Below are 288358 nucleotides of genomic sequence, written 5' to 3' on the forward strand. Positions count from 1 at the left end.
TCTTTTCACAGTGGGAGCAGTGGTGTTGTCTCGCTGGTTTGGGCGTCTCTGGGTCTGGTTCCCCTGAAGGACTCTTCCCGCTGTCAGAGTGAGAGTCTGGTTTCTATCCTGCCAAAGACAAACAGAGAATCCCGTTAAACAGAGACCTGAATGAAATCTCCACAAGATAAAACTGTCTTCCTATGAGGTTTAATCCAGACTAGATCCCTCAATAAAAGAGCAGAACTGGTCATCACAGAGTGGCTGTAGTGCTTTGTAGGCTGGGTAAATCCATTTGAATTCAATACATTTTTGGCAGCATCCCTTTTGAGTTAAAAAAAGCTTTCCTTACATGTTGGACTATGGAAGATGTGGTAAGAAAGTGACTTCATGTAACTGAATGTAAAAACATTCATGAGATATACAGTTGTAAGTGTATATACAGTACCAGTCAAAAGTTTGGACACACCTACTCATTCAAGGGTTATAATTATTTGTTTTACCATTTTCTACATTGTAGAATAATAGTGAAGACATCAAACTATGAAATAACACATATGGAATCATGTAGTAACCAAAAAAGTGATAAACAGTTCAAAATATATATTTGATTTTTCAAAGTAGCCACCCTTTGCCTTGATGACACCTTTGCACACTCTTGGCATTCTCTCAACCAGCTTCACCTGGAATGCTTCTTCAATAGTCTTGAAGGAGTTCCCACATATGCTGAGCACTTGTTGGCTGCTTTTCCTTCACGCTGCGGTCCAACTCATCCCAAACCATCTCAATTGGGTTGAGGTCGGGTGATTGTGGAGGCCAGGTCATCTGATGCAGCACTCCATCACTCTCCTTCTTGCTCAAATAGCCCTTACACAACCTGGAGGTGTGTTGGGTCATTGACCTGTTGAAAAACAAATGATCGTCCCACTAAGCGCAAACCAGATGGGATGGCGTATCGCTTCAGAATGCTGTGGCAGCCAGACAGGTGTGTGTCTTTCCAAATCACGTCCAATCAAGCTGTAGAAACATCTCAACGATGATCAATGGAAACAGTATGCACACCTGAGCTCAATTTCGAGTCTCATAGCAAAGGGTCTGAATACTTATTTAAATAAGGTATTTATGTTTCTTATTTTTAATAAATGTGACATTTTTTCTCCAAACCTATTTTCTCTTTGTCATTATGGGGTATTGTGATGCCATTATGGGGTATTGTGATGTCATTTTGGGGTATTGTGTGTAGACTGATGAGGATTCTTATTTATTTAATCCATTGTAGAATAAGGCTGTAACGTAACACAATGTGGAAAGACTTAAGTGGCAAAAAAAGGGGTTAAAGACATGTATCTCTCCGATATAGGACAGACACTTCAGAACAAACTTCCTTTGGATGTTTTGGGGGACTGTTGTTCCATGTTGTGAATGTTATGCAATGCGTTAGTATGGGTTATAGCAGTATGGCCAAATATTGTTTTACATAAAATAACTTTTGAATATTTCTTTATTGATACTTCTATGGGTCTTAAAGTTCAAAATCAAATAGCAGAATTATCCTTGGTATAACCTTCTTAAAACAGTTTTTAAATTGTCAATACTGCCCCCTAGCCCCAACAGGTTAACCTGTTGAGGACAGACGTTCCATTTCGTGACAAGAAAATTCCAAATATTCCATTACCATACTTAGAAGCATGTCAAACGCTGTTTAAAATCAATTTTTATGCTATTTTTCTCGTAAAATAGCAATAATATTCCAACCGGGCAACGTTGTATTCATTCAAAGGCTGAAAGAAAAAATGGAGTAGTCTCATGACCGCGCATCTCCAGTGTCACTGTCCCCAGGCTGACCACTTACAAATTCTCCTGCTGTTCTTCGCCCAGAGACAGCAGACACCCCATTCCACTTTCTGGCGGCTTTAGAGAGCCAAAGGGAGCCTTAGAAAGTGTCACGTTATCTATGCTGTATTTTCGATAGAGATGCAACAGAAGGAGAACAAATTGTCAGACAGGGCACTTCCTGTATGGAATCTTCTCAGGTTTTGGCCTGCCATATGAATTCTGTTATACTCACAGACACCATTCAAACAGTTTTAGAAACTGTAGCGTGTTTTCTATCCAAATCTACTAATTATATGCATATTCTAGTTTCTGGGCAGGAGTAGTAACCAGATTAAATCCAGGGAAGTTTTTTATCCAGACGTGAAAATACTGCCACCTATCCCAAATAAGTTTTAAAACAGTTCCATATAGCTTAGAGGAACCTCCCCCCTCAGACAGGGCTTAGACTGTAAAACTATAATTTAGATCTGATGATCGGTGGAACAAGGACATCCTCAGACAGTTTTACAGTCTAAGCCCTGTCTGAGGATGTCCTTGTTCCACCGATCATCAGATCTAAATTATAGTTTCAGTCTAAGCCCTATCATTTTGATCTTATGATCGGTGGGACAAGGACATCCAAGCCGGCCAAACCCTCCCCTATCCCGGACGACGCTGGGCAAATTGTGTGCCGCCTCATGGGTCTCCCGGTTGCGGCCGGCTGCGACACAGTCCGGGATCAAACCCGGATCTGTAGTGCGATGCAGAGCTGCGCCATTCGGGAGGCTGTTGATACCTAGCACTACCTATTATATTTGTTAGCACCACTCGGGAGGCTGTTGATACCTAGCACTACCTATTATACTTGTTAGCACCACTCGGGAGGCTGTTGATACCTAGCACTACCTATTATACTTGTTAGCACCACACGAGAGCGAAGCTAGCGTGGTTATCCACATGTTTTACCAATAGTATAAATGCCCCGTTACCTGCAAGCTCTTCCTCAACAACAATGCAGTATTCAATATCAAAAGTAAAGAAATGTTTTAAAATGCAGGGAACCAAGACTAAAGATTCTATTTAAAAAAAAATCAAACATAAATCTTATCAAACTCGCGTGGTGCAGTTGAGTTGTGGGTGTCAGAAATAATGTAGCTATTTTTACAGCAGGAATTCTGATCAATAAGTTGTAGCTGTGACGAGGGCTTAACCACTCACTGGCCAATGAAAACATGTTCCCAACCTTTTCATGTGGTTGCATCAAGTTGTGTATTTACGGTGTTTGATGTTGTGTTGTCATAACCTCCGGGAGGAGAGCATGGATGTTTATCCTGGGAGATTCCATGCCAGCGGAGCCTGGAAATATTTGTCAGAACAATCCGAGATATCAAAAATATTTTCAGGCTATTTTCAGGCTAGGCTGCTGTGTGTGTGTGTGTGTGTGTGTGTAATGTGAAGATAGTCAAGAAGCTCCCGACGAACAGTTCTTGTGCTGACGTTGCTTCCAGAGGCAGTTTGGAACTCGGTAGTGAGTGTTGCAACTGAGGACAGACGATTTTTACATGCTACGCGCTTCAGCACTCAGCGGTCCCGTTCTGTGAGCTTGTGTGGCCTACCACTTCGCGGCTGAGCCATTGTTGCTCTTAGACATTTCCACTTCACAATAACAGAACTTACAGATGACCGGGGCAGCTCAAGCAGGGCAGAAACTAGATAAACTGACTTGTTGGAAAGGTGGCATCCTATGACTGTGCCACATTGAAAGTCACTGAGCTCTTCAGTAAGGCCATTCTACTGCCAATGTTTGTCTGTGGAGATTGCATGGCTGTGTGCTTGATTTTATACATCTGTCAGCAACGGGTGCGGCTGAATTAGCCGAATGTAAACTTAAGTTAACAAAAAATGTATTGGTTCTGCAATGTTGAAAATCCTATAAGATGTGGAGAACATCAGTTTCTACTTATTTTAGAAGAAATGGTTCATTATTTAAGAAAAGTGCAACGGTGCCAATATGTTTATCTGCAAATGTATCCAATCAAATTAATTTAGCAATATTCAAATCATATATCAAATCCAATTCAAGAGGTTAAGGTTGGAATCAAGAAATGCAAAATTCCATTAATCTATATAACAACTTAATAGACTATCAAATCAAATCTTATGTCACATGCACTGAATACAACAGGTGTAGACCGTCACCTTACAGTGAAATACTTACAAGCCCTAACCAACAATGCAGTTAAATAAATAAATAATAATAACTTCAAAAAATACAAATGAGAACTAACGATAACAAAATAATTAAAGAGCAGCAGTGAAAAATTAAGAGGATCTATAGACTAGAGTCCAGTCCAGGGGAAGTAGGTTCCTGTTACTATGAGCTGTTCTGGATCAGACAAGCCAAGGCTCCTGTAACTATGAGCTGTTCTGGATCAGACAAGCCAAGGTTCCTGTTACTATGAGCTGTTCTGGATCAGACAAGCCAAGGCTCCTGTAACTATGAGCTGTTCTGGATCAGACAAGCCAAGGTTCTTACTATGAGCTGTTCTGGATCAGACAAGACAAGGCTCCTGATACTATGAGCTGTTCTGGATCAGACAAGCCAAGGTTCCTGTAACTATGAGCTGTTCTGGATCAGACAAGCCAAGGCTCATGTTACTATGAGCTGTTCTGGATCAGACAAGCCAAGGTTCCTGATACTATGAGCTGTTCTGGATCAGACAAGCCAGGGTTCTTACTATGAGCTGTTCTGGATCAGACAAGACAAGGCTCCTGATACTATGAGCTGTTCTGGATCAGACAAGCCAAGGCTCCTGTTACTATGAGCTGTTCTGGATCAGACAAGCCAAGGTTCCTGATACTATGAGCTGTTCTGGATCAGACAAGCCAAGGTTCCTGTTACTATGCGCTGTTCTGGATCAGACAAGACAAGGCTCCTGATACTATGAGCTGTTCTGGATCAGACAAGCCAAGGTTCCTGTTACTATGAGCTGTTCTGGATCAGACAAGCCAAGGCTCCTGTTACTATGAGCTGTTCTGGATCAGACAAGCCAAGGTTCCTGATACTATGAGCTGTTCTGGATCAGACAAGCCAAGGTTCTTACTATGAGCTGTTCTGGATCAGACAAGACAAGGCTCCTGATACTATGAGCTGTTCTGGATCAGACAAGCCAAGGTTCCTGTTACTATGAGCTGTTCTGGATCAGACAAGCCAAGGTTCCTGATACTATGAGCTGTTCTGGATCAGACAAGCCAAGGTTCTTACTATGAGCTGTTCTGGATCAGACAAGACAAGGCTCCTGATACTATGAGCTGTTCTGGATCAGACAAGCCAAGGTTCCTGATACTATGAGCTGTTCTGGATCAGACAAGCCAAGGTTCTTACTATGAGCTGTTCTGGATCAGACAAGACAAGGCTCCTGATACTATGAGCTGTTCTGGATCAGACAAGCCAAGGCTCCTGTTACTATGAGCTGTTCTGGATCAGACAAGCCAAGGTTCCTGATACTATGAGCTGTTCTGGATCAGACAAGCCAAGGTTCCTGTTACTATGAGCTGTTCTGGATCAGACAAGACAAGGCTCCTGATACTATGAGCTGTTCTGGATCAGACAAGCCAAGGTTCCTGTTACTATGAGCTGTTCTGGATCATACAAGCCAAGGCTCCTGTTACTATGAGCTGTTCTGGATCAGACAAGCCAAGGCTCCTGTTACTATGAGCTGTTCTGGATCAGACAAGCCAAGGCTCCTGTTACTATGAGCTGTTCTGGATCAGACAAGCCAAGGCTCCTGTTACTATGAGCTGTTCTGGATCAGACAAGCCAAGGCTCCTGTTACTATGAGCAGTTCTGGATCAGACAAGCCAAGGCTCCTGTTACTATGAGCAGTTCTGGATCAGACAAGCCAAGGCTCCTGCAAGGCTACTTACTTACTATCGTGGAAAATTACAAACTTTGTTATGCACCTGCGCTGTATGAGCCTTAAACCTGTACATTTCCTCTGTCTGTTTCTCTCATGTTGGAAGAAACCAGTGTTTTTCCTCTCCTGTTTCTGAGTAACTTGGTCGCGCGGCCAACAACAAAGGGCCGTCAGAGAGAGACCAGTTTTTGGTCCATCCTGTTCTTTTCGTATCTTTCAAGGGCAAAGCCGTGTGGAGATATGAAGAGAACAGAGACTAGCTTGAGCAGCAGCGACAATTCTATCAGCAGAAAGGAGCAACAAAACTGGCGTCATCACTTGTTTGTACACTATGTTCCCATCATGATGTCACACACCTGCTAAACTGCCACGTAGACAAAGATTCTAGAAGCGGAGACCTCTTGTTCGTTGGGCTCTTGGCTGTTGCACCTGTTGTGTGATTGTTAACTGCTCCACAATTGGAATTCTTATCATAAAATAAGGTATTTGAAGAATCTACAGTCTCTCTTTCCCTTTCTGGTTAGAATTTCCATCACATTACTTATATAATAATTTACATGTTCAAATATCCCAATCATCAAATGAAAATCTAAGGCTTTACACTTGTATCCTATACATCAATGTACATACTTTTTAAAATCTCAATTTTAGACACGAAACAAACATTTTTTGTAAGTAAACCTATTTTGTTGATGACTTCATATAAACAATATGATTTCATGTGGTGTAAACAAAAACACTAATTCTCAGTCAAAAACACAAGTCAGAACACAGCCTCTCTATTCTCTCATGTGATTTCAGGTCCTCTGACTGGGAAAATGTCTTTCCACAATGAGAACAGTGGTATGTCTTCTCCTCCTGTGTATGTATTCTTTCATGCTTATTCAGATGCCTCAACCGGTTAAATCCCTTTCCACACAGGGAGCAGTGGTAGGTCTTATCCCCTCCTGTGTGTGTCCTCTCATGCCTAGTCAGGCCCTCTAACTTGGTAAAACTCTTTCCACACAGGGAGCATTGGTAGGGCTTTTCTTGTGGGTGTGTCCTCTCATGCTGTTTCAGGCTCACTAAACCCCTAAAATTCTTTCCACACTGGGAACAGTGATAAGGCTTCTCTCCTGTGTGTGTCCTCTTGTGCCAATTCAGGTTCCCTAACTGGGTAAAATTCTTTCCACAGTGGGAACATTGGAAAGGATTTTCTCCAGTGTGAATTCTCTCATGTGTTTTCAGGCTCCCTAACCAGGTAAAAGTCATTCCACATTTGGGGCAGTGGTAAGGCTTCTCTCCAGAGTGTATTCTCTTATGTATTAATAGGTACCCTAATTCGTTAAAACTCTTTCCACAGTGGGAGCATTGGAAAAGTTTTTCTCCTGTGTGTGTCCTCTCATGCCTATTCAGGTTCCCTAACTTGGTAAAACTCTTTCCACACTGGGAGCATTGGAAAGGTTTTTCTCCTGTGTGTGTCCTCTCATGCCTATTCAGGTTCCCTAACTTGGTAAAATTCTTTCCACAGTGGGAGCAGTGATGTCCTCCTGTTGCTTTGGGCGTCTCTGGGCCTGATTCCCCTGAAGGACTCTTCCCTGGGTCTGATTCCCCTGAAGGACTCTTCCCTGGGTCTGATTCCCCTGAAGGACTCTTCCCGCTGTCAGAGGGAGAGTCTGGTCTCTCTCCTGTCAAAGACAAACAGAGTATCTAGTTACTTAGTTGTCTACTGTGCTGTACTGTGTGGCCAAACTGGTGAAACATATAAGTCTATGATTGGTTCAGATTGGATCTTGTTTTGGGGAGTTCATTAAAGTAATAGCCAGTGTAAAAAACAGTGGTCACCAAGGCATTCCTAGTCAATCATCAAAAATGTCTGTAAAAACCCAATGTGTTTTCTGTTTGCTGCAGCAGTATTCTAAAGTGTTGTGAATTTAGCAGTAAAAATATATATTTTCCCAGCCTACAACACCCAGTTTCATCACTGCCCTCTCCTGAGACTGAAAGCCCAGAGACTTGCACTTTGCCCGGGTGTGTGGTTTTGTCTGGGGGCTAAAATGAACATTCCAGGCCATCAAGCTACTATGCTCAGAGATAGTTTTCATTTCAACTGAAGTCGTGGCTACGATTCAGACCTGAATACAAGAGGTTTCTGATACTTTCAAAGCAGATTGAACTAATCTGTGAAATGAGACTGTGCCTGTTATGGCCTCACTCAAAACAACAGTTACACACCATGATGATTGCAGCACTTTACACCTGACTACCTCCCTGGAGGCTGACGTGAATCACTGAGGATCTGATAAAGGTACAGGAGAGCTGTGTGAGCATAGAGGGATTTTCTCACCGCAATATCCTGAGACTCGTATCGGACCGAGAGTCAAGAGGAAATGCCTCAAGCCACAGATTTAGTCTCCGGGCTGCTGAAGGATGAGAAGCCCCTGATTGATCATGGCCACCAGTGACTGTGCCAAGGTCCCAGGACGGTGAGAGGCCCCGTGACATCATTCTTCCAGTCCAATTTTCCTGTGAGAAGATGGAGATTCTCTGAGCCCGCAATACCACTCTGAGCTTTCAGGGACAGAGCTTCTATATCTACCAGGACTACTCCCCCACTGTCTCCAGGCAGCAAGCAGCTTTCAGGGACAGAGCTTCTATATCTACCAGGACTACTCCCCCACTGTCTCCAGGCAGCAAGCAGCTTTCAGGGACAGAGCTTCTCTAACTACCAGGACTACTCCCCCACTGTCTCCAGGCAGCAAGCAGCTTTCAGGCAGGTCAAACGACTGCTACGGGACCATCCAGGTGTGAAGTACGGACTGTGCTTCCCGGCCCGCCTGTAGCTTTCTCATGATGGTAAAAACGACACCTTTGACTCTCCAGCGGCTATGGCTCACAATCAACACCACATCAACATTGTAGAATAATAGTGAAGACATCAAACTATGAAATAACACATATGGAATCATGTAGTAACCAAAAAAGTGATAAACAGTTCAAAATATATATTTGATTTTTCAAAGTAGCCACCCTTTGCCTTGATGACAGCTTTGCACACTCTTGGCATTCTCTCAACCAGCTTCACTTGGAATGCTTTTCCAACAGTCTTGAAGGAGTTCCCACATATGCTGTGCAATTGTTGGCAGCTTATCCTTCACTCTGCGGTTCAACTCATCCCAAACCATTTCAATCGGGTTGAGGTCGGGTGATTGTGGAGGCCAGGTCATCTGATGCAGCACTCCATCACTCTCCTTTTGGTCAAATAGCACTTACACAGCCTGGAGGTGTGTTGGGTCATTGTCCTGTTGAAAAACAAATGATAGTCCCACTAAGCGCAAACCAGATGGGATGGCGTATCGCTTCAGAATGCTGTGGTAGCCAGACAGGTGTGTGCCTTTCCAAATCATGTCCAATTAATTGAATTTACCACAGGTGGACTCCAATCAAGTTGTAGAAACATCTCAACGATGATCAATGGAAACAGTATGCACCTGAGCTCAATTTCAAGTCCCACAGCAAACGGTCTGAATACTTATGTAAATTTAGGTATCGGTTTTTTCTGTTTAATAAATGTGACATGTTTTCTACAAACCTATTTTAGCCTTTTCATTATGAGGTATTGTGTGTACAGTCGTGGCCAAAAGTTTTGAGAATGACACAAATATACATTTTCTGCCTCAGTTTGTATGATGGCAATTTGCATAAACTCCAGAATGTTATGAAGAGTGATCAGATGAATTGCAATTAACTGCAAAGTCCCTCTTTGCCATGCAAATGAACTGAATCCCCCAAAAACATTTCCACTGCATTTCAGCCCTGCCACAAAAGGACCAGCTGACATCATGTCAGTGATTCTCTCGTTAACACAGGTGTGAGTGTTGACGAGGACACGGCTGGAGATCACTCTGTCATGCTGATTGAGTTTGAATAACAGACTGGAAGCTTCAAAAGGAGGGTGGTGCTTGGAATCATTGTTCTTCCTCTGTCATCCATGGTTACCTGCAAGGAAACACATACCGTAATCATTGCTTTGCACAAAAAGGGCTTCCCAGGCAAGAATATTGCTGCCGGTAAGATTGCACCTAAATCAACCATTTATCGGATCATCAAGAACTTCAAGGAGAGCGGTTCAATTGTTGTGAAGAAGGCTTCAGGGTGCCCAAGAAAGTCCAGCAAGCGCCAGGACCGTCTCCTAAAGTTGATTCAGCTGCGGGATCGGGGCACCAACAGTACAGAGCTTGCTCAGGAATGGCAGCAGGCAGGTGTGAGTGCATCTGCACGCACAGTGAGGCGAAGACTTTTGGAGGATGGCCTGGTGTCAGAAGGGCAGCAAAGAAGTCACTTCTCTCCAGGAAAAACATCAGGGACAGACTGATATTCTGCAAAAGGTACAGGGATTGGACTGCTGAGGACTGGGGTAAAGTCATTTTCTCTGATGAACCCCAATTCCGACTGTTTGGGGCATCCGGAAAAAAGCTTGTCCGGAGAAGACAAGGTGAGCGCTACCATCAGTCCTGTGTCATGCCAACAGTAAAGCATCCTGAGACCATTCATGTGTGGGGTTGCTTCTCAGCCAAGGGAGTGGGCTCACTCACAATTTTGCCTAAGAACACAGCCATGAATAAAGAATGGTACCAACACATCCTCTGAGAGCAACTTCTCCCAACCATCCAGGAACAGTTTGGTGATGAACAATGCCTTTTCCAGCATGATGGAGCACCTTGCCATAAGGCAAAAGTGATAACCAAGTGGCTCGGGGAACAAAACATCGATATTTTGGGTCCATGACCAGGAAACTCCCCAGACCTTAATCCCATTGAGAACTTGTGGTCAATCCTCAAGAGGCGGGTGGACAAACAAAAACCCACAAATTCTGACAAACTCCAAGCATTGATTATGCAAGAATGGGCTGCCATCAGTCAGGATGTGGCCCAGAAGTTAATTGACGGCATACCAGGGCGGATTGCAGGTCTTGAAAAAGAAGGGTCAATACTGCAAATATTGACTCTTTGCATCAACTTCATGTAATTGTCAATAAAAGCCTTTGACACTTATGAAATGCTTGTAATTATACTTCAGTATTCCATAGTAACATCTGACAAAAATATCTAAAGACACTGAAGCAGCAAACTTTGTGGAAATTAATATTTGTGTCATTCTCAAAACTATTGGCCACGACTGTACATTGATGAGGATTGTTATTTATTTCATCCACAGTAGAATAAGGCTGTAACATAACGAAATGTGGAAAGACTTTAGTGACATAAATAAGGGTTTAAAGACGTGCACATTTTATTTTGTATATATCTCAGATACATTTTATCTCTTAGATACAGGACAGACACTTCAGAACAAACACTTCAGAACAAACTTCCTTTAGATGTTTTGGGGGAAACAATGTTACTATGGTTGTTCCATGTTGTGAATGTTATCCAATGTGTTACTATGGTTACTGTTGTTCCATGTTGTGAATGTTATCCAATGTGTTACTATGGTTACTGTTGTTCCATGTTGTGAATGTTATCCAATGTGTTACTATGGGTTATAGCAATATGGCCTAATACGTTGACATAAAATAATTTAAATATTTTTTTGTTGATACTTCCATTGGTCTTACAATTCAAAATGAAATAGCAAAATTATCCTTGGTATAACCTTAAAACATTTCTCATTCCGTTGTCGTTGGAGTGAGGCCTGGGAAATTATTTGGCTGGAGGGAAGGTTGTGTCAAATCCTGTGGTTTGTAAGGAACCCAGAATTGCGGAACCTGATGTGTTATCAGAAAAGTACCCTACAGTGTTCCCAGCATGTGCCATTACACGTGCTCTGTCTAAGAAAGTCACCGGGAGCAAGTCTAGTGTTGAGGATGTCAGCAATCCCACCACGGTCCATCTGTCTGAGACGTTTATGGTGGTCCTGATTTCGGTAAACCTACTGAGTTGACCTCTCCTTTGAAAACCCCAAACGTGAGAGTTTGTAGAACCTCTGAATGAAGAGAGGGTCCCTACAGTTGACACTTGGATGTCTAGGAAGCAGCAGATTGATGAACAGAGTAAAGATGTTTCTAGGAAGCAGCAGATTGATGAACAGAGTAAAGATGTTTCTAGGAAGCAGCTGATTGATGAACAGAGTAAAGATGTTTCTAGGAAGCAGCAGATTGATGAACAGAGTAAAGATGTTTCTGGGAAGCAGCAGATTGATGAACAGAGTAAAGATGTTTCTAGGAAGCAGCTGATTGATGAACAGAGTAAAGATGTTTCTAGGAAGCAGCAGCTTGATGAACAGAGTAAAGATGTTTCTGGGAAGCAGCTGATTGATGAACAGAGTAAAGATGTTTCTAGGAAGCAGCTGATTGATGAAAATTTAGGAAGAAAAAATTCCTGACGTTTCGCACAATTCGTGCTTCTTCAGAGGAAAAAAAATGTTTTTTTCAATATGTATTCCAACTTGTCACAATTGAAAACCCACTTGTATGTATTTTTTGGAAAATCAAATCTTTCAAATTCTAAAAAAGAACAACTATGAAAATCTTTCAAACATGTCACTGAAGCAGTGCAAAAATGTTCTTTCCCTCTCCCCTCTTTTTGCTGAGATACATCCAGAAGAGGAGTTTGATGAAGTTTTTTTGGTAATTTTGACAGAAATGGCGCTCTAACGAGGAAACGGCCCTCTAACGAGGCCCTCTAACGAGGAAACGGCGCTCTAACGAGGAAATGGGGTTCTAACGAGGAAACGGTGTTCTAACGAGGAAATGGTGTTCTCGCGCCACTTCTGGACAATACGATTGGCCCAGTTTATCTCAAATTGTTGTTCCAGCTACGCTTCGACAAGAGATACTGAGGTTTGCTCACGATGGTAGTATGGCAGGCGATCTTGGGGTCAACAAGATGTCTGAAACAGGATGTTGTGGCTCACTGTAAATCCTGTGGCGTTTGTCAGCGGACAGGTAAACCGAACCAAGCTGTACCGGTTGCACCTTTGCAGCCTATTACTGCTTTAGCCAAACCTTTCAGCAGGGTTCTGATGGACTGTGTTGGTCCTTTGCCCAAAGTGGTAAGTATTTCAGTTAACTAGTGACAGACTATTTATAATGCAGACATGATATAGTAGTTCATATGTATTACTGGTTGATTGTACTCTTCTGTTTGAGAGACATTTTTGGCTTTCTTGCCGGGGAACGTCACAATGGATGTTTAAAAAAAACCCTTTCCTACATTTCCGTGGAGCAGGCCAAGTAGTTCTATGCTCAGGTGGGCGCTCCCTCAACATGATCAGGACAGAGAAACCAGACATGCGCTCCCTCAACATGATCAGGACAGAGAAACCAGGCACGCGCTCCCTCAACATGATCAGGACAGAGAAACCAGACACGCGCTCCCTAAACATGACCAGGACAGAGAAACCAGACACGCGCTCCCTCAACATGATCAGGACAGAGAAACCAGACACGCGCTCCCTCAACATTATCAGGACAGAGAAACCAGACATGCTCATTGCTCACATGGAGCACTCCAAACAAAAAGACAATGAAAAAAATGGACAAATCTTGTAAATGATGGTTCTGAAATAAACCAAAACTGGTTTCTCACAAGTGCAGCAGGTTTTGAACAGACAACGTTTCCACTCCGAGAATGACAACGGTAAATGATTGTAATTAACAGAAATGAATGTAAACAAATGACAGGAAGTAACGGTACATTTACTACTGGTGACATTCGTAAAGTGGAATTGATATAATAAACTACATTTAAGGGCAATCAATTCACACAATGAAACAACGAAGGAGCAAGAATTGGTGGAAGCCAGCGGAGGACATTCTGAAGAGAGACTCACCTATATCTTCACCACACAACCCTCCCCTTCTTCTTGTCTCAACATTTTTTATTATACTCAAGAGACATTCTCTTCACACCTATTTGAGATGCTTTTCACTGACAGCCATAACTCAATAATCAGCGAAGCCTATTGCCACACGCGCTGCCCATTAGACATAAGCCTACAAGCTTGTGATTTGAAACCCGACACAGCTAATTGTTTTTAAGAAAGAATTCCTCATTTGGGCAAATGTATTTTAATTTACTTCCGTATTAGACCCACCACTATGTCATTTCTCTCCTGTTCTATTAGACCCACCACTATGTCATTTCTCTCCTGTTCTATTAGACCCACCACTATGTCATTTCTCTCCTGTTCTATTAGACCCACCACTATGTCATTTCTCTCCTGTTCTATTAGACCCACCACTATGCCATTTCTCTCCTGTTCTATAGGACCCACCACTATGTCATTTCTCTCCTGTTCTATTAGACCCACCACTATGTCATTTCTCTCCTGTTCTATTAGACCCACCACTATGTCATTTCTCTCCTGTTCTATTAGACCCACCACTATGTCATTTCTCTCCTGTTCTATTAGACCCACCACTATGTCATTTCTCTCCTGTTCTATTGGACCCACCACTATGTCATTTCTCTCCTGTTCTATTAGACCCACCACTATGTCATTTCTCTCCTGTTCTATTAGACCCACCACTATGTCATTTCTCTCCTGTTCTATTAGACCCACCACTATGTCATTTCTCTCCTGTTCTATTAGACCCACCACTAAGTCATTTCTCTCCTGTTCTATTAGACCCACCACTATGTCATTTCTCTCCTGTTCTATTAGACCCACCACTATGTCATTTCTCTCCTGTTCTATTAGACCCACCACTATGTCATTTCTCTCCTGTTCTATAGGACCCACCACTATGTCATTTCTCTCCTGTTCTATAGGACCCACCACTATGTCATTTCTCTCCTGTTCTATTGGACCCACCACTATGTCATTTCTCTCCTGTTCTATAGGACCCACCACTATGTCATTTCTCTCCTGTTCTATTAGACCCACCACTATGTCATTTCTCTCCTGTTCTATTAGACCCACCACTATGTTATTTCTCTCCTGTTCTATAGGACCCACCACTATGTCATTTCTCTCCTGTTCTATTAGACCCACCACTATGTCATTTCTCTCCTGTTCTATTAGACCCACCACTATGTCATTTCTCTCCTGTTCTATTAGACCCACCACTATGTCATTTCTCTCCTGTTCTATAGGACCCACCACTATGTCATTTCTCTCCTGTTCTATAGGACCCACCACTATGTCATTTCTCTCCTGTTCTATTAGACCCACCACTATGTCATTTCTCTCCTGTTCTATTAGACCCACCACTATGCCATTTCTCTCCTGTTCTATTAGACCCACCACTATGTCATTTCTCTCCTGTTCTATTAGACCCACCACTATGTCATTTCTCTGCTGTTCTATTAGACCCACCACTATGTCATTTCTCTCCTGTTCTATTAGACCCACCACTATGTCATTTCTCTCCTGTTCTATTAGACCCACCACTATGTCATTTCTCTCCTGTTCTATTAGACCCATCACTATGTCATTTCTCTCCTGTTCTATTAGACCCACCACTATGTCATTTCTCTCCTGTTCTATTAGACCCACCACTATGTCATTTCTCTCCTGTTCTATTAGACCCACCACTATGTCATTTCTCTCCTGTTCTATTAGACCCACCACTATGTCATTTCTCTCCTGTTCTATTAGACCCACCACTATGTCATTTCTCTCCTGTTCTATTAGACCCACCACTATGTCATTTCTCTCCTGTTCTATAGGACCCACCACTATGTCATTTCTCTCCTGTTCTATAGGACCCACCACTATGTCATGTCTCTCCTGTTCTATTAGACCCACCACTATGTCATTTCTCTCCTGTTCTATTAGACCCACCACTATGTCATTTCTCTCCTGTTCTATGAGACCCACCACTATGTCATTTCTCTCCTGTTCTATTAGACCCACCACTATGTCGTCATTTCTCTCCTGTTCTATTAGACCCACCACTATGTCATATCTCTCCTGTTCTATAGGACCCACCACTATGTCGTCATTTCTCTCCTGTTCTATTAGACCCACCACTATGTCATTTCTCTCCTGTTCTATTAGACCCACCACTATGTCATTTCTCTCCTGTTCTATGAGACCCACCACTATGTCATTTCTCTCCTGTTCTATTAGACCCACCACTATGTCGTCATTTCTCTCCTGTTCTATTAGACCCACCACTATGTCATATCTCTCCTGTTCTATAGGACCCACCACTATGTCGTCATTTCTCTCCTGTTCTATTGGACCCACCACTATGTCATTTCTCTCCTGTTCTATTAGACCCACCACTATGTCATTTCTCTCCTGTTCTATTAGACCCACCACTATGTCATATCTCTCCTGTTCTATTAGACCCACCACTATGTCATTTCTCTCCTGTTCTATTAGACCCACCACTATGTCATTTCTCTCCTGTTCTATTAGACCCACCACTATGTCATTTCTCTGCTGTTCTATAGGACCCACCACTATGTCATTTCTCTCCTGTTCTATTAGACCCACCACTATGTCATTTCTCTCCTGTTCTATGAGACCCACCACTATGTCATTTCTCTCCTGTTCTATTAGACCCACCACTATGTCGTCATTTCTCTCCTGTTCTATTAGACCCACCACTATGTCATATCTCTCCTGTTCTATAGGACCCACCACTATGTCGTCATTTATCTCCTGTTCTATTAGACCCACCACTATGTCATTTCTCTCCTGTTCTATTAGACCCACCACTATGTCATTTCTCTCCTGTTCTACTGGACCCACCACTATGTCATTTCTCTCCTGTTCTATTAGACCCACCACTATGTCATGTCTCTCCTGTTCTATTAGACCCACCACTATGTCATGTCTCTCCTGTTCTATTAGACCCACCACTATGTCATTTCTCTCCTGTTCTATAGGACCCACCACTATGTCATTTCTCTCCTGTTCTATAGGACCCACCACTATGTCATTTCTCTCCTGTTCTATAGGACCCACCACTATGTCATTTCTCTCCTGTTCTATAGGACCCACCACTATGTCATATCTCTCCTGTTCTATTAGACCCACCACTATGTCATGTCTCTCCTGTTCTATTAGACCCACCACTATGTCATTTCTCTCCTGTTCTATTAGACCCACCACTATGTCATGTCTCTCCTGTTCTATTAGACCCACCACTATGTCATTTCTCTCCTGTTCTATTAGACCCACCACTATGTCATTTCTCTCCTATTCTATTAGACCCACCACTATGTCATTTCTCTCCTGTTCTATTAGACCCACCACTATGTCATTTCTCTCCTGTTCTATTGGACCCACCACTATGTCATTTCTCTCCTGTTCTATCAGACCCACCACTATGTCATTTCTCTCCTGTTCTATCAGACCCACCACTATGTCATTTCTCTCCTGTTCTATTAGACCCACCACTATGTCATTTCTCTCCTGTTCTATTGGACCCACCACTATGTCATTTCTCTCCTGTTCTATTAGACCCACCACTATGTCATTTCTCTCCTGTTCTATTAGACCCACCACTATGTCATGTCTCTCCTGTTCTATTAGACCCACCACCATGAAATTTCTCTCCTGTTCTATTAGACCCACCACTATGTCATGTCTCTCCTGTTCTATTAGACCCACCACCATGAAATTTCTCTCCTGTTCTATTGGACCCACCACTATGTCATGTCTCTCCTGTTCTATAGGACCCACCACTATGTCATTTCTCTCCTGTTCTATTAGACCCACCACTATGTCATTTCTCTCCTGTTCTATTAGACCCACCACTATGTCATTTCTCTCCTGTTCTATTGGACCCACCACTATGTCATTTCTCTCCTGTTCTATTAGACCCACCACTATGTCATTTCTCTCCTGTTCTATTGGACCCACCACTATGTCATTTCTCTCCTGTTCTATTAGACCCACCACTATGTCATTTCTCTCCTGTTCTATTAGACCCACCACTATGTCATTTCTCTCCTGTTCTATTAGACCCACCACTATGTCATTTCTCTCCTGTTCTATTAGACCCACCACTATGTCATTTCTCTCCTGTTCTATTAGACCCACCACTATGTCATTTCTCTCCTGTTCTATTAGACCCACCACTATGTCATTTCTCTCCTGTTCTATTGGACCCACCACTATGTCATTTCTCTCCTGTTCTATTAGACCCACCACTATGTCATTTCTCTCCTGTTCTATTAGACCCACCACTATGTCATTTCTCTCCTGTTCTATTGGACCCACCACTATGTCATTTCTCTCCTGTTCTATTAGACCCACCACTATGTCATTTCTCTCCTGTTCTATTAGACCCACCACTATGTCATTTCTCTCCTGTTCTATTGGACCCACCACTATGTCATTTCTCTCCTGTTCTATTAGACCCACCACTATGTCATTTCTCTCCTGTTCTATTAGACCCACCACTATGTCATTTCTCTCCTGTTCTATTAGACCCACCACTATGTCATTTCTCTCCTGTTCTATTAGACCCACCACTATGTCATTTCTCTCCTGTTCTATTAGACCCACCACTATGTCATTTCTCTCCTGTTCTATAGGACCCACCACTATGTCATTTCTCTCCTGTTCTATTAGACCCACCACTATGTCATTTCTCTCCTGTTCTATTAGACCCACCACTATGTCATTTCTCTCCTGTTCTATAGGACCCACCACTATGTCATTTCTCTCCTGTTCTATTAGACCCACCACTATGTCATTTCTCTCCTGTTCTATTAGACCCACCACTATGTCATTTCTCTCCTGTTCTATTAGACCCACCACTATGTCATTTCTCTCCTGTTCTATAGGACCCACCACTATGCCATTTCTCTCCTGTTCTATTGGTTTTCATATCAACATTACTTTGTTGTCCAGAAGCCAAAGACACAATCCTAGTTGTTGAAGCTTTAGACTCCCCCTCTTTCTAAGTTTCTAACAGACATTTTCATCTGTCAGATATGAACCTCTACCAGGTGGACTGTATAAAACGGTGTGTTCATCTCTGTCATATATGAACCTCTACCAGGTGGACTGTATAGAACGGTGTGTTCATCTGTGTCAGATATGAACCTCTACCAGGTGGACTGTATAGAACGGTGTGTTCATCTCTGTCAGATATGAACCTCTACCAGGTGTACTGTATAGAACGGTGTGTTCATCTCTGTCAGATATGAACCTCTACCAGGTGGACTGTATAGAACGGTGTGTTCATCTCTGTCAGATATGAACCTCTACCAGGTGGACTGTATAGAACGGTGTGTTCATCTCTGTCAGATATGAACCTCTACCAGGTGGACTGTATAGAACGGTGTGTTCATCTCTGTCAGATATGAACCTCTACCAGGTGGACTGTATAGAACAGTGTGTTCTAATATTCATGCTAGTAGCTTAGCATCTCTCTCCATTGAACAGGCGGTTGACGACAACAATCCTCATAGAATATAAACAATAGATTACAATAATAAGATGTATCCACCAATCCAAAGACAGGATAGGCGGGAGATAGACAACCCACAGTGCAGCTTTGTGGACAACGACTCCCCTTGTTAGGACAGAGAGACATCTTGTCAGTTTATCCATAATGTTTGGTGTAGCCAACCCAACTCTCACATGGCTCTATTGGGGGGCACGGTGTGTAGTAAAACATCACTACATTAAAATCACTACATGCCGTTCCCCCCAGTCTGCGGTCAGCAGATAGACCATTCTCAAATATATACACTGCTCCAAAAAATAAAGGGAATACTAAAATAACACATCCTAGATCTGAATGAATGAAATAATCTTATTAAATACTTTTTACTTTACATAGTTGAATGTGCTAACAACAAAATCACACAAAAATAATCCATGGAAACCCAATTTATCAACCCATGGAGGTCTGGATTTGGAGTCACACTCAAAATTAATTAAAGTGGAAAACCACACTACAGGCTGATCCAACTTTGATGTAATGTTCTTAAAACAAGTCAAAATGAGGCTAAGTAGTGTGTGTGACCTCCACGTGCCTGTATGACCTCCCTACAATGCCTGAGCATGCTCCTGATGAGGTGGTGGATGGTCTCCTGAGGGATCTCCTCCCAGACCTGGACTAAAGCAACCGCCAACTCCTGGACAGTCTGTGGTGCAACATGGCGTTGGGGGATGGAGCGAGACATCATGTCCCAGATGTGCTCAATTGGATTCAGGTCTGGGGAACGGGCAGGCCAGTCCATAGCATCAATGCCTTCCTCTTGCAGGAACTGCTGACACACTCCAGCCACATGAGGTCTAGCATTGTCTTGCATTAGGAGGAACCCAGGGCCAACCGCACCAGCATATGGTCTCACAAGGGGTCTGAGGATCTCATCTTGGTACCTAATGGCAGTCAGGCTACCTCTGGCGAGCACATGGAGGGCTGTGCGGCCCCCCAAAGAAATGCCACCCCACACCATGACTGACCCACCGCCAAACCGGTCATGCTGGAGGATGTTGCAGGCAGCAGAACGTTCTCCACGGCGTCTCCAGACTCTGTCACGTCTGTCACATGTGCTCAGTGTGAACCTGCTTTAATCTGTGAAGAGCATAGGATGCCAGTGGCGAATTTGCCAATCTTGGTGTTCTCTGGCAAATGCCAAACGTCCTGCACGGTGTTGGGCTGTAAGCACAACCCCCACCTGTGGACATCGGGCCCTCATACCACCCTCATGGAGTCTGTTTCTGACCGTTTGAGCAGACACATGCACATTTGTGGCCTGCTGGAGGTCATTTTGCAAGGCTCTGGCAGTGCTCCTCCTGCTCCTCCTTGCAAAAAGGCGGAGGTAGCGGTCCTGCTGCTGGGTTGTTGCCCTCCTACGGCCTCCTCCACGTCTCCTGATGTACTGGCCTGTCTCCTGGTAGCGCCTCCATGCTCTGGACACTACGCTGACAGACACAGCAAACCTTGCAACAGCTCGCATTGATGTGCCATCCTGGATGAGCTGCACTACCTGAGCCACTTGTGTGGGTTGTAGACTCCGTCTCATGCTACCACTACAGTGAAAGCACCGCCAACTTTCAAAAGTGACCAAAACATCAGCCAGGAAGCATAGGAACTGAGAAGTGGTCTGTGGTCCCCACCTGCAGAACCACTCCTTTATTGGGGGTGTCTTGCTAATTGCCTATCATTTCCACCTGTTGTCTATTCCATTTGCACAACAGCATGTGAAATTTATTGTCAATCAGTGTTGCTTCCTAAGTGGACAGTTTGATTTCACAGAAGTGTGATTGACTTGGAGGTACATTGTGTTGTTTAAGTGTTCCCTTTATTTTTTTGAGCAGTGTATGTTAAGTCACTTTTAAGAAACGTAACGGAGAAAACAAGGGGTAGCTCTCTAGGTCATGCCAGTAGGTTACAGAAGGTTGTATCTCTCTAGGTCATGCCAGTAGGCTACAGTAGGTTGTATCTCTGTAGGTCATGCCAGTAGGCTACAGTAGGTTGTAACTCTGTAGGTCATGCCAGTAGGTTCCAGTAGATTGTAACTCTCTAGGTCATGCCAGTAGGCTACAGTAGGTTGTATCTCTCTAGGTCATGCCAGTAGGTTGTATCTCTCTAGGTCATGCCAGTAGGTTACAGCAGGTTGGATCTCTCTAGGTCATGCCAGTAGCTTACAGTAGGTTGTATCTCTCTAGGTCATGCCAGTAGGTTACAGTAGGTTGTATCTCTCTAGGTCATGCCAGTAGGTTCAGTAGGTTGTATCTCTCTAGGTCATGCCAGTAGGCTACAGTAGGTTGTAACTCTCTAGGTCATGCCAGTAGGTTGTATCTCTCTAGGTCATGCCAGTAGGTTACAGTAGGTTGTATCTCTCTAGGTCATGCCAGTAGGTTACAGTAGGTTGTAACTCTCTAGGTCATGCCAGTAGGTTACAGTAGGTTGTATCTCTCTAGGTCATGCCAGTAGGTTACAGTAGGTTGTAACTCTAGGTCATGCCAGTAGGTTACAGTAGGTTGTAGTAGGTTGTATCTCTCTAGGTCATGCCAGTAGGTCACAGTAGGTTGTATCTCTCTAGGTCATGCCAGTAGGTTACAGTAGGTTGTAACACTCTAGGTCATGCCAGTAGGTTACAGTAGGTTGTAACACTCTAGGTCATGCCAGTAGGTTACAGTAGGTTGTAACACTCTAGGTCATGCCAGTAGGCTACAGTAGGTTGTAACTCTCTAGGTCATGCCAGTAGGTTACAGTAGGTTGTAACTCTAGGACATGCCAGTAGGTTACAGTAGGTTGTAACTCTCTAGGTCATGCCAGTAGGTTACAGTAGGTTGTATCTCTCTAGGACATGCCAGTAGGTTACAGTAGGTTGTAACTCTCTAGGTCATGCCAGTAGGTTACAGTAGGTTGTAACACTCTAGGTCATGCCAGTAGGCTACAGTAGGTTGTAACTCTCTAGGTCATGCCAGTAGGTTACAGTAGGTTGTATCCCTAGGTCATGCCAGTGGGCTACAGTAGGTTGTAACTCTCTAGGTCATGCCAGTAGGTTACATCTCTCTAGGTCATGCCAGTAGGTTGTATCTCTCTAGGTCATGCCAGTAGGTTACAGTAGGTTGTACCTCTCTAGGTCATGCCAGTAGGCTACAGTAGGTTGTATCTCTCTAGGTCATGCCAGTAGGTTACAGTAGGTTGTAACTCTCTAGGTCATGCCAGTAGGTTGTATCTCTCTAGGTCATGCCAGTAGGCTACAGTAGGTTGTACCTCTCTAGGTCATGCCAGTAGGTTACAGTAGGTTGTATCTCTCTAGGTCATGCCAGTAGGTTACAGCAGGTTGGATCTCTCTAGGTCATGCCAGTAGGTTACAGTAGGTTGTAACTCTCTAGGTCATGCCAGTAGGTTACAGTAGGTTGTATCTCTCTAGGTCATGCCAGTAGGTTACAGTAGGTTGTAACTCTAGGTCATGCCAGTAGGTTACAGTAGGTTGTATCTCTCTAGGTCATGCCAGTAGGCTACAGTAGGTTGTATCTCTCTAGGTCATGCCAGTAGGTTACAGTAGGTTGTACCTCTCTAGGTCATGCCAGTAGGCTACAGTAGGTTGTATCTCTCTAGGTCATGCCAGTAGGTTACAGTAGGTTGTAACTCTCTAGGTCATGCCAGTAGGTTGTATCTCTCTAGGTCATGCCAGTAGGCTACAGTAGGTTGTACCTCTCTAGGTCATGCCAGTAGGTTACAGTAGGTTGTAACTCTCTAGGTCATGCCAGTAGGTTACAGTAGGTTGTATCTCTCTAGGTCATGCCAGTAGGTTACAGTAGGTTGTAACTCTAGGTCATGCCAGTAGGTTACAGTAGGTTGTATCTCTCTAGGTCATGCCAGTAGGCTACAGTAGGTTGTACCTCTCTAGGTCATGCCAGTAGGTTACAGTAGGTTGTATCTCTCTAGGTCATGCCAGTAGGTTACAGTAGGTTGTATCTCTCTAGGTCATGCCAGTAGGTTGTAACTCTCTAGGTCATGCCAGTAGGTTACAGTAGGTTGTAACTCTCTAGGTCATGCCAGTAGACTACAGTAGGTTGTAACTCTCTAGGTCATGCCAGTAGGTTACAGTAGGTTGTATCTCTCTAGGTCATGCCAGTAGGTTACAGTAGGTTGTATCCAAGTGGAAACAATTATCAACCCAATGTGGAAAGTGTTGAATTTGGTCAACAACAAAATGAATGGCTTATTTGCTACGTGAGGTTTACTTGATCTAACAGAAGTTTCGTAATGATTAAGTTGTTACGTGGACACGTGACATACCGACAACTTTGATAAAACACTATAGGATTTGTCTCCAGATCGCTATGCATATTCATGCTAGTAGCTTAGCATCTCTCTCCATTGAATACAGGCGGTTGACAACAACCCTCATAGAATATAAACAATAGATTACAATAATAAGATGTATCCACCAATCCAAAGACAGGATAGGCGGGAGATAGACAACCCACAGTGCAGCTTTGTGGACAACGACTCCCCTTGTCAGGACGGAGAGACATCTTGTCAGTATATCCATAATCTTTGGTGTAGCCAACCCAACTCTCACATGGCTCTATTGGGGGTCACGGTGTGTAGTAAAACATCACTACATTAAAATCACTACATGCCGTGGCCCCCCAGTCTGCGGTCAGCAGATAGACCCTCCTCACATATATATGTTAAGTCACTTTTTGGAAACGGAACGGAGAAAACAAGGGGTAGCTTGTTCTCTACGTCGTCTGATTCTAGACATATCAGTCATCATCCCAGGGCCCTCCGTTGAAGAGGTATTGACGAGCCAACTCTGAATATCCAAAGTTAAAAACTAATTGAAGGCGGTACTTACTGGTGTTAATCAGATCTCCTGTCTCCTCCTCTTCATCTTCCAATGTGACAGTAATCTCTCCTTCCTTCTTCACTCCAAACACAGCATCATCCTCTTCTTCCTCTTGTTTAACTGAAACGTCTTTCTCTTCTTCTTTCACTGTAACAGCCTCACCCTCTACTTCTTGTTTTACTGTAACATCCTCATCTTCCTTCTCCTCTTTCACGACAATGTTCAGCCCCAGAGCTTCTTTCTCCGTCCAGCAGACCTCCTTTTCTTTAACAGGAGGGGAGTAGTTTAGGGAGCTCATGTTCGGGGATGTTAGCTAGCTAGCTATCATTAGCGGCTAGGCTAATGCTAACTTAACCAGCCAGCTACTATAGCTGACTAATACAAAATAACGCAATATTAAATTAAATAGGTTAACAAGTAGATACGACAGAAGTGTGTCTAAAACACAGTAGGTAATATAGGCCGAAAGCGTATAAATAGCTTGAATCTTTCGGCTATGTTGGCTAGCAAGCTACCGAGGTGGTTGACGAGCTGTTTATGAAGAACCGTCTACTAGATTATACGTCACGCTGCAGCATCGCCTGAAAGACGCACATCGCCGTCTGCTGACTGGAGGAAAACGCAGTTGAGGATCACATTTTATTTTCAGACAAAGATTATTTTACATGGATTTAATTAAATAATACTATTATATTGAGACATACAAAGACAGGAATGTGGTGATTGATTAGTGAGAATAAAAAATGTTTACTACAGCACATTTAAGACAGTTTCACTAAGTCAAACTAAATCTTAATAAGTAGCCAGCTACTGTAGGTCTATACTGCTCCTACATGGTTTAACAATACATCATGTAGATGTATATAATGAACAGACTAGGTCTATACTGCTCCTACATGGTGTAACAATACATCATGTAGATGTATATAATGAACAGACTAGGTCTATACTGCTCCTACATGGTGTGACAATACATCATGTAGATGTATATAATGAACAGACTAGGTCTATACTGCTGCTACATGGTGTAACAATACATCATGTAGATGTATATAATGAACAGACTAGGTCTATACTGCTCCTACATGGTGTAACAATACATCATGTAGATGTATATAATGAACAGACTAGGTCTATACTGCTCCTTCATGGTGTAACAATACATCATGTAGATGTATATAATGAACAGACTAGGTCTATACTGCTCCTACATGGTGTAACAATACAGTGCATTCGGAAAGTACTCAGACCCCGTCACTTTTTCCACATTTTGTTACGTTACAGCCTTATTCTAAAATATTTTTTTTAAATACTGAATTGACACACAATACCCCATAATGACCTCACAATACCCCATAATGACAAAGGAAATACATTATATATATTTCTTTGCTCATTTATTAAAATAATAAACTGAAAAATCTGCATAAGTATTCAGACCGTTTACTACGTACTTTGTTGAAACACCTTTGGCAGCGATGACAGCCTCCAGTCTTCATGGGGATGACGTTACAAGTTTCTACCATTCTTCTCTCAAACTCTGTCAGATTGGATGGGGAGCTTTGCTACACAGCTATTTTCAGGTCTCACCAAAGATGTTAGATTGGGTTCAAGTCCGGGCTGGTTCACTCAAGGTTATTCAGCGACTTGTCCCAAAGCCACTCCTACACTGTCTTGGCTGTGTGCTTAGGGTCATTGTCCTGTTGGAAGGTGAACCTTCGCCCCAGTCTGAGGCCCTGAGTGCTCTGGAGCAGGTTTTCATCAAAGAGCTCTCTGTACTTTGCTCCATCCATCTTTCCTCGATCCTGACTAGTATCCCAGTTCCTGCCGCTGAAAAACATCCTCACAGCCTGATGCTGTGCCAGGTTTACGCAAGATGTGATGCTTGGCATTCAGGCCAAAGACTTCAATCTTGGTTTCATCAGACCAAATAATCTTGTTTATCATGGTCTGAGAATCCTTTAGGTGCCTTTTTGGCAAACTCCAAGCAGGCTGTCATGTGCCTTTTACTGAGGAGTGCCTTCCGTCTGGCCACTCTACCATAAAGGCCTGATTGGTGGAGTGCTACAGAGATGGTTGTCCTTCTGGAAGGTTCTCCCATCCCCACAGAGGAACTCTGTAGCTCTGTCAGAGTGACCATTGGGTTCTTGGTCACCTCCCTGACCAATGCCCTTCTCTCCCAATTGCTCGGTTTGGCTGGGTGGCCAGCTCTGGGAAGAGTCTTGGTGGTTCCAAACTTCTTCCATCAAAGAATCATGGTGACCACTGTGTTCTTGGGGACCTCCAATGCTACAGACATTTTTTGGGACCATTCCCCAGATCTGTGCCTTGACACAATCCTGTCTCGGAGCTCTATGGACAATTTCTTCGACCTCATTGCTTGGTGTTTGCTCTGACGTGCATTGTCAACTGTGGGACCTTATATAGACAGGTATAATCATAAACAATATTATTTCATGTGGCATAAACAAAAACACAAATTCTCAGTCAAAAATATAAGTCAGAACACAGCGCCTTTATTCTCTCATGTGATTTCAGGTTCTGTGACTGGGAAAATGTCCTTCCACACAGAGAGAGATGTGGTAGGGCTTTTTTGGTGTGTGTCTTCTTATGCTCCTTCAGGCTGCTTAACCAGGTAAAACGCTTTCCACACTGGGAGCATTGGAAAGGCTTTATCCTGTGTGTATTCTCTCATGCTCTTTTAACGGACCTTTCTTAGCAAAACTCTTTCCACACTGGGAACAATGGAAAGGCTTTTCTCCTGTGTGCATCCTCTCGTGAGCTTTTAGGTGCCCTGTCTGAGTAAAACTCATTCCACAGTGGGAACAGTGATAAGGCTTTTCTCCAGTGTGTATTCTCTCATGCCTTTTCAGGTTAGCTAAAACGCTAAAAGTCTTTTCACAATGGGAACATTGGAAAGACTTTTCTCCTGTGTGTGTCCTCTCATGAGCTTTTAGGTACCCTAAATGAATAAAACTCTTTTCACAGTGGGAACATTGGAAAGGCTTTTCTCCTGTGTGTATTCTCTCATGAGCTTTTAGGTCCCCTAACTGAATAAACCTCTTTTCACAGTGGGAACAGTGGTAAGGCCTTTCTCCTGTGTGTATTCTCTCATGCCTTTTCAGGTTAGCTAACACAGCAAAACTCTTTTCACACTGGGAACATTGGATAGGCATTTCTCCGGTGTGTAGTTTCGCATGCTTTTTTAGGTTTCCTATTAGAGTAAAACTCTTTCCACAATGGGAACATTGGAATGGCTTTTCTCCTTTGTGTATTCTCTCATGCTCTTTTAATTGCCCTTTCTTAGTAAAACTTTTTCCACACTGGGAACATTGGAAAGGCTTTTCTCCTGTGTGTATCCTCTCATGAGATTTTAGGTGCCCTGTCTGAGTAAAACTCATTCCACAGTGGGAACAGTGATAAGGCTTTTCTCCAGTGTGTATTCTCTCATGCCTTTTCAGGTTAGCTAACATGGTAAAACTCTTTCCACACTGGGAACATTGGAAAGGCTTTTTTCCTGTGTGTGTCTTCTCATGCAGTTTTAGGTTCCTTAACCAGCAAAAACTCTTTTCACAGTGGGAGCAGTGGTGTTGTCTCGCTGGTTTGGGCGTCTCTGGGTCTGGTTCCCCTGAAGGACTCTTCCCGCTGTCAGAGTGAGAGTCTGGTTTCTATCCTGCCAAAGACAAACAGAGAATCCCGTTAAACAGAGACCTGAATGAAATCTCCACAAGATAAAACTGTCTTCCTATGAGGTTTAATCCAGACTAGATCCCTCAATAAAAGAGCAGAACTGGTCATCACAGAGTGGCTGTAGTGCTTTGTAGGCTGGGTAAATCCATTTGAATTCAATACATTTTTGGCAGCATCCCTTTTGAGTTAAAAAAAGCTTTCCTTACATGTTGGACTATGGAAGATGTGGTAAGAAAGTGACTTCATGTAACTGAATGTAAAAACATTCATGAGATATACAGTTGTAAGTGTATATACAGTACCAGTCAAAAGTTTGGACACACCTACTCATTCAAGGGTTATAATTATTTGTTTTACCATTTTCTACATTGTAGAATAATAGTGAAGACATCAAACTATGAAATAACACATATGGAATCATGTAGTAACCAAAAAAGTGATAAACAGTTCAAAATATATATTTGATTTTTCAAAGTAGCCACCCTTTGCCTTGATGACACCTTTGCACACTCTTGGCATTCTCTCAACCAGCTTCACCTGGAATGCTTCTTCAATAGTCTTGAAGGAGTTCCCACATATGCTGAGCACTTGTTGGCTGCTTTTCCTTCACGCTGCGGTCCAACTCATCCCAAACCATCTCAATTGGGTTGAGGTCGGGTGATTGTGGAGGCCAGGTCATCTGATGCAGCACTCCATCACTCTCCTTCTTGCTCAAATAGCCCTTACACAACCTGGAGGTGTGTTGGGTCATTGACCTGTTGAAAAACAAATGATCGTCCCACTAAGCGCAAACCAGATGGGATGGCGTATCGCTTCAGAATGCTGTGGCAGCCAGACAGGTGTGTGTCTTTCCAAATCACGTCCAATCAAGCTGTAGAAACATCTCAACGATGATCAATGGAAACAGTATGCACACCTGAGCTCAATTTCGAGTCTCATAGCAAAGGGTCTGAATACTTATTTAAATAAGGTATTTATGTTTCTTATTTTTAATAAATGTGACATTTTTTCTCCAAACCTATTTTCTCTTTGTCATTATGGGGTATTGTGATGCCATTATGGGGTATTGTGATGTCATTTTGGGGTATTGTGTGTAGACTGATGAGGATTCTTATTTATTTAATCCATTGTAGAATAAGGCTGTAACGTAACACAATGTGGAAAGACTTAAGTGGCAAAAAAAGGGGTTAAAGACATGTATCTCTCCGATATAGGACAGACACTTCAGAACAAACTTCCTTTGGATGTTTTGGGGGACTGTTGTTCCATGTTGTGAATGTTATGCAATGCGTTAGTATGGGTTATAGCAGTATGGCCAAATATTGTTTTACATAAAATAACTTTTGAATATTTCTTTATTGATACTTCTATGGGTCTTAAAGTTCAAAATCAAATAGCAGAATTATCCTTGGTATAACCTTCTTAAAACAGTTTTTAAATTGTCAATACTGCCCCCTAGCCCCAACAGGTTAACCTGTTGAGGACAGACGTTCCATTTCGTGACAAGAAAATTCCAAATATTCCATTACCATACTTAGAAGCATGTCAAACGCTGTTTAAAATCAATTTTTATGCTATTTTTCTCGTAAAATAGCAATAATATTCCAACCGGGCAACGTTGTATTCATTCAAAGGCTGAAAGAAAAAATGGAGTAGTCTCATGACCGCGCATCTCCAGTGTCACTGTCCCCAGGCTGACCACTTACAAATTCTCCTGCTGTTCTTCGCCCAGAGACAGCAGACACCCCATTCCACTTTCTGGCGGCTTTAGAGAGCCAAAGGGAGCCTTAGAAAGTGTCACGTTATCTATGCTGTATTTTCGATAGAGATGCAACAGAAGGAGAACAAATTGTCAGACAGGGCACTTCCTGTATGGAATCTTCTCAGGTTTTGGCCTGCCATATGAATTCTGTTATACTCACAGACACCATTCAAACAGTTTTAGAAACTGTAGCGTGTTTTCTATCCAAATCTACTAATTATATGCATATTCTAGTTTCTGGGCAGGAGTAGTAACCAGATTAAATCCAGGGAAGTTTTTTATCCAGACGTGAAAATACTGCCACCTATCCCAAATAAGTTTTAAAACAGTTCCATATAGCTTAGAGGAACCTCCCCCCTCAGACAGGGCTTAGACTGTAAAACTATAATTTAGATCTGATGATCGGTGGAACAAGGACATCCTCAGACAGTTTTACAGTCTAAGCCCTGTCTGAGGATGTCCTTGTTCCACCGATCATCAGATCTAAATTATAGTTTCAGTCTAAGCCCTATCATTTTGATCTTATGATCGGTGGGACAAGGACATCCAAGCCGGCCAAACCCTCCCCTATCCCGGACGACGCTGGGCAAATTGTGTGCCGCCTCATGGGTCTCCCGGTTGCGGCCGGCTGCGACACAGTCCGGGATCAAACCCGGATCTGTAGTGCGATGCAGAGCTGCGCCATTCGGGAGGCTGTTGATACCTAGCACTACCTATTATATTTGTTAGCACCACTCGGGAGGCTGTTGATACCTAGCACTACCTATTATACTTGTTAGCACCACTCGGGAGGCTGTTGATACCTAGCACTACCTATTATACTTGTTAGCACCACACGAGAGCGAAGCTAGCGTGGTTATCCACATGTTTTACCAATAGTATAAATGCCCCGTTACCTGCAAGCTCTTCCTCAACAACAATGCAGTATTCAATATCAAAAGTAAAGAAATGTTTTAAAATGCAGGGAACCAAGACTAAAGATTCTATTTAAAAAAAAATCAAACATAAATCTTATCAAACTCGCGTGGTGCAGTTGAGTTGTGGGTGTCAGAAATAATGTAGCTATTTTTACAGCAGGAATTCTGATCAATAAGTTGTAGCTGTGACGAGGGCTTAACCACTCACTGGCCAATGAAAACATGTTCCCAACCTTTTCATGTGGTTGCATCAAGTTGTGTATTTACGGTGTTTGATGTTGTGTTGTCATAACCTCCGGGAGGAGAGCATGGATGTTTATCCTGGGAGATTCCATGCCAGCGGAGCCTGGAAATATTTGTCAGAACAATCCGAGATATCAAAAATATTTTCAGGCTAGGCTGCTGTGTGTGTGTGTGTGTGTGTGTAATGTGAAGATAGTCAAGAAGCTCCCGACGAACAGTTCTTGTGCTGACGTTGCTTCCAGAGGCAGTTTGGAACTCGGTAGTGAGTGTTGCAACTGAGGACAGACGATTTTTACATGCTACGCGCTTCAGCACTCAGCGGTCCCGTTCTGTGAGCTTGTGTGGCCTACCACTTCGCGGCTGAGCCATTGTTGCTCTTAGACATTTCCACTTCACAATAACAGAACTTACAGATGACCGGGGCAGCTCAAGCAGGGCAGAAACTAGATAAACTGACTTGTTGGAAAGGTGGCATCCTATGACTGTGCCACATTGAAAGTCACTGAGCTCTTCAGTAAGGCCATTCTACTGCCAATGTTTGTCTGTGGAGATTGCATGGCTGTGTGCTTGATTTTATACATCTGTCAGCAACGGGTGCGGCTGAATTAGCCGAATGTAAACTTAAGTTAACAAAAAATGTATTGGTTCTGCAATGTTGAAAATCCTATAAGATGTGGAGAACATCAGTTTCTACTTATTTTAGAAGAAATGGTTCATTATTTAAGAAAAGTGCAACGGTGCCAATATGTTTATCTGCAAATGTATCCAATCAAATTAATTTAGCAATATTCAAATCATATATCAAATCCAATTCAAGAGGTTAAGGTTGGAATCAAGAAATGCAAAATTCCATTAATCTATATAACAACTTAATAGACTATCAAATCAAATCTTATGTCACATGCACTGAATACAACAGGTGTAGACCGTCACCTTACAGTGAAATACTTACAAGCCCTAACCAACAATGCAGTTAAATAAATAAATAATAATAACTTCAAAAAATACAAATGAGAACTAACGATAACAAAATAATTAAAGAGCAGCAGTGAAAAATTAAGAGGATCTATAGACTAGAGTCCAGTCCAGGGGAAGTAGGTTCCTGTTACTATGAGCTGTTCTGGATCAGACAAGCCAAGGCTCCTGTAACTATGAGCTGTTCTGGATCAGACAAGCCAAGGTTCCTGTTACTATGAGCTGTTCTGGATCAGACAAGCCAAGGCTCCTGTAACTATGAGCTGTTCTGGATCAGACAAGCCAAGGTTCTTACTATGAGCTGTTCTGGATCAGACAAGACAAGGCTCCTGATACTATGAGCTGTTCTGGATCAGACAAGCCAAGGTTCCTGTAACTATGAGCTGTTCTGGATCAGACAAGCCAAGGCTCATGTTACTATGAGCTGTTCTGGATCAGACAAGCCAAGGTTCCTGATACTATGAGCTGTTCTGGATCAGACAAGCCAGGGTTCTTACTATGAGCTGTTCTGGATCAGACAAGACAAGGCTCCTGATACTATGAGCTGTTCTGGATCAGACAAGCCAAGGCTCCTGTTACTATGAGCTGTTCTGGATCAGACAAGCCAAGGTTCCTGATACTATGAGCTGTTCTGGATCAGACAAGCCAAGGTTCCTGTTACTATGCGCTGTTCTGGATCAGACAAGACAAGGCTCCTGATACTATGAGCTGTTCTGGATCAGACAAGCCAAGGTTCCTGTTACTATGAGCTGTTCTGGATCAGACAAGCCAAGGCTCCTGTTACTATGAGCTGTTCTGGATCAGACAAGCCAAGGTTCCTGATACTATGAGCTGTTCTGGATCAGACAAGCCAAGGTTCTTACTATGAGCTGTTCTGGATCAGACAAGACAAGGCTCCTGATACTATGAGCTGTTCTGGATCAGACAAGCCAAGGTTCCTGTTACTATGAGCTGTTCTGGATCAGACAAGCCAAGGTTCCTGATACTATGAGCTGTTCTGGATCAGACAAGCCAAGGTTCTTACTATGAGCTGTTCTGGATCAGACAAGACAAGGCTCCTGATACTATGAGCTGTTCTGGATCAGACAAGCCAAGGCTCCTGTTACTATGAGCTGTTCTGGATCAGACAAGCCAAGGTTCCTGATACTATGAGCTGTTCTGGATCAGACAAGCCAAGGTTCCTGTTACTATGAGCTGTTCTGGATCAGACAAGACAAGGCTCCTGATACTATGAGCTGTTCTGGATCAGACAAGCCAAGGTTCCTGTTACTATGAGCTGTTCTGGATCATACAAGCCAAGGCTCCTGTTACTATGAGCTGTTCTGGATCAGACAAGCCAAGGCTCCTGTTACTATGAGCTGTTCTGGATCAGACAAGCCAAGGCTCCTGTTACTATGAGCTGTTCTGGATCAGACAAGCCAAGGCTCCTGTTACTATGAGCTGTTCTGGATCAGACAAGCCAAGGCTCCTGTTACTATGAGCAGTTCTGGATCAGACAAGCCAAGGCTCCTGTTACTATGAGCAGTTCTGGATCAGACAAGCCAAGGCTCCTGCAAGGCTACTTACTTACTATCGTGGAAAATTACAAACTTTGTTATGCACCTGCGCTGTATGAGCCTTAAACCTGTACATTTCCTCTGTCTGTTTCTCTCATGTTGGAAGAAACCAGTGTTTTTCCTCTCCTGTTTCTGAGTAACTTGGTCGCGCGGCCAACAACAAAGGGCCGTCAGAGAGAGACCAGTTTTTGGTCCATCCTGTTCTTTTCGTATCTTTCAAGGGCAAAGCCGTGTGGAGATATGAAGAGAACAGAGACTAGCTTGAGCAGCAGCGACAATTCTATCAGCAGAAAGGAGCAACAAAACTGGCGTCATCACTTGTTTGTACACTATGTTCCCATCATGATGTCACACACCTGCTAAACTGCCACGTAGACAAAGATTCTAGAAGCGGAGACCTCTTGTTCGTTGGGCTCTTGGCTGTTGCACCTGTTGTGTGATTGTTAACTGCTCCACAATTGGAATTCTTATCATAAAATAAGGTATTTGAAGAATCTACAGTCTCTCTTTCCCTTTCTGGTTAGAATTTCCATCACATTACTTATATAATAATTTACATGTTCAAATATCCCAATCATCAAATGAAAATCTAAGGCTTTACACTTGTATCCTATACATCAATGTACATACTTTTTAAAATCTCAATTTTAGACACGAAACAAACATTTTTTGTAAGTAAACCTATTTTGTTGATGACTTCATATAAACAATATGATTTCATGTGGTGTAAACAAAAACACTAATTCTCAGTCAAAAACACAAGTCAGAACACAGCCTCTCTATTCTCTCATGTGATTTCAGGTCCTCTGACTGGGAAAATGTCTTTCCACAATGAGAACAGTGGTATGTCTTCTCCTCCTGTGTATGTATTCTTTCATGCTTATTCAGATGCCTCAACCGGTTAAATCCCTTTCCACACAGGGAGCAGTGGTAGGTCTTATCCCCTCCTGTGTGTGTCCTCTCATGCCTAGTCAGGCCCTCTAACTTGGTAAAACTCTTTCCACACAGGGAGCATTGGTAGGGCTTTTCTTGTGGGTGTGTCCTCTCATGCTGTTTCAGGCTCACTAAACCCCTAAAATTCTTTCCACACTGGGAACAGTGATAAGGCTTCTCTCCTGTGTGTGTCCTCTTGTGCCAATTCAGGTTCCCTAACTGGGTAAAATTCTTTCCACAGTGGGAACATTGGAAAGGATTTTCTCCAGTGTGAATTCTCTCATGTGTTTTCAGGCTCCCTAACCAGGTAAAAGTCATTCCACATTTGGGGCAGTGGTAAGGCTTCTCTCCAGAGTGTATTCTCTTATGTATTAATAGGTACCCTAATTCGTTAAAACTCTTTCCACAGTGGGAGCATTGGAAAAGTTTTTCTCCTGTGTGTGTCCTCTCATGCCTATTCAGGTTCCCTAACTTGGTAAAACTCTTTCCACACTGGGAGCATTGGAAAGGTTTTTCTCCTGTGTGTGTCCTCTCATGCCTATTCAGGTTCCCTAACTTGGTAAAATTCTTTCCACAGTGGGAGCAGTGATGTCCTCCTGTTGCTTTGGGCGTCTCTGGGCCTGATTCCCCTGAAGGACTCTTCCCTGGGTCTGATTCCCCTGAAGGACTCTTCCCTGGGTCTGATTCCCCTGAAGGACTCTTCCCGCTGTCAGAGGGAGAGTCTGGTCTCTCTCCTGTCAAAGACAAACAGAGTATCTAGTTACTTAGTTGTCTACTGTGCTGTACTGTGTGGCCAAACTGGTGAAACATATAAGTCTATGATTGGTTCAGATTGGATCTTGTTTTGGGGAGTTCATTAAAGTAATAGCCAGTGTAAAAAACAGTGGTCACCAAGGCATTCCTAGTCAATCATCAAAAATGTCTGTAAAAACCCAATGTGTTTTCTGTTTGCTGCAGCAGTATTCTAAAGTGTTGTGAATTTAGCAGTAAAAATATATATTTTCCCAGCCTACAACACCCAGTTTCATCACTGCCCTCTCCTGAGACTGAAAGCCCAGAGACTTGCACTTTGCCCGGGTGTGTGGTTTTGTCTGGGGGCTAAAATGAACATTCCAGGCCATCAAGCTACTATGCTCAGAGATAGTTTTCATTTCAACTGAAGTCGTGGCTACGATTCAGACCTGAATACAAGAGGTTTCTGATACTTTCAAAGCAGATTGAACTAATCTGTGAAATGAGACTGTGCCTGTTATGGCCTCACTCAAAACAACAGTTACACACCATGATGATTGCAGCACTTTACACCTGACTACCTCCCTGGAGGCTGACGTGAATCACTGAGGATCTGATAAAGGTACAGGAGAGCTGTGTGAGCATAGAGGGATTTTCTCACCGCAATATCCTGAGACTCGTATCGGACCGAGAGTCAAGAGGAAATGCCTCAAGCCACAGATTTAGTCTCCGGGCTGCTGAAGGATGAGAAGCCCCTGATTGATCATGGCCACCAGTGACTGTGCCAAGGTCCCAGGACGGTGAGAGGCCCCGTGACATCATTCTTCCAGTCCAATTTTCCTGTGAGAAGATGGAGATTCTCTGAGCCCGCAATACCACTCTGAGCTTTCAGGGACAGAGCTTCTATATCTACCAGGACTACTCCCCCACTGTCTCCAGGCAGCAAGCAGCTTTCAGGGACAGAGCTTCTATATCTACCAGGACTACTCCCCCACTGTCTCCAGGCAGCAAGCAGCTTTCAGGGACAGAGCTTCTCTAACTACCAGGACTACTCCCCCACTGTCTCCAGGCAGCAAGCAGCTTTCAGGCAGGTCAAACGACTGCTACGGGACCATCCAGGTGTGAAGTACGGACTGTGCTTCCCGGCCCGCCTGTAGCTTTCTCATGATGGTAAAAACGACACCTTTGACTCTCCAGCGGCTATGGCTCACAATCAACACCACATCAACATTGTAGAATAATAGTGAAGACATCAAACTATGAAATAACACATATGGAATCATGTAGTAACCAAAAAAGTGATAAACAGTTCAAAATATATATTTGATTTTTCAAAGTAGCCACCCTTTGCCTTGATGACAGCTTTGCACACTCTTGGCATTCTCTCAACCAGCTTCACTTGGAATGCTTTTCCAACAGTCTTGAAGGAGTTCCCACATATGCTGTGCAATTGTTGGCAGCTTATCCTTCACTCTGCGGTTCAACTCATCCCAAACCATTTCAATCGGGTTGAGGTCGGGTGATTGTGGAGGCCAGGTCATCTGATGCAGCACTCCATCACTCTCCTTTTGGTCAAATAGCACTTACACAGCCTGGAGGTGTGTTGGGTCATTGTCCTGTTGAAAAACAAATGATAGTCCCACTAAGCGCAAACCAGATGGGATGGCGTATCGCTTCAGAATGCTGTGGTAGCCAGACAGGTGTGTGCCTTTCCAAATCATGTCCAATTAATTGAATTTACCACAGGTGGACTCCAATCAAGTTGTAGAAACATCTCAACGATGATCAATGGAAACAGTATGCACCTGAGCTCAATTTCAAGTCCCACAGCAAACGGTCTGAATACTTATGTAAATTTAGGTATCGGTTTTTTCTGTTTAATAAATGTGACATGTTTTCTACAAACCTATTTTAGCCTTTTCATTATGAGGTATTGTGTGTACAGTCGTGGCCAAAAGTTTTGAGAATGACACAAATATACATTTTCTGCCTCAGTTTGTATGATGGCAATTTGCATAAACTCCAGAATGTTATGAAGAGTGATCAGATGAATTGCAATTAACTGCAAAGTCCCTCTTTGCCATGCAAATGAACTGAATCCCCCAAAAACATTTCCACTGCATTTCAGCCCTGCCACAAAAGGACCAGCTGACATCATGTCAGTGATTCTCTCGTTAACACAGGTGTGAGTGTTGACGAGGACACGGCTGGAGATCACTCTGTCATGCTGATTGAGTTTGAATAACAGACTGGAAGCTTCAAAAGGAGGGTGGTGCTTGGAATCATTGTTCTTCCTCTGTCATCCATGGTTACCTGCAAGGAAACACATACCGTAATCATTGCTTTGCACAAAAAGGGCTTCCCAGGCAAGAATATTGCTGCCGGTAAGATTGCACCTAAATCAACCATTTATCGGATCATCAAGAACTTCAAGGAGAGCGGTTCAATTGTTGTGAAGAAGGCTTCAGGGTGCCCAAGAAAGTCCAGCAAGCGCCAGGACCGTCTCCTAAAGTTGATTCAGCTGCGGGATCGGGGCACCAACAGTACAGAGCTTGCTCAGGAATGGCAGCAGGCAGGTGTGAGTGCATCTGCACGCACAGTGAGGCGAAGACTTTTGGAGGATGGCCTGGTGTCAGAAGGGCAGCAAAGAAGTCACTTCTCTCCAGGAAAAACATCAGGGACAGACTGATATTCTGCAAAAGGTACAGGGATTGGACTGCTGAGGACTGGGGTAAAGTCATTTTCTCTGATGAACCCCAATTCCGACTGTTTGGGGCATCCGGAAAAAAGCTTGTCCGGAGAAGACAAGGTGAGCGCTACCATCAGTCCTGTGTCATGCCAACAGTAAAGCATCCTGAGACCATTCATGTGTGGGGTTGCTTCTCAGCCAAGGGAGTGGGCTCACTCACAATTTTGCCTAAGAACACAGCCATGAATAAAGAATGGTACCAACACATCCTCTGAGAGCAACTTCTCCCAACCATCCAGGAACAGTTTGGTGATGAACAATGCCTTTTCCAGCATGATGGAGCACCTTGCCATAAGGCAAAAGTGATAACCAAGTGGCTCGGGGAACAAAACATCGATATTTTGGGTCCATGACCAGGAAACTCCCCAGACCTTAATCCCATTGAGAACTTGTGGTCAATCCTCAAGAGGCGGGTGGACAAACAAAAACCCACAAATTCTGACAAACTCCAAGCATTGATTATGCAAGAATGGGCTGCCATCAGTCAGGATGTGGCCCAGAAGTTAATTGACGGCATACCAGGGCGGATTGCAGGTCTTGAAAAAGAAGGGTCAATACTGCAAATATTGACTCTTTGCATCAACTTCATGTAATTGTCAATAAAAGCCTTTGACACTTATGAAATGCTTGTAATTATACTTCAGTATTCCATAGTAACATCTGACAAAAATATCTAAAGACACTGAAGCAGCAAACTTTGTGGAAATTAATATTTGTGTCATTCTCAAAACTATTGGCCACGACTGTACATTGATGAGGATTGTTATTTATTTCATCCACAGTAGAATAAGGCTGTAACATAACGAAATGTGGAAAGACTTTAGTGACATAAATAAGGGTTTAAAGACGTGCACATTTTATTTTGTATATATCTCAGATACATTTTATCTCTTAGATACAGGACAGACACTTCAGAACAAACACTTCAGAACAAACTTCCTTTAGATGTTTTGGGGGAAACAATGTTACTATGGTTGTTCCATGTTGTGAATGTTATCCAATGTGTTACTATGGTTACTGTTGTTCCATGTTGTGAATGTTATCCAATGTGTTACTATGGTTACTGTTGTTCCATGTTGTGAATGTTATCCAATGTGTTACTATGGGTTATAGCAATATGGCCTAATACGTTGACATAAAATAATTTAAATATTTTTTTGTTGATACTTCCATTGGTCTTACAATTCAAAATGAAATAGCAAAATTATCCTTGGTATAACCTTAAAACATTTCTCATTCCGTTGTCGTTGGAGTGAGGCCTGGGAAATTATTTGGCTGGAGGGAAGGTTGTGTCAAATCCTGTGGTTTGTAAGGAACCCAGAATTGCGGAACCTGATGTGTTATCAGAAAAGTACCCTACAGTGTTCCCAGCATGTGCCATTACACGTGCTCTGTCTAAGAAAGTCACCGGGAGCAAGTCTAGTGTTGAGGATGTCAGCAATCCCACCACGGTCCATCTGTCTGAGACGTTTATGGTGGTCCTGATTTCGGTAAACCTACTGAGTTGACCTCTCCTTTGAAAACCCCAAACGTGAGAGTTTGTAGAACCTCTGAATGAAGAGAGGGTCCCTACAGTTGACACTTGGATGTCTAGGAAGCAGCAGATTGATGAACAGAGTAAAGATGTTTCTAGGAAGCAGCAGATTGATGAACAGAGTAAAGATGTTTCTAGGAAGCAGCTGATTGATGAACAGAGTAAAGATGTTTCTAGGAAGCAGCTGATTGATGAACAGAGTAAAGATGTTTCTAGGAAGCAGCTGATTGATGAACAGAGTAAAGATGTTTCTAGGAAGCAGCTGATTGATGAACAGAGTAAAGATGTTTCTAGGAAGCAGCTGATTGATGAACAGAGTAAAGATGTTTCTAGGAAGCAGCTGATTGATGAACAGAGTAAAGATGTTTCTAGGAAGCAGCAGATTGATGAACAGAGTAAAGATGTTTCTAGGAAGCAGCAGATTGATGAACAGAGTAAAGATGTTTCTAGGAAGCAGCTGATTGATGAACAGAGTAAAGATGTTTCTAGGAAGCAGCAGCTTGATGAACAGAGTAAAGATGTTTCTGGGAAGCAGCTGATTGATGAACAGAGTAAAGATGTTTCTAGGAAGCAGCTGATTGATGAAAATTTAGGAAGAAAAAATTCCTGACGTTTCGCACAATTCGTGCTTCTTCAGAGGAAAAAAAATGTTTTTTTCAATATGTATTCCAACTTGTCACAATTGAAAACCCACTTGTATGTATTTTTTGGAAAATCAAATCTTTCAAATTCTAAAAAGAACAACTATGAAAATCTTTCAAACATGTCACTGAAGCAGTGCAAAAATGTTCTTTCCCTCTCCCCTCTTTTTGCTGAGATACATCCAGAAGAGGAGTTTGATGAAGTTTTTTTGGTAATTTTGACAGAAATGGCGCTCTAACGAGGAAACGGCCCTCTAACGAGGAAACGGCCCTCTAACGAGGCCCTCTAACGAGGAAACGGCGCTCTAACGAGGAAATGGGGTTCTAACGAGGAAACGGTGTTCTAACGAGGAAATGGTGTTCTCGCGCCACTTCTGGACAATACGATTGGCCCAGTTTATCTCAAATTGTTGTTCCAGCTACGCTTCGACAAGAGATACTGAGGTTTGCTCACGATGGTAGTATGGCAGGCGATCTTGGGGTCAACAAGATGTCTGAAACAGGATGTTGTGGCTCACTGTAAATCCTGTGGCGTTTGTCAGCGGACAGGTAAACCGAACCAAGCTGTACCGGTTGCACCTTTGCAGCCTATTACTGCTTTAGCCAAACCTTTCAGCAGGGTTCTGATGGACTGTGTTGGTCCTTTGCCCAAAGTGGTAAGTATTTCAGTTAACTAGTGACAGACTATTTATAATGCAGACATGATATAGTAGTTCATATGTATTACTGGTTGATTGTACTCTTCTGTTTGAGAGACATTTTTGGCTTTCTTGCCGGGGAACGTCACAATGGATGTTTAAAAAAAACACTTTCCTACATTTCCGTGGAGCAGGCCAAGTAGTTCTATGCTCAGGTGGGCGCTCCCTCAACATGATCAGGACAGAGAAACCAGACATGCGCTCCCTCAACATGATCAGGACAGAGAAACCAGACACGCGCTCCCTCAACATGATCAGGACAGAGAAACCAGACACGCGCTCCCTAAACATGATCAGGACAGAGAAACCAGACACGCGCTCCCTCAACATGATCAGGACAGAGAAACCAGACACGCGCTCCCTCAACATTATCAGGACAGAGAAACCAGACATGCTCATTGCTCACATGGAGCACTCCAAACAAAAAGACAATGAAAAAAATTGACAAATCTTGTAAATGATGGTTCTGAAATAAACCAAAACTGGTTTCTCACAAGTGCAGCAGGTTTTGAACAGACAACGTTTCCACTCCGAGAATGACAACGGTAAATGATTGTAATTAACAGAAATGAATGTAAACAAATGACAGGAAGTAACGGTACATTTACTACTGGTGACATTCGTAAAGTGGAATTGATATAATAAACTACATTTAAGGGCAATCAATTCACACAATGAAACAACGAAGGAGCAAGAATTGGTGGAAGCCAGCGGAGGACATTCTGAAGAGAGACTCACCTATATCTTCACCACACAACCCTCCCCTTCTTCTTGTCTCAACATTTTTTATTATACTCAAGAGACATTCTCTTCACACCTATTTGAGATGCTTTTCACTGACAGCCATAACTCAATAATCAGCGAAGCCTATTGCCACACGCGCTGCCCATTAGACATAAGCCTACAAGCTTGTGATTTGAAACCCGACACAGCTAATTGTTTTTAAGAAAGAATTCCTCATTTGGGCAAATGTATTTTAATTTACTTCCGTATTAGACCCACCACTATGTCATTTCTCTCCTGTTCTATTAGACCCACCACTATGTCATTTCTCTCCTGTTCTATTAGACCCACCACTATGTCATTTCTCTCCTGTTCTATTAGACCCACCACTATGTCATTTCTCTCCTGTTCTATTAGACCCACCACTATGTCATTTCTCTCCTGTTCTATTAGACCCACCACTATGCCATTTCTCTCCTGTTCTATAGGACCCACCACTATGTCATTTCTCTCCTGTTCTATTAGACCCACCACTATGTCATTTCTCTCCTGTTCTATTAGACCCACCACTATGTCATTTCTCTCCTGTTCTATTAGACCCACCACTATGTCATTTCTCTCCTGTTCTATTAGACCCACCACTATGTCATTTCTCTCCTGTTCTATTGGACCCACCACTATGTCATTTCTCTCCTGTTCTATTAGACCCACCACTATGTCATTTCTCTCCTGTTCTATTAGACCCACCACTATGTCATTTCTCTCCTGTTCTATTAGACCCACCACTATGTCATTTCTCTCCTGTTCTATTAGACCCACCACTATGTCATTTCTCTCCTGTTCTATTAGACCCACCACTATGTCATTTCTCTCCTGTTCTATTAGACCCACCACTATGTCATTTCTCTCCTGTTCTATTAGACCCACCACTATGTCATTTCTCTCCTGTTCTATAGGACCCACCACTATGTCAGTTTCTCTCCTGTTCTATTGACCCACCACTATGTCATTTCTCTCCTGTTCTATTAGGACCCACCACTATGTCATTTCTCTTCTCCTGTTCTATAGGACCCACCACTATGTCCATTCTCTCCTGTTCTATTAGGACCCACCACTATGTCATTTTCTCTCCTGTTTCTATTAGACCCACCACTATGTCATTTCTCTTCCTGTTCTATTAGGACCCACCACTATTTCATTTCTCTCCTGTTCTATAGACCCACCAACTATGTTCATTTCTCTCCTGTTCTATTAGACCCACCACTATGTCATTTCTCTCCTGTTTCTATTAGACCCCCACTATGGTCATTTCTCTCTCTGTTCTATTAGACCCACCACTATGTCATTTCTTCTCCTGTTCTATTAGACCCACCACTATGTCATTTCTCTCCTGTTCTATTAGCCCCACCACTATGTCATTTCTCTCCTGTTCTATTAGACCCACCACTATGTCATTTCTCTCCTGTTCTATTAGGACCCACCACTATGTCATTTCTCTCCTGTTCTATTAGACCCACCACTATGTCATTTCTCTCCTGTTCTATTAGACCCACCACTATGTCATTTCTCTCCTGTTCTATTAGACCCACCACTATGTCATTTCTCTCCTGTTCTATTAGACCCACCACTATGTCATTTCTCTCCTGTTCTATTAGACCCACCACTATGTCATTTCTCTCCTGTTCTATTAGACCCACCACTATGTCATTTCTCTCCTGTTCTATTAGACCCACCACTATGTCATTTCTCTCCTGTTCTATTAGACCCACCACTATGTCATTTCTCTCCTGTTCTATTAGACCCACCACTATGTCATTTCTCTCCTGTTCTATTAGACCCACCACTATGTCATTTCTCTCCTGTTCTATTAGACCCACCACTATGTCATTTCTCTCCTGTTCTATTAGACCCACCACTATGTCATTTCTCTCCTGTTCTATTAGACCCACCACTATGTCATTCTCTCCTGTTCTATTAGACCCACCACTATGTCATTTCTCTCCTGTTCTATTAGACCCACCACTATGTCATTTCTCTCCTGTTCTATAGACCCACCACTATGTCATTTCTCTCCTGTTCTATTAGACCCACCACTATGTCATTTCTCTCCTGTTCTATTAGACCCACCACTATGTCATTTCTCTCCTGTTCTATTAGACCCACCACTATGTCATTTCTCTCCTGTTCTATTAGACCCACCACTATGTCATTTCTCTCCTGTTCTATTAGACCCACCACTATGTCATTTCTCTCCTGTTCTATTAGACCCACCACTATGTCATTTCTCTCCTGTTCTATTAGACCCACCACTATGTCATTTCTCTCCTGTTCTATAGACCCACCACTATGTCATTTCTCTCCTGTTCTATAGGACCCACCACTATGTCATTTCTCTCCTGTTCTATAGGACCCACCACTATGTCATGTCTCTCCTGTTCTATTAGACCCACCACTATGTCATTTCTCTCCTGTTCTATTAGACCCACCACTATGTCATTTCTCTCCTGTTCTATGAGACCCACCACTATGTCATTTCTCTCCTGTTCTATTAGACCCACCACTATGTCGTCATTTCTCTCCTGTTCTATTAGACCCACCATTATGTCATATCTCTCCTGTTCTATAGGACCCACCACTATGTCGTCATTTCTCTCCTGTTCTATTAGACCCACCACTATGTCATTTCTCTCCTGTTCTATTAGACCCACCACTATGTCATTTCTCTCCTGTTCTATGAGACCCCACCACTATGTCATTTCTCTCCTGTTCTATTAGACCCACCACTATGTCGTCATTTCTCTCCTGTTCTATTAGACCCACCACTATGTCATATCTCTCCTGTTCTATAGGACCCACCACTATGTCGTCATTTCTCTCCTGTTCTATTGGACCCACCACTATGTCATTTCTCTCCTGTTCTATTAGACCCACCACTATGTCATTTCTCTCCTGTTCTATTAGACCCACCACTATGTCATATCTCTCCTGTTCTATTAGACCCACCACTATGTCATTTCTCTCCTGTTCTATTAGACCCACCACTATGTCATTTCTCTCCTGTTCTATTAGACCCACCACTATGTCATTTCTCTGCTGTTCTATAGGACCCACCACTATGTCATTTCTCTCCTGTTCTATTAGACCCACCACTATGTCATTTCTCTCCTGTTCTATGAGACCCACCACTATGTCATTTCTCTCCTGTTCTATGAGACCCACCACTATGTCGTCATTTCTCTCCTGTTCTATTAGAACCACCACTATGTCATATCTCTCCTGTTCTATAGGACCCACCACTATGTCGTCATTTCTCTCCTGTTCTATTAGACCCACCACTATGTCATTTCTCTCCTGTTCTATTAGACCCACCACTATGTCATTTCTCTCCTGTTCTACTGGACCCACCACTATGTCATTTCTCTCCTGTTCTATTAGACCCACCACTATGTCATGTCTCTCCTGTTCTATTAGACCCACCACTATGTCATGTCTCTCCTGTTCTATTAGACCCACCACTATGTCATTTCTCTCCTGTTCTATTAGACCCACCACTATGTCATTTCTCTCCTGTTCTATAGGACCCACCACTATGTCATTTCTCTCCTGTTCTATAGGACCCACCACTATGTCATTTCTCTCCTGTTCTATAGGACCCACCACTATGTCATTTCTCTCCTGTTCTATAGGACCCACCACTATGTCATGTCTCTCCTGTTCTATTAGACCCACCACTATGTCATGTCTCTCCTGTTCTATTAGACCCACCACTATGTCATTTCTCTCCTGTTCTATTAGACCCACCACTATGTCATGTCTCTCCTGTTCTATTAGACCCACCACTATGTCATTTCTCTCCTGTTCTATTAGACCCACCACTATGTCATTTCTCTCCTGTTCTATTAGACCCACCACTATGTCATTTCTCTCCTGTTCTATTAGACCCACCACTATGTCATTTCTCTCCTGTTCTATTGGACCCACCACTATGTCATTTCTCTCCTGTTCTATTAGACCCACCACTATGTCATTTCTCTCCTGTTCTATCAGACCCACCACTATGTCATTTCTCTCCTGTTCTATTAGACCCACCACTATGTCATTTCTCTCCTGTTCTATTGGACCCACCACTATGTCATTTCTCTCCTGTTCTATTAGACCCACCACTATGTCATTTCTCTCCTGTTCTATTAGACCCACCACTATGTCATGTCTCTCCTGTTCTATTAGACCCACCACCATGTCATTTCTCTCCTGTTCTATTGGACCCACCACTATGTCATGTCTCTCCTGTTCTATAGGACCCACCACTATGTCATTTCTCTCCTGTTCTATTAGACCCACCACTATGTCATTTCTCTCCTGTTCTATTAGACCCACCACTATGTCATTTCTCTCCTGTTCTATTAGACCCACCACTATGTCATTTCTCTCCTGTTCTATAGGACCCACCACTATGTCATTTCTCTCCCGTTCTATTAGACCCACCACTATGTCATTTCTCTCCCGTTCTATTAGACCCACCACTATGTCATTTCTCTCCTGTTCTATTAGACCCACCACTATGTCATTTCTCTCCTGTTCTATTAGACCCACCACTATGTCATTTCTCTCCTGTTCTATTAGACCCACCACTATGTCATTTCTCTCCTGTTCTATTAGACCACACCACTATGTCATTTCTCTCACTGTTCTATTAGAACCAGGGCGCCACCATATGTCATTTCTCTTTCCCTGTTCTATTAGACCCACCACTATGTCATTTCTCTCCTGTTCTATTAGTACCCACCACTATGTCATTTCTCTCCTGTCTATTAGACCCACCACTAGGTCATTTCTCTCCTGTTCTAGTTAGACCCACCACTATGTCATTTCTCTCCTGTTCTATTAGACCCACCACTATGTCATTCTCTCCTGTTCTATTAGACCCACCACTATGTCATTTCTCTCCTGTTCTATTAGGACCCACCACTATGTCATTTCTCTCCTGTTCTATTAGACCCACCACTATGTCATTTCCTCTCCTGTTCTATAGACCCACCACTATGTCATTTCTCTCCTGTTCTATTAGACCCACCACTATGTCATTTCTCTCCTGTTCTATTAGACCCACCACTATGTCATTTCTCTCCTGTTCTATTAGACCCACCACTATGTCATTTCTCTCCTGTTCTATTGAGACCACCACTATGTCATTTCTCTCCTGTTCTATTAGACCCACCACTATGTCATTTCTCTCCTGTTCTATTAGACCCACCACTATTCATTTCTCTCCTGTTCTATTAGACCCACCACTATGTCATTTCTCTCCTGTTCTATTGACCCACCACTATGTCATTTCTCTCCTGTTCTATTGGACCCACCACTATGTCATTTCTCTCCTGTTCTATTAGACCCACCACTATGTCATTTCTCTCCTGTTCTATTGGACCCACCACTATGTCATTTCTCTCCTGTTCTATTAGACCCACCACTATGTCATTCTCTCCTGTTCTATTAGACCCACCACTATGTCATTTCTCTCCTGTTCTATTTGACCCACCACTATGTCATTTCTCTCCTGTTCTATTAGACCCACCACTATGTCATTTCTCTCCTGTTCTATTAGACCCACCACTATGTCATTTCTCTCCTGTTCTATTGGACCCACCACTATGTCATTTCTCTCCTGTTCTATTAGACCCACCACTATGTCATTTCTCTCCTGTCCTATTAGACCCACCACTATGTCATTTCTCTCCTGTTCTATTAGACCCACCACTATGTCATTTCTCTCCTGTTCTATTAGACCCACCACTATGTCATTTCTCTCCTGTTCTATTAGACCCACCACTATGTCATTTCTCTCCTGTTCTATAGGACCCACCACTATGTCATTTCTCTCCTGTTCTATTAGACCCACCACTATGTCATTTCTCTCCTGTTCTATTAGACCCACCACTATGTCATTTCTCTCCTGTTCTATTGGACCCACCACTATGTCATTTCTCTCCTGTTCTATTAGACCCACCACTATGTCATTTCTCTCCTGTTCTATTAGACCCACCACTATGTCATTTCTCTCCTGTTCTATTAGACCCACCACTATGTCATTTCTCTGCTGTTCTATAGGACCCACCACTATGTCATTTCTCTCCTGTTCTATTAGACCCACCACTATGTCATTTCTCTCCTGTTCTATGAGACCCACCACTATGTCATTTCTCTCCTGTTCTATGAGACCCACCACTATGTCGTCATTTCTCTCCTGTTCTATTAGACCCACCACTATGTCATATCTCTCCTGTTCTATAGGACCCACCACTATGTCGTCATTTCTCTCCTGTTCTATTAGACCCACCACTATGTCATTTCTCTCCTGTTCTATTAGACCCACCACTATGTCATTTCTCTCCTGTTCTACTGGACCCACCACTATGTCATTTCTCTCCTGTTCTATTAGACCCACCACTATGTCATGTCTCTCCTGTTCTATTAGACCCACCACTATGTCATGTCTCTCCTGTTCTATTAGACCCACCACTATGTCATTTCTCTCCTGTTCTATTAGACCCACCACTATGTCATTTCTCTCCTGTTCTACAGGACCCACCACTATGTCATTTCTCTCCTGTTCTATAGGACCCACCACTATGTCATTTCTCTCCTGTTCTATAGGACCCACCACTATGTCATTTCTCTCCTGTTCTATAGGACCCACCACTATGTCATATCTCTCCTGTTCTATTAGACCCACCACTATGTCATGTCTCTCCTGTTCTATTAGACCCACCACTATGTCATTTCTCTCCTGTTCTATTAGACCCACCACTATGTCATGTCTCTCCTGTTCTATTAGACCCACCACTATGTCATTTCTCTCCTGTTCTATTAGACCCACCACTATGTCATTTCTCTCCTGTTCTATTAGACCCACCACTATGTCATTTCTCTCCTGTTCTATTAGACCCACCACTATGTCATTTCTCTCCTGTTCTATTGGACCCACCACTATGTCATTTCTCTCCTGTTCTATTAGACCCACCACTATGTCATTTCTCTCCTGTTCTATCAGACCCACCACTATGTCATTTCTCTCCTGTTCTATCAGACCCACCACTATGTCATTTCTCTCCTGTTCTATTGGACCCACCACTATGTCATTTCTCTCCTGTTCTATTAGACCCACCACTATGTCATTTCTCTCCTGTTCTATTAGACCCACCACTATGTCATGTCTCTCCTGTTCTATTAGACCCACCACCATGTCATTTCTCTCCTGTTCTATTGGACCCACCACTATGTCATGTCTCTCCTGTTCTATAGGACCCACCACTATGTCATTTCTCTCCTGTTCTATTAGACCCACCACTATGTCATTTCTCTCCTGTTCTATTAGACCCACCACTATGTCATTTCTCTCCTGTTCTATTAGACCCACCACTATGTCATTTCTCTCCTGTTCTATAGGACCCACCACTATGTCATTTCTCTCCCGTTCTATTAGACCCACCACTATGTCATTTCTCTCCCGTTCTATTAGACCCACCACTATGTCATTTCTCTCCTGTTCTATTAGACCCAACACTATGTCATTTCTCTCCTGTTCTATTAGACCCACCACTATGTCATTTCTCTCCTGTTCTATTAGACCCACCACTATGTCATTTCTCTCCTGTTCTATTAGACCCACCACTATGTCATTTCTCTCCTGTTCTATTAGACCCACCACTATGTCATTTCTCTCCTGTTCTATTAGACCCACCACTATGTCATTTCTCTCCTGTTCTATAGGACCCACCACTATGTCATTTCTCTCCTGTTCTATTAGACCCACCACTATGTCATTTCTCTCCTGTTCTATTAGACCCACCACTATGTCATTTCTCTCCTGTTCTATTAGACCCACCACTATGTCATTTCTCTCCTGTTCTATTGGACCCACCACTATGTCATTTCTCTCCTGTTCTATTAGACCCACCACTATGTCATTTCTCTCCTGTTCTATTAGACCCACCACTATGTCATTTCTCTCCTGTTCTATTAGACCCACCACTATGTCATTTCTCTCCTGTTCTATTAGACCCACCACTATGTCATTTCTCTCCTGTTCTATTAGACCCACCACTATGTCATTTCTCTCCTGTTCTATTGGACCCACCACTATGTCATTTCTCTCCTGTTCTATTGGACCCACCACTATGTCATTTCTCTCCTGTTCTATTAGACCCACCACTATGTCATTTCTCTCCTGTTCTATTGGACCCACCACTATGTCATTTCTCTCCTGTTCTATTAGACCCACCACTATGTCATTTCTCTCCTGTTCTATTAGACCCACCACTATGTCATTTCTCTCCTGTTCTATTAGACCCACCACTATGTCATTTCTCTCCTGTTCTATTAGACCCACCACTATGTCATTTCTCTCCTGTTCTATTAGACCCACCACTATGTCATTTCTCTCCTGTTCTATTGGACCCACCACTATGTCATTTCTCTCCTGTTCTATTAGACCCACCACTATGTCATTTCTCTCCTGTCCTATTAGACCCACCACTATGTCATTTCTCTCCTGTTCTATTAGACCCACCACTATGTCATTTCTCTCCTGTTCTATTAGACCCACCACTATGTCATTTCTCTCCTGTTCTATTAGACCCACCACTATGTCATTTCTCTCCTGTTCTATAGGACCCACCACTATGTCATTTCTCTCCTGTTCTATTAGACCCACCACTATGTCATTTCTCTCCTGTTCTATTAGACCCACCACTATGTCATTTCTCTCCTGTTCTATTGGACCCACCACTATGTCATTTCTCTCCTGTTCTATTAGACCCACCACTATGTCATTTCTCTCCTGTTCTATTAGACCCACCACTATGTCATTTCTCTCCTGTTCTATTGGACCCACCACTATGTCATTTCTCTCCTGTTCTATTAGACCCACCACTATGTCATTTCTCTCCTGTTCTATTAGACCCACCACTATGTCATTTCTCTCCTGTTCTATTGGACCCACCACTATGTCATTTCTCTCCTGTTCTATTAGACCCACCACTATGTCATTTCTCTCCTGTTCTATTAGACCCACCACTATGTCATTTCTCTCCTGTTCTATTAGACCCACCACTATGTCATTTCTCTCCTGTTCTATTAGACCCACCACTATGTCATTTCTCTCCTGTTCTATTAGACCCACCACTATGTCATTTCTCTCCTGTTCTATAGGACCCACCACTATGTCATTTCTCTCCTGTTCTATTAGACCCACCACTATGTCATTTCTCTCCTGTTCTATAGGACCCACCACTATGCCATTTCTCTCCTGTTCTATTGGTTTTCATATCAACATTACTTTGTTGTCCAGAAGCCAAAGACACAATCCTAGTTGTTGAAGCTTTAGACTCCCCCTCTTTCTAAGTTTCTAACAGACATTTTCATCTGTCAGATATGAACCTCTACCAGGTGGACTGTATAAAACGGTGTGTTCATCTCTGTCATATATGAACCTCTACCAGGTGGACTGTATAGAACGGTGTGTTCATCTGTGTCAGATATGAACCTCTACCAGGTGGACTGTATAGAACGGTGTGTTCATCTCTGTCAGATATGAACCTCTACCAGGTGTACTGTATAGAACGGTGTGTTCATCTCTGTCAGATATGAACCTCTACCAGGTGGACTGTATAGAACGGTGTGTTCATCTCTGTCAGATATGAACCTCTACCAGGTGGACTGTATAGAACAGTGTGTTCATCTCTGTCAGATATGAACCTCTACCAGGTGGACTGTATAGAACGGTGTGTTCATCTCTGTCAGATATGAACCTCTACCAGGTGGACTGTATAGAACGGTGTGTTCTAATATTCATGCTAGTAGCTTAGCATCTCTCTCCATTGAATACAGGAGGTTGACGTCAACAACCCTCATAGAATATAAATAATAGATTACAATAATAAAATGTATCCACCAATCCAAAGACAGGATAGGCGGGAGATAGACAACCCACAGTGCAGCTTTGTGGACAACGACTCCCCTTGTCAGGACGGAGAGACATCTTGTCAGTATATCCATAATCTTTGGTGTAGCCAACCCAACTCTCACATGGCTCTATTGGGGGTCACGGTGTGTAGTAAAACATCACTACATTAAAATCACTACATGCCGTGGCCCCCCCAGTCTGCGGTCAGCAGATAGACCCTTCTCAAATATATACACTGCTCAAAAAAATAAAGGGAACACTAAAATAACACATCCTAGATCTGAATGAATGAAATAATCTTATTAAATACTTTTTACTTTACATAGTTGAATGTGCTGACAACAAAATCACAAAAATAATCCATGGAAATCCAATTTATCAACCCATGGAGGTCTGGATTTGGAGTCACACTCAAAATTAAAGTGGAAAACCACACTACAGGCTGATCCAACTTTGATGTAATGTTCTTAAAACATGTCAAAATGAGGCTCAGTAGTGTGTGTGACCTCTACGTGCCTGTATGACCTCCCTACAATGCCTGAGCATGCTCCTGATGAGGTGGTGGATGGTCTCCTGAGGGATCTCCTCTTCTGCGCAGCAGACCAAGAAGTTCTATGCTCAGGTGGGCGCTGCCTCAACATTATCAGGACAGAGAAACCAGACACGCGCTCCCAACTCTCACATGGCACTATTGGGGGGCACGGTGTGTAGTAGTAACAATCACAACATGAAAATCACTACATGCCGTGCCCCCCAGATATATATTTGAGAAGGGTCTATGTTAAGTCACTTTTTGGAAACGGAACGGAGAAAACAAGGGGTAGCTTGTTCTCTACGTCGTCTGATTCTAGACATATCAGTCATCATCCCAGGACCCTCCATTGAAGAGGTATTGACGAGCCAACTCCGAATATCCAAAGTTAAAAACTAATTGAAGGCGGTACTTACTGGTGTTAATCAGATCTCCTGTCACCTCCTCTTCATCTTTCAATGTGACAGTAATCTCTCCTTCCTTCTTCACTCCAAAAACAGCATCATCCTCTTCTTCCTCTTGTTTAACTGAAACGTCTTTCTCTTCTTCTTTCACTGTAACAGCCTCACCCTCTACTTCTTGTTTTACTGAAACATCCTCTTCTTCCTTCTCCTCTTTCACGACAATGTTCAGCCCCAGAGCTTCTTTCTCCGTCCAGCAGACTTCCTCTTCTTTAACAGGAGGGGAGTAGTTTAAGGAGCTCATGTTCGGGGATGTTAGCTAGCTAGCTATCATTAGCGACTAGGCTAATGCTAACTTAACCAGCCAGCTACTATAGCTGACTAATAAACAATAACGTAATATTAATTTAAATAGGTTAACAAGTAGATACGACAGAAGTGTGTCTAAAACACAGTAGCTAATATAGACCGAAAGCGTATAAATAGCTTGAATCTTTCGGCTATGTTGGCTAGCAAGCTACCGAGGTGGTTGACGAGCTGTTTATGAAGAACCGTCCACTAGATTATACGTCACGCTGCAGCATCGCCTGAAAGACGCACATCGCCGTCTGCTGACTGGAGGGAAACGCAGTTGAGGATCACATTTTATTTTCAGACTAAGATTATTTTACATGGATTTAATTAAATAATACTATTATATTGAGACATACAAAGACAGGAATGTGGTGATTGATTAGTGAGAATAACATGTTTACTACAGCACATTTAAGGTAGTTTCATTAAGTCAAACAACATCTAAATAAGTAGCCAGCTACTGTAGGTCTATACTGCTCCTACATGGTGTAACAATACATCATGTAGATATATATAATGAACAGACTAGGTCTATACTGCTCCTACATGGTGTAACAATACATCATGTAGATGTATATAATGAACAGACTAGGTCTATACTGCTCCTACATGGTGTAACAATACATCATGTAGATGTATATAATGAACAGACTAGGTCTATACTGCTCCTACATGGTGTAACAATACATCATGTAGATGTATATAATGAACAGACTAGGTCTATACTGCTCCTACATGGTGTAACAATACATCATGTAGATGTATATAATGAACAGACTAGGTCTATACTGCTCCTACATGGTGTAACAATACATCATGTAGATGTATATAATGAACAGACTAGGTCTATACTGCTCCTACATGGTGTAACAATACATCATGTAGATGTATATAATGAACAGACTAGGTCTATACTGCTCCTACATGGTGTAACAATACATCATGTAGATGTATATAATGAACAGACTAGGTCTATACTGCTCCTACATGGTGTAACAATACATCATGTAGATGTATATAATGAACAGACTAGGTCTATACTGCTCCTACATGGTGTAACAATACATCATGTAGATGTATATAATGAACAGACTAGGTCTATACTGATCCTACATGGTGTAACAATACATCATGTAGATGTATATAATGAACAGACTAGGTCTATACTGCTGCTACATGGTGTAACAATACATCATGTAGATGTATATAATGAACAGACTAGGTCTATACTGCTCCTACATGGTGTAACAATACATCATATAGATGTATATAATGAACAGACTAGGTCTATACTGCTCCTACATGGTGTAACAATACATCATGTAGATGTATATAATGAACAGACTAGGTCTATGCTGCTCCTACATGGTGTGACAATACATCATGTAGATGTATATAATGAACAGACTAGGTCTATACTGCTGCTACATGGTGTAACAACACAGTGCGGTTGGAAAGTATTCAGACACCTTCACTTTTTCCACATTTTGTTCGGTTATTCTAAAATTATTTGTTTAAATACTCAATCGACACACAATACCCCATAATGACATCACAATACCCCATAATGACAAAGCAAAAACACTATATATATTTCTTTGCTAATTTATTGAAATAATAAACTACAGAAGTATTCAGACCGTTTACTACGTACTTTGTTGAAACACCTTTGGCAGCGATTACAACCTCCAGTCTTCATGGGTATGACGCTACAAACTTGGCACACCTGTATTTGAGGAGTTTCTACCATTCTTCTCTCAAACTCTGTCAGATTGGATGGGGAGCTTTGCTACACAGCTATTTTCATGTCACACCAGAGATGTTAGATTTGGTTCATTTCCAGCTCTGGCTGGGCCACTCAAGGTTATTCAGAGACTTGTCCCAAAGCCACTCCTGTGCTGTCTTGGATGTGTGCTTAGGGTCGTTGTCCTGTTGGACGGTGAACCTTCGCCCCAGTCTGAGGTCCTGAGTGCTCTGGAGCAGGTTTTCATCAAAGAGCTCTCTGTACTTTGCTCAGTCCATCTTTCCCTCGATCCTGAATAGTATCCCAGTTCCTGCCGCTGAAAAACATCCTCACAGCCTGATGCTGTGCCAGGTTTACGCCAGATGTGACACTTGGCATTCAGGCCAAAGAGTTCAATCTTGGTTTCATCAGACCAGGGAATCTTGTTTCTCATGGTCTGAGAGTCTATTGGTGCCTTTTGGCAAACTCCAAGCGGGCTGCCATGTGCCTTTTACTGAGGAGTGGCTTCCGTCTGGCCACCCTACCATAAAGGCCTGATTGGTGGAGTACTACAGAGATGGTTGTCCTTCTGGAAGGTTCTCCCATCTCCACAGAGGAACTCTGTCGCTCTGTCAGAGTGACCATCGGGTTCTTGGTCACCTCCCTGACCAATGCCCATCTCCCCCAATTGCTCAGTTTGGCCGGGTGGCCAGCTCTGGGAAGAGTCTTGGTTGTTCCAAACTTCTTCCATCAAAGAATGAGGGTGACCACTGTGTTCTTGGGGACCTCCAATGCTACAGAAATGTTTTGGTACCCTTCCCCAGATCTATGCCTCGACACAATCCTGTCTCGGAGCTCTATAGACAAGTTCTTCGACCTCATTGCTTGGTGTTTGCTCTGACGTGCATTGTTAACTGTGGGACCTTATATAGACAGGTGTAATCATAAATAATATGATTTCATGTGGCATAAACAAAAACAAAAAACACAAGTCAGAACACAGCGCCTTTATTCTCTCATGTGATTTCAGGTTCTGTGACTGGGAAAATGTCTTTCCACACAGAGAGAGAGCAGTGGTAGGGCTTTTTTGGTGTGTGTCTTCTTATGCTCCTTCAGGCTCCTTAACCAGGTAAAACTCTTTCCACACTGGGAGCATTGGAAAGGCTTTTATCCTGTGTGTATCCTCTCATGAGATTTTAGGTGCCCTGTCTGAGTAAAACTCATTCCACAGTGGGAACAGTGATAAGGCTTTTCTCCAGTGTGTATTCTCTCATGCCTTTTCAGGTTAGCTAAAACGCTAAAAGTCTTTTCACAATGGGAACATTGGAAAGACTTTTCTCCTGTGTGTGTCCTCTCATGAGCTTTTAGGTACCCTAAATGAATAAAACTCTTTTCACAGTGGGAACATTGGAAAGGCTTTTCTCCTGTGTGTATTCTCTCATGAGCTTTTAGGTCCCCTAACTGAATAAACCTCTTTTCACAGTGGGAACAGTGGTAAGGCCTTTCTCCTGTGTGTATTCTCTCATGCCTTTTCAGGTTAGCTAACACGGCAAAACTCTTTTCACACTGGGAACATTGGAAAGGCATTTCTCCGGTGTGTAGTTTCGCATGCTTTTTTAGGTTTCCTATTAGAGTAAAACTCTTTCCACAATGGAAACATTGGAATGGCTTTTCTCCTTTGTGTATTCTCTCATGCTCTTTTAATTGCCCTTTCTTAGTAAAACTTTTTCCACACTGGGAACATTGGAAAGGCTTTTCTCCTGTGTGTATCCTCTCATGAGATTTTAGGTGCCCTGTCTGAGTAAAACTCATTCCACAGTGGGAACAGTGATAAGGCTTTTCTCCTGTGTGTATTCTCATGCCTTTTCAGGTTAGCTAACATGGTAAAACTCTTTCCACACTGGGAACATTGGAAAGGCTTTTTTCCTGTGTGTGTCTTCTCATGCAGTTTTAGGTTCCTTAACCAGCAAAAACTATTTTCACAGTGGGAGCAGTGGTGTTGTCTCGCTGGTTTGGGCGTCTCTGGGTCTGGTTCCCCTGAAGGACTCTTCCCGCTGTCAGAGTGAGAGTGTGGTTTCTCACCTGCCAAAGACAAACAGAGAATCCCGTTAAACAGAGACCTGAATGAAATCTCCACAAGATAAAACTGTCTTCCTATGAGGTTTAATCCAGACTAGATCCCTCAATAAAAGAGCAGAACTGGTCATCACAGAGTGGCTGTAATGCTTTGTAGGGTGGGTAAATCCATTTGAATTCAATACATTTTTGGCAGCATCCCTTTTGAGTTAAAAAAAGCTTTCCTTACATGTTTGCCTATGGAAGAAGGGGTAAGAAAGTGACTTCATGTAACTGAATGTAAAAACATTCATGAGATATACAGTTGTAAGTGTATATACAGTACCAGTCAAAAGTTTGGACACACCTACTCATTCAAGGGTTATAATTATTTGTTTTACCATTTTCTACATTGTAGAGTAATAGTGAAGACATCAAACTATGAAATAACACATATGGAATCATGTAGTAACCAAAAAAGTGATAAACAGTTCAAAATATATATTTGATTTTTCAAAGTAGCCACCCTTTGCCTTGATGACACCTTTGCACACTCTTGGCATTCTCTCAACCAGCTTCACCTGGAATGCTTCTTCAATAGTCTTGAAGGAGTTCCCACATATGCTGAGCACTTGTTGGCTGCTTTTCCTTCACGCTGCGGTCCAACTCATCCCAAACCATCTCAATTGGGTTGAGGTCGGGTGATTGTGGAGGCCAGGTCATCTGATGCAGAACTCCATCACTCTCCTTCTTGCTCAAATAGCCCTTACACAACCTGGAGGTGTGTTGGGTCATTGACCTGTTGAAAAACAAATGATCGTCCCACTAAGCGCAAACCAGATGGGATGGCGCATCGCTTCAGAATGCTGTGGTAGCCAGACAGGTGTGTGCCTTTCCAAATCACGTCCAATCAAGCTGTAGAAACATCTCAACGATGATCAATGGAAACAGTATGCACACCTGAGCTCAATTTCGAGTCTCATAGCAAAGGGTCTGAATACTTATTTAAATAAGGTATTTATGTTTCTTATTTTTAATAAATGTGACATTTTTTCTCCAAACCTATTTTCTCTTTGTCATTATGGGGTATTGTGATACCATTATGGGGTATTGTGATGTCATTTTGGGGTATTGTGTGTAGACTGATGAGGATTCTTATTTATTTAATCCATTGTAGAATAAGGCTGTAACGTAACACAATGTGGAAAGACTTAAGTGGCAAAAAAATGGGTTAAAGACATGTATCTCTCAGATATAGGACAGACACTTCAGAACAAACTTCCTTTGGATGTTTTGGGGGACTGTTGTTCCATGTTGTGAATGTTATGCAATGCGTTAGTATGGGTTATAGCAGTATGGCCAAATATTGTTTTACATAAAATAACTTTTGAATATTTCTTTATTGATACTTCTATGGGTCTTAAAGTTCAAAATCAAATAGCAAAATTATCCTTGGTATAACCTTCTTAAAACAGTTTTTAAATTGTCAATACTGCCCCCTAGCCCCAACAGGTTAACCTGTTGAGGACAGACGTTCCATTTCGTGACAAGAAAATTCCAAATATTCCATTACCATACTTAGAAGCATGTCAAACGCTGTTTAAAATCAATTTTTATGCTATTTTTCTCGTAAAATAGCAATAATATTCCAACCGGGCAACGTTGTATTCATTCAAAGGCTGAAAGAAAAAATGGAGTAGTCTCATGACCGCGCATCTCCAGTGTCACTGTCCGCAGGCTGACCACTTACAAATTCTCCTGCTGTTCTTCGCCCAGAGACAGCAGACACCCCATTCCACTTTCTGGCGGCTTTAGAGAGCCAAAGGGAGCCTTAGAAAGTGTCACGTTACAGCATAGATGCTGTATTTTCGATAGAGATGCAACAGAAGGAGAACAAATTGTCAGACAGGGCACTTCCTGTATGGAATCTTCTCAGGTTTTGGCCTGCCATATGAATTCTGTTATACTCACAGACACCATTCAAACAGTTTTAGAAACTTTAGAGTGTTTTCTATCCAAATCTACTAATTATATGCATATTCTAGTTTCTGGGCAGGAGTAGTAACCAGATTAAATCGGGTACGTTTTTTATCCGGACGTGAAAATACTGCCACCTATCCCAAATAAGTTTTAAAACAGTTCCATATAGCTTAGAGGAACCTCCCCCCTCAGACAGGGCTTAGACTGTAAAACTATAATTTAGATCTGATGATCGGTGGAACAAGGATATCCTCAGACAGTTTTACAGTCTAAGCCCTGTCTGAGGATGTCCTTGTTCCACCGATCATCAGATCTAAATTATAGTTTCAGTCTAAGCCCTATCATTTTGATCTTATGATCGGTGGGACAAGGACATCCAAGCCGGCCAAACCCTCCCCTATCCCGGACGACGCTGGGCAAATTGTGTGCCGCCTCATGGGTCTCCCGGTTGCGGCCGGCTGCGACACAGTCCGGGATCAAACCCGGATCTGTAGTGCGATGCAGAGCTGCGCCACTCGGGAGGCTGTTGATACCTAGCACTACCTATTATATTTGTTAGCACCACTCGGGAGGCTGTTGATACCTAGCACTACCTATTATACTTGTTAGCACCACTCGGGAGGCTGTTGATACCTAGCACTACCTATTATACTTGTTAGCACCACACGAGAGCGAAGCTAGCGTGGTTATCCACATGTTTTACCAATAGTATAAATGCCCCGTTACCTGCAAGCTCTTCCTCAACAACAATGCAGTATTCAATATCAAAAGTAAAGAAATGTTTTAAAATGCAGGGAACCAAGACTAAAGATTCTATTTTAACAAATCAAACATAAATCTTATCAAACTCGCGTGGTGCAGTTGAGTTGTGGGTGTCAGAAATAATGTAGCTATTTTTACAGCAGGAATTCTGATCAATAAGTTGTAGCTGTGACGAGGGCTTAACCACTCACTGGCCAATGAAAACATGTTCCCAACCTTTTCATGTGGTTGCATCAAGTTGTGTATTTACGGTGTTTGATGTTGTGTTGTCATAACCTCCGGGAGGAGAGCATGGATGTTTATCCTGGGAGATTCCATGCCAGCGGAGCCTGGAAATATTTGTCAGAACAATCCGAGATATCAAAAATATTTTCAGGCTATTTTCAGGCTAGGCTGCTGTGTGTGTGTGTGTGTGTAATGTGAAGATAGTCAAGAAGCTCCCGACGAACAGTTCTTGTGCTGACGTTGCTTCCAGAGGCAGTTTGGAACTCGGTAGTGAGTGTTGCAACTGAGGACAGACGATTTTTACATGCTACGCGCTTCAGCACTCAGCGGTCCCGTTCTGTGAGCTTGTGTGGCCTACCACTTCGCGGCTGAGCCATTGTTGCTCTTAGACGTTTCCACTTCACAATAACAGAACTTACAGATGACCGGGGCAGCTCAAGCAGGGCAGAAACTAGATAAACTGACTTGTTGGAAAGGTGGCATCCTATGACTGTGCCACATTGAAAGTCACTGAGCTCTTCAGTAAGGCCATTCTACTGCCAATGTTTGTCTGTGGAGATTGCATGGCTGTGTGCTTGATTTTATACACCTGTCAGCAACGGGTGCAGCTGAATTAGCCGAATGTAAACTTAAGTTAACAAAAAATGTATTGGTTCTGCAATATTGAAAATCCTATAAGATGTGGAGAACATCAGTTTCAACTTATTTTAGAAGAAATGGGTCATTATTTAAGAAAAGTGCAACGGTGCCAATATGTTTATCTGCAAATGTATCCAATCAAATTAATTTAGCAATATTCAAATCATATATCAAATCCAATTCAAGAGGTTAAGGTTGGAATCAAGAAATGCAAAATTCCATTAATCTATATAACAACTTAATAGACTATCAAATCAAATCTTATGTCACATGCACTGAATACAACAGGTGTAGACCGTCACCTGACAGTGAAATACTTACAAGCCCTAACCAACAATGCAGTTAAATAAATAAATAATAATAACTTCAAAAAATACAGATGAGAACTAACGATAACAAAATAATTAAAGAGCAGCAGTGAAAAATTAAGAGGATCTATAGACTAGAGTCCTGTCCAGGGGAAGTAGGTTCCTGTTACTATGAGCTGTTCTGGATCAGACAAGCCAAGGCTCCTGTAACTATGAGCTGTTCTGGATCAGACAAGCCAAGGTTCCTGTTACTATGAGCTGTTCTGGATCAGACAAGCCAAGGTTCCTGTTACTATGAGCTGTTCTGGATCAGACAAGCCAAGGCTCCTGTTACTATGAGCTGTTCTGGATCAGACAAGCCAAGGTTCCTGTTACTATGAGCTGTTCTGGATCAGACAAGCCAAGGCTCCTGTTACTATGAGCTGTTCTGGATCAGACAAGCCAAGGTTCCTGTTACTATGAGCTGTTCTGGATCAGACAAGCCAAGGTTCCTGTTACTATGAGCTGTTCTGGATCAGACAAGCCAAGTTTCCTGTTACTATGAGCTGTTCTGGATCAGACAAGCCAAGGCTCCTGTTACTATGAGCTGTTCTGGATCAGACAAGCCAAGGCTCCTGTTACTATGAGCTGTTCTGGATCAGACAAGCCAAGGCTCCTGTTACTATGAGCTGTTCTGGATCAGACAAGCCAAGGCTCCTGTTACTATGAGCTGTTCTGGATTAGACAAGCCAAGGTTCCTGTTACTATGAGCTGTTCTGGATCAGACAAGCCAAGGCTCCTGTTACTATGAGCTGTTCTGGATCAGACAAGCCAAGGTTCCTGTTACTATGAGCTGTTCTGGATCAGACAAGCCAAGGCTCCTGCAAGGCTACTTACTTACTATCGTGGAAAATTTAACTTTGTTATGCACCTGCTCTGTATGAGCCTTAAACCTGTACATTTCCTCTGTCTGTTTCTCTCATGTTGGAAGAAACCAGTGTTTCTCCTCTCCTGTTTCTGAGTAACTTGGTCGCGCGGCCAAAGACAAAGGGCCGTCAGAGAGAGACCAGTTTTTGGTCCATCCTGTTCTTTTCGTATCTTTCAAGGGCAAAGCCGTGTGGAGATATGAAGAGAACAGAGACTAGCTTGAGCAGCAGCGACAATTCTATCAGCAGAAAGGAGCAACAAAACTGGCGTCATCACTTGTTTGTACACTATGTTCCCATCATGATGTCACACACCTGCTAAACTGCCACGTAGACAAAGGTTCTAGAAGCGGAGACCTCTTGTTCGTTGGGCTCTTGGCTGTTGCACCTGTTGTGTGATTGTTAACTGCTCCACAATTGGAATTCTTATCATAAAATAAGGTATTTGAAGAATCTACAGTCTCTCTTTCCCTTTCTGGTTAGAATTTCCATCACATTATTTATATAATAATTAACATTTTCAAAAATCCCAGTCATCAAATGAAAATCTAAGGCTTTACACTTGTATCCAATACATCAATGTACTTTTAAATCTCATTTTAGACACATAAAACATACTTTTTTTAAGTAAACCTATTTTGTTGAAGACTTCATATAAACAATATTTCATGTGGTATAAACAAAAACACACATTCTCAGTCAAAAACACAAGTCAGAACACAGTCTTTCTATTCTCTCATGTGATTCTAGGTCCTCTGACTGGGAAAATGTCTTTCCACAATGAGAGCAGTGGTATGTCTTCTCCTCCTGTGTATGTATTCTTTCATGCTTATTCAGATGCCTTAACCGGTTAAATCTCTTTCCACACAGGGAGCAGTGGTAGGTCTTATCCCCTCCTGTGTGTGTCCTCTCATGCCTAGTCAGGCCCTCTAACTTGGTAAAACTCTTTCCACACAGGGAGCATTGGTAGGGCTTTTCTTGTGGGTGTGTCCTCTCATGCTGTTTCAGGTTCACTAAACCCCTAAAATTCTTTCCACATTGGGAACATTGATAAGGCTTCTCTCCCGTATGTATTCTTCCATGTAATTTCATGGACTTTAACAGGGTAAATCTCTTTCCACATATGGTGCATTGGTAAGGCTTCTCTCCTGTGTGTGTCCTCTCATGCTGTTTCAGGCTCATTAAACCCCTAAAACCCTTTCCACACTGGGAACAGTGATAAGGCTTCTCTCCTGTGTGTGTCCTCTTGTGCCAATTCAGGTTCCCTAACTGGGTAAAACTCTTTCCACAGTGGGAGCAGTGATGATGTCCTCCTGTTGCTTTGGGCATCTCTGGGCCTGATTCTGCTGATTCCCCTGAAAGACTCTTCCCTGGGTCTGATTCCCCTGAAGGACTCTTCCCTGGGTCTGATTCCCCTGAAGGACTCTTCCCTGGGTCTGATTCCCCTGAAGGACTCTTCCCTGGGTCTGATTCCCCTGAAGGACTCTTCCCTGGGTCTGATTCCCCTGAAGGACTCTTCCCTGGGTCTGATTCCCCTGAAGGACTCTTCCCTGGGTCTGATTCCCCTGAAGGACTCTTCCCTGGGTCTGATTCCCCTGAAGGACTCTTCCCTGGGTCTGATTCCCCTGAAGGACTCTTCCCTGGGTCTGATTCCCCTGAAGGACTCTTCCCTGGGTCTGATTCCCCTGAAGGACTCTTCCCGCTGTCAGAGGGAGAGTCTGGTCTCTCTCCTGTCAAAGACAAACAGAGTATCTAGTTACTTAGTTGTCTCCTGTGCTGTACTGTGTGGCCAAACTGGTGAAACATATAAGTCTATGATTGGTTCAGATTGGATCTTGTTTGGGGGAGTTCATTAAAATAATAGCCAGTGTAAAAAACAGTGGTCACCAAGGCATTCCTAGTCAATCATCAAACATTTCTGTAAAAACCCAATGTGTTTTCTGTTTGCTGCAGCAGTATTCTTAAAATGTATGTGAAATTAGCAGTAAAAACATATATTTTCAAATATTAGTTTGATGAACCCGGCCTACAAGACCCAGTTTCATCACTGCCCTCTCCTGAGACTGAAAGCCCAGAGACTTGCACTTTGCCTGGGTGTGTGGTTTTGTCTGAGGGCTAAAATGAACATTCGAGGCCATCAAGCTACTATGCTCGGAGATAGTTTTCATTTCAACTGAGGTCGTGGCTACGATTCAGACCTGAATACAAGAGGTTTCTGATACTTTCAAAGCAGATTGAACTAATCTGTGAAACGAGACTGTGCTTGTTATGGCCTCACTCAAAACAACAGTTACACACCATGATGATTGCAGCACTTTACACCTGACTACCTCTCTGGAGGCTGACGAGAATCACTGCTGATCTGATAAAGGTGCAGGAGAGCTGTGTGAGCTTAGAGGGATTTTCTCATCGCAATATCCTAAAACCGATATTACATTTTTGGCCAATACCGATATCCAATATTTTCCTTGCCCCAAAATATGATACCGATAACCGATATTAAAACTTTTAGCATCCTTCTAAGCATTCTAGTACAGTTAAATAGTTAACACACACACACGGATGCAGCGGTCTAAGCCACTGCATCTCAGTACAAGAGGCGTCACTACAGTCCCTGGTTCGAATACAGGCTGAATGATTGGGAGTCCCACAGTAGTTGTCTGTTATTGGTGTAGAGTGGACGACAAAGGAGAGGGATCCAATATGTGGATAGGAAGATACAAATTATCATTATTACTGGAAAATATTCATTTAAAATCCAGGAATTTCAAAACTTTACCTCTCTAGGTCAAGCCAGTAGGTCACAGAAGGTTGTATCTCTGTAGGTCATGCCAGTAGGTTACATCTCTCTAGGTCATGCCAGTAGGCTACAGTAGGTTGTATCTCTCTAGGTCATGCCAGTAGGCTACAGTAGGTTGTATCTCTCTAGGTCATGCCAGTAGGTTACAGTAGCTTGTAACTCTCTAGGTCATGCCAGTAGGTTACAGTAGGTTGTAACTCTCTAGGTCATGCCAGTAGGTTACAGTAGGTTGTAACTCTCTAGGTCATGCCAGTAGGCTACAGTAGGTTGTATCTCTCTAGGTCATGCCAGTAGGCTACAGTAGGTTGTATCTCTCTAGGTCATGCCAGTAGGTTACAGTAGGTTGTAACTCTCTAGGTCATGCCAGTAGGTTACAGTAGGTTGTATCTCTCTAGGTCATGCCAGTAGACTACAGTAGGTTGTATCTCTCTAGGTCATGCCAGTAGGTTACAGTAGGTTGTATCTCTCTAGGTCATGCCAGTAGGTTACAGTAGGTTGTAACTCTCTAGGTCATGCCAGTAGGTTACAGTAGGTTGTAACTCTCTAGGTCATGCCAGTAGGTTACAGTAGGTTGTATCTCTCTAGGTCATGCCAGTAGGTTACAGTAGGTTGTATCTCTGTAGGTCATGCCAGTAGGTTACAGTAGGTTGTAACTCTCTAGGTCATGCCAGTAGGTTACAGTAGGTTGTAACTCTCTAGGTCATGCCAGTAGGCTACAGTAGGTTGTATCTCTCTAGGTCATGCCAGTAGGTTACAGTAGGTTGTATCTCTCTAGGTCATGCCAGTAGGTTACAGTAGGTTGTAACTCTCTAGGTCATGCCAGTAGGTTACAGTAGGTTGTATCTCTCTAGGTCATGCCAGTAGGTTACAGTAGGTTGTATCTCTCTAGGTCATGCCAGTAGGTTACAGTAGGTTGTAACTCTCTAGGTCATGCCAGTAGGTTACAGTAGGTTGTAACTCTCTAGGTCATGCCAGTAGGCTACAGTAGGTTGTATCTCTCTAGGTCATGCCAGTAGGCTACAGTAGGTTGTATCTCTCTAGGTCATGCCAGTAGGTTACAGTAGGTTGTAACTCTCTAGGTCATGCCAGTAGACTACAGTAGGTTGTATCTCTCTAGGTCATGCCAGTAGGCTACAGTAGGTTGTATCTCTCTAGGTCATGCCAGTAGGTTACAGTAGGTTGTATCTCTCTAGGTCATGTCAGTAGGTTACAGTAGGTTATAACTCTGTAGGTCATGCCAGTAGGTTACAGTAGGTTGTATCCAAGTGGAAACAATTGTCAATTAAATCTAGAATCGGCTTCCTATTTCGCTGCCAAACGTAAAACTCGACTTTGTCATTTTCAAAATAGCCTCCAACACTCTACTCAGCAAACTGGATCACAGTGCCATTCGTTTTGTCACCAAATATTCGTCGCCAAAAATTATCAACCCAATGTGGAAAGTGTTTAATTTGGTCAACAACAAAATGAATGGCTTATTTGCTACGTGAGGTTTACTTGATCTAACAGAAGTTTCGTAATGATTAAGTTGTTTTGTGGACACGTGACATACCGACAACTTTGATAAAACACTATTGGAGTTGTCTCCAGATCGCTATGCATATTCATGCTAGTAGCTTAGCATCTCTCTCCATTGAATACAGGCGGTTGACGACAACAACCCTCATAGAATATAAACAATAGATTACAATAATAAGATAAATGCTCTCTTAGGTTTTGAAGATGAAGTTTGCCAAGTTCACCCTCCCATGGAGTAACCGTGAGAGCCCCGTGTCTGTACGGGCCCTGCAGGAGTCCCATTGCCTGTGGCCTCAGCGGGTGTTGGATTGGCCTGGCCCCCAGGGGGATGGGGACATGCCTGGCTCTACAGTCTGCATGCCCAAACTACGGCCTGCTTTCCCCGACCAGAGTCCCCTTTCAATGAAGTAAGATACTTGTCTGTCTGTTCCGCTGGGATAATTGGACCCGTGTGGCTCAGTTGGTAGAGCATGGTGTTTGCAACGCCAGGGTTGTGGGTTTGATTCCCACGGGGGACCAGTACAAAAAATGAAATGTATGCATTCACTACTGTAAGTCGCTCTGGATAAGAGCGTCTGCTAAATGACTAAAATGTAATGTAAATGTAAGATGTATCCACCAATCCAAAGACAGGATAGGCGGGAGATAGACAACCCACAGTGCAGCTTTGTGGACAACGACTCCCCTTGTTAGGACGGAGAGACATCTTGTCAGTATATCCATAATCTTTGGTGTAGCCAACCCAACTCTCACATGGCTCTATTGGGGGTCACGGTGTGTAGTAAAACATCACTACATGCCGTGGCCCCCAGTCTGCGGTCAGCAGATAGACCCTTCTCAAATATATATGTTAAGTCACTTTTAGGAAACGGAACGGAGAAAACAAGGGGTAGCTTGTTCTCTACGTCGTCTGATTCTAGACATATCAGTCATCATCCCAGGACCCTCCGTTGAAGAGGTATTGACAAGCCAACTCCGAATATCCAAAGTTAAAAACTAATTGAAGGCGGTACTTACTGGTGTTAATCAGATCTCCTGTCTCCTCCTCTTCATCTTTCAATGTGACAGTAATCTCTCCTTCCTTCTTCACTCCAAAAACAGCATCATCCAATTCTTCCTCTTGTTTAACTGAAACGTCGTCCTCTTCTTCTTTCACTGTAACAGCCTCACCCTCTACTTCTTGTTTTACTGTAACATCCTCCTCTTCCTTCTCCTCTTTCACGACAATGTTCAGCCCCAGAGCTTCTTTCTCCGTCCAGCAGACCTCCTCTTCTTTAACAGGAGGGGAGTAGTTTAGGGAGCTCATGTTCGGGGATGTTAGCTAGCTAGCTATCATTTAGCGACCAGGCTAATGCTAACTTAACCAGCCAGCTACTATAGCTGACTAATAAAAAATAACGTAATATTAAATTAAATAGGTTAACAAGTAGATATGACAGAAGTGTGTCTAAAACACAGTAGCTAATATAGACCGAAAGCGTCTAAATAGCTTGAATCTTTCGGCTATGTTGGCTAGCAAGCTACCGAGGTGGTTGACGAGCTGTTTATGAAGAACCGTCCACTAGATTATACGTCACGCTGCAGCATCGCCTGAAAGACGCACATCGCCGTCTGCTGACTGGAGGGAAACGCAGTTGAGGATCACATTTTATTTTCAGACAAAGATTATTTTACATGGATTTAATTAAATAATACTATTATATTTAGACGTACAAAGACCTGAATGTGTTGATTGATTAGTGCGAATATTATTTTTTTTACTACAGCACATTTAAGGCAGTTTCATTAAGTCAAATCAAATCTAAATAAGTAACAAGCTACTGTAGGTCTATACTGCTCCTACATGGTGTAACAATACATCATGTAGATGTATATAATGAACAGACTAGGTCTATACTGCTCCTACATGGTGTAACAATACATCATGTAGATGTATATAATGAACAGACTAGGTCTATACTGCTCCTACATGGTGTAACAATACATAATGTAGATGTATATAATGAACAGACTAGGTCTATACTGCTGCTACATGGTGTAACAATACTTCATGTAGATGTATATAATGAACAGACGAGGTCTATACTGCTCCTACATGGTGTAACAATACTTCATGTAGATGTATATAATGAACAGACTAGGTCTATACTGCTCCTACATGGTGTAACAATACATCATGTAGATGTATATAATGAACAGACTAGGTCTATAGTGCTCCTACATGGTGTAACAATACATCATGTAGATGTATATAATGAACAAACTAGGTCTATTCTGCTCCTACATGGTGTTTCAATACATCATGTAGATGTATATAATGAACAGACTAGGTCTATACTGCTCCTACATGGTGTAACAATACATCATGTAGATGTATATAATGAATAGACTAGGTCTATACTGCTCCTACATGGTGTAACTGTCACGTCCTGGCCAGTATATAAGGTTAATTGTTTTGTAGTTTGGTCAGGGCGTGACAGAGGGTATTTGTTTTATGTGGTTCGGGGTGGTGTGTTTGTGTAAAGGGTGTTTGATTTAGTATGTCCGGGTTTTGGTTTATGTCTAGGTAGTTCTATGTGGAATCTAGTGTGTGTGTTTCTATGTTTGGTTGATTGGGGCTCTCAGTTGAAGGCAGGTGTTGTCTATCTGCCTTTGATTGAGAGTCTCATAAATGAGGGTGTGTTTGTGTTTGTGTTTTGTGGGTGATTGTTCTGTGTAAAGCACTATGCTTTGACAGACTGTTAGTTTTCGTATTTTGTTATTTTTGTATGTTCATTTTTGTAGTGAATAAAAATCAAGATGAGCATTCACGAACCTGCTGCGTATTGGTCCACATTTTCCGATGACGATTTCGTTATATCGTCGGAGGACGAAGACGACCGTGACAGAATCACCCACCACCAAAGGACCAAGCAGCAGAGGAAGGAGCAGACGGCGTTCGAGTTGGACTGGCGGGAGAAGTGGACTTGGGAGGAAGTTCTGAACGGGGCCGGACCTTGGCATCAGGCTGGGGAGTATCGCCGCCCGCAGTGGGAAATAGAAGCAGCCAAGGCAGAGAGGCGGTGGTACGAGGCCAGAGTGGACGCGCTGAAGGAGATGCACGAGAGGCACCCCCAAGAAAATTTTGGGGGGGGGCACACGGGTAGTTTGGCTAGGCGTAAGAAGAGCCGGAAGCCAGCTACCCGTGGATATATGGAGGAGCGTATGGGGTGGAGAGCGTTATGTTTCGTTGAGGAGCGCACTATCTCACCCAAACGCACGCACAGTCCGGTGCGAGTTATTCCAGCCCCTCGCAGGTGCCGTGCTAGAGCGGGCATCCAGCCTGGTAGGAGGATGCCTGCGCAGCGCATCTGGTCGCCGGTACGCCTCCGAGGACCAGGCTACCCAACTCCCGCTCTACGCACGGCTACCATCAAGCCCCTGCACAGCCCAGTCTGCCCTGTACGAGCACTCCGCTCGTGCAGGGCTACTAGTTCCATCGAGCCAAGGCGGGTTGTGCAGGAGGTAAGATCTAGACCGGCTGTGCGCCTCCATAGCCCTGGGTTTCCAGCTCCTGTCTCTCGTGCGGACCCGGAAGTGCGTCCACCCAGTCCGACTCGTCCTGTTCCCGCTCCCCGCACTAAACGGCAAGTGCGTAAACCCAGCCTCGTCAGTCTACAGTCGTCGGAGCTGCCCGCCAGTCAACAGTCGTCGGAGCTGCCCGCCAGTCAACAGTCGTCGGAGCTGCCCGCCAGTCAACAGTCGTCGGAGCTGCCCGCCAGTCAACAGTCGTCGGAGCTGCCCGCCAGTCAACAGTCGTCGGAGCTGCCCGCCAGTCAACAGTCGTCGGAGCTGCCCGCCAGTCAACAGTCGTCGGAGCTGCCCGCCAGTCAACAGTCGTCGGAGCTGCCCGTCAGTCAACAGTCGTCGGAGCTGCCCGCCAGTCAACAGTCGCCGGAGTGGTCAGACTGCGCTGAACTGCCGGAGTGGCCAGACTGCGCTGAACTGCCGGAGTGGCCAGACTGCGCTGAACTGCCGGAGTGGCCAGACTGCGCTGAACTGCCGGAGTGGCCAGACTGCCCTGAACTGCCGGAGTGGCCAGACTGCCCTGAACTGCCGGAGTGGCCAGACTGCCCTGAACTGCCGGAGTGGCCAGACTGCCCTGAAATGCCGGAGTGGCCAGACTGCGCTGAACTGCCGGAGTGGCCAGACTGCGCTGAACTGCCGGAGTGGCCAGACTGCGCTGAACTGCCGGAGTGGCCAGACTGCCCTGACCTGCCGGAGTGGCCAGACTGCGCTGACCTGCCGGAGTGGCCAGACTGCCCTGACCTGCCGGAGTGGCCAGACTGCCCTGACCTGCCGGAGTGGCCAGACTGCCCTGACCTGCCGGAGTGGCCAGACTGCCCTGACCTGCCGGAGTGGCCAGACTGCCCTGACCTGCCGGAGTGGCCAGACTGCCCTGACCTGCCGGAGTGGCCAGACTGCCCTGACCTGCCCGAGTGGCCAGACTGCCCTGACCTGCCCGAGTGGCCAGACTGCCCTGACCGTCCCGAGTGGCCAGACTGCCCTGACCGTCCCGAGTGGCCAGACTGCCCTGACCGTCCCGAGTGGCCAGACTGCCCTGACCGTCCCGAGTGGCCAGACTGCCCTGACCGTCCCGAGTTGCCAGACTGCCCTGACCGTCCCGAGTTGCCAGACTGCCCTGACCGTCCCGAGCTGCCAGACTGCCCAGACAGCCTGGAACGGCCTGAGCCGGAGCCGCCTCCAATATAGGTGGGTTGGGGAGGGGGGGTGTAGCACAGTGCCGTCGTTGACGGCAGCCACCCTCCCTTCCCTCCCTTTAGAAAGGGGGAATTTTTCTTTTGGGTATTGTTTGGGGGTATTTATATTTTTTTGTGTTAAGGTGCTTCTGGGGTAGCACCTTTAAGGGGGGGGGTACTGTCACGTCCTGGCCAGTATATAAGGTTAATTGTTTTGTAGTTTGGTCAGGGCGTGACAGAGGGTATTTGTTTTATGTGGTTCGGGGTGGTGTGTTTGTGTAAAGGGTGTTTGATTTAGTATGTCCGGGTTTTGGTTTATGTCTAGGTAGTTCTATGTGGAATCTAGTGTGTGTGTTTCTATGTTTGGTTGATTGGGGCTCTCAGTTGAAGGCAGGTGTTGTCTATCTGCCTTTGATTGAGAGTCTCATAAATGAGGGTGTGTTTGTGTTTGTGTTTTGTGGGTGATTGTTCTGTGTAAAGCACTATGCTTTGACAGACTGTTAGTTTTCGTATTTTGTTATTTTTGTATGTTCATTTTTGTAGTGAATAAAAATCAAGATGAGCATTCACGAACCTGCTGCGTATTGGTCCACATTTTCCGATGACGATTTCGTTATATCGTCGGAGGACGAAGACGACCGTGACAGTAACAATACATCATGTAGATGTATATAATGAACAGACTAGGTCTATACTGCTCCTACATGGTGTAACAATACATAATGTGGGGCTTTAAAGCGATGCTGTTGGTGTGACGTATAATGTAGTGGACGGAACTCTTTTTTCAACAGTAGCAACAGTTCGTCAGCCTCCTCGGTAGCTTGCTAGACAAAATAGCCGAACCAATAAAGCTCTTTAGACGCGTTAGTGTATATTAGCCACTGTGTTTTAAAACCACTTCTGTCATCTAGTTAGTTATCCGATTTATTATCATATTTATGGTGTTGTTATTAATCAGCTAGCGGGCTGGTTAAGTTAGCATTAGCCTAGCTAGCTAACATCTCCGACCATGAGTTCACTAAGCTACTCTCCTCCTGCTAAAGAAGAGGTCTGCTGGACGGAGAAAGATGGTCTGTGGCTTAACGTTGTCGTGAAAGCGGAGGAGGAAGAGGAGGATGTCACAATACAAAAACAAGTAGAGGGTGAGGCTGTTACAGTGAAAGAAGAAGAGAAAGACGTTTCAGAGGAAGACGCGTTCAGAATGAAAGAGGAGGAGGATGTTACAGTAAAAGAAGAGGAGGAAACTGGAGATCTGGGCTCCGTTTCCCAAAGGCATGTTAAGGCATCCAATGGTTCTAACGATGAACGGGCCCTGATTAACACTAGTAAGTACTGTCTTAAAAACAGAGACACAAAATCTGCAGTTGTTGATCTGATGTTTGGTGTTAAAGGGGAAATATGCAATAGCTACATCCATATTTAGACTTTTAAAATTATATATTTATAGACATTGATTCTTGAAGAATATAACACATGCCTCATGAGCTTAGTTCAACTGTTGTACCCCATCAGAACCACAAATAAGCTTTTTTTACTCCAATGTTTAGAAACAATGTAAATCAACACTGTATAGCCTCAACATGGTTAAAACTATAATGTTGATATCATGGATGGTCAGTCCTTGCATCCGTAGGTCTGTCTATGAATTTGAGAGTAGTTACATTTCTCCAACCCCATCATCATCATCATCATCATCATCATCATCTTATTACCAAAACAGTGGTGGAATTACAGCTTTGTTATTGTTTGAACTGCAGATTGCTGGGTTGTGTTTTTTTTTTAAACAGCAACAAAATGGCTGCCCAGAGGCTTGGTTTGGTAAACAGCTGAGGGATGGGGGAAGGAGAAATGTAACCACTCTCAAATTCATAGAGAAAGCTATTGTAGCAACCGTAACCCAACACCTAGCGACCTCTTCAAGAAGTTCAGACATCTTGGCGTAACAGTTATAAGGTGTTGACTTGACAGTCGCTGGACCCAGGTTTGAGTCCAGCTCAGGGCTACCCCCTGAATTCACTACACTATGAATACAAGGACTGGCTGGCCATAAGGTCAAAATGATAGTTTTAAACATGATTAAGGCTATACAGTGCTTGTTAACAAACAGTGGCGTTATACGAGCTTATGTTCTGGTTTCTGGTGGGGTAATAAAGTTGAAACATTTGAGGCATTTATAAGTTATATTCTTCAAGAATCAATGGTTATATAGTAAATGGGTCTATCTATAACTGCCAGTGTAGATTTCCTGTGGGGGTCAAATTGTTAGAGCTGTTGATAAGTCATTAGCTGTGTTACAATACTCATACTAACCCTACTATTTGTGATGTTAATTGAGTATATAGTGTGCTTATTGGTCATTGTATTATATAGTTAGTATGCCAAAGGTTCCCGGATGTCGTACTAAATTTGCCATAATATGACGTAAACACGCAGTACGTTAGGGCCCATAATGCAATTCTTCAGGAAATGGGCGTGGCTTCACATTGTTTTCAGATTTGAAGAAAATGGCGGAAAATATTCAGCCGAAGTCCAACGAGAGCCGATACAAATTCAAAAGTTTTAACTAATTATGACAAATGTTAATAAAATGTTGAACAATGTAAAAAAGTAATGACTTTTCAAATAAGTTACCTTACACGTTATTTTGGCTGACAATTTGTTAGCATGTTATTACAGCAGTATGGTCCGGTATGTTAACTAGCTAGCTGACGTTAGTTGGCTACTTATACATCAAACTTACCAGTATATTAACTATATTCTATCTAACTAACTACCCAACGTTTATTGACTTGATTATTCCCGTCATTCTTAGCTTAGCTAAATGGTATAGTCGTTGTGTTTTCTCAATGGACATTCGGGTGCTTTCATAAATTCACTCTAACTATCTACTCTGATTTCAGAGCATCTCGTCTGAGTACCAGAGAGCAGAATAATGAATTTACTAGCGCTCAACACCCGTTCAATATGTCCAGGTGTCAGTAAACGTAGGCAACAAAAAACGTAATTAAATGTTTTCCAGCAGCACAGTTACAGTCACCCTGGATAACATGAAAACTGCCTAACCAGCTCTGCTAGGGCGAGTAACATGGTCAGAGTCTCATTTGTGTCTGGAAGTAGCTAGCAAGCTAAGGTCAGAATGGTCAAATCAACCCAACTCCTCGGCCGGAGCGGCCAGTAGCTCCGAGAGCGAAACGGGCTGAATTTACAAACGGACAACCTGACAACGGTCTGAATTTATGAAGTACTCTGGTATTCAAGATTGAATTTAAAAACACACCTGAAGTCGTAAAATGTCTAACTAGTAATGTGTTATGCTAACTAGCTAGCAAGAGGTTGCATAGCAACAGCATAAACATCCGGTAGACAGGAGAAGAGCCTCAACTGAAAGGAAACGGTTCAGTTACAGTTTACTACAATTATCTAATAGTATGTAGTATATACTCATTAAGTATGTAGTTACAGTATACTACAATTATCTAATAGTATGTAGTATATACTCATTAAGTATGGAGTTACAGTTTACTACAATTAACTAATAATATGTAGTATATACTCATTAAGTATGTAGTTACAGTATACTACAATTAACTAATAGTATGTAGTATATACTCATTAAGTATGTAGTTACAGTTTACTACAATTATCTAATAGTATGTAGTGTATATTCTCATTAAGTATGAAGTTACAGTATACTACAATTAACTAATAGTATGTAGTATATACTCATTAAGTATGTAGTTACAGTATACTACAATTATCTAATAGTATGTAGTATATACTCATTAAGTATGTAGTTACAGTATACTACAATTAACTAATAGTATGTACTCATTAAGTATGTAGTATACAGTATGTTAGTATGGGTATTCAAACACATATTCGCCTTTTTCCATTTATTTTCAATGCCATTACATTAAAGGCAAAACATACCTACATTCCATAACATTTATGAATTGTTTGAAACCTTTGTTTTAAACCCTTCTCAAAGTTGGTGCCTTGCCGGATTTGTATTTTAATTTTAATTTTATTTAACACTACTTGACTTTCCTTGTATTTATGGCAGTGTAGTTCCCTTCAGGGTCAGTCAACTTTGGTAGAACATACTATGGGGAGTCGCGACTTCGGTTGAAGGATCTAAAATCACACCTGAAAAGGCCAATGAAATCCACGCCTGGCTGGAAGTCCCGCCTTCCACAGGTGATGAGCGTCAGGCTGGGATTCATTCCTTCCATTATTCCGCCCTTCACCTCGGTGTGAACAGGAACAATTCATGCTACTAAAACATACAATTGGAACACGAGACTGTCTTACATTGCTCCAACTAAACTGACCCTTAGTGGTAGAGTGTGATCACCCCCTGGACTTTGTGTGGTTCTCATAGTTTCCTAATCACAATGTCCTGGCTTTAACAATGAATAAGATGGCTAAAAATGAGACCTAGACCATGAATGTTCAGACCGAGGTAAAGTTGGATTTATATTCACACATTCAGACATTCAACAGACATTGGCCAAAAGCCATTTAAAATTGTAAAAATCAATAACTAATTCATTGTTTGTCACAAAAACATCAAACTAGGTATGATTTATTCTATAAATGTCTAGCATAATTTTATTCAAAACAAAGGTTGTAAAAGTATCTATATTAATAATGATAATCTATAAAATTCCATTTAAAATTCCATAATTTTACAACCTTTTTTAAACAAAAATTCCAGTTTTGATTTTATAGAAATACATAAATATATAAAATGGCATTTAAAAGTGGTATAAATCAATAACTAATTCACCATTTGTCACGGAACAAATAATAATTAAAAGTTCATTTGTGAAATTTCTTTCCTTAATGCATTTGAGCCAATCAGTTGTGTTGTGACAAGGTAGGGTTTTCTCACTTTCTAGTAGGCTTATATTGAAGATATGGTTAATAGGAGTGGCGATGTCGTCCTCTATTATCCTCAGTAATTTTTCCATCCAAGTTGTCAGACCCCGGTGGCCTGAAAAAGAAAAGGAGAACCTCACACTCTAGGAGCTCAGATGCAATAATTTAATAACCTAATAACCAACGTTTCCACAGACAAGCTGTCTTCATCAGGGTATAATGACAAACACTGCAGGTAACTGGTTTATACAGACAAGCTGTCTTCATCAGGGTATAATGACAAACACTGCAGGTAACTGGTTTATACAGACAAGCTGTCTTCATCAGGGTATAATGACAAACACTGTGGGTCACTAGTTTATACAGACAAGCTGTCTTCATCAGGGTATAATGACAAACACTGCAGGTAACTGGTTTATACAGACAAGCTGTCTTCATCAGGGTATAATGACAAACACTGCAGGTAACTGGTTTATACAGACAAGCTGTCTTCATCAGGGTATAATGACAAACACTGTGGGTCACTAGTTTATCTTGTGTCAAAGGACACACACAGGTGCCTGTAATCATGTCTGAGTGTGGCCTGATATCATTGGTTAATTTACAGATAGAAATAGAACATATGAAAACATAAATGGATAGCATACGATCATAGATACAATTTGGCTATGTAGACCTACGACCATTTACAATGAATAGCAATATTACAATAATGGATACATAGACCTCCAAACATTTACAATGAATAGCAATATTACAATAATGGATACATAGACCTCCAAACATTTACAATGAATAGCAATATTACAATAATGGATACATAGACCTCCAAACATTTACAATGCAGAGCAATATTACAATAATGGATACATAGACCTACAAACATTTACAATGAATAGCAATATTACAATAATGGATACATAGACCTCCAAACATTTACAATGAATAGCAATATTACAATAATGGATACATAGACCTCCAAACATTTACAATGAATAGCAATATTACAATAATGGATACATAGACCTCCAAACATTTACAATGAATAGCAATATTACAATAATGGATACATAGACCTCCAAACATTTACAATGAATAGCAATATTACAATAATGGATACATAGACCTCCAAACATTTACAATGAATAGCAATATTACAATAATGGATACATAGACCTCCAAACATTTACAATGAATAGCAATATTACAATAATGGATACATAGACCTCCAAACATTTACAATGAATAGCAATATTACAATAATGGATACATAGACCTCCAAACATTTACAATGCAGAGCAATATTACAATAATGGATACATAGACCTACAAACATTTACAATGAATAGCAATATTACAATAATGGATACATAGACCTCCAAACATTTACAATGAATAGCAATATTACAATAATGGATACATAGACCTCCAAACATTTACAATGAATAGCAATATTACAATAATGGATACATAGACCTCCAAACATTTACAATGAATAGCAATATTACAATAATGGATACATAGACCTCCAAACATTTACAATGAATAGCAATATTACAATAATGGATACATAGACCTCCAAACATTTACAATGAATAGCAATATTACAATAATGGATACATAGACCTCCAAACATTTACAATGAATAGCAATATTACAATAATGGATACATAGACCTACAAACATTTACAATGAATAGCAATATTACAATAATGGCTACGTTGAGACAGACGGGAGCAAAGGTCTTTAAATTAAAGATCCAGAAAGCCTCTTGTTTTTAACAATACATTGTCGAGGTCACCCCCTCTCCTAGGGAGGGTGACGTGTTCGATGCCGATATAATGTAGGGACGAAATCAAGGGGTTCGCTTCCAAAAAGATTTTACCACAAGGACAAATTATATAACTGCCTTAGTGGTGCACCTGATAACACCTGTGATTGGGATCTGTTTCCCTGTTTGGGGGTGTTTGAAGGATCTACATTTGTAAGTGCCATTGCATTGAGCGCAGTGACCAAATTAATTAATGAATATGAAACTGCCTTAAATACAGATGTGAATGATAGCATGTTTTAAATTCTCACTTAAAATATACAGTGCTCTATTTGAACGTCTCAATATAATATTAATATTTCATGAAAGGAATGAAAAATAAATTTGTGTGCAACAAAAAAAACAATCTTAACTGCGTTTCCCTCCAGTCAGCAGACGGCGATGTGCGTGTTTCAGGCGATGCTGCAGCGTGACGTATAATCTAGTGGACGGAACGGATCAACAACAACGAGTCAGCCACCTTGGTAGCCAACAGCCGAAACATTTAGACTGTTTCTGTGCATATTTGCCTCTGTGTTTTAAATATACTTCCGACATCTAGTTAATTGCCCCCATTTAAATGTTATAGGTACATTGTTAGTCAACTAGCTGGCTTGATAAGTTAGCCTAGTACTAAACTAGTCGCTCATGCTAACTAGCTAGCTAGCTAACATCCCCGACCATGAGCTCACTGATGTATTCCTCGCCTGCTAAAGAAGAGGTCTGCTGGACGGATAAAGAAGCTCTGGGGCTGAACATTGTCGTGAAAGAGGAGAAGGAAGAGGAGGATGTTACAGTAAAACAAGAAGTAGAGGGTGAGGCTGTTACAGTGAAAGATGAAGAGAAAGACGTTTCAGTGAAAGAAGAAGATGCGTTCAGAGTGAAAGAGGAGGAGGATGTTACTGTGAAAGAAGAGGAGGAAGAGGAGGATGCAGTTTTTGGAGTGAAGGAGGAGAAAGAGGGAGAGATAACGGTCATATTGACAGAGGAGTCAGGAGATCTGATTAATCAAATCAAATCAAATCAAATCAAATTTATTTATATAGCCCTTCGTACATCAGCTGAAATCTCAAAGTGCTGTACAGAAACCCAGCCTAAAACCCCAAACAGCAAGCAATGCATGTGAAAGAAGCACGGTGGCTGGGAAAAACTCCCTAGGAAAAACTCCTGAGAAAGGCCAAAAACCTAGGAAGAAACCTAGAGAGGAACCAGGCTATGAGGGGTGGCCAGTCCTCTTCTGGCTGTGCCGGGTGGATATTATAACAGAACATAGTCAAGATGTTAAAATGTTCGTAAATGACCAGCATGGTCAAATAATAATAATCATAGTAATTGTCGAGGGTGCAACAAGCACGTCCGGTGAACAGGTCAGGGTTCCGTAGCCGCAGGCAGGACAGTTGAAACTGGAGCAGCAGCATGGCCAGGTGGACTGGGGACAGCAAGGAGTCATCATGCCAGGTAGTCCTAGGGCTCAGGTCCTCCGAGAGAAAGAAAGAAAGAAAGAAAGAGAGAATTAGAGAGAGCATATTTACATTCACACAGGACACCGGATAAGACAAGAGAATACTCCAGATGTAACAGACTGACCCTAGCCCCCCGACACATAAACTACTGCAGCATAAATACTGGAGGCTGAGACAGGAGGGATCAGAAGACACTGTGGCCCCATCCGATGATACCCCCGGACAGGGCCAAACAGGCAGGATATAACCCCACCCACTTTGCCAAAGCACAGCCCCCCACACCATACTTACCATCAGTAAGTACTGTCTTAAAAACGGACTCTAACTCTCCAAAGGTTTTGAACGAATGTGTTGTTTTAAAGCAGCATGCTACTGAAATTCTATACTTGAAAATGTTGTTCTGTACTATAGGAATTTACGTTATAATGTTAAAGCTACATTTTAAAATGGGTGATTAAAGCTCTGAATGCTGATTGGCTGACAGCCGTGGTATATCAGGCCATGTATTTTTACTGTTCTGATTACATTGGTAACCAGTTTATAATAGCAATAAGACACCTCAGTGATATATGGCCAATATACCACGGCTAAGGGCTGTATCCAGGCACTCTGTGTTGTGCATAAGGACAGTCTTTAACCGTGCTATATTGGCCATATACCACACTTCCTCTGGCCTTATTGCTTAACTGTAACATGTGTATACCATCAGAGTCCCCCCACCACAAAATCACAACTTAATTGTCTCACAGAATGGCAAACAAGTTATAAATGAAACGTTTGACGTGTGTCTATTGTAGGCCTTGCGTAGAGTGTGTATACTCGCAAAACGCAGATTTCTAAATAATGTTGGAGAAATACATAAAATAAGAAGCATTATTGACATGAAAAGGACATGTGTTATGGGGAGACTGAACATATTAGCAAAAGGACAGTGGTTTTGGGGAGACTGAATATATTAGCAAAAGGACAGTGGTTTTGGGGAGACTGAACATATTAGCAAAAGGACAAGCGTTTTGGGGAGACTGAACATATTAGCAAAAGGACAAGCGCTTTGGGGAGACTGAACATATTAGCAAAAGGACAAGCGTTTTGGGGAGACTGAACATATTATCAAAAGGACAAGCGTTTTGGGGAGACTGAACATATTAGCAAAAGGACAAGCGTTTTGGGGAGACTGAACATATTAGCAAAAGGACAAGCGTTTTGGGGAGACTGAACATATTAGCAAAAGGACAAGCGTTTTGGGGAGACTGAACATATTAGCAAAAGGACAAACGTTTTGGGGAGACTGAACATATTAGCAAAAGGACAAACGTTTGGGGGAGACTGAACATATTAGCAAAAGGACAAGCGTTTTGGGGAGACTGAACATATTAGCAAAAGGACAAGCGTTTTGGGGAGACTGAACATATTAGCAAAAGGACAAGCGTTTTGGGGAGACTGAACATATTAGCAAAAGGACAAGCGTTTTGGGGAGACTGAAGATATTAGCAAAAGGACAAGCGTTTTGGGGAGACCGAACATATTAGCAAAAGGACAAGCGTTTTGGGGATGCTGAACATATTAGCAAAAGGACAAGCGTTTTGGGGAGACTGAACATATTAGCAAAAGGACAAGCGTTTTGGGGAGACTGAACATGTTAGCAAAAGGACAAGTGTTTTGGGGAGACTGAACATGTTAGCAAAAGGATGAGCGTTTTGGGGAGACGAACATATTAGCAAAAGGACGAGCGTTTTGGGGAGACTGAAAATGTTAGCAAAAGGACAAGCGTTTTGGGGAGACTGAACAAACGTTTGTAAGTCTACAAAAAAACAAAGAATTATCATTTAGAAAATATGGTAATTATTACTTTAGAGATGACGTGGGACACCAACAAAACGTTATTGACATTGGATCAAATGCAGCCTGGAATAGTAATATATATTATTATAGAGCTCTGCTCAGCCTATAAACATGACATTATCTATTATTATAGAGCTCTGCTCAGCCTGTAAACATGACATTATCTATTATTATAGAGCTCTGCTCAGCCTATAAACATGACATTATCTATTATTATAGAGCTCTGCTCAGCCTATAAACATGACATTATCTATTATTATAGAGCTCTGCTCAGCCTATAAACATGACATTATCTATTATTATAGCGCTCTGCTCAGCCTATAAACATGACATTATCTATTATTATAGAGCTCTGCTCAGCCTGTAAACATGACATTATCTATTATTATAGAGCTCTGCTCAGCCTATAAACATGACATTATCTATTATTATAGAGCTCTGCTCAGCCTATAAACATGACATTCTCTATTATTATAGAGCTCTGCTCAGCCTATAAACATGACATTCTCTATTATTATAGAGCTCTGCTCAGCCTGTAAACCATCCCTGAGGATGGCTCACCTCTCACAGTTCTGGGTGACTTTAACCTCCCCACGTCTACCTTTGACTCATTCCTCTCTGCCTCCTTCTTTCCACTCCTCTCCTCTTTTGACCTCACCCTCTCACCTTCCCCCCCTACTCACAAGGCAGGCAATACGCTTGACCTCATCTTTACTAGATGCTGTTCTTCCACTAATCTCATTGCAACTCCCCTCCAAGTCTCCGACCACTACCTTGTATCCTTTTCCCTCTCGCTCTCATCCAACACTTCTCACTCTGCCCCTACTTAGATGGTATTGCGCCGTCCCAACCTTCGCTCTCTCTCTCCCGCTACTCTCTCCTCTTCCATCCTATCATCTCTTCCCTCTGCTCAAACCTTCTCCAACCTATCTCCTGATTCTGCCTCCTCAACCCTCCTCTCCTCCCTTTCTGCATCCTTTGATTTTCTCTGTCCCCTATCCTACAGGCCGGCTCAGTCCTCCACTCCTGCGCCGTGGCTCGACGACTCACTGCGAGCTCACAGAACAGGGCTCCGGGCAGCCGAGCGGAAATGGAGGAAAACTCGCCTCCCTGCGGACCTGGCATCCTTTCACGCCCTCCTCTCTACATTTTCCTCTTCTGTCTCTGCTGCTAAAGCCACTTTCTACCACTCTAAATTCCAAGCATCTGCCTCTAACCCTAGGAAGCTCTTTGCTACCTTCTCCTCCCTCCTGAATCCTCCTCCCCCCCCTCTCTCTCTGCGGATGACTTCGTCAACCATTTTGAAAAGAAGGCTGATGACATCCGATCCTCGTTTGCTAAGCCAAACGACACCGCTGGTCCTGCTCACACTGCCCTACCCTGTGCTTTGACCTCTTTCTCCCCTCTCTCTCCAGATGAAATCTCGCGTCTTGTGACGGCCGGCCGCCCAACAACCTGCCCACTTGACCCTATCCCCTCCTCTCTTCTCCAGACCATTTCCGGAAACCTTCTCCCCTACCTCACCTCGCTCATCAACTCATCCTTGACCGCTGGCTACGTCCCTTCCGTCTTCAAGAGAGCGAGAGTTGCACCCCTTCTGAAAACACCTACACTCGATCCCTCCGATATCAACAACTACAGACCAGTATCCCTTCTCTCTTTTCTCTCCAAAACTCTTGAACGTGCCGTCCTTGGCCAGCTCTCCTGCTATCTCTCTCAGAATGACCTTCTTGATCCTAATCAGTCAGGTTTCAAGACTGGGCATTCAACTGAGACTGCTCTTCTCTGTGTCACGGAGGCTCTCCGCACTGCTAAAGCTAACTCTCTCTCCTCTGCTCTCATCCTTCTAGACCTATCTGCTGCCTTTAATACTGTGAACCATCAGATCCTCCTCTCCACCCTCTCCGAGCTGGGCATCTCCGGCGCGGCCCACGCTTGGATTGCGTCCTACCTGACAGGTCGCTCCTACCAGGTGGCATGGCGAGAATCTGTCTCCGCACCACGTGCTTTCACCACTGGTGTCCCCCAGGGCTCTGTTCTAGGCCCTCTCCTATTCTCACTATACACCAAGTCACTTGGCTTGGTCATATCCTCACATGGTCTCTCCTATCATTGCTACGCAGACGACACACAATTAATCTTCTCCTTTCCCCCCTTCTGATAACCAGGTGGCGAATCGCATCTCTGCATGTCTGGCAGACATATCAGTGTGGATGACGGCTCACCACCTCAAGCTGAACCTCGGCAAGACGGAGCTGCTCTTCCTCCCGGGGAAGGACTGCCCGTTCCATGATCTCACCATCACGGTTGACAACTCCCTTGTGTCCTCCTCCCAGAGTGCTAAGAACCTTGGCGTGACCCTGGACAACACCCTGTCGTTCTCCACTAACATCAAGGCGGTGACCCGATCCTGTAGGTTCATGCTCTACAACATTCGCAGAGTACGACCCTGCCTCACACAGGAAGCGGCGCAGGTCCTAGTCCAGGCACTTGTCATCTCCCGTCTGGATTACTGCAATTCGCTGTTGGCTGGGCTCCCTGCCTGTGCCATTAAACCCCTACAACTCATCCAGAACGCCGCAGCCCGTCTGGTGTTCAACCTTCCCAAGTTCTCTCACGTCACCCCGCTCCTCCGCTCTCTCCACTGGCTTCCAGTTGAAGCTCGCATCTGCTACAAGTCCATGGTGCTTGCCTACGGAGCTGTGAGGGGAACGGCACCTCCGTACCTTCAGGCTCTGATCAGGCCCTACACCCAAACAAGGGCACTGCATTCATCCACCTCTGGCCTGCTCGCCTCCCTACCGCTGAGGAAGCACAGTTCCCGCTCAGCCCAGTCAAAACTGTTCGCTGCTCTGGCACCCCAATGGTGGAACAAGCTCCCTCACGACGCCAGGACAGCGGAGTCAATCACCACCTTCCGGAGACACCTGAAACCCCACCTCTTTAAGGAATACCTGGGATAGGATAAAGTAATCTTTCTAACCCCCCCCCCCCAAAGATTTAGATGCACTATTGTAAAGTGGTTGTTCCGCTGGATATCATAAGGTGAATGCACCAATTTGTAAGTCGCTCTGGATAAGAGCGTCTGCTAAATGACTTAAATGTAATGTAAATGTAAGGTGTTGACTTGACAGTCAATGGGCCCAGGTTTGAGTTCAGCTCAGGGCTACCCCCTGAATTCACTACACTATGAATACAAGGACTGGCCATCCATGATGTCATAATGATAGTTTAACCAGGTTTCTAGGATATGTAGTATATTCTAGAATTCATCCATGATGTCATAATGATAGTTTAACCAGGTTTCTAGGATATGTAGTATATTCTAGAATTCATCCATGATGTCATAATCATAGTTTAACCAGGTTTCTGGGCTATATAGTATATTCTAGAATTGCCAGTGAAGATTTCCTGTGGGGGGCAAATTATTAGAGCTGTTGATAAGTCATTGTATAATATTCAGCCAATTTTTTTCATGCCATTACATTATAGGCAAGACATACCTAGATTCAATTACATTCATGAATTGGTTTGAAACCTTTGTTTAAAAACCTTCTCAAAGTTGGTGCCTTGACGGATTTGTAGAAAACAGTTTGTCATAAAACACTTTTTAGTTATTTAAATGTAACCTTTATTTAACTAGGCAAGTCAGTTAAGAACAAATTCTTATTTACAATGACTGCCTACCCCGGGCGACTTTCCTAACTGACTGTGTGTATTGGTTTCTGACTTCTCTGAAAAGTTGCATATCGCGGGGACTATTCAATGCTAGTGCAGTACGCCACAGGATGTTTTTGTGCTGGTCGAGGGCAGTCAGGTATGGAGTGAACCAAGGGCTATATCTGTTCTTAGTTCTACATTTTTTGAAAGGGGCATGCTTATTTAAGGTGGTGAGGAAATTACTTTTTAAAAAAACAACCAGGCATCCTCTACTGATGGGATGAGGTCAATATCCTTCCAGGATACGCGGGCCAGGTCGATTAGAAAGGCCTGCTTGCAGAAGTGTTTTAGGGAGCGTTTGACAGTGATGAGGGTTGGTCGATTGACCGCGGACCCATAACGGATGCAGGCTGAGATCCTGATTGAAAACAGCAGAGGTGTATTTGGAGGGCAAGTTGGTCAGGATAATATCTATGAGGGTGCCCATGTTTACGGATTTAGGGTTGTACCTGGTGGGTTCCTTGATAATTTGTGTGAGATTGAGGGCATCTAGCTTGGATTGTAGGACGGCCGGGGTGTTAAGCATATCCCAGTTTAGGTCACCTAACAGAACGAACTCTGAAGATAGATGGGGGGCAATCAATTCACATATGGTGTCCAAGGCACAGCTGGGAGCTGAGGGGGGTCTATAACAGGCGGCAACAGTGAGATACTTTTTTCTGGAGAGATACATTTTTAAAATTAGAAGCTTGAACTGTTTGGGCTTAGACCTGGAAAGTATGATGGAACTTTGCAGGCCATCTCTGCAGTAGATTGCAACTCCTCTCATTTTGACGGAAAATGTTGTAGTTGGGGATGGACATTTCAGAATTTTTGGTGGCCTTCCAAAGCCAGGATTCAGACACGGCAAGGACATCAAGGTTGGCGGAGTGTGCTAAAGCAGTGAGTAAAACAAACTTAGGGAGGAGGCTTCTGATGTTAACATGCATGAAACCAAGGCTTTTACGGTTACAGAAGTCAGCAAATGAGAGTGCCTGGGGACACACAGGGCCTGGGTTAACCTCTACATCACCCGAGGAACAGAGGAGTAGGATGAGGGTACGGCTAAAGGATATCAGGACTGGTCGTCTAGTGAGTTGGGAACAGAGAACAAAAGGAGCAGATTTCTGGGCGTGGTAGGATAGATTCAAGGCATAATGTACAGACAGGGGTATGGTAGGGTGCGGGTACATTGGAGGTAAACCTAGGCGTTGAGTGACGATAAGAGAGGTTCCATCTCTGGAGGCACTAGTTATGCTAGGTGAGGTCACCGCATGTGTGGGAGGTGGGACAAAAGAGCTCTCTGAGGCATGTTGAGTGGGACTAGGGGCTCCGCAGTAAAATAAAACAATGATAACTACCCTAAACAACAGTATACAAGGCATATTGACATTAGAGAGACATAAAGCGAGGCATAAAGCAATCACAGGTGTTGATTGGGAGAGCTAGCTAAGACAACAACGGGTAAGACAACAACAATTCATCAGCTAAGACAACAACAACTGGTAAAATGGCGATGCATGGGCAGAGAGGGTCAGTTAAATACATACAGGGCCTGAATTCTAGGCTGGGGCCGACAGATAAACAAAACAAACAAAATGGAGTACCGTGATTAATGAACTGTCCAGCAGGCATCAGCTATGTAGCCAAGTGATCATAGGGTCCAGTGAACAGCAATATATGAAACAGGCAAGCCGTTAGGTAGTCGTTACTACGCTAGCCGGGAGATGCGCCTGGCTCGAGGCTAACTGGTGCTAGCTTCGGGACAAGGGAATCACCGACGTCCTGCAAAGGTCGGTTAAGGGCACATCGGACGGAATTATGTTGGCAGACCAGTCGTGATGGATCGGTGGTACTCCGTGTTGACAAAGGGTCCAGGCCAAGTGGCAAATAGCTATTGTAGCAGGAGTAATTTTGTTTGCTAGCCGGGAGAAGCACCTGGCTCGAGGCTAACTGGTGCTAGCTTCGGGACAAGGGCATTAGCCACTATAGCCAATCTGGTGCAAAGGTCCAGAGTTTACGGCAGGAATCCGGTGATGTAGTGGATTCTAGTCGTCTTAGTGAAGAGTCTGGGAGGAATCAGCTGTGTAGCTGAGTGATCATAGGGTCCACTGAGCAGGCCGGGAGATGGGCCTGGCTCAAGGCTAGCTTCGAGGCTGGGCCACTTGGTAGCAGCTAGCTAGCTGCGATTATCCAGTGTAATGGTCGACTTGTCACCAAAATCACTCACAAACTTTTACAGATGCACAATCGAGAGCATCCTGTCGGGCTGTATCACCGCCTGGTATGGCAGCTGCTCCGCCCATAACCGAAAAAGGCTCTCCAGAGGGTAGTGAGGTCTGCACCACGCATCACCATCACCAGAAACGTTAGGAGAATAACATCAGAATTTACGAAGGCAAGCAGCAGCGGGAGGAGTAGGCTAAGGAAGAGGTTTTTTCTGATGGTTAGGCTATCTTGTTTCAGAGGGGTGTCATCAATAGCCCATAATGACAAAGTGAAAACAGGTAAAAAACAAAAAGACCTTACTTACTTAAGTATTCAGACCCTTTGCTATGAGACTCAAAATTGCTTTCAGGTGCATCTTGTTTCCATTAATCATCCTTGAGATGTATCTACAACTTGTTCGGAGTCCACCTGTGGTAAATTCAATTGATTGGATATGATTTGGAAAGGCACACACCTGTCTGTATAAGGTCCCAAAAAAACCAAGCCATGAGGTTGAAGGAATTGTCCGTAGAGCTCCGAGACAGTATTGTGTCGAGGCACAGATCTGGGGATGGGTACCAAAAATAATTCTGCAGCATTGAAGGTCCCCAAGAACACAGTGGCCTCCATAATTCATAAATGGAATACTCTTCCTAGAGCTGGTCACCCGGCCAAACTGAGCAATTGGGGGAGAAGGGCCTCGGTCAGGGAGGTGACCAAAAACCTGATGGTCACTCTGACAGAGCTCCAGAGTTCCTCTGTGGAGATGGGAGAACCTTCCAGAAGGACAACCATCTCTGCAGCACTCCACCAATCAGACCTTTATGGTACAGTGGCCAGACAGAAGCCACTCCTCAGTATAAAGCATATGACAGCCTGCTTGGAGTTTGACAAAAGGCACCTTAAGACTCTAAGATAGGGGTGTCAAACTCATTTTAGCTCAGGGGCCACATGGAGGAAAATCTATTCCCAAGTGGGCCGGACCGGTAAAATCATGGTATATATAACTTAAAAACAACAACTTCAGATTGTTTTCTTTGTTTTAATACGATCAACATAAAACATAAAGCTGGAGCCTGAGGACAGCGTGTCCACAATAGTACAAGCACAACATCACTATTAATCATAAAACACCTCAAGTTTATTTGAAAATTCTAAAGAAAAAGAACACACAAACACACAATGCCTCAGTGATTCACAGAAGTATATCACAGATCACAGAACTATATCAGGGTGTCTCATGCAGCACTTTAAGTTGGGTTGCATAGTTTATTTGACTCCTGATACCTGGCATCTTTTAGCTTTCACCAGCGCATCAATATCAGGCGTCACATCCTGAGTGGCAGCCAACTTCAGGATGTGATTCAAGTGCTTGTGCGTGAGCCTTGAGCGCAGCTTTGTTTTATTTATCCTCATTACAGAGAAAACTTGCTCACAAAGATATGTGGTTCCAAACATGCACAACAGTTTTGCAGCGAGGGCTGTCAAGTTGGGGTAACCTGGCAAGAGATTCTGATAAAATGTGTCCAAGCCAGCTGCGGCAAATTTGCCCTTCATATCCGAGTCACACTGCAAGTCTATTATTTCAAGTTGGATGCTGACGGGCAGATCAGAGGGATTCACGGTGAATGGCGAGCAAAAAACGTTGAAGTCTTTCTCCAGTTCACCAAAAATCTGAAAGCGTTGCTCAAACTCCCGTAACAGTCCCGTTATTTTATCTTTGAACCGCTTCATGTCTGCCACATGTTGGGTCGCGCACACATTTTTCAGACAGGGGAAGTGAGCTGCATCACCACCGGCGAGTTGCGTCTCCCACAATGACAGCTTCAACTTGAAAGAACGTATGCTGTCATAATACTGCGTGACGACTTTGTTGCGCCCTTGCAGCTGTTTGTTCAAGTTATTCAGGTGCTCTGTAACATCCACCATAAATGCAAGGTCCTGCATCCATTCTGCGGAATGAAATTCTAACACTGGTTTGCCCTTTTCTTCCATGAACTGTTCAATTTCTTCTCGTAAATCAAAGAAACGCCTAAGCACAGCACCTCGGCTTAACCATCTTACCTCAGTGTGGTATGTCAGGCCATGGATGTGGTCTTTCTCTCTGAGAAGGCTGTCAAACTGACGGTGATTCAGGCTTCTGGATCGGATGAAATTAACAGTTTGGATGACCACCTTCATGACGTTATCCATCTTTAATGACTTGCAACACAAAGCCTCCTGGTGCAAAATACAGTGAAAAGTCCAAAAATCACGTCCTGCATTTGCAGATTGCACTTTCTCTCTGAACTTTGTCACAACGCCTGCTTTTTTCCCGATCATTAAGGGCGCGCCATCTGTAGCCAGGCTGACAGCGCGGGACCAGTCCACTCCGACCCTGTCCAGCACGCCGACGAGTGCGGTGAAAATATCAGCTGCTGTCGTTGTATCTGTCATCGGCACCAACTCCACGAACTCCTCGTGACGGTCAATGTGTCATCAACTCCGCGGATGAAAATGGCCAGTTGTGCAACATCTGTACTGTCCGTGCTTTCATCAATTGCAACTGAAAGCCCAATAAATGACTTTACTTTTTGCTTCAACTGGCTGTCCAAATCCACTGAAAGATCGGAAATCCTGTCTGCAACTGTGTTTCTTGTCAGGCTGATATTTGCAAAAGCCTGGCGCTTTTCAGGGCACACAATCTCCGCTGCCTTCATCATGCATGTTTTTACAAATTCACCCTCACTAAACGGTTTTGAAGCCACTGCGATTTCATTAGCAATGAGGTAGCTAGCTTTCACTGCAGCGTCACTGATGTCTCGGCTGTGAGTAAACACAGACTGCTGTTTCTTCAGACCCGCCAACAGTTCATTCACCTTCTCTCTTCTCCGCTGTCCTTGAAAGTTGTCATATTTGTCGGCATGAAGACTCACATAGTGGCGACGACGGTTATACTCTTTCAGCACTGCAACATGCTGTGAACACACCAAACATACAGCTTTCCCATTCAATTCCGTGAATAAATAGGAGGATGACCATTTTTCTTGGAACACTCTGCACTCTGCGTCCACTTTTCTCTTTTTTGACAGAGACATATTGGGGCAATGATGGTGCCAAAGCACAAAATGTTAAAAGTAGAAGCCGTAATAAATATCGCGGGCAAACAAAGTAGCTCATCCGGACTGGCTGCACTTGCTTGACCTACTTGCTCTGCTCCGTTATAAACGGTTTGCTTGCTTAACACAATTGCTATTGCACCATCCAGTGGACGCAATTGGAACAGCAGTTTCTTTTATTGAAAAATGGCAGCTCATTTTTATACTTTACAAAATCATCTCGCGGGCCGGATTAAACCCCTTTGCGGGCCTGATCCGGCCCGCGGGCAGGACATTTGACACCTTAGAGTCTAAGATCATGAGAAACAAGAGTCTCTGGCTTGATGAAACCAAGATTGAACTTACTGACTGCCAAGAGTCAGTTCTAGAGGAAACCTGGCACCATCCCTACGGTGAAGCATGGTGGTGGCAGCATCATGCTGTGGGGATGTTTTTCAGCAGCAGGGACTGAGACTAGTCCAGAAAGTATTATGTGAAATTATTTTGATGTGATATTTAAATATTGTGTGAAATTATTCTGAATTGATATGAAAGTACAGCAATTTATGCTTCTAGAAACGTATCGCAATTGAGAATCGATTCACATTTAGATGGAATAGTTGACTATTTTAGCTGCCAGAGCCAGTCTACCTCTGAAAATAACATACAGTCCTTGGAACTTGAGGAGTAACGGGGGCAGCAATCAGCAGTAGAAACAATAACAAAGCGTACTCCCTGCCTGTTTCGGTAAAAAGCTGAGGGATGGGGCTGGAGAAATGTAACCATCCATGATATCAACATTATAGTTTTAACCATGTTTTGAGGATATACAGTGTTTGTTTATATTTACTGACAAACACTGGAGTAAATAAAAGCTTATATTTGGGTTCTGATGGGGTACGACAGTTGAACTAAGCTCATGAGGCATTTATAAGTGATTTATTCAGGAAACAGTGGGTACATATCATTAATAATGTATAAGTCCCAAAATGGATGTAACAACTGCTGATTGCCCCTTTAAGAGAACATATTGGGCTAATCTAATAGGAGATATTGAGGACTACAGTATTTCAGGCATTGTCATTGGATGCATTTGATCAATTGTTAACGTTTTGTTGATGGTCCACTCTTGATGTTCTACACGTTACAGTGTAGCCTCAGCCATTCCTACAGAACAACATTAAAGTGTAGAACCCCTTCACTGCATATTGGTTCAACGACTGCAGAGACGGTACTTACTGGTGTTAAACAGATCTCCAACCTCCTCCTCTTCCTCCAATGTAACAGTCATCTCCTCCTCCTCCTCTTTCACTCCAAAAACTGCATCCTCCTCTTTCTCTTCCTCCTCTTCTTTTACTGTAACATCCTCCTCCTCTTTCACTCTGAACGCATCTTCCTCTTCTTTCACTGAAACGTCTTTCTCTTCTTCTTTCACTGTAACAGTCTCACCCTCTACTTGTTTTTGTATTGTAACATCTTTCTCTTCCTCCTCCTCTTTCACTAGAGCTTCTTTCTCCATCCAGCAGACCTCCTCTTTAACAGGAGGAGAGTAGCTTAGTGAACTCATGGTCGGGGATGTTAGCTAGCTAGCATTAGCGACTAGCCTAGTTCTAAGCTAACTTAGCAAACCAGCTAGCTGACAAACAACGTAAATATATAATTAAATGGGCCAACAAGTACATACAACAGAAGTGTGTTTAATACACAGCGACTAATAAACACCAAAACAGTGTAAAGAGCGTGAATGTTGTAGCTATGTTTGCTAGAAAGCTACCGAGGTGTCTGACTAGCTGTTGTTGTTGAAGGAGCGTCCCGTCCACTAGATTATACGTCACACTGGCAGCATCGCCTGAACCTAAAAGACGCACATCGCCATCTGCTGACTGGAGGGGGCAACGCAGTTGAGGAACCAAACGTTTATTTTTCATTTATTTCAGAAAAGGTTAATATTATATTAAGTCGTTCAAAGAGAAGCATGTGTTGATTGATTTGTGTTTAATAAGTGAGAATTGAAAACAAACTTTACACCCACTACATATTTGCGTTGAACCATACTTCTGACATGGATCATTTTGACCCCAGAGGCATATCTTTTATCATAGCCAAAATGTGGTTTATTCAATTCTTCCAAATTTTCATGACTTTGTCAATCAACTTGTTCTTAAGAAATCTATATCATGGTTTAGTGTTTCTGTATCAATATGGACTTTTAACAAATTCAAATCCTTTGGAGTCATTTTGACTCCAGCCAAAAGCATCTTTGATAAATAGGACGTTTATTTCAAATCAAAATCACATTTTATTGGTCACATACACGTGTTTAGCAGATGTTATTGTGGGTGTAGTGAAATGCTTGTGTTTCTAGCTCCGACAGTGCAGTAATATCTAATAAGTAATATCTAACAATTTCACGACATATACCCAATACACACAAATCTAAGTATTTGAATCTAGGTTTCTCTGTTGACATGATCCATCCCACCAGAGGGTGGAGGGGCTACAGTATCAGTGGTTTTGACCAGATAGACACCTGCAGACACACATTATAGTGCCTCTCATGTACTCTCCTAAGATTGGACTCTTCTATACCACGTATCACATGACTGTGTACAAAACTGCAAGGGGTATACAGTGCATTCATTAAGTATTCAGACCCCTTCACTTTTTAAACATTTAGTTACATTACAGCCTTATTCTAAAGTTGAATAATTTTATAATTGAATAATCAATACCCCATAATGACATCACAATAACCCATAATGACAAAACAAAATCATTTTTAAAAACATTTTTACAAATGTATTTACTTAAGTATTCAGACCCTTTGCTATGAGACTCGAAATTGAGCTCAGATGCATCCTGATTCAATTGATCTTCCTTGAAATGTTTCTACAACTTGGAGTCCACTTGTGGTAAATTTAATTGATTGGACATGATTTGGAAAGGCACACTACTGTCTATATAAGGTCCCACAGTTTACAGTGCATGTCAGAGCAAAAACCAAGCCATGAGGTCAAAGGAATTGTCCATATTGCTCTGAGACAGGATTGTGTCGAGGCACAGATCTGGGGAAGGGTACCAAAAAATGTCTTCAGCATTGAAGGTCCCCAAGAACAAAGAGGCCTCCATCATTCTTAAATGGAAGAAGTTTGGAACCACCAAGACTCTTCCAAGAGCTGGCCGCCTGGCCAAACTGAGAAATCGTGGGAGAAGGGCCTTGGTCAGGGAGGTGAACAAGAACCTGATGTTCACTCTGACAGAGCTCCAGAGTTCCTCTGTGGAGATGGGAGAACCTTCCAGAAGGACAACCATCTCTGCAGCACTCCAGCAATCAGGCCTTAATGTAGCAATGATTAAATTGTCAAAATTTATTTCAATGGACAATTCAGTGAACTGTTCTGTGAAAGGTGTTGGCTAGAGATGACATGCAGGAGCTTGCAGGGATTTGTAGTCTTGCATGTCATCTACTTTGATGCTAATTAGCATTTTAGAATCCGAGAGTAAAGAGACACAAATATATTGATACAAGTATTTGTATTGATTATGGATCCCCATTAGTTCCTGCCAAGGCACCAGCTACTCTTCCTGGGGTGTATTATGGATCCCCATTAGTTCCTGCCAAGGCAGCAGCTACTCTTCCTGGGGTTTATTATGGATCCCCATTAGTTCCTGCCAAGGCAGCAGCTACTCTTCCTGGGGTTTATTATGGATACCCATTAGTTCCTGCCAAGGCAGCAGCTACTCTTCCTGGGGTTTATTATGGATCCCCATGAGTTCCTGCCAAGGCAGCAGATACTCTTCCTGGGGTTTATTATGGATCCCCATTAGTTCCTGTCAAGGCACCAGCTACTCTTCCTGGGGTTTATTATGGATCCCCATTAGTTCCTGCCAAGGCAGCAGCTACTCTTCCTGGGGTTTATTATGGATCCCCATTAGTTCCTGCCAAAGCAGCAGCTACTCTTCCTGGGGTTTATTATGGATCCCCATTAGTTCCTGCCAAGGCAGCAGCTACTCTTCCTGGGGTTTATTATGGATCCCCATTAGTTCCTGCCAAGGCAGCAGCTACTCTTCCTGGGGTTTATTATGGATCCCCATTAGTTCCTGCCAAGGCAGCAGCTACTCTTCCTGGGGTTTATTATGGATCCCCATTAGTTCCTGCCAAGGCAGCAGCTACTCTTCCTGGGGTTTATTATGGATCCCCATTAGTTCCTGTCAAGGCAGCAGCTACTCTTCCTGGGGTTTATTATGGATCCCCATTAGTTCCTGTCAAGGCAGCAGCTACTCTTCTTGGGGTTTATTAAGGATACCCATTAGTTCCTGCCAAGGCAGCAGCTACTCTTCCTGGGGTTTATTATGGATCCCCATTAGTTCCTGCCAAGGCAGCAGCTACTCTTCCTGGGGTTTATTATGGATCCCCATTAGTTCCTGCCAAGGCAGCAGCTACTCTTCCTGGGGTTTATTAAGGATACCCATTAGTTCCTGCCAAGGCAGCAGCTACTCTTCCTGGGGTTTATTATGGATCCCCATTAGTTCCTGCCAAGGCAGCAGCTACTCTTCCTGGGGTTTATTATGGATCCCCATGAGTTCCTGCCGAGTATGGTTAGGGAGCGTGCCAGCCTGCCTGAACCGCCCCTGAATTAACAGGTATAAATGATGGGTTATGAATTAACAGGTATAAATGATGGGTTATGAATTAACAGGTATAAATGATGGGTTATGAATTAACAGGTATAAATGATGGGATATGAATTAACAGGTATAAATGATGGGTTATGAACTAACAGGTATAAATGATGGGTTATAAATTAACAGGTATAATTGATGGGTTATGAACTAACAGGTATAAATGATGGGTTATGAATTAACAGGTATAAATGATGGGTTATGAACTAACAGGTATAAATGATGGGTTATAAATTAACAGGTATAAATGATGGGTTATGAACTAACAGGTATAAATGATGGGTTATGAATTAACAGGTATAAATGATGGGTTATGAACTAACAGGTATAAATGATGGGTTATGAATTAACAGGTATAAATGATGGGTTATGAATTAACAGGTATAAATGATGGGTTATGAACTAACAGATATAAATGATGGGTTATGAATTAACAGGTATAAATGATGGGTTATGAATTAACAGGTATAAATGATGGGTTATGAATTAACAGGTATAAATGATGGGTTATAAATTAACACATCCCCTGCGAGCCCAGGCATTTCAAGATTTGTTACGGTCCATGTGCAATGTATATGGTTCTCTCTCTCTCTCCATCTCTTCTTTAACAAGCAGCCATATTGTTGTCATTCCACTAGGGACCTGTTTTCAGCATTTTAAGTCTCCAGTCAATAACCGGTGCACTGGAATTATCCCTCTACACATGTACTGCACTGGAATTATCCCTCTACACATGTACTGCACTGGAATTATCCCTCAACACCCTCTACACATATACTGCACTGGAATTATCCCTCTACACATGTACTGTACTGGGATTATCCCTCAACACCCTCTACACATGTACTGCACTGGAATTATCCCTCTACACATGTACTGTACTGGGATTATCCCTCAACACCCTTTACACATGTACTGCACTGGAATTATCCCTCTACACATGTACTGTACTGGAATTATCCCTCTACACATGTACTGCACTGGAATTATCCCTCTACACATGTACTGTACTGGAATTATCCCTCTAAACCATTTACACATGTACTGCACTGGGATTATCCCTCTACACATGTACTGTACTGGAATTATCACATTGGCTGGCAGAAACGTACTGTTTTTTTTATTGGGCGATCGAAGCTGTCTCAGTGAAAGACTAGTTGATTATGGACTAACAGTTTAACAGCTTGAAGGTCACAACTCATGTTATTCTGGTTAAACAGAGAGAGAGCAGTTGATTAAGGACTGGGGATTTTTTGACAATTAGGAAATAATGTGTCATGTTTTACTCGTACCTCAGCCAGCATTGTGAATGGTTAGGAAATAATATGTCATGTTTTTCTCGTACCTCAGCCAGCATTGTGAATGGTTAGGAAATAATATGTCATGTTTTACTCGTACCTCAGCCAGCATTGTGAATGGTTAGGAAATAATATGTCATGTTTTACTCGTACCTCAGCCAGCATTGTGAATGGTTAGGAAATAATATGTCATGTTTTACTCGTACCTCAGCCAGCATTGTGAACGGTTAGGAAATAATATGTCATGTTTTACTCGTACCTCAGCCAGCATTGTGAACGGTTAGGAAATAATATGTCATGTTTTACTCGTACCTCAGCCAGCATTGTGAATGGTTAGGAAATAATAGGTAATGTTTTACTCGTACCTCAGCCAGCATTGTGAATTGTTAGGAAATAATAGGTAATGTTTTACTCGTACCTCAGCCAGCATTGTGAATGGTTAGGTAATAATATGTCATGTTTTACTCGTACCTCAGCCAGCATTGTGAATGGTTAGGAAATAATATGTCATGTTTTACTCGTACCTCAGCCAGCATTGTGAATGGTGTCTGATGCAGTGACATACTAGACCATGGCAGTAAATCTAATACTTAGGTGTTTTTAGTGATGCATGAAAGGTCTGGGGTGGTTCTGTGGTTATAAGTTACTGACCTTGGAATACATTTCTGGCCATGCTGGCAGGGTCTGAATCAAACCCAATGTCCACCTGGTACACCGGCAGGGTCTGAATCAAACCCAATGTCCACCTGGTACACTGACAGGGTCTGAATCAAACCCAATGTCCACCTGGTACACTGACAGGGTCTGAATCAAACCCAATGTCCACCTGGTACACTGACAGGGTCTGAATCAAACCCAATATCCACCTGGTACACTGACAGGGTCTGAATCAACCCAATGTCCACCTGGTATACTGACAGGGTTTGAATCAACCAAATATCCACCTGGTACACTGGCAGGGTCTGAATCAACCCAATGTTAAGGGGAGGGAAGATTGGTCAAGAGGGTGATGATTATTGTTGTTCTACTGCCTGATTGTTATGCAACAACACTGTTTACAAAAGCTTTGTTAAATCAGCACAACCATTTCTTTGTGGATGTTGATGTGTCTTGCTGGAAGACCCACTTATGGCCAAGTTTCAGCCTCCTAGCAGAGAGGTAACCAGGTTTTGGGCTAAAATATCCTGGTAGTGGGTAAAGTTTATTTATTTATTTTATACAGTCATTTTTGCTCATCTTTATCAAGGGTATCAATAACTAGGTGCTTATTTTGATATCTAGTTATTTCACTGAATCAGAAATACAGATGTGGAGTAGATGTAGAGTTTAGTTCAGATTTTTTATGAGAATTTAAAACAATCAAACAACACTTGTTGCTCTTTGTACGTGTTGATATAATATTGTTATTTAATGGAGAGGAAAAAAACGTTTCCCTAAACTGCTTTATAATATTATAATTCAATGAAGAAGAAAATAGTTTTCCCTCCTCAACTGCGTTTCCTCCCTCCAGACAGCAGATGGCGATATGTGTCTTTCAGGCGATGTTTCTAGTGTGACGTATAATCTAGTGGACGGAACGCTTCTTCAACAACTGCAGCCACCTCGGTAGCTCGCTAGCCAACAAAGTCGGAACATTCAAGCTGTTTGGACAATTTCGTGGTTTAATTGCCACTGTGATTTAAACATAGTACTACATTTTATGTAATATTTACGTTGTAAGTCAGCTAGCTGGCTGGTTAAGTTAGCACTAGTCTAGTCGCTAATGCTAACTAGCTATTATCCCCGACCATGAGTTCACTAAGCTACTCTCCTCCTGCTAAAGAAGCGGAGGTCTGCTGGACAGAGAAAGAAGGACTGTGGCTGAACGTTGTCGTGAAAGAGGAGAAGGAAGAAGAGGATGTTACAGTAAAACAAGAAGTAGAGGGTGAGGCTGTTACAGTGAAAGAAGAAGAGAAAGACGTTACAGTGAAAGAAGAGGAAGACTCGTTCAGAGTGAAAGAGGAGGAGGATGTTACTGTGAAAGAAGAAGAGGAGGAGGCAGTTTTTGGGGTGGATGATGAAGTGAAAGAAGATGAAGACGTTTTTGGAATGAAGGATGAAGAGGGGGAGATTACTGTCACATTAGAGGAGGACGAAGAAGAGAAGACTGGAGATCTGATTAACAGCAGTAAATACAGTGAGTACTATCTAATAAAACAGGGACATTGATCTTTAATTTAATTTTTTCTTTATTTCACCTTTATTTAACCAGGTAGGCAAGTTGAGAACAAGTTGTCATTTACAATTGCGACCTGGCCAAGATAAAGCAAAGCAGTTCGACAACATACAACAACACAGAGTTACACATGGAGTAAAACAAACATACAGTCAATAATACAGTAGAAAAATAAGTCTATATACAATGTGAGGTGAGATAAGGGAGGTAAAGACAAAAAGGTTGTGGTGGCAAATTAAATACAATATGGCAAGTAAAACACTGGAATGGTAGATTTGAAGTAGACGAAAGTGCAAAGTTGAAATATAAATAATGGTGCAAAGGAGCAAAATAAATAAATACAGTAGGGGAAGAGGTAGTTGGGCTAAATTATAGATGGGCTATGTACAGGAGCAGAGATCTGTGAGCTGCTCTGACAGCTAGTGCTTAAAGCTAGTGAGGGAGATAAGTGTTTCCAGTTTCAGATATTTTTGTAGTTCGTTCCAGTCATTGGCAGCAGAGAACTGGAAGGAGAGGCGGCCGAAGGGGGAATTGGCTTTGGGGGTGACCAGAGATATACCTGCTGGAGCGCGTGCTACAGATGGTTCTGCTATGGTGACCAGCGAGCTGAGATAAGGGGGAATATTACCTAGCAGGGTCTTGTAGATGACCTGGAGCCAGTGGGTTTGGCGACGAGTATGAAGCGAAGGCCAGCCAACGAGAGCGTACAGGTCGCAGTGGTGGGTAGTATATGGGGCTTTGGTGACAAAACGGATGGCACTGTGATAGACTGCATCCAATTTATTGAGTAGGGTATTGGAGGCTATTTTGTAAATGACATCGCCGAAGTCAAGGATCGGTAGGATGGTCAGTTTTATGAGGGTATGTTTGGCAGCATGAGTGAAAAATGCTTTGTTGCGAAATAGGAAGCCAATTCTAGATTTAACTTTGGATTGGAGATGTTTGACAGTCTAACCAGACACCTAGGTATTTGTAGTTGTCCACATATTCTAAGTCAGAACCGTCCAGAGTAGTGATGCTGGACGGGCGGGCAGGTGCAGGCAGCGATCGGTGAAGAGCATGCATTTAGTTTTACTTGTATTTAAGAGCAGTTGGAGGCCACGGAAGGAGAGTTGTATGGCATTGAAGCTCGTCTGGAGGGTTGTTAACCTCTCTGGGCTAGGTGGGACGTTTGCATCCCACCTTAGTCAACAGCCAGTGGAATCGCGTGGCGCGAAATACAAATACCTCAAAAATGCTATAACTTCAATTTCTCAAACATATGACTATTTTACACCATTTTAAAGACAAGACTCTCGTTAATCTAACCACGTTGTCCGATTTCAAAAAGGCTTTACAGCGAAAGCAAAACATTAGATTATGTCAGGAGAGTACCCTGCCAAAAATAATCACACAGCCATTTTCAAAGTAAGCATATGTGTCACAAAAACCAAAACCACAGCTAAATGCAGCACTAACCTTTGATGATCTTCTTCAGTTCATATTTATATCAAAAAACAGCTTTTTACATTAGCATGTGATGTTCAGAACTAGCATACCCACCGCAAACTTCCGGTGAATTTACTAAATTACTCACGATAAACGTTTACAAAAAAACATAACAATTATCTTAAGAATTATAGATACAGAACTCCTTTATGCAATCGCGGTGTCAGATTTTAAAATAGCTTTTCGGCGAAAGCACATTTTGCAATATTCTGAGTAGATAGCTCGGCCATCACAGGCTAGCTAATTTGACACCCACCAAGTTTGGTGCTCACTAAACTCAGAATTACTATAAGAAAAATTGGATTACCTTTGCTGTTCTTCGTCAGAATGCACTCCCAGGGCTTCTACTTCAACAACAAATGTTGTTTTGGTTCGAAATAATCCAGAGTTATATTGAAGTAGCTCCGTTTTGTTCGTGCGTTCTAGACACTATCCCAATGGTAAATAATGGTCACGCGCACGGCGCATTTCGTGACAAAAGATTTCTAAATATTTCATTACCGTACTTCGAAGCATGTCAACCGCTGTTTAAAATCAATTTTTATGCCATTATTCTCGTAAAAAAGCGATAATATTCCGACCGGGAATCTGCAATTAGCTAAACAGCCGAAGGAAAATACTGCACGGGGTCGAATCGGGCACGCGCCTAATTCCATTGTCCTCTGATAGACCACTTGGCAAAGGCGATTTTGTGTTTCAGCCTGAGGCTGCCTCGTCATCGTTCAGGTTTTTCCCGGGCTCTGAGACCCTATTGGAGCCGTAGGAAGTGTCACGTTACAGCTAAGATCCTGACTCTTCAATAAACAGATGCAAGAACAACAACACCTTGTCAGACAGGCTTTCCTGCATGAAATCTTTTCAGGTTTTTGCCTGCCATAGGAGTTCTGTTATACTCACAGACACCATTCAAACAGTTTTAGAAACGTTAGGGTGTTTTCTATCCAAAGCCAATAATTATATGCATATTCTAGTTACTGGGCAGGAGTCGTAACCAGATTAGATCGGGTACGTTTTTTATCCGGATGTGAAAATACTGCCCCCTAGCCCAAAGAAGTTAAAATCAATTTTATGCAATTTTTCTCGTAAAATAGCAATAATATTCCAACCGGGCGACGTTGTATTCATTCACAGACTGAAAGAACAAAATGGAGTAGTCTCGTGGACGCGCATCTCCAGTGTCACTGTCCCCAGGCAGGCCAGTAACAAACAGAGCTGCTGTACTTAGCCCAGAGACTGCAGAGCTCTCATTCCACTTTCTGGCGCCTTCTGAGAGCCAATGGAAGCCTAAGAAAATGTCACGTTACAGCACAGATGCTGTATTTTCGACAGAGAGGCTACAGAAGGACAATAAATTGTCAGACGGGCACTTCCTGTATGGAATCTTCTCAGGTTTTGGCCTGCCATATGAGTTCTGTTATACTCACAGACATGATTCAAACAGTTTTAGAAACTTTAGAGTGTTTTCTATCCAAATCTACTATATGCATATATGCAATCTATTATATGCATATTCTAGTTTCTGGGCAGGAGTCGTAACCAGATTAAATCGGGTACGTTTTTTATCTGGCCGGGAAAATACTGCCCCCTATCCCAAACAGGTTAACGCAGTGTCCAAAGAAGGGCCAGAAGTATACAGAATGGTGTCGTCTGCGTAGAGGTGGATCAGAGACTTACCAGCAGCAAGAGCGACATCATTGATGTATACAGAGAAAAGAGTCGGCCCAAGAATTGAACCCTGTGGCACCCCCATAGAGACTGCCAGAGGCCCGGACAACAGGCCCTCCGATTTGACACACTGAACTCTATCAGAGAAGTAGTTGGTGAACCAGGCGAGGCAATCATTTGAGAAACCAAGGCTATTGAGTCTGCCGATGAGGATGTGGTGATTGACAGAGTCAAGCCTTGGCCAGGTCAATGAATACGGCTGCACAGTATTGTTTCTTATCGATGGCAGTTAAGATATCGTTTAGGACCTTGAGCGTGGCTGAGGTGCACTTGCTGTTTGAGGTGAAGAAACATTTGTTTTGAGAAGCTCCACAACTCATTAGTGGTGGTGCATTAAGACAATCAGAAATACTATCTGACATCCCCAAATGGGCACATTTTATTGGCCTACATTTGCACACAGGCCAGGTAGACTAGTCATACTTCTATATGCGTAATTAGGTGTGCGTCCTTACTCAACATTGACAGGAGTGTTTCAAACAAAAGACAGTGAATAAATTGACAAAACTGACGCATCTTGCGGGGTCAGGTCTGGGTGGTCTGCCAGGGGCCGTTTCATTTAGTGTCCGTTTGGATCGGCATGGGGAATGATTGTATTTTCCCATAGTATGTTGTACCGAAGTTGACCGACTGAAAGGGAGTAACTTTACGACTATTGTTGGATTCGGGCTAAACTTTGAACATTGAGATATTGAAGACATGATAGATCAGACGCAGAGTATATAAAGGAGTGAGATCCGTAGAAAGACAGAGTGGCTGTGGAATGTGCTGGGTGGATGGGAGGAGATCACAGGATTGGTTTAGGGGAAGCGGATGGAACCTAACACTATAATTAGTGTTCCCTGAAGGAGGGAAACGAGGTGCAACACCTGTTTGGCCCCACCCCTTCCTGGGTCGGTGAAGAGTGGTATTAAATTTAAGGAATAAACCCGAGCCTCACGCTCATCACCTGTGGAAGGCGGGGCTTCCAACGACGCGTGAATGAAAATGCACTCGACCTACGTATCATTTAGTGGCTCCTTATGTTACGCTGGCATAGCAGTATGACGTGATTGTTGTTGTAAAAAAAAAAAAGTCACCTTTTTTTGTATATATTGCAAAATATTTCAATATTTTTTTCCATGTTTAAATTAAATATTCCTTCCGACAATCCGCCTCACCCAATGTGATACGGATCTGCTATTTTTTAGACCTTATAGCTAGAAACTCCATCAGAACCTAGCTATCAGAAGCTAACCAGCTAATTAGCTACTAGCTATTTAGTCATTTTTAGCCACTGCTTTACCTTTTTAGCTCAGACACCAGCCGCTTTTTGCCTGGATAATACCTGCCAGTCTGCACAGCGCGATATCAACCCTGAGCATTTCGGAATGTTTTTCTCCACTACATCACCGTATTCCTGCCGTAAGCTCTGGACCATTACACTGGATAATCGCAGCTAGCTAGCTGCTACCGAGTGGCCCAGCCTCGAAGCAAGCTTTGAGCCAGGCCCATCTCCCGGCCTGCTCAGTAGACCCTATGATCACTCAGCTACACAGCTGATGCCTCCCAGACTCTTCACTAAGACGACTAGAAGCCACTACATCACCGGATTCCTGCCGTAAGCTCTGGACCTTTGCACCGGAGTGGCTATAGTGGCTAACGCCCTTGTCCTGAAGCTAGCACCAGTTAGCCTTGAGCCAGGTGCATCTCCCAGCTAGCAAACAAAATTACTCCAGCTACAATACCTCTTTTGCCAATTGGCCTGGACCTTTTGTAAACATGGAGCCCCGCCGATCCATCACGAATGGTCTGCCGACGTAATTCCGTCTGATGTGCCCTCAACTGGCCTTTGCAGGATGTCGGTGACGCCCTTGTCCTGAAGCTAGCACTAGTTAGCCTCGAGCCAGGCGCATCTCCCGGCTAGCGTAGTAACAACTACCTAACTGCTTCCCTGTTTCATATATTCCTGTTCACTGGACCCTATGATCACTTGGCTACATAGCTGGTGCCTGCTGAATTGTTCATTAATCACGGGTCTCCATTTTGTTTATCTGTCGGCCACAGCCTCGAACTCAGGCCCCGTATGTAGTTAACTGACCCTCTCTGCCCATTCATCGCCATTTTACCTGTTATTGTCTTAACTGATTAACTGTTGTTGTCTTACCCGTTGTTGTCTTAGCTAGCTCTCCCTATCAACACCTGTGATTGCTTTATGCCTTGCTTTATGTCTCTCTCTAATGTCAATATACCTTGTATACTGTTGTTTAGGGTAGTTATCCTTGTTTTATTTTACTGCAGAGCCCCTAGTCCTACTCAACATGGCTCAGACAGCTCTTTTGTCCCACCTCCCACACATGCGGTGACCTCACCATGCATAACTGGTGCCTCCAGAGATGCAACCTCTCTTATCGTCACTCAATGCCTAGGTTTACCTCCACTGTACCCGCACCCTACCATAACCCTGTCTGTACATTATGCCTTGAATCTATCCTACCACGCCCAGAAATCTGCTCCTTTTATTCTCTGTTCCCAACGCACTATTCAACCAATTCTGATAGCCTTTAGCCGTACCCTCATCCTACTCCTCTGTTCCTCGGGTGATGTAGAGGTTAACCCAGGCCCTGTGTGATGTCCTGGCCGTGTCTGAATCCTGGCTTAGGAAGGCAACCAAAAATTCCGAAATGTCCATCCCCAACCACAACATTTTCAGTCAAGATAGAACTGTCAAAAAGAGAGGAGTTGCAATCTACTGCAGAGATGGCCTGCAAAGTTCTGTCATACTTCCCAGGTCTAAGCCCAAACAGTTCGAGCTTCTAATTTTAAAAATGAATCTCTCCAGAAATAAGTCTCTCACTGTTGCCGCCTGTTATAGACCCCCTCAGCTCCCAGCTGTGCCCTCTATCTATCTTCAGAGTTGGTTATATTAGGTGACCTAACCTGGGATATGCTTAACACCCCGGCCGTCCTACAATCCAAGCTAGATGCCCTCAATCTCACACAAATTATCAAGGAACCCATCAGGTACAACCCTAAATCTGTAAACATGGGCACCCTAATAGATATTATCCTGACCAACTTGCCCTCCAAATACACCTCTGCTGTTTTCAATCAGGATCTCAGCGATCGTTGCCTGCATCCGTTATGGGTCCGCGGTCAAACGGCCACCCCTTATCAGTGTCAAACGCTCCCAAAACACTTCTGTAAGCAGGCCTTTCTAATCGACCTGGCCCGGGTATCCTGGAAGGATTTTGACCTCATCCAGTCAGTAGAGGATGCCTTGTTGTTCTTTAAAAGTAATTTCCTCAACACCTTAAATAAGCATGCCCCTTTCAACAAATGTAGAACTAAGAACAGATATAGCCCTTGGTTCACTCCAGACCTGACTGCCCTCGACCAGCACAAAAACATCCTGTGGCGTACTGCACTAGCATCGAATAGTCCCCGCGATATGCAACTTTTCAGAGAAGTCAGGAACCAATACAGACAGTCAGTTAGGAAAGCAAAGGCTAGCTTTTTCAAACAGAAATGTGCATCCTGTAGCTCTAACTCCAAAAAGTTCTGGGACACTGTAAAGTCCATTGAGAATAAGAGCACCTCATCCCAGCTGCCCACTGCACTAAGGCTAGGAAACACTGTCACCACCAATAACTCCGCGATAATCGAGAATTTCAAGAAGCATTTCTCTACGGCTGGCCACGCTTTCCTCCTGGCTACCCCAACCCCGGCCAACAGCTCCCCACCCACCGCAGCTACTTCCCCAAGCCTCCCCAGCTTCTCCTTCACCCAAATCCAGATAGCTGATGTTCTGAAAGAGCTGCAAAACCTGGACCCACACAAATCAGCTGGGCTAGACAATCTGGACCCTCTCTTTCTAAAATTATTTGCCGCCATTGTGGCAACCCTTATTACTAGTCTGTTCAACCTCTCTTTCGTATCGTCTGAGATTCCTGAAGATTGGAAAGCTGCTGCGGTCATCTCCCTCTTCAAAGGGGGTGACACTAGACCCATACTGTTAGACTTATATCCATCCTGTCCTCGCTTTCTAAAGTCTTCGAAATCCAAGTTAACAAACAGATCACTGACCATTTAAAATCCCACCGTACCTTCTCCCCTGTGCAATCCGGTTTCCGAGCTGGTCACGGGCTGGTCACGGGTGCACCTCAGCCACGCTCAAGGTACTAAACGATATCATAACCGCCATCGATAAAAGATAGTCTGTGCAGCCGTCTTCATCGACCTGGCCTGTTGTCCGGACCTCTGGCGGTCTCTATAGGGGTACCACAGGGTTCAATTCTCGGGCCGACTCTTTTCTCTGTTTATATCAACGATGTCGCTGCGGGTGATTCCTTGATCCACCTTTACGCAGATGACACCATTCTATATACATCTGGCCCTTCTTTGGACACTGTGTTAATAAACCTCCAAACGAGCTTCAATGCCATGCAACAAATAAATTACTATAAAAATTAAACTTTCATGAAATCCCACATGCAATACACCAAATTAAAGCTACACTTGTTGTGAATCCAACCAACGTGTCATATTTTAAAAAGGCTTTATGGTGAAAGCAAACGATGCTATTATCTGAGGATAGCACCCCAGCAAACAATCAGACAATCATATTTCAACCCTCCAGGCGCGACACAAAACGCAGAAATAAAGATATAATTAATGCCTTACCTTTGACGAGCTTCTTCTGTTGGCACTCCAAAATGTCCCATAAACATCATATATGGTCCTTTTGTTCGATTAATTCCGTCGTTATATCTCCAAAATGTCAATTTATTTGGCGCGTTTGATCCAGAAAAACACTGGTTCCAAGTCACGCAACATGACTACAAAATATGACTACAAAATATCTAATAAGTTACCTGTAATCTTTGTCCAAACATTTCAAACTTCTTTCCTAATACAACTTTAGGTATTTAACGTAAATAATCGTTAAAATTTAAGACGATATTATCTGTGTTCAATACCTGAGGAAAACAAAGTGGAGCGTGCTTTTCAGGTCACGCGCCTCTATCAAAGAGTACACTTCTCTCTACCCTCATTCTGAACAGTGCTACTTCTTCATTTCTCAAAGGAAAAACCTCAACCAATTTCTAAAGAGTGTTGACATCCAGTGGAAGCGATAGGAACTGGAAGAAAGCCCCTTAGAAATCTGGATTTCCAATGAAATTCATTGAAAAGAGAGAGACCTCAACAACAAAAAAATCTGAATGGTTTGTCCTCGGGGTTTCGCCTGCCAAAAAAGTTCTGTTATACTCAGACATGATTCAAACGGTTTTAGAAACTTCAGAGTTTTTTCTATCCAAATCTACTAATAATATGCATATCTTAGCTTCTGGGCCTGAGTAGCAGGCAGGTTACTTTGGACACGCTTTCATCCGGACGTGAAAATACTGCCACCTATCCCAGAGAGGTTAAACGCTAGTAAAACTAAATGCATGCTCTTCAACCGTTCGCTGCCCGCACCTGCCCGCCCGACTAGAATTATTACTCTGGACAGTTCTGACTTAGAATATGTGGACAACTACAAAATACCTAGGTATCTGGTTAGACTGTAAACTCTCCTTCCAGACTCATATTAAGCATCTTCAATCCAAAATTAAATCTAGAATCGGCTTCCTATTTCGCAACAAAGCCTCCTTCACTCACGCTGCCAAACATACCCTCGTAAAACTGACTATCCTACCAGTCCTTGACTTCGGCGATATCATTTACAAAATAGCCTCCAACACTCTACTCAGCAAACTGGATGCAATCTATCACAGTGCCATCCGTCTTGTCACCAAAGCCCATATACCACCCACCACTGCGACCTGTATGCTCTCGTCGGCTGGCCCTCGCTACATATTCGTTGCCAAACCCACTGGCTCCAGGTCATCTATAAGTCTTTGCTAGGTAAAGCTCCTCCTTCACTCAGCTCACTGGTCACCATAGCAACACCCACCCATAGCACGCGCTCCAGGAGGTATATCTCACTGGTCATCCCCAAAGCCAACACCTACTTTGGCCGCCTTTCCTTCCAGTTCCCTGCTGCCAATCACTGGAACGAATTGCAATAATCGCTGAAGTTGGAGACTTATATCTCCCTCACTAACTTCAAGCATCAGCTATCTGAGCAGCTTACCGATCTCTGCAGCTGTACACAGCCCATCCGTAAATAGCCCATCCAACTACCTACCTCATCCCAATGTTTTTATTAACTTAACTTAACTCTTTTGCACACCAGTATTTCTACTTGCACATCATCATCTGCACATCTATTACTCCAGTGTTAATTTGCTAAATTGTAATTACTTCGCTACTATGGCCTATTTATTGCCTTACCTCCGTACTCCATTTGCACACACTGTATATAGATTTTTCTATTGTGTTATTGACTGTACGTTTGTTTATCCCAAAAATCTCAAATGTGTAACTCTGTTGTTTTTTTGTCGCACTGCTTTGCTTTATCTTGGCCAGGTCACAGTTGTAAATGAGAACTTGTTCTCAACTGGCCTACCTGGTTAAATAAAGGTTATTTAAAAAAAAAAATTATTATAATTTTTTTTTAAATTAAAAATAAATTTAAAAAATCGTAACTTTATTGACAACACCCAAATGGATACTGTTATTAACGCGGTTCTTAATACTGTAGCAAACGTATTAAGTAGTGTGCAATGCACTCATAAGCAACCTGGAAATGGAGGTTACTCCCCTGAGTTTTCCCCCATTCACATTCAGAATACATTGTGAAAACTAAAATCTTTGCTCACCATTTTTGCTCCAGGCAGATATACTACATCCATAACTATCGGTTTCCTCATTAGTGGGGAGGAGTTTCTGCAATCAAATTGCCCTCGTGCTGCAATTTTAGCAAACACAGAAAGGGGCCATTATTGGAGACCAAAAGTCGTCTGGCACACTGCTTAGGATTTGAACAACATGAATAACTTATTTCTAGCCTACAATCATCGATGTTACTACTAATGTGAAAACAAGACAAAATATGACTATTCTTGCTCATTTTAAGACAATTGTCAAAAATAATTAACATTCATTACAGACGTCAATTGTTGTATAACATCATGGCTACGCTGTTGGCATCACCTTTTACAATGGATTACCGCTGTTGTGGGCCTTTAATCATCTGTCTGACTTTGTTGTTCACACAGGAGAGATACGGGACTATCGTGGATCCTCTGGGGAGCCTCAACAACCTCGTGATGCTGAAGAGGCAGAGAAGAGTCTCTCCAGATCAGAACACCTCAAGAAACACCTGCAGAGATCCACAGGGAAGAGAACTCACTGCTGCTCTGACTGTGGGAAGAGATTCACCTCATCAGGCATTAAAATTCATCAGAGAACACACACAGGAGAGAAACCTTATAGCTGTGATCAATGTGGGAAGAGTTTTACAGACTCTAGCGGTCTGACTAAACACCAGAGAATACACACAGGAGAGAAACCTTATAGCTGTGATCAATGTGGGAAGAGTTTTCGTGGATCTGGCCACCTGGTATCACACCAGAGAACACACACAGGAGAGAAACCTTATCGCTGTGGTCAATGTGGGAAGAGTTTTGGTCAATCTGGAGAGCTGACAGTGCACCGGAGAACACACACAGGAGAAAAACCTTATAGCTGTGGTCAATGTGGGATGAGTTTTCGTCAATCTGGAGAGCTGACAGTGCACCGGAGAACACACACAGGAGAAAAACCTTATAGCTGTGGTCAATGTGGGATGAGTTTTTGTCAATCTGGAGAGCTGACAGTGCACCGGAGAACACACACAGGAGAGAAACCTTACAGCTGTGATCAATGTGGGAAGAGTTTTGGTCAATCTGGAGACCTGACAGTGCACCAGAGAATACACACAGGAGAGAAACCTTATAGCTGTGATCAATGTGGGAAGAGTTTTGATCGGTCTGGAGCGCTGACAGTGCACCAGAGAACACACACAGGAGAGAAACCTTACAGCTGTGATCAATGTGGGAAGAGTTTTCCTACATCTGGCTCTCTGACTCTACACCAGAGAACACACACAGGAGAGAAACCTTATAGCTGTGATCAATGTGGGAAGAGTTTTGGTCAATCTGGCCATCTGGTATCACACCAGATAACACACACAGGAGAGAAATCTTATAGCTGTGATCAATGTGGGAAGAGTTTTGGTCAATCTGGCCATCTGGTATCACACCAGAGAACACACACAGGAGAGAAACCTTATAGCTGTGATCAGTGTGACAAGAGATACTTTGATAAAAGATCTCTGATCAAACATCAGGAAATACATGAAGGAGTTGTTTCATGGCATCAATGAAAAAATGTAATATGATTATTGTAGCAGATGTTTGTGTACATAGCACATTTTATGTTTAGGTTTTCAATATATCCTAAACTGTTTCTGCATATTGGTTATTGATTTAGACACGTTAAAACTTAGTTTTGACATTGGGGATATCCCACCTAGCAAAATGTCAATGAAGAGCTGTTGAAAATAAGACGATGCAACCAAATATTTCATTTTTACTGTTCATGTAACATTTAGTAATCATTATTTATGCAACCAACTGACAATTTTTTTTTACAATTATATTAACATTGTTTCCCTGCTTTTAGAATATCAGGGTTCATTCTCAGATGTGCCAACCCAAATGTACTAGAGCATGACATTGGGGACTGGGCCCTGATCCAACAACATGCCTATCTAGTGAACCCTGAAAAGAGAGAAACTCTGCAGTGAGGTGAAAAGGTACTACGGATAATGCAGGAGTTTCCTCTTGAAATCAGACATGTCCGTGGTAAGGACAACGTGCTGTCTCAAGGGTGGGCAGTCAAAAAGTTTTGTGTTTTGCCAGTGAGTTACCAAGATCACAATTTATTATGACTGCACGTTTTTCCGTGTTGGAGATGAGTTTTATTTGGGCTCGTTCCAAAGGGACGAGAGTTCTAGAAGCTAGTGGGATTTAGAAAGAGGAGAGTTCTAGAAGCTAGTTAGTTTTAGGAAGACTAGAGTTCTAGAAGCTAGTGAGTTTTAGGAAGACGAGAGTTCTAGAAGCTAATTAGTTTTAGGAAGGCGAGAGTTCTAGAAGCTAGTGAGTTTTAGGAAGACGAGAGTTCTAGAAGCTAGTGAGTTTTAGGATTCTATAGAAAGAAAAAGGACAAAAGATACGATTGTATATTATTATTTAGAAATACGTGTTTTTTCTTCTTTTTAATTGTTGACAACCAGTAGACACCATGTTTATATTGGTGAAGGTGAAGTATTGTAGTTGATTATATTGGGAAATTAAGTTGTTTTCTGTTGGTGGCGAGCAAACTTGTCCAACAAAAATGTAGGATATATTTGTTGTCTTAATGGGGAAGGTGTTACAGGCTTTGGTTTTTCCATTTATGTTTTGAGGTTGGACTTTAGCACGTCTAGCTCGTTAGCACGTCTAGCTCGTTAGCACGTCTAGCTCGTTAGCACGTCTAGCTCGTTAGCACGTCTAGCTCGTTAGCACGTAGGACGCACTGATTGGTGTCACCTCGTTAGTCAGTATGTGTTACACCTGTGCTGGCTTGTCCATCTCGTTAGTGGGAAGGTGTTTCACCTGAGCTGGTCCAGGTTCTATTTAAGAGTGTCTGGCCCAGTGCTCCAGTTGTCTTGATACATGTGGAGAGTCAACACCTTTAGTTGCTCCACCTTTTTGGTTTACTTCCTGTCTTTAAGTTTGGTGTGGGATTTTCTTTTGTTTGCCTCTTCTTGGGCAGATTTATTGGGTCTCATGGTGGGTTTCTTTTATGTGCCAGTTGTTGTTACTAGTCAACTTCCAGTGGACACCCCCATAGTGTCTTTCAGAACCCCTCCTAAAAACAAGTTATATTTTGGGTTGGATATTGCATCACAAATTGTTGATATTTTAGTCAATGGCATTTCCTTACAATGCTCATTAGTCTTTCAGTTGTTATTATTGTTTTTTATCCTCATATTTGTGTACTAAATATTTCTGATTATTTTCATAGTTTTTTTCTGTGAAGCCATTGTGTTGCATCCATGTCTGACATGTGCTGTATAAATAAAGCTTGATTTGATTTGAACATATTGTAAAACAAATTAACCCAATGACTGACCAATCAACAAACTCTTGGTCCACCTTAGTATGAAAAACTGTATCAATCCCACTTTTCCAGCCTGCTGAAGGCATGGTGGAGTGGTAAACACCACCCCCGGCTCTACCAGGGGCTTGAGGTGGTCTCCCACAGCTTTGATTATGTCATGTTCTGTGGCCTTGCTGTTCCATTTCTGACTGTCCCTGCAACACAGAAAGAAACACATTTAGTCATATTATATAAAACACTCAAAGTAATGGATATGGAGCATCTTTGGCCTCAGTTACACCTGGCACCTAAATGTGACTTCTGTCATCCGATCACTCCAAGCTGCATTAGGTTCAGATCTACCAGGATGGGCCTTTGACAGTCTGGATGCAGTCAGGCCACCGAATATCCATAAGCAATGTAAAGAGATGGGGTGAATGAGTGGGGAAAAGTACATTTGACACAAATTACCTTCAAAATATCAATGAACAAATGTGTGCCTGAGGGGAAATTAACTTTCATACAGCCAAAAGGGATGAGAAATTACACCAATATCAGTGGACAATTTGCACTAATGTAAATAAGCATAGATGATGGAACATATTCCTTTTTGCTTACTTGATGAACCGCTAAGGGGACATAAATATTTACCATCTAAACCATGTGTGACCTCTCACCTCTCTGGCTGTAGAAGTGTTCTTCCTAACCAGTCCCCCAAAACAGCGCTCTGACTGAGCTCCACCCTCACTGGGTCTTCAGAGGAGAGGAAGGCTGAGGAGGGATGGAAGGATGAATGGATCAGTCAGTCAATAAAGTGTAGAGCTGCTGTCTATACTGTCTGACAAAATCACTATTTTAGTAGTTCATTAAAGTAAATTAGGCTTTATGACTGCTGAATACCAATGATCAATCATTTAGATCATGTATTTTCAGGTAGAGATACAACCTTGGGATGTCCCTAGCCCATTAAAGTTGACATTTAAAATGGTTAAGGTAGGGGTTAAGGTTAGGGTTTAGGGTAGGGATGTCCCAAGGATCCCAGATAGCATTGACCATTGTGCATTCTTCTGTCTCTTTTACAAAGCAGGTGTAAAAGAAACACAGACAAGACAAGTAGGCATGCAGTGCATTATGGTCATTGTAGTTAAAAAAATAGCATCTAATTATGCCAATCTGTATGTGGGGTTGTTGGAGAAGAATGTGATTGTCAGCCCTAACAATCCATTCTAGCACCTCATCAGGCTCTGAAAAAGACATCCTTGATGACGTGTTCCATCTATTCCAGGGGACAGCAGAGGAACTTCATCAATTCCACTCCTTCATCAATACAAGCAGTGAACATCTGAAATTCACCCTCACCTTCCATGTGCATAAAACAAGTTATCTGGACATTTTGACTAAGAGGGACGGGGGTTGGTTTTAGCACAGACCTATACAGGAAGCCGATGGACAGGAATTCCCTGTTACGCGGAGTCAGCTTCCACCCTACACCCCTAAAAGAGATCCTCACCATCGACCAATAAAGTCACATACACAGGATTTGTAGTACACAGAGTGACTATGACAAACAAGCTGACTGTCTGAGTGTTTCAGACAGCGGGGTTACCCAGAGGAATGGCTGGATGAGTGTTTCAGACAGCGGGGTTACCCAGAGGAATGGCTGGATGAGTGTTTCAGACAGCGGGGTTACCCAGAGGAATGGCTGGATGAGTGTTTCAGACAGCGGGGTTACCCAGAGGAATGGCTGGATGAGTGTTTCAGACAGCGGGGTTACCCAGAGGAATGGCTGGATGAGTGTTTCAGACAGCGGGGTTACCCAGAGGAATGGCTGGATGAGTGTTTCAGACAGCGGGGTTACCCAGAGGAATGGCTGGATGAGTGTTTCAGACAGCGGGGTTACCCAGAGGAATGGCTGGATGAGTGTTTCAGACAGCGGGGTTACACAGAGGAATGGCTGGATGAGTGTTTCAGACAGCGGGGTTACCCAGAGGAATGGCTGGATGAGTGTTTCAGACAGCGGGGTTACCCAGAGGAATGGCTGGATGAGTGTTTCAGACAGCGGGGTTACCCAGAGGAATGGCTGGATGAGTGTTTCAGACAGCGGGGTTACCCAGAGGAATGGCTGGATGAGTGTTTCAGACAGCGGGGTTACCCAGAGGAATGGCTGGATGAGTGTTTCAGACAGCGGGGTTACACAGAGGAATGGCTGGATGAGTGTTTCAGACAGCGGGGTTACACAGAGGAATGGCTGGATGAGTGTTTCAGACAGCGGGGTTACCCAGAGGAATGGCTGGATGAGTGTTTCAGACAGCGGGGTTACCCAGAGGAACGGCTGGATGAGTGTTTCAGACAGCGGGGTTACCCAGAGGAATGGCTGGATGAGTGTTTCAGACAGCGGGGTTACCCAGAGGAATGGCTGGATGAGTGGTTCAGACAGCGGGGTTACCCAGAGGAATGGCTGGATGAGTGTTTCAGACAGCGGGGTTACCCAGAGGAATGGCTGGATGAGTGTTTCAGACAGCGGGGTTACCCAGAGGAATGGCTGGATGAGTGTTTCAGACAGCGGGGTTACCCAGAGGAACGGCTGGATGAGTGTTTCAGACAGCGGGGTTACCCAGAGGAATGGCTGGATGAGTGTTTCAGACAGCGGGGTTACCCAGAGGAATGGCTGGATGAGTGTTTCAGACAGCGGGGTTACCCAGAGGAATGGCTGGATGAGTGTTTCAGACAGCGTGGTTACCCAGAGGAATGGCTGGATGAGTGTTTCAGACAGCGGGGTTACCCAGAGGAATGGCTGGATGAGTGTTTCAGACAGCGGGGTTACCCAGAGGAATGGCTGGATGAGTGTTTCAGACAGCGGGGTTACCCAGAGGAACGGCTGGATGAGTGTTTCAGACAGCGGGGTTACCCAGAGGAACGGCTGGATGAGTGTTTCAGACAGCGGGGTTACCCAGAGGAACGGCTGGATGAGTGTTTCAGACAGCGGGGTTACCCAGAGGAACGGCTGGATGAGTGTTTCAGACAGCGGGGTTACCCAGAGGAACGGCTGGATGAGTGTTTCAGACAGCGGGGTTACCCAGAGGAACGGCTGGATGAGTGTTTCAGACAGCGTTGTTACCCAGAGGAACGGCTGGATGAGTGTTTCAGACAGCGGGGTTACCCAGAGGAACGGCTGGATGAGTGTTTCAGACAGCGGGCTTACCCAGAGGAATGGCTGGATGAGTGGTTCAGACAGCGGGGTTACCCAGAGGAATGGCTGGATGAGTGTTTCAGACAGCGGGGTTACCCAGAGGAATGGCTGGATGAGTGTTTCAGACAGCGGGGTTACCCAGAGGAATGGCTGGATGAGTGTTTCAGACAGCGGGGTTACCCAGAGGAACGGCTGGATGAGTGTTTCAGACAGCGGGGTTACCCAGAGGAATGGCTGGATGAGTGTTTCAGACAGCGGGGTTACCCAGAGGAATGGCTGGATGAGTGTTTCAGACAGCGGGGTTACCCAGAGGAATGGCTGGATGAGTGTTTCAGACAGCGGGGTTACCCAGAGGAATGGCTGGATGAGTGTTTCAGACAGCGGGGTTACCCAGAGGAATGGCTGGGTGAGTGTTTCAGACAGCGGGGTTACCCAGAGGAATGGCTGGATGAGTGTTTCAGACAGCGGGGTTACCCAGAGGAATGGCTGGATGAGTGTTTCAGACAGCGGGGTTACCCAGAGGAATGGCTGGATGAGTGTTTCAGACAGCGGGGTTACCCAGAGGAATGGCTGGATGAGTGTTTCAGACAGCGGGGTTACCCAGAGGAATGGCTGGATGAGTGTTTCAGACAGCGGGGTTACCCAGAGGAATGGCTGGATGAGTGTTTCAGACAGCGGGGTTACCCAGAGGAATGGCTGGATGAGTGTTTTAGACAGCGGGGTTACCCAGAGGAATGGCTGGATGAGTGTTTCAGACAGCGTGGTTACCCAGAGGAATGGCTGGATGAGTGTTTCAGACAGCTGGGTTACCCAGAGGAATGGCTGGATGAGTGTTTCAGACAGCGGGGTTACCCAGAGGAATGGCTGGATGAGTGTTTCAGACAGCGGGGTTACCCAGAGGAACGGCTGGATGAGTGTTTCAGACAGCGGGGTTACCCAGAGGAACGGCTGGATGAGTGTTTCAGACAGCGTGGTTACCCAGAGGAACGGCTGGATGAGTGTTTCAGACAGCGGGGTTACCCAGAGGAACGGCTGGATGAGTGTTTCAGACAGCGGGGTTACCCAGAGGAATGGCTGGATGAGTGTTTCAGACAGCGGGGTTACCCAGAGGAATGGCTGGATGAGTGTTTCAGACAGCGGGGTTACCCAGAGGAATGGCTGGATGAGTGTTTCAGACAGCGGGGTTACCCAGAGGAATGGCTGGATGAGTGTTTCAGACAGCGGGGTTACCCAGAGGAATGGCTGGATGAGTGTTTCAGACAGCGGGGTTACCCAGAGGAATGGCTGGATGAGTGTTTCAGACAGCGGGGTTACCCAGAGGAACGGCTGGATGAGTGTTTCAGACAGCGGGGTTACCCAGAGGAATGGCTGTCTGAGTGTTTCAGACAGCGGGGTTACCCAGAGGAATGGCTGGATGAGTGTTTCAGACAGCGGGGTTACCCAGAGGAATGGCTGGATGAGTGTTTCAGACAGCGGGGTTACCCAGAGGAATGGCTGGATGAGTGTTTCAGACAGCGGGGTTACCCAGAGGAATGGCTGGGTGAGTGTTTCAGACAGCGGGGTTACCCAGAGGAATGGCTGGATGAGTGTTTCAGACAGCGGGGTTACCCAGAGGAATGGCTGGGTGAGTGTTTCAGACAGCGGGGTTACCCAGAGGAATGGCTGGATGAGTGTTTCAGACAGCGGGGTTACCCAGAGGAATGGCTGGATGAGTGTTTCAGACAGCGGGGTTACCCAGAGGAATGGCTGGATGAGTGTTTCAGACAGCGGGGTTACACAGAGGAATGGCTGGATGAGTGTTTCAGACAGCGGGGTTACCCAGAGGAATGGCTGGATGAGTGTTTCAGACAGCGGGGTTACCCAGAGGAATGGCTGGATGAGTGTTTCAGACAGCGGGGTTACCCAGAGGAATGGCTGGATGAGTGTTTCAGACAGCGGGGTTACCCAGAGGAATGGCTGGATGAGTGTTTCAGACAGCGGGGTTACCCAGAGGAACGGCTGGATGAGTGTTTCAGACAGCGGGGTTACCCAGAGGAACGGCTGGATGAGTGTTTCAGACAGCGGGGTTACCCAGAGGAATGGCTGGATGAGTGTTTCAGACAGCGGGGTTACCCAGAGGAATGGCTGGATGAGTGTTTCAGACAGCGGGGTTACCCAGAGGAATGGCTGGATGAGTGTTTCAGACAGCGGGGTTACCCAGAGGAATGGCTGGATGAGTGTTTCAGACAGTGGGGTTACCCAGAGGAATGGCTGGATGAGTGTTTCAGACAGCGGGGTTACCCAGAGGAATGGCTGGATGAGTGTTTTCAGACAGCGGGGTTACCCAGAGGAATGGCTGCATGACGAAAGGGATCGTTATAAAAATACAGTGGTGTAAAAAGTACGCAATATACATTGTACTCAACTGCGTCCAGTCAGCAGATGTGACAAACTTTGCTGCCCTGTTTCCAGTTGTCCACATGGCTGGAAGAACCTATTCAAGTAAGTAAGTAAATAGATTTTGAAAATGTAAAAAAAACGATGTATTATTAGTTAACTAGCAGCATTGTAGAAACTAAATACGTTACAAAGGAACGTCTTGATTAGTGTTATGTTATGTTAGCTAGCTACAAAGTTGCTTTTGTATAATAGCCAACCTCTACCGACTAGCAGCAATGTAGAAACTATTACATTACAACGGAACGACTTGATTAGTGTAGTGTTGTGTTAGTTAGCTAGCATTTTCGTCACTTTAGTCAATAAGATTTTCGCAACGTAAGCTTAACTTTCTGAACATTCGAGACGTGTAGTCCTCTTGTCATTCCAATCTCCTTTGCATTAGCGTAGCCTCTTCTGTAGCTTGTCAACTATGTGTCTGGCTATCCCTGTTCTCTCCCCTCTGCACAGACCATACAAACGCTTCACACCGCGTGGCCGCTGCCACTCTAACCTGGTGGTCCCAGCGCGCACGACCCACGTGGAGTTCCAGGTCTCCGGCAGCCTCTGGAACTGCCGGTCTGCGGCCAACAAGGCAGAGTTCATCTCAGCCTATGCTACCCTCCAGTCCCTCGACTTCTTGGCGCTGACGGAAACATGGATTACCACAGATAACACTGCTACTCCTACTGCTCTCTCCTCGTCTGCCTACGTGTTCTCGCATACCCCTAGAGCATCGAGCCAGCGGGGTGGTGGCACTGGAATCCTCATCTCTCCCAAGTGGACATTCTCTCTTTCTCCCCTGACCCATCTGTCTATCTCCTCATTTGAATTCCATGCTGTCACAGTTACCAGCCCTTTCAAGCTTAACATCCTTATCATTTATCGCCCTCCAGGTTCCCTTGGAGAGTTCATCAATGAGCTTGACGCCTTGATAAGTTCCTTTCCTGAGGATGGCTCACCCCTCACAGTTCTGGGTGACTTTAACCTCCCCACGTCTACCTTTGACTCATTTCTCTCTGCCTCCTTCTTTCCACTCCTCTCCTCCTTTGACCTCACCCTCTCACCTTCCCCCCTACTCACAAGGCAGGCAATACGCTTGACCTCATCTTTACTAGATGCTGTTCTTCCACTAATCTCATTGCAACTCCCCTCCAAGTCTCCGACCACTACCTTGTATCCTTTTCCCTCTCGCTCTCATCCAACACTTCTCACTCTGCCCCTACTCGGATGGTATTGCGCCGTCCCAACCTTCGCTCTCTCTCTCCCGCTACTCTCTCCTCTTCCATCCTATCATCTCTTCCCTCTGCTCAAACCTTCTCCAACCTATCTCCTGATTCTGCCTCCTCAACCCTCCTCTCCTCCCTTTCTGCATCCTTCGATTTTCTCTGTCCCCTATCCTCCAGGCCGGCTCGGTCCTCCACTCCTGCGCCGTGGCTCGACGACTCACTGCGAGCTCACAGAACAGGGCTCCGGGCAGCCGAGCGGAAATGGAGGAAAACTCGCCTCCCTGCGGACCTGGCATCCTTTCACACCCTCCTCTCTACATTTTCCTCTTCTGTCTCTGCTGCTAAAGCCACTTTCTACCACTCTAAATTCCAAGCATCTGCCTCTAACCCTAGGAAGCTCTTTGCTACCTTCTCCTCCCTCCTGAATCCTCCTCCCCCTTCCCCCCCTCCTCTCTCTCTGCGGATGACTTCGTCAACCATTTTGAAAAGAAGGCTGATGACATCCGATCCTCGTTTGCTAAGCCAAACGACACCGCTGGTCCTGCTCACACTGCCCTACCCTGTGCTTTGACCTCTTTCTCCCCTCTCTCTCCAGATGAAATCTCGCGTCTCGTGACGGCCGGCCGCCCAACAACCTGCCCACTTGACCCTATCCCCTCATCTCTTCTCCAGACCATTTCCGGAGACCTTCTCCCCTACCTCACCTCGCTCATCAACTCATCCTTGACCGCTGGCTACGTCCCTTCCGTCTTCAAGAGAGCGAGAGTTGCACCCCTTCTGAAAAAACCTACACTCGATCCCTCCGATATCAACAACTACAGACCAGTATCCCTTCTTTCTTTTCTCTCCAAAACTCTTGAACGTGCCGTCCTTGGCCAGCTCTCCTGCTATCTCTCTCAGAATGACCTTCTTGATCCTAATCAGTCAGGTTTCAATACTGGGCATTCAACTGAGACTGCTCTTCTCTGTGTCACGGAGGCTCTCCGCACTGCTAAAGCTAACTCTCTCTCCTCTGCTCTCATCCTTCTAGACCTATCTGCTGCCTTTGATACCGTGAACCATCAGATCCTCCTCTCCACCCTCTCCGAGCTGGGCATCTCCGGCGCGGCCCATGCTTGGATTGCGTCCTACCTGACAGGTCGCTCCTACCAGGTGGCGTGGCGAGAATCTGTCTCCGCACCATGTGCTCTCACCACTGGGGTCCCCCAGGGCTCTGTTCTAGGCCCTCTCCTATTCTCACTATACACCAAGTCACTTGGCTCGGTCATATCCTCACATGGTCTCTCCTATCATTGCTACGCAGACGACACACAATTAATCTTCTCCTTTCCCCCTTCTGATAACCAGGTGGCGAATCGCATCTCTGCATGTCTGGCAGACATATCAGTGTGGATGACGGCTCACCACCTCAAGCTGAACCTCGGCAAGACGGAGCTGCTCCTCCTCCCAGGGAAGGACTGCCTGTTCCATGATCTCGCCATCACGGTTGACAACTCCCTTGTGTCCTCCTCCCAGAGTGCTAAGAACCTTGGCGTGACCCTGGACAACACCCTGTCGTTCTCCACTAACATCAAGGCGGTGACCCGATCCTGTAGGTTCATGCTCTACAACATTCGCAGAGTACGACCCTGCCTCACACAGGAAGCGGCGCAGGTCCTAGTCCAGGCACTTGTCATCTCCCGTCTGGATTACTGCAACTCGCTGTTGGCTGGGCTCCCTGCCTGTGCCATTAAACCCCTACAACTCATCCAGAACGCCGCAGCCCGTCTGGTGTTCAACCTTCCCAAGTTCTCTCACGTCACCCCGCTCCTCCGCTCTCTCCACTGGCTTCCAGTTGAAGCTCGCATCCGCTACAAGTCCATGGTGCTTGCCTACGGAGCTGTGAGGGGAACGGCACCTCCGTAGCTTCAGGCTCTGATCTGTTCCTACACCCAAACAAGGGCACTGCGTTCATCCACCTCTGGCCTGCTCGCCTCCCTACCTCTGAGGAAGCACAGCTCCCGCTCAGCCCAGTCAAAACTGTTCGCTGCTCTGGCACCCCAATGGTGGAACAAGCTCCCTCACGACGCCAGGACAGCGGAGTCAATCACCACCTTCCGGAGACACCTGAAACCCCACCTCTTTAAGGAATACCTGGGATAGGATAAAGTAATCCTTCTACCCCCCCCCGAAAGATTTAGATGCACTATTGTAAAGTGGTTGTTCCACTGGATATCTTAAGGTGAATGCACCAATTTGTAAGTCGCTCTGGATAAGAGCGTCTGCTAAATGACTTAAATGTAAATGTAAATGCATTATTAGCACTGAAATAGACCCAGGGTTTTTCCTGGATAAAAAAAGGGGCTTAGGCGGTGACCATGAAAACATGCCAGCCAGTTGGTAGAGCATGGTGTTTGCAACGCCAGGGTTGTGGGTTCGATTCCCACGGGGGGCCAGTACGGGAAAAATAAAAAATATATGAAATTAATTGAAATGTATGCATTCACTACTGTAAGTCGCTCTGGATAAGAGTGTCTGCTAAATGACTAAAATGTAAATGTATATAATGAACAGACTAGGTCTATACTGCTCCTACATGGTGTAACAATACATCATGTAGATGTATATAATGAACAGACTAGGTCTATACTGCTCCTACATGGTGTAACAATACATCATGTAGATGTATATAATGAACAGACTAGGTCTATACTGCTCCTACATGGTGTAACAATACATCATGTAGATGTATATAATGAACAGACTAGGTCTATACTGCTCCTACATGGTGTAACAATACATCATGTAGATGTATATAATGAACAGACTAGGTTCTATCCTATTCTACTGTATCTGTATATGTATTACTCATCTCATATGTATATACTGTATTCTATTCTACTGTATCTGTCTATGTATTACTCATCTCATATGTATATACTGTATTCTATACTATTCTACTGTATTATAGTCTATGCCACTCTGACATTGCTCATCCAAATATTTATATATTCTTAATTCCATTCCTTTACTTTAGATTTGTGTATTTGTTGTGAAGTTGTTACATATTATTGCACTGTTGTCGTTGAGTGGTCCAGCCAGAGCCCGGACTTGAACCCGATCAAACATCTCTGGAGAAACCTGAAAATAGTTGTGCAGTGATGCTCCCCATCCAACCTGACAGAGCTTGAGAGGATCTGCAGAGAAGAATGGAAGAAACTACCCAAATACAGGTGTGCCAAGCTTCTAGTGTCATACCCAAGAAGACTCAAGGCTGTAATCACTGCCAAAGGTGTTTCAGCAAAGTACTAAGTTAAGGGTCTGAACACTTATGTAAATGTAGGATTGGGCCGTTGTCATCACACTTCCATGATTAGTAAGAATTCGGGTAGATTTATAGGACTATTGTTTTTATGATTCATACATGCTTTCCTAACCCTAAAATGTACCTAAATAATCTACAAGATCAGAGTATTTTTAAATCTACCAGTTGGTGTTGAAACAGAGACGAATGATGACTTTCTTGAATTGATCCCTAGATTTTGACTCCGTGTATTCTATTGAGTCCGTCAACAAAATTAGAATTAAAAGGTATTTAAAGGTACAACATTCTAATTAAAGGTATTACCGTATTTAAAAGAATGGCTTAAGATGAAATGTACTCTAAACCCTATTGAATGAAAACTCCATGACAAAATCTGTTGGCCAACAGTTGTGAGGGTTTTCAGCAAGGTATCAACACATGCAGAGTGTGCGGAAGCAAGGCATACATTCCTAAATGGGGATCGGCCCCAGTCTCCTGGTAAAGCACCAGAACCCTCCTCCTACAGCATTTATGTTCATTTTGAGAAAGTAGCACTACAGTCTCCGGGTAAAAAAACTACTTTTGGGTAAAAAAGACGCGACACCTGTCTATGAATTTGAGAGGTTACATTGATGCTCCAGATACTCAACTAGTCTAAAGCAGACCAGTTTTATTGCTTCTTTAATCATAACAACAGTTTCCAGCTGTGCTAACATAATTGCAAAAGGGTTTTCTAATGATCAATTAGCCTTTTAAAATGATAAACTTGGATTAACCATTGGAACACAGGAGTGATGGTCACTGATAATGGGCCTCTGTACGCCTATGCAGATATTCCATTAATAATCAGCCGTTTCCAGCTACAATAGTCATTTACAACATTAACAATGTCTACACTGTATTTCTGATCAATTTGATGTTATTTTAATGGACAAAAAATTGCTTTCTTTAAAAAAAAAAGGTTATTTCTAAGTGACCCCAAACTGTTTAACGGTAGTGTACATCTACATCCTCCCATGTCGCTGAACCACTGATCAATAACTCCCTATTACAGGAAAAAACACTATTTCCATTGGTTGTTAGTACTGTACTGACCTCTCGTCCTCTGTCTCTCTCGTACTCTGCCTTGTGTATTTATCTTCAAAATATTCTTATAGTCCCAACATAGAACCAAATAGACTTCCCAAAAATAATATGGCATTTACTTTATTTCACCTTTACTTAATCAGATATGTCAATTGAGAACCAATACGCATTTACAATGACAATCTGAATGAAGAAATACTAATATCAATCTATTTAAAAATTAACATGTTTGAAATATCCCAATTATATAGTGAACAACATTTAGGGGTTTAGACTTGCATTCAATCAATCTTAAGTTCATAATCAAAACATATTTTTTTTTTACTCTTTTAATCCGATTTTCGTCATGATCATGTCTTGAGCTGGAAAAAACATGTAGACCGATTTTTCAGTATGATTTCATTCATACAATATTATTTAATGTAGAATGAACAAAAACACAATTTCTCAATCAAAAACACAAGTCAGAACACAGCCTCTCTATTCTCTCATGTGATTTCAGGTCCTCTGACTGGGAAAATGTCTTTTCACAATGAGAGCAGTGGTATGTCTTCTCCTCCTGTGTATTAGTATGTTGGAAAGGCTTTTCTCCTGTGTGTGTTCTCTCATGCTTTTGCAGACTCCCTGGCCACCTAAAACTCTTTTCACACTGGGAACATTGGAAAGGCTTTTCTCCTGTGTGTATTCTCTCATGCGTTTTCAGGCTCCCTCGATGGGTAAAACTCTTTTCACAATTGGAACAGTGGTAAGGCTTTTCTCCTGTGTGTATTCTCTCATGCTCCTTCAGGCTCGCATACCACCTAAAATTCCTTCCACAGTGGGAACAGTGATAAGGCTTCTCTCCAGTGTGTCCCCTCTCATGTGTTTTCAGGCTCCCTAACTGAGTAAAACTCTTTACACAGTGGGAACAGTGGTAAGGCTTCTCTCCAGAGTGTATTCTCATATGTATTTTCAGGTTCCTAACCCAGTAAATATCTTTCCACACTGAGAGCAGTGGTAGGTCTTCCTATCTTCTGTGTGTATTTCTTCATGTTGTTTCAGGTACCGTAACTGGGTAAACCTCTTTCCACACTGTGAACATTGGAAATGCTTTTCTCTTGTGTGTGTCCTCTCATGCTCTTTTAGGTTCCCTAACTTGGTAAAACTATTTCCACAGTGGGAGCAATCGTAAGGGTTTTCTCCTGTATGCGTTCTCTCATGTACTTTCAGGTTCCTTAACCACTTAAAACTCTTTCCACACGTGGAACAGTGGTGTTGTCTCGCTGGTTTGGGCGTCTCTGGGTCTGGATCCCCTGAAGGAGTCTCCCTGCTGTCAGAGTGAGAGTCTGGTCCCTCTCCTACCAAAGACAAACAGAGTATTATTTATTGTTACACCATGTAGGAGCAGTATAGACCTAGTCTGTTCATTATATACATCTACATGATGTATTATTACACCATGTAGGAGCAGTATAGACCTAGTCTGTTCATTATATACATCTACATGATGTATTGTAACACCATGTAGGAGCAGTATAGACCTAGTCTGTTCATTATATACATCTACATTATGTATTGTTACACCATGTAGCAGCAGTATAGACCTAGTCTGTTCATTATATACATCTACATGATGTATTGTTACACCATGTAGGATCAGTATAGACCTAGTCTGTTCATTATATACATCTACATGATGTATTGTTACACCATGTAGCAGCAGTATAGACCTAGTCTGTTCATTATATACATCTACATGATGTATTGTTACACCATGTAGGAGCAGTATAGACCTAGTCTGTTCATTATATACATCTACATGATGTATTGTTACACCATGTAGGAGCAGTATAGACCTAGTCTGTTCATTATATACATCTACATGATGTATTGTTACACCATGTAGTAGCAGTATAGACCTACAGTAGCTGGCTACTTATTTATATGTTGTTTGACTGAATGAAACTGCCTTAAATGTGCTGTAGAAAAAAAAAATATTCTCACTAATCAATCACCACATTCAGGTCTTTGTATGTCTCAATATAATAGTATTTTTTAATTAAATCCATGTAAAATAATCTTTGTCTGAAATAAAATCTGATCCTCAACTGCGTTTCCCTCCAGTCAGCAGACGGCGATGTGCGTCTTTCAGGCGATGCTGCAGCGTGACGTATAATCTAGTGGACGGTTCTTCATAAACAGCTCGTCAACCACCTCGGTAGCTTGCTAGCCAACATAGCCGAAAGATTCAAGCTATTTATACGCTTTCGGTCTATATTAGCTACTGTGTTTTAGACACACTTCTGTCGTATCTACTTGTTAACCTATTTAATTTAATATTACGTTATTGTTTATTAGTCAGCTATAGTAGCTGGCTGGTTAAGTTAGCATTAGCCTAGTCGCTAATGATAGCTAGCTAGCTAACATCCCCGAACATGAGCTCCCTAAACTACTCCCCTCCTGTTAAAGAAGAGGAGGTCTGCTGGACGGAGAAAGAAGCTCTGGGGCTGAACATTGTCGTGAAAGAGGAGAAGGAAGAGGAGGATGTCTCAGTAAAACAAGAAGTAGAGGGTGAGGCTGTTACAGTGAAAGAAGAAGAGAAAGACGTTTCAGTTAAACAAGAGGAAGAAGAGGATGATGCTGTGTTTGGAGTGAAGAAGGAAGGAGAGATTACTGTCACATTGGAAGATGAAGAGGAGGAGACAGGAGATCTGAGTAACACCAGTAAGTACCGCCTTCAATTAGTTTATAACTTTGGTTATTCGGAGTTGGCTCGTCAATACCTCTTCAACGGAGGGCCCTGGGATGATGACTGATATGTCTAGAATCAGACGACGTAGAGAACAAGCTACCCCTTGTTTTCTCCATTCAGTTTCCAAAAAGTGACTTAACATATATATTTGAGAAGGGTCTATCTGCTGACCGCAGACTGGGGGCCACGGCATGTAGTGATTTTAATGTAGTGATGTTTTACTACACACCGTGACCCCCAATAGAGCCATGTGAGAGTTGGGTTGGCTACACCAAAGATTATGGATATACTGACAAGATGTCTCTCCGTCCTAACAAGGGGAGTCGTTGTCCACAAAGCTGCACTGTGGGTTGTCTATCTCCCACCTATCCTGTCTTTGGATTGGTGGATACATCTTATTATTGTAATCTATTGTTTATATTCTATGAGGGTTGTTGATTTCAACCGCCTGTATTCAATGGAGAGAGATGCTAAGCTACTAGCATGAATATGCATAGCGGTCTGGAGACAACTCCTATAGTGATTTTATCAAAGTTGTCGGTATGTCACGTGTCCACATAACAACTTAATCATTACGAAACTTCTGTTGGATCAAGTAAACCTCACATAGCAAATAAGCCATTCATTTTGTTGTTGACCAAATTCAACACTTTCCACATTGGGTTGATAATTGTTTCCACGTGGATACAACCTACTGTAACCTACTGGCATGACCTAGAGAGTTAAAACCTACTGTAACCTACTGGCATGACCTAGAGAGATACAACCTACTGTAACCTACTGGCATGACCTAGAGAGTTACAACCTACTGTAGCCTACTGGCATGACCTAGAGAGTTACAACCTACTGTACCCTACTGGCATGACCTAGAGAGTTACAACCTACTGTAGCCTACTGGCATGACCTAGAGATTTACAATCTACTGTAACCTACTGGCATGACCTAGATAGTTACAACCTACTGTAACCTACTGGCATGACCTAGAGAGATACAACCTACTGTAACCTACTGGCATGTCCTAGAGAGTTACAACCTACTGTAACCTACTGGCATGACCTAGAGAGTTACAACCTACTGTAACCTACTGGCATGTCCTAGAGAGTTACAACCTACTGTAACCTACTGGCATGTCCTAGAGTTACAACCTACTGTAACCTACTGGCATGACCTAGAAAGGTACCACCTAATGTAACCTACTGGCATGACCTAGAGAGATACAACCTACTGTAACCTACTGGCATGACCTAGAGAGTTACAACCTACTGTAACCTACTGGCATGACCTAGAGTTACAACCTACTGTAACCTACTGGCATGACCTAGAGAGTTACAACCTATTGTAACCTACTGGCATGACCTAGAGAGTTACAACCCACCGTAACCTACTGGCATGACCTAGAGAGTTACAACCTACTGTAACCTACTGGCATGACCTAGAGAGTTACAACCTACTGTAACCTACTGGCATGACCTAGAGAGATACAGCCTACTGTAGCCTACTGGCATGACCTAGAGAGTTACTACCTACTGTAACCTACTGGCATGACCTAGAGAGTTACAACCCACTGTAGCCTACTGGCATGACCTACAGAGCTCCAACCTACTGTGGCCTACTGGCATGACCTACAGAGGTACAACCTACTGTAACCTACTGGCTTGTCCTAGAGTTACAACCTACTGTAACCTACTGGCATGACCTAGAGAGGTACCACCTAATGTAACCTACTGGCATGACCTAGAGAGATACAACCTACTGTAACCTACTGGCATGACCTAGAGAGTTACAACCTACTGTAACCTACTGGCATGATCTAGAGAGTTACAACCTATTGTAACCTACTGGCATGACCTAGAGAGTTACAACCCACCGTAACCTACTGGCATGACCTAGAGAGTTACAACCTACTGTAGCCTACTGGCATGACCTAGAGAGTTACAACCTACTGTAACCTACTGGCATGACCTAGAGAGATACAACCTACTGTAACCTACTGGCATGACCTAGAGAGATACAACCTACTGTAACCTACTGGCATGACCTACAGAGCTACCACCTACTGTGGCCTACTGGCATGACCTACAGAGGTACAACCTACTGTAACCTACTGGCATGACCTAGAGAGTTACAACCTACTGTAACCTACTGGCATGACCTAGAGAGTTACAACCTACTATAGCCTACTGGCATGACCTAGAGAGTTACAACCTACTGTAACCTACTGTCATGACCTAGAGTTACAACCTACTGTAGCCTACTGGCATGACCTAGAGAGTTCCAACCTACTGTAACCTACTGTCATGACCAAGAGAGTTACAACCTACTGTAACCTATTGGCATGACCTAGAGAGTTACAACCTACTGTGGCCTACTGGCATGACCTACAGAGGTACAACCTACTGTAACCTACTGGCATGACCTAGAGAGTTACAACCTACTGTAACCTACTGGCATGACCTAGAGAGTTACAACCTACTGTAGCCTACTGGCATGACCTAGAGAGTTACAACCTACTGTAGCCTACTGGCATGACCTAGAGAGTTACAACCTACTGTAACCTACTGTCATGACCTAGAGTTACAACCTACTGTAGCCTACTGGCATGACCTAGAGAGATACAACCTACTGTAACCTACTGGCATGACCTACAGAGCTACAACCTACTGTGGCCTACTGGCATGACCTACAGAGGTACAACCTACTGTAACCTACTGGCATGACCTAGAGAGTTACAACCTACTGTAACCTACTGGCATGACCTAGAGAGTTACAACCTACTGTAGCCTACTGGCATGACCTAGAGAGTTACAACCTACTGTAACCTACTGTCATGACCTAGAGTTACAACCTACTGTAGCCTACTGGCATGACCTAGAGAGTTCCAACCTACTGTAACCTACTGTCATGACCAAGAGAGTTACAACCTACTGTAACCTATTGGCATGACCTAGAGAGTTACAACCTACTGTAACCTACTGGCATGACCTAGAGAGATACAACCTACTGTAACCTACTGGCATGACCTAGAGAGATACAACCTACTGTAACCTACTGGCATGACCTACAGAGCTACAACCTACTGTGGACTACTGGCATGACCTACAGAGGTACAACCTACTGTAACCTACTGGCATGACCTAGAGAGTTACAACCTACTGTAGCCTACTGGCATGACCTAGAGAGTTACAACCTACTGTAACCTACTGGCATGACCTAGAGAGATACAACCTACTGTAAGCTACTGGCATGACCTAGAGAGATACAACCTACTGTAACCTACTGGCATGACCTACAGAGCTACCACCTACTGTGGCCTACTGGCATGACCTACAGAGGTACAACCTACTGTAACCTACTGGCATGACCTAGAGAGTTACAACCTACTGTAACCTACTGGCATGACCTAGAGAGTTACAACCTACTGTAGCCTACTGGCATGACCTAGAGAGTTACAACCTACTGTAACCTACTGTCATGACCTAGAGTTACAACCTACTGTAGCCTACTGGCATGACCTAGAGAGTTCCAACCTACTGTAACCTACTGTCATGACCAAGAGAGTTACAACCTACTGTAACCTATTGGCATGACCTAGAGAGTTACAACCTACTGTAACCTACATGGCATGACCTAGAGAGATACAACCTACTGTAACCTACTGGCATGACCTAGAGAGATACAACCTACTGTAACCTACTGGCATGACCTACAGAGCTACAACCTACTGTGGCCTACTGGCATGACCTACAGAGGTACAACCTACTGTAACCTACTGGCATGACCTAGAGAGTTACAACCTACTGTAACCTACTGGCATGACCTAGAGAGTTACAACCTACTGTAGCCTACTGGCATGACCTAGAGAGTTACAACCTACTGTAACCTACTGTCATGACCTAGAGTTACAACCTACTGTAGCCTACTGGCATGACCTAGAGAGATACAACCTACTGTAACCTACTGGCATGACCTACAGAGCTACAACCTACTGTGGCCTACTGGCATGACCTACAGAGGTACAACCTACTGTAACCTACTGGCATGACCTAGAGAGTTACAACCTACTGTAACCTACTGGCATGACCTAGAGAGTTACAACCTACTGTAGCCTACTGGCATGACCTAGAGAGTTACAACCTACTGTAACCTACTGTCATGACCTAGAGTTACAACCTACTGTAGCCTACTGGCATGACCTAGAGAGTTCCAACCTACTGTAACCTACTGTCATGACCAAGAGAGTTACAACCTACTGTAACCTATTGGCATGACCTAGAGAGTTACAACCTACTGTAACCTACTGGCATGACCTAGAGAGATACAACCTACTGTAACCTACTGGCATGACCTAGAGAGATGTAACCTACTGGCATGACCTACAGAGCTACAACCTACTGTGGACTACTGGCATGACCTACAGAGGTACAACCTACTGTAACCTACTGGCATGACCTAGAGAGTTACAACCTACTGTAACCTACTGGCATGACCTAGAGAGTTACAACCTACTGTAGCCTACTGGCATGACCTAGAGAGTTACAACCTACTGTCATGACCTAGAGTTACAACCTACTGTAGCCTACTGGCATGACCTAGAGAGTTCCAACCTACTGTAACCTACTGTCATGACCAAGAGAGTTACAACCTACTGTAACCTATTGGCATGACCTAGAGAGTTACAACCTACTGTAGCCTACTGGCATGTCCTACAGAGATACAACCACTGGTATGCATGCATTTCTATGCATGCAACAACAACCAAAGTGCTTCTTCATTCATTACTCTGGTAAAGACCGTGATGCCGTGCTCCACGTTGGATCCAAAATCCCTAACAAATTGATGTTTATAATGTGTTATTGTCTGCTTGATTTACAGTAGGGTCTCGTTAGTCTGTTTGGACACAAAGATACTTAGCTCATAATGTGTAGAGAACTGTTCCTTGGTGGATAGGCTATTTTACAACACACAGAGCTATTTTCCTTTATTCTGGACATTTAGAATGACAACACATTACAGAGTAGCCTTGTGGGATTATTCACAAAATTATCTGGTTATGAAATGTCATGACAAATACATTTTAGTTTCCTTGTTTCACCTGAAATATTAAATATATAGTCCTAGGTCTATGTTGTTGTTAGGTGAAGTTATGGGTCCTACAGTAGGTTTATGTTATTGTTAGGTGAAGCTATGGGCCTATTTGTTAAACACTTAGTGTACAAACCCTCATTGTCAGGCTGATGTTAAAGCTAGCCAAAGAGCATTTTACTGGTTGAAGTGTTTTTTTTAAGTATAAAGCAATTGATTTGAGACAATAACACAAACATATTAAGCAGGTGATTCAAGCGAGCCTTACAATTATAATCCAAAAGTAATGTGAAATGCACTTATAAGCAACCTGAAAATGGAGGCTATTTTTGCAGTCAGCCTATGAGAACTCCCCTGAGTTTTCCACCACGGTGGTGAATTAGTGAATAGACACAGAGCTTAATGTGAGTTTCCTTGAGTAGCACTCCTGATCTTGTGCTGATAGTGTGCTGTAATTTTCAGAATACATTGTGGAAAACTAAAATCTTCGCTCACCATTTTTGCTCCAGGCAGATATACTACATCCATAACTAGTGGTTTCCTCATTAGCAGATATACTACATCCATAACTAGTGTTTTCCTCATTACCAGATATACTACATCCATAACTAGTGGTTTCCTCATTACCAGATATACTACATCCATAACTAGTGGTTTCCTCATTAGCAGATATACTACATCCATAACTGGTGGTTTCCTCATTACCAGATATACTACATCCATAACTAGTGGTTTCCTCATTACCAGATATACTACATCCATAACTAGTGGTTTCCTCATTACCAGATATACTACATTCATAACTAGTGGTTTCCTCATTACCATAAATACTACATCCATAACTAGTGGTTTCCTCATTACCAGATGTACTACATCCATAACTAGTGGTTTCCTCATTACCAGATATACTACGTCCATAACTAGTGGTTTCCTCATTACCATTTACATTTACATTTAAGTCATTTAGCAGACGCTCTTATCCAGAGCGACTTACAAATTGGTACATTCACCTTATGATATCCAGTGGAACAACCACTTTACAATAGTGCATCTAAATCTTTTAAGGGGGGGGGGGGGGTTTAGAAGGATTACTTTATGCTATCCTAGGTATTCCTTGAAGAGGTGGGGTTTCAGGTGTCTCCGGAAGGTGGTGATTGACTCCACTGTCCTGGCGTCGTGAGGGAGCTTGTTCCACCATTGGGGTGCCAGAGCAGCGAACAGTTTTGACTGGGCTGAGCAGGAACTGTGCTTCCTCAGAGGTAGGGAGGCGAGCAGGCCAGAGGTGGATGAACGCAGTGCCCTTGTTTGGGTGTAGGGCCTGATCAGAGCCTGAAGGTACGGAGGTGCCGTTCCCCTCACAGCTCCGTAGGCAAGCACCATGGTCTTGTAGCGGATGCGAGCTTCAACTGGAAGCCAGTGGAGAGAGCGGAGGAGCGGGGTGACGTGAGAGAACTTGGGAAGGTTGAACACCAGACGGGCTGCGGCGTTCTGGATGAGTTGTAGGGGTTTAATGGCACAGGCAGGGAGCCCAGCCAACAGCGAGTTGCAGTAATCCAGACGGGAGATGACAAGTGCCTGGATTAGGACCGGCGCCGCTTCCTGTGTGAGGCAGGGTCGTACTCTGCGAATGTTGTAGAGCATGAACCTACAGGATCGGGTCACCGCCTTGATGTCAGTGGAGAATGACAGGGTGTTGTCCAGGGTCACGCCAAGGTTCTTAGCACTCTGGGAGGAGGACACAATGGAGTTGTCAACCGTGATGGCGAGATCATGGAACGGGCAGTCCTTCCCCGGGAGGAAGAGCAGCTCCGTCTTGCTGAGGTTCAGCTTGAGGTGGTGATCCGTCATCCACACTGATATATCTGCCAGGCATGCAGAGATGCGATTCGCCACCTGGTTATCAGAAGGGGGAAAGGAGAAGATTAATTGTGTGTCGTCTGCATAGCAATGATAGGAGACACCATGTGAGGATATGACAGAGCCAAGTGACTTGGCGTATAGCGAGAATAGGAGAGGGCCTAGAACAGAGCCCTGGGGGACACCAGTGGTGAGAGCACGTGGTGCGGAGACAGATTCTCGCCACGCCACCTGGTAGGAGCGACCTGTCAGGTAGGACGCAATCCATGCGTGGGCCGCGCCGGAGATGCCCAACTCGGAGAGGGTGGAGAGGAGGATCTGGTGGTTCACAGTATCAAAGGCAGCAGATAGGTCTAGAAGGATGAGAGGAGAGAGAGTTAGCTTTAGCAGTGCGGAGAGCCTCCGTGACACAGAAAAGAGCAGTCTCAGTTGAATGACCAGTCTTGAAACCTGACTGATTTGGATCAAGAAGGTCATTCTGAGAGAGATAGCAGGAGAGCTGGCCAAGGACGGCACGTTCAAGAGTTTTGGAGAGAAAAGAAAGAAGGGATACTGGTCTGTAGTTGTTGACATCGGAGGGATCGAGTGTAGGTTTTTTCAGAAGGGGTGCAACTCTCGCTCTCTTGCAGACGAAAGGGACGTAGCCAGCGGTCAAGGATGAGTTGATGAGCGAGGTGAGGTAAGGGAGAAGGTCTCCGGAAATGGTCTGGAGAAGAGAGGAGGGGATAGGGTCAAGCGGGCAGGTTGTTGGGTGGCCGGCCGTCACAAGACGCGAGATTTCATCTGGAGAGAGAGGGGAGAAAGAGGTCAAAGCACAGGGTAGGGCAGTGTGAGCAGGACTAGCGGTGTCGTTTGACTTAGCAAACGAGGATCGGATGTCGTCGACCTTCTTTTCAAAATGGTTGACGAAGTCATCCGCAGAGAGGGAGGAGGGGGGGAGGATTCAGGGGGGGGGGGATTCAGGAGGGAGGAGAAGGTGGCAAAGAGCTTCCTAGGGTTAGAGGCAGATGCTTGGAATTTAGAGTGGTAGAAAGTGGCTTTAGCAGCAGAGACAGAAGAGGAGAATGTAGAGAGGAGGGAGTGAAAGGATGCCAGGTCCGCAGGGAGGCGAGTTTTCCTCCATTTCTGCTCGGATACACTACGTTCAAAACTACTGGTTTCCTCATTACCAGATACACTACGTCCATAACTAGTGGTTTCCTCATTACCAGATACACTACGTCCATAACTAGTGGTTTCCTCATTACCAGATACACTACGTCCATAACTAGTGGTTTCCTCATTACCAGATACACTTCGTCCATAACTAGTGGTTTCCTCATTACCAGATACACTTCGTCCATAACTAGTGGTTTCCTCATTACCAGATATACTACATCCATAACTAGTGGTTTCCTCATTACCAGATATACTACATCCATAACTAGTGGTTTCCTCATTACCAGATATACTACATCCATAACTAGTGGTTTCCTCATTACCAGATATACTACATCCATAACTATCTGTTTCCTCATTAGCAGATATACTACATCCATAATTAGTGGTTTCCTCATTACCAGATATACTACATCCATAACTAGTGGTTTCCTCATTAGCAGATATACTACATCCATAACTAGTGGTTTCCTCATTACCAGATATACGACATCCATAACTAGTTGTTTCCTCATTACCAGATATACTACATCCATAACTAGCGGTTTCCTAATTACCGGATATACTACATCCATAACTAGTGGTTTCCTCATTAGCAGGGACCAGTTTCTGCAACCAAATTGTGTGCGCATTGCCCTCGTGACGCAATTTTATCAAACACAGAAAGGGGCCTATATTGGAGACCAAAAGTCGTCTGGCACACTGCTTAGGATTTTAACAAATGTAATATCTTATTTCTAGTTACTACTAATGTGAAAACAAGACAAAATATGATTGTTACTAACTTGACTGTCTTAATTGTCAAATAATTTAACTGACTTCAATTGTTGTACAACTTCATGGGTATGCTCTAGGCATAACCTTTTACCTCAAATAAACAGTGGATTTCTGCTGTTCTGGGCCTTTAACCATCTGTCTGACTTTGTCATTCACACAGGAGAGAGACGGGACAGTCGTGGATCCTCTGGGGATCCTCAACAACATCATGATGCTGACGAGGCAGAGAAGAGTCTCTCCAGATCAGAACTCCTCAAGAAACACCAGCAGATACCCACAGGAAAGAAACCTCACTGCTGCTCTGACTGTGGGAAACATTGCAAATCTTCATCAGTTCTTAAAATACACCAGCGAGTCCACACAGGAGAGAAACCTTATAGCTGTAATCAATGTGGGAAGAGTTTTACTAAATCAATTAATCTGAAAACACACCTGAGAACACACACAAGAGAGAAGCCTTACAGCTGTGATCAGTGTGGCAAGAGATTTACTCAGTCAACCAACCTGGTATCACACCAGAGAACACACACAGGAGAGAAACCTTATAGCTGTGATCAGTGTGGCAAGAGTTTTACTCAGTCAAGTAGCCTGGTATCACACCAGAGAACACACACAGGAGAGCAGCCATATAGCTGTGATCAGTGTGGCAAGGGTTTTACTCGGTCAACCAACCTGGTATCACACCAGAGAACACACACAGGAGAGCAGCCATATAGCTGTGATCAGTGTGGCAAGAGTTTTACTAATTCAAGAAACCTGGTATCACACCAGAGAACACACACAGGAGAGAAACCTTATAGCTGTGAGCAATGTGGGAAAAACTTTTCCCGGATAGGATACCTTAAAGGACACCAGAGAACACACACAGGAGAGAAACCTTATAGCTGTGATCAATGTGGGAAGAGTTTTACTCAGTCAAGCAACCTGGTATCACACCAGAGAACACACACAGGAGGGCAGTCATATAGCTGTGAGCAATGTGGGAAAAGTTTTTCTCGGATAGGACACCTTAAAGGACACCAGAGAACGCACACAGGAGAGAAACCTTATAGCTGTAATCAATGTGGCAAGAGTTTTACTCATTCAAGCAACCTGGTATCACACCACAGAACACACACAGGAGAGAAGCCTTATAGCTGTGATCAGTGTGGCAAGAGTTTTACTCAGTCAAGCAACCTGGTATCACACCAGAGAACACACACAGGAGAGCAGTCATATAGCTGTGAGCAATGTGGGAAAAACTTTTCTCAGGGAGAAAGCCTTAAAGAGCACCAGAGAACACACACAGGAGAGAAGCCTTATAGCTGTGATCAGTGTGGCAAGAGATACTCTCATTCAAGTGGTCTGATTAAACATCAGAAAATACATGCAGGAGATTCACACAGTGTGGAATGATCTCCAACACCAGACCTGGGTAGAACACAGAGTGTGGAATGATCTCCAACACCAGACCTGGGTAGTAGAACACAGAGTGTGGAATGATCTCCAACACCAGACCTATATACATCAATTCACATTGTATTTGTCACATACACTTGTTTAGCAGATGTTATTGTGGGTGTAGCAAAATGCTTGTGTTTCTAGCTCCAACAGTCCAGTAATATCTAACAATACACACAATCTAAAGGAATGGAATTAAGGATATATAAATATTTGGACGAGTGATGTCAGAGCTGCATAGACTAAGATACAGTAGATAGTATAGAATACAGTATATACATATGAGATGAGTAATACATAGACTAAGATACAGTAGAATAGGATAGAATACAGTATATACATATGAGATGAGTAATACATAGACTAAGATACAGTAGAATAGGATAGAATACAGTATATACATATGAGATGAGTAATACATAGACTAAGATACAGTAGAATAGAATAGAATAGAATACAGTATATACATATGAGATGAGTAATACATAGACTAATATACAGTAGAATAGGATAGAATACAGTATATACACATGAGATGAGTAATACATAGACTAAGATACAGTAGAATAGTGTAGAATACAGTATATACATATGAGATGAGTAATACATAGACAGATACAGTAGAATAGGATAGAATACAGTATATACATATGAGATGAGTAATGCATAGACAGATACAGTAGAATAGTATAGAATACAGTATATACATATGAGATGAGTAATAAATAGACTAAGATACAGTAGAATAGCATAGAATACAGTATATACATATGAGATGAGTAATACATAGACAGATACAGTAGAATAGGATAGAATACAGTATATACATATGAGATGAGTAATACATAGACAGATACAGTAGAATAGGATAGAATACAGTATATACATATGAGATGAGTAATACATAGACAGATACAGTAGAATAGGATAGAATACAGTATATACATATGAGATGAGTAATACATAGACAGATACAGTAGAATAGGATAGAATACAGTATATACATATGAGATGAGTAATGCATAGACAGATACAGTAGAATAGAATACAGTATATACATATGAGATGAGTAATGCATAGACAGATACAGTAGAATAGAATACAGTATATACATATGAGATGAGTAATGCCAGATATGTAAACATTATTAACATGCAGGAGAAGGAAAGATAGTGATGGTGCTCAGTGACATTGTTGCAAATGGTGGGGAACAACCAATTTTAGCATTTTTTATAATTTTACCCCCGTTTTTTTCTCCCCAATTTCGATATTGTGATATGGCGTAGGCTTAAACACTGGTATACACTGATTTATAAGGCCATATTGGGTAAAATGCCGTTTTATCTCTGTTCTTTTTTAGGTAAATAAATATCAATTACGGTCCCATTCTCATTTGCTTCTAACAGTACCAAAAATTAGAACAGGTCATGGTAGAAATAGTTTTAGTTACTCAGCTCCGTGGTCCTGGAATTCTCTCCTGAACATTTAAAAATTTGATGATCTAGTTTCGTTGGTTGAGTTTAAACACTTGATCGATGTATATATCATAGAAGAGTGTAATTGTTTTTAGGCCAGCTGTTTTTAGTCAAGATGTTTGTATATGTGTGTTTATAGTTGTGTTTAATGTTGTGTTCGTGAATGTAAGTTGTTTTGTCTGAAACCTTGTTCCTCCTGCTGCTATTGGACCAGATCTCTCTTGGAAAAGAGATGTTATCTCAATGAGAAAAACCTGGTTAAAAAAAGGTCAAAAAAATATATCTATATTGTCTCATCGCTGAAACTCCCCAACGGCTCAGGAGGTGGAGTCATGCGTCCTCTGAAACATGACCCGCCAAACCGCGCTTCTTAACACCTGCTTCTTAACACCTGCCCGCTTAACCCGGAAGCCAGCTGCATCAATGTGTCGGAAGAAACACTGTTCACCTGACGACCGAGGTCAGCCTGCAGGCGCCACAAGGAGTCGCTAGAGTAGTAGTAAAGCCCCCCCTGGCCAAACCCTCCCCTAACCCAGGCACCACAAGGAGTCGCTAGAGTAGTAAAGCCCCCCCTGGCCAAACGCTCCCCTAACCCAGGCACCACAAGGAGTCGCTAGAGTAGTAAAGCCACCCTGGCCAAACCCTCCCCTAACCCAGGCGACACTTGGCCAATTGTCTGCCGCTCTATGGGACTCCCGATCACAGCAGGTTGTGGCACAGTCCGGGATCGAAGCCGGGTCTGTAGTGACGCGTCTAGCACTGCGATGCAGTACCTTAGATCGCTGCACCACTCGGGCATAACATTTTTTTAACCACTTCTGATGGTTGTTAAAAGTGGAATTTTGACATTATTACCGTTATATCAACACACTCCACACTCCCAACACTCCCATCTATCAATCTCTTTGGCACTGTAGACATCACGTCAATTGACAATAATGTTCCATACAACGTTGCATTCTATGTTTGAAAGGTCTATAATTTTTATTGAAGACAATCAAAGTTAACATTCCATAAAAGTTCATTTAAAGGCTGAGTCTCAAATAGTCGCATGTCCCTTTTAATAGCCGGGCGATGGCCCACATTATAGCAAATACATTTTGGGTCTAAATTAAAGGAGCTACAATTATAATTTATTTATATATTTTTAATAAAATGTCCATAATATCTGCATTAACAGTGGAATGATAGCGTGATTCACCATATTCCTAAACAAAAAAAAGAAACTCGATCTTCTATTGTGTTATTGACTGAACGTTTGTTTATTCCATGTGGAACTCTGTGTTGTTGTTTGTTTATGTGTAACTCTGTGTTGTTGTTTTTGTCCCACTGCTTTGCTTTATCTTGGCCAGGTCGCAGTTGTAAATGACAACTTGTTCTCAACTGGCAACCTGGTGAATTATTATTATTTATTTTTTTATATGGGGAACCGTTGATGTACTTCAGAGGAACTGTGTCAGTATAGACCTAGTCTGTTCATTATATACATCTACATGATGTATTGTTACACCATGTAGGAGCAGTATAGACCTAGTCTGTTCATTATATACATCTACATGATGTATTGTTACACCATGTAGGAGCAGTATAGACCTACAGTAGCTGGCTACTTATTTAGATGATGTTTGACTGAATGAAACTGCCTTAAATGTGCTGTAGTAAACATGTTTTATTCGCACTAATCAACCAACACATCCCGGTCTTTGTATGTCTCAATAGTATTATTTAATTAAATCCATGTAAAATAATCTTTGTCTGAAAATAAAATGTGATCCTCAACTGCGTTTCCCTCCAGTCATCAGACGGCGATGTGCGTCTTTCAGGCGATGCTGCAGCGTGACGTATAATCTAGTGGACGGTTCTTCATAAACAGCTCGTCAACCACCTCGGTAGCTTGCTAGCCAACATAGCCGAAAGATTCAAGCTATTTATACGCTTTCGGTCTATATTAGCTACTGTGTTTTAGACACACTTCTGTCGTATCTACTTGTTAACCTATTTAATTTAATATTACGTTATTGTTTATTAGTCAGCTATAGTAGCTGGCTGGTTAAGTTAGCATTAGCCTAGTCGCTAATGATAGCTAGCTAGCTAACATCCCCCAACATGAGCTCCCTAAACTACTCCCCTCCTGTTAAAGAAGAGGAGGTCTGCTGGACGGAGAAAGAAGCTCTGGGGCTGAACATTGTCGTGAAAGAGGAAGAGGAGGATGTCACAGTAAAACAAGAAGTAGAGGGTGAGGCTGTTACAGTGAAAGAAGAAGAGAAAGACGTTTCAGTGAAAGAAGAGGAAGATGCGTTCAGAGTGAAAGAGGAGGAGGATGTTACAGTAAAAGAGGAAGAGGAAGAGAAAGAGGAGGATGCAGTTTTTGGAGTGAAGGAGGAGAAAGAGGGAGAGATAACGGTCATATTGACAGAGGAGTCAGGAGATCTGATTACCATCAGTAAGTACTGTCTTAAAAACGGGCTCTAACTGTCCAAAGGTTTTGAACGAATGTGTTGTTTTAAAGCAGCATGCTACTGAAATTCTATACTTGAAAATGTTGTTCTGTACTATAGGAATTTATGTTATAATATAATGTTAAAGCTACATTTTAAAATGGGTGATTAAAGCCCTGAATGCTGATTGGCTGACATGGGTATGTCATGTATTTTTACTGTTCTGATTACGTTGGTAACCAGTTTATAATAGCAATAAGACACCTCAGTGATAGATGGCCAATATACCACGGCTAAGGGCTGTATCCAGGTACTCTGTGTTGTGTTGTACATAAGGACAGTCTTTAACCATGCTATATTGGCCATATACCACACTTCCTCTGGTCTTATTGCTTAACTGTAACATGTGTATACCATCAGAGTCCCCCCACCACAAAATCACAACTTAATTGTCTCACAGAATGGCAAACAAGTTATAAATGAAACGTTTGACGTGTGTCTATTGTAGGCCTTGTGTAGAGTGTGTATACCCGCAAAACACAGATTTCTAAATAATGTTGGAGAAATACATCAAATAAGAAGCATTATTGACATGAAATGGACATGTGTTATGGGGAGACTGAACATATAAGCAAAAGGACAAGCGTTTTGGGGAGACTGAACATATTAGCAAACGTCTGTGAGTTTGTAAGTGTTCAAAACAAAATAACAATTTTGAAGGAAAGGTGTGGCTAAACAAAAAATATATAATTTAGAGAAGATAGTAATGTCCATTATTACTTTAGAGATGAAGTAGGCCACCAACAAAACGTTATTAACAATGGATCAACTGCAGCCTTAAACATTGACTGAAATAGTAATATATATTATTATAGAGCTCTGCTCAGCCTATAAACATGACATTATCTATTATTATAGAGCTCTGATCAGCCTATAAACATGACATTATCTATTATTATAGAGCTCTACTCAGCCTATAAACATGACATTATATATTATAGAGCTCTACTCAGCCTATAAACATGACATTATCTATTATAGAGCTCTACTCAGCCTATAAACATGACATTATCTATTATTATAGCGCTCTGCTCAGCCTGTAAACATGACATTATCTATTATTATAGAGCTCTGATCAGCCTGAAACATGACATTATATATTATAGAGCTCTACTCAGCCTGTAAACATGCCATTATCTATTATTATAGAGCTCTGATCAGCCTGAAACATGACATTATCTATTATTATAGAGCTCTGCTCAGCCTGTAAACATGACATTATCTATTATTATAGAGCTCTGATCAGCCTATAAACATGATCTATTATTATAGAGCTCTGCTCAGCCTATAAACATGACATTATCTATTATTATAGAGCTCTGCTCAGCCTATAAACATGACATTATCTATTATTATAGAGCTCTGATCAGCCAATAAACATGACATTATCTATTATTATAGAGCTCTGCTCAGCCTGTAAACATGACATTATCTATTATTATAGAGCTCTGCTCAGCCTATAAACATGACATTATCTATTATTATAGAGCTCTGCTCAGCCTATAAACATGACATTATCTATTATTATAGAGCTCTGATCAGCCTATAAACATGACATTATCTATTATTATAGAGCTCTGATCAGCCAATAAACATGACATTATCTATTATTATAGAGCTCTGCTCAGCCTGTAAACATGACATTATCTATTATTATAGAGCTCTGCTCAGCCTATAAACATGACATTATCTATTATTATAGAGCTCTGCTCAGCCTATAAACATGACATTATCTATTATTATAGAGCTCTGATCAGCCTATAAACATGACATTATCTATTATTATAGAGCTCTACTCAGCCTATAAACATGACATTATATATTATAGAGCTCTACTCAGCCTATAAACATGACATTATCTATTATAGAGCTCTACTCAGCCTATAAACATGACATTATCTATTATTATAGACCTCTGCTCAGCCTGTAAACATGACATTATCTATTATTATAGAGCTCTGATCAGCCTGAAACATGACATTATATATTATAGAGCTCTACTCAGCCTGTAAACATGCCATTATCTATTATTATAGAGCTCTGATCAGCCTGAAACATGACATTATCTATTATTATAGAGCTCTGCTCAGCCTGTAAACATGACATTATCTATTATTATAGAGCTCTGATCAGCCTATAAACATGATCTATTATTATAGAGCTCTGCTCAGCCTATAAACATGACATTATCTATTATTATAGAGCTCTGCTCAGCCTATAAACATGACATTATCTATTATTATAGAGCTCTGATCAGCCAATAAACATGACATTATCTATTATTATAGAGCTCTGCTCAGCCTGAAACATGACATTATCTATTATTATAGAGCTCTGCTCAGCCTATAAACATGACATTATCTATTATTATAGAGCTCTGATCAGCCTATAAACATGACATTATCTATTATTATAGAGCTCTGCTCAGCCTGTAAACATGACATTATCTATTATTATTATAGAGCTCTGATCAGCCTATAAACATGACATTATCTATTATTATAGAGCTCTGATCAGCCTGTAAACATGACTTTATCTATCATTATGACATCATGACATTCCCTGAGAGATGAGATATGGAGCTCTACATCATTTGTTTTTAAATCTCACCGTCACCAAGTTTATTTTTAATGATGTAATGTTGTGAAAACTGACCTCAGGGTATTGAGGGATCTAGTCTAGATTAAACCTCATAGGAAAACAATTTTATTGAATGGAGGTTTAATTCAGGACTCTCTGTTTAACTAAATAATCTGTTTGTCTTTTGTAGGAGAGAGACCAGACTCTGACAGCGGGAAGAGTTCCTCAGAGGAAACAGACCCAGCGACGCCTAACCAACACCACTGCTTCCACTGTGGAAAGAGTTTTAGGTGGTTTGGGAGCCTGAAAATGCACGAGAGAACACATACAGGAGAAAAGCCCTACCACTGTTCCCACTGTGGGAAGAACTTTACTCAGTTAGGAGCCCTGGTTGGGCATGAGAGAACACACACGGGAGAGAAGCCTTATCACTGTTCCCACTGTGGAAAGAGTTTTAGGTGGTTATGGGTCCTGAAAAAGCATGAGAGAATACATACTGGAGAGAAGCCTTATCACTGTTCTCACTGTGGAAAGAGTTTCAGGTGGTTAGTGAGCCTGAAAACGCATGAGAGAATACACACAGGAGAAAAGCCTTTCCAATGTTCCCAGTGTGAAAAGAGTTTTAGGTGGCCAGGGAGTCTGCAAAAGCATGTGAGAAAACACACAGGAGAAAAGCCTTTCCAACATACTAATACACAGGAGGAGAAGACATACCACTGCTCTCATTGTGAAAAGACATTTTCCCAGTCAGAGGACCTGAAATCACACGAGAGAATAGAGAGGCTGTGTTCTGACTTGTGTTTCTGACTGAGAATTTGTCCACGGACAGGATTCACAGGGCCAGGGTGTCTGCTATGGACACCTGGAAAAAATCAGCAGCGGACATTTCTGAACGTTTGTCCAACAGACCTGTACATCCATGAATGGATCTCTATAATGTGTAACTATTTCTGATGTATGTGTTGTGATGTATTGTTTAATAGATGTACTATGTTAGGTATATTTATCTGTGGTTTAATTTCAACAGATTTTACTGATGCTATTAGATTGCTGTGTGGGGGGAGTTTTATATATACAGTGCCTTCAGAAAGTATTCACATCCCTTGACTTGTCCCACATTTCATTGTGTTACAGCCTAAATGTAAAAATTATTTGTATTTATTTTTATTTCACCTTTATTTAACCAGGTGGGCTAGTTGATAACAAGTCCTCATTTGCAACTGCGACCTGGCCAAGATAAAGCAAAGCAGTTCGACACATACAACAACACAGAGTTACACATGGAATAAACAAACATACAATCAATTATACAGTAGAAAAATCTATATACAGCATGTGTAAATGAGGTAGGATAAGAGAGGTTAGGCAATAAATAGGCCATAGTGGTGAAGTAATTACAATATAGCAATTAAACATTGGAATGGTAGGATGTGCAGAAGATGAATGTGCAAGTAGAGATACTGGGGTTAAATGGATTCAATACCCCATCATGTCAAAGTGGAATTATGTTTTTGGAAATGTTTACACATTTAATTAAAAGCCTAAATAAGTTCAAGAGTAAAGATTTTACTTAACAAGTCACATAAGTTGCATGGACTCACTGTGTGCAATAATAGTGTTTAACATGATTTTTGAATGAATACCTCATCTCTGTACCCCACACATACAATTATCTGTAATGTCCCTCAGTCGAGCAGTGAATTTCAAACACAGATTCAGCCACAAAGACCAGGAAGGTTTTCCAACGCCTCGCAAAGAAGGGCATGTATTGGTGGATGGGTAAAAAAAAAAGCAGACATTGAATATCCCTTTGAGCATGGTGAAGTTATTAATTACACTTTAGATGGTGTATCAATATACCCAGTCACTAACTCAGTTGCTGGAGAGGAAGGAAACCGCTCAGAGATTTCACCATGAGGCCAATGGTGACTTTAAAATAGTTACAGTGTTTAATGGTTGTGATATGAGAACTGCGGAGGGATCAATTAACCTAATTGACAGAGTGAAAAGAAGGAAGCATTCCCAGTCAGAGGACCTGAAATCACATGAAAGAATAGAGAGGCTGTTGGCACTAAAGTAATATGAAGGAATTAAAAATTAATAAATTAATAAGAATGAAGCCTATACAGAAAGAAATATTCCAAAGCATGCATCCTGTTTGCAACAAGGCACTAAAGTAATACTGCAAAAATATGTGGCAAAGAAATGAACTTTATATCCTGAATACAAAGCGTTATGTTTGGGGCAAATCCAACACATCACTGAGTACCACTCTTCATATTTTCAAGCATGGTGGTGGCTGCATCATGTTATGGGTATGCTTGTCATTGGTGTCACTAGAGGCGTAACTACAGTCCCTGGTTCTAATCCAGGCTGTATCACAACCGGCTGTGATCGGAAGTCCCATAGGGGCGTCGCACAATTGTCCCAGCGTCGTCCAAGTTAGGGGAGGGTTTGGCTGGCCGGGACGTCCTTGTCCCATCGTGCTCTAGCGACTCCTTGTGGCGGTCAGCATGCACGCTGACTTCGGTCGCCAGCTGGGCGGTGTTTCCTCCGACACATTGGTGTGGCTGGCTTCCAGGTTGGCAGGGTCGTGTTTCAGAGGACACATGGAACTCGACCTTCGCCTCTCCCCCGAGTCCGTAGGGGAGTTGCAATTGGATATCATGAAATTGGTGAGAAAAAGGGGTAAAGGTACAACAACAACAACATATATACACTGGTACTGAAATTAGATTTATATATATAATACACTGGTACTGAAATTAGATTTATATATATAATACACTGGTACTGAAATTAGATTTATATATATATATACACTGGTACTGAAATTAGATTTATATATATATACACTGGTACTGAAATTAGATTTATATATATATACACTGGTACTGAAATTAGATTTATATATATATACACTGGTACTGAAATTAGATTTATATATATATACACTGGTACTGAAATTAGATTTTTCGATGACCTGGCAGATGTGTAAAACCATGTAAACACCTGCAAGACTTCGGTCAGAAGTGAATCACCTGCCTGGACATCCTAAGAAGCACCAGAGACCTGCATTTTGAAGTGGGTTTAATAATACTTGTGAAAACTGACTTCAGGTGATTGAGGGATCTAATCTAGATTAAACATCATAGGAAGTTTTATCATGTGGAGGTTTCATTCAGGTCTCTGTTTAATTAATTATATAATCTGTTTGTCTTTGACAGGAGAGAGACCAGACTCTCCTTCTGACAGCAGGAAAAGTCCTTCAGAGGAACCAGACCCTGAGATGTCCAAACCAGCAGGACGACATCACTGCTCCCAGTGTGGAAAGAGTTTTACTCAGTTAGGGAGCCTGAGAACACATAAGAGAATACACACTGGAGAGAAGCCTTACACCTGCTCCTTGTGCGGAAAGAGTTTTAGGTGGTTAGGGAGCGTGGAAAGGCATGAGAGGACACACACAGGAGAAAAGCCTTTCCAATGTTCCCATTGTGGAAAGAGTTGCACCCAGTTAGGGAGCCTGAAGGAGCATGAGAGAATACACACAGGAGAAAAGCCTTACCACTGCTCCCATAGTGGAAAGAGATTTACCCGGTTAAGGTACCTGAAAGAGCATGAAAGAATACAAACCCATACACAGGAGGAGAAGACATACCACTGCTCTCATTGTGGAAAGACATTTTCCCAGTCAGAGGACCTGAAATCACATGAGAGAATAGAGAGGCTGTGTTCTGACTTGTGTTTTTGACTGAGAATGTGTGTTTTTGTTTGGGCTGTCAGACTAGAGTTCAAACAGGGAAATGGTTCACATCGTTTTTCCACCATGTATTTTTCCCATAGGGCTGTGTTTTGTTTAGGCTCACCGTGGTGTGATGTTTTGATAACCATGTAAATCTCTCTAGGACAAGGTGACTGAGGACACAGTGTGTTGTGATTTTATTGTAACATTTTGAAAATTGTGAAACTGCCTTTGTTTTGCTGGACCCCAGGAAGAGTAGCTCCTGCCTTGGCAGGAACTAATGGGGATCCATAATAAACACCAGGAAGAGTAGCTGCTGCCTTGGCAGGAACTAATGGGGATCCATAATAAACACCAGGAAGAGTAGCTGCTGCCTTGGCAGGAACTAATGGGGATCCATAATAAACCTCATGAAGAGTAGCTGCTGCCTTGGCAGGAACTAATGGGGATCCATAATAAACCCCAGGAAGAGTAGCTGCTGTCTTGGCAGGAACTAATGGGGATCCATAATAAACACCAGGAAGAGTAGCTGCTGCCTTGGCAGGAACTAATGGAAATCCATAATAAACCCCAGGAAGAGTAGCTGCTGCCTTGGCAGAAACTAATGGGGATCCATAATAAATACAAATACTTGTATTAATATATTTGTGTCTCTTTATTCACGGATTCAGTTTGGCCGGGTGACCAGCTGTAGGAAGAGTATTCCATTAAGTATGATGGAGGCCACTGAGTTCTTTGGGACCTTCAATGCTGTAGAAATGTTTTGGTTCCCTTCCCCAGATCTGTGCCTCGAACACAATCCTGTCTCAGAGCTCTACGGACAATTCCTTTGACCTCATGGCTTGGTTACCTGTGGGACTTTATATAGACAGGTGTGTGCCTTTCCAAATCATGTCCAATCAATTGAATTTACCACAGGTGGACTCCAATCAAGTTCTATAAACATCTCAAGGATGATTAATGGAATCATTTCGAGTCTCATTGTAAAGGGTCTGAATACTTAAGTTAATAAATATGCAAAAATGTTAAAAAAAATATTTAAAAAAAATAATGTTTTTGGTTTGTCATTATGGGGTATTGTGATGTCATTATGGGGTATTGTGTGTAGATTGATGAGGGAAAAAATCTTCCATTTTAGAATAAGGCTGTAATGTAACAAAATGTGGAAAAAAGTGAAGGGGTCTGAATACATTACGAATGCACTGTATACCGCTGGTAGACTTTCTACCACTGGCAGAGTTTTCTACCGCTGGCAGTTTTGTACACAGGCATATGTTACGTGATATAGAAAAGTCCAATCTTAGGAGAGTACATGGGAGGCACTATACTGTGTGTCTGCAGGTGTCTATCTGGTCAAAACCACTGATACAGGAGCCCCTCCACCCTCTGGTGGGATGGATCATGTCTACAGAGAAACCTAGATTCAAATACTTAGATTTGTGTGTATTGGGTCTATGTTAGGAAATTGTTAGATATTACTTGTTAGATATTACTGCACTGTCGGAGATAGAAACCGAAGCATTTCACTACACCTGCAATAATATCTGCTAAACATGTGTATGTGACCAATAAAATGTGATTTTGATTTGAAATAAACGTCCTATTTATCAAAGGTGCTTTTGGCTGGGGTCAAAATGGCTCCAAGGGATTTGAATTTGTTAAAAGTCCATATTGATACAGAAACACTAAACCATGATTTAGATTTCTTATGAACAAGTTGATTGACAAAGTCATGAAAATTTGAAGAATTGAATGAACCACATTTTGGCTATGATAAAAGATATGCCTCTGGGGTCAAAATGATCCATGTCAGAAGTATGGTTCAATGCAAATATGTAGTGGGTGTAAAGTTTGCTTTAATTCTCACTCATTAAAAACGAATCAATCAACACATGCTTCTCTTTTAACGACTTAATATAATATTAAACTTTTCTGAAATAAATGAAAAATAAACGTTTGGTTCCTCAACTGCGTTGCCCTCCAGTCAGCAGATGGCGATGTGCGTCTTTTAGGTTCAGGAGATGCTGCCAGTGTGACGTATAATCTAGTGGACGGGACGCTCCTTCAACAACAACAGCTAGTCAGACACCTCGGTAGCTTTCTAGCAAACATAGCTACAACATTCACGCTCTTTACACTGGTTTGGTGTATATTAGTCGCTGTGTATTAAACACACTTCTGTCGTATGTACTTGTTGGCCCATTTAATTATATATTTACGTTGTTTGTCAGCTAGCTGGTTTGCTAAGTTAGCTTAGAACTAGGCTAGTCGCTAATGCTAACTAGCTAACATCCCCGACCATGAGTTCACTGAGCTACTCTCCTGTTAAAGAAGAGGAGGTCTGCTGGACGGAGAAAGAAGCTCTAGTGAAAGAGGAGGAAGAAGAGAAGGATGTTACAATACAAAAACAAGTAGAGGGTGAGGCTGTTACCGTGAAAGAAGAAGAGAAAGACGTTACAGTGAAAGAAGAGGAAGACGCATTCAGAGTGAAAGAGGAGGAGGATGTTACAGTAAAAGAAGAGGAAGAAGCAGTTTTTGGATTGAAAGAGGAGGAGGGGGAGATGACTGTCACATTGGAGGAAGAAGAGGAGGTTGGAGATCTGTTTAACACCAGTAAGTACCGTCTCTGCAGTCGTTGAACCAATATGCAGTAAAGGGGTTCTACACTTTAATGTTGTTCTGTAGGAATGGCTGAAGCTTCACTGTAACGTGTAGAACATCAAGAGTGGACCATCAACAACACGTTAACAATTGATCAAATGCATCCAATGACAATGCCTGAAATACTGTAGTCCTCAATATCTCCTATTAGATTAGCCCAATATGTTCTCTTAAAGGGGCAATCAGCAGTAGTTACATCCATTTTGGGACTTATACATTAATGATATGTACCCATCTGTTTCTTGAATAAATCACTTATAAATGCCTCATGAGATTAGTTCAACTGTCGTACCCCATCAGAACCCAAAATATAAGCTTTTTTTACTCCAATGTTTGTCAGTAAATATAAACAAACACTGTATATCCTCAAAACATGGTTAAAACTATAATGTTGATATCATGGATGGTTGCATTTCTCCAGCCCCATCCCTCAGCTTTTTACCGAAACGGGCAGGGAGTACGCTTTGTTATTGTTTCTACTGCTGATTGCTGCCCCCGTTACTCCTCAAAGTCCAAGGACTGTATGTTATTTTCAGAGGTAGACTGGCTCTGGCAGCTAAAATAGTCAATTATTCCAACTAAATGTGAATCGATTCTCAATTGCGACACATTCAAGGAAAATAGAAATGTTTCTCGACTCATATCCTGACTTTAAAAAGGGATTTTGTGAGAATTAGTTTAGGAACTGCGTGTCACAGCATGACAATGTGAACGCGATTGGTCGACAGTCTCTTGGATGGGAGTTATATATGCCCTGACATTTTCTGGAATAGTTTTTATTTGAAAACGTTTTTGTTTACTTGCCTGCCTATTGAATTTGGAATGCACTGTACTGTTCATCTCTGAAACTCACTTAGATAATTCCTTTGATACAGCAGTAGCAATACAGGGACATAACATCTACAGGGTCGTACAGTAGGTCTATGTTGTTATTAGGTGAAGTTATGGGTCCTACAGTAGGTCTATGTTGTTATTAGGTTAAGTTATGGGTCCTACAGTAGGTCTATGTTGTTATTAGGTTAAGTTATAGGTCCTACAGTAGGTCTATATTGTTATTAGGTGAAGTTATGGGTCCTACAGTAGGTCTATGTTATTGTTAGGTTAAGTTATGGGTCCTACAGTAGGTCTATGTTATTGTTAGGTGAAGTTATGGGTCCTACAGTAGGTCTATGTTATTGTTAGGTGAAGTTATGGGTCCTACAGTAGGTCTATGTTGTTATTACGTTAAGTTATGGGTCCTACAGTAGGTCTATGTTGTTATTAGGTGAAGTTATGGGTCCTACAGTAGGTCTATATTGTTATTAGGTGAAGTTATGGGTCCTACAGTAGGTCTATGTTATTGTTAGGTGAAGTTATGGGTCCTACAGTAGGTCTATGTTATTGTTAGGTGAAGTTATGGGTCCTACAGTAGGTCTATGTTATTGTTTTATGAAGTTATGGGTCCTACAGTAGGTCTATGTTGTTGTTAGGTGAAGTTATGGGTCCTACAGTAGGTCTATGTTGTTATTAGGTGAAGTTATGGGTCCTACAGTAGGTCTATGTTGTTGTTAGGTGAAGTTATGGGTCCTACAGTAGGTCTATGTTATTGTTAGGTGAAGTTATGGGTCCTACAGTAGGTCTATGTTATTGTTAGGTGAAGTTATGGGTCCTACAGTAGGTCTATGTTATTGTTAGGTGAAGTTATGGGTCCTACAGTAGGTCTATGTTATTGTTAGGTGAAGTTATGGGCCAATTTGGCAAACACTTAGTTTAACCCGATGTTAATCTCAATGTGACACAGATCCGCTATTTTTCTTTTAAATATAGCCAAAACATTCATTAGAGGCTAACCAGCTAATTAGCTACTAGCTATGTAGTCATTGTTAGCCACTGCTAGCGGCCTTTACCCTCAGGCACCAGCCGCTTTTAGCCTGGATAATACCTGCCAGCCTCGGACTGTTTTTCTCCACTACAACGCCGGATTCCTGCCGTAAACCCTGGACCATTACCCCTGATCATCACAGCTAGCTAGCTGCCACTGAGTGACCCAGCCCCAAAAGCTAGCCCTGAGGCCGGCGCATCTCCCGGCTTGCAAACAAATTTACCACAACTACAATACCTCTTTCACCATTTGGCCCGGTCCCTTCGTCGATACGGCGCCCCGCCGTACCACCACGACTGGTCCGCAGACGTAATTCCATCCGCTGTGCCTTCAACCGGCCTTTGCCGGACGTCGGTGCAGATGCTTCTACTTACCCTTACCCCTAACTTTAAACGCTGTGTCTCCCGCTTGCTAGCATAGCAACGACTACCCCGCGGCTTCCCTGTTCCATCTATTGCTGTACACTGGACCCTATGATCACTTAGCTACATAGCTGATGCCTGCTGGACTGTTCATTTATCTCCACTTGGTTTACCTTTGTTTATCTGTTGGCCCTATTCCGAACTCAGGCCCTGTGTGTAGTTAATCGACCCTCTCTGCCCATTCATCGGCATTTTACCTGTTGTTGTTGTCTTAGCTGATTAACTGTTGTTGTCTTACACGTTGTTGTCTTAGCTAGCTCTCCCAATCAACACCTGTGATTGCTTTATGCCTCGCTTTATGTCTCTCTCAAATGTCAATATGCCATGTATACTGTTGTTTAGGATAATTATCATTGTTTTAGTTTACTGCGGAGCCCCTAGTCCCACTGTACATGCCTTAGATACCTCCTTTGTCCCACCTCCCACACATGCAGTGACCTCACCCAGTATAACCAGCATGTTCAGAGATGCAACCTCTCTTATCATCACTCAGTGCCTGGGCTCACCTCCAGTGCCTGGGCTCACCTCCACCCCACCTTACCCCTGTCTGCACATTATGCCCTGAATCTATTCTACCACGCCCAGAAATCTGCTCCTTTTATTCTCTGTCCCCAACACATTAGATGACCAGTTTTGCTAGCCTTTCGCCGTACCCTCATCCTACTCCTCTTCTGTTCCTCGGGTGATGTGGAGGCGATCCCAGGCCCCGCGTGTCGTTTGTTGACTTCTGTAATCGAAAAAGCCTTGGTTTCATGCATGTTAACATCAGAAGCCTCCTCCCTAAGTTTGTTTTATTCACTGCTTTAGCATACTCCGCCAACCCTGATGTTCTTGCCGTGTCTGAATCCTGGCTTTGGAAGGCCATCAAAAATTCTGAAATTTCCATACCCAACTACAATATTTTCCATCAAGATAGAACTGCCAAAGGTGGAGGAGTTGCAATCTACTGCAGAGATGGCCTGCATAGTTCTGTCATACTTTCCAGGTCTATGCCCAAACAGTTTGAGCTTGTAATTAAAAAAATTAATCTCCAGAAATAAGTCTCTCACTGTTGCCGCCTGTTACAGACCCCCCCTCCCCCCCTCAGCTCCCAGCTGTGCCCTGGACCCCATATATGAATTGATTGCCCCCCATCTATCTTCAGAGTTCATTCTGTTAGGTGACCTAAACTGGGATGCTTAACACCCCGGTCGTCCTGCAATCTAAGCTAAATGCCCTCAATCTCACACAAATTATCAAGGAAACCACCAGGTACAACCCTAAATCCGAAAAACATGGGCACCCTCATAGAAATTATCCTGACCAACTTGCCCTCCAAATACACCTCTGCTGTTTTCAATCAGGATCTCAGCGATCACTGCCTCATTGCCTGCATCCGCTATGGGTCCGCGATCAAACGACCACCCCTCATCACTGTCAAACGCTCCCTAAAACACTTCTGCGCCAGGCCTTTCTAATTGACCTGGCCCGTGTATCCTGGAAGGATATTGACCGCATCCCGTCAGTCGAGGATGCCTGGTCGTTCTTTAAAAGTAATTTCCTCACCACCTTAAATAAGCATGCCCCTTTCAAAAAATGTAGAACTAAGAACAGATATAGCCCTTGGTTCACTCCAGACCTGACTGCCCTCGACCAGCACAAAAACATCCTGTGGCGTACTGCAATAGCATCGAATAGTCCCCGCGATATGCAACTGTTCAGGTAAGTCAGGAACCAATACACACAATCAGTCAGGAAAGCAAAGCCTAGCTTTTTCAAACAGAAATTTGCATCCTGTAGCTCTAACTCCAAAAAGTTTTGGGACACTGTAAAGTCCATGGAGAACAAGAGCACCTCCTCCCAGCTGCCCACTGCACTGAGGCTAGGAAACACATATCAACGATGTCGCTCTTGCTGTGGGTGATTCCCTAATCCACCTCTACGCCGACGACACCGTTCTGTATACATCTGGCCCTTCTTTGGACACATTGTTAACTAACCTCCAAACGAGCTTCAATGCCATACAACACTCCTTCTGTGGCCTCCAACTGCTCTTAAACACTAGTAAAACCAAATGCATGCTTTCAACCGTTTGCTGCCAGCAACCGCCCGCCCGACTAGCATCACTACTCTGGACGGTTCTGACCTAGAATATGTGGACAACTACAAATTCCTAGGTGTCTGGCTAGACTGTAAACTCTCCTTCCAGACTCATAGCAAACATCTCCAAAATCAAATCATGAATCGGCTTTCTATTTCGCAACAAAGCCTCCTTCAGTCACTCCGCCAAACTTACCCTAGTAAAACTGACTATCCTACCGATCCTCGACTTCGGCGATGTCATCTACAAAATAGCTTCCAATACTCTACTTAGACTACATACAATTTGCTATCACAGTGCCATCTGTTTTTGTTACCAAAGCCCCTTATACCACCCACCATTGTGACCTGTATGCTCTAGTCGGCTGGCCCTGGCCACATATTCGTCGCCAGTCCCACTGGCTCCAGGTCATCTATAAGCCTATGCTTCGTAAAGCTCCGCCTTATCTCAGCTCACTAGTCACCATAGCAACACCCACCCATAGCACGCGCTCCAGCAGGTAAATCTCACTGGTCATCCCCAAAGCCAACACCTCCTTTGGCCGCCTTTCCTTCCAGTTCTCTGCTGCCAATGACTGGAACAAATTGCAAAACTTGGTGAAGTTGGAGACTTACATTTCCCTCACTAACTTTAAACATCAGCTATCTGAGCAGCTAACCGATCGCTGCAGCTGTACATAGTCCATCTGTAAATAGCCCACCCAATGTACCTACCTCATCCCCATATTGTTTTATTTACTTTGCTGCTTTTTTTGCGCACCAGTATCTCTACTTGCACATCGTCATCTGCTCATCTATCACTCCAGTGTTAATATGCTAAATTGTAATTACTTCGCTACTATGGCCTATTTTATTGCCTTACCTCCGTACTCCATTTGCACAGACTGTATATAGATTTTTCTATTGTGTTATTGACTGTTCGTTTGTTTATCCCACGTGTAACTGTTGTTTGTGTCCCACTGCTTTGCTTTATCTTCACCAGGTCACAGTTGTAAATGAGAACTTGTTCTCGACTGGCCACCTGGTTAAATAAAGGTGAAAATAATATATATATTTTTTTTACTTTATTGACAACACCCAAATGGATACTGTCATTAACACAGCTCTTCAATAATTACACATAACTCATAATACTGTAGCAAACATTATATTAACCTGTTGGGGATAGGGGGATAGGGGGCAGTATTTGCACGGCCGGATAAAAAACGTACCTGATTTAATCTGATTATTACTCCTGCCAAGAAACTATAATATGCATATAATTATTAGCTTTGGATAGAAAACACTCCAAAGTTTCTAAAACTGTTTGAATGGTGTCTGTGAGTATAACATAACTCATTTGGCAGGCCAAAACCTGAGAAGATTCCAAACAGGAAGCGCTCTCTCTGACCATTTCATGGCCTTCTTGATCATCTCTAACCAAAACAGGGGATCTCTGGCATGATGTGACATTTTCTAACGCTCCCATAGGCTCTCAGAAGGCGCCAGAAATTTGAATGGTTGCTTTGGAGCCCCAGGCTGAAACACATTAGCGCCTTTTGTAAGTGGTCTATCAGAGGACAATGAGAATGGTGCGCGCGTGCATGAGACGACTCCATGTTTACTTTCTCTCTCTTTGAACGTATACAGGGTTTCCCGGTCGGAATATTATCGCTTTTTTACGAGAAAAATAGCATAAAAATTGATTTTAAACAGCGGTTGACATGCTTCGATTACGGTAATGGAATATTTAGAATTTTTTGTCACGAAATGCGCCGTGCGCATGACCCTTATTTACCTTTCGGATAGTGTCTTGAACGCACGAACAAAACGCCGCTATTTGGATATAACTATGGATTATTTTGAACCAAACCAACATTTGTTATTGAAGTAGAAGTCCTGGGAGTGCATTCTGACGAAGACAGCAAAGGTAATCAAACTTTTCTAATAGTAAATCGGAGTTTGGTGAGTACCACACTTGGTGGGTGTCAAAATAGCTAGCCTGTGATGGCCGGGCTATGTACTCAGAATATTGCAAAATGTGCTTTCACCGAAAAGCTATTTTAAAATCGGACATAGCGAGTGCATAAAGGAGTTCTGTATCTATAATTCTTAAAATAATTGTTATTTACATTTACATTTACATTTAAGTCATTTAGCAGACGCTCTTATCCAGAGCGACTTACAAATTGGTGCATTCACCTTATGATATCCAGTGGAACAACCACTTTACAATAGTGCATCTAAATCTTTTAAGGGGGGGGGGTTAGAACGATTACTTTATCCTATCCCAGGTATTCCTTAAAGAGGTGGGGTTTCAGGTGTCTCCGGAAGGTGGTGATTGACTCCGCTGTCCTGGCGTCGTGAGGGAAGCTTGTTCCACCATTGGGGTGCCAGAGCAGCGAACAGTTTGGACTGGGCTGAGCGGGAACCGTGCTTCCTCAGAGGTAGGGGGGCCGGCAGGCCAGAGGTGGATGAACGCAGTGCCCTTGTTTGGGTGTAGGGCCTGATCAGAGCCTGAAGGTATGGAGGTGCCGTTCCCCTCACAGCTCCGTAGGCAAGCACCATGGTCTTGTAGCGGATGCGAGCTTCAACTGGAAGCCAGTGGAGAGAGCGGAGGAGCGGGGTGACGTGAGAGAACTTGGGAAGGTTGAACACCAGACAGGCTGCGGCATTCTGGATGAGTTGTAGGGGTTTAATGGCACAGGCAGGGAGCCCAGCCAACAGCGAGTTGCAGTAATCCAGACGGGAGATAACAAGTGCCTGGATTAGGACCTGCGCCGCTTCCTGTGTGAGGCAGGGTCGTACTCTGCGAATGTTGTAGAGCATGAACCTACAGGATCGGGTCACCGCCTTGATGTTAGTGGAGAACGACAGGGTGTTGTCCAGGATCACGCCAAGGTTCTTAGCACTCTGGGAGGAGGACACAAGGGAGTTGTCAACCGTGATGGCGAGATCATGGAACGGGCAGTCCTTCCCCGGGAGGAAGAGCAGCTCCGTCTTGCCGAGGTTCAGCTTGAGGTGGTGATCCGTCATCCACACTGATATGTCTGCCAGACATGCAGAGATGCGATTCGCCGCCTGGTTATCAGAAGGGGGAAAGGAGAAGATTAATTGTGTTATGTTTTTTGTGATTGTTTATCGTGAGTAATTTAGTAAATTCACCGGAAGTTTGCGGGGGTATGCTAGTTCTGAACGTCACATGCTCATGTAAAAAGCTGGTTTTTGATATAAATATGAACTTGATTGAACAAAACATGCATGTATTGTATAACATCATGTCCTAGGATTGTCATCTGATGAAGATCATCAAAGGTTAGTGCTGCATTTAGCTGTGGTTTTGGTTTTTGTGACATTATATGCTAGCTTGAAAAATGGGTGTCTGATTATTTCTGGCTGGGTACTCTGCTGACATAATCTAATGTTTTGCTTTTGTTGTAAAGCCTTTTTGAAATCGGACAGTGTGGTTAGATAAAGGAGAGTCTTGTCTTTAAAATGGTGTAAAATAGTCAATGTTTGAGAAATTGAAGTAATAGCATTTCTAAGGTATTTGAATATCACGCCACGGGATTCAACTGGCTGAGCGTCCCACCTAGCCCATAGAGGTTAAACAGGACATTCAAACGAGCCTTACAATTATAATCCTAAGTAGTGTGAAATGTAAGCAACCTGGAAATGGAGGTTACTCCCCTGAGGTTTCCCCCATTCACATTCAGTATACATTGTGAGAAACTAAAATCTTTGCTCACCATTTTTGCTCCAGGCAGATATACTACATCCATAACTAGTGGTTTCCTCATTACCAGATATACTACATCCATAACTAGTGGTTTCCTCATTAGCAGATATACTACATCCATAACTAGTGGTTTCCTCATTACCAGATATACTACATCCATAACTAGTGGTTTCCTCATTACCAGATATACTACATCCATAACTAGTGGTTTCCTCATTAGCAGATATACTACATCCATAACTAGTGGTTTCCTCATTACCAGATATACTACATCCATAACTAGTGGTTTCCTCATTACCAGATATACTACATCCATAACTAGTGGTTTCCTCATTACCAGATATACTACATCCATAACTAGTGGTTTCCTCATTACCAGATATACTACATCCATAACTAGTGGTTTCCTCATTAGCAGATATACTACATCCATAACTAGTGGTTTCCTCATTACCAGATATACTACATCCATAACTAGTGGTTTCCTCATTACCAGATATACTACATCCATAACTAGTGGTTTCCTCATTAGCAGGGAGGAGTTTCTGCAATGAAATTGCCCTCGTGCCACAATTTTAGCAAACACAGAAAGGGGCCTATATTGGAGACCAAAAGTCGTCTGGCACACTGCTTAGAGTTTCAACAACATGAATAACTTATTTCTAGCCTACAATCATCGATGTTACTACTAATGTGAAAACAAGACAAAATATGACTATTCTTGCTCATTTTAAGGCAAATGTCAAATACTTTTAACATTCATTACAGACGTCAATTGTTGTACAACATCATGGCTACGCTGTTGGCATCACCTTTTACAGTGGATTACCGCTGTTGTGGGATTTTAATCATCTGTCTGACTTTGTTGTTCACACAGGAGAGATATGGGACTATCGTGGATCCTCTGGGGAGCCTCAACAATCTCATGATGCTGACAAGGCAGAGAACAGTCCCTCCACATTAGAACACCTCAAGAAACACCTGCAGAGACCCACAGGGAAGAGAACTCACTGCTGCTCTGACTGTGGGAATAGATTCACCTCCTCAGCAGACCTCAAAAGACATCAGAGAATCCATACAGGAGAGAAACCTTATAGCTGTCATCAATGTGGGAAGAGTTTTACTACATCTGGCTCTCTGACTCTACACCAGAGAACACACACAGGAGAGAAAGCTTATAGCTGTGGTCAATGTGGGAAGAGTTTTGCTGCATCTGGCTCTCTGACTCTACACCAGAGAATACACACAGGAGAGAAATCTTATAGCTGTGGTCAATGTGGGAAGAGTTTTACTCAGTCAGGCAGCCTTATATCACACCAAAGAACACACACAGGAGAGAAATATTATAGCTGTGATCAATGTGGGAAGAGTTTTACTCAGTCAGGCAGCCTGATATCACACCAAAGAACACACACAGGAGATAAATCTTATAGCTGTGATCAATGTGGGAAGAGTTTTACTACATCTGGCTCTCTGGCTCTACACCAGAGAACACACACAGGAGAGAAACCTTATAGCTGTGGTCAATGTGGGAAGAGTTTTACTACATCTGGCTCTCTGACTCTACACCAGAGAAGACACACAGGAGAGAAACCTTATAGCTGTGGTCAATGTGGGAAGAGTTTTGCTGCATCTGGCTCTCTGACTCTACACCAGAGAACACACACAGGAGAGAAATCTTATTGCTGTGATCAATGTGGGAAGAGTTTTACTGCATCTGGCTCTCTGGCTCTACACCAGAGAAGACACACAGGAGAGAAACCTTATAGCTGTGGTCAATGTGGGAAGAGTTTTGGTCAATCTGGAGAACTGACTTTACACCAGAGAAAACACACAGGAGAGAAACCTTATAGTTGTAATCAATGTGGGAAGAGATACTCTGATAAAAGATATCTGATTAAACATCAGAAAATTCAGGAAGGAGTTGTTACATGATATCAGTGAAATAAAATGTAGAATGTTTAAACATTGTAGTAGGAGTATTTTAATGATGTCACAATGTAGAACCCTAAGCGTTTGTCCCCTGTTCTATTGATTTCAACATGATATGGATATTAGCCTCCGTGGGGAAATCCAGGCTCTGAAATGGAAGAGTTACTATTTATGAGATTTAATAAAAAGTGATTAACAAAAAAAGAGTTGTGTTACACTTACCATGTTGGTGACCCACTTGAATCAAAATGTATCTGGCTGTTTTCTACAAATTGTCCTCTAACCAGGGATGTACACATTATTCCCAGATTCCGTGTGGTTTTTGAGCTGTTAGTTTTAACAGGACGTGCAACCTCATCTCCCTCTTCTCGGTACAATTGATTTCAACATGCTATTAATGAGTGATGACAAATAAGTGTTGTGGTCCTTTGTTCAGCGACCCCTAAATTTAAATGCGTCACTCCAAAATGTAGCTGACCGTCTTCTGCAGGTTGTCCTCTAACCAGTGAGGTAAAAGATATCTCCATTTCCATGTGTTTTTTGTTTTGTTGTGTTAGTTTGTAGAGCAGGTTCAACCTGATTTCCCCCCAAATGGATATAAGATTTGTGTTTTTCGTTTAGCCAGTGCGTTGCCATGGATCTTTATTTATTTTGACTGCATGTTTTTCCGTATCGGAGATGAGTTTTGTTTGGGCTCGTTCCTAGGGGACGAGAGTTCTAGAATCTAGTGGGATTTAGAAAGAGGAGAGTTCTAGAATCTGGTGAGTTTTAGGAAGACGAGTGTTCTAGAAACTAGTGGGATTTAGGAAGACGAGTGTTCTAGAATCTAGTGAGTTTTAGGAAGACGAGAGTTCTAGAATCTAGTGAGTTTTAGGAAGACGAGAGTTCTAGAAGCTAGTGGGATTTAGGATTCTATAGAAAGAAAAAGGAGAAACAAATAATCCTATTGTATATTATTATTTAGAAATACGTGTTTTTTTCTTGTTTTTAATTGTTGACATCCAGTAGACACCATGTTTATATTGGTGAAGGTGAATCATTGTAGTTGATTATAATGTGAAATGGAAGTTGTTTTCTGCTGGTGGTGAGCAAACTTGTCCAACAAAAATATAGGATATATTTGTTGTCTTAAGGGGGAAGGTGTTACAGGCTTTGGTTTTTCCAGTTATGTTTTGAGGTTGGACTTTAGCACGTCTAGCTCGTTAGCACGTCTAGCTCGTTAGCCCGTCTAGCTCGTTAGCGCGTCTAGCTCGTTAGCCCGTCTAGCTCGTTAGCCCGTCAAGCTCGTTAGCTCGTTAGCACGTCTAGCTCGTTAGCACGTAGGACGCACTGATTGGTGTCACCTCGTTAGTCAGTATGTGTTACACCTGTGCTGGCTTGTCCATCTCGTTAGTGGGAAGGTGTTTCACCTGAGCTGGTCCAGGTTCTATTTAAGAGTGTCTGGCCCAGTGCTCCAGTTGTCTTGATAGATGTGGAGAGTCAACACCTTTAGTTGCTCCACCTTTTTGGTTTGCTTCCTGTCTTTAAGTTTGGTGTGGGATTTTCTTTTGTTTGCCTCTTCTTGGGCAGATATAGTGGGTCTCATGGTGGGTGTCTTTTATGTCCCAGTTGTTGTTACTAGTCAACTTCCAGTGGACACTGAGAGCAAAACTGCAAGATTATGTTATAATACTTTTATTGCATCAAATGGTGGTTTTATGCAACAGAATAGAGGGTTCTTAGAACTATTGTGTCTGTGTGTTCTACTGAGGATGGGCCTCTGGGAGAAAACACTGACAGGTGATTTACAATGTCTTTTGGGTGATAAAACCTAAAGAGACTGCATTCCAGAGCATGAGTTAATGTTTCTGTTCTGTGTGGTACCAGGGAGAGATGACCTCAGGGCCAGACCCTGGTCTCTACACAAAGAGTACTGTTTTTACAGCAGATACTGTCTGCTGAGAATTATAAGTATCTTTCATACAAATCTTAACCTTGTGACCCGTTCTATACATCTGTTGTTGGTCATGTAGGTTAAAAGGGGTGTATCTTGGCTGTAAAAGACCTTTGTACTTTTGTCTCGGGTCTCTCAACGAATCATCTGGGGTTGATTAATCTCTCAACGAATCATCTGGGGTTGATTCATCTCTCAACGAATCATCTGGGGGTGATTGTTCGACCAGCCATCATTATCATAGGGCACCCAATTGATTGACTTTATATGTGTGTTGTATTGACCTGCTCCCTTATAAGTGAATAAAGATTTAGTTTAAGAATAACTCTGACTTGTGTGATAAGTTTGTCTCATTTGATATTAACCACCACATTTGGCGATGGGGATGTGAATCTTGACTTGGTGACCGCTCCTGGTGACCTGGGTAAATGGTGCACCAGGGATCCCTCTAACTTGGGATCTCAGGGAGACCACGCTGCGGGAACGGAGCAGATGGACCCACCTTTGATCTGAGAGGCAGCGAGCCGAGTGGATACCATCAGAATAGTATATATAGTGGATACCATCAGTATAGTATATATAGTGGATACCATCAGTATAGTATATATAGTGGATACCATCAGTATAGTATATATAGTGGATACCATCAGTATAGTATATATAGTGGATCCCATCAGTATAGTATATATAGTGGATACCATCAGTATAGTATATATAGTGGATACCATCAGTATAGTATATATAGTGGATACCATCAGTATAGTATATATAGTGGATACCATCAGTATAGTATATATAGTGGATACCATCAGTATAGTATATATAGTGGATACCATCAGTATAGTATATATAGTGGATACCATCAGTATAGTATATATAGTGGATACCATCAGTATAGTGTATATAGTGGATACCATCAGTATAGTGTATATAGTGGATACCATCAGTATAGTGTATATAGTGGATACCATCAGTATAGTGTATATAGTGGATACCATCAGTATAGTATATATAGTGGATACCATCAGTATAGTATATATAGTGGATACCATCAGTATAGTATATATAGTGGATACCATCAGTATAGTATATATAGTGGATACCATCAGTATAGTATATATAGTGGATACCATCAGTATAGTGTATATAGTGGATACCATCAGTATAGTGTATATATTGGATACCATCAGTATAGTATATATAGTGGATACCATCAGTATAGTATATATAGTGGATACCATCAGTATAGTATATATAGTGGCTACCATCAGTATAGTATATATAGTGGATACCACATCTCCAACGTAGTTTTAAAAAAAAAAGAAAGAGGTGAAACAAAGTGGAGTTTTTAGAAAATCCTCGTAGGCTCTGAGTGTGTATTCCTGTGTGGAGGTGTAAACAGGGCCCAGTCAGGAGGCTCTGAGTGTGTATTCCTGTGTGGAGGTGTAAACAGGGCCCAGTCAGTAGGCTCTGAGTGTGTATTCCTGTGTGGAGGTGTAAACAGGGCCCAGTCAGTAGGCTCTGAGTGTGTATTCCTGTGTGAGGGGGCACCTTGGAGGCGTAAACAGGGCCGAGTCAGTGGAGGATGATCTGAGAGTCAGTCGACTCAGACACCTATCATTGGTCGGTTGCGGGCGACCTAGAGCCATCCTGACACTGAATTGATCACAGTGGGGATTGGTCTGTAGGGGTGAGGAGCCAGGGTGACTGTGGGTTCTGTGTGAAACACGGTACCTGGTGAAACTCTATTGGAAGAAGGACCTCATTCTGAAAAGTGTCTGTGTGACTCTCAGAAGTGGTGAATTCCAATGATTTTAAACGTGCTGCCAGGTATGCCCTGGGTTCGGTCATTTCGCGTTAAATATCTAGAATCTGTGTGAACGAGATGACAACTAGAATCTGTGTGAACGTGATGACAACTAGAATCTGTGTGAACTAGATGACAACTAGAATCTGTGTGAACTAGATGACAACTAGAATCTGTGTTTACTAGTTAAGACCATTTATGATATAGTACAAGATAGTAAGGTGCACCTGTAATTGTTTTAAACCTGTAATTATTTTAAACCTGGACCCCATTTCATATTTTCTGATATGAGAGTTGTGTGACTGTGATATGAGAGTTGTGTGACTGTGGTATGAGAGTTGTGTGACTGTGGTATGAGAGTTGTGTGACTGAGTCATAATCTGATGTTTGGATAGTAACAGAGATCTATAGTTCCTCCTAGAGATCTATAGTTCCTCCTAGAGATCTATAGTTCCTCCTAGAGATCTATAGTTCCTCCTAGAGATCTATAGTTCCTCCTAGAGATCTATAGTTCCTCCTAGAGATCTATAGTTCCTCACAGAGATCTATAGTTCCTCCTAGAGATCTATAGTTCCTCCTAGAGATCTATAGTTCCTCATAGAGATCTATAGTTCCTCCTAGAGATCTATAGTTCCTCCTAGAGATCTATAGTTCCTCATATAGAAATATGCTTAATCAGATGATTGACATGTGGATAATAAGCTTTGATATAACGTTATCTTGGGGTTCCGTTCCTTCACTGCCCATCATAGAAGATCACGGGGTGGTATTGAGAGGGGGATGATATTTTAGAAAGCAGCGGAAGGTCTATAGTTCCTGGGAGGCTTGATTTTGCCGTGGTCTCTGGGAGGTTAGAGAACCGTTGAGGATCCCATGGTCATTGTCCGGGAAACAAACGTATATTTTTTGGTTCCGTTGTGAGTATGTTTGGAGAGCTGCTTCGTAGCTGTGGAGAGTCCTTGAAAAAGCAAATGGAATGGTTGTCGTGAGTACCTAAGAATGTCTTATGTTTTCTATGGATTCTGTGAATATATGAAAATATGATGAATTGTATGTGTGTATAATGATTAGTAGAGATTTGATGAAGTAATACTGGGAATATAATTAGATACAATTTAAACAACCCATATATAGACGAACGTAGGCTTTGAGTTGGTATCTTTAATGGATCATTTGATAAAGATGAGTTTTAAGCATTATTAAACTGTCTATAAAGTCTGGGCAGTTGTCTCAGAAACTGGAGTGAATCACAGGTAAACTAACAACATTGTAGACTTGATGCTAAATACAGATTTTTCAGCTTTAGTGTGTATATCGTATCCACTTAGTTATGTTAGGAAGTTTGCCATCTTTATGACCGGCCCTGGTAACTTCACCCCAACTTCTCTGATCCCCAGAACACAGTAACTTAACAACATAAGGGTTTTTCTGACATTTTTGGGAAATTAAGGGAAAATAAAAATCCAGCCGTAGCAGAGCCCCAAGTCCCATGGGGACGTCCTCGAGGGCCTGGATGTTCTCCCCATCAAAGGCCAACGGGATTTCACTCTCATGGTGAAATGGATTTCCACCGATGTGCAGTAAAGGAGTGAAGAGCAGTGAAATCTGTGTCAACAAAAGTAAGAAAAGATTAATACACAAACAATTAACAAAGAACATAACAAATGTTCAGCTGTAGTTTTATATAAGCATGCACACCTATGTTTATGAAGAAACAGATGATTGGTGCATAGGCATACCTTGTCACGGACATAAAGGCCACTCGGGTCCTCATTGAAGAGGTTGGGCAAGAGCAGAATCACTGCTGTGGTCTCCAGTCCTAGTAAAGTAAAGCAATGATCTTACTACACTTGCTAATTTTATTACAAAATACATTAGAGAAAGGGAAGGAATAAGAGCAAATCCCTCTTCTGTATTGTCCTTCAGGGACTGTCAAAATAGCAGGATGATGTCCTCACCCCTGCCTCGCCTCTCTACCTCTGATAGTCCTTGAATTCTCTTTGTCTATATCCATTCCATTGACTTGATTCATTTCTGAGAAGATCTGAAAAGATCATTTGCACACATTTATACAGTGGGGGAAAAAAGTATTTGATCCTCTGCTGATTTTGTGTGTTTGCCCACTTACAAAGAAATGATCAGTCTATAATTTTAATGGTAGGTTTATTTGAACAGTGAGAGACAGAATAACAAAAAAAAATTAAAATAAAAAACGCAATCACAGATGTCAGACGATTCTTGTAGTTGGCCACCAGGTTTGCACACATCTCAGGAGAGATTTTGTCCCACTCCTCTTTGCAGATCTTCTCCAAGTCGTTAAGGTTTCGAGGCTCACGTTTGGCAACTCGAACCTTCAGCTCCCTCCACAGATTTTTTATGGGATTAAGGTCTGGAGACTGGCTAGGCCACTCCAGAACCTTAATGTGCTTCTTCTTGAGCCACTCCTTTGTTACCTTGGCCGTGTGTTTTGGGTCATTGTCATGCTGGAATACCCATCCACAACCCATTTTCAATGCCCTGGCTGAGGGAAGGAGGTTTTCACCCAAGATTTGACGGTACATGGCCCCGTCCATCGTCCCTTTGATGCGGTGAAGTTGTCCTGTCCCCTTAGCAGAAAAACACCCCCAAAGCATAATGTTTCCACCTCCATGTTTGACGGTGGAGATGGTGTTCTTGGGGTCATAAGCAGCATTTCTCCTCCTCCAAACACAGCGAGTTGAGTTGATGTCAAAGAGCTCCATTTTGGTCTCATCTGACCACAACACTTTCACCAGTTGTCCTCTGAGTCATTCAGATGTTCATTGGCAAACTTCAGACGGGCATGTATATGTATTCTTGAGCAGGGGGACCTTGCGGGCGCAGCAGGATTTCAGTCCTTCATGGCATAGTGTGTTACCAATTGTTTTCTTGGTGACTATGGTCCCAGCTGCCTTGAGATCATTGACAAGATCCTCCCGTGTAGTTCTGGGCTGATTCCTCACAGTTCTCATGATCATTGCAACTCCACGAGGTGAGATCTTGCATGGAGCCCCAGGCCAAGGGATATTGACAGTTCTTTGGGTTTCTTCCATTTGCGAATAATCGCACCAAATGTTGTCACCTTCTCACCAAGCTGCTTGGCGATGGTCTTGTAGCCCATTCCAGCCTTGTGTAGGTCTACAATCTTGTCCCTGACATCCTTGGACAGCTCTTTGGTTTTGGCCATGGTGGAGAGTTTGGAATCTGATTGATTGATTGCTTCTGTGAACAGGTGTCTTTTTTACAGGTAACAAGCTGCGGTTAGGAGCACTCCCTTTAAGAGTGTGCTCCTAATCTCAGCTTGTTACCTGTATAAATGACACCTGGGAGCCAGAAATCTTTCTGATTGAGAGGGGGCCAAATACTTATTTCCCTCATTAAAATGAAAATCAATTTATAACATTTTTGACATGCGTTTTTCTGGATATTTTTGTTGTTATTCTGTCTCTCACTGTTCAAATAAACCTACCATTAAAATTATAGACTGATCCTTTCTTTGCCAGTGGGAAAACATACAAAATCAGCAGGGGATCAAGTACTTTTTTCCCCCACTGTAGCAGGTGATGAATTTTGACTTCTGTACTTGAAAATATGAAATATCCTTATTATGTGAAATTGAATGAAACAATAATGTATGTTGATGCTAATATGATGTACAATATTCCATGATGTTTCTATATGATAATAGCCTAATATATTTAATATGCCATATACTACTTTTTAACAGTTTCACTATTTAATTTTAATTAACTTAATCATTATGATTCAACATCAGTTCACCGTCTCATCTCATACTGTATTGGAGCAGCAGCTGACCGCCCAGTTCAGCATCAGTTCACCGTCTCACGTCATACTGTATTGGAGCAGCAGCAGCTGACTGCCCGGTTCAACATCAGTTCACCGTCTCACCTCATACTGTACTGGAGCAGCAGCAGCTGACTGCCCGGTTCAACATCAGTTCACCGTCTCACCTCATACTGTACTGGAGCAGCAGCAGCTGACTGCCCGGTTCAACATCAGTTCACCGTCTCACCTCATACTGTATTGGAGCAGCAGCAGCTGACTGCCCGGTTCAACATCAGTTCACCGTCTCACCTCATACTGTATTGGAGCAGCAGCAGCTGACTGCCCAGTTCAACATCAGTTCACCGTCTCACCTCATACTGTATTGGAGCAGCAGCAGCTGACTGCCCGGTTCAACATCAGTTCACCGTCTCATCTCATACTGTATTGGAGCAGCAGCAGCTGACTGCCCGGTTCAACATCAGTTCAACGTCTCACCTCATACTGTATTGGAGCAGCAGCAGCTGACGTTGATACTATTCATCATGTTTGAATCTGAGAGTAAATAGAGCCGACTACACTCTAAAAATGAAGGGTTCAACTAGAGTTGTTCTCAGATCCCCTAAGAACCGTAGGGTTCTTGGTCAATGAAAAACAGCCCCAAACGTTTCTTCAAAGAACTTGTTAGAAGGTGGGTTCATCGAGGAACCTCGATAACGTTACTATAGTTAATGAACATAAATATTAGAAAGCCGGGTCTGACCGTCGGCGTTGTATGAGCTACAGTACAGTACCGTTAGCTAGCTAGCTAACGTTATGTCCTAACTAGGCATAACTAGGTTTGGATTATTTCCTCAACTATATTCTTTCCCATATATTGTATATCGTTTCCATAAAGCCAACATGGCTTTACACTCATTAACGTAAGTTTCCAATCTAGAGCAGTTCTCGCTTTTGTGATAGTTAACGAAGCTAACGTTAGCTAGTTCATTAACTAACTACCTAACTATCTAAGGACGTTGACCTGACCAGACGAGATGTTACAACGAACTGAATCGTCAATGGAGGTCTTCCTCTTTATATAGCCTGCTACAGCATGCAATACTATTAACTCACAAGGGGGCATAACGTTACATGGACAATACTATCCCATTTTGGAAACGTTACATGTACAATACTATCCCATTTTGGAAACGTTACATGTACAATACTATCCCATTTTGGAAACGTTACATATACAATACTATCCCATTTTGGAAACGTTACATGTACAATACTATCCCATTTTGGAAACGTTACATGTACAATACTATCCCATTTTGGAGACTTTACATGTACAATACTATCCCATTTTGGAAACGTTACATGGACAATACTATCCCATTTTGGAGACTTTACATGTACAATACTATCCCATTTTGGAAACGTTACATGTACACCCCCTTGTGGAGGGAAATTAATATCTTAGATGGTAGCTGTAGATGGGATTCAAATGCATAATGGTATTAATACAGTGTCTAGACTACCTCTTTTGTATAAAAGCCCTTCAGAATCCAAACACAGTATTGCCACGCAGCAAAACGTTGCGTATAATCTTTCAAGTCAGCCTGATAAAATATTGAACAATTTGTGTACAAAGATATCTTGAAATGTGATATTAGGCCTGAATGGCAGTACTGTTACTGTATGGCAGTACTGTATTGGCTAGTGCTTTCTCCAATATGTTCTTCTATTTTGCATTCAACTGTATGTCGATGCCATTTATCTTTCAATATTTATTTAATATATATATATGTTTTAATGCATGTAAGACTATTCTTTGACACATTTTATCTTCCTTTGAAATTCTTTTAGGACAGAACATGGACACAATGCAATTGGGATCAAGAAGAAGGTACAGATATGTTGTAGGACAGCTGCATTTGAAGTGTACATTTAACCTACTGTAGAAAAAGCCCATGGAGTTGGTGGAATAATCCTTTAATTCATAGCCACTTACTCAGCTGGGCCAGGGGCGCTTTAAGTAGGTCAGGTGGAAATGTCCGACAGATCTCAACTCCATAAAAGGAGGAAATCGCCATCGCCTGATCGCGCTGCTTTCTCTTCCTTCACTCCGTCTAATCCAGAAATTCTGTGCGTCCATGAATCCACCGACTGTTACCTTTCATCTGAACTTTCATCTGAACTATCTGTTGCGATCGGGAGAGTGGGCCATCAGTTGTTGTTTGAAGTTATTATCGCGTGGCTTGGAGCGCACGCTTCAAACATTTTGTCTAATGTGAATGGTCAATGATTCCAGCCCTACGGATCATAATAGGACAATTATGCAATTGGTATAGTTAATATGTAATGAAATTCCGTGTACATATGAAGACACTTGAAAGGGTGAAATAAGAAAGTTATTGTTTGTTGAACTGATCGGCTCTGATATCCAACTAATGGCGATTATAGATTGAATAACCGATCACTGTTTATATTTTGTCATGATTTATGATAAATAGTTACGAGCCTAAATTACTCACCTATGATTCCTATTGACTTATTAATGAACTGAATTGTTGAATTCCCTAAATGATGTTAACAATGAATGATTGTTATGATTAGATCTTTGTGATGATGGATTTGATTGGATACACGTTATTCTGTTTCCTTTGTTATGCAGCACAGACTACTCAGTAAATATACCACTTTATGGTTAAAGGAATTCCTGCCTCAGTCTCATCCATTCCTCTGTCACCTGACCCGTGACCACCTGTTCACCCTCACTGTCAGTCATCCTACCTGTCCAGCTACCCACACAGATTCCACTAATCTTTAACCTACATAGCAGTCAATACAAACTGAAGTCTATTAGCATACAAATGTGTGCAAATGGTCTTTTCAGATGTTCTCAGAAATGAATTAAGTCCATGGAATGGATATAGACAAAAAGATAATTCAAGGACTATCAGAGGTAGAGAGGCGAGGCAGGGGGGAGGACATCATCCTGCTATTTTGACAGTCCCTGAAGGACAATACAGAAGAGGGATTTGCTCTTATTCCTTCCTTTTCTCTAATGTATTTTGTAATAAAATTAGCAAGTGTAGTAAGATCATTGCTTTACTTTACTAGGACTGGAGACCACAGCAGCGATTCTGCTCTTGCCCGACCTCTTCAATGAGGACCCGAGTGGCCTTTATGTCCATGACAAGGTATGCCTATGCACCAATCATCTGTTTCTTCATAAACATAGGTGTGCATGCTTATATAAAACTACAGCTGAACATTTGTTATGTTCTTTGTTAATTGTATGTGCATTAATCTTTTCTTACTTTTGTTGACACAGATTTCACCGCTCTTCACTCCTTTACTGCACATTGGCGGAAATCCATTTCTTTAGCAAGTCTACAATGCTGTTAGTTGACCTATGATTCATTTTTAATGTTTTTATTGTACATCATTATTTTATATATTTTAAATGTCATGAAAAGCACCGTACAAGTAAATGTATTATTTATCATGGTCTGACATGTCTGCAGAAATGTTGCAATTTGGTAATGTGTTTTGTTTGGTAAATTGTTTTGTAAATATTAATTCACATTTGTGGTGCCACTAAATAAACTAAGAATTATTTGAAACGTCAATATTATTGTTATTAAAATATGTTTTTATAATGGAGGGAGGGTGGACAGGGAGTTTAAAAAATGAACCCCAAAAGGTTCTTTGAGGAACCATGATAAGGGGTTCTTCAAAGAACTTATAGGGGTTCCCACAAAAGGTTCTTCAAATAACTTTTAAGGTTCCCCCACAGTTTCAATTTGAAGAACCCCTACAGGATACTCCAGGAACCTTGACTTTTTAGAGTGTATATTGATAAAAGTCACCTTGTCCGAGAGACATTTACATAGTTATACACAGCCCAATTTGGGATGATTATTTTGGGGTGAAATAGCGGCCACAACAGACAGACCTGATATCGCCCATAATTCAACGTCCTTGGACGTCACATGCTGAGTGGGTATGACCAAAGTTATTCTGTTTAGCTACACTTTGTTGTACATTTTTAAACTACAATAAATGTTTCTGATGCCACATCGCCCGTTTTCAAAGGGAGTCGTTGGTTTTTAGGGGCAGTCGCTTTTTAGCTTTTTGTCAAAGTATTTTCTCAACTGCGATAGCAACTCCAGTCAGCAGATGGCGATGTGCGTCTTTCAGGTGATTCTGCCACTGTGACGTATAATCTAGTGGACGGGACGCTTCTTCAACATCAACAGCTAGTCAGACACCTTGGTTCACTCTAACTTTAAGGAAAAAGGTTTATTCAATAAATCTAGCAACTCCTCTCATACTGGGAAGAACCCCCCCAGACCTTAAGGGCAGTTTATTTCAAATGTAGTACCCGGATGGAGAAAATCCAATAAGCGTTTTATAGTTTCATCGTTAGGGCAACTTAACCTAAAATGGACAATGCCCAGACTTTGTAGACTGTTTAATAATGCTTAAACCTCATCTTTATAAGATACCAACTCAAAACCTACGTTCGTCTACATATGGGTTGTTTAAATTGTATTCCCACTAGTAATCGATTATACACACATATAATTCATCATATATTCATATATTCACAGAATCCATATAAAACGTAAGAAATTATCAGGTAGTCACGACAACCATTCCATTTGCTTTTTCAAGGACTCTCCATAGCTACGAAGCAGCTCTCCAAACATACTCCCAGCAGAAAAAATAAACTTTTGTTTCCCGGACAATGACCATGGGATCCTCAACGGTTCTCTAACCTCCCAGAGACCACGGCAAAATCAAGCCTCCCAGGAACTATAGACCTTCCGCTGCTTTCTAAAATATCATCCCGCTTATTATCCACATTACAATCATCTGATTCAGCATATTTCTATATGTTACTATCCAGACGACAGATTAAGACTCATTTCCACATTCACACAACTCCCATATCACAGTCACACAATGCTATTCCCAAACATACCTAATCAATTAGTTGTTTTTCAACAATATTTTAACCTGCAGGAATATTTTCACATTTCTATCTCATGGTTAGTTCCTAGGATAATGTAACTCATACATTTACATCTTTCAATACTTCTAAAATGGGGTACAGGTTTAAAACAATTACAGGTGCACCTTACTATCTTATACTATATCATAAATGGTCTTAACTAGTAAACACAGATTCTAGTTTTCATCCAGTTCACACAGATAACTGACTGGGCCCTGTTTACACCTCCACACAGGAATACACACTCAGAGCCTACGGGGCTTTTCTAAAAACTCCACTTTTTGTGTTTCGCTCACTTTTTTTTAAAACTACGTTCAAGATGTGGTATCCTCTCAGATCAAAGGTGGGTCCATCTGCTCCGCTCCCTAAGTGTGGTCTCCCTGAGATCCCAAGTTAGAGGGATCCCTGGTGCACCATTTACCCAGGTCGTCAGCAGCAGTCACCAAGTGAAGATTCACCTCCCCCAAATGTGGTTGTTAATTTCTTTAATATCAAATGAGGAGACAAACTTATCACACAAGTCAGAGTTATTCTTAAACTAAATCTTTATTCACTTATAAGGGAGCAGGTCAATACAACGTACAAATATAGGGTGAATCAATTGAGTGCCCTACGATAATGATGGCTGGTCGACGAATCACCCCCAGATGACTCATTGAGAGATGAATCACCCCTAGATGATTCGTTGAGAGCCACAAGACAAAAGTACAAAGGTCTTTTACAGCCAAGATACACCCCTTTTAACCTACATGACCAACAACAGATGTATAGAACGGGTCACAAGGTTAAGATTTGTATGAAAGATACTTATAATTCTCAGCAGACAGTATCTGCTGTAAAAACAGTACTCTTTGTGTAGAGACCAGGGTCTGGCCCTGGGGTCATCTCTCCCTGGTACCACACAGAACAGAAACATTAACTCATGCTCTGGAATGCGGTCTCTATATTTTATCACCCAAAAGACATTGTAAATCTCCTGTCAGTGTTTTCTCCCAGAGGCCCATCCTCAGTAGAACACACCGACACAATAGTTATAAGAATCCTCTATTCTGTTGCATAAAACCACCGTTTGATGCAATACAAGTATAATATCATAATCTTGCAATTTTGCTCTCACAGTGTCCACTGGAAGTTGACTAGTAACAACAACTGGGAGCTAAAAGACACCCAACCATGAGACCCACTAAATCTGCTCAAGAAGAGGCAAACAAAAGAAAAACCCACACCAAACTTAAAGACAGGAAGTGGAGCAACTAAAGGAGTTGACGCTCCACATCTATCAAGACAACTTGAGCACTGGGCCAGACACTCTTAAATAGAACCTGGACCAGCTCAGGTGAAACACCTTCCCACTAATGAGATGGACAAGCCAGCACAGGTGTAACACATACTGACTAACGAGGTGACACCAATCAGTGCACCGAAGACACATTTCAGTTGAATGCATTCAGTTGTACAACTGACTAGGTATCCCCCTTTCCCACGTGGTAAAGTCCAACCTCAAAACATAAATGGAAAAACCAAAGCCTGTAACACCTTCCCCATTAAGACAACAAATATATCCTATATTTTTGTTGGACAAGTTTGCTCACCACCAACAGAAAACAACTTCCATTTCACACTATAATCAACTACAATGCTTCACCTTCACCAATATAAACATGGTGTCTACTGGCTGTCAACAATTAAAAACAAGAAAAAACATATTTCTAGAACCTTATATTTTTCCCCCACTAGCTTCTAGAACTCTCGTCTTCCTAAAACTCACTAGCTTCTAGAACTCTCGTCCCCTTGGAACGAGCCCAAACAAAACTCATCTCCAATACGGAAAAACATGCAGTCAAAATAAATTGTGATCCATGGTAAAGCACTGGCTAAACGCAAAACACAAATCTTTTTGACTGCCCAGCCTTGGGACAATCAGCAACCAAGTTGTCCTTACCACGGACATGTCTGATTTCAAGAGGAAACTCCTGCAATATCCGTAGTAACTTTCCACCTCACTGCAGAGCTTGTCTCTCTTTCAGGGTTCACTAGATAGGCATGTTGTTGGATCGGGGTCCAGTCCCCAATGTCATGCTCTAGTACATTTGGGTTGGCACATCTGAGAATGAACCCTGATATTCTAAAAGCAGGGCAACAATGTCAATATAATTGTACCAAGAATTGTCAGTTGGTTACATGAAATGTAAATATGAAATATTTGATTGCATAGTCATATTTTCAACGTCTTTTCAATGACATTTTGCTAGGTGGGATAGCCCCAATGTCAAAACACAGTTTTAACTTGTGTAAATCAATAACCAATATGCAGAAACAGTTTGTGATATATTGAAAACCTAAACATAAAATGGACTATCTACATTTTACAATTACATTTTAGTCATTTAGCAGACGCTCTTATCCAGAGCGACTTACAGTAGTGAATGCATACATTTCATTCATTTTTTTTCATTTTTTTTTCATACTGGCCCCCGTGGGAATCGAACCCACAACCCTGGCGTTGCAAACACCATGTGTTGCAAACACCATGCTATACCAACTGAGCCACAAACATCTGCCACAATAATCTTATTACATACGTTTTTTAAAACAAGCACCTTGTAAATTGCACAAGCACCAAAAATGCTGTTGTTTTGACAAGTAGCAATAAATCACTGATATCGATTAGGGGGGAAATCAGGTTGTACGAGCTGTTGAAACTAACACAACTAAAAAAACACATGGAAATGGGAGATATCTGTTACTTCACTGGTTAGAGGACAACCTGCAGAAGACAGTCAGCTACATTTTGGAGTGATGAATTTAAATTTAGGCGTCGCTAAACAAAGGAACACAACACTTATTTGTCATAACTCATTGATATCATGTTGAAATCAATTGCAGGAGAGGGGAGATGAGGTTGCATGTCCTGTTAAAAGTAACAGCTCAAAAAACACACAGAATCTGGGAATAATGTGTACATCACTGGTTACAGGACAATTTGTAGAAAACAGCTAGCTACATTTTGAAGTGTTGCATTTTGATTCAAGTGGCTGGCCAAAGTAGTAAGTGTAACACAACTCTGTTTTTGTTAGTCACTTTTTGTTAAATCACATAAATAGTACTCTTCCATTTCAGAGCCTGGATTTTGCCCCTGAGGCTAATATCCATATCATGTTGAAATCAATAGAACAGGGGGCAAACGTTTAGGGTTCTACATTGTGACATCATTAAAATACTGCTACTACAATGTTAAAAACATTCTACATTGTGACATTAATTCATTGATATCATGAAACAACTCCATGTATTTTCTGATGTTTAGTCAGAGATCTTTTATCAGATTATCTTTGGTCACACTGATCACAGCTGAGGTTTCTCTGTATGTGTTAAATGGTGTGTAGTCTGCTTGCTAGACGTAGTAAAACTCTTCCCACTTTGAGCACAGCTATAAGATTTCTTTCCTGTGTGTGTTTTCTCTGGTGTGACATCAGGCTGGTTGACTGAGTAAAACTCTTCCCACATTGAGTACAGCTATAAGGTTTCAATCCTGTGTGTTCTCTGGTGTATAGTTAGATAGCTAGACTTAGTAAAACTCTTCCCACATTGAGTACAGCTAAAAGGTTTATCTCCTGTGTGTGTTCTCTGGTGTTTAGTCAGACAGCTTGACGCAGTAAAGCTCTTCCCACATTGAGCACAGCTATAAGGTTTATCTCCTGTGTGTGTTCTCTGGTGTATAGTCAGACTGCTAGATGTAGCAAAACTCTTGCCACATTCATCACAGCTATACGATTTCTCTCCTGTGTGTGTTCTCTGGTGTACAGTCAGATGGCTAGAAGCAGTAAAGCTCTTCCCACATTGAGTACAGCTATAAGGTTTCTCTCCTGTGTGTGTTCTCTGATGCTTAGTCAGACAGCTAGAAGCAGTAAAGCTCTTCCCACATTGAGCACAGCTATAAGGTTTCTCTCCTGTGTGGATTCTCTGATGAATTTTAATGCCTGCTGATGAGGTGAATCTCTTCCCACAGTCAAAGCAGCGGTGAGTTCTCTTCCCTGTGGGTCTCTGCTGGTGTTTCTTGAGGTGTTCTGATCTGGAGAGACTCTTCTCTGCCTTGTCAGCATCATGAGGTTGTTGAGGCTCCCCAGAGGATCCGCGATAGTCCCGTCTCTCTCCTGTGTGAACAAAGTCAGACAGATGGTTAAAGGACCACAACAGCGGTAATCCACTGTTTATTTGAGGTAAAAGGTGATGACCAGATCATACCCATGAAGTTGTACAACAATTGACGTCTGTGAAATTATTTGACAATTAAGACAGTCAACTTAGCAACAATCATATTTTGTCTTGTTTTCACATTAGTAATAACTAGAAATAAGTTATTAAAGTTGTTGAAACTCTAAGCAGTGTGCCAGATGACTTTTGGTCTCCAAAATAGGCCCCTTTCTGTGTTTGCTAAAATTGCAGCACGAGGGCAATGCACACACAATTTGATTGCAGAAACACCTCCACTATTGTCTTAAAATGAGCAACAATAGTCATATTTAGTCTTGTTTTCACATTATTAGTAACATCGATGATTGCAGGCTAGAAATAAGTTAAAGTTGTTGAAACCCTAAGCAGTGTGGCAGACGACTTTTGGTCTCCAATATAGGCCCCTTTCTGTGTTTGCTAAAATTGCGGCACGAGGGCAATTTGGTTGTAGAAACTCCTCCCTGCTAATGGAAACCACTAGTTATGGATGTAGTATATCTGCTAATGAGGAAACCACTAGTTATGGATGTAGTATATCTGCTAATGAGGAAACCACTAGTTATGGATGTAGTATATCTGGTAATGAGGAAACCACTAGTTATGGATGTAGTATATCTGGTCATGAGGAAACCACTGGTTATGGATGTAGTATATCTGCTAATGAGGAAACCACTAGTTATGGATGTAGTATATCTGGTAATGAGGAAACCACTAGTTATGGATGTAGTATATCTGGTAATGAGGAAACCACTAGTTATGGATGTAGTATATCTGCTAATGAGGAAACCACTAGTTATGGATGTAGTATATCTGCTAATGAGGAAACCACTAGTTATGGATGTAGTATATATGGTAATGAGGAAACCACTAGTTATGGATGTAGTATATCTGGTAATGAGGACACCACTAGTTATGGATGTAGTATAGCTGGTAATGAGGAAACCACTAGTTATGGATGTAGTATATCTGGTAATGAGGAAACCACTAGTTATGGACGTAGTATATCTGGTAATGAGGAACCACTAGTTATGGATGTAGTATATCTGCCTGGAGCAAAAAATGGTGAGCAAAGATTTTAGTTTTTCACAATGTATTCGGAATATTACACCACATTATCAGGAGTGCTACTCAAGGAAACTCACATTAAGCTCTGTGTCTATTCACTAATTCACCACCGTGGGGGAAAACTCAGGGGAGTTCTCATAGGCTGACAGCAAAAATAGCCTCCATTTACAGGTTGCTTATAAGTGCATTTCACATTACTTTTGGATTATAATTGTAAGGCTCGCTTGAATAACCTGCTTAATATGTTTGTGTTATTGTCGCATATCAACTGATTTATAGTTAAACACTTCAACCAGTAAAATGCTCTTTAGCTAGCTTTGCCATCAGCCTGACAATAAGGGTTTGTACACAAAGTTTTTAACCAATTGGCCCATAACTTCACCTAACAATAACATAGACCTACTGTAGGACACATAACTTCACCTAACAATAACATAGACCTACTGTAGGACCCATAACTTCACCTAACAACAACATAGACCTACTGTAGGACCCATAACTTCACCTAACAATAACATAGACCTACTGTAGGACCCATAACTTCACCTAACAATAACATAGACCTACTGTAGGACACATAACTTCACCTAACAACATAGACCTACTGTAGGACCCATAACATCACCTAACAATAACATAGACCTACTGTAGGACCCATAACATCACCTAACAATAACATAGACCTACTGTAGGACACATAACTTCACCTAACAACATAGACCTACTGTAGGACCCATAACATCACCTAACAATAACATAGACCTACTGTAGGACACATAACTTCACCTAACAACATAGACCTACTGTAGGACCCATAACATCACCTAACAATAACATAGACCTACTGTAGGACCCATAACTTCACCTAACAATAACATAGACCTACTGTAGGACCCATCATTTCTTTTAATTTTCTTTTTTCATTTCACCTTTATTTAACCAGGTAGGCTAGTTGAGAACAAGTTCTCATTTGCAACTGCGACCTGGCCAAGATAAAGCATAGCAATTCGACCCATACAACAACACAGTTACACCTCGAGTAAACAAAACATACAGTCAATAATACAGTAGAACAAAAGAAAACAAAAGTCTACATACAGTGAGTGCAAATGAGGTAAGTTAAGGCAATAAATAGGCCATGGTGGCGAAGTAATTACAATATAGCAATTAAACACTGGAATGGTAGATGTGCAGAAGATGAATGTGCAAGTAGAGATACTGGGGTGCAAAGGAGCAAGATAAATAAATAAACACAGTATGGGGATGAGGTAGGTAGATAGATGGGCTGTTTACAGATGGGCTATGTACAGGTGCAGTGATCTGTGAGCTGCTCTGACAGCTGGTGCTTAAAGCTAGTGAGGGAGATATGAGTCTCCAGCTTCAGAGATTTTTGCAGTTCGTTAAAGTCATTGGCAGCAGAGAACTGGAAGGAAAGACGACCAAAGGAGGAATTGGCTTTGGGGGTGACCAGTGAGATATACCTGCTGGAGCGCATGCTACGAGTGGGTGCTGCTATGGTGACCAGTGAGCTGAAATAAGGCGGGGCTTTACCTAGCAGAGACTTGTAGATAACCTGTAGCCAGTGGGTTTGGCAACAAGTATTAAGCGAGGGCAACCAACGAGAGCGTACAGGTCGCAATGGTGGGTGGTATATGGGACTTTGGTGACAAAACGGATGGCACTGTGATAGACTGCATCCAGTTTGTTGAGTAGAGTGTTGGAGGCTATTTTATAGATGACATCGCAGAAGTCAAGGATCGGTGGGATGGTCGGTTTTACGAGGGTATGTTTGGCAGCATGAGTGAAGGATGCTTTGTTGCGATATAGGAAGCCGATTCTCTATTTCATTTTGGATTGGAGATGCTTAATGTGAGTCTGGAAGGAGAGTTTACAGTCTAACCAGACACCCAGGTATTTGTAGTTGTCCACGTATTCTAAGTCAGAGCCGTCCAGAGTAGTGATGCTGGACGGGCGAGCAGGTGCAGGCAGTGATCGATTGAATCGCAATTGAGAATCGATTCACTTTTAGATAAACTTCAGTTAGTGCTAAATACGGCTGCTAGAATCTTGACTAGAACCAAAAAAATTGATCATATTACTCCAGTGCTAGCCTCTCTACACTGGCTTCCTGTTAAGGCAAGGGCTGATTTCAAGGTTTTACTGCTAACCTACAAAGCATTACATGGGCTTGCTCCTACCTATCTTTCCGATTTGGTCCTGCCGTACATTCCTACACGTACGCTACGGTCACAAGACGCAGGCCTCCTAATTGTCCCTAGAATTTCTAAGCAAACAGCTGGAAGCAGGGCTTTCTCCTATAGAGCTCAATTTTTTTGGAATGGTCTGCCTACCCATGTGAGAGACGCAGACTCGGTCTCAACCTTTAAGTCTTTACTGAAGACTCATCTCTTCAGTAGGTCCTATGATTGAGTGTAGTCTGGCCCAGGAGTGTGAAGGTGAACGGAAAGGCTCTGGAGCAACGAACGCCCTTGCTGTCTCTGCCTGGCCGGTTCCCCTCACTCCACTGGGATTCTCTGCCTCTAACCCTATTACAGGGCCTGAGTCACTGGCTTACTGGTGTTCTTCCATGCCGTCCCTAGGAGGGGTGCGTCACTTGAGTGGGTTGAGTCACTGACAAGGTCTTCCTGTCTGGGTTGGCACCCCCCTTGGGTTGTGCCGTGGCGGAGATCTTTGTGGGCTATACTCGGCCTTGTCTCAGGATGGTAAGTTGGTGGTTGAAGGTATCCCTCTAGTGGTGTGGGGGCTGTGCATTGGCAAAGTGGGTAGGGTTATATCCTGCCTGTTTGGCCCTGTCCGGGGGAATCGTCGGATGGGGCCACAGTGTCTCCTGACCCCCCTGTCTCAGCCTCCAGTATTTATGCTGCAGTAGTTTATGTGTCGGGGGGCTAGGGTCAGTCTGTTATATCTGGAGTATTTCTCCTGTCTTATCCAGTGTCCTGTGTGAATTTAGGTATGCTCTCTCTAATTCTCTCTCTCTTTCTTTCTTTCTCTCTCTCTCTCTCGGAGGACCTGAGCCCTAGGACCATGCCTCAGGACTACCTGGCATGATGACTCCTTGCTGTCCCCAGTCCACCTGGCCGTGCTGCTGCTCCAGTTTCAACTGTTCTGCCTGCAGCTATGGAATCCTGACCTGTTCACCGAACGTGCTGCCTGTCCCAGACCTGCTGCTTTCAACTCTCTAGAGACAGCAGGAGCGGTAGAGATACTCTCAATGATTGGCTATGAAAAGCCAACTGACATTTACTCTTGAGAGGCTGACTTGTTGCACCCTCGACAACTACTGTAATTATTATTTGACCATGCTGGTCATTTATGAACATTTCAACATCTTGGCCATGTTCTGTTATAATCTCCACCCGGCACAGCCAGAAGAGGACTGGCCCCCCCTCATAGCCTGGTTCCTCTCTAGGTTTCTTCCTAGGTTTTGGCCTTTCTAGGGAGTTTTTCCTAGCCACCGTGCTTCTACACCTGCATTGCTTGCTGTTTGGGGTTTTAGGCTGGGTTTCTGTACAGCACTTTGAGATATCAGCAGATGTAAGAAGGGCTATATAAATCCATTTGATTTGATGATGGAATATTTGACTATTTTGACTGCCAGAGCCAGTCGACCTCTGAAAATAACATACAGTCCTTGGACCTTGAGGAGTAACGGGGGCAGCAATCAGCAGTAGAAACAATAACAAAGCGTACTCCCTGTCCGTTTCGGTAAAAAGCTGAGGGATGGGGCTGGAGAAGTACAACCATCCAAGATATCAACATTCTAGTTTTAACCATGTTTTGAGGATATACAATGTTTGTTTATATTTCATGACAAACATTGGAGTTAAAAAAAGGTTATATTTTGGGATCTGATGGGGTACGACAGTTGAACTAAGCTCATGAGGCATTTATAAGTGATTTCTTCAAGAAACAATGGGTAAATATCATTAATGTATAAGTCCCAAAATGGATGTAACAACTGCTGATTGCCCCTTTAAGAGAACATATTGGGCTAATCTAATAGGAGATATTGAGGACTACAGTATTTCAGGCATTGTCATTGGATGCATTTGATCAATTGTTAACGTTTTGTTGATGGTCCACTCTTGATGTTCTACATGTTACAGTGTAGCTTCAGCCATTCCTACAGAACAACATTAAAGTGTAGAACCCCTTTACTGCATATTGGTTCAACGACTGCAGAGACGGTACTTACTGGTGTTAAACAGATCTCCAACCTCCTCTTCTTCCTCCAATGTGACAGTCATCTCCCCCTCCTCCTCTTTCTCTTCCTCCTCTTCTTTTACTGTAACATCCTCCTCCTCTTTCACTCTGAACGCGTCTTCCTCTTCTTTCACTGTAACGTCTTTCTCTTCTTCTTTCACGGTAACAGCTTCACCCTCTACTTGTTTTTGTATTGTAACATCCTTCTCTTCCTCCTCCTCTTTCACTAGAGCTTCTTTCTCCGTCCAGCAGACCTCCTCTTCTTTAACAGGAGGAGAGTAACTTAGTGAACTCATGGTCGGGGATGTTAGCTAGCTAGCATTAGCGACTAGCCTAGTTCTAAGCTAACTTAGCAAACCAGCTAGCTGACAAACAACGTAAATATATAATTAAATGGGCCAACAAGTACATACGACAGAAGTGTGTTTAATACACAGCGACTAATATACACCAAAACAATGTAAAGAGCGTGAATGTTGTAGCTATGTTTGCTAGAAAGCTACCGAGGTGTCTGACTAGCTGTTGTTGTTGAAGGAGCGTCCGTCCACTAGATTATACGTCACACTGGCAGCATCGCCTGAACCTAAAAGACGCACATCGCCATCTGTTGACTGGAGGGGGCAACGCAGTTGAGGAACCAAACGTTTATTTTTCATTTATTTCATAAAATATTAATATTAGATTAAGTCGTTCAAAGAGAAGCATGTGTTGATTGATTTGTGTTTAATAAGTGAGAATTGAAAACAAACTTTACACCCACTACATATTTGCGTTGAACCATACTTCTGACATGGATCATTTTGACCCCAGAGGCATATCTTTTATCATAGCCAAAATGTGGTTCATTCAATTCTTCCAAATTTTCATGACTTTGTCAATCAACTTGTTCTTAAGAAATCTATGTCATGGTTTAGTGTTTCTGTATCAATATGGACTTTTAACAAATTCAAATCCTTTGGAGTGATTTTGACTCCAGCCAAAAGCATCTTTGATAAATAGGACGTTTATTTCAAATCAAAATCACATTTTATTGGTCACATACACGTGTTTAGCAGATGTTATTGTGGGTGTAGTGAAATGCTTGTGTTTCTAGCTCCGACAGTGCAGTAATATCTAATAAGTAATATCTAACAATTTCACGACATATACCCAATACACACAAATCTAAGTATTTGAATCTAGGTTTCTCTGTAGACATGATCCATCCCACCAGAGGGTGGAGGGGCTCCTGTAACAGTGGTTTTAACCAGATAGACACCTGCAGACACACATTATAGTGCCTCTCATGTACTCTCCTAAGATTGGACTCTTCTATACCACGTATCACATGACTGTGTACAAAACTGCAAGGGGTATACAGTGCATTCATTAAGTATTCAGACCTCTTCACTTTTTAAACATTTAGTTACATTACAGCCTTATTCTAAAGTTGAATAATTTTATAATTGAATAATCAATACCCCATAATGACATCACAATTACCCATAATGAGAAAACAAAATCATTTTTTAAAAACATTTTTCCAAATGTATTTACTTAAGTATTCAGACCCTTTGCTATGAGACTCGAAATTGAGCTCAGATGCATCCTGATTCAATTGATCTTCCTTGAAATGTTTCTACAACTTGATTGGAGTCCACTTGTGGTAAATTCAATTGATTAGACATGATTTGGAAAGGCACACAACTGTCTATATAAGGTCCCACAGTTGACAGTGCATGTCAGAACAAAAACCGAGCCATGAGGTCAAAGGAATTGTCCATATTGCTCTGAGACAGGATTGTGTCGAGGCACAGATCTGGGGAAGGGTACCAAAAAATGTCTTCAGCATTGAAGGTCCCCAAGAACACAGTGGCCTCCATCATTCTTATATGGAAGAAGTTTGGAACCACCAAGACTTTTCCTAGAGCCGGCCGCCCGGCCAAACTGAGAAATCGTGGGAGAAGGGTCTTGGTCAGGGAGGTGAACAAGAACCCGATGTTCACTCTGACAGAGCTCCAGAGTTCCTCTGTGGAGATGGGAGAACCTTCCAGAAGGACAACCATCTCTGCAGCACTCCAGCAATTAGGCCTTAATGTAGCAATGATTAAATTGTCAACATTTATTTCAATGGACAATTCAGTGAACTGTTCTGTGAAAGGTGTTGGCTAGAGATGACATGCAGGAGCTTGCAGGGATTTGTAGTCTTGCATGTCGTCTACTTTGATGCTAATTAGCTTTTTCGAATCCGAGAGTAAAGAGACACAAATATATTGATACAAGTATTTGTATTGATTATGGATCCCCATTAGTTCCTGCCAAGGAAGCAACTAGTCTTCCTGGGGTTAATAATGGATCCCCATTAGTTCCTGCCAAGGCAGCAGCTAGTCTTCCTGGGGTTTATTATGGATCCCCATTAGTTCCTGCCAAGGAAGCAACTAGTCTTCCTGGGGTTAATAATGGATCCCCATTAGTTCCTGCCAAGGCAGCAGCTAGTCTTCCTGGGGTTTATTATGGATCCCCATTAGTTCCTGCCAAGGCAGCAGCTAGTCTTCCTGGGGTTAATAATGGATCCCCATTAGTTCCTGCCAAGGCAGCAGCTAGTCTTCCTGGGGTTTATAATGGATACCCATTAGTTCCTGTCAAGGCAGCAGCTACTCTTCCTGGGGTTAATTATGGATCCCCATTAGTTCCTGCCAAGGCAGCAGCTACTCTTTCTGGGGTTTATTATGGATCCCCATTAGTTCCTGTCAAGGCAGCAGCTACTCTTCCTGGGGTTTATTATGGATCCCCATTAGTTCCTGTCAAGGCAGCAGCTACTCTTCCTGGGGTTTATTATGGATCCCCATGAGTTCCTGCCAAGGCAGCAGCTACTCTTCCTGGGGTTTATTATGGATCCCCATTAGTTCCTGTCAAGGCAGCAGCTACTCTTCCTGGGGTTTATTATGGATCCCCATTAGTTCCTGCCAAGGCAGCAGCTACTCTTCCTGGGGTTTATTATGGATCCCCATTAGTTCCTGCCAAGGCAGCAGCTACTCTTCCTGGGGTTTATTATGGATACCCATTAGTTCCTGCCAAGGCAGCAGCTACTCTTCCTGGGGTTTATTATGGATCCCCATGAGTTCCTGCCAAGGCAGCAGATACTCTTCCTGGGGTTTATTATGGATCCCCATTAGTTCCTGTCAAGGCAGCAGCTACTCTTCTTGGGGTTTATTAAGGATACCCATTAGTTCCTGTCAAGGCAGCAGCTACTCTTCCTGGGGTTTATTATGGATCCCCATTAGTTCCTGTCAAGTAAGAAGTAAGGTCAGGGAGCGTGCCAGCCTGCCTGAACCACCCCTTTCAAGCAAAAGGTATAAATGATGGGTTATGAATTAACAGGTATAAATGATGGGTTATGAATTAACAGGTATAAATGATGGGTTATAAATTAACAGGTATAAATGATGGGTTATGAATTAACAGGTATAAATGATGGGTTATGAATTAACAGGTATAAATGATGGGTTATAAATTAACAGGTATAAATGATGGGTTATGAATTAACAGGTATAAATGATGGGTTATGAACTAACAGGTATAAATGATGGGTTATGAATGAACACATCCCCTCCAGGCATTAAAATACATTCAGGACTTCTTATAGTGAGCATAACATGACAATACGTAACATCTAAGTAGCTGAATATGATTATGGACTAACAGTTTGAAGGACACAACTCATGTTATTCTGGTTAAACAGTGGGAGACTAGTTGATTAAGGAGTGGGGATATTTTTACAATTAAGAAATAATATGTCATGTTTTACTCGTACCTCAGCCAGCATTGTGAATGGTTAGGAAATAATATGTCATGTTTTACTCGTACCCCAGCCAGCATTGTGAATGGTTAGGAAATAATATGTCATGTTTTACTCGTACCTCAGCCAGCGTTGTGAATGGTTAGGAAATAATATGTCATGTTTTACTCGTACCTCAGCCAGCATTGTGAATGGTTAGGAAATAATATGTCATGTTTTACTCGTACCTCAGCCAGCATTGTGAATGGTTAGGAAATAATATGTCATGTTTTACTCGTACCTCAGCCAGCATTGTGAATGGTGTCTGAGGCTGTGACATACTAGACCATGGTAGTAAATCTAATACTTAGGTTTTTTCAGTCATGCATGAAAGGTCTGGGGTGGTTCTGTGGTTATAAATTACTGACCTTGGAATACATTTCTGGCCATGCTGGCAGGGTCTGAATCAACCCCAATGTCCACCTGGTACACTGGCAGGGTCTGAATCAAACCCAATGTCCACCTGGCATACTGGCAGGGTCTGAATCAAACCCAATGTCCACCTGGTACACTGGCAGGGTCTGAATCAAACCCAATGTCCACCTGGTACACTGGCAGGGTCTGAATCAAACCCAATGTCCACCTGGTACACTGGCAGGGTCTGAATCAAACCCAATGTCCACCTGGTACACTGGCAGGGTCTGAGTCAACCCAATGTCCACCTGGTACACTGACAGGGTCTGAATCAACCCAATGTCCACCTGGCACACTGACAGGGTCTGAATCAAACTCAATGTCCACCTGGCACACTGACAGGGTCTGAATCAACCCAATGTCCACTTGGTACACTGACAGGGTCTGAATCAACCCAATGTCCACCTGGTACACTGACAGGGTCTGAATCAACCCAATGTTAAGGGGAGGGAAGATTGGTCAAGAGGGTGATGATTAATTGTTGTTCTACTGCCTGATTGTTATGCAACAACACTGTTTACAAAAGCTTTGTTAAATCAGCACAACAGTTTTCAGCTGTGCTAACATAATTGCAAAAGGGTTTTCTAATGATCAATTAGCCTTTTAAAATGATAAACTTGGATTAGCTAACACAACGTGGCATTGGAACACAGGAGTTATGGTTGCTGATAATGGGCCTCTGTACGCCTATGTAGATATTCCATAAACAATCAGCTGTTTCCAGCTACAATAGTCATTTACAACATTAACAATGTCTACACTGTATTTCAGATCAATTTGATGTTATTTTAATTGACAAAAAAAGTGTTTTTCTTTCAAAAACAAGAACATTTCTAAGTGACTCCAACCTTTTGAACGGTAGTGTTAATCATTTTAGAGTAAGGCTGTAATGTAACAAAATGTGGAAAAAGTGAAGGGGTCTGAATACTTTCCGAATGCACTGTATTGTTACACCATGTAGCAGCAGTATAGACCTAGTCTGTTCATTATATACATCTACATGATGTATTGTTACACCATGTAGGAGCAGTATAGACCTAGTCTGTTCATTATATACATCTACATGATGTATTGTTACACCATGTAGCAGCAGTATAGACCTAGACTGTTCATTATATACATCTACATGATGTATTGTTACACCATGTAGGAGCAGTATAGACCTAGTCTGTTCATTATATACATCTACATGATGTATTGTTACACCATGTAGCAGCAGTATAGACCTAGTCTGTTCATTATATACATCTACATGATGTATTGTTACACCATGTAGCAGCAGTATAGACCTAGTCTGTTCATTATATACATCTACATGATGTATTGTTACACCATGTAGGAGCAGTATAGACCTAGTCTGTTCATTATAAACATCTACATGATGTATTGTTACACCATGTAGGAGCAGTATAGACCTAGTCTGTTCATTATATACATCTACATGATGTATTGTTACACCATGTAGGAGCAGTATAGACCTAGTCTGTTCATTATATACATCTACATGATGTATTGTTACACCATGTAGGATCAGTATAGACCTAGTCTGTTCATTATATACATCTACATGATGTATTGTTACACCATGTAGGAGCAGTATAGACCTAGTCTGTTCATTATATACATCTACATGATGTATTGTTACACCATGTAGTAGCAGTATAGACCTAGTCTATTCATTATATACATCTACATGATGTATTGTTACACCATGTAGGAGCAGTATAGACCTACAGTAGCTGACTACTTATTTAGATGTTGTTTGACTGAATGAAACTGCCTTAAATGTGCTGTAGTAAACATTTTTTATTCTCACTAATCAATCACCACATCCCTGTCTTTGTATGTCTCAATATAATAGTATTATTTAATTAAATCCATGTAAAATAATCTTAGTCTGAATATAAAATGTGATCCTCAACTGCGTTTCCCTCCAGTCAGCAGACGGCGATGTGCGTCTTTCAGGCGATGCTGCAGCGTGACGTATAATCTAGTGGACGGTTCTTCATAAACAGCTCGTCAACCACCTCGGTAGCTTGCTAGCCAACATAGCCGAAAGATTCAAGCTATTTAGACGCTTTCGGTCTATATTACCTACTGTGTTTTAGACACACTTCTGTCGTATCTACTTGTTAACCTATTTAATGTAATATTACGTTATTGTTTATTAGTCAGCTATAGTAGCTGGCTGGTTAAGTTAGCATTAGCCTAGTCGCTAATGATAGCTAGCTAGCTAACATCCCCGAACATGAGCTCTCTAAACTACTCTCCTCCTGTTATTGAAGAGGAGGTCTGCTGGACGGAGAAAGAAGCTCTGGGGCTGAACATTGTCGTGAAAGAGGAGAAGGAAGAGGAGGATGTTACAGTAAAACAAGAAGTAGAGGGTGAGGCTGTTACAGTGAAAGAAGAAGAGAAAGACGTTTCAGTTAAACAAGAGGAAGAAGAGGATGATGCTGTTTTTGGAGTGAAGAAGGAAGGAGAGATTACTGTCACATTGAAAGATGAAGAGGAGGAGACAGGAGATCTGATTAACACCAGTAAGTACCGCCTTCAATTAGTTTTTAACTTTGGATATTCGGAGTTGGCTCGTCAATACCTCTTCAACGGAGGGTCCTGGGATGATGACTGATATGTCTAGAATCAGACGACGTAGAGAACAAGCTACCCCTTGTTTTCTCCGTTCCGTTTCCAAAAAGTGACTTAACATATATATTTGAGAAGGGTCTATCTGCTGACCGCAGACTGGGGGCCACGGCATGTAGTGATTTTAATGTAGTGATGTTTTACTACACACCGTGACCCCCAATAGAGCCATGTGAGAGTTGGGTTGGCTACACCAAAGATTATGGATATACTGACAAGATGTCTCTCCATCCTAACAAGGGGAGTCGTTGTCCACAAAGCTGCACTGTGGGTTGTCTATCTCCCGCCTATCCTGTCTTTGGATTGGTGGATACATTTTATTATTGTAATCTATTGTTTATATTCTATGAGGGTTGTTGACGTCAACCGCCTGTATTCAATGGAGAGAGATGCTAAGCTACTAGCATGAATATGCATAGCGATCTGGAGACAACTCCTATAGTGTTTTATCAAAGTTGTCGGTATGTCATGTGTCCACATAACAACTTAATCATTACCAAACTTCTGTTAGATCAAGTAAACCTCACGTAGCAAATAAGCCATTCATTTTGTTGTTGACCAAATTCAACACTTTCCACATTGAGTTGATAATTGTTTCCACTTGGATACAACCTACTGTAACCTACTGGCATGACCTAGAGAGATACAACCTACTGTAACCTACTGGCATGACCTAGAGAGATACAACCTACTGTAACCTACTGGCATGACCTAGAGAGTTACAACCTACTGTAACCTACTGGCATGACCTAGAGAGATAAAACCTACTGTAACCTACTGGCATGACCTAGAGAGTTACAACCTACTGTAACCTACTGGCATGACCTAGAGAGTTACAACCTACTGTAACCTACTGGCATGACCTAGAGAGATAAAACCTACTGTAGCCCACTGGCATGACCTAGAGAGATACAACCTACTGTAGCCTACTGGCATGACCTAGAGAGTTACAACCTACTGTAACCTACTGGCATGATCTAGAGAGTTACAACCTACTGTAACCTACTGACATGACCTAGAGAGTTACAACCTACTGTAACCTACTGGCATGACCTAGAGAGATAAAACCTACTGTAGCCCACTGGCATGACCTAGAGAGATACAACCTGCTGTAACCTACTGGCATGACCTAGAGAGTTACAACCTACTGTAACCTACTGGCATGACCTAGAGAGATACAACCTACTGTAGCCTACTGGCATGACCTAGAGAGTTACAACCTACTTTAAACTACTGGCATGACCTAGAGAGTTACAACCTACTTTAACCTACTGGCATGACCTAGAGAGTTCCAACCTACTTTAACCTACTGGCATGACCTAGAGAGTTACAACCTACTGTAACCTACTGGCATGACCTAGAGAGATACAACCTACTGGCATGACCTAGAGAGTTACAACCTACTGGCATGACCTAGAGAGTTACAACCTACTGTAACCTACTGGCATGACCTAGAGTTACAACCTGCTGTAACCTACTGGCATGACCTAGAGAGATGCAACCTACTGTAACCTACTGGCATGACCTAGAGAGATACAACCTACTGTAGACTACTGGCATGACCTAGAGAGTTACAACCTACTGTAGCCTACTGGCATGACCTAGAGAGTTACAACCTACTGTAGCCTACTGGCATGACCTAGAGAGTTACAACCTACTGTAACCTACTAGCATGACCTAGAGAGATACAACCTACTGTAGCCTACTGGCATGACCTAGAGAGATACAACCTACTGTAACCTACTGGCATGACCTAGAGAGATACAACCTACTGTAACCTACTGACATGACCTAGAGAGTTACAACCTACTGTAACCTACTGGCATGACCTAGAGAGTTACAACCTACTGTAGCTTACTGGCATGACCTAGAGAGTTACAACCTACTGTAACCTACTGGCATGACCTAGAGAGATACAACCTACTGTAGTCTACTGGCATGACCTAGAGAGTTACAACCTGCTGTAACCTACTGGTATGACCTAGAGAGTTACAACCTACTGTAACCTACTGACATGACCTAGAGAGATACAACCTACTGTAACCTACTGGCATGACCTAGAGAGTTACAACCTACTGTAGCCTACTGGCATGATCTAGAGAGTTACAACCTACTGTAGCTTACTGGCATGACCTAGAGTGTTACAACCTACTGTAGCCCACTGGCATGACCTAGAGAGATACAACCTACTGTAAACTACTGTAATGACCTAGAGAGATACAACCTACTGTAACCTACTGGCATGACATAGAGATATACAACCTACTGTAACCTACTGGCATGACCTAGAGAGATACAACCTACTGTAGCCTACTGGCATGACCTAGGTAGTTACAACCTACTTTAGCCTACTGGCATGACCTAGAGAGTTCCAACCTACTGTAGCCTACTGGCATGACCTAGAGAGTTACAACCTACTGTAGCCTACTGGCATGACCTAGAGAGATACAACCTACTGTAGCCTACTGGCATGACCTAGAGAGTTACAACCTACTGTAGCCTACTGGTATGACCTAGAGAGATACAACCTACTGTAGCCTACTGGCATGACCTAGAGAGTTATGACCTAGAGAGATACAACCTACTGTAGCCTACTGGCATGACCTAGAGAGATACAACCTACTGTAGCCTACTGGCATGACCTAGAGAGATACAACCTACTGTAGCTTACTGGCATGACCTAGAGAGATACACCCTACTGTAGCCTACTGGCATGACCTAGAGAGATACAACCTACTGTAGGCTACTGGCATGACCTAGAGAGATACAACCTACTGTAACCTACTGGCATGTTCTACAGAAATACAACCACTGGTATGCAAGCATTTCTAAACTTTCTTCTGACTTTTATGGGGTATTGTGATATCATTATGGGGTATTGTGATGTCATTTTGAGGTGTTGTCTGAAGATTGATCATTTATCCTCTACGGGCCACGGGGGCAGTATTGAGAATTTTGAAAAAAATATGTGCCCATTTTTAACTGCCTCCTACACCAACTCAGAAGCTAGGATATGCATATTATTAACACATTCGGATAGAAAACACTCTGAATTTTCTAAAACAGTTTGAATGGTGTCTGTAAGTATAACAAAACTCATATTGCAGGCAAAAACCTGTGAAAAATAGATTTAAAAAAATGAGAATTTTGTGACTGTACTATTTAGTGTCATTGTTTTAAAGATACCACAGTGAGAAAGGATTCAGTTCGCAACTCCTACTGCTTCCACTAGATGTCAACGATCTTTAGAAAGTTGTTGGAAGCATCTGTCATGAATACAGACCGAATTAGAAAGCTTACAAGTTGACACGTCATCACTTCATTTTTTGCGCCTGCGCATGAATCTGAGAAGAGTGTCTTTGTCATAATCGTTTATTCTAGACACTTGATAGGTTGTGTGAAAATATTACTGATGTTTACTGATGTTTCACGTTAAAAATGGACCAAAAGATTAATGCTAAACAACGTTTGACATGTTTGAAGAAACGTAAATAGATTATTTACTAGGTTTTCTTTAGCTTTTCGGCGTGACTTTACACTGCCCACCTCATTTTGTGGGAGCCTACTGAACGCTAACTATTTGGACATAAATTATGAACTTTATCAAAAGAAACCACATTTGTTCTGGACCTGGGATCGCTGGCAGCGCCTTCTGATGGAGATAATCAAAGGTAAGGGGATATTTAGAATGTTATTATCGATATTAGATGATGCTAATGCTAACGGTATAGCTTAGCTTAGCTTATAGCTTAGCTTATGTTGTTAGCATAGTACCCAGTTTATAGCAAAATGTGATTTCCCAGTAAAGTTATTTTGAGATCTGGCCATTCGGTAGCAATTACGAGATGATAATATATTATTCTTTGAATGACAATATTATAATTTACCAATGTTTTCGAATAGTAATTCCGTGATTTGTAATGCTGGATTCACTGGGAGCATTCGAGCCGAAAAAAATTCTGAATTTCACCGTGACTGTAAATGCTGTTTTTGGATATAAATATGAACTTGATGGAACTAAAAATGCATGTATTGTCTAACATAATGTCCTATGAGTGTCATCTGATGCAGATTGTCAAAGGTAAGTGCATAATTCTAGCTAGTTTTCTGTCTGTTGATGCCCTTCTTTGAATTGGCTAAACATTACACGCAGCTATTGTCAATGTACTCTCCTCACATAACCTAACTTTATGCATTCTCCGTAAAGCCTCTGAAAATCGGACAGCGTGGTTAGATTTAGGAGATATATCTTTCAAATGGAGGAAAATAGTTGATTATTTGATTATTTGAAATGATTACTCTTGCAGTTTTGAATTCCCCGCCATGGTCACATGACAATGAATCCCAATACCGGGATAAGATCCTGCCCCCTGGCCTCAACAGGTTAAAAAAAAATCAATTTCAGAATAAGGCTGTAACATAACAAAATGTGTAAAAAGGGAAGGGGTCTGAATGCACTATGTTCTAGGGCTATCCCAAATAAAAATAAAAAATAGTATTCTATTTCTACCAATTGATTGGTTGAAATGTTATGACGTGTATTTGTTCATATAGACACACCCCATGTGTTTAATAAAATCAACTGTATGTGCAGAACTTGAACTGAACTGATGCTTCAAGCGTTTGATTAAATAATTAACACACACAAATGACTTGAGGAAGCCAGAGGTCAATATAACCAGAAGAAAATAACCAATTCCCCACCTGCTGCTGGCCTTCGTTAATTCTGACGTTATGCTCCTGAAGTTTCCGGTAAAATAGGCAAACTTTTTCCATTTCTGTTTGAAGTGCCAATTTATCTTACCATTTCTACCGATCTGCGTGCCAGTTATGAACGAGTTACAACACCTGTTTGGCTCCGCCACTTCCTGGGTCAGGAAAGTGAGGTATTAAATTTAAGGATTAAATCATTTAAGGAATATATCCGAGTCTCACGCTCATCACCTGTGGAATGCGGGGCTTCCAGCGAGGTGTGGATTTAATAGTATGTTGTACCTAGTTTCCCTCCTTCAGGGAACAGTAATTATAGTCACAAATCAAATCAAATGTTTTTCTTACATCAGCTGATATCACAAAGTGCTGTACAGAAACCCAGCCTAAAACCTCAAACAGCAAGCAATGCAGGTGTAGAAGCACGGTGGCTAGCAAAAACTCCCGAGAAAGGCCAAAACCTAGGAAGAAACCTAGAGAGGAACCAGGCTATGAGGGGTGGCCAGTCCTCTTCTGGCTGTGCCGGGTGGAGATTATAACAGCACATGGCCTAGATGTTCAAATGTTCATAAATGACCAGCATTGTCAAATAATAATAATCATAGTAGTTGTCGAGGGTGCAACAAGTCAGTACCACAAGAGTAAGTGTCAGTTGGCTTTTTCATAGCCGATCATTGAGAGTATCTCTACCGCTCCTGCTCTCTAGAGAGTTGAAAACAGCAGGTCTGGGACAGGTAGCACGTCCGGTGAATAGGTCAGGGTTCCAGCAGGTCTGGGACAACAGGTCTGGGACAGGTAGCACGTCCGGTGAACAGGTCAGGGTTCCATAACTGCAGGCAGAATAGTTTGAACTGGAGCAGCAGCACGGCCAGGTGAACTGGGGACAGCAAGGAGTCATCAAGCCAGGTAGTCCTGAGGCATGGTCCTAGGGCTCAGGTCCTCCGAGAGAGAGAAAGAGAGAATTAGAGAGAGCATATTTAAATTCACACAGGACACCGGAAAAGACAAGAGAAATACTCCAGATGTGACAGACTGACCCTAGCCCCCCGACACATAAACTACTGTAGCATAAATACTGGAGGCTGAGACAGGAGGGGTCAGGAGACACTGTGGCCCCATCTGATGAAACCCCCGGACAGGGCCAAACAGGTAGGATATTACCCCACCCACTTTGCCAAAGCTCAGCCTCCACACCACTGGAGGGAAATCTCCAACCACCAACATACCATCCCGGGACAAGGCCGAGTATAGCCCACAAAGATCTCCGCCATGGCACAGCCCAAGGGGGGGCGCCAACCCAGACAGGAAGACCACGTCAGTGACTCAACCCACTCAAGTGACGCACCCCTCCCATGAACGGCATGGAAGAACACCAGTAAGCCAGTGGATTTAATAGTATGTTGTACCTAGTTTCCCTCCTTCAGGGAACAGTAGTTATAGTCATAACGTTAATCTTGTCATATGATGAACTTTAACTTAAATACTGGATCTTGCTGTGGGACAGTTTTTTTGTATTCAGATCTCTGAAATGCTCTCTAACTACGTAACATTTAGTGTCTTCTTATGTTACGTTGGGAAAACAGTTTTCATGGGCACAGAAATCCTAAATCATTTCAGTTTACTAAATCCAATGGTTCTAACCGAGAGTCACCTTAACTTTATTGACAACACCCAAATGGATACTGTCATTAACGCTGTTCTTCAATAATTACACATAATACTTAATACTGTAGCTGTTTAGTTACAGTCACATGTTCAACTATCATCAGCTGATCCAGGAAATCATTTTCTGAATGACAGTCAAATGACAAACATCACAACATGCAACAACAACCAAAGTGCTTCTTCATCCATTACTCTGGTAAAGACAGTTATGCCGTGCTCCACGTTGGATCCAACATCCCAAATAAATAGATATTTATGTGTTATTGTCTACTTGATTTACAGTAGGGTCTCGTTAGTCTGTTTGCACACAGAGATCCTTACCTCATAATGTGTAGAGAACTGTTCTTTGATGGAAAGGCTATTGTACAACACACAGAGCTATTTTCCTTTATTCAGGACATTTAGAATGACAACACATTACAGAGTAGCCTAGTGGGATTATTCACAAAATTATCTGGTGATCAGGTTATGAATTGTCATGACAAAGACATTTTAGTCTCCTTGTTTCACCTGAAATATTAAATGATTTATAGTCCTAGGTCTATGTTGTTGTTAGGTGAAGTTATGGGTCCTACAGTAGGTCTATGTTATTGTTAGGTGAGATTATAGACCATTTTGGCATACACTTAGTGGACAAAACCTCATTGTCAGGCTGATGGAAAACTAGCCAATGAGCATTTTACTGGTTGAAGTCGTTTTTAAATATAAAGTAGTACATTTGACAATAACACAAACATTATATTAAATCAGGGCATTCAAACGAGCCTTATAATCCAAAGTAGTGTGAAATGATGATAATAATAATCATAATCAACCTGTAAATGGAGGCTTTATTTGCTGTCAGCCTATGAGAACTCCCCTGAGTTTTCCCCCACGGTGGTGAATTAGTGAATAGACACAGAACTTAATGTGAGTTTCCTTGAGTAGCACTCCTGATCTAGTGCTGTAATATTCAGAATACATTGTGAAAACTAATCTTAGCTCACCATTTTTTAAATATATATATATTTTTTTCACCCCTTTTTTCTCCCCAATTGGTACTTACAGTCTTGTCTCATCGCTGCAACTCCCATACGGACTCTGGAGAGGCGAAGGTCGAGAGCCATGCGACCTCCGAAACACAACCCAACCTAGCCGCGATGCTTCTTGACACAATGCCCATCCAACCCGGAAGCCAGCAGCACCAATGTGTCGGAGGAAACACCGTACACCTGGTGACCTGGTCAGCGTGCACAGCGCCCGGCCTGCCACATGAGTCGCTAGTGCGCGATGAGACAAGAATATTCCTGCCGGCCAAACCCTCCCCTAACCCGGACGACGGTGGGCCAATTGTGCGTTGCCCCATGGGCCTCCCGGTCACGGCCGGCTGCAACAGAGCTTGGACTCGAACCCAGAATCTCTAATGGCACAGCTTAGGCCACTTGCTCACCATTTTTGCTCCAGGCAGATATACTACATCCATAACTAGCGGTTTCTGCATTAGCAGGGAGGTGTTTCTGCAATCAAATTGTGTGTGCATCGCCCTTGTCGCAATTTTAGCAAACACAGAAAGGTGCTTATATTTCAGAACAAAAGTCGCCTGGCACACTGCTTAGGAGTTCAACACCTTTTACTTATTTCTAGTTACTACTAATGTGAAAACAAGACTAAATATGACTATTGTTGCTCACTTGACTGTCTTAAGACTATTGTCAAGTAATTTTAACATTCATTACAGACGTCAATTGTTGTACAGTATCATGGCTACGCTGTTGGCATCACCTTTTTCAGTGGATTTCTGCTGTTGTGAGCCTTTAACTATCTGTCTGACTTGTTCACACAGGAGAGAGACGTGACTATCATGGATCCTCTGTGGAGCCTCAACATCATGATGCTAACGAGTCAGAGAAGAGTCTGTCCAGATTCTATCACCTCAAGAAACACCAGCAGAGACCCACAGGGAAGAAATCTATCTGCTGCTCTGACTGTGGAAAACATTGCAAATCTTCATCAGAACTTAAAATACACCAGCGAACACACACAGGAGAGAAACCTTACAGCTGTGATCAATGTGGGAGGAGTTTTACTACATCTTTCTCTCTGACTCTACACCAGAGAATCCACACAGGAGAGAAACCTTTTAGCTGTACTCAATGTGGGAAGAGTTTTACTTCATCTAGCCATCTGACTCTACACCAGAGAAGACACACAGGAGAGAAACCTTATAGCTGTGATCAATGTGGGAAGAGTTTTACTACATCTGGCTATCTTACTCGACACCAAAGAACACACACAGGAGACAAACTTTATAGCTATTGTTACACCATGTAGGAGCAGTATAGACCTAGTCTGTTCATTATATACATCTACATGATGTATTGTTACACCATGTAGGAGCAGTATAGACCTAGTCTGTTCATTATATACATCTACATGATGTATTGTTACACCATGTAGGAGCAGTATAGACCTAGTCTGTTCATTATATACATCTACATGATGTATTGTTACACCATGTAGGAGCAGTCAGCAGACGGCGATGTGCGTCTTTCAGGCGATGCTGCAGCGTGACGTATAATCTAGTGGACGGTTCTTCATAAACAGCTCGTCAACCACCTCGGTAGCTTGCTAGCCAACATAGCCGAAAGATTCAAGCTATTTAGACGATTTCGGTCTATATTACCTACTGTGTTTCAGACACACTTCTGTCGTATCTACTTGTTAACCTATTTAATATTACGTTATTTTGTATTAGTCAGCTATAGTAGCTGGCTGGTTAAGTTAGCATTAGCCTAGTCGCTAATGATAGCTAGCTAGCTAACATCCCCGAACATGAGCTCCCTAAACTACTCCCCTCCTGTTAAAGAAGAGGAGGTCTGCTGGACGGAGAAAGAAGCTCTGGGGCTGAACATTGTCGTGAAAGAGGAGAAGGAAGAGGAGGATGTTACAGTTAAACAAGAGGAAGAAGAGGGTGAGGCTGTTACAGTGAAAGAAGAAGAGAAAGACGTTTCAGTTAAACAAGAGGAAGAAGAGGATGATGCTGTTTTTGGAGTGAAGAAGGAAGGAGAGATTACTGTCACATTGAAAGATGAAGAGGAGGAGACAGGAGATCTGATTAACACCAGTAAGTACCGCCTTCAATTAGTTTTTAACTTTGGATATTCGGAGTTGGCTCGTCAATACCTCTTCAACGGAGGGTCCTGGGATGATGACTGATATGTCTAGAATCAGACGACGTAGAGAACAAGCTACCCCTTGTTTTCTCCGTTCCGTTTCCAAAAAGTGACTTAACATATATATTTGAGAAGGGTCTATCTGCTGACCGCAGACTGGGGGCCACGGCATGTAGGGATGAATATGCATAGCGATCTGGAGACAACTCCTATAGTGTTTTTATCAAAGTTGTCGGTATGTCACGTGTCCACATAACAACTTAATCATTACGAAACTTCTGTTGGATCAAGTAAACCTCACGTAGCAAATAAGCCATTCATTTTGTTGTTCACCAAATTCAACACTTTCCACATTGGGTTGATAATTGTTTCCACTTGTATACAACCTACTGTAACCTACTGGCATGACCTAGAGAGATACAACCTACTGTAACCTACTGGCATGACCTAGAGAGGTACAACCTACTGTAACCTACTGGCATGACCTAGAGAGTTACAACCTACTGTAACCTACTGGCATGACCTAGAGAGATACAACCTACTGTAACTTACTGGCATGACCTAGAGAGTTACAACCTACTGTAACCTACTGGCATGACCTAGAGAGTTACAACCTACTGTAACCTACTGGCATGAACGAGAGAGATACAACCTACTGTAACCTACTGGCATGACCTAGAGAGATACAACCTACTGTAGCCTACTGGCATGACCTAGAGAGTTACAACCTACTGTAACCTACTGGCATGACCTAGAGAGATACAACCACTGGTTTGCATGCATTTCTATGCAGTCAAATTACAAACATCAACATGCAACAACAACCAACGTGCTGTTAGGTGAAGTTATGGGTCCTATAGTAGGTCTATGTTGTTAGGTGAAGTTATGGGTCCTACAGTAGGTCTATGTTGTTGTTAGGTGAAGTTATGGGTCCTACAGTAGGTCTGTGTTGTTGTTAGGTGAAGTTATGGGTTCTACAGTAGGTCTATGTTGTTGTTAGGTGAAGTTATGGGCCAATTTGTTAAACACTTAGTGTACAAACCCTCATTGTCAGGCTGATGGCAAAGCTAGCCAAATAACATTTTACTGGTAGAAATGTTTTTTTTAAGTATAAAGCAGTTGATTTGCAACAATAAAACAAACATTTTATTAAGCAGGACATTCAATCGAGCCTTACAATTATAATCCAAAATAGTGTGAATTGCACTCATAAGCAACCTGTAAATGCATTCAGCCTATGAGAACTCCCCTGAGTTTTCCCCCACGGTGGTGAATTAGTGAATAGACACAGAGCTTAATGTGAGTTTCCTTGAGTAGCACTCCTGATCTTGTCCTGATAGTGCGCTGTAATATTCAGAATACATTGTGAAAAACGAAAATCTTCGCTCACCATTTTTGCTCCAGGCAGATATACTACATCCATAACTAGTGGTTTCCTCATTACCAGATATACTACATCCATAACTAGTGGTTTCCTCATTAACAGATATACTACATCCATAACTAGTGGTTTCCTCATTACCAGATATACTACATCCATAACTAGTGGTTTCCTCATTACCAGATATACTACATCCATAACTATTGGTTTCCTCATTACCAGATATACTACATCAATAACTAGTGGTTTCCTCATTAGCAGGGAGGAGTTTCTACTACCAAATTGCGTGTGCATCGCTGCAATTTTAGCAAACACAGAAAGGGGCCTATATTGGAGGCCAAAAGTCATCTGGCACACTGCTTAGGTCTTGACTGTCTTAAGATAGTCTTGTCAAATGTTGTACAACTTCATGGGTACTCTCTGGTCATCCCTTTTTACCTCAAATAAACAGTGGATTTCTGCTGTTGTGGGCATTTAACCATCTGTATGACTTTGTTGTTCACACAGGAGAGAGACGGGACTATCGTGGATCCTCTGGGGAGCCTCAACAACATCATGATGCTGACGAGGCAGAGAAGAGTCCCTCCAGATCAGAACTCCTCAAGAAACACCTGCAGAGACCCACAGGGAAGAAATCTCACTGCTGCTCTGACAGTGGGAAAATATTAAACTCCTCAGTAAAACTTAAAGTACATCAAAGAATTCACACTAAAGAGAAACCTTTTGGCTGTACTCAATGTGGGAAGAGTTTTGTTCGTTCTAACTGTCTGAAGAGACACCAGATAACACACACAGGAGAGAAAGCTTTTAGCTGTAATCAATGTGGAAGGAGTTATACCCTGTCAGGTAGCCTGATAGCACATCAGAGAATACACACAGGAGAGAAACCTTTTAGCTGTACTCAATGTGGGAAGAGTTTTTTTCGTTCTAACTGTCTGAAGAGACACCAGAGAACACACACAGGAGAGAAACCTTTTAGCTGTAATCAATGTGGAAAGAGTTTTACTGAGTCAAGAAGCCTGATATCACATCAGAGAACACACACAAGAGAGAGACGAGAGAAACCATATAGCTGTACTCTATGTAGGAAGAGTTTTGTTCTTTCTAGCAGTCTGAAGGTACACCATGGAACACACACAGGAGAGAAATATTTTAGCTGTGATCAATGTGGGAAGGGGTTTGTTAGTTCTTGTGGTCTGAAGGTACACCATAGAACACACAGGAGAGAAACCTCATAGCTGTGCTCAATGTGGGAATAGATACTCTGATAAACAGAGAAGAGTCTCTCCAAATCAATGTGGGAAGATTTTTCTGCATCTAGCAGTCTGACTCTACACCAGAGAATACACACAGGAGAGAAATTTATAGCTGTGATCAGTGTGACAAGAGATACTCTGATAAAAGATCTCTGATCAAACATCAGAAAATACATGAAGGAGTTGTTTCATGATATCAATGAATTAATGTCACAATGTAGAATGTTTTAACATTGTAGTAGGAGTATTTTAATGATGTCAATGTAGAACCCTAAACGTTTGTCCCCTGTTCTATTGATTTCAACATGATATGGATATTAGCCTCAGGGGGAAAATCCAGGCTCTGAAATGGAAGAGTTACTATTTATGTGATTTAATAAAAAGTGACTAAGAACAAAAGAGCTGTGTTACACTTACCACGTTGGTGACCCACTGGAATCAAAATGCAACACTTCAAAATGTATCTGGCTGTTTTCTACAAATTGTCCTCTAACCAGTGATGTACACATTATTCCCAGATTCCGTGTGGTTTTTGAGCTGTTAGTTTTAACAGGACGTGCAACCTCATCTCCCTCCTGTCGTACAATTGATTTCAACATGATATCGATGAGTTATGACAAATTAGTGTTGTGTTCCTTTGTTTAGGGACCCCTACATTTAAATGCATCACTCCAAAATGTAGCTGACTGTCTTCTGCAGGTTGTCCTCTAATCAGTGAGGTAAAATATATCTCCCATTTCCATGTGTTTTTTAGTTGTGTTAGTTTCAACATCACGTACAACCTGATTTCCCCCCTAATCGATATCAGTGATTTATTGCTACTTGTCAAAACAACAGCGTTTTTGGTGCTTGTACATTTTAAAAGGTGCTTGTTTTAAAAATTACAAGTAATATGATTATGGCAGATGTTTGTGTATATAGCACATTTTATGTTTAGGTTTTCAATATATCCCAAACTGTTTCTGCATATTGGTTATTGATTTGGACACTTTAAAACTGTGCTTTGACATTGGGGATAACCCATCTAGCAAAATGTAATTGAAAAGCCGTTGAAAATAAGACGATGCAACCAAATATTTCATTTTTACATTTCATGTAACATTTAGTAATGATAATTATTTATGCAACCAACTGACAATTTTTTTTGTATAATTATATTGACATTGTTGCCCTGCTTTTAGAATATCAGGGTTCATTCTCTGATGTGCCAACCCAAATGTACTAGAGCAGGACATTGGGGACTGGGCCCCGATCCAACAACATGCCTATCAAGTGAACCCTGAAAAGAGAGAGAAGCTCCACAGTGAGGTTAAAAGTTACTACGGATATTAAGGAGCTAGTTCTAGAAGCTAGTGAGTTTTAGGAAGACGAGAGTTCTAGAAGCTAGTGAGTTTTAGGAAGACGAGAGTTCTAGAAGCTAGTGAGTTTTAGGAAGACGAGAGTTCTAGAAGCTAGTGAGTTTTAGGATTCTATAGAAAGAAAAAGGAGAAACAAATAATCCTATTGTATATTATTATTTAGAAATACGTGTTTTTTTCTTGTTTTTAATTGTTGACATCCAGTAGACACCATGTTTATATTGGTGAAGGTGAATCATTGTAGTTGATTATAATGTGAAATGGAAGTTGTTTTCTGTTGGTGGTGAGCAAACTTTTCCAACAAAAATATAGGATATATTTGTTGTCTTAATGGGGAAGGTGTTACAGGCTTTGGTTTTTCCATTAATGTTTTGAGGTTGGACTTTAGCACGTGTCTAGCTCGTTAGCACGTGTCTAGCTCGTTAGCACGTGTCTAGCTCGTTAGCACGTGTCTAGCTCGTTAGCACGTGTCTAGCTCGTTAGCACGTGTCTAGCTCGTTAGCACGTGTCTAGCTCGTTAGCACGTGTCTAGCTCGTTAGCACGTGTCTAGCTCGTTAGCACGTGTCTAGCCCGTTAGCACGTCTAGCCCGTTAGCACGTCTAGCTCGTTAGCACGTCTAGCTCGTTAGCACGTAGGACGCATTGATTGGTGTCACCTCGTTAGTCAGTATGTGTTACACCTGTGCTGGCTTGTCCATCTCGTTAGTGGGAAGGTGTTTCACCTGAGCTGGTCCAGGTTCTATTTAAGAGTGTCTGGCCCAGTGCTCCAGTTGTCTTGATACATGTGGAGAGTCAACACCTTTAGTTGCTCCACCTTTTTGGTTTGCGTCCTGTCTTTAAGTTTGGTGTGGGTTTTTCTTTTGTTTGCCTCTTCTTGGGCAGATTTAGTGGGTCTCATGGTGGGTGTCTTTTAGGTCCCAGTTGTTGTTACTAGTGAACTTCCAGTGGACACCCCCATAGTGTCTTTCAGAGACCCTCCTAAAAAACAAGTTATATTTTGGGTTGGATGTTGCATCCAATTAATATTTTAATCAATGGCATTTCCTTAGAATGTTCATTAGTCTTTCAGTTGTTAATCTTCTGTTTGTTGTGTACTAAATATTTCTGTTTATTTTCATTTTTTTCCTGTGAAGCCATTGTGTTGCATCCATGTCTGAAATGTGCTGTATAAATAAAGCTTGATTTGATTTCAACAAATTAACCCAATGACTGACCAATCAACAGACTCTTGGTCCCTCTTAGTATGAAAAACAGTATCAATCCCACTTTTCCAGCCTGCTGAAGGCGTGGTGGAGTGGTAAACACCACCCCCGGCTCTACCAGGGGCTTGAGGTGGTCTCCCACAGCTCTGCTTATGTCATGTTCTGTGGCCTTGCTGTTCCATTTCTTGACTGTCCCTGCAACACAGAAACACATTTAGTCATATTATATAAAACACTCAAAGTAATGGATATGGAGCATCTATGGCCTCAGTTACACCTGGCACCTAAATGTGACTTCTGTCATCTGATGACTCCAAACTGCATTAGGTTCAGATCTTCCAGGATCTTCCAGGATGGGACTTTGACATAGTCTGGATGCAGTCAGACCACCAAATATGCATCAGCAATGTAAAGAGATGGGGTGAATGAGTGGGGAAAAGTACATTTTACACAAATGACCTTCATAATATCAAAGAACAAATGTGTGTGCCTGAGAGGAAATTAACTTTCATACAGCCCAAAGGGATGAGAAATTACACCAATATCAGTGGACAATTTGCACTAATGTAAATAAACATAGATGATGGAACATATTCCCTTTAGCTGACGTGATGAACCGCTAAGGGAATATAAATATTTACCATCTAAACCATGCGTGACCTCTCACCTCTCTGGCTGTATAGGTGTTCTTCCTAACCAGTCCCTCAACAGCTCTCTGACTGAGCTCCACCCTCACTGGGTCTTCAGAGGAGAGGAAGGCTGAGGAGCAGTGGTGATTTTAACATGTAAATCTTGGTTGGGCAAACACAGCACTAAACAATACATTAATTGCACTATAACGGTGACAAACGGTGCCCACAGACTGTTAAGGCATACATAAAGCTGTCCCAACATCTTACCACTGCAACACCTGTCTATCAGTGGATCCTTGTCTGGCAGTTCATTCAGCTTCATTTACTGACTTTAAAAAAAACATAGCTAATATGGCTGACTTGCTTAAACAAATGTGGTTTCTACTGACAATTGAGATGTACAAACTATGGCATAAGGGGACGACAAGCAGATAAGAGGCAATCCGTAATTTCGATGAAGGCATTAATGAGCGAGCTAGGACCGACGTAGTCAATATAACTATTTGTTTAGCACTTTTGAAATGTACAGTGACAGAATTCAGAACATGGGCCGTTCTTACAATGTCCTCCCTGTACACCAAGTCATAACCGTAGGATAAATAAAGGGGCCAAATAAGCAGACAATTAAAGTTTTTACAATATTCAACGATTACATTTCTCTAAAACAGGTTATAGGCTACATGTGCACCACCAAGTCAGAACAGTAGGAGAAATTAAGAGGGGAAAATAAACAAATTATTAGGGTGAGGCACATGGGCTACTAACATCTTACTACACAACATACACTTATTATTACTTTCTTAGCTACAGTATACATATCTCTGGCATATTACATAATTTATGCAGCAGCATAGAATATATTATATGAAAGATATTTTTGGACTCACTGAGTTGTTCTGTGCTCACTTGAACAGGAAGGTGACCTTCGTGGGCAAATTTTGTCATCAAAGTCTGTCATTCTCTGGATTTATGGTGATTTCAAGACAACTGGGAACTCGGGGGGAAAAAACAAGGTTGAATCCTGATGATGTCAGTGATCTTCAGGTCGTAGCTCGAGAAAGAGTCCCGAGTTCCGGATTTACAATTCCCAGTTGGATGACCGATCAAAACGTATTTTCCCAGTCAGAGCTTGGTTTTTCCTGAGTTCCCAGTTGTCTTGAACTCACGTTTTCATAGTTCCTGAGTTAACAGTTGTTTTGAGCGTGGCACAAACAATGCTTCATTGACAATTCATTAAAATTGGGTTTGATTCAGACCCTGCCAGTGTGCCAGGTGGATATTGGGTTTGATTCAGACCCTGCCAGTGTGCCAGGTGGACATTGGGTTTGATTCAGACCCTGCCAGTGTATCAGGTGGACATTGGGTTTGATTCAAACCCTGTCAGTGTGCCAGGTGGACATTGGGTTTGATTCAGACCCTGCCGGTGTGCCAGGTGGACATTGGGCTTGATTCAGACAGTGTCAGTGGACCAGGTGGACATTGGGTTTAATTCAGACCCTGCCAGTGTACCAGGTGGACATTGGGTTTGATTCAAACCCTGCCAGCATGGCCAGAAATGTATTCCAAGGTCAGTAACTTATAACCACAGAACCACACCAGACCATTCATGCATGACTGAAAACACCTAAGTATTAGATTTACTGCCATGGTCTAGTATGTCACCGCCTCAGACACCAATTTATTCGTACAGCAGCCAACATTTTGAATGGTTCGGTAATAATATGTCATGTTTCACTCGTACCTCAGCCAGCATTGTGAATGGTTAGGGAATAATATGTCATGTTTTACTCGTACCTCAGCCAGCATTGTGAATGGTTAGGGAATAATATGTCATGTTTTACTTGTACCTCAGCCAGCATTGTGAATGGTTAGGGAATAATATGTCATGTTTTACTTGTACCTCAGCCAGCATTGTGAATGGTGTCTGATGCAGTGACATACTAGACCATGGCAGTAAATCTAATACTTAGGTGTTTTTAGTGAGGCATGAAAGGTCTGTGTTGGTTCCGTGGTCATAAGTTACATCTCTGGCCATGCTGGCAGGGTCTGAATCAAACCCAATGTCCAGTGGGATTGATCTGTTTGATCCAATTGTTTGTTTCAGTTTTCAGTAGTTCAATCCTTTGACATATTGTTGATTTCAACATTTTTAATTTTCAACAATTTTTTTATTTATTTATTCCACCTTTATTTAAGCAGGTAGGCAAGTTGAGAACAAGTTCTCATTTACAATTGCGACCTGGCCAAGATAAAGCAAAGCAGTTTGACACATACAACAACACAGAGTTACACATGGAGTAAAACAAACATACAGTCAATAATATGGTAGAAAAATAAGTCTATATACAAAGTGAGCAAATGAGGTGAGATAAGGCAAAAAAGGCCATGGTGGCGAAGTAAATACAATATAGCAAGTAAAACACTGGAATAGTAGATTTGCAGTGGAAGAAGGTGCAAAGTAGAAATAATGGGGTGCAAACGAGCAAAATAAATAAATAAATACAGTAGGGAAAAGGTAGTTGTTTGGGCTAAATTATAGATGGGCTATGTACAGGTGCAGTAATCTGTGAGCTGCTCTGACAGCTGGTGCTTAAAGCTAGTGAGGGAGATAAGTGTTTCCAGTTTTAGAGATTTTTGTAGTTTCGTTCCAGTCATTGGCAGCAGAGAACTGGAAGGAGAGGCGGCCGAAGGAGGAATTGGCTTTGGGGGTGACCAGAGAGATATACAGTGCCTTGCGAAAGTATTTGGCCCCCTTGAATTTTTCGACCTTTTGCCACATTTCAGGCTTCAAACATAAAGATATAAAAATGTAATTTTTTGTGAAGAATCAACAACAAGTGGGACACAATCATGAAGTGGAACGAAATTTATTGGATATTTCAAACTTTTTTAACAAATAAAAAACTGAAAAATTGGGCGTGCAAAATTATTCAGCCCCCTTAAGTTAATACTTTGTAGCGCCACCTTTTGCTGCGATTACAGCTGTAAGTCGCTTGGGGTATGTCTCTATCAGTTTTGCACATCGAGAGACTGACATTTTTGCCCATTACTCCTTGTAAAACAGCTCGAGCTCAGTGAGGTTGGATGGAGAGCGTTTGTGAACAGCAGTTCAGTTCTTTCCACAGATTCTCGATTGGATTCAGGTCTGGACTTTGACTTGGCCATTCTAAACACCTGGATATGTTTATTTGTGAACCATTCCATTGTAGATTTTGCTTTATGTTTTGGATCATTGTCTTGTTGGAAGACAAATCTTCGTCCCAGTCTCAGGTCTTTTGTAGACTCCATCAGGTTTTCTTCCAGAATGGTCCTGTATTTGGCTCCATCCATCTTCCCATCAATTTTAACCATCTTCCCTGCCCCTGCTGAAGAAAAGCAGGCCCAAACCATGATGCTGCCACCACCATGTTTGACAGTGGGGATGGTGTGTTCAGGGTGATGAGCTGTGTTGCTTTTACGCCAAACATAACGTTTTGCATTGTTGCCAAAAAGTTCGATTTTGGTTTCATCTGACCAGAGAACCTTCTTCACATGTTTGGTGTGTCTCCCAGGTGGCTAGTGGCAAACTTTAAACAACACTTTTTATGGATATCTTTAAGAAATGGCTTTCTTCTTGCCACTCTTCCATAAAGGCCAGATTTGTGCAGTATACGACTGATTGTTGTCCTATGGACAGAGTCTCCCACCTCAGCTGTAGATCTCTGCAGTTCATCCAGAGTGATCATGGCCTCTTGGCTGCATCTCTGATCAGTCTTCTCCTTGTATGAGCTGAAAGTTTAGAGGGATGGCCGGGTCTTTGTAGATTTGCAGTGGTCTGATACTCCTTCCATTTCAATATTATCGCTTGCACAGTGCTCCTTGGGATGTTTAAAGCTTGGGAAATCTTTTTGTATCCAAATCCGGCTTTAACTTCTCCACAACAGTATCTTGGACCTGCCTGGTGTGTTCCTTGTTCTTCATGATGCTCTCTGCGCTTTAAACGGACCTCTGAGACTATCACAGAGCAGGTGCATTTATACGGAGACTTGATTACACACAGGTGGATTCTATTTATCATCATTAGTCATTTAGGTCAACATGGATCATTCAGAGATCCTCACTGAACTTCTGGAGAGAGTTTGCTGCACTGAAAGTGAAGGGGCTGAATAATTTTGCACGGCCAATTTTTCTGTTTTTTATTGTTAAAAACGTTTGAAATATCCAATAAATTTCGTTCCACTTCATAATTGTGTCCCACTTGTTGTTGATTCTTCACAAAAAATTACAGTTTTATATCTTTATGTTTGAAGCCTGAAATGTGGCAAAAGGTCGAAAGTTCAAGGGGGCCGAATACTTTCGCAAGGCACTGTACCTGCTGGAGCGCGTGCTACAGGTGGGTGCTGCTATGGTGACCAGCGAGCTGAGATAAGGGGGAACTTTACCTAGCAGGGTCTTGTAGATGACCTGGAGCCAGTGGGTTTGGCGACGAGTATGAAGCGAGGGCCAGCCAACGAGAGCGTACAGGTCGCAGTGGTGGGTAGTATATGGGGCTTTGGTGACAAACGGATGGCACTGTGATAGACTGCATCCAATTTATTGAGTAGGGTATTGGAGGCTATTTTGTAAATGACATCGCCGAAGTCGAGGATCGGTAGGATGGTCAGTTTTACGAGGGTATGTTTGGCAGCATGAGTGAAAGATGCTTTGTTGCAAAATAGGAAGCCAATTCTAGATTTAACTTTGGATTAGAGATGTTTGATGTGAGTCTGGATGGAGAGTTTACAGTCTAACCAGACACCTAGGTATTTGTAGTTGTCCACATATTCTAAGTCAGAACCGTCCAGAGTAGTGATGCTGGATGGGCGGGCAGGTGCAGGCAGAGATCGGTTGACGAGCATGCATTTAGTTTTACTTGTATTTAGGAGCAGTTGGAGTTGCACTGGGTTGGTTGAAAAGTGATACTAAACTTATAGACCATGCACTATATTGACATAGTGGAAGATTTCTAAAAAAAAATTATATATAAAAGTTTTTATTACGTACAATGCCATTCATACAAAACAAAACCATCAATATTCCAAACAAACTCAAATATAGGCATTTTTAAATTCAAAACAAAACAAAAACCCAATAACAAAAAACTCAGGGAGCATCTTCCCTCCCCTTCATGCCTACAAACTACATCTCTAAAGCCCAACCTTCCCCTATCTCCCAGTCACAATTCTATCCCCTTAAATCATCTAAATTAACCCCAGCCCTAAACCTCCCTTCCACCTCTGCCGGGCAGCATGCTGCTCCCACTTCCTCTCCTCCCTCTTCATCCTCCCCCTCAAATTTCCTTCCACCCTCCTCACTTTCCCCTCCATCCCCCAATCTCTCCCTGTCTTGACCATGTCCTGCCTGGCTTCCCACAGCCCCCATTTAAAGAGGCTTATGAGAAGCCAGAGCAGAATCCTGTCCTTGACCGTCCCCCTTGCTCTCCCTACACCTCTCTCTACCCTAGCCCAAGTTAAAACAAAATTCCCTTTCACCCTACCTAACAACAGCCGTGCCCATACTACTCCAGGAAAAGGCACAGTCCCAAAAGGTGCACTGTCTCCTCCCCACCACAAGATGGTCTTGGACAGGTGGGGGATCGCGCCAAGCTATGCCGGTACATGATGGAACGTACCGGCAAGCACTTGTGGAGGCTCAACCAATTCAGGTCCTTGAGCTTGTTGTCCATACCTTACCTTAACTAAATCCCACCACTCTAACACCCCCTCACACATGGACCGGAGGCCTTCAATCCCCCGAAACAAACCAGTAAAGGCTTCAATAAAAGCTCATCCAGCACATCCCGATCTAATTTCCAGTACCCCTTACCGAAGAGGCAGACTGGTGACCTCACCTGCAGGAGCAGCCCGTCGGAATCCGAAAAGAAAACAGGCAACAGCTGCCTAGAAACTGACCCAAGGACCTGGACAGAAAATATAGTCAGGCCTCCATCAACCCCCCGGGAGTTGCACCAAGTGGAACCAGCCATTGTAGGAGTAGTGTGCAGACCTCAATCAACCAGACCATGGCAAGCCATTAGCCACCAGCGCCTGCACTGCTATCCCCCCCACCCCTAAATCTATATTAAAATCCCCCCCCCACCCCTAAATCTATATTAAAATCCCCCCACCCCTAAAACTATATTAAAATCCCCCTACCCCTAAATCTATATTAAAATCCCCCCTACCCCTAAATCTATATTAAAATCCCCCCTACCCCTAAATCTATATTAAAATCCCCCCTACCCCTAAATCTATATTAAAATCCCCCCTACCCCTAAATCTATATTAAAATCCCCCCACCCCTAAATCTATATTAAAATCCTCCACTACCCCTAAATCTATATTAACAACCCCCCCTATCACCACTTGCCTATGTGTGGCGCACAGGGGCACCAGACAGTCCACCACCTCCTTCCTGTCTGCCGCCATCTGTGGCCCGTACACCCCCACTAATCTATATCTGCAATCCCTTAAGGTGACATCCACCCCCAAAACTCTCCCCTGCAATACCACAAATGAACCCTCAACCTTTACCTCCCTGTGCCCACACAATATCCCTACCCCCGATGAGTGCAACCCCTCTATACCCCAAACCGACTCCCCTTGTCCCACTCCCTCATAAATCTATTAACATCTCCTCCATCCCTCCCCCCTATACCCCAAACTGACTCCCCATGTCCCACTCCCTCCTAAATCTATTAACATCTCCTCCATCCCTCCCCCCTATACCCCAAACTGACTCCCCTTGCCCCCACTCCCTCCTAAATCTATTAACATCCCCTCCATCCCTCCCCCCTATACCCCAAACTGACTCCCCATGTCCCACTCCCTCCTAAATCTATTAACATCCCCTCCATCCCTCCCCCCTATACCCCAAACCGACTCCCCTTGTCCCACTCCCTCCTAAATCTATTAACATCTCCTCCATCCCTCAGGTGAACCTCCTTTAAAAAACAAAAGTCAAAACCCACACCCTATAAATAACTAAAAACCTTCCTCCTCTTAACAAAATCCACCTCTTTTCCCTCCTCTCCTCCCGGTTCTGCTGCTCCCGTGCCTTCTCTGTCCCCCTCTCCTCCTGCTGCCGCTCTTTGCTCTTCCTCCTTCCGTGAGGCCGTCCCCTCTGGGCCTGTGTTCGGTTCTTGGTCTGGGCCTCCTCCCCTTCTTCCCCCCATCCCCCGCTCCTGCTCCTCCCCCAGCCGCAGACACGTATGATCTCTGACGAGCTGGGCATTCCTGCCCCAGGTGTGCTGACGAGCCACACCCGTGGCATGCCTTGAAATCGTCACAGTCCTTCGCCTTGTGCTCCCCAGATCCACAAAATCTGCACTTTCTTGTGCTGCACGAGGCTAGGATGTGGCCGTAGGCCATACAACGCCTGCAAAACGGGGGCTGACGTGCATAAAACAATGTCCCCCTGTCAGCCCCCAGGGAGAACAGTGCTGGAGGATGAAGGTAGCCGCCCAGTCCCTTTGGGTCCTGCCTGAGGAGGGCCTGGAAGTCTCTCCTTCCGTTCCAAAAACCCAGGGAGTCCTTGAGGTGCCTTGTTGTGGAGATGTCATCCATGTATCTCCCCAGAAAGGCCCTCACCTCCTCGTCCTTGACATACGGGTTATAAATGTTCACAGTTACAATCCTGAAATTGTTTTTGCTGTTTTTTGCCAAGCTGGTTACCTCGTAGTGACACATCGGCCTCGTACCTCCCACTTCCCTCACCTTTTTCAGGGATCTCGTCGTGTTTTTCTTCTGTGTGTAAAGCCACATCATAAGTTCCCTCCAACGGGTAACCTTGGAGGCAAAACACATCCTTCCCTGTCAGTTTAAGGATCCACATCAAGATAGTCCTTCCAAAAGTTTCACGTCCGAATGGCTCCATCTCCTTGTCCTTCCATGCAAAGCGAACCGTTATTCGCCAGTCCGATCCCAGGGACCGACCTATTTGAAGAATTTTGCGCCATCTCCACTCCTGCCCTCTTCCAAAAAGGGAAAACTGAAAGAAAAGCAAAAAACGGCTGAGAATCGTTACCCCCCCAAAAAACTTTTTTACCGCCCTCCAGCCTTTGACTTTCAGCTAAGAGGTTACGGACCTCAGTACCCAACTTGAACTTAGCCACACAGGAAAAGCCTTATAGCTGTGATCAATGTGACAAGAGATACTCTCATTCATGTTGGTCTGATTAAACATCAGAAAATATATGCAGGAGATCCACAGAGTGTAGAATGATCTCCAACACCAGACCTCTATACATCAAATCACATTGTATTTGTCACATACACTTGTTTAGCAGATGTTATTGTGGGTGTAGCGAAATGCTTGTGTTTCTAGCTCCAACAGTCCAGTAATATCTAACAATACACACAATCTAAAGGAATGGAATTAAGGATATATAAATATTTGGACGAGTGATGTCAGAGCTGCATAGACTAAGATACAGTAGATAGTATAGAATACAGTATATACATATGAGATGAGTAATACATAGACAGATACAGTAGAATAGTATAGAATACAGTATATACATATGAGATGAGTAATACATAGACTGATACAGTAGAATAGGATAGAATACAGAATATACATATGAGATGAGTAATACATAGACAGATACAGTAGAATAGTGTAGAATACAGTATATACATATGAGATGAGTAATACATAGACTAAGATACAGTAGAATAGGATAGAATACAGTATATACATATGAGATGAGTAATACATAGACTAAGATACAGTAGAATAGAATACAGTATATACATATGTGATGAGTAATACATAGACAGATACAGTAGAATAGTGTAGAATACAGTATATACATATGAGATGAGTAATACATAGACTAAGATACAGTAGAATAGGATAGAATACAGTATATACATATGAGATGAGTAATACATAGACTAAGATACAGTAGAATAGTATAGAATACAGTATATACATATGAGATGAGTAATACATAGACTAAGATACAGTGGAATAGGATAGAATACAATATATACATATGAGATGAGTAATACATAGACTAAGATACAGTAGAATAGGATAGAATACAGTATATACATATGAGATGAGTAATACATAGACTAAGATACAGTGGAATAGGATAGAATACAGTATATACATATGAGATGAGTAATACATAGACTAAGATACAGTGGAATAGGATAGAATACAGTATATACCAGAGGTGGGACCAAGTCATTGTTTTACAAGTCACAAGTAAGTCTCAAGTCTCAGCACTCAAGTCAAGACAAGCTATGTGGCGCAATCGGGCGATGTAGGCTTGTACACAATCGCCCAACCTTAACACACACACCCTCTCTGTGTGTGGTTACAGTAGGCTAACGTATGTCAATGGTTTTAGGAACAGCAGTAAACATCAGGCAGGATTTAGGCTACCAACAGCCTAGCCAGTTGTAGCTCAATCTTGGGTGCAATGATCACGTTCCTGCACTGACTGACTGTGTGGAGGCTCATTGATTAATGTTACGTTAGCCTACATGCTATTCTAGCAAAAAATAATTAGATAGCTGTCAGCTATATTAGCCACGACTTACCGTTCTTTTTGCAGCTTCAAATGTCGAACAACGTTGGAATTTGTTGCGCCTCCGTCTGTAATTTTCTTCCCGGATGTTTTGCAAGTTGCAATCCGTTTTTTGTTGATACAACGTAGTCTTTATATCCGAAAATAATAATTACATCACGCGTTCCAATGGTTAAAACGTCTGATTTAATTACATCACGCGTTCCAATGGTAAAACGTCTGATTTAATTACATCACGCGTTCCAATGGTAAAACGTTTGATTTAATTACATCAAGTGTTCCAATGGTAAACGTCTGATTTAATTACATCAAGCGTTCCAATGGTTAAACGTTTGATTTAATTACATCAAGTGTTCCAATGGTAAACGTTTGATTTAATTACATCAAGTGTTCCAATGGTAAAACGTCTGATTTAATTACATCAAGCGTTCCAATGGTAAAATGTTACAGTTCATTGTGACACGGTCACTTTGCCTGCTGTTTATTGCCACGTTGGGATGCAACCTTTTTTAATATCCTTTTTTTTATAGAAATATAATTTTACCCCCGTTTTTTCTCCTCAATTTCAATCTTGTCTCATCTTTGCAACTCCCCAACAGGCTGGGGAGGCGAAGGTCAAGTCATACGTCCTCAGACACACATTATAGCAAATACATTTTGGGTCTAAGTTAAGGAGCTACAATTAGAATTGAATTTTAAAAATTAAGAAAATCTCGGTAATATCTGCATTAATAGTGGAATGATCATGTTTCACAATATTCCTTCACAAAAAAATATATATTTGGGGTCAATACAAGAGGTTCAGCCAGGACACATATACCAAAGGCTGATCCTAAAGTAACCTACCCAAGACCCTACAAGAAGTTCAGTCAGGACTCATATACCAAGACTGATCCTAAAGTAACCTACCCAAGGCCCTACAAGAGGTTCAGTCAGGACTCATATACCAAAGACTGATCCTAAAGTAACCTAACCAAGGCCCTACAAGAAGTTCAGTCAGGACTCATATACCAAAGACTGATCCTAAAGTAACCTACCCAAGGCCCTACAAGAGGTTCAGTCAGGACTCATATACCAAAGGCTGATCCTAAAGTAATCTACCAAGGCCCTACAAGAGGTTCAGTCAGGACTCATATACCAAAGGCTGATCCTAAAGTAACCTACCCAAGGCCCTACAAGAAGTTCAGCCAGGACGCATATACCAAAGGCTGATCCTAAAGTAACCTACCCAAGGCCCTACAAGAGGTTCAGTCAGGACTCATATACCAAAGGCTGATCCTAAAGTAACCTACCCAAGGCCCTACAAGAGGTTCAGTCAGGACTCATATACCAAAGGCTGATCCTAAAGTATTCTACCCAAGGCCCTACAAGAGGTTCAGTCAGGACTCATATACCAAAGGCTGATCCTAAAGTAACCGACCCAAGGCCCTACAAGAGGTTCAGTCAGGACTCATATACCAAAGGCTGATCCTAAAGTAACCTACCCAAGGCCCTACAAGAGGTTCAGCCAGGACTCATATACCAAAGGCTGATCCTAAAGTAACCTACCCAAGGCCCTACAAGAGGTTCAGCCAGGACTCATATACCAAAGGCTGATCCTAAAGTAACCTACCCAAGGCCCTACAAGAGGTTCAGCCAGGACTCATTTGTGGATGAGGTTTAGAATGTGTGATGGCTGGAAGAGTGTAGTGAGGATGTTCCTGAAAGGGCACAGAGTGTGTTTATTAAATTATTTATGAGTTTTGTTGATAAGCAAGGCCCCATTAAGAAAACAGACTGAGGTCAAACGATGTCCCAGGGATTGATGAGCTGAGAAATGTAACGGTTCAACGTAATGAAACCAAAAAGGTAGCGAACAGATCTGTCTGATGAGCAAAGTTATTGTAAATGAATACATCTAGTGACCAAGCTAGACCAGTTATTGTAAATTAATACATCTAGTGACCAAGCTAGACCAGTTATTGTAAATTAATACATCTAGTGACCAAGCTAGACCAGTTATTGTAAATGAATACATCTAGTGACCAAGCTAGACCAGTTATTGTAAATGAATACATCTGGTGACCAAGCTAGACCAGTTATTGTAAATGAATACATCTAGTGACCAAGCTAGACCAGTTATTGTAAGTGAATACATCTAGTGACCAAGCTAGACCAGTTATTGTAAATGAATACATCTGGTGACCAAGCTAGACCAGTTATTGTAAATGAATACATCTAGTGACCAAGCTAGACCAGTTATTGTAGATTAATACATCTAGTGACCAAGCTAGACCAGTTATGTAAATGAATACATCTAGTGACCAAGCTAGACCCAGTTATTGTAGATAATACATCTAGTGACCAAGCTAGACCAGTTTATGTAGATTAATACATCTAGTGACCAAGCTAGACCAGTTATTGTAAATGAATACATCTAGTGACCAAGCTAGACCAGTTATTGTAAATGAATACATCTAGTGACCAAGCTAGACCAGTTATTGTAGATTAATACATCTAGTGACCAAGCTAGACCAGTTATTGTAAATGAATACATCTAGTGACCAAGCTAGACCAGTTATTGTAAATGAATACAATTTAGTGACCAAGCTAGACCAGTTATTGTAAATGAATACATCTAGGTGACCAAGCTAGACCAGTTATTGTAGATTAATACATCTAGTGACCAAGCTAGACCAGTTATTGTAAATGAATACAATCTAGTGACCAAGCTAGACCAGTTATTGTAAATGAATACATCTAGTGACCAAGCTAGACCAGTTATTGTAGATGAATACATCTAGTGACCAAGCTAGACCAGTTATTGTACAATGAATACATCTAGTGACCAAGCTAGACCAGTTATTGTAGATTAATACATCTAGTGACCAAGCTAGACCAGTTATTGTAGATTAATACTCTAGTGACCACGCTGAGACATTATGTAAATGATACATCTAGTGACCAAGCTAGACCCAGTTATTGTAGATGATACATCTAGGTGACCAAGCTAGACCATTATTGTAAGATGAATAACATCTAGTGAAGCAAGCTAGACCCAGTTATTGTAATGAATACATTTAGTAACCAAGCTAGACCAGTTATTGTAAATTAATACATCTAGTGACCAAGCTAGACCAGGTATTGTAAATGAATACATCTAGTGACCAAGCTAGACCAGTTATTGTAAATGAATACATCTGGTGACCAAGGTAAAAAGAAAGGATATTATCATCACTAAATCAAGGCTGATGGAAAACATCTATGGACAACTTTGATTCAACACAAGTGGCAGACATGTTTTGAATTCCCATATCCATTATAACATTCATTACCAAAACCACCTGACATTGCAAATTACTTTAATTACTATTTGACGGGTCAGGTGGACACGTTGAGAAATGAGTTCCAACTGACGGCTCCCTGAATTGGACCGCAGAGTGAAGGAAAAGCAGCCAACAAGTGCTCAGCATATGTGGGAACTCCTTCAAGACTGTTGGAAAAGCATTCCAGGTGAAGCTGGTTAAGAGAATGCCAAGAGTGTGAAAAGCTGTCAATAAGGCAAAGCGTGGCTATTTGAAGAATTTCAAATATAAAATATATTTTGAATTGATTAACACTTTTTTGGTTACTACATGATTCCATATGTGTTATTTCATAGTTTTGATGTCTTCACTATTATTTAATCTACTATGTAGAAAATAGTAAAAATAAAGAAAGCCCCTTGAATGAGTAGGTGTTCTAAGACTTTTGACCAGTAGTGTATATTATGCTATATAATAAATATGTAATAACATTAAAACATAACTGTTTGTCCTTATAGGGAACCAGATTGTGACTACAACTCAGTACTAAGTCTTTAACAACACTGTGTTGTTACACTGGTGAGTAAAAACTCATGCTTCCTACACTTTAACTTTTTGTCTGAAAATTAAAATATACATTTTACTCAACTGCGTTACCCACTCCAGTCAGCAGATGGCGGTCTGGGAATTTAAGGTAATACTGTTGGTGTGACCTATAATCTAGTGGACGGAACGCTTCTTTCAACAGCAGCAACAGGTATTCAGCCACCTCGGTAGCTTGCTAGACAAAAATAGCCGAACCAATAAGCTCTTCAGATTTCTGTCGTCTAGTTAGTTATCCGATTTAATTTCATATTTACGGCGTTGTTGTTATTAGTTAGCTAGCGGGCTGGTTAAGTTAGCATTAGCCTAGCTAGCTAACATCCCCGACCATGAGTTCACTAAGCTACTCTCCTCCTGCTAAAGAAGAGGCCTGCTGGACGGAGAAAGAAGCTCTCGTCAAAGCGGAGGAGGAAGAGGAGGCTGTTGAAATACAAAAACAAGTCGAGGGTGAGGCTGTTACTGTGAAAGAAGAAGAGAGAGACGTTTCAGTTAAAGAAGAGGAAGACGCGTTCAGAGTGAAAGAGGAGGAGGAGGGGGAGATGACTGTCACATCCAAAAATGAGGTGGAAGAAGAGGAGGAAACTGGACATCTGGGCCCGGTTTCCCAAACGCATCTTAAGGCATCCAATGATGAACTTAGCCATAAGATGGTTTTGAGAAACCGTTCCCTGATTAACACTAGTAAGTACTGTCTTAAAAACAGAGGCACAAACTCTGCAGTTGTTGAACTGATGTGTGGTGTTAAAGGGGAAATCTGCAATTGCTACATCCATTTTTTGGACTTTTAATTATTTATAGCCATTGATTCTTGAAGAATATAACACATGCCTCATGAGCTTAGTTCAACTGTTGTACCCCATCAGAACCCCAATAAGCTTTTTTACTCCAATGTTTAGAAACAATGTAATCAACACTGTATAGCCTCTGTCTATGCATTGAGGACTAGTACATTCTCCAGACCCATCCATCAGTTATTACCAAGACAGTGTTTGAACTGCAGATTGGTTGATTGATTGATGTGTTGTTTTTTAAAACAGCAACAAAATGGCTGCCCAGAGACTTGGCGTAACAGTAACATCTTGGCGTAACAGTTATTAGGTGTTGGCTTGACAGTCGCTGGACCCAGGTTTGAGTTCAGCTCAGGGCTACCCCCTGAATTCACTACACTATGAATACAAGGACTGGCCATCCATGATGTCGTAATGATAGTTTAACCAGGTTTCTAGGCTATATAGTATATTCTAGAATTCATCCATGATGTCATAATGATAGTTTAACCAGGTTTCTAGGGTATATAGTATATTCTAGAATTCATCCATGATGTCATAATGATAGTTTAGCCAGGTTTCTAGGCTATAGTATATTCTAGAATTCATCCATGATGTCATAATGATAGTTTAACCAGGTTTCTAGGCTACATAGTATATTCTAGAATTCATCCATGATGTCATAATGATAGTTTAACCAGGTTTCTAGGATATATAGTATATTCTAAACTGCCAGTGTAGATTTCTTGTGGAGACAAATTATTAGAGCTGTTGATAAGTCATTTGTATAATATTCAGCCAATTTTTTTCATGCCATTACGTTAAAGGCGAAACATACCTAGATTTAATTACGTTCATGAATTGGTTTGAAACCTTGTTTTAAACCTTCTCAAAGTTGTTCCCTTGACGGATTTGTAGAAAACAGTTTGTCTTAAAACACTTTTTTTATTTATTTAAATGTAACCTTTATTTAACTAGGCAAGTCAGTTAAGAACAAATTCTTATTTACAATGACTGCCTTCTCCGGATGACGCTGGGCCAATTGTGCGCCGCCCTATGGGACTCCCAATCAAGGCCAGTTGTGATACAGCCTGGATTTTGAACCAGGGCGTCTAGTGACGCCTCAAGCACTGAGAAGCAGTGTCCACTGTGCCACTCTGGAGCCCCAAAATCATGTTATAGGCCTACCATTTGCACACAGGCCAGGTAGACTAGTCCTACTTCTATATGTGTAATCAGGTGTGCGTCGTTACTCAACATTGACAGGAGTGTTTCAAACAAAGACAATGAATAAATTGACAAAACTGACGCGTCTTGCGGGGTAAGGTCTGGGTGGTCTGCCAGGGGCCGTTTATTAGTATCCGTTTGGGTTGGCATGGGGAATGATTGTATTGGTCCCATAGTATGTTGTACCGAAGTTGACCAACTAAAAGGGAGTGTAGTATGACTATTGTTGGATTCTAAACTTTGAACATATTAAAGACATGATAGATCAGACACCAGAGTATATAAAGGACTGAGATCTGTAGAAAGACAGAGTGGCTGTGGAATGTGCTGGGTGGACGGGGAGGAGATCACAGGATTGCTTTAGGGTAAGCGGATGACATCTATGGATTAGGCGAAGGAGGGGTTGAGGTCGAGGTCAGGTCAGATACCCTGAAGGGAGTAATAAGGGTTTAGTATCCTGTTACCCTCTTCCTGACCGCAACCAGAAGATGTAATGATTGGATCCGATAGAGTGTCCAAAGTGGGGTATATATACTTGTGGATGGTGAGAACATGTTGTGTCTGACTTACAGCTGTAAAGGACCCTTTGGGAAGAATTAAACTTGGTTAACCTCTCTGGGATTTGTCACCAAGAGTCAGCCAGTGAAATTGCAGGGCACCAAATTCAAACAACAGAAATCTCATAATTAAAATTCCTCAAACATACAAGGTATTATACACCATGTTAAGAAACTTCTTGTTAATTCCAACGTGGATTTAATAGTATGTTGTACCTAGTTTCCCTCCTTCAGGGAACAGTAGTTATATTCATAACGTGTGGATTTAATAGTATGTTGTACCTAGTTTCCCTCCTTCAGGGAACAGTATTTATAGTCATAACATTACGCTTGTCATATGATGAACTTCAACTTAAATACTGGATCTTGCTGTCGGACAGTTTTTTGTATTCAGATCTCTGAAATGCTCTCTAACTACGTAACATTTAGTGTCTCCTTATGTTACGCTGGGAAAACAGTTTTCATGGGAACAGAAATCCTAAATCATTTCAGAGTTTGCTAAATCCAGTGGTTCTAACCGAGAGTCATCTTAACTTTGTTGACAACACCCAAATGGATACTGTCATTAATGTGGTTCTTCAATAATTACACGTCATTCTTAATACTGTAGCTGTTTAGTTACAGTCACATGTTCAACTATCATCAGCTGATCCAGGAAATAATTTTCTGAATGACAAACATCACGACATGCAACAACAACCAAAGTGCTTCTTCATTCATTACTCTGGTAAAGACAGTTATGCGGTGCTCCACGTTGGATCTAACATCCCTAACAAATTCATTTTTATACTGCGTTATTGTCTGCTTGATTTACAGTAGGGTCTCGTTAGTCTGTTTTGCGCACAGAGATACTTAGCTCATAATGTGTAGAGAACTGTTCCTTGATGGATAGGCTATTGTACAACACACAGAGCTATTTTCCTTTATTCGGGACATTTAGAATGACAACACATTACAGAGTAGCCTCGTGGATTATTCACAAAATTATCTGGTGATCAGGTTATGAAATGTCATGACAAAGACATTTTAATTTCCTAGTTTCACCTGAAATATTAAATGATTTATAGTCCTAGGTCTATGTTGTTGTTAGGTGAAGTTATGGGTCCTACAGTAGGTCTATGTTATTGTTTGGTGAAGTTATGGGCCAATTTGGCAAACACTTAGTATACCAACCCTAAGTTTCAGGCTGATGGCAAAGCTAGCCGAAGAGCATTTTACTGGTTGAAGTGTTTTTTAAGTATAAAGCAGTTGATTTGCAACAATAACACAATAACACACAGGACATTCAAACGACCCTTACAATTATGATCCATACGTTGTGTGAAATGCACTCATAAGCAACCTGGAAATGGAGGCTATTTTTACTGTCAGCCTATGAGAACTCCCCTGAGTTTTCCCCCACGGTGGTGAATTAGTGAATAGACACAGAACTTAATGTGAGTTTCCTTGAGTAGCACTCCTGATCTTGTGCTGATAATGCGCTGTAATATTCAGAATACATTGTGAAAAACTAAAATCTTTGCTCACCATTTTTGCTCCAGGCAGATATACTACATTCATAACTAGCGGTTTCCTCATTACCAGATATACTACATTCATAACTAGTGGTTTCCTCATTACCAGATATACTACATCCATAACTAGTGGTTTCCTCATTACCAGATATTCTACATCCATACTAGTGGTTTTCCTCATTACCAGATATACTACATCCATAACTAGCGGTTTCCTCATTAGCAGGGAGGTGTTTCTGCAATCAAATTGTGTGCGCATTGCCCTCATGCCCCGATTTTATTGAACACAGAAAGGGGCCTATATTGGAGACCTAAAGTCGTCTGGCACACTGCTTAGGATGTCAACAACTTTATTAACTTATTTCTAGCTACCACTAATGTGAAAACAAGACAAATTACTTGTTGCTAACTTGACTGTCTTAATTGTCAAAATCATTTAACAGACGTCAATTGTTGTACAACTTCATGGGTATGCTCTGGGCATCACCTTTTACCTCAAATAAACAGTGGATTTCTGCTGTTGTGGGCCTTTAACCATCTGTTTAACTTTGTCATTCACACAGGAGAGAGACGTGACTATCGTGGATCCTCTGGGGAGCCTCAACAACCTCATGATGCTGACGAGGCAGAGAAGAGTCTCTCCACATCAGAACACCTCAAGAAACACCCAGCAGAGACCCACAGGAAGAAATCTTACTGCAAATTGTCGTCAGAACTTAAAATACACCAGCAAGTACACACAGGAGGGAAAGCTCACCACTGTTTTGATTGTGGGAAGAGTTACTCAAGAGCAGATGCACTGAAAGTACACCTGAGAATTCACACAGGAGAGAAACCTTTTGGCTGTGATCAATGTGGGAAGAAATTTACTGTGTCAAACTCCTTGATAGTGCACCAGAGAATACACACAGGAGAGAAATCTTATAGCTGTTATCAATGTGGGAAGAGTTGTACTACATCTAGCCATCTAATTGTACACCAGAGAAACACACACAGGAGAGAAATATTTTATCTGTGATCAATGTGGGAAGAATTGTAATACATCTAGCCATCTAATTGTACACCAGAGGACACACACTGGAGAGAAACCTTATAGCTGTGGTCAATGTGGGAAGAGTTTTGGTCAATCTGTCCATTTGACAGTGCACCAGAGAACACACACAGGAGAGAAACGTTATAGCTGTGGTCAATGTGGGAAGAGTTTTGGTCAATCTGGCCACCTGACAGTGCACCAGAGAAGACACACAGGAGAGAAACCTTTTAGCTGTAATCAATGTGGGAAGAGTTTTAGTACATCTGGCTATCTGACTATACACCAGAGAACACACACAGGGGAGAAACTTTATAGCTGTGATCAATGTGACAAGAGATTCTCCGATAAAAGATCTCTGATCAACCATCAGAAAATACATACATGAAGGAGTTGTTTCATGATATCAATGAAATATCCCACCTAGCAACATGTAATTGAAAAGAAGACTATGCTCGAAGTCCAATATACGTTCGTTTTAGTTGAAAGTTAAAAATATGTATTTTCGGGTTGTTTTTTTTCAATGACTTGAAAACAACTTCATTTCAACGTACTTGCAGTCTATTCACATGGACGCAGTATAATAATTAGTCTATAATCAATATTATTAACAATCCTACTTCACCTCCAGTATTTCTATTACAACATTCAATTTGCTAATTGTCTTTATTTCCACTACTAAAGAAGCATGACTCAAATCACCTCATTATTCAAACATCCAGCCTGAAAAAGATACAAGTTTTTATTATTACCAATTTTATTATTCCATTTAAGTTAATAATTGCCAATAGATATTAACAAGGAGTGTACATTGGTTTTGATATTTACAATTCATGTAATGTTTAGTAATCATAATTATTTATGCAACCAACTGACAATTTTGGTACAATTATATTGACATTGTTGCCTTGCTTTTAGAATGTCAGGGTTATTCTCAGATTTGCCAAACCACAATGTACTAGAGCATGACATTGGGGACTGGGCCCCGATCCAACAACATGCCTATCTAGTGAACCCTGAAAAGAGAGAGAAGCTCCGCAGTGAGGTGGAAATTACTACGGATATTAAGGAGCTAGTTCTAGAAGCTATTTAGTTTTATTCTATAGAAAGAAAAAATGAGAAAAAATAATACGATTGTATATTTTTATTTAGAAATACTTTTTTTTCTTGTTTTAATTGTTGACAGCCAGTAGACACCATGTTTATATTGGTGAAGGTGAAGCATGTAGTTGATTATATGTGAAATGGAAGTTGTTTTCTGTTGGTGGTGAGCAAACTTGTCCAACAAAAATATAGGATATATTTGTTGTCTTAAGGTGTTACAGGCTTTGGTTTTTCCATTTATGATTTTGAGGTTGGACTTTAGCACGTATAGCTCGTTAGCACGTATAGCTCGTTAGCACGTATAGCTCGTTAGCACGTATAGCTCGTTAGCACGTATAGCTCGTTAGCACGTATAGCTCGTTAGCACGTATATCTCGTTAGCACGTATAGCTCGTTAGCACGTATAGCTCGTTAGCACGTATAGCTCGTTAGCACGTAGGACGCACTGATTGGTGTCACCTCGTTAGTCAGTATGTGTTACACCTGTGCTGGCTTGTCCATCTCGTTAGTGGGAAGGTGTTTCACCTGAGCTGGTCCAGGTTCTATTTAAGAGTGTCTGGCCCAGTGCTCCAGTTGTCTTGATACATGTGGAGAGTCAACACCTTTAGTTGCTCCACCTTTTTGGTTTGCTTCCTGTCTTTAAGTTTGGTGTGGGTTTTTTCTTTTTGTTTCTCATGGTGGGTGTCTTTTAGGTCCCAGTTGTTGTTACTAGTCAACTTTCAGTGGACACTGTGAGCAAACGCAAGATTATGTTATAATACTTTTATTGCATCAAATGGTTGTTTTATGCAACAGAATAGAGGGTTCTTGGACTATTGTGTCTGTGTGTTCTACTGAGGATGGGCCTCTGGGAGAAAACACTGACAGAGATTTACAATGACTTTTGGGTGATTTAAACCTAAAGAGACTGCATTCCAGAGCATGAGTTAATGTTTCTGTTCTATATGGTACCAGGGAGAGATGACCCCAGGGCCAGACCCTGGTCTCTACACAGAGTACTGTTTTTACAGCAGATACACTCTGCTGAGAAATTATAAGTGTCTTTCATACAAATCTTAACCTTGTGACCCGTTCTATACATCTGTTGTTTGTCATGTAGGTTGAAAGGGGTGTATCTTGGCTGTAAAAGACCTTTGTACTTTTGTCTCGGGGCTCTCAACGAATCATCTGGGGGTGATTCATCTCTCAATGAATCATCTGTGGGTGATTCGTCGACCAGCCATCATTATCGTAGGGCACTCAATTGATTGACTTTATTTGTGTGTTGTATTGACCTGCTCCCTTATAAGTGAATAAATATTTAGTTTAAGAATAACTCTGACTTGTGTGATAAGTTTGTCTCATTTGATATTAAAGAAATTAACCACCACATTTGGCGATGGGGATGTGAATCTTGACTTGGTGACCGCTCCCGGTGACCTGGGTAAATGGTGCACCAGGGATCCCTCTAACTTGGGATCTCAGGGAGACCACACTGCGGGAACGGAGCAAATGGACCCACCTTTGATCTGAGAGGCAGTGAGCCGAGTGGATACCACATCTCCAAAGTAGTTTAAAAAGGAAGAGGTATAGCGAAAGACGCAAAGTGGAGTTTTTAGAAAATCCTTGTAGGCTCTAAGTGTGTATTCCTGTGTGGAGGTGTAACAGGGCCCAGTCAGTAGAATCTGAGGCTGAGTCCAGCTATCTGTGGCAAACTGGATGAAAACTAGAATCTGTGTTTACTAGTTAAGACCATTTCTGGATATCGTATAAGATAGTAAGGTGCACCTGTAATTGTTTTAAACCTGTAAGTGTTTTAAACCTGGACCCCATTTTAGAAGTATTGAAAGATGTAATGTATTTGATTCATTATCCTAGGAACTAACTATGAGATACAAATTAGAAAATATTCCTGCAGGTTAAAATATTGTTGAAAAACAACTAATTGATTAGGTATGTTATGAATAGCATTGTGTGACTGTGATATGAGAGTTGTGTGACTGTGTCTCAATCTGATGTTTGGATAGTAACAGAGATCTGTGGTTCCTCACAGAGATCTATAGTTCCTCATAGAGATCTATAGTTCCTCATAGAGATCTATAGTTCCTCCTAGAGATCTATAGTTCCTCCTAGAGATCTATAGTTCCTCTAGAGATCTATAGGTCCTCACAGAGATCTATAGTTCCTCACATAGATCTATAGTTCCTCCTAGAGATAGATCTATAGTTCCTCATAGCGATAGATCTATAGTTCCTCATAGAGATAGATCTATAGTTCCTCATAGAGATAGATCTATAGTTCCTCATAGAGATAGATCTATAGTTCCTCATAGAGATAGATCTATAGTTCCTCACATAGATCTATAGTTCCTCACAGAGATCTATAGTTCCTCCTAGAGATCTATAGTTCCTCACAGAGATCTATAGTTCCTCACAGAGATCTATAGTTCCTCCTAGAGATCTATAGTTCCTCACAGAGATCTATAGTTCCTCACAGAGATCTATAGTTCCTCCTAGAGATCTATAGTCCTCACAGAGATCTATAGTTCCTCCTAGAGATCTATAGTTCCTCCTAGAGATCTATAGTTCCTCTCAGAGATCTGTAGTTCCTCTCAGAGATCTGTAGTTCCTCACAGAGATCTATAGTTTCCTCCTAGAGATCTATAGTTCCTCTCAGAGATCTATAGTTCCTCCTAGAGATCTATAGTTCCTCCTGGAGACCTATAGTTCCTCCTAGAGATCTATAGTTCCTCCTAGAGATCTATAGTTCCTCTCAGAGATCTATAGTTCCTCATAGAGATCTATAGTTCCTCCAGAGATCTATAGTTCCTCCTAGAGATCTATAGTTCCTCCTAGAGATCTATAGTTTCCTCCTGGAGATCTATAGTTTCCTCCTAGAGAATCTATAGTTCCTCTCAGAGATCTATAGTTCCTCACAGAGATCTGTAGTTCCTCTCAGAGATCTGGACTGCCAAAATAGCAGGATGATGTCCTCACCCCTGCCTCGCCTCTCTACCTCGGCTAGTCCTTATTCTCTTGTTGTCTATATCCATTCCATGGACTTTATTCATTTCTGAGAAGATAATTTGCACACATTTGTATGCTAATAGATTTCAGTTTGTATTGACTGCTATGTAGGTTAAATGTACACTTCAAATGCAGCTGTCCTACAACATATCTGTACCTTCTTCTTGATCCCAATTGCATTGTGTCCATGTTCTGTCCTATAAGAATTTCAAAGGAAGAGAAAATGTGTCAAAGAATAGTCTTACAAGCATTAAAAGATATGTATAAAATAAATATTGAAATATAAATATTGAAAGATAAATGGCATCAACATACAATGTAATGCAAAATAGAAGAACATATTGGAGAAAGCACTAGCCAATACAGTACTGCCATACAGTAACAGTACTGCCATACAGGCCTAATATCACATTTCAAGATATCTTTGTACACAAATTGTTCAATATTTTATCAGGCTGACTTGAAAGATTATACGCAACATTTTGCTGCGTGGCAATACTGTGTTTGGATTCTGAAGGGCATTTATACAAAAGAGGTAGTCTAGACACTGTATTAATACCATTATGCATTTGAATCCCATCTACAGCTACCATCTACGATATTAATTTCCCTCCACAAGGGGGCGGACATGTAACGTTTCCAAAATGGGATAGTATTGTACATGTAATGTTTCCAAAATGGGAGAGTATTGTACATGTACATTTCCAAAATGGGATAGTATTGTACATGTAATGTTTCCAAAATGGGATAGTATTGTACATGTAACGTTTCCAAAATGGGATAGTATTGTACATGTAACATTTCCAAAATGGGATAGTATTGTACATGTAATGTTTCCAAATGGGATAGTATTGTACATGTAACATTTCCAAAATGGGACAGTATTGTACATGTAACGTTTCCAAAATGGGACAGTATTGTACATGTAACGTTTCCTAAATGGGATAGAATTGTACATGTAACGTTTCCAAAATGGGAAGTATTGTACATGTAACGTCTCCAAAATGGGATAGCATTGTACATGTAACGTTTCCAAAATGGGATAGTATTGTCCATGTAACGTTTCCTAAATGGGATAGTATTGTCCATGTAACGTTTTCCTAAATGGGATAGTATTGTACATGTAACGTTTCCAAAATGGGATAGTATTGTACATGTAACGTTTCCTAAATGGGATAGTATTGTACATGTAACGTTTCCAAAATGGGATAGTATTGTACATGTAACGTTTCCTAAATGGGATAGTATTGTACATGTAACGTTTCCAAATGGGATAGTATTGTACATGTAACGTCTCCAAGTAGTAGTATTGCATGCTGTAGCAGGCTATATAAAGAGGAAGACCTCCATTAACGATTCAGTTCGTTGTAACATCTCGTCTGGACAGGTCACCGTCCTTAGTTAGTTAGTTAGTTAGTTAGTTAGTTAGTTAACGAAGCTAACGTTAGCTAGTTCATTATCACAAAGTGAGAACTGCTCTAGATTGGAAACTTACGTTAATGAGTGTAAAGCCATATTGGCTTTATGGAAACGATATACAATATATGGGAAAGAATATAGTTGAGGAAATAATCCAAACCTAGTTGTGCCTAGTTAGGACATAACGTTAACTAGCTAGCTAACGGTACTGTACTGTATCTCATACAACGCCGACGGTCAAAACCGGCTTCTAATTTTTACGTTATTAACTATAGTAACGTTATGGAAGATATTCACAGAAAACCATCATTGTCTTCGTAATTCATTATTAGTATGTTATATTATTATAATAATTATTTCGAGACATATTCAGGGCCAAACATCAACCCAACTTAAACCTTTTTAAACTGTTGTTGCATCCAAACTTGTCACCATCGTTTTCAGTTGTAATTGCGAAGTTCCCGGAAGAAGTCCAGCAACAACCGGAGGTTCCTCGATGAACCCACCTTCTAACAAGTTCTTTGAAGAACCTTTTGGGGCTGTTTTTCATTGACCAACAACCCTACGGTTCTTAGGGGATCTGAGAACAACTCCAGTTGAACCCTTCATTTTTAGAGTGTAGTCGGCTCTATTTACTCTCAGATTCAAACATGATGATTAGCATCAACGATCAGGTCAGCTGCTGCTGCTCCAATACAGTATGAGGTGAGACGGTGAACTGATGTTGAAACCGGGCAGTCAGCTGCTGCTGCTCCAATACAGTATGAGGTGAGACGGTGAACTGATGTTGAACCGGGCAGTCAGCTGCTGCTGCTCCAATACAGTATGAGGTGAGACGGTGAACGGGGCAGTCAGCTGCTGCTGCTCCAATACAGTATGAGGTGAGACGGTGAACTGATGTTGAACCGGGCAGTCAGCTGCTGCTCCAATACAGTATGAGGTGAGACGGTGAACAGATGTTGAACCGGGCAGTCAGCTGCTGCTGCTCCAATACAGTATGAGGTGAGACGTTGAACTGATGTTGAACCGGGCGGTCAGCTGCTGCTGCTCCAATACAGTATGAGGTGAGACGGTGAACGGGGCAGTCAGCTTGCTGCTGCTCCAATACAGTATGAGGTGAGGACGGTGAACTGATGTTGAACCGGGCAGTCAGCTGCTGCTCCAATACAGTATGAGGTGAGACGGTGAACTGATGTTGAAAACCGGGCCAGTCAGCTGCTGCTGCTCCAATACAGTATGAGGTGAGACGGTGAACTGATGTTGAACCGGGCAGTCAGCTGCTGCTGCTCCAATACAGTATGAGGTGAGACGGTGAACGGGGCAGTAGCTGCTGCTGCTCCAATACAGTATGAGGTGAGACGGTGAACTGATGTTGAACCGGGCAGTCAGCTGCTGCTCCAATACAGTATGAGGTGAGACGGTGAACAGATGTTGAACCGGGCAGTCAGCTGCTGCTGCCTCCAATACAGTATGAGGTGAGACGTTGAACTGATGTTGAACCGGGCTGTCAGCTGCTGCTTCTCCAATACAGTATGAGGTGAGACGGTGAACGGGGCAGTCAGCTGCTGCTGCTCCAATACAGTATGAGGTGAGACGGTGAACTGATGTTGAACCGGGCAGGTCAGCTGCTGCTCCAATACAGTATGAGGTGTAGACGTTGAACTGATGTTGAACTGGGCAGTCCAGCTGCTGCTTGCTTCCAATACAGTATGAGGTGAGACGGTGGAACTGATGTGGAACCGGGCAGTCAGCTGCTGCTGCTCCAATACAGTATGAGGTGAGACGGTGAACTGATTTTGAACCGGGCAGTCCAGCTGCTGCTCCAATACAGTTGATGTGAGACGTTGAACTTATGTTGAACTGGGCAGTCAGCGTGCTGCTGCTCCAATACAGTATGAGGTGAGACGGTGAAACTGATGTTGAAACCGGGCAGTCAGCTGCTTGCTGCTCCAATACAGTATGAGGTGAGACTGTGAACTGATGTTGAAACTGGGCAGTCAGCTGCTGCTGCTTCCAATACAGTATGAGGTGAGACGGTGAACTGATGTTTGAAAACTGGGCAGTCAGCTGCTGCTGCTCCAATACAGTATGAGGTGAGACGGTGAACTGATGTTGATACTGGGCAGTCAGCTGCTGCTGCTCCAATACAGTATGAGGTGAGACGGTGAACTGATGTGTTGAACTGGGCAGTCAGCTGCTGCTGCTCCAATACAGTATGAGGGGAGACGGTGAACTGATGTTGAACTGGGCAGTCAGCTGCTGCTGCTCTCCAATACAGTATGAGGTGAGACGGTGAACTGATGTTGAACTGGGCAGTCAGCTGCTGCTGCTCCAATACAGTATGATGTGAGACGGTGAACTGATGTTGAACTGGGCAGTCAGTCATTCAATCTTTACTATGAGTCTAATCAAATCAAATCAAATTGAATTTGACCTTACAGTGAAATGCTTACTTACAAGCCCTAACCCACAATGCAGTTTAAAAAAGTATGAATAAAATAAGAGATAAAAGTAATAGAGCAGCAGTAAAATAACAATTGCTAGACTATATACAGGGGGGGGTACCGGTACAGATCAATGTGGAGACTATATACAGGGGGGGGGTACCGTACAGAGTCAATGTGGAGACTATATACAAGGGGGGGGGTACCGTACAGAGTCAATGTGGAGGCTATATACAGGGGGGTACCAGTACAGAGTCAATGTGGAGGCTATATACAGGGGGTACCGGTACAGAGTCAATGTGGAGGCTATATACAGGGGGTACCAGTACAGAGTCAATGTGGAGACTATATACAGGGGGTACCAGTACAGAGTCATGTGGAGGCTATATACAGGGGGTACCGGTACAGAGTCAATGTGAGGCTATATACAGGGGGTACCGGTACAGAGTCAATGTGGAGACTATATACAGGGGGTACCGGTACAGAGTCAATGTGCGGGGGCACCGGTTAGTCGAGGTAATTGAGGTAATATGTACATGTAGGTAGAGTTATTAAAGTGACTATGCATAGATGATAACAGAGAGTGTGGGGGGGGGGCTTCCTCTGACACAGCCTGGTATAGAGGTCCTGGATGGCAGGAATCTTGGCCCCAGTGATGTACTAGGCTGTACGCACTACCCTCTGTAGTGCCTTGTGGTCGGCGGCAGAGCAGTTGCCATACCAGGCAGGGATGCAACCAGTCAGGATGCTCTCGATTGTGCAGCTGTAGACCCTTTGAGGATCTGAGGACCCATGCTAAATCTTTTCAGTCGCCTGAGGGGGAATAGGTTTTGTTGTGCCCTCTTCACGACTGTCTTGGTGTGCTTGGACCATGATAGTTTGTTAGTGATGGGACCCAAGGAACTTGAAGCTCTCAACTTAATGATGGGTTTTGGAGTCGTGCCTGGCCGTGCAGTCATGAGTGAACAGGGAGTACATGAGGGGGCTGAGCACGCACCCCTAAGGGGCCCCTGTGTTGGAGGATCAGCGTGGCGGATGTGTTGCTACCTACCCTTAAAATACATGAGCTGGCGCACACCCAGAGAAATTGTTTGTGTGGAGGTGCTGACTAACGGCGAATAAACTATAAACTATCAAAATAAAGAAAGTCGCACACTCCATGTTTAAACTCCCAGTAATTGAATGGGTAGTGAGGGGTGGTCATAATGATAATGGGTAGTGAGGGGTGTGTCATAATGATAATGGGTAGTGAGGGGTGTGTCATAATGATAATGGGTAGTGAGGGGTGTGTCATAATGATATTGGGTAGTGAGGGGTGATGTCATAATGATAATGGGTAGTGAGGGGTGGTGTCATAATGATAATGGGTAGTGAGGGGTGTGTCATAATGATAATGGGTAGTGAGGGGTGTGTCATAATGATAATGGGTAGTGAGGGGTGTGTCATAATGATAATGGGTAGTGAGGGTGTGTCATAATGATAATGGGTAGTGAGGGGTGTGTCATAATGATAATGGGTAGTGAGGGTGTGTCATAATGATAATGGGTAGTGGAGGGGTGTGTCATAATGATTGTGTAGTGAGGTGGTGTCATAATGATAATGGGTATTTACCAACGTTTCAGCATCACTGTGCCTTCCTCAGGTGATGTCATGAATACTTGAACCAGGTTTGTAGACAAAGTGCAATTAGTGTAACCAATGACATAATGAGGGGTGTGTCATAATGATTAATGATTAAGTTATTCAAATGAATTTGAAACTGTAAAAAATATATGACATATTAAAATATTACTGTATTGTTTATGATATAGAAATATCATGGAATATTGTACATCATATTAAATATATTACTCTATTGTTATCATATAGAAACATCATGGAATATTGTACATTCATATTAAATATGTTATCATATAGAAACATCATGGAATATTGTACATCATATTAAATATATTACTGTATTGTTATCATATAGAAACATCATGGAATATTGTACATCATATTAAATATATTACTGTATTGTTTATCATATAGAACATCATGGAATATTGTACATCATATTAAATATATTACTCTATTGTTATCATAGAGTAACATCATGGAATATTGTACATCATATTTAGCATCAACATACATTATTGTTTCATTCAATTCACATAATAAGGATATTTCATATTTTCAAGGTCAGAAGTCAGAGCCCATCACCTGCTATGTAAAAGAGACAGAAGAATGCACAATGGTCAATGCTATCTGGGATCCTTGGGACATCCCCTCCCTAAACCCTAACCCCTACCTTAACCATTTTAAATGTCAACTTTAATGGCTACCTGAACTACATGATAAGTGATTGATAGTTGGTATTCAGCAGTCATAAAGCCTATTTACTTTATGAACTACTAAATAGTGATTTTGTCAGACGCAGCTCTACACTTTATTGACTGACTGATCCATTCTCCTTCCATCCCTCCTCATCCTTCCTCTCTCTGAAGACCCAGTGAGGGTGAGCTCAGTCAGAGAGCTGTTGAGGGACTGGTTAGGAGAAACACTTCTACAGCCAGAGAGGTGAGAGGTCACACAGGGTTTAGACGGTAAATATTTATGTCCCCTTAGTGGTTCATCACGTCAGCAAATGGTAAATATGTTCCATCATCTATGTTTATTTACATTAGTGCAAATAGTCCACTGATATTGGTGTAATTTCTCACCCCTTCTGGCTGTATGAAAGTTAATTTCCCCTCAGACACACACATTTGTTCTTTGATATTATGAAGGTCATTTGTGTAAAATGTACTTTCCCCACTCATTCATTCCCCCCCATCTCTTTACATTGCTGGAGGCATAATCAGTGGCCTGGCTGCATCCAGACGATGTCAAAGGCCCATCCTGGTAGATCTGAACCTAATGCAGCTTGGAGTGATTGGATGTTTATATATGTTATGTTTTATATACTATGACTAAATGTGTTTCTTTCTGTGTTTGCAGGGGCAGTCAAGATGGAACAGCAAGGCCCACAGAACATGACATAAAGCAGAGCTTGTGGGAGACCACCTCAAGCCCCTGGTAGAGCCGGGGGTGGTGTTTACCACTCCACCACGCCTTCAGCAGGCTGGAAAAGTGGGATTGATACTGGTTTCATACTAAGAGGGACCAGGAGTCTGTTGATTGGTCAGTCATTGGGTTCATTTGTTGAAATCAAATCAAGCTTTATTTATACAGCACATTTCAGACATGATGCAACACAATGGTTTCACAGGAAAAAATGAATAAAAAAATGAAAATAAACAGAAATATTTAGTACACAACAAACATAAGATTAACAACTGAAAGACGAATTAGCATTCTAAGGAAAATCCATTGATTATAATATTAATTGGATGCACATCCAACCCAAAATATAAGCATGTTTTTTAGGAGGGTCTCTGAAAGACACTATGGGGGTGTCCCCTGGAAGTTGACTAGTAACAACAACTGGGACCTAAAAGACACCACCATGAGAACCACTAAATCTGCCCAAGAAGAGGCAAACAAAAGAAAAACCCACACCAAACTTAAAGACGAAGGAAGAAAAAACCAAAAAGGTGGAGCAACTAAAGGTGTTGACTCTCCACATGTATCAAGACAACTGGAGCACTGGGCCAGACACTCTTAATAGAACCTGACCAGCTCAGGTGAAACACCTTCCCACTAACGAGATGGACAAGCCAGCACAGGTGTAACACATACTGAACTAACGAGGTTAGCACCAATCAGTGCGTCCTACGTGCTAACGAGCTAGACGTGCTGACGAGCTAGACGTGCTGACGAGCTAGACGTGCTAACGAGCTAGACATGCTAACGAGCTAGACGTGCTAACGAGCTAGACGTGCTAACGAGCTAGACGTGCTAACGAGCTAGACGTGCTAACGAGCTAGACGTGCTAACGAGCTAGACGTGCTAAAGTCCAACCTCAAAACATAAATGGAAAAACCAAAGCCTGTAACACCTTCCCCATTAAGACAACAAATATATCCTACATTTTTGTTGGACAAGTTTGCTCGCCACCAACAGAAAACAACTTAATTTCCCAATATAATCAACTACAATACTTCACCTTCACCAAATATAAACATGGTGTCTACTGGATGTCAACAATTAAAAAGAAGAAAAAACACAGTATTTCTAAATATAATATACAATCGTATCTTTTTTTCTTTTTTCTTTCTATAGAATCCTAAAACTCACTAGCTTCTAGAACTCCTCGTCTTCCTAAAACCACTAGCTTCTAGAACTCTCCTCTTCCTAAATCCCACTAGCTTCTAGAACTCTCGTCTTCCTAAAACTCACTAGCTTCTAGAACCTCTCGTCTTCCTAAAACTCACTAGCGTCTAGAACTCTTGTCCCCTTGGAACGAGTCCAAACAAAACTCATCTCCAATACGGAAAAACATGCAGTCATAATAAATTGTGATCCATGGCAATGCACTGACTAAACGCAAAACACAAATCTTTTTGACTGCCCACCCTTGAGACAATCAAAACCAAGTTGTCCTTAACACAGACATGTCTGATATTCTGCCTAGCAACAGGGACATGTGATCGATAAGCCATGACTTCTCCCCTCTCTGGGACCCAAGGGTGACTGAGGCCCGTTTGAGGGAGGAAGTGCAGCTGCCAACACCAGAGTCAGAAAGGAGACATTCTAACAGCAAGAGGTCAATAGTTTCATAATCAGCATATTCTGGCAGATAAGACTTCTTAATTATCTCTGTTACTTAGGCTAATTCTGATTTCTCCACCACAACTTACCCCAGAAACAGGCTCCAGAACAATAGCTGTGTTACTGGTTGTGCAGGATAGAACCTTTACTCTGTGGAGGATCAGAGGAACCAGTCAGTTTCTGTCATATTCTTGGGCTGACAGTCCGAACATCGTGGGTTCATTCTACACACCCAGAACAGTTAGAACATCATGGGTTCATTTCTACACACCCAGAACAGTTAGAACATCATGGGTTCATTCTACACACCCAGACAGTTAGAACATCATGGGTTCATTCTACTACACACCCAGAACAGTTAGAACATCGTGGGTTCATTCTACACACACAGAACAGTTAGAACATCATGGGTTTCATTCTACACACCCAGAACAGTTAGAACATCATGGGTTCATTCTACACACCCAGAACAGTTAGAACATCATGGGTTTTCATTCTACACACCCAGAACAGTTAGAAAAATCGTGGTTCATTCTACACACACAGAAACAGTTAGAACATCATGGGTTCATTCTACACACACCAGAACAGTTTAGAACATCATGGTTTATTCTACAAACACCCAGAACAGTTAGAACATCATGGGTTCATTCTACACACCCAGAACAGTCTGAACATCATGGGTTCATTCTACACACCCAGAACAGTTAGAACAGGCCTCTATCACACACTTTCTATGTTATAGGAGTTAGGTTCTTTACCAATCTCAGCCCAATGCCTCGGCTTAAACAATTATATTTTACTACACCAGCATTAGTAAGGTTAAATAGAATTTTCCCTCACAGTGCTAACGAGCTATACGTGCTAACGAGCTATACGTGCTAAAGGTCCAACCTCAAACATAAATGTAAAAAACCAAAGCATGTAACCCTTCCCCCTTAAGACAACAAATATATCCTATATTTTTGTGAGACAAGTTTGCTCACCACCAACAGAAAAACAACTTCCATTTCATATTAAAATCAACTAAAATGCTTCACCTCCTGTCAACAATTAAAACAAGAAAAACCCACTTATTTTCTCCTTTTTCTCTTCTTACTATAGAATCCAAAAACTCTCCAGCTTCTAGAAATCTGGTCTTCCTAAAACTCACTAGCTTCTAGAACTCTGGTCTTCCTAAAACTCACTAGCTTCTAGAACTCTCGTGTTCCTAAATCCCACTAGCTTCTAGAACTCTCTTCTTCCTAAAACTCACTAGCTTCTAGAACTCTCGTCTTCCTAAAACTCACTAGCTTCTAGAACTCTCGTCTTCCTAAAACTCACTAGCTTCTAGAACTCTCGTCTTCCTAAAACTCACTAGCTTCTAGAACTCTCGTCTTCCTAAAACTCACTGGCTTCTAGAACTCTCGTCTTCCTAAAACTCACTAGCTTCTAGAACTCTCGTCTTCCTAAAACTCACTAGCTTCTAGAATTCTTGTCCCCTTGGAACGAGCCCAAACAAAACTCATCTCCAATACGTGCAGTCAAATAAATTGTGATCCATGGCAACGCACTGGCTAAACACAAAACACACATTTTTGACTGCCCACCCTTGAGACAATCAGCAGCCAGTTGTCCTTACCACAGACATGTCTGATTTCAAGAGGAAACTCCTGCAATATCCGTAGTAACTTTCCACCTCACTGCAGAGCTTCTCTCTCTTTTCAGGGTTCACTAGATAGGCATGTTGTTGGATCGGGGCCCAGTCCCCAATGTCATGCTCTAGTACATTTGGGTTGGCACATCTGAGAATGTACCCTGATATTCTAAAAGCAGGGCAACAATGTCAATATAATTGTACCCAAAAAATGTCATTTGGTTACATAAATAATTATCATTACTAAATGTTACATGAAATGTAAATATTAAATATTTGGTTGCATAGTCTTATTTTCAACAGCTTTTCAATTACATTTTGCTAGGTGGGATAGCCCCAACGTCAAAACACAGTTTTAACCGTGTCCAAATCAATAACCAATATGCAGAAACAGTTTGGGATAAATTGAAAACCTAAACATAACATGTGCTATATACATCTGCCCACAATAATCATATTACTTAGATTTTTTTTAAACAAGCACCGTATAAACTGCACAAGCAACCAAAAACGCTGTTGTTTTGACAAGTAGCAATAAATCACTGATATCAATTAGGGGGAAAAAATCTGGTTGTTTGTGCTGTTGAAACCAACAACAACAACAAAAAAAACACATGGAAATGGGAGATATCTTTTATCTCACTGGTTAGAGGACAACCTGCAGGAGACAGTCAGCTACATTTTGGAGTGATGCATTTAAATTTAAGTGTCACTAAACAAAGGAACGCAACACTTATTTGTCATCACTCATCGGTATCATGTTGAAATCAGTTGTGCGACAGGAGGGAGATGTGGTTGCACGTCCTGTTAAAACTAACAGCTCAAAACCAACACAGAATCTGGGAATAATGTGTACATCACTGGTTAGAGGACAATTTGTAGAAAACAGCTCGCTACATTTTGAAGTGTTGCATTTGATTAAAGTGGGTCACTGTGGGAAGTGCAACACAACTATTTTTTTTGTTAGTCACTTTTTTGTTAAATCACATAAATAGTAACTCTTCCAATTCAGAGCTTGTATTTTTCCGTGAGGCTAATATCCATATCAGTCTGAAATCAATAGAACCAGGGGGCAAACGTTTAGGGTTCTACATTGTGACATTATTAAAATACTCCTACTACAATGTAAAACATTCTACACTGTGAAATTATTAAAACAATTCCTTCATTTATGTATTTTCTGATGTTTGATCAGAGATCTTTTAACAGAGTATCTCTTGTCACATTGATGACAGCTATGAGATTTCTCTCTGGTGTGATTTTAAATTACTTAAGCTAATAAAACTCTTTCTGCAGTCAGCGCAATGGTAAGTTTCTCTCCTGTGTGTGTTCTCAGGTGTACTTTCAGGCAGCTTGCCTGAATAAAACTCTTCCCACATTGAAGGTACAACTACACGGTTTCTCTCCTGTGTGTGTCCGCTTGTGTAATATCAGTCCATTTGGCTGAGTAAAACCTCTTCCCACATTGATTACAGCTATATGGTTTCTCTCCTGTGTGTATTCTCTGGTGCAGAACCAAGGAGCTTGACCGAGTAAACTCTTTCCACATTGAGTACAGCTACATGGTTTATCTCTGTGTGTGTTCTCTTGTGTACCTTCAGAGAGCTAGATGTCGTAAAACTCTTCCCACATTGAGTACAGCTAAATGGTTTCTCTCCTGTGTGTGTTCTCTGGTGTACTGTCAGAGAGCTAGATGTAACATAACTCCTCCCACATTGATCACAGCTATAAGATTTATCTCCTGTGTGTGTTCTCTTGTGTAAAGTCAGATAGCTAGATGTAACATAACTCTTCCCACATTGATCACAGCTATAAGGTTTCTCTGTTGTGTGTGTTTTCTGATGTTTAGTCAGATTGGAAGATGTAGTAAAACTCTTCCCACATTGAGTACAGCTATAAGATTTCTCTCCTGTGTGAATTAGCAAGTGTGTTTTCAATGAATATGATCTAGAGAAACTCATTCCACAATGAGAGCAGTGGTACGGCTTTTTCTCCTGTGTGGATTCTCCGGTGTATTTCAAGTTCTGATTTAGATTTGCAGTTCTTCTCACAGTCAGAGCAGCAAGTAAGGATTATTCAATGTGGGTCTCTGCTGGTGTTTCTTGAGGTGTTCTGATCTGGAGAGACTCTTCTCTGCCCTGTCAGCATCATGATCTTGTTGAGACTCCCCAGAGGACCCAGGATAGTCACATCTCTCTCCTGTGTGAACGACAAAATTAAACAGATGGTTAAAGTCCCACAACAGCAGAAATCCCATCTTCTGGATGGATAAACTACAAATGTAATGGCTGCCGCTCAATGCAATGGCACTTATAAATGTAGATCCTTCAAACACCCCCAAACAGGGAACAGATCCCAATCAAAGGTGTTATCACGTGCACCCCTAAGGCCAGTTATTTATCTTAGAACTTGGCCTTGTCTAAAACTCGATATGACGTATCCAGTTTGCGACCCACTTTTGGAAGCGAAAACCCCTTGGATTTCGTCCCTACATATATCGGCATCGAACACGTCCACCCTCCCTAGGAGAAGGGGGTGGTGACCACTCGACAATTTATTGTTAAAAACAAGAGGGCTGCCTGGATCTTAAATTTAAAGAGCCTTGCTCCCGTCGGTCCTCAACGTAGCCATTATTCGTAATATTTGCTATTCATTTGTAAATGTTTGTAGGTCTATGTATCCCATATTGTAATATTGCTATTCATTGTAAATGTGTTGGAGGTCTATGTATCCATTATTGTAATATTGCTATCATTGCAAATGTTTGGAGGTCTATGTATCCATATTTGAATATTGCTATTCTTGTAAATGTTTGGAGGTCTATGTATCCATTATTGTAATATTGCTATTCATTGTAAATGTTTGGAGGTCTATGTATCCATTATTGTAATATTGCTATTCATTGTAAATGTTTGGAGGTCTATGTATCCATTATTGTAATATTGCTATTCTTTGTAAATGTTTGGATGGTCTATGTATCCATTATTGTAATATTGCTATCATTGTAAATGTTGGTAGGTCTATGTATCCATTATTGTAATATTGCTATTCATTGTAAATGTTTGGAGGTCTATGTATCCATTATTGTAATATTGCTATTCATTGTAAATGTTGGAGGTCTATGTATCCATTATTGTAATATTGCTATTCTTTGTAAATGTTTGGAGGTCTATGTATCCATTATTGTAATATTGCTATTCATTGTAAATGTTTGTAGGTCTATGTATCCATTATTGTAATATTGCTATTCATTGTAAAGTTTGGAGGTCTATGTATCCATTATTGTAATATTGCTATTCATTGTAATGTTTGGTAGGTCTATGTAGCCATTATTGTAATATTGCTATTCATTGTAATGTTGTGGAGGACTATGTATCCATTATTGTAATATTACTATTCAGTGTAAATGTTTGTAGGTCTATGTATCCATTATTGTAATTTGCTATTCATTGTAAATGTTTGGAGGTCTATGTATCCATTATTGTATATTGCTCTATTCATTGTAGAGGTTTGGAGGTCTATGTATCCATTATTGTAATATTGCTATTCATTGTAAATGTTTGGAGGTCTATGTATCCATTATTGTAATATTTGCTTATTCATTGGTAAATGTTTGGGAGGTCTATGTATCCATTATTGTAATATTGCTATTCATTGCAAATGTTTGTGAGGTCTATGTATCCATTATTGTAATATTGCTATTCTTTGTAAATGTTTGGAGGTCTATGTATCCATTATGTAATATTGCTAGTCATTGTAAATGTTTGGAGGTCTATGTATCCATTATTGTAATATTGCGATTCATTGTAAATGTTTGGAGGTCTATGTGTCCATTATTGTAATATTGCTATTCTTTGTAAATGTTTGGAGGTCTATGTATCCATTATTGTAATATTGCTATTCATTGTAAATGTTTGTAGGTCTATTGTATCCATTATTGTAATATTGCTATTCATTGTAAATGTTTGGAGGTCTATGTATCCATTATTGTAATATTGCTATTCATTGTAAATGTTTGGGAGGTCTATGTATCCATTATTGTAATATTGCTATTCTTTTAAATGTTTGGAGGTCTATGTATCCATTATTGTAATATTGCTATTCATTGTAAATGTTTGTAGGTCTATGTATCCATTATTGTAATATTGCTATTCATTGTATAAATGTTTGGAGGTTCTATGTATCCATTATTGTAATATTGCTATCATTGTAAATGTTTGTAGGTCTATGTAGCCATTATTGTAATATTGCTATTCATTGTAAATGTTTGGAGGACTATGTATCCATTATGTAATATTACTATTCATTGTAAATGTTGTAGGTCTATGTATCCATTATTGTAATATTGCTATTCATTGTAAATGTTTGGAGGTCTATGTATCCATTATTGTAATATTGCTAGTCATTGTAGATGTTTGGAGGTCTATGTATCCATTATTGTAATTTGCTATTCATTGTAAATGTTTGGAGGTCTATGTATCCATTATTGTAATATTGCTATTCATTGTAAATGTTTGGAGTCTATGTATCCATTATTGTAATATTGCTATCATTGTAAATGTTGGAGGTCTATGTATCCATTATTGTAATATTGCTATTCATTGGAAATGTGTTGGAGGTCTATGTATCCATTATTTAATATTGCTATTCATTGTAAATGTTTGGAGGTCTATGTAAATCCATTATTGGTAAATATTGGGCGATTCATTGTAAATGTTTGTAGGTCTATGTATCCATTATTGTAATATGCTATTCATTGTCAATGTTTGGAGGTCTATGTATCCGTATTGTAATATTCGATTCATTGTAAATGTTTGTAGGTCTATGTAGCCATTATTGGAATATTGCTATCATTGTAAATGTTTGGAGGGTCTATGTATCCATTATTGTAATATTGCTATTCATTGTAAATGTTTGGAGGTCTAGGTAAGCCAAATTGTATCTATGATCGTATGCTATCCATTTATGTTTTCATATGTTCTATTTCTATCTGTAAATTAACCAATGATATCAGGCCACACTCAGACATGATTACAGACACCCTGTGTGTGTCCTTTGACACAAGATAAACCAGTTACCTGCAGTGTTGTCATTATACCGTGATGAAGACAGCTGTCTTGGGAAACGTTGGTTATTTAGGTTATTAAATTATTGCATCTGAGCCTCCTAGAGTGTGAGGTTCTCCTTTTCTTTTTCATGGCCACCGGGGTCTGACAACTTGGATGGAAAAATTACTGAGGATAATAGAGGACGACATTGCCACTCCTATTTGCCATATGTTCAATATAAGCCTAATAGAAAGTGAGAAAACCCTACCTTGTCACAACACAACTGATTGGCTCAAATGCATTAAGGAAAGAAATTTCACAAATTAACTTTTAATTATTCATTTTTTCTGTGACAAATGGCGAATTAGTTATTGATTTTATACCACTTTTAAATGGAATTTTATAGATGATGTATTTCTATAAAATCAAAACTGGAATTTTTATTCAAACAAGGTTTTGTAAAAGTATGCTAGACATTTATATAATAATCATACCTAGTTTAATGTTTCTGTGACAATCAATGAATTAGTTATTGATTTTACAATTTTAATTATTTGGCCAATGTCTGAATTTAAATCCAACTTTACCTCGGTCAGAACTTTCATTGTCTAGGTCTCATTTTTAGCCATCTTACTCATTGTTAAAGCCAGGACTTTGTGATTAGGAAACTATGAGAACCACACAAAGTCCAGGGGGTGATCACGCTCTACCACTAAGTGTCAGTTTAGTTGGCCCACGTAAGACAGTCTCGTGTTACAATTGTATGTTTTAGTAGCATGAATTGTTCCTGTTCACACCGAGGTGAAGAGTGGAATAATTCAAGGAATGAATCCCAGCCTGACGCTCATCATCTGTGGAAGGTGGGACTTCCAGTCAGGCGCGGATTTCATTGGCCTTTTCAGGTGTGATTTTAGATCCTTCAACCGAAGTCGCGACTCCCCACAGTATGTTGTACCAAAGTTGACTGACCCTTAAGGGAACTACACTGCCATAAATACAAGGAAAGTCAAGTAGTGTTTCATTTAAAAAATATATATACACAAATCCGGCAAGGCACCAACTCTGAGAAGGGTTTAAAACAAAGGTTTCAAACAATTCATAAATGTTATGGAACGTAGGTATGTTTCGCCTTTAATGTAATGGCATTGAAAACAATGAAAAAAGGCGAATAGCTGTGTTTGAATCCCATACTAACATACTGTATACTACATACATAATGAGTATATACTACATACTATTAGTTAATTGTAGTATACTGTAGCTACATACTTAATGAGTATATACTACATACTATTAGATAATGTAGTAACTGTAGCTACATACTTAATGAGTATATACTACATACTATTAGTTAATTGTAGTAAAACTGTAACTGAACCGTTTCCTTTCAGTTGAGGCTCTTCTCCTGTCTACCGGATGTTTATGCTGTTGCTATGCAACCTCTTGCTAGCTAGTTAGCATAACACATTACTAGTTAGACATTTTACGACTTCAGGTGTGTTTTTTAAATTCAATCTTGAATACCAGAGTACTTCATAAATTCAGACCGTTGTCAGGTTGTCCGTTTGTAAATTCAGCCCGTTTCGCTCTCGGAGCCACTGGCCGCTCCGGCCGAGGAGTTGGGTTGATTTGACCGTTCTGACCTTAGCTTGCTAGCTACTTCCAGACACAAATGAGACTCTGACCATTTTACTCCCCTAGCAGAGCTGGTTAGGCAGTTTTCATGTTATCCAGAGTGACTGTAACTGTGCTGCTGGTAAACATTTAATTACAATTTTTGCCTACGTTTGCTGACACCTGGACATATTCAACGGGTGTTGAGTGCTAGTAAATTCATTATTTGCTCTCTGGGTACTCAGACGAGAGTGCCTCTGAAATCTGAGTAGATAGCCAGAGCGAATTTATGAAAGCACCCAAATGTCCATTGAGAACGCACACGACTATACCATTTAGCTAAGCTAAGGATGACGGGTAATGTCATGACGTTGCCCCTCTTTGAGTACAGGGAGGACAGTTGACACCCTCCCCTTGCCACCATCCCCCAACCTACCTCCCCCACCCAGGCCCTGTGTGAAGGGGTGGTAAAATTCTAGAGGAGAATCTCTTGCCACATGGCCCAGTTGAGACCACAGAGGGGTTTCATAGAGAGACACAGGAAATTCTTCCAACTCACAGAATTGGGGAACCGAACGACATTTACGTTCTGGAGAAGGTATAAAAGACTGGTGAAGAATCCAGCTACGAACTGGTCCGCTTGGTACAATTTTGTGATACTCAGAAGAGACAATATTACCATAATACTGTTTATATAATAGCCTCAGCTATGGGACTTGCATCTAAATGGTTGTATAAAATGTATTAATAAGGATAAAGCTATTTGTAATACATTGAGATGCCATGTACTGATGTTAATGTGATAGAATGTATTTCTGTACCAGATTAAATCAGTCATCGGCACGCCCCCAGGGACACAGACAGGACCAGGCGTCATGTGACAAGCCTGTTCTATGTTCACGTATAAAAACCCCACCCTGATTTACTTTCTTTAGACCAGCTTACCTCAGAAGAGAGAGCCAAGGTTTGACCCCCAATTCCTCTACTGAAAGTTAACTATACCACATGGTTAAACTTTTAGACTATCGAGACCGACAGAATAAGAACAAGTCTTTGATATTAATTATTAGTCTGCAGCTAAGTAAAATATATAATTGAACGCGAAGACCAACGAAACATCCATTCTATAACGACATTAATGAATGTCGCTTGAAAGATCCATTCTAACCGTGAGAGAGAACTCTCCAACAGAACGACTCTCCAACAAGGATCCCGACGACACACTGAGCGTAAATATATATTGATTGCAATTCTTCCCGAATGAGTGAGCGTTCATGTGCAAAGGATTAGCATATCAATTGTTAATATTAATTAACTCTGTGTGCCTCCTCAGCTGCCCTTTTATGACCCTTTGTTTAACAAGACACCAGCCATGCCTGTTTAGCCCACAAGGGCACATTACTCTACCAATTCTTTGTGACGATAATTACTGTTTGTATGCTTTCTGTGAATTACTTAGTTAGTAAATAAATGATTTTAAGACAATTGATGTATGGATGACTTTAGTAAAGGCTGGATTCGTGCAGATACAACAATTTACGACGTTTGGAATGAGACTGACGCGAGGTAAAATACACCATTTAAACCAGAAGATAATCGGCCTATACTATAATATAATATATCAATCAATGTATTTATATAGCCCTTCGTACATCAGCTGATGATCTCAAAGTGCTGTACAGAAACCCAGCCTAAAACCCCCAAACAGCAAGCAATGCATGTGAAGAAGCACGGTGGCTAGGAAAAACTCCCTAGGAAAAACTCCCTAGAAAGTATATAATGTTAGAATATAGCGAAAGTTATATTAGGAAAATTATAACTTTGTAATCTGAATATTTTCCTTGGTGCCCCGATCTCCTAGTTAATTACAATTAAACGATTAATCAGTTTTAATCACGTGATAATAATTACAGGGAGTTATTGGACAACATGTCTTCGGTTTAATTGTACCCCAAAGACACGACAGGTACAATCAAGTCAATAAACGTTGGGTAGTTAGTTAGATAGAATATAGTTAATATACTGGCAAGTTTGATGTATAAGTAGCCAACTAACGTCAGGTAGCTAGTTAAAACCTCACTGGGGTAGGGGGCAGTATTTTTACGTCCGGATGACAAGCGTGCCCGTAGTAAACTGCCTGCTACTCAGGCCCAGAAGGTAGGATATGCATATTATTAGTAGATTTTCTAAAACTGTTTGAATGATGTCTGTGAGTATAACGGGGGACCAGTACGGGGAAAAAAAATGTATGAAATGAAATGTATGCATTCACTACTGTAAGTCGCTCTGGATAAGAGCGTCTGCTAAATGACTAAAATGTAAATGTAAAATGTATAACAGAACATATGGCAGGCAAAAACCAGAGAAAAAATCCAACAAGGAAGTGTGGAAATCTGAGGTTTGTAGTTTTCAAGTGATTGCCTATCATACAGTGTCTGTGGGGTCATTTTGCACTTCCTAAGATTCCACTAGATGTCAACAGTCTTTAGAATGTTGTTTCATGCTTCTACTGTGAATGGGGAGAGAATAAGAGGTCTTGGAATCAGATGACTGAGAAAATGACATGAGCTCAGTGGCACGCTCCAGTGAGAGTTAGCTGTGTTTCCTTTTCCTTTATGAAGACAAAGGAATCGTCCGGTTGGAATATTATGGAAGATTTATGATAAAAAACATCCTAAAGATTGATTCTATACATCGTTTGACATGTTTCTATGAACTGTAATATAACTTTTTTGACTTTTCGTCTGACTTACTGCGCAAGCACAGTGCATTTGGATTACTCGACTGAACGCGCGAACAAAAAGGAGGTATTTGGACATAAAAATGGACTTTATCGAAACAAATTAACATTTATTGTGGAACTGGGATCCCTGGGAGTGCATTCCGATGAAGATCATCAATGCTATTTCTGAGTTTTGTTGACTCACAAAATGGCAGGTTTGTTTTGGTGACTGTGCGCTGTACTCAGATTATTGCAAAGTGTGCTTTCGCTGTGAAGCTTTTTTGAAATCTGACACAGCGGTTGCATTAAGGAGAAGTGTATCTATAATTCTTTGAATAACAGTTGTATATTTTATCAACGTTTATGATGAGTATTTCTGTAAATTGATGTGCTCATTCACTGGAAGCTTTGGGAGGCAAAACATTTCTGAACATTACACGCCAATGTAAAATGGGGGTTTTGGATATAAATGTGAACTTTATCGAGCAAAACATACATGTATTGTGTAACATGAAGTCCTATGAGTGCCATCTGATGAAGATCATCAAAGGTTAGTGATTCAGTTTAGCTGTATTTCTGGTTTTTGTGACGCCTCCCCTTGCTTGGAAAATGGCTGTGTGGCTTTTCTTGTCTAGGTGCTGTCCTAACATAATCTAATGCTATGCTTTCGCCGTAAAGCCTTTTTGAAATCGGACACTGTGGTTGGATTAATGAGAAGTTTATCTTTAAAATGGTGTATAATACATGTATGCTTGAGAAATTTGAATTATGAGATTTTTGTTGTGTTGAATTTGGCGCCCTGCTATTTCAATGGCTGTTGGCGAGGTGAGACGGTAGCGTCCCACCTACCCCAGAGAAGTTAACATGTCGGTACATACTGCTGTAATAACATGCAAGCAAATTGTCAGCCAAAACATCGTGTACGGTAACTTACTTGAAAAGTAATTACTTTATTACATTGCTTAACATGTTCTTAACATTTGTCATAATTAGTTAAAGCAATTAATTTGTTTGGGCTCTCAGACTTTGGCTGCATATTTTCCGCCATTTTCTTCAAGTCTGAAAATGATGTGAAGCCACGCCCATTTCCTGAAGAATTGCATTATGGGCCCTAAAGTACTGCGTGTATACGTCATATTTTGGCGAATTTAGTACGACATCCGGGAACTTTTGGCATACTAACTACATCAACGACATCATCGATAAGAGACATTACTGTGCAGCCGTATTCATCGACCTGGCCAAGGCTTTCGACTCTGTCAATCACCACATTCTTATTATAGCAGAATCAACAGCCTTGGTTTCTCAAATGATTGCCTCGCCTGGTTTACCAACTACTTCACTGATAGAGTTCAGTGTGTCAAATCGGAGGGCCTGTTGTCCAGACCTCTGGCAGTCTCTATGGGGGTGCCACAGGGTTCAATTCTCGGGCCGACTCTCTTCTCTGTATACATCAATGATGTTGCTCTTGCTGCTGGTGATTCTCTGATCCACCTCTACGCAAACGACACCATTCTGTATACTTCTGGCCCCTCTTTGGACACTGTGTTAACTAACCTCCAAACGAGCTTCAATGCCATACAACTCTCCTTCCGTGGCCTCCAACTGCTCTTAAACGCAGGTAAAACTAAATGCATGCTATTCAATCGATCACTGCCCGCACCTGCTCGCCAGTCCAGCATCACTACTCTGGACGGCTCTGACTTAGAATAGGTGGACCACTACAAATACCTGGGTGTCTGGTTAGACTAAACTCTCCTTCCAGACTCACATTAAGCATCTCCAATCCAAAATTAAATCTAGAATCGGCTTCCTATATCGCAACAAAGCATTCTTCACTCATGCTGCCAAACACACCCTCGTAAAACTGACCATCCTACCGATCCTCGACTTTGGTGATGTCATCTCTAAAATAGCCTCCAACACTCTACTCAACAAACTGGATGCAGTCTATCACAGTGCCATCCGTTTTGTCACCAAAGTCCAATACACTACCCACCATCGCTTCATACTCGTCGCCAAACCCACTGGCTACAGGTTATCTACAAGTCTCTGCTAGATAAAGCCCCGCCTTATCTCAGCTCACTGGTCACCATAGCAGCACCCACTCGTAGCATGCGCTCCAGCAGGTATATCTCACTGGTCACCCCCAAAGCCAATTCCTCCTTTGGTCGTCTTTCCTTCCAGTTCTCTGCTGCCAATGACTGGAACGAATTGCAAAAACCTCTGAAGCTGGAGACTCACATCTCCCTGCCTAGCTTTAAGCACCAGCTGTCAGAGCAGCTCACAGATCACTGCACCTGTACATAGCCCATCTGTAAACAGCCCATCTATCTACCTACCTCATCCCCATACTGTTTATTTATTTATCTTGCTCCTTTGCACCCCAGTATCTCTACTTGCACATTCATCTTCTGCACATCTACCATTCCAGTGTTTAATTGCTATATTGTAATTACTTCACCACCATGGCCTATTTATTGTCTTAACTTACCTCATTTGCACTGACTGTATATAGACTTTTTGTTTTCTTTTGTTCTACTGTATTATTGACTGTATCTTTTGTTTATTCCATGTGTTGTTGTATGTGTCGAATTGCTACGCTTTATCTTGGTCAGGTCGCAGTTGCAAATGAGAACTTGTTCTCAACTAGCCTACCTGGTTAAATAAAGGTGAAATAAAAATCATACTATGACCAATAAGCATACTATATACTCAATTCACGTCACAAATAGTATGGTTAGTATGAGTATTCTAACACAGCTAATGACTTATCAACAGCTCTAACAATTTGACCCCCACAGGAAATCTACACTGGCAGTTATAGAAAGACCCATTTACTATATAACCATTGATTCTTGAAGAATATAACTTATAAACACCTCAAATATTTCAACTGTATTACCCCATCAGAAACCAAAACATAAGCTCATAAAACGCCACTGTTTGTCAACAAGCACTGTATAGCCTTGAAATCTTGTTTAAAACTATCATTTTGACCTTATGGATGGCCAGTGCTTGTATTTATAGTGTAGTCAATTCAGGGGGTTGCCCTGAGCTGGACTCAAACCTGGGTCCAGCAACTGTCAAGCCAACACCTTATAACTGTTACACCAAGACGCCTGAACTTCTTAACGAGGTCGATAGGTGTTGGGTTACGGTTTCTACAATAGCTTTCTCTATGCATTTGAGTGGTTACACTTCTCCTTCCCCCATCCCTCAGCTGTTTACCAAACCAAGTCTCTGGGCTGACAATTTTTTGCTATTTAAATCCTAGGTTACCCCTATAAAATAGCCGCACATCTATCAACCAATCTGCAGTTCAAACAATAACAAAGCTGTCATTCCACCACTAGTTTGATTATAAGATGACGATGGGGCTGGAGAAATGTAACTACTCTCAAATTCATAGACAGACCTACGGATGCAAGCACTGACCATCCATGATATCAACATTATAGTTTTAACCATGTTGAGGCTATACAGTGTTGATTTACATTGTTTCTAAACATTGGAGTAAAAAAAGCTTATTTGTAGTTCTGATGGGGTAAACAATTGAACTAAGCTCATGAGGCATGTGTTATATTTTTCAAGAATCAATGGCTATAAATAAATTATTTAAAAAGTCTAAATATGGATGTAGCTATTGCATATTTCCCCTTTAACACCACACATCAGTTCAACAACTGCAGAGTTTGTGCCTCTGTTTTTAAGACAGTACTTACTAGTGTTAATCAGGGCCCGGTCATCGTTAGAACCATTGGACGCCTTAACATGCCTTTGGGAAACCGAGCCCAGATATCCCGTTTCATCCTCTTCATCCTCTTCTTCCTCCAATGTGACAGCAATCTCCTCCTCCTCCTCTTTCACTCCATAAACAGCATCCTCCTCTTCTTTTACTGTAACATCCTCCTCTTGCTCTTCCGCCTCTCCTTTTACTGTAACATCCTCCTCCTCTTTCACTCTGAACGCGTCTTCCTCTTCTTTCACTGTAACGTCTTTCTCTTCTTCTTTCACTGTAACAGCCTCACCCTCTACTTGTTTGTGTACTGTGACATCCTCTTCCTCCTCTTTCACGACAACGTTCAGCCACAGACCATCTTTCTCCGTCCAGCAGAACTCTTCTTTAGCAGGAGGAGAGTAGCTCAGTGAGCTCATGTTCGGGAATGCTAGCTAGCTATGCTATGCTAATGCTAACTTAACCAGCCCGCTGGATGAATAATAACAACAACACCGTAAATATGATATTATAACGGATAACTAACTAGACGACAGAAGTGGTTTTAAAACCCAGTGGCTAATATACACTAAAGCGTCTAAAGAGCTTTATTGGTTCGGCTATTTTGTCTAGCAAGCTACCGACGAGGCTGAATAACTGTTGTTGCTGTTGAAAGAAGCGTTCCGTCCACTAGATTATACGTCACACCAACAGCATCGCCTTAAAGCCCCACATGATGTATTGTTACACCATGTAGGAGCAGTATAGACCTAGTCTGTTCATTATATACATCTACATGATGTATTGTTACACCATGTAGGAGCAGTATAGACCTAGTCTGTTCATTATATACATCTACATGATGTATTGTTACACCATGTAGGAGCAGTATAGACCTAGTCTGTTCATTATATACATCTACATGATGTATTGTTACACCATGTAGGAGCAGTATAGACCTAGTCTGTTCATTATATACATCTACATGATGTATTGTTACACCATGTAGGAGCAGTATAGACCTAGTCTGGTCATTATATACATCTACATGATGTATTGTTACACCATGTAGGAGCAGTATAGACCTAGTCTGTTCATTATATACATCTACATGATGTATTGTTACACCATGAAGGAGCAATATAGACCTAGTCTGTTCATTATATACATCTACATGATGTATTGTTACATCATGTAGGAGCAGTATAGACCTAGTCTGTTCATTATATACATCTACATGATGTATTGTTACACCATGTAGGAGCAGTATAGACCTAGTCTGTTCATTATATACATCTACATGATGTATTGTTACACCATGTAGGAGCAGTATAGACCTAGTCTGTTCATTATATACATCTACATGATGTATTGTTACACCATGTTGGATCAGTATAGACCTAGTCTGTTCATTATATACATCTACATGATGTGTTGTTACACCATGTAGGAGCAGTATAGACCTAGTCTGTTCATTATATACATCTACATGATGTATTGTTACACCATGTAGGAGCAGTATAGACCTAGTCTGTTCATTATATACATCTACATGATGTATTGTTACACCATGTAGGAGCAGTATAGACCTAGTCTGTTCATTATATACATCTACATGATGTATTGTTACACCATGTTGGATCAGTATAGACCTAGTCTGTTCATTATATACATCTACATGATGTGTTGTTACACCATGTAGGAGCAGTATAGACCTAGTCTGTTCATTATATACATCTACATGATGTATTGTTACACCATGTAGGAGCAGTATAGACCTACAGTAGCTGGCTACTTATTTAGATGATGTTTGACTGAATGAAACTGCCTTAAATGTGCTGTAGTAAACATGTTTTATTCGCACTAATCAACCACCACATTCCTGTCTTTGTATGTCTCAATATAATAGTATTATTTAATTAAATCCATGTAAAATAATCTTAGTCTGAATATAAAATGTGATCCTCAACTGCGTTTCCCTCCAGTCAGCAGACGGCGATGTGCGTCTTTCAGGCGATGCTGCAGCGTGACGTATAATCTAGTGGACGGTTCTTCATAAACAGCTCGTCAACCACCTCGGTAGCTTGCTAGCCAACATAGCCGAAAGATTCAAGCTATTTAGACGCTTTCGGTCTATATTAGCTACTGTGTTTTAGACACACTTCTGTCGTATCTACTTGTTAACCTATTTAATTCAATATTACGTTATTGTTTATTAGTCAGCTATAGTAGCTGGCTGGTTAAGTTAGCATTAGCCTAGTCGCTAATGATAGCTAGCTAGCTAACATCCCCGAACATGAGCTCCCTAAACTACTCCCCTCCTGTTAAAGAAGAGGAGGTCTGCTGGACGGAGAAAGAAGCTCTGGGGCTGAACATTGTCGTGAAAGAGGAGAAGGAAGAGGAGGATGTTACAGTAAAACAAGAAGTAGAGGGTGAGGCTGTTACAGTGAAAGATGAAGAGAAAGACGTTTCAGTTAAACAAGAGGAAGAAGAGGATGATGCTGTTTTTGGAGTGAAGAAGGAAGGAGAGATTACTGTCACATTGAAAGATGAAGAGGAGGAGACAGGAGATCTGAGTAACACCAGTAAGTACCGCCTTCAATTAGTTTTTAACTTTGGATATTCGGAGTTGGCTCGTCAATACCTCTTCAACGGAGGGTCCTGGGATGATGACTGATATGTCTAGAATCAGACGACGTAGAGAACAAGCTACCCCTTGTTTTCTCCGTTCCGTTTCCAAAAAGTGACTTAACATATATATTTGAGGAGGGTCTATCTGCTGACCGCAGACTGGGGGGCCACGGCATGTAGTGATTTTAATGTAGTGATGTTTTACTACACACCGTGACCCCCAATAGAGCCATGTGAGAGTTGGTTTGGCTACACCCAAGATTATGAATATACTGACAAGATGTCTCTCCGCCCTAACAAGGGGAGTCGTTGTCCACAAAGCTGCACTGTGGGCTGTCTCGCTCCCACCTATCCTGTCTTTGGATTGGTGGATACATCTTATTATTGTAATCTATTGTTTATATTCTATGAGGATTGTTGACGTCAACCGCCTGTATTCAATGGAGAGAGATGCTAAACTACTAGCATGAATATGCATAGCGATCTGGAGACAACTCCAATAGTGTTTTATCAAAGTTGTCGGTATGTCACGTGTCCACATAACAACTTAATCATTACGAAACTTCTGTTAGATCAAGTTAACCTCACGTAGCAAATAAGACATTCATTTTGTTGTTGACCAAATTCAACACTTTCCACATTGGGTTGATAATTGTTTCCACTTGGATACAACCAACTGTAGCCTACTGGCATGTCCTAGAGAGTTACAACCTACTGTAGCCTACTGGCATGACCTAGAGAGATACAACCTATTGTAACCTACTGGCATGACCTAGAGAGATACAACCTACTGTAACCTACTGGCATGACCTAGAGAGATACAACCTATTGTAACCTACTGGCATGACCTAGAGAGATACAACCTACTGGCATGACCTAGAGAGTTACAACCTACTGTAACCTACTGGCATGACCTAGAGAGATACAACCTGTTGTAACCTACTGGCATGACCTAGAGAGATACAACCTACTGTAACCTACTGGCATGACCTAGAGAGATACAACCTACTGTAACCTACTGGCATGACCTAGAGAGTTACAACCTACTGTAACCTACTGACATGACCTAGAGAGATACAACCTACTGTAACCTACTGGCATGACCTAGAGAGATACAACCTACTGTAGTCTACTGGCATGACCTAGAGAGTTACAACCTACTGTAACCTACTGGCATGACCTAGAGAGATGTAACCTACTGGCATGACCTAGAGAGTTACAACCTACTGTAACCTACTGGCATGACCTAGAGAGTTACAATCTACTGTAACCTACTGGCATGACCAAGAGAGATACAACCTACTGTAACCTACTGGCATGACCTAGAGAGTTACAACCTACTGTAACCTACTGGCATGACCTAGAGAGATACAACCTACTGTAACCTACTGGCATGACCTAGAGAGATACAACCTACTGTAACCTACTGGCATGACCTAGAGAGATACAACCTACTGTAACCTACTGGCATGACCTAGAGAGTTACAACCTACTGTAACCTACTGGCATGACCTAGAGAGATGTAACCTACTGGCATGACCTAGAGAGTTACAACCTACTGTAATCTACTGGCATGACCTAGAGAGTTACAACCTACTGTAACCTACTGGCATGACCTAGAGAGTTACAACCTACTGTCACCTACTGGCATGACCTAGATAGATACAACCTACTGTAGCCTACTGGCATAACCTAGAGAGATACAACCTACTGTAACCTACTGGCATGACCTAGAGAGTTACAACCTACTGTAACCTACTGGCATGACCTAGAGAGTTACAATCTACTGTAGTCTACTGGCATGACCTAGAGAGATACAACCTACTGTAACCTACTGGCATGACCTAGAGAGTTCCAACACACTGTAGCCCACTGGCATGACCTAGAGCTTTACAACCTACTGGCATGACCTAGAGAGTTACAATCTACTGTAGCCTCCTGGCATGACCTAGAGAGATACAACCTACTGTAACCTACTAAAACACCCGTCATAACAGATTTTAAATTAACTTTACAGGGTAATCACACTTTGAGATAAAAGGGGATGCGATACCCAGAAAGTGAGCTAGAAAGCCTAGCTCGTCGCCATCTTTGAAAAAATCGCACATCACATCTGATCTTGTATAATATTGCCAATAATCACTCACCTTTAGTTGTCTTCATCAGAAAGCATTTCCCGGGATCCCAGGTCCATGACAAATGTATTTTCGGTCGAAAAAGTCCATGCTTTATGTTCCATTAGCTTCCTGTTGTTAGCGCGTCCTAAGGCTGTAATCAAATGTTGATCCGTGGTCGGCAGCTGGCTAACGAAAAACGACTGTTTTCACTCCGTTAGGTTCGTTCAAACATGTCAAACGTTGTATAACATTAATCTTCAGGGCCTGTTTCAACAAGAGAGCCAATCAGATTCGAGTGGGACGATTTCATTGTGTTTCAAAACGTTTCCAAAGGTGGGGGCAGACACGGCCGCCGACGTCACAATGCTGATGGCCCTACTACTGTGACCAATTGCCACATCGTCTCCTTCACTGAGTTTCGACTGTAGAACCCTCAAAACACTTTGTAAAGACTGGGGACATCTAGTGGAAGCACTGGAAAGTGCTCAATTATCATTTTGTCACGTTGTAAATTATAGGGAAGGCTGTGAAGTCGAGTCCACAATTCAGAATCCCACTTCCTAGTTCAATCGGTCTTGGGGTTTTGACTGCCATACGAGTTCTGTTATACTCACAGACACCATTCAAACAGTTTCAGAAACTTTAGGGTGTTTTCTATCCATATAAAATAAGTATATGCATGTCCTAGCTTCTGAGTTTGATTAGTAGGCCGTTGAAAATGGGAACGAATTTTTTCCAAAATGCGCTGTGGCGCCCCCATTGGTAGGGTACTCGCAAGAGGTTAACTGATTTTTGTCCTCTGACGTCCTTGGGTAGGCAGAGGGAGTCTGGAAGGGCATCAAGGAATCTTTGGGTTGTCTGAGAATTTATAGCACGACTTTTAATGCTCCTTGGTTGGGGTCTGAGCAGATTATTTGTTGCAATTGCAAACGCAATAAAATGGTGGTCCGATAATCTAGGATTATGAGGAAAAACATTAAGATCCACAACATTTATTCCATGGGACAAAACTAGGTCCAGAGTATGACTGTGGCAGTGAGTAGGTCCAGAGACATGTTGGACAAAACCCACTGAGTCGATGATGGCTCCGAAAGCGTTTTGGAGTGGGTCTGTGGACTTTTCCATGTGAATGTTAAAGTCACCAAAAATTTGAATATTATCTGCTATGACTACAAGATCCGATAGGAATTCAGGGAACTCCGTGAGGAACACTGCATATGGCCCAGGAGGCCTGTAAACAGTAGCTATAAAAAGTGATTGAGTAGGCTGCATATATTTCATGACTAGAAGCTCAAAAGATGAAAACGTCATTGTTTTTTTTTGTAAATTGAAATTTGCTATCGTAAATGTTAGCAACACCTCCGCCTTTGCCGGATGCACGGGGGGTAGGGTCACTAGTGTAACCAGGGGGTGAGGCCTCATTTAACACAGTAAATTCATCAGGCTTAAGCCATGTTTCAGTCAGGCCAATCACATCAAGATTATGATCAGTGATTAGTTCATTGACTATAACTGCCTTGGAAGTGAGGGATCTAACATTAAGTAACCCAATTTTGAGATGTGAGGTATCACAATCTCTTTCAATAATGACAGGAATGGAGGAGGTCTTTATACTAGTGAGATTGCTAAAGTGAACACCGCCATCTTTAATTTTGCCCAACCTAGATCGAGGCACAGACACGGTCTCTATGGGGAAAGCTGAGCTGACTACACTGACTGTGCTAGTGACAGACTCCACTAAGCTGGCAGGCTGGCTAACAGCTTGCTGCCTGGTCTGCGACCTATTTCATTGTGGAGCTAGAGGAGTTAGAGCCCTGTCTATGTTCGTAGATAAGATGAGAGCACCCCTCCAGCTAGGATGGAGTCCGTCACTCCTCAACAGGCCAGGCATGGTCCTGTTTGTGGGTGAGTCCCAGAAAGAGGGCCAATTATCTACAAATTCTATCTTTTGGCATGACCTAGAGAGTTACAACCTACTGGCATGACCTAGAGAGTTACAACCTACTGTAGTCTACTGGCATGACCTAGAGAGATACAACCTACTGTAGCTACTGGCATGACCTAGAGAGTTACAACCTACTGGCATGTCCTACAGAGATACAACCACTGGTATGCAAGCATTTCTAAACTTTCTTCTGACTTTTATGGGGTATTGTGATATCATTATAGGGTATTGTGATGTCATTATGAGGTATTGTCTGAAGATTGATCATTAAAAAAAAGTAATCCATTTCAGAATAATGCTGTAATGTAACAAAATGTGTAAAAAGGGAAGGGGTCTGAATGCACTATGTTCTAGGGCTGTCCCAAATAAAAATTAAAAATAGTATTTTATTTCTACCAATTGATTGGTTGAAATGTTATGACATGTATTTTTCCATATAGACACACCCCATGTGTTTAATAAAATCAACTGTATTTGCAGAACTTGAACTGAACTGATGCTTCAAGTTTTTGATTAAATAATTAACACACACAAATGATTTGAGGAAGCCAGAGATCAATATAACCAGAAGAAAATAACCAATTCCCTACCTGCTGCTGGCATTCGTAAATTCTGACGTTCTGCTCCTGAAGTTTCCGGTAAAACCGGCAAACTTTTTTCATTTCCATTTGAAGTGCCAGTTTATCTTAAAATTTCTACTGATCTGCGTGCCAGTTATGAACGAGTTACAACACCTGTTTGGCCCCGCCACTTCCTGGGTCGGTGAAGTGAGATATTACATTTAAGGAATAAATCCGAGTCTCACGCTCATCACCTGTGGAATGCGGGGCTTCCAGCGAGGTGTGGATTTAATAGTATGTTGTACCTAGTTTCCCTCCTTCAGGGAACAGTAGTTGTAGTCACAACGTGTGGATTTAATAGTATGTTGTACCTAGTTTCCCTCCTTCAGGGAACAGTAGTTATAGTCATAATGTTACCCTTGTCATATGCTGTTTTTTGTATTCTGAAATGCTCTCTAACTATGTAACATTTTTTGTCTCCTTATGTTACACTGGGAAAACAGTTTTATGGGCACAGAAATCCTAAGTCATTTCAGAGTTTGCTAAATCCAATGGTTTTAACCTAGAGTTACCTTAACTTTATTGACGATACTGTCATTAATGTGGGTCTTAAATAATTACACATAATACTTAATACTGTAGCTGTTTAGTTAGCTGATCCAGGAAATCATTTTCTGAATGACAGTCACATGACAAACATCACGACATTTGTTGTTAGGTGAAGTTATGGGTCCTACAGTAGGTCTATGTTATTCTTAGGTGAAGTTATGGGCCAATTTGCCAAACACTTAGTTTACAAACCCTCATTGTCAGGCTGATGGAAAAGCCAAAGAGCATTTTACTGGTTGAAGTGTTTTTTTTAAGTACAAAGCGGTTGATTTGCGATGACGACACAAACATTATATTAAACAGAACATTCAAACGAGCCTTACAATTTTAATCCAAAGTAGTGTGAAATGTACTCATAAGCAACCTGGAAATGGAGGTTACTCCCCTGAGTTTTCCCCGTTCACATTCAGAATACATTGTGAAAAACTAAAATCTTTGCTCACCATTTTTGCTCCAGGCAGATATACTACATCCATAACTAGCGGTTTCCTCATTAGCAGGGAGGAGTTTCTGCAATCAAATTGCATGTGCATCGCCCTCGTGCCGCAATTTTAGCAAACACAAAAAGGGGCCTACATTGGATACAAAGAGTTGTCTGGCACACTGCTTCGAGTTTCAATAACTTTAACTTATTTCTAGCCTACCATCATCGATTTTACTACTAATGTGAAAACAAGACAAAATATGACTATTCTAGCTCATTTTAAGACAATTGTCAAATAATTTTAACATTCATTACAGACGTCAATTGTTGTACAACATCGTGGCTGCGCTGTTGGCAACACTTTTACAGTGGATTACTGCTGTTGTGGGCCTTTAACCATCTGTCTGTCTTTGTTGTTCACACAGGAGAGAGGCGGGACAGTTGTGGATCCTCTGGGGAGTCTCAACAACCTCTTGATGCTGAAGAGGCAGAGAAGAGTCTCTCCAGATCAGAACACCTCAATAAACACCTGCAGAGATCCACAGGGAAGAAATCTCACTGCTGCTCTGACTGTGGGAAGAGATTCACCTCCTCAGGCATTAAAATTCATCAGAGAATCCACACAGGAGAGAGACCTTATAGCTGTACTCAATGTGGGAAGAGTTTTGTTCAATCTACATCTCTGACAGTGCACCAGAGAATACACACAGGAGAGAAACCTTATAGCTGTGGTCAATGTGGGAAGAGTTTTAGTCAATCTGGCCATCTGACAGTGCACCAGAGAATACACACAGGAGATAAATCTTATAGCTGTGGTCAATGTGGGAAAAGTTTTCATAAATCTGGCAATCTGACAGTGCACCAGAGAATACACACAGGAGAGAAATCTTATAGCTGTGATCAATGTGGGAAGAGTTTCACTAGATCTGACCATCTGACTTTACACCAGAGAATGCACACAGGAGAGAAATCTTATAGCTGTGGTCAATGTGGGAAGAGTTTTACTGAGTCTGGTGGTCTGACTAAACACCAGAGAACACACACAGGAGAGAAACCTTATAGCTGTGATCAATGTGGGAAGAGTTTTACTAGATCTGACCATCTGACTTTACACCAGAGAATGCACACAGGAGAGAAACCTTATAGCTGTGGTCAATGTGGGAAGAGTTTTGTTCAATCTAGCCAGCTGACAGTACACCAGAGAACACACACAGGAGAGAAACCGTATAGCTGTGATCAGTGTGGGAAGAGTTTTACTGAGTCTGGTGGTCTGACTAAACACCAGAGAACACACACAGGAGAGAAACCTCATACCTGTGACAAGAGATAATCTGATAAAAAATCTCTGATCAAATATCAGAAAATACATACATGAAGGAGTTGTTTCATGATATCTATGAATTAATGTCACAATGTAGAATGTTTTTAACATTGTAGGAGTATTTTAATGATGTCAAAATGTAGAACCTAAATGTTTGTCCCCTGTTCTATTGATTTCAACATGATATGGATATTAGCCTCAGTGGGGAAAATCCAGGCTCTGAAATGAAAGAGTTACTATTTATGTGATTTAACAAAAAGTGACTAACAAAAAAAGAGTTGTGTTCCACTTACCATGTTGGCGACCCACTGGAATCAAAATGCAACACTTCAAAATGTTGCTAGCTTTTTACCACAAGTTGTCCTCTAACCAGTGATGTACACATTATTCCCTCCTCTCACAAATGATTTTAGCATGATATTGATGAGTGATGACAAATAAGTGTTGTGTTCCTTTGTTTAGCGACCCCTAAATTTAAATGCATCACTCCAAAATGTAGCTGACTGTCTTCGGCAGGTTGTCCTCTAACCAGTGAGGTAAAATATATCTCCCATTTCCATGTGTTTTTTTAGTTGTGTTAGTTTCAACATCCCGTACAACCTGATTTCCCCCCTAATCGATATCAGTGATTTATTGCTACTTGTCAAAACAACAGCGTTTTTGGTGCTTGTGCTTAAAAAGTAATATGATTAATGTGGCAGATGTTTGTGTATATAGCACATGTTATGTTTAGGTTTTCAATTTATCACAAACTGTTTCTGCATATTGGTTATTGATTTGTACATGTTAAAACTGTGTTTTGACATTGGGGCTATCCCACCTAGAAAAATGTAATTGAAAATACTTTGAAAAAAGGACTATGCAACCAAATATTTATTTATGCAACCAACTGACAATTTTTGGTACAATTATATTGACATTGTTGCCCTGCTATTAGAATATCAGGGTTCATTCTCAGATGTGCCAACCCAAATGTTCTAGAGCATGACATTGGGGACTGGGCCCCGATCCAACAACATGCCTATCTAGTGAACCCTGAGAAGAGAGAGAAGCTCGAAATCAGACATGTCTGTGGTAAGGACAACTTGGTTGCTGATTGTGGGCAGTTAAAACGTTTTGCGTTAGCCAGTGCGTTGCCATTGATTACAATTTATTTTGACTGGTTTTCCGTATTGGAGATGAGTTTTATCTCTTATTCTTTTCCGTATTTTTCGTTCCAAGGGGACCAGAGTTCTAGAAGCTAGTGAGTTTTAGGAAGACAAGGTTTTTTTCTTGTTTTTTTTAATTGTTGACAGCCAGTAGACACCATGTTTATATTGTAGAAGGTGAAGCATTGTAGTTGATTATAATGTGAAATTGAAGTTGTTTTCTGTTGGTGGTAAGCAAACTTTTAAGGTGTTAGTCTTTGGTTTTTCCGTTTAGCTCGTTAGCACGTCTAGCTCGTTATCCCGTCAAGCTCGTTAGCCCATCTAGCTCGTTAGCACGTCTAGCTCGTTAGCACGTAGGACGCACTGATTGGTGTCACCTCGTTAGTCAGTATGTGTTACACCTGTGCTGGCTTGTCCATCTCGTTAGTGGGAAGGTGTTTCACCTGAGCTGGTCCAGGTTCTATTTAAGAGTGTCTGGCCCAGTGCTCCAGTTGTCTTGATACATGTGGAGAGTCAACACCTTTAGTTGCTCCACCTTTTTGGTTTGCTTCCTGTCTTTAAGTTTGGTGTGGGTTTTTCTTTTGTTTGTCGCTTCTTGGGCAGATTTAGTGGGTCTCATGGTGGGTGTCTTTTATGTCCCAGTTGTTGTTACTAGTCAACTTCCAGTGGACACTGAGAGCAAAACTGCAAGATTATGTTATAATACTTTTATTGCATCAAATTGTTGTTTTATGCAACAGAATAGAGGGTTCTTAGAACTATTGTGTCTGTGTGTTCTACTGAGGATGGGCCTCTGGGAGAAAACACTGACAGGAGATTTACAATGTCTTTTGGGTGATAAAACCTAAAGAGACTGCATTCCAGAGCATGAGTTAATGTTTCTGTTCTATATGTTACCAGGGAGAGATGACCTCAGGGCCAGACCCTGGTCTCTACACAAAGAGTACTGTTTTTACAGCAGATACTGTCTGCTGAGAATTATAAGTATCTTTCATACAAATCTTAACCTTGTGACCCGTTCTATACATCTGTTGTTGGTCATGTAGGTTAAAAGGGGTGTATCTTGGCTGTAAAAGACCTTTGTACTTTTGTCTCGGGGCTCTCAACGAATCATCTGGGGTTGATTCATCTCTCAACGAATCATCTGGGGTTGATTCATCTCTCAACGAATCATCTGGGGGTGATTGTCCGAACAGCCATCATTATCATAGGGCACCCAATTGATTGACTTTATATGTGTGTTGTATTGACCTGCTCCCTTATAAGTGAATAAAGATTTAGTTTAAGAATAACTCTGACTTGTGTGATAAGTTTGTCTCATTTGATATTAACCACCACATTTGGCGATGGGGATGTGAATCTTGACTTGGTGACCGCTCCTGGTGACCTGGGTAAATGGTGCACCAGGGATCCCTCTAACTTGGGATCTCAGGGAGACCACACTGCGGGAACGGAGCAGATGGACCCTCCTTTGATCTGAGAGGCAGCGAGCCGAGTGGATACCATCAGAATAGTATATATAGTGGATACCATCAGTATAGTATATATAGTGGATACCATCAGTATAGTATATATAGTGGATACCATCAGTATAGTATATATAGTGGATACCATCAGTATAGTATATATAGTGGATACCATCAGTATAGTATATATAGTGGATACCATCAGTATAGTATATATAGTGGATATCATCAGTATAGTATATATAGTGGATACCATCAGTATAGTATATATAGTGGATACCATCAGTATAGTATATATAGTGGATACCATCAGTATAGTATATATAGTGGATACCACCAGTATAGTATATATAGTGGATACCATCAGTATAGTATATATAGTGGATACCATCAGTATAGTATATATAGTGGATACCATCAGTATAGTGTATATAGTGGATACCATCAGTATAGTATATATAGTGGATACCATCAGTATAGTATATATAGTGGATATCATCAGTATAGTATATATAGTGGATACCATCAGTATAGTATATATAGTGGATACCATCAGTATAGTATATAGTGGATACCATCAGTATAGTATATATAGTGGATACCATCAGTATAGTATATATAGTGGATACCACCAGTATAGTATATATAGTGGATACCATCAGTATAGTATATATAGTGGATACCATCAGTATAGTATATATAGTGGATACCATCAGTATAGTGTATATAGTGGATACCATCAGTATAGTATATATAGTGGATACCATCAGTATAGTATATATAGTGGATACCATCAGTATAGTATATGTAGTGGATACCATCAGTATAGTATATATAGTGGATACCATCAGTATAGTATATATAGTGGATACCATCAGTATAGTATATATAGTGGATACCAACAGTATAGTATATATAGTGGATACCATCAGTATAGTATATATAGTGGATACCATCAGTATAGTATATATAGTGGATACCATCAGTATAGTATATCTAGTGGATACCATCAGTATAGTGTATATAGTGGATACCATCAGTATAGTGTATATAGTGGATACCATCAGTATAGTATATATAGTGGATACCATCAGTATAGTATATATAGTGGATACCATCAGTATAGTATATATAGTGGATACCATCAGTATAGTATATATAGTGGATACCATCAGTATAGTATATATAGTGGATACCATCAGTATAGTATATATAGTGGATACCATCAGTATAGTATATATAGTGGATACCATCAGTATAGTATATATAGTGGATACCATCAGTATAGTATATATAGTGGATACCATCAGTATAGTATATATAGTGGATACCATCAGTATAGTATATATAGTGGATACCATCAGTATAGTATATATAGTGGATACCATCAGTATAGTATATATAGTGGATACCATCAGTATAGTATATATAGTGGATACCATCAGTATAGTATAGTGGATACCATCAGTATAGTATATATAGTGGATACCATCAGTATAGTATATATAGTGGATACCATCAGTATAGTATATATAGTGGATACCATCAGTATAGTATATATAGTGGATACCATCAGTATAGTATATATAGTGGATACCATCAGAATAGTATATATAGTGGATACCATCAGTATAGTGTATATATAGTGGAAACCATCAGTATAGTGTATATAGTGGATACCATCAGTATAGTATATATAGTGGATACCATCAGTATAGTATATATAGTGGATACCATCAGTATAGTATATATAGTGGATACCATCAGTATAGTATATATAGTGGATACCATCAGTATAGTATATATAGTGGATACCATCAGTATAGTATATATAGTGGATACCATCAGTATAGTATATATAGTGGATACCATCAGTATAGTATATATAGTGGATACCATCAGTATAGTATATATAGTGGATACCATCAGTATAGTATATATAGTGGATACCATCAGTATAGTATATATAGTGGATACCATCAGTATAGTATATATAGTGGATACCATCAGTATAGTATATATAGTGGATACCATCAGTATAGTATATATAGTGGATACCATCAGTAAAGTATATATAGTGGATACCATCAGTATAGTATATATAGTGGATACCATCAGTATAGTGTATATATAGTGGATACCATCAGTATAGTATATATAGTGGATACCATCAGTATAGTATATATAGTGGATACCATCAGTATAGTATATATAGTGGATACCATCAGTATAGTGTATATATAGTGGATACCATCAGTATAGTATATATAGTGGATACCATCAGTATAGTATATATAGTGGATACCATCAGTATAGTATATATAGTGGATACCATCAGTATAGTATATATAGTGGATACCATCAGTATAGTATATATAGTGGATACCATCAGTATAGTATATATAGTGGATACCATCAGTATAGTATATATAGTGGATACCATCAGTATAGTATATATAGTGGATACCATCAGTATAGTATATATAGTGGATACCATCAGTATAGTATATATAGTGGATACCATCAGTATAGTATATATAGTGGATACCATCAGTATAGTATATATAGTGGATACCACATCTCCAACGTAGTTTAAAAAAAAAAAAGAAAGAGGTGAAACAAAGTGGAGTTTTTAGAAAATCCTCGTATTCCTGTGTGGAGGTGTAAACAGGGCCCAGTCAGGAGGCTCTGAGTGTGTGTTCCTGTGTGGAGGTGTAAACAGGGCCCAGTCAGGAGGCTCTGAGTGTGTGTTCCTGTGTGGAGGTGTAAACAGGGCCCAGTCAGTAGGCTCTGAGTGTGTATTCCTGTGTGGAGGTGTAAACAGGGCCCAGTCAGGAGGCTCTGAGTGTGTATTCCTGTGTGGAGGTGTAAACAGGGCCCAGTCAGGAGGCTCTGAGTGTGTATTCCTGTGTGGAGGTGTAAACAGGGCCCAGTCAGGAGGCTCTGATTGTGTATTCCTGTGTGGAGGTGTAAACAGGGCCCAGTCAGCAGGCTCTGAGTGTGTATTCCTGTGTGGAGGTGTAAACAGGGCCCAGTCAGGAGGCTCTGAGTGTGTATTCCTGTGTGGAGGTGTAAACAGGGCCCAGTCAGGAGGCTCTGAGTGTGTATTCCTGTGTGGAGGTGTAAACAGGGCCCAGTCAGTAGGCTCTGAGTGTGTATTCCTGTGTGGAGGTGTAAACAGGGCCCAGTCAGGAGGCTCTGAGTGTGTATTCCTGTGTGGAGGTGTAAACAGGGCCCAGTCAGGAGGCTCTGAGTGTGTATTCCTGTGTGGAGGTGTAAACAGGGCCCAGTCAGGAGGCTCTGAGTGTGTATTCCTGTGTGGAGGTGTAAACAGGGCCCAGTCAGTAGGCTCTGAGTGTGTATTCCTGTGTGGAGGTGTAAACAGGGCCCAGTCAGTAGGCTCTGAGTGTGTATTCCTGTGTGGAGGTGTAAACAGGGCCCAGTCAGGAGGCTCTGAGTGTGTATTCCTGTGTGGAGGTGTAAACAGGGCCCAGTCAGGAGGCTCTGAGTGTGTATTCCTGTGTGGAGGTGTAAACAGGGCCCAGTCAGGAGGCTCTGAGTGTGTATTCCTGTGTGGAGGTGTAAACAGGGCCCAGTCAGTAGGCTCAGAGTGTGTATTCCTGTGTGGAGGTGTAAACAGGGCCCAGTCAGGAGGCTCTGAGTGTGTATTCCTGTGTGGAGGTGTAAACAGGGCCCAGTCAGGAGGCTCTGAGTGTGTATTCCTGTGTGGAGGTGTAAACAGGGCCCAGTCAGTAGGCTCTGAGTGTGTATTCCTGTGTGGAGGTGTAAACAGGGCCCAGTCAGTAGGCTCTGAGTGTGTATTCCTGTGTGGAGGTGTAAACAGGGCCCAGTCAGGAGGCTCTGAGTGTGTATTCCTGTGTGGAGGTGTAAACAGGGCCCAGTCAGGAGGCTCTGAGTGTGTATTCCTGTGTGGAGGTGTAAACAGGGCCCAGTCAGTAGGCTCTGAGAGTGTATTCCTGTGTGGAGGTGTAAACAGGGCCCAGTCAGTAGGCTCTGAGTGTGTATTCCTGTGTGGAGGTGTAAACAGGGCCCAGTCAGGAGGCTCTGAGTGTGTATTCCTGTGTGGAGGTGTAAACAGGGCCCAGTCAGTAGGCTCTGAGTGTGTATTCCTGTGTGGAGGTGTAAACAGGGCCCAGTGAGTGTGTATTCCTGTGTGGAGGTGTAAACAGGGCCCAGTCAGTAGGCTCTGAGTGTGTATTCCTGTGTGGAGGTGTAAACAGGGCCCAGTCAGTAGGCTCTGAGTGTGTATTCCTGTGTGGAGGTGTAAACAGGGCCCAGTCAGTAGGCTCTGAGTGTGTATTCCTGTGTGGAGGTGTAAACAGGGCCCAGTCAGTAGGCTCTGAGTGTGTATTCCTGTGTGGAGGTGTAAACAGGGCCCAGTCAGTAGGCTCTGAGTGTGTATTCCTGTGTGAGGGGGCACCTTGGAGGCGTAAACAGGGCCGAGTCAGTGGAGGATGATCTGAGAGTCAGTCGACTCAGACACCTATCATTGGTCGGTTGCGGGCGACCTAGAGCCATCCTGACACTGAATTGATCACAGTGGGGATTGGTCTGTAGGGGTGAGGAGCCAGGGTGACTGTGGGTTCTGTGTGAAACACGGTACCTGGTGAAACTCTATTGGAAGAAGGACCTCATTCTGAAAAGTGTCTGTGTGACTCTCAGAAGTGGTGAATTCCAATGATTTTAAACGTGCTGCCAGGTATGCCCTGGGTTCGGTCATTTCGCGTTAAATATCTAGAATCTGTGTGAACGAGATGACAACTAGAATCTGTGTGAACGTGATGACAACTAGAATCTGTGTGAACTAGATGACAACTAGAATCTGTGTGAACTAGATGACAACTAGAATCTGTGTGAACAAGATGACAACTAGAATCTGTGTGAACGTGATGACAACTAGAATCTGTGTGAACTAGATGACAACTAGAATCTGTGTGAACGTGATGACAACTAGAATCTGTGTGAACTAGATGACAACTAGAATCTGTGTTTACTAGTTAAGACCATTTATGATATAGTACAAGATAGTAAGGTGCACCTGTAATTGTTTTAAACCTGCAATTATTTTAAACCTGGACCCCATTTCATATTTTCTGATATGAGAGTTGTGTGACTGTGATATGAGAGTTGTGTGACTGTGGTATGAGAGTTGTGTGACTGTGGTATGAGAGTTGTGTGACTGAGTCATAATCTGATGTTTGGATAGTAACAGAGATCTATAGTTCCTCCTAGAGATCTATAGTTCCTCCTAGAGATCTATAGTTCCTCCTAGAGATCTATAGTTCCTCCTAGAGATCTATAGTTCCTCCTAGAGATCTATAGTTCCTCACAGAGATCTATAGTTCCTCACAGAGATCTATAGTTCCTCCTAGAGATCTATAGTTCCTCCTAGAGATCTATAGTTCCTCCTAGAGATCTATAGTTCCTCCTAGAGATCTATAGTTCCTCCTAGAGATCTATAGTTCCTCACAGAGATCTATAGTTCCTCCTAGAGATCAATAGTTCCTCATAGAGATCTATAGTTCCTCCTAGAGATCTATAGTTCCTCCTAGAGATCTATAGTTCCTCCTAGAGATCTATAGTTCCTCCTAGAGATCTATAGTTCCTCCTAGAGATCTATAGTTCCTTTAGAGATCTGTAGTTCCTCACAGAGATCTATAGTTCCTTTAGAGATCTATAGTTCCTCATAGAGATCTATAGTTCCTCCTAGAGATCTATAGTTCCTCATAGAGATCTAAAGTTCCTCCTAGAGATCTATAGTTCCTCATAGAGATAGATCTATAGTTCCTCCTAGAGATCTATAGTTCCTCCTAGAGATCTATAGTTCCTCATAGAGATCTATAGTTCCTCCTAGAGATCTATAGTTCCTCCTAGAGATCTATAGTTCCACCTAGAGATCTATAGTTCCTCCTAGAGGTCTATAGTTCCTCCTAGAGATCTATAGTTCCTCCTAGAGATCTATAGTTCCTCCTAGAGATCTATAGTTCCTCATATAGAAATATGCTTAATCAGATGATTGACATGTGGATAATAAGCTTTGATATAACGTTATTTTAGAAAGCAGCGGAAGGTCTATAGTTCCTGGGAGGCTTGATTTTGCCGTGGTCTCTGGGAGGTTAGAGAACCGTTGAGGATCCCATGGTCATTGTCCGGGAAACAAACGTATATTTTTTGGTTCCGTTGTGAGTATGTTTGGAGAGCTGCTTCGTAGCTGTGGAGAGTCCTTGAAAAAGCAAATGGAATGGTTGTCGTGAGTACCTAAGAATGTCTTATGTTTTCTATGGATTCTGTGAATATATGAAAATATGATGAATTGTATGTGTGTATAATGATTAGTAGAGATTTGATGAAGTAATACTGGGAATATAATTAGATACAATTTAAACAACCCATATATAGACGAACGTAGGCTTTGAGTTGGTATCTTTAATGGATCATTTGATAAAGATGAGTTTTAAGCATTATTAAACTGTCTATAAAGTCTGGGCAGTTGTCTCAGAAACTGGAGTGAATCACAGGTAAACTAACAACATTGTAGACTTGATGCTAAATACAGATTTTTCAGCTTTAGTGTGTATATCGTATCCACTTAGTTATGTTAGGAAGTTTGCCATCTTTATGAACCGGCCCTGGTAACTTCACCCCAACTTCTCTGATCCCCAGAACACAGTAACTTAACAACATAAGTGTTTTTCTGACATTTTTGGGAAATTAAGGGAAAATAAAAATCCAGCCGTAGCAGAGCCCCAAGACCCATGGGGACGTCCTCGAGGGCCTGGATGTTCTCCCCATCAAAGGCCAGCGGGATTTCACTCTCATGGGGACGTCCTCGAGGGTGTGGATGTTCTCCCCATCAAAGGCCAGTGGGATTTCACTCTCATGGGGACGTCCTCGAGGGCCTGGATGTTCTCCCCATCAAAGGCCAGCGGGATTTCACTCTCATGGTGAAATGGATTTCCACCGATGTGCAGTAAAGGAGTGAAGAGCGGTGAAATCTGTGTCAACAAAAGTAAGAAAAGATTAATACACAAACAATTAACAAAGAACATAACAAATGTTCAGCTGTAGTTTTATATAAGCATGCACACCTATGTTTATGAAGAAACAGATGATTGGTGTATAGACATACCTTGTCACGGACATAAAGGCCACTCGGGTCCTCATTGAAGAGGTTGGGCAAGAGCAGAATCGCTGCTGTGGTCTCCAGTCCTAGTAAAGTAAAGCAATGATCTTACTACACTTGCTAATTTCATTACAAAATACATCAGAGAAAGGGAAGGAATAAGAGCTGTTGTTGGCTTTATGGAAACGGTATACAATATATGGGAAAGAATATAGTTGAGGAAATAATCCAAACCTAGTTGTGCCTAGTTAGGACATAACGTTAGCTAGCTAGCTAACGGTACTGTACTGTAGCTCATACAACGCCGACGGTCAAACCCGGCTTTCTAATATTTACGTTCATTAACTATAGTAACGTTATGGAAGATATTCACAGAAAACCATCATTGTCTTCGTTATTCATTATTAGTATGTTATATTATTATAATAAATGATTTCGAGACATATTCAGAGCCAAACATCAACCCAACTTAACCTTTTTAACTGTTGTCGCATCCAAACTTGTCACCATCGTTTTCAGTTGTAATTGCGAAGTTCCCGGAAGAAGTCCAGCAACAACGGAGGTTCCTCGATGAACCCACCTTCTAACAAGTTCTTTGAAGAACCTTTTGGGGCTGTTTTTCATTGACCAAGAACCCTACGGTTCTTAGGGGATCTGAGAACAACTCCAGTTGAACCCTTCATTTTTAGAGTGTAGTCGGCTCTATTTACTCTCAGATTCAAACATGATCATTAGTGTCAACGATCAAGTCAGCTGCTGCTGCTCCAATACAGTATGAGGTGAGACGGTGAACTGATGTTGAACCGGGCAGTCAGCTGCTGCTGCTCCAATACAGTATGAGGTGAGACGGTGAACTGATGTTGAACCGGGCAGTCAGCTGCTGCTGCTCCAATACAGTATGAGGTGAGACGGTGAACTGATGTTGAACTGGGCAGTCAGCTGCTGCTGCTCCAATACAGTATGAGGTGAGACGGTGAACTGATGTTGAACTGGGCAGTCAGCTGCTGCTGCTCCAATACAGTATGAGGTGAGACGGTGAACTGATGTTGAACTGGGCAGTCAGCTGCTGCTGCTCCAATACAGTATGAGGTGAGACGGTGAACTGATGTTGAACCGGGCAGTCAGCTGCTGCTGCTCCAATACAGTATGAGGTGAGACGGTGAACTGATGTTGAACCGGGCAGTCAGCCGCTGCTGCTCCAATACAATATGAGGTGAGACGGTGAACTGATGTTGAACTGGGCAGTCAGCTGCTGCTGCTCCAATACAGAATGAGGTGAGACGGTGAACTGATGTTGAACTGGGCAGTCAGCTGCTGCTGCTCCAATACAGTATGAGGTGAGACGGTGAACTGATGTTGAACTGGGCAGTCAGCTGCTGCTGCTCCAATACAGTATGAGGTGAGACGGTGAACTGTGCAGTCAGCTGCTGCTGCTCCAATACAGTATGAGGTGAGACGGTGAACTGATGTTGAACCGGGCAGTCAGCCGCTGCTGCTCCAATACAATATGAGGTGAGACGGTGAACTGATGTTGAACCGGGCAGTCAGCTGCTGCTGCTCCAATACAGTATGAGGTGAGACGGTGAACTGATGTTGAACTGGGCAGTCAGCTGCTGCTGCTCCAATACAGTATGAGGTGAGACGGTGAACTGATGTTGAATCATAATGATTAAGTTCATTAAAATGTGAAATTTGTGAAACGTTAAAAAAATAGTATATGTCATATTAAATATATTACTCTATTGTTATCATATAGAAACATCATGGAATATTGTACATCATATTAAATATATCACTCTATTGTTATCATATAGAAACATCATGGAATATTGTACATCATATTAAATTTATTACTCTATTGTTATCATATAGAAACATAATGGAATATTGTACATCATATTCAATATATCACTCTATTGTTATCATATAGAAACATCATGGAATATTGTACATCATATTAAATATATCACTCTATTGTTATCATATAGAAACATCATGGAATATGGTACATCATATTAGCATTAACATACATTATTGTTTCATTCAATTTCACATAAATAAGGATATTTCATATTTTCAAGTTCAGAAGTCAGAACCCATCACCTGCTATGTAAAAGAGACAGAAGAATGCACAATGGTCAATGCTATCTGGGATCCTTGGGACATCTCTACCCTAAACCCTGACCTTAACCCCTACCTTAACCATTTTAAATGTTAACTTCAACGTGCTAGGGACGTCCCAAGGATGTATCTCTACCTGGAAATACATGATCTAAGTGATTGATATTTGGTATTCAGCAGTCATAAAGCCTAATTTACTTTAATGAACTACTAAAATAGTGATTTTGTCAGACAGCATAGACAGCAGCTCTACACTTTATTGAGTGACTGATCCATTCATCCTTCCATCCCTCCTCAGCCTTCCTCTCCTCTGAAGACCCAGTGAGGGTGGAGCTCAGTCAGAGAGCTGTTGAGGGACTGGTTAGGAAGAACACCTATACAGCCAGAGAGGTGAGAGGTCACACATGGTTTAGATGGTAAATATTTATGTCCCCTTAGCGGTTCATCACGTCAGCAAAAGGGAACATGTTCCATTTATGTTTATTTAGTGAAAATTGTCCACTGGTATTGCTGTAATTTCTCATCACTTTTGGCTGTATGAAAGTGAATTTCACCCCAGGCATACATACGTGTTCTTTGTTATTACCCGAGCCACTGCCTGTTCACCCGCTATCATTCAGAAGGCGAGATCAGTACAGGTGCATCAACGCTGAGACTGAAAAACAGCTTCTATCTCAAGGCCATCAGACTGTTAAACAGCACAGAGAGACTGCAGCCTACATGTAGACTTGACATCATTGGCCACTTTAATAAATGGAACACTAGTCACTTTAATAATGTTTACATATCATTTCTCATCTCATATGTATAAACTGTATCTCAGTCTATGCTGCTCTGACATTGTTTATCCATATATTTATATATTCCTAATTCCATTCCTTTACTTAGATTTGTGTGTATTAGGTATTTGTTGTGAAATTGTTAGATATTAATTGTTAGATATTGCTGCACTGTGGGAACTAGAAGGACAAGCATTTCGCTACACCTGCAATAACATCTGAACACCTGTATGTGACCAACAACATTTGATTTGTTATGAAGGTAATTTGTGTAAAATGTACTTTTCCCCACTCATTCACCCCATCTCTTTACATTACTTATGCATAATCAGTGGCCTGACTGTGTCCAGACTATGTCAAAGGCCCATTCTGGTAGATCTGAACCTAATGCAGCTTGGAGTGATCAGATGACAGAAGTCACATTTAGATGCCAAGTGTATTTGAGGCCATAGATGCTACATATCTATTACATTGAGTGTTTTATTTAATATGACTAAATGTATTTCTTTCTTTCTGTGTTGCAGGGGCAGTCAATAAATGGAACAGCAAGGCCACAGAACATGACATAAGCAGAGCTGTGGGAGACCACCTCAAGCCCCTGGTAGAGCCGGGGGTGGTGTTTACCACTCCACCACGCCTTCAGCAGGCTGGAAAAGTGGGATTGATACTGTTTTCATACTAAGAGGGACCAGGAGTCTGTTGATTGGTCAGTCATTGGGTAAATTTGTTTTACAATGTGTTTATATAAAATCAAGCTTTATTTATACAGACTTGTCAGACATGGATGCAACACAATGGCTTCACAGGAAAAAACAATGAAAATAAACATAAATATTTAGTACACAAATACAAGGATAAAAAACAGAAGAATGACAACTAATGAGCATTCTAAGGAAATGCCATTGATTAAAATATCAACAATATGATGCTATATTCAACCCAAAATATAACTTGTTTTTAGGAGGGGCTCTGAAAGACACTATGGGGGTGTCCACTGTAAGTTGACTAGTAACAACAACTGGGACCTAAAAGACACCCACCATGAGACCCACTAAATCTGCCCAAGAAGAGGCAAACAAAAGAAAAACCCACACCAAACTTAAAGACAGGAAGCAAACCAAAAAGGTGGAGCAACTAAAGGTGTTGACTCTCCACATGTATCAAGACAACTGGAGCACTGGGCCAGACACTCTTAAATAGAACCTGGACCAGCTCAGGTGAAACACCTTCCCACTAACGATATGGACAAGCCAGCACAGGTGTAACACATACTGACTAACGAGGTGACACCAATCAGTGCGTCCTACGTGCTAACGAGCTAGACGTGCTAACGAGCTAGACGGGCTAACGAGCTAGACGGGCTAACGAGCTAGACGGGCTAACGAGCTAGACGGGCTAACGAGCTAGACGTGCAAAAATCCAAACCTCAAACCATAAATGGAAAAACCAAAGCCTGTAACACCTTCCCCCTTAAGACAACAAATATATCCTATATTTTTGATGGACAAGTTTGCTCACCATCAACAGAAAACAAATTCCATTTCTCATTATAATCAACTACAATGCTTCACCTTCACCAATATAAACATGGTGTCTACTGGCTGTCATCAAGAAAAAAATATTTTCCCCCACTAGCTTCTAGAACTCTCATCTTCCTAAAACTCACAAGCTTCTAGAACTCTCGTCCCCTTGGAACCCCAAAATAAACTTGTATTAGTCACGTGTGCCGAATACAACAGGTGTAGACCTGTAGACCTAACAGTGAAATGCTGACTTACGAGCCCCTAACCAACAGTGCAGTTTCAAAAACATACAGAAAAGAATAAGAGACAAAACTCATCTCCAACACGGAAAAACGTGTCAAAATAAATTGTGATCCATGGCAACGCACTGGCTAAACGCAAAACACAAATCTTTTTGACTGCCCACCCTTGAGACAAACCAAGAAACCAAGTTGTCCTTACCACGGACATGTCAGAGCTTCTCTCGCTTTTCAGGGTTCACTAGATAGGCATGTTGTTGGATCGGGGCCCAGTCCCCAATGTCATGCTCTAGTACATTTGGGTTGGCACATCTGAGAATGAACCCTGATATTCTAAAAGCAGGATAACAATGTCAATATAGTTGTACCCAAAAATGGTCAGTTGGTTGCATGAATAAGTATTACATGAATTGTAAATATGAAATATCAAACCAAATGTACACCCCTTTGTTAATACATATTGACAATAATGAACCTAATGGTGAGGCATGAAATAATAAAAAAAATCTGATTTTGTCAGGCTGAATGTTTGAATTTTTTTACATTTTAGTCATTTAGCAGACGCTCTTATCCAGAGCGACTTACAGTAGTGAATACATATATTTCATTAAAAAAAGAAATTGTACTTTTTATTTTATTTTTTATAAATATGAGGTGATTTGAGTCATGCTTCTTCAGTAGTGGAATAAAGACAATTAGCACTTGAATGTTGTAAATAAATACTGGAGTGATGTAGGATTGTTAATAAAATTGATTATAGACCAATTTATTATACTGCGTCCATGTGTATAGGCTGCAAGTACGTTGAAATGAAGCTGTTTTCAAGTCATTGAAAAAACGACCAGAAAAGACCTCTTTTCAACTTTCACTTTCAACTACAACCGAACATATATTGGACTTCGGGCATAGTCTTATTTTCAACGTCTTTTCAATGACAGTTTGCTAAATGAGAATAGTGCAATGTCAAAACACAGTTTTAACGTGTCCAAATCAATAACCAATATGTAGAAACAGTTTGTGATAAATTGAAAACCTAAACATTTTGAAGTGTTGCATTTTGATTCAAGTGGGTAACCAACGTGGTAAGTGTAACACATTTTTTTTTGTCACTTTTTATTAAATCTCATAAATAGTAACTCTTCCATTTCAGAGCCTGGATTTTCCCCCCGAGGCTAATATCCATATCATGCTGAAATCAATAGAACAGGGGGCAAATGTTTAGGGTTCTACATTGTGACATCATTAAAATACTCCTTCTACAATGTTTAAACATTCTACATTGTGACATCATTAATATACTCCTACTACAATGTTAAAACATTCTACATTGTGACATAATTAAAATACTCCTACTACAATGTTAAAACATTCTACATTGTGACATCATTAAAATATTCCTACTACAATGTTAAAACATTCTACATTGTGACATTATTTCATTGATATCATGAAACAACTCCTTCATGTATTTTCTGATGTTTAATCAGAGGTCTTTTACTAGAGTATCTCTTCCCACATTGATCACAGCTATAAGGTTTCTCTCCTGTGTGTGTTCTCTGGTGTATAGTCAGCTGGCCAGATGTAGTAAAACTCTTCCCACATTGATCACAGCTAAAAGGTTTCTCTCCTGTGTGTGTTCTATGGTGTATCTTCAGATGGCTAGAACAAAAAAACTCTTCCCACATTGAGTACAGCTATATGATTTCTCTCGTATCTCTCCTGTGTGTGTTCTATGGTGTATCTTCAGATGGCTAGAACAAAAAAAACTCTTCCCACATTGAGTACAGCTATATGATTTCTCTCGTATCTCTCCTGTGTGTGTTCTATGGTGTACCTTCAGACTGCTAGAACAAAAAAAACTCTTCCCACATTGAGTACAGCTATATGATTTATCTCCTGTGTGTGTTCTATGGTCTACCTTCAGATGACTAGAACGAAAAAAACTCTTCCCACATTGAGTACAGCTATATGGTTTCTCTTGTTTCTCTCCTGTGTGTTCTCTGATGTGATATCAGGCTTCTTGACTGGGTAAAACTCTTTCCACATTGAGTACAGCTAAAAGGTTTTTCTCCTGTGTGTTTTTTCTGGTGTCTCTTCAGACAGCTAGAACGAAAAAAACTCTTCCCACATTGAGTACAGCTATATGGTTTCTCTCGTTTCTCTCCTGTGTGTGTTCTCTGATGTGATATCAGGCTTCTTGACTGGGTAAAACTTTTTCCACATTGATTACAGCTAAAAGATTTCTCTCCTGTGTGTGTTCTCTGGTGTGATACCAGGCTACTTGACTGAGTAAAACCCTTGCCACACTGATCACAGCCATATGGCTGCTCTCCTGTGTGTGTTCTCTGGTGTGATACCAGGCTACTTGACTGAGTAAAACCCTTGCCACACTGATCACAGCCATATGGCTGCTCTCCTGTGTGTGTTCTCTGGTGTGATACCAGGCTACTTGACTGAGTAAAACTCTTGCCACACTGATCACAGCTATAAGGCTTCTCTCCTGTGTGTGTTCTCTGGTGTGATACCAGGTGGCTTGACTGAGTAAAACTCTTCCCACATTGATTACAGCTATAAGGTTTCTCTCCTGTGTGTATTCGCTGGTGTTTTTTCAATTCTGATGAAGACTTGAAACGTTTCCCACAGTCAGAGCAGCAGTGAGGTTTCTTTCCTGTGGGTCTCTGATGGTGTTTCTTGAGGTGTCCTGATGTGGAGAGACTCTTCTCTGCCTTGTCAGCTTCACGATGTTGTTGAGGCTCCCCAGAGGATCCATGATAGTCACGTCTCTCTCCTGTATGAACGTCAAAGTCAGACAGTCAATATAGTGAATGTTTAAATGTTTTTTGACATTGACAAATGTCGTCTAAGTCTTGTTTTACTTTGATTTTGGTCCACCAGCCACTGTATCAGGCAGATGATAGAATATACCAGCCACTGATTTTTTACCAGCCCAAATATTTTTTTGCCATGACTGCTTACACCAAAAATCACAACAACAAGAAACTAATGAGCAGCTTGGCAATGTTTGTAAAACAAGAAATGTAATTATGAAGTAATGTGGTATATTGCTCAATGTAATTACATTTTTGTGACAAGAGACTTTTAACCAATGTGTTAAAATAATTCATTTAGATACAATAGTAATGATGAACATGAAGAATCACCAAAGTGCCTCCATAACACATCACTACACACCACACTGTCCTGCCAGATAATCTGCTGATCACTACACACCACACTGTCCTGACAGATAAACTGATCACCACACACCACACTGTCCTGCCAGATAAACTGATCACTACACACCACACTGTCCTGACAGATAAACTGCTGCCTTATTATTATAGTTCAGGGCTCTACGCTGACATGTGTTTCTAAGTTTATATACTGAACAAAAATATAAACGCAACATGGAAAGTGTTGGTCCCATGTTTCATGAGGGATCGTCTGAGGAGGGGCTGAGGAGTATTTCTGTCTGTAATGAAGCCCTTTTGTGTGGAAAACTCATTCTGTTTGGCTGGGTCTTGTGCCCCAGTGGGTGGGCATATGGCAGCGCACCTGCCCAGTCTTTGAAGTTGTTGCATGTTGCGTTTATATTTTTTGTTGAGTATAGTTAGGAGCTGGACAATTCCACAGTAACGGAATTACACCAGACTCTGATTTTTCATTTTAAAATGTATGCAAAACAAAAGCCATTGCTGCTTTAAAACCACGTTTGTGTTCATCAGTTCAACAACTGCAGGGTTTGTGCCCCGTTATTAAATATTAGTATTTACTGGTGTTAATCTGACCTGTCTCCTCCTCCTCCTCTTCCTCTTCTTCTTTCACAGTAACATCCTCCTCCTCTTTCACTCTGAACGCGTCTTCCTCTTCTTTCACTGAAACGTCTTTCTCTTCTTCTTTCACTGTAACAGTCTCACCCTCTACTTCTTGTTTTACTGTAACATCCTCCTCTTCCTTCTCCTCTTTCACGACAATGTTCAGCCCCAGAGCTTCTTTCTCCGTCCAGCAGACCTCCTCTTCTTTAACAGGAGGGGAGTAGTTTAGGGAGCTCATGTTCGGGGATGTTAGCTAGCTAGCTATCATTAGCGACTAGGCTAATGCTAACTTAACCAGCCAGCTACTATAGCTGACTAATACAAAATAACGTAATATTAAATTAAATAGGTTAACAAGTAGATACGACAGAAGTGTGTCTAAAACACAGTAGCTAATATAGACCGAAAGCGTCTAAATAGCTTGAATCTTTCGGCTATGTTGGCTAGCAAGCTACCGAGGTGGTTGACGAGCTGTTTATGAAGAACCGTCCACTAGATTATACGTCACGCTGCAGCATCGCCTGAAAGACGCACATCGCCGTCTGCTGACTGGAGGGAAACGCAGTTGAGGATCACATTTTATTTTCAGACTAAGATTATTTTACATGGATTTAATTAAATAATACTATTATATTGAGACATACAAAGACCTGTGTGTTGATTGATTAGTGAGAATAAAAAATGTTCACTACAGCACATTTAAGGCAGTTTCATTCATTCAAACAACATATAAATAAGTAGCCAGCTACTGTAGGTCTATACTGCTCCTACATGGTGTAACAATACATCATGTAGATGTATATAATGAACAGACTAGGTCTATACTGCTCCTACATGGTGTAACAATACATCATGTAGATGTATATAATGAACAGACTAGGTCTATACTGCTCCTACATGGTGTAACAATACATCATGTAGATGTATATAATGAACAGACTAGGTCTATACTGCTCCTACATGGTGTTACAATACATCATGTAGATGTATATAATGAACAGACTAGGTCTATACTGCTCCTACATGGTGTAACAATACATCATGTAGATGTATATAATGAACAGACTAGGTCTATACTGCTCCTACATGGTGTAACAATACATCATGTAGATGTATATAATGAACAGACTAGGTCTATACTGATCCTACATGGTGTAACAATACATCATGTAGATGTATATAATGAACAGACTAGGTCTATACTGCTGCTACATGGTGTAACAATACATCATGTAGATGTATATAATGAACAGACTAGGTCTATACTGCTCCTACATGGTGTAACAATACATCATGTAGATGTATATAATGAACAGACTAGGTCTATACTGCTGCTACATGGTGTAACAATACATCATGTAGATGTATATAATGAACAGACTAGGTCTATACTGCTCCTACATGGTGTAACAATACATCATGTAGATGTATATAATGAACAGACTAGGTCTATACTGCTGCTACATGGTGTAACAATACATCATGTAGATGTATATAATGAACAGACTAGGTCTATACTGCTCCTACATGGTGTAACAATACATCATGTAGATGTATATAATGTGTATTCTCTGGTGTGATATCAGGTTGCTTCGCTGAGTAAAACTCTTCCCACATTGATCACAGCTATAAGGTTTCTCTCCTGTGTGTGTTCTCTGGTGTGATTTCAGGCTGTTTGAATGAGTAAAACTCTTCCCACATTCATCACAGCAATAAGGTTTCTCTCCTGTGTGGATTCTCTGATGAATTTTAATGCCTGCTGAGGAGGTGAATCTCTTCCCACAGTCAGAGCAGCAGAGAGTTCTCTTCCCTGTGGATCTCTGCAGGTGTTCTGATCTGGAGAAACTCTTCTCTGCCTCGTCAGCATCATGATGTTGTTGAGGTTCCCCAGAGGACCCACGGTAGTCCTGTCTCTCTCCTGTGTGAACAACAAAGTCAGACAGATGGTTAAAGGCCCACAACAGCGGAAATCCACTGTAAAAGGTGATGCCAACAGCGTAGCCATGATGTTGTACAACAATTGTCGTCTGTAATGAATGTAATGATTATTTGACAATTGTCTTAACTTCTCTAGGGTAGGGGGCAGTATTTTGACGTCCGGATGAAAGGCGTGCCCGTAGTAAAATGCCTGCTACTCAGGCTCAGAAGGTAGGATATGCATATTATTAGTGGATTTGGATAGAAAACACTCTGAAGGTTCTAAAACGTTTTGAATGATGTCTGTGAGTATAACAGAACTCATATGGCAGGCAAAAACCAGAGAAGAATCCAACCAGGAAGTGTGGAATTCTGAGATCTGTAGTTTTTCAACTGATTGCCTGTCAAACATACAGTGACTTAGGGTTCATTTTGCACTTCCTAAGGCTTTCACTAGATGTCAACAGTCTTTAGAACCTTGTTTCATGCTTCTACTCTAAATGGGGAGAGAATAAGAGCCCCTTCAACCAGTGGACCCTGCTGAGGCCAGGGAGTTGTTTACTGCGCAGTCACGCAGGCACTAGTGACTTTTCGTCTCGGGTTTGCGCTCGCGCAATGTGCTTTGGAATAGTGAACTGAACGCGTGAATTTAAAGGTATTTGGTATTTGGACATAAATTATGGACTTTATCGAACATTTCTTGTTGAAGTGGGAGTCCTGGGAGTGCATTCCGCCGAAAATCAGCAAAGGTAAGGGAAGATTTATAATACTACTTTTGAGTTTTGTTGACGCCATAACTGTATAGCTTGCTTTGATGGCTGAGCTCTGTACTCACAATATTGAACAATGTGCTTTCGCCGTAAAGCTGTTTTGAAATCTGACACAGCGGTTGCATTAAGGAGAAGTGTAATTATAATTCTTTGAATAACAGTTTAATATTTTATCGACGTTTATGATGAGTATTTCTGTAAACTGATGTGCTCATTCACCGGAAGTTTTGGGAGGCAACACATTTTCTGAACCTCACGCGCTAATGTAAAATGGGGTTTTTGGATATAAATATGAACTTGATCGAGCAAAACATACATGTATTGTGTAACATGAAGTCCTATGAGTGCCATCTGATGAAGATCGTCAAAGGTTAGTGCTTAATTTTAGCTGTATTTCTGGTTTTTGTGACGCCTCTCCTTGCTTGGAAAATGGCTGTGTTGTTTTTCATGTCTATGTGCTGTCCTAACATAATCTAATACTATGCTTTTGCCGTAAAGCCTTTTTGAAATCGGACAATGTGGTTGGATTAACGAGAAGTGTATCTTTAAAATGGTGTAAAAAAGTAGTATGTTTGAGAAATTTGAATTATGAGATTTTTGATGTTTTGAACTTGGCGCCCTGCTAGCGTCCCACATACCCCAGAGAGGTTAAAATGAGCAAGAACAGTCATATTTTGTCTTGTTTTCACATTAGTAGTAACATCTAAGATTGTAGACTAGAAATAAGTTATTCATGGTGTTGAAACTCTTAGCAGTGTGCCAGACTACTTTTGGTCTCCAATATAGGCCCCTTTCTGTGTTTGCTAAAATTGCGGCACGAGGGCAATTTGATTGCAGAAACTCCTCCCTGCTAATGAGGAAACCACTAGTTATGGATGTAGTATATCTGCCTGGAGCAAAAATGGTGAGCAAAGATTTGTTTTTCACAATGTATTCTGAATGTGAATGGGGGAAACTCAGGGGAGTAAACTCCATTTCCAGGTTGCTTATGAGTACATTTCACACTACTTTAGATTAAAATTGTAAGGCTCGTTTGAATGTCCTGCTTAATATGTTTGTGTCGTCATCGCAAATCAACCGCTTTGTACTTCAACCAGTAAAATTATCTTTGGCTTTTCCATCAGCCTGACAATGAGGGTTTGTACACTGTTTGCCAAATTGGCCCATAACTTCACCTAACAATAACATAGACCTATGTAATGAATGAAGCACTGTGGTTGTTGTTGCATGACACACATAGTGTACTCTAGGACCCATAACAATAACATAGACCTACTGTAGGACCCATAACTTCACCTAACAACAAAAATAGCTCTGTGTTGTACAATAGCCTATCCAACAAGGAACAGTTGAGGTAAGTATCTCTGTGTGCAAACAGACTAACGAGACCCTACTGTAAATCAAACAGACAATAACACATTATAAACATCAATTTGTAAGGGATGTTTGATCCAACGTGGAGCACGGCATAACTGTCTTTACCAGAATAATGAATGAAGAAGCACTTTGGTTGTTGTTGCATGTCGTGATGTTTGTCATGTGACTGTCATTCAGAAAATGATTTCCTGGATCAGCTGATGATAGTTGAACATGTGACTGTAACTAAACAGCTACAGTATTAAGAATTGTGTGTAATTATTGAAGAACCACGTTAATGACAGTATCCATTTGGGTGTTGTCAATAAAGTTACTATGATTATGACATCATGGATGAATTGTAGAATATACTATATAGCCTAGAAACATGGTTAAACTATCATTATGACATCATGGATGAATTGTAGAATACACTATATATCCTAGAAACCTGGTTAAACTATCATTATGACATCATGGATGAATTCTAGAATATACTATATAGCCTAGAAACCTGGTTAAACTATCATTATGACATCATGGATGAATTGTAGAATACACTATATATCCTAGAAACCTGGTTAAACTATCATTATGACATCATGGATGAATTCTAGAATATACTATATAGCCTAGAAACCTGGTTAAACTATCATTATGACATCATGGATTAATTCTAGAATATACTATATAGCCTAGAAACATGGTTAAACTATCATTATGACATCATGGATGAATTCTAGAATATACTATATAGCCTAGAAACCTGGTTAAACTATCATTATGACATCATGCATGAATTCTAGAATATACTATATAGCCTAGAAACCTGGTTAAACTATCATTATGACATCATGGATGAATTCTAGAATATACTATATATCCTAGAAACCTGGTTAAACTATCATTATGACATCATGGATGAATTGTAGAATACACTATATATCCTAGAAACCTGGTTAAACTATCATTATGACATCATGGATGAATTCTATAATATACTATATAGCCTAGAAACCTGGTTAAACTATCATTATGACATCATGGATGAATTCTAGAATATACTATATAGCCTAGAAACCTGGTTAAACTATCATTATGACATCATGTATGAATTCTAGAATATACTATATATCCTAGAAACCTGGTTAAACCATCATTATGACATCATGGATGAATTCTAGAATATACTATATAGCCTAGAAACCTGGTTAAACTATCATTATGACATCATGGATGAATTCTAGAATATACTATATAGCCTAGAAACCTGGTTAAACTATCATTATGACATCATGGATGAATTCTAGAATATACTATATAGCCTAGAAACCTGGTTAAACTATCATTATGACATCATGGATGAATTCTAGAATATACTATATAGCCTAGAAACATGGTTAAACTATCATTATGACATCATGGATGAATTCTAGAATATACTATATAGCCTAGAAACCTGGTTAAACTATCATTATGACATCATGGATGAATTCTAGAATATACTATATAGCCTAGAAACCTGGTTAAACTATCATTATGACATCATGGATGAATTCTAGAATATACTATATAGCCTAGAAACCTGGTTAAACTATCATTATGACATCATGGATGAATTCCAGAATATACTATATAGCCTAGAAACCTGGTTAAACTATCATTATGACATCATGGATGAATTCTAGAATATACTATATAGCCTAGAAACCTGGTTAAACTATCATTATGACATCATGGATGAATTCTAGAATATACTATATAGCCTAGAAACCTGGTTAAACTATCATTATGACATCATGGATGAATTCTAGAATATACTATATAGCCTAGAAACCTGGTTAAACTATCATTATGACACCTTGTATTTATAGTGTAGTCAATTCAGGGGGTAGCCCTGAGCTAGACTCAAACCTGGGTCCAGCAACTGTCAAGCCAACACCTTATAACTGTTACGCCAAGATGTCTGAACTTCTTGAAGAGGTCGCTAGGTGTTGAGTTACGGTTTCTACAATAGCTTTCTCTATGAATTTGAGAGTGGTTACACTTCTCCTTCCCCCATCCCTCAGCTGTTTACCAAACCAAGACTCTGGGCAGCCATTTTGTTGCTGTTTAAAAAACCCACACAACCCTGCAATCTGCAGTTCAAACAATAACAAATCTGTCATTCCACCACTGTTTTGGTTATAAGATGATTATGGGGTTGGAGAAATGTAACTAGACAGACCTATGGATGCAAGGACTGACCATCCATGATATCAACATTATAGTTTTAACCATGTTGAGGCTATACAGTGTTGGTTTACATTTCTTTACTCTAATGTTTAGAACCAAGCATATTTGGGGATCTGATGGGGTACAACAGTTGAACTAAGCTCATGAGACATGTGTTATATTCTTCAAGAATCAATGGCTATAAATAAATAATTTAAAGTCCAAATATGGATGTAACAATTGCAGATTTCCCCTTTAACACCAAACATCAGTTCAACAACTGCAGAGTTTGTGCCTCTGTATTTAAGACAGTACTTACTAGTGTTAATCAGGGAACGGTTTCTCAAACCCATCTTATTGCAAAGTTCACCGTTAGAACCATTGGACGCCTTAAGATGCGTTTGGGAAACCGGGACCAGATGTCCAGTTTCCTCCTCTTCTTCCTCCTCCTTCTTCTTCTTCGATGTAACAGTCATCTCCCCCTCCTCTTTCACTCCATAAACTGCATCCTCCTCTTTCACTCTGAACGCGTCTTTTTCTTCTTTCACAGTAACGGCCTCACCCTCTACTTCTTGTTTTACTGTGAAGTTCTCTTCTTTAGCAGGAGGAGAGTAGCTCAGTGACCGCATGGTCGGAGATGTTAGCTAGCTAGGCTAATGCTAACTTAACCAGCCCGCTGAATAATAACAACACCGTAAATATGAAATTAAAAAGGATAACTAACTAGACGACAGTAGTGGTTTTAAACACAGTGGCTAATATACACTAAAGCGTCTAATGAGCTTTATTGGTTCGGCTATTTTGTCTAGCAAGCTACGGAGGTGGCTGACTAACTGTTGCTGTTGAAAGAAGAGTTCCGTCCACTACATTATACGTCACACCAACAGCATTACCTTAAATTCCCAGACCGCCATCTGCTGACTGGAGTGGGTAACGCAGTTGAGTAAAATGTATATTTTATTGTCAGACAAAAAGTTAAAGGGTAGGAATAAGGGACATCGCTGGTACTAAAATATTCATTAGCCCCCCTAAATAAATCAATATCAGTCAATATATTTTTTCTGTGATTTCTTTTTTTCGTCAACGTCGCATCTTAAACTTCCTATCAGGCCGGCACTAGGACCGGGGGAGGCTGCTGCTGCACTAGTGACTGTTAGACTTTCTTCAGCAAAGATGGCGGACAGAAATACTAGGAGAGAGGCGTACCCCTACACAGAACTGAACTGGATCAAAGATGGTGGAAAGAAATACTAGGAGAGAGGGGAACCCCTACACAGAACTGAACTGGGTCAAAGATGGCGGACAGAAATACTAGGAGAGAGGGGTACTCCTACACAGAACTGAACTGTATCAAAGATGGTGGAAAGAAATACTAGGAGAGAGGGTTACCCCTACACAGAACTGAACTGGATCAAAGATGGAGGACAGAAATACTAGGAGAGAGGGGTACCCCTACACAGAACTGATCTGGATCAAAGATGGAGGACAGAAATACTAGGAGAGAGGGGTACCCCTACACAGAACTGAACTGGATCAAAGATGGCAGACAGAAATACTAGGAGAGAGGGGTACCCCTACACAGAACTGAACTGGATCAAAGATGGAGGACAGGAATACTAGGAGAGAGGGGTACCCCTACACAGAACTGATCTGGATCAAAGATGGAGGACAGAAATACTAGGAGAGAGGGGTACCCCTACACAGAACTGATCTGGATCAAAGATGGCAGACAGAAATACTAGGAGAGAGGAGTACCCCTACACAGAACTGAACTGGATCAAAGATGGCGGACAGAAATACTAGGAGAGAGGGGTACCCCTACACAGAACTGATCTGGATCAAAGATGGTGGACAGAAATACTAGGAGAGAGGGATACCCCTACACAGAACTGATCTGGATCAAAGATGGCGGACAGAAATACTAGGAGAGAGGCGTACCCCTACACAGAACTGAACTGGATTAAAGATGGCAGACAGAAATACTAGGAGAGCGGGGTATCCCAACAAAGAACTGAACTGGATCAAAGATGGTGTACAGAAATACTAGGAGAGAGGGATACCCCTACACAGAACTGAACTGGATTAAAGATGGCAGACAGAAATACTAGGAGAGAGGGGTACCCCTACACATAACTGGACTGGATCAAAGATATCGGACAGAAATACTAGGATAGAGGGGTACCCCTACACAGAACTGGACTGGATCAAAGATGGCGGACAGAAATACTAGGAGAGAGGGGTACCCCTACACAGAACTGATCTGGATCAAAGATGGAGGACAGAAATACTAGGAGAGAGGGGTACCCCTACACAGAACTGATCTGGATCAAAGATGGAGGACAGAAATACTAGGAGAGAGGGGTACCCCTACACAGAACTGAACTGGATCAAAGATGGAGGACAGAAATACTAGGAGAGAGGGGTACCCCTACACAGAACTGAACTGGATCAAAGATGGCGGACAGAAATACTAGGAGAGAGGGGTACCCCTACACAGAACTGAACTGGATCAAAGATGGCGGACAGAAATACTAGGATGGAAGCAAATGTAAGGGATTATAACGTCATAACGAATCATGCGAAAACATGTACAGTTGACAGGAACGTTTGTTAATGTAGAGACAAACGAGTTTGACATTTTTTTAACATTAAGTTCATTTACGAAAATCGCGATTTAGCAAGCTAGCTGAGTAGCTTTATGGGTGTTGTGACATGAGTATGAAATTGTACTTCTGGTTGTTTTAGGGACTCCTGAAACAACCAGCAAACCAGGCTGTCGTTCTGTGAAACAGTGGATGTATAGAATCTAGCTAGTTGAAGAATTTACTGCAAATTGAATGTACAATTGTGTAAGCTTGCCTTGCTGATATTTGCCATGCAGATAGATGAAATAACGAAGCTAGCTATGTTATTGCTTATTGTGCAGTGGATGATTAAAATACCTGTATGCCTATGGATGTGTAGCTAGCTATCTAGCCGATCTGTGTATGGACCCAAACGTTTGGTATAGATATTAGTTCAGAACTTATGAACCTCAGCTATCATAGCCAGTTGTATCAACTTCAAAACAGCCTGAATGACATTAATGAAGCCTATGGACTGAGTAGAATATAATATCATGTTGTGCCAAGGATGCAAGTCGTATATACATGTAGTTATTAACATGCATGAGATCCCCACATTGTAGCCTGTACATTTAATATATTCACTGATCATGTACTCTACCTTGGCAAATAAAGGTGCAGTTTAGGTATGAATGTCTTTGAGATTATTTTTCAGTCATATCCAATACCAGGAGTATCAAATTCCGGTCTTTGAATGACGCTGTGTCTGCATGTATGGATTACAATTATACACTTCAACAGTGTTTACCAATCTTGGTCCTGGGACATCAATGGTTACACATTGTAACTAATAGACTAGAAACAGGATTTAACTAGTTAATTCATATATACAGAAATATAATGTTAAAAAACAGAACACTACACTTCCTATGCATTATGTAAATACTCTAACACTGGTTCATCTCAACATCTAATGTCCTTCATCTGCATTGATCTGATAAACACATGATAGGTGGAGTATTTAATCAAATTACACTTCATTTCAACCAGTAGAGAATGTGAAACGCTTCATTGAAAAGCTCATTATCCAAGTGTTATAAATACAAGTTTAATCTGTACTTCAATGCACATCTGTTGTGCATTATAAAAACAGAGGAAGAAAGAGGAGGGGGTGAGAGAGGTGTAAAAGACAGAAAGGGAAAGAGGTAAGCACATAGGAGCAGGGAAGGCAGCACATGATTAATGAATCACAGTGCTACATAAATATTCTCTCAGTTCATCACAATTACATAATAGTGTCTCTCGTCGGCCCAAAGGTTACCTTAAAAGCAGGTGAGGTGGCGATGATGGGACTGCGGGATGGCCTCCTCTCACATCAAAACATACCTGCAGAGGAGAGACAGATGGAGAGAGAGAGCATGTTTAAGCCTTGTGTTTTTATTTTAACTTTGTTAGTCATCAATCAGGAGGTGCAATGCAAAACTGACCTTGGATCATTAACTCTGGGACTACTGCATCTCTATCTGTATTTCAATGTAAAGCATCTCTTTAATAATACTTCCTGTTGACCTGACCAAGTGACCTCTCACCTCTGATCATGCTGTGCCCTCTATGTAGCCAGTTCAGATGCAGGAGGGGTTCACAGACACAGCTGATATAACCTAGAGGATTTAGGGAGAAGGGGAGAGAGGGATGAAGTGAAGGAGAGAGACTGTTATTGAGAAAATAAGGTAGTTAAAGCGACAGTGTTCAACAGGAATCTGTGTGTGGCCTCACCTGGTGTCCACACCACACTAAGTGGCTGCAGAGGACTTTATGCTGAAAAACATGAACGGACACACAAGGACAAACAATACAGCATAGTTATGGAAATAATGAAGTGTCTTACTATTCTCCATGGTTGGCCCTCTTGCCTATTCTTTGAAGGTGGAAGGAGCCACAGTTATACACCTGAGCCTGCTTACTGCACAACACAATCCATTAATCAGATTGATACATGAGTGTGTAGGTGTGGGTTATAGGGTGTCTAATTGTTCTACATTTTTTCAATATGGGTGATTTAAAATAGTCTGTTTTGTTTTTGCACAGACATCACACCCTTACCTTAATTGGGGATAGGGGGCAGACTTAGTAACTTAGCTGTAGTCATGATCTGGTTACCTATAAGTACAAACAGTTATGTTTTTGCGTTGTTACATATTTCTTAACTTATTTCTTGATATCTTCTAAACTACCCACAATGCACTATTTCTCTACGTCATATGGAGGATCTACTCTGTGCTGCAGAGTTTGTATGCTAGCTCGGTAGCTAGCTCCAGCTTGTCAACATTAGCCACACCTCATGCGTTTCATTTACTGTGTGGTTGTGTTATCTAGTGGGAACCCATGAGTGCAAACGATTGGTTTAATATGAAGTTATACATTTGAAGTTATTTCTGTTGTAGTTTACATCATAGGGAATAGGCTGGTCCTCCATATTACCTCACACCTGACTTTAGCATTCTTTGTAATTCTAATTGGATTTATGTAATAACTCTAACACCTCAACAGTGAGGTGTAACTTTGCATTGGGACTTAAAAAATATTTTATTTTATATTTTATGAACAATACAAAACATACACACACAAACGACATCATATTAACATTAACTACATCACACCTTCCCAGACCCACTAGCACACATCTTCAGCGCACGCATCTCAACACTGACACACCCCCATCTCCAGCTCCTGCATCACTCTCCACCACATGGCCTCAAACTGCACCATTTTATTTCTCTCCGTCGCCCAGAACTTTACATTTTTAAATAATAAAGCATTTGACCTTTCTATTGCGTTAACAGTAATATTGTACTTCTGACAGCCAACTTTCTAACTCCGCCCATAACTTTATGACGTCATAACATTCCCAGAAGGATTATTGAGTCATTGTTAGTTTTACACTGAAGACATGACTCTGCCGTTGTGCTGTAGAATTAGGGGATTTTGTCTCTTGTATAATAAGGGACTATCATTTGTCCCAACATCACAGGCAACAGACTTTGATATAGTTAAAGACTTCCAAAAGTGTTTTAATGGGGTTTCTCCCTGTGCACCTGCCAATGTAAATCTATTGAACGAGACAAGTTACCAGACAGGACATATTGCTAATGCTCTTCCCATTGATAACCTGAATGACAATTAACTAGTGGGCGGTAGTGGTGATGACGGCCTATTGGATGACATCGTCCATCCGGATTCCCCCAAAAAAGAAGATGCTCTGGATTGATCACTGGAGTCAGATGTGAAGGAGGAGGTTGATCATCAGGAGTCAGATGTGAAGGAGGTTGATCATCAGGAGTCAGGTGTGAAGGAGGAGGTTGATCATCAGGAGTCAGATGTGAAGGAGGAGGTTGATCATCAGGAGTCAGATGTGAAGGAGGAGGTTGATCATCAGCAGTCAGATGTGAAGGAGGAGGTTGATCATCAGGAGTCAGATGTGAAGGAGGAGGTTGATCATCAGGAGTCAGATGTGAAGGAGGAGGTTGATCATCAGCAGTCAGATGTGAAGGAGGAGGTTGATCATCAGGAGTCAGATGTGAAGGAGGAGGTTGATCATCAGGAGTCAGATGTGAAGGAGGAGGTTGACCATCAGTGAACCTCTAGGATTGTGGCTGGGCTGGCGTTTCCACTTCCAGCTTGGTCATATATTTTGATACCTTGAATGTTGATATTGTGAACCTATGTTATATATTTGTACCTCCTGTTTCAGGAAGTGATGTCACTAAGTACTGCCCCTATATATACAGTGCAGTCGGAAAGTA

General features: G+C 41.8%; 2 protein-coding genes, 1 long non-coding RNA gene and 1 pseudogene across 3 annotated transcripts in view; all 4 read right to left on the reverse strand.

Moving 5' to 3' along the window:
- The window catches only part of LOC115152496 (zinc finger protein 551-like), a gene marked incomplete at its 5' end in the record, with an annotated part of 1264 nt that extends 1185 nt beyond the window's left edge, over positions 1 to 79 (reverse strand). Inside the window, one exon of the mRNA XM_029697362.1 lies at positions 1 to 79. This exon is cut by the window's left edge and continues 1185 nt beyond it. Coding sequence (XP_029553222.1) covers positions 1 to 79 — 79 coding nt within the window.
- Positions 80 to 26309: 26230 nt separating this feature from the next.
- Positions 26310 to 27573, reverse strand: LOC115152497 (zinc finger protein 551-like; the record flags this gene model as incomplete). Its single annotated transcript, XM_029697363.1, has 1 exon — positions 26310 to 27573. A coding segment is annotated over one exon (972 nt), but the record flags the coding sequence as incomplete, so codon positions are not given.
- A 27477-nt stretch (positions 27574 to 55050) lies between these two features.
- On the reverse strand, positions 55051 to 209236 carry LOC115151401 (zinc finger protein 501-like; annotated as a pseudogene).
- Positions 209237 to 236892: 27656 nt separating this feature from the next.
- LOC115151334 (uncharacterized) lies at positions 236893 to 247938 on the reverse strand. The gene is made up of 2 exons (XR_003867282.1): positions 247900 to 247938; positions 236893 to 236989 (listed from the first exon to the last, which is right to left on the reverse strand). It is a non-coding gene; the product is annotated as an uncharacterized LOC115151334 (long non-coding RNA).
- Between the last annotated feature and the right edge of the window lie 40420 nt (positions 247939 to 288358).

Source organism: Salmo trutta, chromosome 17, assembly GCF_901001165.1.
Source record: "Salmo trutta chromosome 17, fSalTru1.1, whole genome shotgun sequence".
Classification (NCBI taxonomy): Eukaryota; Metazoa; Chordata; class Actinopteri; order Salmoniformes; family Salmonidae; genus Salmo; species Salmo trutta.